The sequence below is a fragment of the Anser brachyrhynchus genome (genome assembly GCF_964034855.1).
Source record: "Anser brachyrhynchus genome assembly, chromosome: 1".
Lineage (NCBI taxonomy): Eukaryota > Metazoa > Chordata > Aves > Anseriformes > Anatidae > Anser > Anser brachyrhynchus.
The window spans coordinates 9,564,027-9,807,819 of NC_137694.1; the positions used below are offsets into that span (position 1 = coordinate 9,564,027).

At 35.1% G+C, this 243,793-nt stretch overlaps 1 protein-coding gene across 4 annotated transcripts; it reads left to right on the forward strand.

Moving 5' to 3' along the window:
* Window positions 1–90,692: 90,692 nt before the first annotated feature.
* Window positions 90,693–242,548, forward strand: SEMA3E (semaphorin 3E). 4 transcript variants are annotated; one of them, XM_080577666.1, is made up of 19 exons: window positions 91,688–91,824; window positions 132,103–132,585; window positions 170,245–170,405; window positions 177,969–178,028; window positions 183,894–184,013; window positions 189,536–189,640; window positions 202,744–202,837; window positions 211,313–211,432; window positions 213,478–213,620; window positions 216,105–216,219; window positions 216,542–216,611; window positions 217,887–218,031; window positions 223,387–223,609; window positions 226,197–226,288; window positions 227,460–227,501; window positions 230,704–230,870; window positions 236,635–236,702; window positions 237,255–237,394; window positions 239,356–242,548. In XM_080577666.1, the coding sequence occupies exons 2-19, from the start codon at window positions 132,576–132,578 to the stop codon at window positions 239,806–239,808; spliced, it is 2,328 nt and encodes a 775-aa protein (XP_080433792.1). In that variant the 5' UTR covers window positions 91,688–91,824; window positions 132,103–132,575; the 3' UTR covers window positions 239,809–242,548. The 4 variants fall into 4 exon arrangements, with proteins under 4 accessions (XP_080433790.1, XP_080433791.1, XP_080433792.1 ...); XM_080577664.1 differs by lacking the exon at window positions 132,103–132,585 and having other exon boundaries at window positions 90,693–91,824; XM_080577667.1 differs by lacking the exons at window positions 91,688–91,824; window positions 132,103–132,585 and adding an exon at window positions 158,082–158,254.
* Window positions 242,549–243,793: the final 1,245 nt, after the last annotated feature.

Genomic DNA, 243,793 nt, shown 5'->3' on the forward strand with positions numbered 1-243,793 from the left:
TTATATTTACCTGTCAATCCCAGGAAAATTTTAAGGTCTCTTTTTTAAAAAGTCTGTAAGAAAATCTCCAAGAATATCAGTCAGCATCCAGAATAAGCCTGGGGACTGTGTTGTATGAGTAACATTTTCCACAAATTATTCAGTGAAGTTCTCATGGCCATTTTCTGATTTGCAGAACACTGTTTTTCTGACCTAAAACTTAATTCAGCTTTCACTAAGTCTGAGATTCTTCTTTTCATTTATTGCCAGACTGAAATTGTACTTTTTTTCCTACAGTATGAGACACACTGTCATTTAAAATCAGAAGTGGATCAGCTGTCTATTTCTAAAAAGTATCTTAGTTGTAAAGGTCTACATATGCATATAGCTATGACATTACTTTTTGATCCCATGGGTAAAAGCCTTTCCACAGAGCCTAAACGTAGTATGTGTCTCAGAAACAACTTCTGAAAGACAAAAATATTGTCTATTTCCACTTAGCTTGTTTCATTCTAGCTATCCAGCCTATCAAGGACCACTAGGTTGGCCTTGATGTGAATATTATTCTCAATCGTGACTCACTTCAATGTGGTTGAAAGAATAGATACTGTGTTTCAATACAGGGTATTTCTTTCCCCCCCATGTCAATTGTAAAAATATTTGTCACCCACAAAGTGACCATTTACTGGTCTGAAGGTTGACTCTGTTCTTACAGTGTTATACCGGCCCCTAAGATATATGAGGGTCCTGGGAGTTAGCAAAAATAAATAAATAAATAAATAAATAAATAAATAAATAAATAAATAAAATAAAATAAAATAAAATAAAATAATAAAATAAAATAAAATAAAATAAAATAAAATAAAATAAATATAAAATAAAATAAAATAAAAATTACAATTACTCAACTGATCACATTTCACTTGGAAAAGTAGTGTCAACGTTATGTAGAGGATGCTGTTTGTTTTTGGGGAAAATACTTTGGTATCCTGGAAATGAAACTATTTTAAACTCCTTTAGCCAATGTCAGTCTCCAAAAATGCTGCAGTCAACATAAGAAAACCAAGGCAATTTGTTCCGTACATAAATTCATGGCATAGCTTCAGAGCAACTTATAAGGGAAGTAAACATCCTCCTCCCTCATACGCTATCCATCAACAGTCTTTTTAGTTCACAAAGAGCTCCTTCAGGCCTTCTACAAGAAAATGTTCTGCAAAGTGTCTCTGAAAATATCTCCTTTCCCCTATCTTATAACTGTATGGATAAAATAAATGAATGAGATAGCAATTTTGTTTATTTTGGTTTTAGATATTCATTTTGAGTCCCAGCAGGTATACAATTCTTTTTAATGTCTTTTTTTTTTTTTTTTCAATTATTGGCAGTAAATTTAATCTCGTCTTCCAAAGCAATATAAACTATGGGTTTCCTATCAGTTCTGACCACTGAGTTTGTGTCCACTGATAAGATATTTTAAGGGAATGTCTATTAATTAGAATCTACAAAAAACATGGACAGAAACTTGTGACACAAAAATGTGTAAAAAAACAGCTGTAAATTCTACCAGAATCTTTTGACTACTGTGTTAATGGCTATAGTAATATCTTAACTCTTATGCTTCATTCCTACTAACAGTACTAAAGTTTCCATCATAAACAATTGTCCAATGAAAAGTGATCCATGATTTATAGCACTGTTACACAAAAACACGTTTGGCGATTGAAACAATGGTTCTTCCAGGAGCTGGATTCAGAACTGGCTTTCAGACAGGCATTGGACTAGATATCTCTGGAGGTCCTTTAGAGCCCATTCCAATTTTCTGAGATTTTCAACAATGAAAAAATATATATCAAATTATATTGAATATTAGAACTAGAAACATAAAGGTAAAAATTACAATCTAATGTGTATGTAATAAAGACAGAAGAAAAAAAATCTATATCCTACTTTGTAAATTTAACAAATATTGTGATGAAAAATATACATGAAGCTTCATAAATCTTTCTACTGAACTTTTTTGTTTTATTGTTGTTCAATTTAATGAAAAAAAAAGGATAAAAACATAACCACAGCCATGAATTTTATATGCAGTGAAATATTACTCTCATTAAATAAAAAATAATAATTTATCTTAAAATCTTGAATTGTGAAGAATAATGTATTAAATTTCAGATGTCAATTCTGAGCTTTTTATTGCAGTGTTATTCTGCAGCAAAACAGCAAAAGCTGGAGCAAATGTTGGAATGGCAATAAAATATAAAGATTATATATATAAACACATACATGCACACATATTTGTCTTTATGCATGTCATTTCAACATAACCAATATATAAAATAAGCACCTGTAATTTGAATATAAAATATTCATATTGCTGCTCCATTGTGTCATCAGTTGCAGTATGTTGGCTAAAGTTTTCTAAACCTATAAATGATTTGGGGGATACAAGATTGTGTTTACTCAAAAGACTTGATTTTATCAGGGGAAAAAAAAAAAAAAAAGTCCTTCAAACATATTTGATGTTGGTCTTGGAAAAAAAATAATAATAAAGTATATGCATAATCACCTGTTACATAGGATAACTGAGTCTGAAATCACTGATGTATTCAGATAGCATGTTTTCTACAGTAACACATCATGCAGTACTGAGTTAACTACACCACTTACACCAAAATAAAAAGTCTTCATAGCATGACAATATTGTACAAAGTCAAGGTAGTAGAGTGTTTTTCTCAGTAACATTTTTTTTTTAGTAAATTTGCTGTAAGTAAAATGATGATTACTGTGTTTGATTTTGGATTAACTAAATAACAGGAGTCTGTTAAAGATAATCCGATGGGATAATAACCTATAGCAAAGATCTGCAATCTGAAGGTAAATATGAATGCTTATGTTTCGTGAGAGAACAAGAAATATATTAATTGGAAACAACCTTAATCAGCTTTGATTAGGTTAAAAGATTTAGATCAAAACTAGATTTGATTAGGCTCTTTATATAATTTGTTATAAGCAAAAGGGAGGCTGAAACTCATAATTTGCCATGGAAGTGGAGAAGGAAGAAGAAAGTTCTGACATGTCAGAAGCTGTAGTATAGAATCATAGAATCATAGAACCATAGCATGATTTGGGTTGGAAAGGACATTAAAGATCACCTACTTCCAACCCCACTGCAATGGGAAGGGACACCTCCCACTAGATCCAGTTACTCATCCAGCCTGGCCTTGAACACCTCCAGAGATGGGGCATACACAGTGGTCAACCTGCTCCACTGCCTCACCACTCTCAGTGTGAAGAATTTCTTCCAAATATTTAAATCTCCACTCTTTAGTTTGAAACCGTTACCCCTTGTACCAAACTTGTATAGAGTAATCCTGTACCAAAGAGCTAGCAATTCCCATTCTACTTGAAATTGGTCATCACAGGTAGCATAGTGTCAATAGGATGCTTTATTCCAGTGAATCCAACAATAATATAAGCTAAAAATACACTTTTGGGTGTTTGGTTAACTTGAATATACACAGTCTGAATACACAGTGTCCACACTGTAGCTGTACTTTAAGGAACAAAATACCTGATAACACCTATGAGATCAGTCTGCAGTATTTGAAGCCCATTTTGTTTGACTTGATGGAGACTGTGGAATGTTTCAGACAGGGGCTACATGTCTGAAAGACAGATTTAGATAGCATGTTGCACCATAGTTCCATGTCCAGCCCTAGGATTCCTCATAGATGTGGGGTAATTCAACAACAACAACAACAACAACAACAACAAAAAGATAGATAATTTTAAACTTGCTACAACACGAAATACCAGAGATTAGTCTCCATCCCTCTTCACTTTTTTCAGAGGATTTTTTTTTTTTTTAAGTGATGAGAGGGTGTCCTTATGTAGGAGAGAGCTCTTAGCTGGTGACAGCAAGGAGGTAATTTGTGTTTGGTCAGTATTCAATGGAAGGGGGACTGTGAAATTTAAATGCTCTCACAAAGACTTAGACACCTCATTCAAACCATTTCTAAACATCTGCTGGCATCCATCATTCATCAGTCCTCTGTGATTTGTTTGAACATCTGAGCCCTGATCTTGATTTTACAGCATTTGACCAACAGAGTATGACCAACAGAGACAATGAATGAAGTTTAGACGTTTTGCTGCAGTCTTGTAATTTGCTTCCTCTTGCAGATGAAGGCAAAAGTGAGTGGAACCAGAGATGTAAGAAACATTAAAGAGTTAGGTAAGCAGAAACTGAAGTGTAAATATTTTTACCATTATTCTATTTGCTGCACCTTTGGTGATCATGCTCCAATTCTGAAAAGGTTTCTTTGAGTCACTTACTGAGCTAATGTGTTTAAAGGATAAAGAGACTTGTGTTAACTCAAGTGGGTAATAAGGGCTGTTACCCTAGGATATTCTCCAAAAGTAGATTGCAAAATTACAAAGGTGCAATCATGCTCTGAGAGAAGGGAAGGAAATCTGTCACATCAGGGAGCTATCAGGAGGATTAAATGGGATCTCCAGAAAAACTTAGTGAATGTTTCACTTCTTGATTCATCTGGTTCAAACTCAGAAAGGAAATTACATCAGTTTGGGTTGGCCTCTGTCCAAGATACTTCCCTCCATTTTTCGTCAAAATGGCAAATAAAAAATTTGTAGAGGTTGAACAAAGCACATTAGAGAAATTCCCTAGCATAGAGGTAAATTAAATTTCTTCTTATCTTTTCTAAAGACATATTTCAATATTGAGGAGTGTGCCTTATTATCATATTATCTTATCAGGACTCTGGATAACCCTGGGGGGCTGGAAAATATGACCTCTGGAGCTCCCTTATGACTTCAACCATTCTGTGCTTCTGTGAAATGAAACAGACCATTCTGCAGTGAATTTTTCTCCATTTCTCCTGTTTTACTGTATCAAGCACTTATCTGCTAATTAGAAGGAAGACTGAAAAGTACCAGAGGAAAGGAGCCACCTAAACACGATATTTATTTTAGCTATCCTAGTCCTCTCTCTGTTATGTAGAAAGGGCACACCTCTTCTCTAAACCCTGTATCCCAAATAATGTCCTGAACATATGTCTTGGATAGGCTGTGATATCACAGGTTGCCCTCAATAGCAGTTACCTATCCTGGGTATCTCTTGCATAGACAATTCTGTAACCTCACTTTTTATTTTACCCAGCTCATTCTGGATCTAAATAATTTTTTCAGGATAAAAAAGTACAACAGAGTACAACAGATGAAAGGCAACCTTTCTTTAAAAAGTTGACAGAATCATAATCAGTTACTTGAATATATCTATTACTGTTTTTTTTGTTGTTGTTTGTTTGTTTGTTTGTTTTTTCTGGTTAAAACTTAAAAATCAGTAATAGATGAAAAAGTTTTTTTCATGACAGACTAGAGTGGAAGAGTGATCTAAAGCTCCAAGCGGTCATCTTCTCCACTCTGTGTAACAGCTAGCTTGTATCCAGAACCCAGCACATAACTACATTAATTTTCACCCTCGAGCAACTTTACTGCCTATCTTTCCAAATATTACTTCAAACCAGAGGCACTTGAAAGTAGTGAAAAATTTGTATTTCTTACTCCTAGAGCAAGAGGAAGGCTAACATTTATCCAATGTCTTTAGACAAATGACAATTTCTCTCACTTTGGCCTTTCTCTCACAATGGCCTTTGTACCATTTATAAAATAAGCACATATATATATGCATATATATACATATATATGTATTTTCTGTAGCTAGCTGCTTAATAGGCTACAAGATTGTTTTCCACCTTGTGATTTTTATTTTTTGCTAAGCATGCTGTACAAAATACTGAAACCAGTAGAAGATTCGCATTCAGATTACTTTAAAGATATACTAATTAGCAACTTCAGTACAAAAAGATGTTACATTGTGCAGCACATTTTGAAGTGTCTGGAAACATTAAATAATCATTTTCTTTACAGTTAATACAGAACTGCAATTTCTGTGTTTAATTTTTTGGTATTTTTTATATGTAAATAGATTTTTATAGGAAACAAACAAACAAACAACAACAACAAGAAAAAAACAACAATTTACATTGAGTAGAATTGAGCCAGACCAGGCTATTAAAAAATGAACACAACATTAAAACAAAGTGTCTCATGTTAGTTTTTTGCCAAATTCTTCTGGGGGCGTTCCCAGCTTTCAACTTTCTTCTGCTTTTTAACCTGTCAGGTCCAATTCCATAGACGCATGCAAGCATAATCTCTAGTGATATTTCTATTACACTGTAAAGTAACTCTACATTATCAATGTAAAGCAATAAGCTATATTGCATATATTTAGTCAAATATAACAATACTTTATATTTCCACCACTGAAATTAAGAGAGCCATAGTAATTATCAAGTAGTTTTGTAAAGTAGGGTAGATCTTTTCAGTTAATCAGGTAAAGATCTGTTTCAAAAGACTTTCAAAATAATATCTATCCATGCTACATGCTTATCAGATAATGAAAACAATTAAAATAAAAGTCCGCTACCCTATAATATTAACAGTCTCTCATGTTGGTCAGGTAACATGTGATGCTTTAGTTCAGGTTCTAATCACATTTGCTTCTTAAAGCATAGTTACAGTATTAAATGGACTGTTACTGATGCTTTATTAACTAAGTAATTGCTGACCTCCACAAATTTGAGGGTATATAGTGGATTATATAGTGTAAGCTGCATGTTGGAGCTCCTGTGTTAAATGGTGAAGATAATTTTATGGTTGGAGCTTATTGTGTAATTGTGGTACATCAAATACTGTATAAATCTAGTAGAAAGGAGTATCTAACTTAGATTTTATGTAAGGTCCTCAATTCCCAATCATAGCCCTATAAATCCTTAACATTTAGAAATTTACTTTGATGTTTTTTTTTTTGTTGACAAGTTCTACTTCCCCTGTCACTCACTCACTCACTTCTTAAGTAAAAAGTAATTAAAAATCTTTTCTTATTACTTTATTTTTATCTTTACCTTCTTTTCCCTCAAGATGTTAAAAGCTTTGTATATTCATTAAAAAAAAAAAAAGAAAAAAGACTGAAGCAACTAGTTTGGGAAAAAGACAGAAATCTCATTAACTAATGCATGTATAAACAAAACAAAACAAAACAAACAAACAAACCAAACCAAACCAAAACAAAACAGACATCTAAAAAGCTACTGCCAACAGTGGAAGAAATTGGTTTTGCCTGAGGCAGGATTTTCTGCTTAAAGCTTTTTTTCCTCCATCATTTCCTCTGCAAAGTGAAGACTATTTCACCATCAAAAGCCATGCATAGTGTGTGATTTTCCTTTTTCAGGGTTCTGGAATAAAAATTTTACTATCTCTATGGCTTTTACTTTGCTGCTTCTTTTTTCTTAAAGCTCTGAAAAGTTTCTCATTTGAGTGGGGTTTCTTTCCTGGAGTTTTTATGCTATACAGATAACAAAATTGCAATGTAAAGATGTGGAAGATGTCATTATTTATCTTGATGTTTTGATATGAACTATTTTCTGGAGTTGCTCTGGAGGAAAATTACGTTCAAAGTACTGGTAAACTCTTTTTTTCTTAAAGAAATAAAGTATGATTCTTTTTTTTTTTTTTTTTAATTATACATCAATTGAGCCATTTGGATTTGTAATACTCCAGTGTTCTGGTACCTAAACTAACTGCAGTCATTGGAGTATATATCTTTAAAACATGCCAAGGAAAAATTAAGGACTAGATCCAAAACCAGGCTACAGACAGATGTATATTGCACAGTACCAAATTTTTATGCATAGACCACCCTATTCACTCTGGAAGTGGTAATAACATACCTCACTATGGTGCTGCATTCACACTGATGCAGCCATGCTATTTCTGGGTATCATCTAGAGGAAGTTCTTAGATTAGGTTCCATTGCACGACACTTTCAGGCTGCAGTACTAAGTAATTAGTATGTGAGTATGACCCTTATTATTATGTGACAAGACCTAGAAGTAGCATATAAAATAATAAATACATTTCACAACTGGATGCAACTATATCTTTAATATAAGATACTGATTAGCCAACAATTAGAATGCACTCCTAAAATAATATTATAGTTCTTATTATTTCTTGATATTTTAATTAACAAAACAGCTCATCTGCTCCAATTAAATTTCCATGAATTGTTTGGCTAATTTAAAGGTCTATAAGGCTTGCAGATTTGACCAAGTTTGTCCAGCCTTGTCCCAGAGCAGGATTCATCCTATCATCTTAGAATTCCACACATGGATATTATAATGAAGACCAACACCCCAGGATCTCTTCTTTATTAAAGAAGAGAAGTGGGGATCTCCAGGAAGGATTTAACTTTTATCCTAAAATAGACATGTAAAATTAGCCGGATGTATTACACTCCATATCTGCCTCTTTCTCTCTCTACCACCCTCTGGTCCTAAATTAAATTCTTGTCTACACAGATTCAGCTTGGAAGCATGTTCTGGCAATTCTAGGGTGCAATTTATCTGATCTGTCTTAGATGTCTTCTTCAGAATGAGATGAACCATACCCTACAAGTACCTAGTTTGCTCATTGACTATAAACAAGATCTAAATGACTCCTTCTGTAGACAGCTACATTTGGCCAGATGATTCCCACACACTGTCTAATGCAGAGCACATAGCTGGAGGCACAGTTAGATCATTTCAAAATAATGAATATCCCCAGCGGTTTATATACCCCCTCTAGGGCTATATATAACTACTCATTTGTTGAAGCTGTTCTAATATATGTTAGCAGCCAAACTGGCACTAAGATCAAGGGAAAATGGAGATACCCTAATCCACATTTCATATTTCAAATTATGGCCAGTCTTGAGAACAGGTCATATTCATTGAATCCATACTTCATGAGATATGCATCTGAACTAAGGATAAAACTCTATCCAAAAGCTAATTTTGTCACAGGATAAATTCAATGTTGTGTGCCAGACCTAAATTTGATGCCATTCCAGCCTGCAGAACATAAGGAAGACTTTGTGCAAGTTTGGCCAAGCTAGATTTGAAAGTGTAGACAGTATAGATGTGCCATGTAAGTTTGCGGTACTTTGTGAGGTGAAGAGAAATTTTAGGGGAAATCAGACTCTTTTCAAAGAACTGCTTGTGAATATTATAAAAAAGCTTTCTAGCTATTTGTTCTTCATTTTCATAATTTGGTAACACAGTTATTAGAGAAGTTAAAGAAGTTAAAGAAGTTGAAGAAGTTAAGCTAAAGAAGCTAAGTTATAAAGAAGCTAAGTTATTAAAGACACTAAAAGACTTTTATCAGATTTTCTCTTTTTTGGCTTTTCATCCCTCATTAACTTCATCCATTGATCCATTAAAGAAGCATAAAAGAGAGCAATATCATTTTCATATTACATAGATAGAAAACAGAAGGCATGAGAATGTTTCGTAAGAATAACCAACAGGCCACTGGAAAAATCAGGACTAGAACCTGTTTTGTTAAGCTCTAGGCCTGGCTTCTTTCCATGAAACACCACCCCTTACACTGGAACTAATGTAAAGTGTGTGCACATGCAATCAAGCATGTCTAAATCATCAGGATGTTGACATGACAGTATTTAATTTTCCAGACTAAATTATATTCCATTTTCATTACATGGTGCCTTAAAAGCAGTTACAGAATATGTTCTCAGGCAATGCATTTACTTTTGGTAACGTAGGTAATGAATATATTCCTGAGAAGTATCAGTCACAAGGACAAATAGATCCCAATACTCTTGCTTGGTCTGAATTGTTAGTGTATTGTTCAATTCAGTGCTCAGTACTGTGCATGTCAGAATTCAATGTTTTAGGCTACATCTTTTTTTCATAATTCTTTGACATTACATGTATTAGAACAGATCCGAAATAATGTAGTATTGTAACATGGTTCCACATTTTAATTGGCAGTATTCAAAAACTGATAGATAAAGAATGAAAACCAGCAAGACTTACGTGCTTAGAAATGAATAGTTAATAAAGAAATAAATGGTGGGCCAGCTGAAAATAAGTTCCATTACAAACAGGTAGAAAGATGATTCCTTTCTGAAGAATAGAATTATTCGAGTAATACAAGATATGAATCATGTCTTACTATGGTAATAAACTCTGAAGATTACACAGTAAAGGAACAGACTCTGAGTAAATGCTCTGTATTTACTGGGCCCCAAAGCTTTGGACTTAAGGGCTTTGTATCTCAGTTTTAGTGACTGCTGAACTAGTTAAAGGAAAGTTTGAAAAAAAACCCAACATATTCAAAGAGCATTTAAAAAATGAGATCTTGTGCATGCCAAGCATTACTCTATGGAGACTTGAAAAGGCCAAGAAATAGGCTCTGCAGAGAGGCTACCTTGCACAGTGGATGTTACAATTACACACTGCCCGCAGGCTCTGCACACAATCCAGGCACTGTCAATGACAGCTCTACCGGTTCTGGCAAAAGAGTAATTTGAACTGTTTTTGGCTGAGCTTGCAATGTTTCATTGCTTCCATGTCTTTCTCTTGTTTGAGATACAGTAAAGCAATCAGGAAATGTAAACTTTATTTCAACTGACTATATGTCCTGAAGGAGTTCAAGGGGGATCCACCCATTCTCTTATACCTTCCACATTATAAGGCTGCCACTAGAAAGTCATTTTGTCTAAGGTAATTTAAGTTAGAGCTACACTGTCTTTAAATTAGATTGGCTTGTACTCAAGGTTTGTTTTGAGATTTTAAAGCCAAGTGGCTTAAATATTTGTTACCATACAGTCTTGTAGGGTTAAATTTTGACAGAATGTTTGGCTTTTCCAGAGTCCAGTTGACATATGAACCAGCATGTGGGCAATACAATAATGAGGATTTTGTATTTGAATGTGAGCTTGAGAGGCAAACTAATATAATAATGCAGTTTTGTTCTTACTTCATCACTTTTTGGTTTATACATACATTATGGAATGAAAATTTCAAAGTCATAAATTTATTATATGGAAGCTGTGTCTACACTCTTCATCAGAGTTAAAATGTTCTCATTCTACACGCTTATATATATGTGTGTGTGTGTGTGTGTGTCTTTGTATTGTAGAAGTAATCTCTCCTGTCTAAACCACAGGGAGTTTCCATCTATGTCAGCTTTATACATACCAAAAGCAGATAAATTAATGAGTAGCCTCTCCTTTTCTCCTCAAGCAATGATGTCATCCTTAATAGCCATTTAACTGCTTTTGCACTTTCTCTAACGCTGGCTTCTATATACTGCAAACCTGTCCACAAAAGCATTGTCCTTTCTCCTCTAAAGCTGCTCAGCCACTTCTGCCAAGCCCAATGGCTCCAGCTATTTTCCTTGCTCAGTTATGCCACACACAAGTGTCTGTGGAAAAGGTACATAACAGTACCTGTGTTTTTCCTGCCTGGTTCTCCACCCTGCCCTTACTATTTCCTATCCTACTTGATTTACGTTAGTCTTCTACATTACTAAGTTAAAGATAGTGTCATTTACAGTACTGCTGACCTCAGGCACTCACAAGGAATGTGTTAGACCCTGAATAATAATGAGCTTGGCTTCAATATAAAAATTTACATGATCATATGTATACATTTTATTTTCCCTCTGCAACTCTACAGTAAACTTTTTCCAATCCTCTTTACAAATTTGTGAGCCAAGATTTTTTTTTTTTTGAAAACCAAGATTCTTATATACAAGTATTACTCTAGAAGCTGAAGTGTTACAGAAAATATCAGATATCCCAAAAGCTGTGATTAAATTCAAATGCAATGTTTATTTCTGTTGGGAATACATATGTTTGAATACCTAAGTTTTACTGCACTGTTATTTATCTTCCTGTACCCCAGAGCTTAGAGCTCACTTTTTGGCTGGCTTCTTTGTCTACTGATCAAGAAACGATAGATGTATAAATGCTGAACCTGATGAAGTACCCTCTTCCCTTTGAGGAAGAAGAAAGAAGGCCAAGACTATCTTCCTTTTGATGTTATTATGTACTTCAGCAATTAGTTATCAATGGAAGAATTCACAGCAGCCCACAAGTCTTTCAACCTCTTTTCTTAACACAGCTGAAATAAGAACTTGAAGCTGGATGTACAGAGAGTGAGAAAGAGGTTTTCCAGCTAAAACTGAAAATGTTGTTGCATGAAAATCCCGTAATATAGATCTCTGAAGGAAGATAAAGGTAAATCTGAACTTTAGACATGATATGAAAATATTGTTGTGTCTAGAGAGAATGAAAATAAATGGGAGAATAGCTCACGTTCATATTCTCAATGAGCACAGTACTAAAAGCATGTGTGTTCCATTAATATGCTGTATCAGCATTATATATAGATGATTTTATATTGGAAATACTGTACTCTGGCTTACTAATAAGTTCATGTCTGCTTTTATTATTTATTTATTTATTTATTTATATAGATGGGGAAGGGAGTAAATCCAACTGAATGTGTTCCTGCAAGTCTCTGACTAAAAAGAGCAGCCTGGTAGATTGATTGTGAGTGACTATATTTTGCTAATTTCCCCCTCACCCAAATGGTAACCATAAATGGTCAAACATTAAATTTGGATTTTTATTTCAAGCTTGTCAAACTAAACTTAAGTCTTTCAAATACTTACACCTATGATTAATATATGTAATAATGCTTTCATGACTTTTAGTGGCAGCTTGCTATATATAACATTAAATACCTGCATGATCAGGTTATTTTATTAGGTACAAGTTAATAAATATGAGGGGTCAAATCCAAATGATTTCAATTTTCTGTCACATAATCTTACAAAAGAAGGTGTGTGACACTTTAATGTGATTGATTGAAAATGTTTCGAATTTGGTAAAATATATTTAGGACCTTTGCTTTTTTTCATACATTTGCTGCATTATGCAGCAAAGTTTACTGGGAGATAGATGTGGTGTACAGATATAGGTTGGATATTTCCAATAATGACAAAAATATACAATTAGTGAAAAATCCCTAAATTCACCCCACCTATCACGCTGTGCAAAGAACACATCAGCTGTTTCAGCACTGTAGCTGCAGCTCTGGCATAAGAACCTACATGTTATCCTGCATAATGAATAGTGAAGAGAACTGCAGTAGCAGACAGAACATATTTATTTAATTTTCAGAGATGAATGGCTAGCTGATGTTTTAAATGATGACATGACGAAATGATTAGATTATGTGGAGGAAAGCTACTTCCAATATCTGGCAGTGGAATGTAGTTTCACTACACCTGCAGCAGTGTTTTTGTGAAGCTTGATCAAAGGGGAGTACTTGAAAAAGATAAATATCAAAGGATTGTGGGCCATGGCTGTGGGAATCATATATATAAAATACTGCTGGACAAACAGTATCTGTTGCTCTCATTTTTTGTTGTTGTTGTTGTTTTGTTTTGTTTTTTAACTTGCTTTCGTTCCATCCAAAATGCAGCTGCAAAGATTTTCAATCTTGCTCTTCCCTTACCTACTTACGTCTTAGATTCAAGAAGCATCTCTTCCTCGTTTTCAAAACACTTTACATGTCCACTCCTGGTTGCACCAGGGCCTTCCTCACCGCTTCCTGCTCTCTGCAGCCTGTCAGCTCCTCTTTCATGACTGTTTTCTTTGTCTTCTGAATCCACTGAACATTTTTCACCTTTTATACTATGCCACCCTGTAGGTTTGGAAAATCCTTCTGATTATTCCAGACCAAATTCAGTTCCTCTGGTGCCTTCAAATTTTTTTTTTTAATTCCTCACATTACTGTGTTGGTATGTCAGGGAACAGAGTTTCTTCCTTTGATTTGATGGATGTAGGGATAACTTCCACCTGTAATTTCTGGCAGCCCACGTCCACATAATGAGCCAAATTGTGTTATTGAAGGTATAAGGAGTCTCAGTACTTAGCAAACTACCAGGCATGAAGTCTACTGCATGATTTTACACATGTGTAGTTAAAAACAAGCTGAGAGAGTGTAGGGAAAATTTACGTAGTTGGTTTCAGTCTTGATTTTATTTAGTTTAACCTATATCTTTGAAGCCAACAGAATCCGCTCTGATCAATGTGAAGGTGACATACCACAGCTTGAACTAATTCATAAATTGCTCTTTTATGACACATTTCATCAGTGTATCTGAGAGCACTTTACAGGGGAGATGGCTGGACTGTTCCTACTATGAAGAAGGGGAGACAGATGTACAGAGTTGAGATCTGTTTCCAAGGACAAAACAGTCATTAGCCAAGAAGTAGAAATAAGTCTAGGTCTTCTCTGTTCCAGTTTTGAGGTCTATCCACTACTGTATGTGATTAACTACTTATCACATCCTACTTCCTAGCAAAGCCTTCCTAGCAAAGCAGGAGGTAATGAGAGAACAAAGTTCAGTGGTCAAACCATGTGGTCAGTTTTCCTATCACATTTTAAGACATTTTTGAACTGGGCTATAAGGCTTAGAGTAGGTTTTTGAGGTAAAACACACACAAAAATTTTATTTTTGTTTTCAACTAATTGAATTCTCATTTTTGTTATATCTGGGTAAGTAAATCCTTTTTTTTTTTCCCTCATAGAATGAAAAAATATTTCCTTATAAAATGTCAAAAAACATATCTCATCTTCTCTAAGGACAAAAATTCATTACCCCTAGTTAGTGATTCATGCCTAGTGTTTTCTAGTTCATCTAGCTGGGTTCAGTAGGAAAATAGTTTTGATTTGGACATTTTTAGAGTGATTAGGAAAAACATCTCACTGGAAAATGAGAAAGTCAGCTAATGCTTAACTTGTGTACTCATACTCATTATATTCATTTATGAATTCCAGCAATATGGGCATAAGACTGAAATAAAAGCACCCATTTTAGCCATCTATAAATAAACTGGAAATGCAATCCTGCCAACAGAAAGAGCTCATGAGGCCCTTTATTTTTGGTTTGCCACTGAGGAGAAGCTCTTGTCTTTCACATACGCTTTACAATGAATCTGTGTTCAGGCTAGATAGTGATATAAGGTCAATGCATATATTTGGAAAAGAAAACTTGTGGAAGACACGAAAAATTTCCTTTGTTTAATACTGAAGGCTCTGTTGGGATCTCCTAAGAGGATGTGCTGGTGGTTTGATTCAGAAAATGAATAAAAACATGACCTTTTGAGAACCAAAGGTTAATCTTACAAAATGGCATCCAGAGAAGATGTTATAACTACTCAGAAGCCCCACAGAATAGCCTGAGGCAGTAACTCCTGAGCATTTCTGATATATCATATTTATTTATTTATTTATTTTAGCTGGTGTATAGACTTTAAATTGAGGTTACACATACTTTCAGCAAGATACATATAAGTTCTGCACTTAGGTCCCCTGGGTTCTCAGGTACTCTGGGAGCAAAAGCTAGCCATTCTTTTTATTAAATTGAAAAGGAATATGAATAATTCAATACACACATTCAACCTTGTGTTTTTTATTTTGAAGTCAAAGACATAGTTATTACCTTTTTGCTGTTGAAAGTTACAGTTTATAGAATATGCAGTTTGTACTGTAAATCAGACTGAGCAGCATGAAAAGTCCCTGTAATAATTGTGCAAATTGGAGTGGAAATTCAATAGTAAATTGAGTGGAATATATTTTAACTACTGTTAACTAATTATATTTTAAATAATATATAACAATATTAAAAGCTTGTGATTCTGAAACAAAACATAATAAAAGCAGTTTTGGTAATATGACAAAAATGGTTAGGAGTGTGGTCCTGCTAAAGAAATAAGCTTCTTAAAACTATGGTAGTATTTATTTATATAAGATTTTTTTAGTGTGTTCAGAAGGTCTGCTTTGTTACCATTTCCTTTCTTTCTTTTCTATTTTTTTTTACACGTTTCCTAGAAATATAAATTATTCTACCGTAGAATCCTAAAATATTGATGTTTATTACAAGATTTTATGTATATAGAACAAAAATTATATGTCATCTACATAACAAGCTATATAACGCCTAGGGTAAATAGATGGTTTTGAAATAACTGTAATATAATTTTGTGTTAGAATTTTCTGAGTAAAAGACTTATAAAACTAAAGATTTCATGTGCATTTGAGATTAAAAGAAAGAAAGAAAAAACAAAAATTAACCTAGAATTTGTGTGTAGTAGGATGTCACATCTTACCTACCTAGTGTTTGTACTTCTTTTTATATGCAAATTTTAAATATATTTGGTCAATTAGAAATATTTGGTAGGTTGCTGTAGTATTTGTCCTGTGTCTCTCCTGTCATTCCATAATGAATTCTTATTTCTACCATCAGCCATGTAAACATGTATTACTCACAGGAAGATTTTTATGGTTCCTTATTGAAACATTACTGACAATGTCATTAAGTTACTTAATTATGATTTTGTAAATTTATAAATTTAAAATTTTATTTCTAATATTACATAAAGTTCATCTCTGTCTAGCCATCCTTTGCAAGTTATACTACTGACAATAAATTCAGTAGTTTCCAGTCAATAATTTCTTCACAATATTGCATTTTATACCTATGATGCTTCTGTCACTGAATGAGTTACCTCCAACTGGAAGAATGACTCCTCCACTCTTTATTCTTTGCCCATCTTCCAGTTCTTGTGACACTTTGAAAGTGCCACTGTGGACTTTGACGTAAAAGAAGAACATTGACAGAATTATTTAATCTAAGCAGCAGAACAGATATTTGCTCTCTGGAAAAGCTCAATCATTTTGGATTATGTTAGCCAATTATTTTGCTCTTCAGTTTTAGCCTGACCGCAGCTCTTCATGAAATTATGTGATTAGAATTTCTATGTTATATCATCAGTAAAAAACCGAATATCCTGACAGATGTTGACAAGTATCAAAACATGAATATAGCCTGAAAGTGTCACCTGCTATTTCTAGTAAATATGTGTTAGACACCTGATTTCTGAACTCTTCTATATTTTATGCTTATTAAAAGTGCTGAAATTATCACTGGATGCTTTAAATCATTGTTTTTAAATCAGCTTCTCTAGGAACTGCTTAAGACAACACTGGTAAATGTAATTGTAAAAAAAAAAAAATTAAATACCTGCAATAGGTATTCAATTTTCATAGTTCTTAGTATTTTTTTTTTAAATGACCAAGAACAGTATAGCAAATTATTTCCTATAGCTTTCCCAGTTTACAAAAACATATTGCTTATCTAAGTCCATTAATGTCTAACAATGTTAATATAATGATGTATTTCACAATTGCAGTCTTTTGCCATAAGACACTTTTGGTGCATGTAAAAAGCCCATGCATATAACATTTAAAAGAATCCAAATGACTCATGATAGATAAACTCAAAAGAATGTTAAAGTTGAGTAATAAAAATTCTTGAGAAACAATTCAGTTTCTAGTTTAACTAACAGAAATATATACTAACTAGCATATAATTAGGAAATTTAACATAGATTTGGAAATATAAAAATTACAGCCTAGAAAAATAGTTATTTTTATGCATCCCATATTCTTTCTTCCTCAGATGTCTGTGCCATGAAAGGTATTTGAAGTAAGGCCATTTAAACAAGCTGGACTTATTAAAAATGTTTTTACCACACTAAAATATTCCTGGAGAACTTGAGAAAATGGGATATGTTTCGTGTTTGGAAGTGAAAAATAGAATCTAGTGTGCAAATTTGTTGTATGTTTATTGATGACGAATCAAAGTACAAGATGTACAGCCTTCCTGTCCCTTTGGAAACATCTCATTATTATTGTGTTGTTGTGTATGTATTGTGTTGTGTTATAACATACATTCTGTTTCTCTCTCCACTCCATCCTGAAGAGAAACAAATCATGGTGAAGTGCAGTTCTTACATCTACACAATATTTAGGATCATTAGCTTCCTCACTATATTCAATTGTTTCATCAACAGGAAGGAGGCAAATGCTTTTGGCTGCTTTTATCTTTTTTTTTTTTTTTTTTTTTTAATTTCCTAAGTGAATTAGTGGCTTTGAAAGTAAACTAGGTAGACAGAAAAAGGTGGACCACTATTTATAAACAAAAAACAGGCTTCATGTTCCAGAACCAGTGCCGTGGATTGGTATATTTGATTGTCTAGCAAAATAGATAATAAGGATAAAAAGAGCTGATGGAAATAGTAATGATTTCATCAATAGCTTTACCATATTACTGACAAGCTGAACTCTTTTTCTAAGTTTCTAATGGTAAAAGTTGTAGGTCTCTACCAGACTGTTATTTTGTATGAAGCTCAAAGCATATCTTTGAAACGTGACTGTCAGATTTAAATGAAATTGCTCAACATATTCTAGAGTTATTCAGAAGACACATAAGCAGACGGACACAGAGAAATATCTCATTTATTTCTTTAGAAATCAGACTAAAAAGAGGAGCTGAAGCTGAGTTACTTTGTTGTTGTTGTTGTTGTTGTTCTTCCAAAATAATTATCCCTTTCTCAAAAGTGCTTGCATACCTAAATAGCTTTCATTAACTGTAAAAAATGTGATTCTTGGGGGAAGAGAATAAGAAATATTTCTGAAACTAGCAAATATCTAACTTAAATGAAAGTTCCTGCTTGCCATTCACAGTTAAAGAATTAAACTTATTAGTATTATCAATTTAATTGCCTGGGATTTAATTTACTGTTATTGCCTTTAGCTGATTTAGTTCATTAGTAGATAATCCCATCTGCCATGTCTTTTTTGTCTTCTTCCCCTGGGAGTCCTGAAAAAATATTTATTTCAGCTTTCAATAGGATCTATCACTTTGATATAGACTATTATGTTTTCTTTACAGTTATATCAATAAATCTTTTACATTAACACTATATATAAAAACTTCAGCAAACAGTTGTATGGTTTGGTGAATTAAATAACAGAATGAGTTTCAAGAAAAACATGTTAGAATAAAATCACTTGTGTTACTTTAAAGTATTGCCATTTGTTTCTGTCTGAAATGGGGATAATGATAAAATATTTCTCTGTAATGTGCATGGGGCTTAACAGTAAAAGTGCAATAGGAAAAAGTAATTTATGATTATAAACATACTTAAAATTTAAGTTAGTAAGGTTTAATATTCAGGGAATTCATAGAAGATGTCATTAATAGAATCTGGTCTCTTCTGTCAACACCATTACCGTAAGCATATCCAGACCCAAAAAGCTTGTTGAAAAATTAAAGGATCAAATACAATAAATAAATAAATAAATAAATAAAATGGTGTCGCGTTGTATAATTTTGTGAAGATTAAAAAGTTTTGGTCCTTCCAGCAAGTAGGAGTGGAGTTTTATAATATGATATTATTACTCATTAAACATATGTTCCATTAAAACTCTAAAGAAAACATAAGTAGCTTGACCAAAATAAACTTTGATTATTCTTACTGATAAATTAGAATAGATCTGAACTCTGTGTGAATGAAAGATATAAAGTTATTCCATTTCCATATGGTTTGGAAACACTGTTACCCTTACAGTCTCAGATGTTGGTCTCACGTGATCATTATGGTTGTGCAATATATACTATCCCCTATGGCTCATTAATTAGCTTGTGGAACAGTTTATAGGTTAGAGAGATAACTGAACTGTTATTAAAAATAAATAAATAAATAAATAAATAAAATGAAAATAGCCCAACTAATAGCAAAAGGAGAGATCTGGAAGGAATATGAAGTGCCTTCTGAAGGAATTGGTAATGGGATCTAACAACTTGTGAACCATTAGAAGGAATCATACTCTCTGCTAACAAAACAAGTGGGAGCAATTTTCTACAATTTGGCAAACAGTCATTAATTATACTGAAGAGACAGGAAATATAGAATAGACTTTTAGCTTTATGTGGCTTACACAGTGGTAACTTAAGGATAAATTGTTTAAATAACTTTAAGACTTGGAACATAATGAAATAGGGAGAAAACGATTTGTGCCCACGGTAAATGACAGCATAGAATGCTAGGGCCTCTGTTGACTTATCAGACTTGCAGAACAGAATACAAAAAGATTTTTTTGACATGTTAATTTCTTGACAGATGACTATTAGGGGGTTTTGTATCTATATTGTTAAGCACATTCTACTTACTAATCTTTCTGTTACAGTATAATGGAATATTAAATATAAGAGATATTGCTTGTAGGTTTTTTTTTTTTTTTTTTTTTTTTTCAGCTGGCTTCTATTTTAGGAATAGAATTGAACTTCCACTCCAGACTGAAATTTTCCCCACATTTTACATCCAAGTTTTATTTGGAAAAAAAAAAAAAAGAAAGAAAAGAAAAACAATAATAATAATTTATAAAAATGGTAATCTCTGCAACTGCCTTGGAAAATATCACTAAGTTTTAATGATACTTTAATATGCTTCCAAAGCTGTAGATGTTTCCGAAGACGTAGAAGAGAAAAAAAACAACTAAGTAAGCCTAAGAAAGAAGGCTTTTGTGCAAGATAGACGCATGCTTTTTCAGTTATTCCAAGTAAGCTTTCTTGCAAGCTTGCAGATTGAGGTATTCACTATACACCTTTCTTATCTGTGAAGGTAAACATTATCATAAGTACTTGTAGCATTAGGAATTTACATAATAACTGCAAAATCTCTCTCAAACCCCCTAGAAAAACAAACCACAGAGCAGAAGACAATCTGAGGTAAGGATTCTTAAAACACACTTACAAAACATTCCATACATTTCAAGGATTATATATGGAATTTATTTAGTACATATGCAAAACATGCTACAGCTGAGTCACAAGAAAATACACCTTTCCTGATTAGAGCTATACCAGTAAATTTACCAGTAATATTCTCTTTGTAGCAATGAATATATTTTTTTTCTTTTCATTTCATGTTTAGCAATTTTAAATGTCTTAATTATTATTTCATATTAGTATTGATAAAGATGGTAGTTTTATTATTCAGGAAATAGTAATGCCAATGGCTAACCTCCAGCACATACCATAAATGTTACTACCTTATTATATTTTAGTGAGGATTAGTTCTAAGACTGTATTTCTCTTCAGATAGCTTTGTCAAAGATACAGAGATGCGAAGGTCTTTGTAGTCCTCTCATTAACGTCACATATAACAGTGTGTTGTGAGACATGAGGGAGCCTTTGTGGTTACACATCTTCCTTTCCTAATCAGGTTGAGGATATGCTTGTCTCCATTTTTGCTAATGTTAAAATTAAAATAGAAGTGTACATGGGGAAAGGATACTTTCTAACCTCATGTTTCCATTGATTTGTAGTAGTAAACTGTATATATATAAATATACATATATAAATATGTGTATATATATATATTAAACTATATATATATATAAACTGGAATAGCAATAAGATGCCTGCAACATGGGTACAAGGTGCAAATAAACTGATTACATCCCAGTCAATGTTAGTATCAGTATAGTAATTTGTTTGAATTAGGTTTAAGCATTTAACTGAAAAGTTTAAATTAGGAGCTTGACCCTACTAAAAAAAAAAAATAATAAAAATTGTTTCTGTAATCAATGGAGAGAGAAATACACCTTCCCATGACAGTTCAAACTGAATTTCTAGTAGTTCATTAAATTCATCTATTAGTGGTGCTGCCTTCTTGGAGTGCCTGTTTCTGTTCCCTGAGCATGGATGAACCTAGGGCAGATAGGCTGTTAATTTATTGGGAAGAATGAATCCTGCCTGCAGTCTTGTGCCCACAGTGGTTGTATGAGACTCCAAAGGTGAGACATGTAGCGGGTAGGTAGTTGATGTCTCCTGCAGTGTTTAGGTGGAAGAACCTGTATTCCACATTTTTTCCCAAAGTATGGTAGCTCACTCTGGACAAAATCCGAATGGAGTGTCACATAGACATGATGCTTCTGAATCCAGGAAAGACAATTCTTCCTATTCTATTGATTTCCAGAAGATTTTTCTGTTTTATTGGCTTCCAGACTTCCAGAAGAACATTCGTCCTTGTCCTTGGCATGGGAGCTATGTCTTCCTGGCCCTCCAAGGAATGATAAGGACAGTTAACAAAAACCAGACTGTATTTGATTTTAATATTTTTGAAGTGTCTCAGACAAACGGTAGATTCAAAGACATGTTGTGTACAGCTGAGCTTCTGAGTCAACCTATAAACTGTGCTGCTTACCCTCATTTCCTAAAGAATTATATTCTTTCTGCATCTTAGAGTTCAAGTCAGTTACACCAGGATATTTCAACATGTGATTTTAAACATTCCAGCTGCAAGTGCACCACATCATCTCAAGAAGTTAGGAGTAAATTTTTGACAAATTATTTTTATTTGATAAGATTAATAGTGAATGTTAGATGCTTTTACAACATGATTTTTCCTTCTGTGAATATCTGAGTATTGTAAAAGGAAAATACTATTTGGATGGATCATCTTCAAGTCTGTAAGATTTTGACAAACAAAAGATTTTGACATTAGAGTGCCAGCAATGTGTAATAACAAATAATACAACTATTTCAAAGATGGAGAAAATTAATAAAATAATAGAAAATTCCAATATTCTTTTGAAAGAAGAACTGATAAGGGTCAGCTAGATTTGAAACTTTGTTGTGCAAAGAATAAACACATAGTTCTGATTCTCTGAACACAGTAAAATTTGATCAGGCAGAGTTATTACTCCATTTGTGTTTCTGTGTCACTTTGAAGGCTCACTGCCTCTCTTCATAGAAAATGGTACCTAAATTATGGGTTTCTGTAAGGCTTGTCATCCCAATATAGGCTACAGAACTTCACCTAAAGTCAAGAACATTTACAAGAGTAAAATATTCATCATAATATTTAGTGTAATGAGTACAAATCATCACTGGACTTTTTTGGGACCGTAGATCACTTCTTTTAGTGTCACATTCTGACTGGCAACAACATTGATACTATATTTGAAATATGGTTTTGATTGAGACTGAAGAAATTATTTAGTATAGAGCAAATTACATTTTTTTGGGGGGGGAGAGAGGGGGAATAGCCTCTTGTATTATACAAGCTAAAGTGAATGTGAATTTTACTAATTAATTAATTAAATTTTAAATCTCTTTGCTGTTATAAATGGTAAGAGACAACATGATACGTACACCTAATTTTGCCATTAAAATGTGTTACTGGAATAATTTTATGTCTTTCAAATATTTTAACCATTAGGTGTGTAAACTAAGTGATGTGGCTTGTAACACCACACAAAAGAATTTCTGCCATCTTCAGATAGAAAGGAAGAAGCTGAATGTAACAAAGCAATTAGTAGGTAAATGAATATGTATAAACTTGATCCAAGGACCATGTTTGCATATCAGGTAAACGTCTTGTGTCCAACATGGCTGAAGCCATGTTAGAAAACATCTTCTTCCTTTAACATTTTATTATTTTCTCCAGAATCCCCTGCAACTCTTGGTTCATTACACTTGGTTCAGTGTGGGGTAGATCCTCAGCTGAACCAACAGGCACTACAAGCTGAAGTTTTTAAAAGAGTTTCACTGTTGGTGGCACTGAGCAACAGTGTCTTTACAACACCAAAAGGGAGTAGGGAAGACTGCAGCACTGGTAGGCAGAGAAGACTGAAGACCTTTAGTTGGAGGAGGCATGTACAGCCTTTGAAGGATGAATACAAATTGTACAAACTTGGCATTGAGGAGTTGGCATTAGATCTATGCTGTCAAATATGAAAGGTACGGGCATATGGTAAGCACTCAAATATCTGCTGCTTAAGGGTATGGGAAATAACTATGCAGAATTGGTAGCAGATGTTCCTTCAGGATGCATGTATTTAGGTCCTATGGAAAGGTCCAGAGCTTTAATGACAACAAATAACATTTAAGCTATGCAAGTTTCTATAAATTCTACCTCACCTGTAGAGCTTTTTATGTAATCCAACCATTTCCTCAACATCTCAAGATAACCTTTTGCTTTCTGTGTAATTACACAGGACAGCTATGGAAAAGGTCATAAAGCTGCTTAAAATTACATGTTCTTAATAAAAGAGTTGTCTGAAATCATTAAAATTACATTATTTACATTTTTTTTTCTCTAAAATGACAAATTAGTGACAAGGACTTGGAGAAAGAGATTGGGAATTTTAGAAAGTGTGGCTGGGTTTTCAGGGAAAAAATAAGTCCAGTCAGGAAAATATCCTATGGAGAAAATTTACTTCAGAAATCCAGTGGGACTGTTTTCATTATTTCAGAAATACAGATATAAACAAAACAGTTTAATTCATTTCACACTTTTGTTTCAATATACATGAGCTTTTCCCCATTCACTGGTCTAAGCAATATGTTATATATATATAATATTATATTATATTTATACAAATATATATATATATCAAAATGGTCTATATATTCTATACACTTTCCTTGTCTTGTTTTCTTTATAGCACTATTTCACTATTTTTTTACTAAGTTCCTTTCTAAGTAGAACTTATTTATTTGTGGGTGGCTGACAGGTCAATGATATCTTCTATTCAGATGACCTATCCCTTTAGTATCCTTGGGAATTTTGTCTAAACAAACTCCAATACTTTTTGTTTCTTTGTTTGTTTATTACCTTAAAATAGTGGGTAGTATTATGCAATTCTTACTAAACATCCTTAAAAGCAATAATACTAGTCTGCATCTATATGTGAAATGATATAACGTGAGGACAGGTGAGGGAAAAAATAACAGACATTAAAAAAAAAAAAAAGAAAGAAAAAAAAGAGGAAAAAATTGTGAGGCAATCCCGAAATGAGATTCTGATTCAAGTTCAGTTTATATAGAACATCAGGTCTTTTATTGAAAAGTTTTGGGCAGATAACTTAAGTAGAATTGTTAGACGCTAAAAGTACTCAAAAATATTTGCTATTAAGTGAACAGCAATGTGTAATGATGGTAAGATATTCATCCTGAACATTTTTTACTATATTCCTAAATGGATGGTTTATACCACAGTTCCTGGTGTAATTTCCTGCTGATGCAAAATTCATTCAAATAAATGGAAGGATTCAGAGTGATTTCTCTTACGGGTTATTGAAATCCATGGCTCCTTTCTTCCATTCAAGCAGCCTACTACAGATGAGCTCCTGAATGTGTTAGTGACACAGCACCTCGCAGCCAGAGGGCCCTCTGTACATAAGACAGGCAACAAGGATTTCTTTAATTCTTCCTCATCCCTCAGCTGCTTGCTGTATTACTGTGATTCCTCTGTATGGAAAGAGAGCATATTGTCTGCTCCAGTCCTAGCACAGAATTTCCGTAAGAATTAAATATGAAGTTTCAGCTGTAAAAACACAGCCTTTTTTTAATTGACTTAAATAACAGCTATTACTTTCCTTCCCTGTATTTTCAGCAACAGTGTAAGTATCAAAACCACTTTGTCACTTATGTTTACTGGGTCATAGGTAGGAGACTTGGCTTCTAAGGTCTGTGTGCAAAGGAATTCAAATGATGTATTTGCTACCCTGTGCCTCACCCAGCTCTTTGTAGCAGCAGTAGGCTTTTATCCTGGAGTAGACCACACAGGATTCACACACACACACAAAAATCCCAGTTGCATAACCCTGTTTCATCTTTTAGTAGAAAGCCAAAGACCAAATGAAGCTCCATTTTAAATTAAACATGTCTTAAGAAATTACATCTTCGTGAATGAGTTGCTGCTGATGGGCCAGGACTTTGTACCTCCACAGTTCAGGATTAATTTGGAAGGAAACAGAAAAGAGTGTGGTGGTGTGATTTGTATAATATGCAATAGGAAAGGAAAGGAAGTTCAATAATTAGTCTAGTTTAAACACTGTACAGTGTATAAGCAATGAAGTAACACTTCTAATATTTTTCAGCTAGTTATTTTCCTGATTCTATTTTGGTCTTTTTATGTATAATTAATTCCCCTGGGATCAGTTAGTCATCTCTGGCACCCTACAAATGTTAACGTATCCTTAAAACAGCCTGTGAAGCAAGGAAGTACTATTAATTCCCATTCTATAGGTGGCTGCTAAGGCACAGAACAAAGATGATTTACACAGACTCAAGAAATCTGTGGCAGGTCTGAAAACTTCCAGGACATGTAACAATTTATTTTTTTTCTCTATTTTGTAGTCATTGGGGATCAGTTTTAATGATAGTAAAGTCAAGCAACACTTTTTTTTAACAGCTAATAAAGCTTTATTATTTTCTTTAGAAGATTTCATAAAGTCATGTTGAATGAACATTTAATTTAGTGTAAACACCCATCATGCACTGCATACTGGGCATTATATCCCCAGTGTTACATGTGTTACATGTGTTACAGTGTTGCATGTGTTACGCAGACTACGGTTCACACCGCTCAGGTGAGGGCAGCATCTCCAAGAGTGTCAGAGCTGATCCCAGTTATGCTGTCAGCCAAAGTCTGGCCTGCATGAAGTCTCCTGTTCTGCTCTGCAAAGGAAAGGGGGATGAAAATGTCTCTTCAGGAGGACATCAGAGGTCCCCTCTTTACAACAAGAAGTCAGCATAGACGGATCTGTATTTCTCCCTTCTCGATGAAAAGGAAATGTCTAATAGAAAGGTTAAGAAAAGGTGGCTTAACAGATCTTGGTGCTCTCCAGGTTTGCCAGTAAAGAACATAGCAAACATCCCATTTCTGTTTCAAATCAGTTGTCTCCACTGAGGAGCATAACTTCCATGTCTTCACTTGTCATAAAATGGCTTCTTAGTGGGGCAATTACAGTAGCTTTCAATGATCAAGAAAAGATGCTGAGCCTCAAAACATGATTATCTCAACAACAGTAAAATGTTCTTGAAAACAATTATCTTTATATTATATTTACCTTATGGTAAAAGGAAAATGTGATCCCAAATTTTTTATAAGAAAGATTCCTCTGTATTGAAGTTGAAACAGATTAGAAAACACAAACTCAGCAAATGTACTGCTGATGCTGAGTTAATCATCATCACACTTCAGATATATAATTCACATGTTATGAATTGTGTTTTTATATGTTTTCTGTATAAACTTTTTCTTAAAGGGACTGTGACTAACATTCTTTGATGATAGATTTCTAGAAATAAGTTTTTATTTTTGTTTGACTTTGATTCAAATAAAGCAGAACATACCTAGTTACATTCCACTGCTTTTACATCTTGAACTGTGCTTGGTAATATTGGTTGAATGTTTTAAGAAAATTAATTAATTAATTAATTAAATAAATATATAAACTCTTATTCTGATTCAGTTCTGTGAATTTTCAAGGCAAACTCAAAAGACAAAAATAGAGACTTCCAATGTGCTGTGAGGCTAATAAAGGCTGACCTCATGGATTTGTGTTCTTTAGTACCCAACCTTCCTAGAGCAGCAACCATGGCAAGACACAGCAATTATTGGGATAGATTTAATGGGTTGCAGATAATCCAGAAGTACACATGCTCTTCTTTGGCCATGTTGACAAGCCAGCCATCTGTCTGAATGTAATATATAGTTCTGCCTGTCTGAGCTATAAGTCCTATCTGTCTGAGTTTGATCTGTTTTTTTCCCAAAGCAGCACTGCTAATTCAGATCTCTTTCCCAGATGCAGATGACTATTCTTACAAAACTTGTAGGAATTTAATAATATTTATTACTTTCTTCTTCTTTCAGATTTGTTTGAAATGTTCAAAGGTAATTATGAAGAGGATGAAGGAAAATAAATAAACAGATAGATAGGGAAACAGCTACTGTAAATGCACATACCTTGTTTCCTGTAGAAATGCAGCAGGTCAGCAACAACAACAGAATTGCCAGTCATTAGTAATATTAAAGAAATGCCCAAATTTGTCTACTTCAGATCACACAGATGTAGGGCATGTCACAGAAGACAACTAGAAAAACAAACACCTAAAGACATTTAGGAAAGTCAAAAAGTTCATTCCATGACATTGTCTTTAACTGAATAAATATGCTTTCAAAATTCCTAAATGTTAGGAATTTAATTGTAAGATCAACATGAAATTCAACTTTGTTATGTAGGTGGGTACGGTAGAGGAGGAAAATCATCCCTCTCTATGGAAGTATAAATTCAGAGAATCACAGAATCACAGAATGTTAGGGATTGGAAGGGACCTTGAAAGATCATCTAGTCCAATGCCTCTGCCAGAGCAGGAACACCTATGTCAGGTCACACAGGAATGCTGCTAGAAATTCTTTGTAGTGATCTCAAAGGATCAGGCTGTAGGATTTGTTTGCTCTCTGTTGGATGTAGCCTGGACAATAAAGTCTTGATCCATAGAGATTCCTTAAAAAAAAAAAAAATCATCTGAGGGAAGTATTCTTCATCCTGCAGAGTCCCCACAGTAGAGAACTGTGTAAAGGCAGTCCTTACAGCTAGGAGGGGTATCTGAGTTAACTAGATGCCCTTCCTAGGGTATTATTATTATTAACTAGATAATTGTGTTTCATAGTGGATCTCTATGAGAGATGGATAGAGGGAACATGCAGCTGCCATACAAATGGACAACTACCAAACATTGTTTTTCTTGTGAAAAGCAATGGAAGATCACTAGGGATCCTCCAAAGTTGGAATTATTTGGAGATCATTTGTTTTTGTCCACAAAAGGTGTTTTACTGATATTTCATAATAAAAACAAGCTCTGTACAGTTTTTATAACCAGAGGCAAACAGCTTTGAGTTCCTCTGATTGCACTGTAGGCCTAATGGACATTGTGTGCAGAATCATTTAGGTGGTCATAAGAGAGAAGTTTTAAGTCACATTGGTGAATTACCCTTAAAATCTTACCATTAAAATGACTACAGCATTTGTCTGTTAAAATACTTCAGAATTTTTAAAAATAAATCCTAGACCTAGTCATTAAAACTTTATCACATATATCTTGATGTGTGTAGCTTAAGCACAGAGTTTATAGTCCATGAACTTAGTCATAAAAAGTTACTCTCGCTTTTCCACTCCTGTCTTTCTGTTGTTGTTGTTTGTTTGTTTGTTTGTTTGTTTTACTTAAACTTTAATGATTAATAAAAGGTCTAGAATTAAGTTAGAATGCTGAGGCTGGCACATTATTTTTCAACAGATCTTTCTTCTGTATTTGTTGATCCTTTACTTGCTGTCAGACATTTCTTAATGTTTTGGTGGTTTCTGTATCTTATTACCTAAACACTGTAAAGTATAATTGAAATCAGTTTTCATATTTTTTTTTTCTTGAAATAAGATAGTTGGCAAGCATAATAAATTTAAGTTTCATCTCAGTTTATGTGGAAAAGATTTTGTTCCTTTAAAATACTAGGTGTATTCAGTCAGCTAAAAAAAAATTCTGTAGTAATATAGTATATCATCTTTCCAATATAACACAGACCGGAATGTATGTATCTGTTTAATATTAGTAATAGTAATGTTATAATATTATAATATAATATAATAATAGTAAATATTGACGTTAGATGTGCTAGTTCTGATGACTCGCTAAGAAAGCTGGTACTTTGTAAGATTTATTTTCTAAAGAGAGAATGAAGAAGAAGGATTTAAAATCTTTCAAGTAAAAGTCTTAAGAGCTGTCACACCTGGAGAAAAGGATTCATCGGAATGTTATTCAATGTTACCCTAAAGACAAATCCATGCTATGGAAGACAGAAATTATGACCCTGTGATATGCAGATATTATATGCAGATAAAACCGTATTCCAAAATACTATTTTCCCAGTGCTATGCTGGATTAAATGTTATTGATGAAATACAAGAATAGTATACAGGAATTCATAATCAGTTGTCATATACAATCATCTGAAAAACTCTCTGACCAGGATTTAACATCCTGTTAGTCACTGTAAGTATCTGTATACCACGAGAAGAAAGAATTCTTTTGGGGTGATGGATTGGAGATGTTCCTGGTTTTGATTTTCTCATCATCTTCCAAAGGAAAATAATAATAGACTACATCTCAGTTGTGCTTTTTATTCAATATTATCTTATTTAAACATTTTCAGTCAGGTAACTGGTTCAATATTCCTTTCAAGAAGACACCAAAGCTACAGAAAACTGTGCATACACCCAGTTGTAGCTACTACTCTATCTGTAAGGAATTCATCCCATGCAGTGCAGAACAAGTTTTAGAATTTTTTGATTATTCTTTTCAACAATTTCTCAAATGCTGGACTTACTGCCCAGCAGATGATATCATATTTAACACCTAAATACAAAGACACCTAGATTAAAAATCTTCAGCTTCAATAAGTGGCCACTAGCAACTGATTTAAAAATCCTGTGTCTTCATCATACAACAAATATATTTTCAGATGAATTTTGGTCATTGTGGCACATGCTAATGGTGTTCTACTTTCAAAATATCCTTTGGAATTGAGAATCAGGGAGTACATGTTGAACCTCCTTCAACTATGTTATATATATGGATTTTTTTATTTGTATTAGACCTCTTAATAAGTTATCTCTTCAATTCACCAACATTAAAAAACAAAGTTTCATAGCACCCTTTGTATTTTAATGTATCTGAATTGAAATGTATGCTACAAGTTATGGGGGAGCAAATGTTAACAGAATAAAAATGTATATCCTACATATAAGCCATTACATGCTGTAAATAATATTTTCTGTTACATAAAAGAATTGTCTTAAGGGATAATAGAGGGTCACATTTTTCAGCTTTGCTCATCATTACAATTTAATTGCTGTGGATCCAGATGTTGATCTCATTTACATTTCTGAATTCACAATCTCAGTCATAGACTTCATGGAGAACACATTGCAAAATCTTGATGTCTTTTTCTTTAATTAAAATCTTTTATAACTGACCTTTCCAGGTTCCAGATCTACCATTTACCAGATACATCTTTAAGATATTAAAGATAATCTTCTAAATACTTTTCTAACTAAGAGTGCAGAGTGATGTTTTGAAATATAATTTTAGAAATCTTTTTTTTGTTGTTAAGAAATAACACATATCATCAATGTGACTCTCATTTCAAATGTGTTCTTCCTTTAAATCTTTTGTTTGTTTGTTTGTTTTAATTTTAGTAGATAGAAGGAATACCTAAGAACTCTTTTTTTATGGTAGCTTGGAACAAAATATTTCCACAGATTTAAAGGAAGGAAACAAGCCTACAAATATTTGTTTTTTATCGCTCAGGAAATATTTGTTGCTTTTTTTTTTTTTTTTGTACTTTATAGAAATAATTTCCATCTATCATTAGACTTTTACAGAAAGATTAATGAATCTACAACTGTGAAACCCTCTCAAAGAGATCGGTTCTCATCAGAGGTCAATCAGGAAGTCAAACTGAACATTTTTTAAGCAATTGAATAGGAGAATATTCCATTATAGATGTCAAGAGGAGATGTAACTAATGTCACAAGAGTTAAAGTTTAGGGGCTAATCCACTGAGAAGTCATTCATGGATCATATTTAAATTATTTCAGACACTTTTTAAAAGTGTATTCCCTTGTAAGATCTTTGCTGCCTTGCAGGATTTGCAGCTACATGTGTAAGCAGATTTCCTTTACTTTCTGTGTTAGTGCTTAAATCAATGAACCAGTCTTTTCCTTAAAAATAGAAGGAGTTTTCCAATCAACTAAAAACAATCTCTTCTAAAAGATGTTAATGGAGCAAGAACAGTATATTTAACATCCATTTACTCTTTCTAGATGTTCTACTAAACTAAAAAGGAACCCTATTAAAATGTGTACCTCAGAGAGCAGAATTCTGGGTGTTAATAAGGTGAACAAATTCTAGTATAAGACTTTTTGCTTAGACATTAGCATATGTACATTTAATAAAACTGATTTGAAGCATCTATTTTGACTGTTTTGACTGGGAAAATGTTAAGAGTAGTGTAGTTTTTTTAAATGGAAGCTGCCACAAGATCAAATTAAATTAACAGTTAACAGAAGTGTAACGAATTTTGGCTGTTCTTGGTTTAAAGGAAAAAAAATAAAAAAAATAGCAGTTTGTTTATGTGCAGAAGATACTACTGCCAAATGGCACCATAGCAACCATTTCAGGACCAAATCATGCTCTCAGATGTCTTTGCACAATGCCTATGATAGTTTTAAAGGGAAGAATGCCATTGTCCAAACTGGATTGTGGCCAACATAAAACACACCCACCTGGATATATTATTACAGTGGTTTCAAGAAAAAATTATGTGATTCAATGAATAAAGGTTGATGCCTCTGTTTTGGATATATGAATTGGTCATTGATGTTCTGTATATGAACTGTAGGTTTATATAAACATAGAATTTTCATTCTAAAATATGAAATAACTGATTAAATTCAAAGTATCCATTCCTTGGTATCTACCCATACTGGAGTAACCAGTTTAGGCAGAGATGACTAAGTGCTTCAACTTCTACAGTCTAACGCAAGCAGAGAAGGAGAGGTTTTCTTTCCTCTTTCCTCCTACAACTTTTGCAAATCTGTTTTATAAAAACCCTCTCAGAATAAAGACTTCAAGAAGAGTAGGATTTAGTTCCTAGTGAATATCCTGTGTATTATAGAGACTGAAAATTGTTGGGTTTGATCTGAGCAAAAAAGAAAAGGTCACTGTTAATTATTACAGCCACGTCTGGCCAGACAGATTGATGACATCACTTATCTGAATTACATGTTTTGATGAATATCTCCAGGGTTTTGATTTTAGAAGATACAGAAAACACTCTCTGCTCATGTTTTGTGTATTGTCCTAATTTTTTAGTATTTAATAAATAAATAAATATATATATCCTTAATCTGTCTGCAGACAAAAGGTTTGAGGTTAAGTTCTACAAAGACAAATAAGTTGAAAAAATTTCTCATGCAATAACTGTTCTGTGCATTTGATTTGGAAGGGAGGGCAAAGTGCCTGTTTTCTCTTCAGGCATTTTTAAGCAGCTAACTTTCTAACTGCATTAATATTTGTGGCTGTTTGAAAGCTGGCTTTTTTGTTGCCTTTCAACCGTATCATCAAACATAAGCTAAGGACTATGCTGTTGCCTATTTTCATCTTCAGTCCCAAACTGCATCATAACCATGTTGGCAGTTGTTATCATTTTCAGGGTATTGTGATGCTTGGTGTTCTGTATTAAGTTGACTGGGTAAAATACTTTTTGGATAATATTTATGACAGTTTCCAACCTTTGCTCCTACAATCATATAATCAAAGGTTGGAAAGAGCCTTTGAAGGTTATCGGGTCAGCCCCAGCACTCAAAGGGGTTAATTTTAAACTGCATAACTCAAGGCAGCAAAAGTCCCCTCTGGCTTCTCTTCTTAAAGCTGAACAAATGCAGTTCTCTGAGCTTCATCTCACACATTATATCCTCCAACCTCCAATCATCTTGTTGCCCTCCATCAAGTTTTATTCACTTGAGTGAAAGCAAGAAGAAAATAAGCAAAAGATTGATCTAGTGCTTTCACTGTTTTGTAGATGTAAACTGGGTGGGGCAGCTTTCTTTTTTACATAGATTTTAATATCATTGTACTTAGCTCTCTTTCCCTTGATGGAGATTTCATTGCTTCTGTAAGATGTAAAGAAATTCCTGCTTGCTAATCTGAATGAAAACACATTTCCTCACACATTCTCTTTGTGATTCCATGCATTTCTTGTGTTTTTCACTTGGACTGCAATATTTCATGGTCAGGACTATTTTGTTCCTTCTCTGCAGCATCTTGTATAATGAAGCCATGCTCTTGCCATACAGATCTTGATGCTGTGACATTGATTTCCCTCTGCTTCATCCCTTGTTTCAGAGGTAGAATAAGTAATGTTTCAGTATTTCCCCAGCCATGGTGTCTCCTGAAGCTTTCCTGGCTTCCCTGCCACACGTTCCAAGTGCCTTTAAACACTTGCAAGCCCCATCACACAATTAATAAAAGTCGACAATACCTGCTAAAAGCAATTACTGCATCTCTCCACTCAAAATATGCTCTGTTCAGCTGGAGCACCCCACTCAGAGTTTATTAAGACTTGGCTCTGTTATCATCTGTTTCCCAGCCAGGAACTATGAAAGTTATGACACAGGAGGAAAACTAAATCAGCAGAACTGACATTGATTTCCATGTGTGCATGATCTTGCTCCAAAGACTAGTAACATAGCAACAAGGGTTGGATTTTTTCCTCTTTTTTTCTTTTTTCTTTTTTTTCTTTCTTTTTTTTTTTTTTTTTCCTGTTTATATAGTTCTATTCACCTTTATTGCCTATGGATTATATTGTATGCTTCCTTTGGGGCATTTCGGTTTTATTCAAAATAGAAGATGAATTCACAGTACCTTGTTCACAGTATTCACTTCCAAATGTATCATGTTTGTGATAGTTAAACCTTTATGTAGCATCTGGTTTTGATGGAGTTTCTGCATTTATTCACTAATGCTGTTGGTCTGACCAGGTCATCATGTGTGACTTCATCTGATATCAAACAGTATGGTTTAGTTAGTTTATTTTACATCTGAACTTCAACATCTCCATTTCACTCTTTACAGAACTCCCATATATAACTTCAGGAAGATCAATCAAGAATAAGATAATTTTTAGAGATGCATTTTATTTTCATTTTCCACTCTGGTTCCCTTTTTGCGTCAATGCATTATTATCCTCTCTTAGCCTTAGAGGTGGAACGGAGCAAGCAAGTTGTGTATGAACAGTAAGACAGTTACATAACATGAGAGTGAGGTCTCAGCCAAGTTTTTAGGTATCCCACTCCCTGGACACTTACACACTCAGGTTCGGCACAGGGTCTCACTAGCCATTGCATGAGGCTACTGTGCATTACAACAGGAATTTCTGGGTAGCTTTGTTATAAGGAAGCTGAACAGTCAGAAATGATAAAGAAGCACATGGTGGTTTACTATTTACCCTGCTCACAGATTTAAGGTACTTGTCTCATCTCAGAAGTCAAAGTCTTCTTTTTCCAAAAAGGAAAACTAAATACCCTTTTCTTGACAGGATACAATATTCTTCTTATAGCAAGAGTTTACTGCACCTCCTGATTATGAAGCTGAGGCTGAAATCCTTTATTACAAGGGAAAATTCTCCATTCTAAGCTTTTATTTTAATTTTTAATAACCTAACTTCACTAATAACTCTAAGTAGCTTTTATTGTGATAAAAAAACAAAAGGAAAAAAAAAGTATGGAACAGAGCAGGAACCTAGTTATATATTGACCCAGTTACTTGTAGTCATTTTGGAATCTGCTTATGAAAAATATCAACCTCCTGATAGAAGAAGGAAAAAAATAATAACTGTAAGCACTCTGTCAAATCATACTCAGGTGAAAATCCCCTGGTACAAAATTTTACTTCTTCTCCCTCAGACAGTAAGTTCAACTCTTTCAGAATAAAGTAAATTAACAGAAGCTCAGGATATCAGCTGTGTTCTTTCTGTCAAACCACAGTCTCTTGACAAAGTCTGCTTGCCTGCCTACTCACCACTCCCCCTCAACCAAGCTTCTAGGAGACTTTTATGAGGACCAGGTGATCTTCAAGCTATTATTTGATCCCCCCGTCTCACATGTACAGTTGGGAGGCAGCTGATTAGTTGCAGATGGAGCTTGTTTAAATGTTAAGAACTTTAAGAACTACCACTTTTTATGGTACCTAATGCCAGATTTCAATGAAGTGGAACAGGTCTGATCATTTCTTTGATCTCCAGATGTGCATGTATTCAGAAATTATTAATTTCATAATTTCTAATTATCTCATAAAATTTCCCTGAACTTGTGTAAGGGCCAAAAAGCCATATAGCTCTCAGTTAGCTTAATTATGCCATGGGGTGAGAATCAGGAGGACAAAAAATACAATGGACAGTAGGTTTTACTGCTACTGAATTTCAGGAATTTCAATTTTCAAATAAGATTCTCATCAGTAAGAACTGGTTGCAAAATTTTCTCCCTGCAGGTTAGCACAAATAATAAATAAATAAATAAATAAATAAATAAATAAATAAATAAGTTTTTGTGCTGTTATTATCAGTGAAGCACTTTTAGGAAAAAACAAAAAAAAAAAACAAAAAACAAACAAAAAACAACAATAACAAAAAAAAAACCATAAAACAAACCTATTAGAATTTACAGGTAACATTGGTTTCAGTTTCAATCTGTCCCCAAAGAGAATTAATATAATAAGACTGCTATGGACCTGTATATTTCCTATAAATTAACAATCATATTTAGGGGATTCTACTGTCTTTTTGATTTCTGGGGAACCAGAACAGAAAAAAACTATGAACAAGAACATACTGATAAATTCAAACAGACATTTTAGTGTTCTGAATAATTTATTGATACTTAGAAGGGAAAAGACAAATACACAGGTGGCTAATATTTAATGTGAGACTCTCAATGATTTACTAAGAACATCTGCAGGTTGGTTTATATGTGTTCTGTTCAGCACTCAGACACTCATAAAGAAGTTGTCCTGAAGAAATGGGAGAACTGCTTCAGAGCAGTCATGATGTATACAGTGTAACTCACATGCCAGTGCTGATAGAGAGATTAAGTTTCTCTCAAGGACTGTCAAGTACAAATGGATTTTTTTTTTCTTGGTCATGCTAAGTTTAGTCAGATGGTGAAAAACACAGAGGAAGGATTCAGTAAAGATTTTGAACAAGCACAAATTGTATGAGCACATGCATGAAGAGATTTTTATGAGCTAGTAAAACTTTCCTCAAGAATCTGTTGTAATTTCAGCAAGGTATCTTTTGTACAGAGTTTAGTTTGAGTGTTTATTTGGTTCTAGACACCTCAGCTAAACTTAAACACAACTCATGAGTTGTCTATACTGGAAGTCAAATAAGATTGCAATGCTAAATATATGTCTCTGGAGATGGTTCTTACTGAAATAGTGTGTGCATACTAACATGAGTATAATAGAGCAAAACTGAACCTTTGGTACATTCATGTGTCACTAAAGTTGGTCCTCAATACCACATGGACTTGCAGTGGATTATAGCTGTCACATGCCAGTGTCTTCCAACAGATCAAGTTATTAAAGCTAACTCTAGAGGCAAGTGCTCTCTGAAATACAGTTTGAGGAAGCTATCCTGTATGATGGCAGGCAGTACAGCAAAGTACTTTAACACATGTGCAGCATAAAGGAAATAGTACAGTTCCCTGACTTCCAAGGGAGTTCTCCCATGCCCCAAGGGAAGGAGCTTTTCAGTCCCAGAGCAAGAATACCCAAGTTCTGACTCCTTAAAATAGAATTACTCTGTTTCCCTTTGGATGCTTTTTTGGACTGGGCAGCCCCCTGCAAACCCCAGTACTGTACACAATTATTCAATTACTTCACAAGATATCTCTATACAATTAAAAAGTAGTAGCATTTCTTTACTAATATTCCCGTGCTGAATTCCCAAAAGGACACTTTAGAAAAGAAAAATGTAGTGATACTTAGAATAACTGAAAGATCCCAAATCACTCGCAGGAGTTTATTATGTCTTAGTGGCTTTCATAATTTCCATTATTTTGTTCTTTTATGATAAAACAACAACAACCAACCAACCAAACAAAATCACTTCTCTTGTCATCACTTGTCCTTTATACAAAATCCAGATTTTTATCCCATTGCACCAAATGTATAAATGTACCTCTGTTCTTTATTAAGACCGTGTGCTGGGTGAAAGACATTGCTTTTCCTGATGGCTTATAAGGCAGAAATGAATTCATCTCACCCTTCTGTTTCTTTTGCCAAGATAACTTGAGTTAAAAAAAGTTAGGTTTATTTTTATCATTACGTCAAGTAGATTTCACTTGTTACAGACTGAGGCTCTGAAATCTTTGAAATTGAAGATGAAGAACTCAAACAAGATCAAGACCACTGAGCTCTTCTCTGTAAAAATATCTTTTGTGTGTTTCTATTTTAAGGTTGAGAGACCTCTGAATACCTTGAGAATAGCAAGGAAAGCAAGTAAATAAGTTAATACATCCTCACAAGATTATCTCCCTACCCCCCCAAATCCTACCCAAATTTTCAAACAGTAAAAAGGAACTGTGAATATGGAAGGTTGAAAACAATCACAAATGAAAGTCATTTGTGTTTCATATGTCTTTTGTAAGTTTAAGCTTACAGCTATTTATTTGACTAAAAGAAATCAGAGCTACTATGCTTATCTCCCTACCTTCTTACACGTGTTCTTCAGGAACACCTTCATTCCTAGTGAAATCATTCACAGTTAAGTGGGGATGAAAGGATGATATAAATAGGACATAGGGACTGTGCTTTTGCTCTGTAATATTCTGCTTATTCTAATCTGTTTTCACTTACTTAGCATCCACCTGGCCTATTGTCTTTAGCTCTTTTCGTATTTTTTAACTGCATTTAGTGTCATCCTGAAAAAAAAAAAAAAGCAATCAAAAGTAATCTTGAAAGCAATCTTGCAATCTCAGGTATTAGACTGAGGATTGTGGCAATCTCAGGTATAGACTCAGGATTGTGAAATAAAGGAAAAAATATGAAATATGTCAGTATGCAAACATTGACTTAAAATACTCCTACCTTGTATAAATACACCAAAGCAGAAAAGTTTAAGCTCTGCATCAGCCCTCGACAGATACCTTTGTCTGCAACAGGTGCAATGTTTTAAAATTTTCTTTAACATTCAAGGTAAGAAAGCCTTCAATAAAGCAGACCTCTCCACCTCTCAAGCTGAAGTTAAATAAATAAAAAAATATTTAATGGTAGCTCTTAATGCATATTGACATAGTAGGTAATGGCTAATTCAACATTTAGAAGCTAATGAAAATCAGTGTAAGGATGATGCATGATCTGGAAAATACACCTTTGACTTTCTATTGTACAATGTTTTGTATCATGAAAGCTTGAGAAGCTCTTATCTGCCAATCAATTAGAAAAAAAATAACAAAATTGTTTTGACTCACTGTTTTTTTCTTTATGCTTTATTTAGATTTTGAGTCATCAAAGCATTTAATTAAAGCTCTAACTTTAAGCATGGTGCTAAGCAGATGTTTCAAGGATACCAGCTTGTCATTGTGTTTTGTTAAACTGGAAACAGATTACCAGGAAGCATGATGCGATATAACATGATATTTAAGTTAATATATAGAGTAAGAGATATCTGCAGCTTCTCTGTAGTGGTGTCCAACAGTCTTTGCACCAGATGTACAGCCTGGCAAAAGTGCCAATAAATGGGGAGACAGCTAACACTTTTTTTTTTGCTTCAGTCATGGTCTTCCTCCCACCAGTCAGTTCTTTCATCTGAGTGATTGCTGCCGATATAACCACCAGGTTGAGCAAACTGTCAGCAATTTTGGCTTCTCTATTCTACAGTCAAAGGTGTAATTTCAGGCCATGCAGGCATAGTGGGACTGGTATAAATCAGCTGCCTTAAGTGCTAGTAATCTACCATGAGCCTGTAGCAACACAGTATGGGAAAAACATTGAGTGGCTGAAAGGGGAAAAAAAAGGGAAGGAGGGAAGGAGGGAAGGAGGGAAGGAGGGAAGGAAGGAAGGAAGGAAGGAAGGAAGGAAGGAAGGAAGGAAGGAAGGAAGGAAGGAAGGAAGGAAGGAAGGAAGGAAGGAAGGAAGGAAGGAAGGAATTATTCAGCATTGTGCATGCCTGTTCAGGCAATCACATTTACAAGAGTAGTTACAAATAAATGTAGGATTTTCTCCTTCCAAAACAAATAAATAAATAAATAAATTCTGGAGCTTAGATCTAATGAAATCCTGAAACTTCTGTCATATATCACGGTAAAATTATTTTTAAAATTTTCTTTTGTATATATACACAAAATCCATGGAGCACTTCAGAAACCACAAAAGCTTTCCTAAAAGGGTCATTTTATTTAACTTTCCAAACCTTCACATTCCTGTTCATAATGTTGTTAGGTCTAAATCCTGGACTGTTAAAAGTCATTGCCAAAATTTGCAATGAGTACATTAATAGCTGGACTTTCAACCTATTTTTATATTTGATAAATACTTCATGAAAGACACTGTACTTATTAAAAGTTGAGATATTCTGACATGTTGATACATACTTTAGGTCATCCTTTTTTGTTTTTCAACTTCTTTGTCTTCCAAAGATACAAAGTTGTTATATTAAGAGTTACCGCTGTTGAACCATGTGCTGTGCAGATTTCTAGCACTAGCCAGGTGTGCCAGTTTTCTCTCACCTGCATCCCTTCACTTATGTTATATTTAGCAGTACAGCTTCAAAGTATGATTGGAAACAAAAGATGTATACTACCGAACTCTCATTCAGATCCAACTTTCTGTGAAATTCTGCTTGGTAGGGGGTGATACTGCACTTTTCCCTAATGTGGAAATAGATGTTTTAATTGTCTGTCAATATACGTGGACTGTACATCATAATGTGTTTTCCACACTAATAGTTTTGAAATATAATTTATGTATACATGACTGTCAAAATGGTTATACAGGAATGTTTTTTGAACTTGTATCTCAGATTGTGTTTACCTTTTTTTCTATAGTCACAGGCATGACAAGGTAGACAAATTTTACTGTTAAATTTTCTAGATTTTAAGAATGAGTGGATAAATGAATGTAAATACCATGACTGCATTAAACAGTACTAAATTAAGACAAAAAATAACAATAAATAGCAATATTTGTTTATTATTATTGTTATTATTTTCAAGTCGAGCATTTTCCATCTGGAAGATTCTATTAAAAAAAACCAAAACTATAAAGATACAGAAAAAATAAGCAAACAAACAAACAAACAAAACACCTTTATACCTAAAACTTAGAGGCCCTTCATATGTTTTAATTTTTTGTAAGCTGCAATAGCTTAGCCTTAAAGTCAGTGAAATTTGCCCCATCTGTCTTCTGGATTTTATCTAACCCTCAGGAACTGAGCTGAAGCACTGAGTTTGGGAACTAGAAAAATTAATGTGACCTTAATAATTTCTGTTTCTTTTTTATGTTGTTATTTTTTAAACTGTGAACAAAAGTATGGGACAAATAGTCTAAAGGAGTGAAAAATCTTGGGACTATACTTTACTCTAGTAAGGTTTGCTGAGCTCACATGGTTTCTAGAGTAAACCACCATAGTCCTACTGCTTTATTTTCAGAAGATGAAGATCCAGAAGTGTGACTGTTATCATTTTTATATTTTCACTTACGGTATTTTACAGGTTTACAGCTTTTGTTCTTAAATTCTGAGAGGTTTTAATAAAGAATTTTAGCTTGAATAAGAAATGTTTTGATGTACTTATAACAGTATTTTAGGTGTTATATTTAAACTGTGAGAACAAAGAGGTCAATGTAAAAACTACTCGATAAAGCTAATCAAAATATGAAGGAAAATAAAGCTTCACTATTGTGTGACACCTTAAGCATGGAAATTTTTGGTGTATGTTTATGTTTTATGTTTATTTTATGTTATGCTTTTAGTCAGTCTTGAGCTGTTACTATAAGAATAAAAACATTTTCTTTCTGATATTTTTCCATGGCTTGTTGAGCATATCTTCTCCTTTTAACAATTACCATAAAGTAGATCCAAAGTGAAAAGATGCTTCAGCTCTGAAACTTAGAACAGTCAAGAAGGCCTGGCTTTAGTTATAGTTCTTTAACTTGTTCCAATTTCTGTTAGTTATTGCCATATATCTGATGAAGATGTAAAGTATTACTAGTATGAACACACAATAGAGTTTTCTGTCTAATAAAGTCTGTCTCAGAGTCTTGTTTTTCCATCAGTGCCTGTGGTATCTGAATACTTTCCACTAAGATTCAGCAGGTGAGTTTTTAAGGGTCGTGATTCTCATAATAAATCTAATCTGAAATTTTAAAAATTGAGATAATATATCCTCATTTAGGTTCTTGTTAACACCGAATCAGGAAATTCATAATGATTGTTCCCACCACAACAGTAGCTTCTTCTCAAACTCATATTTAGTAATCTATCAGACATGGTATTAATTTTCTATGCTTGTATAATGTAAAAGCTGGATATAAAGATAATTTCTGTAATTCCAGCTCAATATTTTCAACCATAATTTTGGATTAATTTAGATTTCTTCAATTTATTTTCAAGTAATTTTCAAGTAACTTTCGAGTAACTTTCAAGTAACTTTCAAAATATTAAATAAGAACATGTTCAAGAACATAATCCAAACTCATGCTAGAACCAACACTTGCACATTTTCAGAGCTTCAGATCTGGGATCCAATCTTGTATCAATTAACTTCAGCACTGTAAAATCTGAGAATTTCAGTCTGGTTGAAATAATATATTAAATCAGATTATTTTCCCATATAACTCTTTATTCCCAAGCATAAAGAGATTAAAGTATATGGCTGACTTTTCAACAGTGATAATGTTTTGTTAATTTGTTGATTATTGGTTATCAAGTATATGAAGGAAGATTTTGGTTCTCAATATTTAAGAATATCATGAAGCTCAGAGAGAAAATCAAAGCTTTTACAGTGCTTAAGTGGCTGAAGTATGATCTGTCTTGGCAAATCCATGGAAAGGAAATGCTATTGCATTCATCCTTCTACAGGCTATGTGGTGAAATATGGTTTGTCTTCTGTGAGTTCCAGACTGTTGAGTGAGCTGCTGTCAACCAGCATAAGTTTCAGGGAACTTGTGGATAACTAGATACTTAGTTTGCTTGGATGATGAAAGCAGTTCAATTGAAACCTAAGAAATAAGGCCATAATTTGCATTCAGCTCGGATCATCAGTCATAATTTGCAAAGAAACCGTATAGTTGTCTAGAGTCTATAATTAGGGATTTTACCACTTCTCTGCTGAAAGTGTAGTAAGACAGTAAATGTGTCATCATCTTCAGGTGAAATTGCATTCTCTATTAAAGTATCTAAAATTTAATAAAAGTAAGAAATTACAGTCATTCAGAATTTAGATAAAAAAGTTTTGTGAAGAAGCCCAAGAATATATATTAGGACATGAGCAAAGTGAAACATCATATCATTTGTATCATTTTGATACTAACGGTCACTAGTCAACACATTAACACAGGTATATAACAGAAGAAAAAAAAAAAGAAAGAAAGAAACATTAATATGTTTATTCTTCTCTTATGTTTTGTATTTTAAGATACCTTTTCTCTTCTCAACAATTTTTTGGATGACAGCCAACACAATGCACCTTTATTTATTTATTTATTTATTATGGTATAGACACTAACTCATCAACTCATTCTCTCCTCAAAATAACTATTCAAATATTACAACATACCAAGATTTACATCCTTTTAGGACAGTTGTGCAAGATAAAATTAATGTCTTCTGGAAGAAGATGTGTCATATTATTGTTGAGAGGACTTCCAAGGGATTCCTCTAATTATATTACGTGGGTGGAAAGGGAGAGTGGGTGCTGTTAAAATGGAGCATATAATTCTGAATGTGGGTGTCTGCTTGAAACATACTGTGCTAGTGAGTCATTATTTCAAGCTGTAAAGATTTAGGACTACTTTATTTTAAAATGTTAGAGATTGCTAAATCCACTATTTCAATGAATGTGAGACTGCCGTAGCTCGATGTCCCAGGGTTCAGCTGTAGCAAGGCTGAGCATGAGTTCTCAGAAACCCCTCCACACAAAGCCAGCCACAGTGATCGAAGCCATGCACCCACTTAAGTGCACCCAGCACCCACAAACATGAGCAGTATGGACAGCCCAATCCTCCTCTTCTGTTGATTAGGGTGTCCAAAGTCTGGTATATGGAATATATATATGTATATACATGAAATATGGATCATTCCAGTAGCAACCTTAGAGAGTCCATCCAGTAGACAATCAATAGAGCCCCTCGACAGAACCCCCTTTTCCTCCAGTTTCTGGTACACAGCCATACAAACCTTGGAGTTTTGCAGTTCCTCTCTGTCTGATGGTATTCAGACCTTGTATCTTACTTGTCACCAGTCCATCTTGAAGTTCACTAGATTTCACACATACCCACTCAGAACAGAGAGCACAACCCCCACAGAAGATCACTGAAGCCAGGGTTTACTGAGAAGATAAAACATAATACAGTGTTCAGGTGCAGTGTTCAGTCACTTATTTTCAATTTTCTGGCCCTTTTAATCTCCTCTATAATCCTTCTTGTTCCTTGTTCCTTCTTAAATCACGTCAGTGTCTTTCTTTCCACATCTCTGGTCCTTCCCCAACATGTTCCACAATTCCACATATTAAGTTTTACACAATCACAAAACATACCTTAACTAGAATTCCACAATGAGCCCTCTAACTGCCTTCAGTTTGCAGGGTGCACTGGGACAGAGAGTCTTTGTGGGTGGGCTTCCCACCACAGCGAATAATCTTACTGTTTTCTATGGACAGTCTCAGGATGTGGCTTAGGGTGCCCTCTTCACACTAAGTTACTGTTTTTTTTTTTTTCAGCTGTCATTGTTCCTCTTCATATTCCTGGGGTTTTTCATTTATGGTAATGAGCTTTTAATCATATAATCTAACGTATTTTATAAGCATTCTTTTTTCACTGGTATTGTAGTTAATTGAATTTACAAAGTAATAATTACTTTTCATGGTCAACAACAGAATATAAAGGCACATTTTGTCACAGACATTTTGGTGGCTTGCTTTTTAGGGGTGTGTGATGTGTTCCAAGCATACATGATTACAGTCTTTATATCCAACAGCACATTGTTCTGGTCTAATCTATTATTTTCTTTTCATTTCTATGCTCCACTTATCAATAGAGCTTTAGTAGGGTTTATTTCATCTTACACTCATACAGACATGCTGCAATACCTTTATGCTACAGACAAAGAAAAAAGAAAATTTGGATTTTACGTAAGAGGTAGTGAGTATGATGGTGACTTTTATGTACTGTAAGATTTGGATTTTCTCCCTAATATCTATTTTAACCTTTGATAAAACCTAATGATCCAAGGAGAATCCTTTCTTTCGTGTTTGAATAATGGAAGTTTTGCCAACAAATTAATCATCTGCCACAACATGATCTTTTAGACTAATTTGACTGACAGTGTTGAATGTCATAAAAATAATGATTGAGCCCAAGAACATTATTTGAAAGTCTGTTAGAATGTCAGATTAAAAAGTGAAGAACAGACTTAGTATTCCCCTGACAGTCTGTTACTCAGGAGATATGCTTCAACATTTAAGACTAGTTCTAACCTTGTATATGCTGAAGGTTTAATGCCCTGTTGATTTTCTGCTGTGTCACTGCTACATGACGGCATTTGTTTCTGACCATTAGGATGATTAATTATATCATGTTGGGACAGTCATTTTATATATCTTTGTTAGAGATTCATACCCATTGATAGAAGCAGGGAGAGATTTATTTTATAATGACCATAGTTCAGAAGGCTAACATTAGAAACTGAACACAGATTTAAGTTTTTGCAATCTTAGTTCATGCAGGTTATGTTTTTGTTTGCTTGTTTGCTTGTTTGCTTGTTTGTTTTTAAGCATTGCACTAATTTTGAATCTTGAGTTGTAGAAAAAAAAAAAGAAAGAAAAAAAAAGTTAGGTTTGGTCTTATTTAAATATACCAAAATATTTATTTGAATTATTTTTCTCAAAAGACTCCCTCTAGTCCATGGTAAAATGGACATTTATAATGGAGTAAATGGACCTCACAAAAGGCTTACTGACCACAGTGTTTTTTGTTTTTTTTTTTTTGTTTGTTTGTTTGTTTGTTTTGTTTTTTTTTTAACAGCTGCCAGTGCTTCAAAACACAAACCATGCAGTCTGCAGCAGTGAATTAACTCCCCACAGAAAAAATATCAATCTTTCACCTAATACAGTAAAGCTTTGTAAAATGTTATGAAACTAGTATGACTAAAATATAATGGAAAGGATTTGATATTACTTTGTGTAAGACTAAAGGATAATATTTAATCACTACATGGTGAGATCATTTCTAATTTCTTTCCCATTTTTTTTCTTTTTTCGTATGAAAATGACATTTCCTTTTGAATTAGATATTTTATTAATAATCTCTAGAAAATAAACCTTTTGTAGGTAAAACAGTAGGACTGTCAGTCTGTATAATTCATTAACATGGTCTCATTAGTTGTCTCTTTTCTCTCTGATGGAATTTGTATTTCAGCCCCCAATACACAGTTATTACTGTGTATTACTGTACTTTCCAAAACATCATTCTGATATGGACTGCAACATTAACATTTTCATTACACAGTAATGTATAGATGTATAGAAATGGTGCATCACTATCGGTGTATGCTTTTTAAAAATATTTTATGAAGGATTTATGCCTTGGGAAGTTATTTTTCTCACTGTATAGCAATCAGCCTATGTACGACTGTATATCATACATGTGTTTCACTTAAAATATATATAATTTTAGTGTACTTTGTGTGAGAACATGAATTATAAACCAAGCAGCACCTTGTAAATTTTTGAAACAATAAATGTTGCAGAAGCCAAATACCTTATAGACAGCTTGTCAGAACCTCACTACATGAATTCTCTTCTGTCCTTAAAAAAAAATAAAAATAAAAAAATTAAGAAGAGGAGACAGTGGACCTGCTTTTTATTTGTAATTATGTCCCTTTTTTTTCTGGCAATAAACAAGCCAAATTGATAAAATCTAACAAACACTGCTAAACTGAGAATTATCTTATCTGAGGAGATTCTATATCAGTGTCATGGCTGCAATAAATACCTTCAACAGAGGCAGAGGAGAAGCTAGAACGCTATAAACTGTTGGTCTAAAACATGAATCGATGCATATCAGTAAATATTTTTTGAAGAAGAATGTGGATAATTACTAATTATCCAAATTATCCAGATTATCCAAATTATCCGTGCATCAGGGTTCAGGCTGGATATTAGGAAAATGTTCTTCACTGAGAGGGTGGTTAGACATTGAAACAAACTCCTCAGGGAAGCAGTCACTGCATTGAACCTGCTGGAGTTCAAGAAACATTTGGACAACTCTCAGATATGTGGTCTGATTTTGAGGTATTTCTGTGTGGAGCCAGGGGTTGGACTCAATGATCCTTGTGGGTCCCTTCCAACTCAGGATATTTTATGATTCTGTGATTCTAAACATGGAAAGAGTATGAATGTACCCATAACAAAAGAGGAATCAACAATTTTTGTGATGTCATGAGAAATAAATTGGTTACTAAAGCAGAGAAATGTGTAAATAAGAGAAATAGTAAAGCAATTGTCAATGGAAAGGGCCTGGAAAGGTACAGATAATTTTGAAAAGCAAGTGCATATTGAACAGAAAAGGAATGAAATGAAGAAATTAAACTATATGTATCAGTATCAAAGAAAAGTTAACAGCTCAGAAAGAAATAACCTTGGAAGGAAGGCTGATAAGCATATAAACTTTGAGTCTGCATCAACAGCATAAAACAACATATAGATGGATTTAAGATGAACCAAAATACTTTTTTTCTGAGTTTAAAATACTCTTCACACTTGAGAACACTGAGATTAGTTTTGTCTGAGTGGTACAGAGATGTCTTTGCATCTAAATAACACTGAGTATTGTCAATATCATGAATCTAATGCTCTGAAACTTGAAAAAAGATTAATTAATGTGCATGTATTTTTTTTCAGAAATGTATTTGCTGTTCTATTGTTGCTTACTTTCTTTAATATTTCCTCTAGAGAGTTGTCAAGAACAGCACTCCTGATGACCTTTGATGGCCAAACTGTTGAAACAGAGGCTTCCCCAGGCTTAGTTAGAGAGTTAAAGAGAGGTGGGTAAATAAAGAGTAAATAAATAGAGTAAACAGAGTAAATAAAAGATAGTGTTAGTCAAAGAATTCCAGCAAAAGTTATAGAAACCCTGTCATGGTTTTGGCTGAAATAGAGGGTGGTTTTTTTGTTTGTTTGTTTTTTGGTAGACACTCTATGATCTGTGTTTGGGATTTTTGATGAAAACAGTGATATAGTGATGATAACAATGTTTTTAGTTGTTACAGAGCAGTGCTTACACAGAGCCCAAGACTTCTGTGCTTCTCATGCTGCCCGGCCAGTGAGGAGGCTGGGGATACAGTTGGGAAGGGACACAGCCAGGACAGCTGACCCAGACTGACTAAAGAGATATTCCATACAATATGTCATGCTTAGCAATAAAAGATGGGGTAAAGAAGGAGGAAGGGGGGATGTTCAGAGTGATGGCATCTGTGTTACCAAGAAACTGTTACGTGTAATGGGCCCTGCATTCCTGAAATTGGCTGAACACCTGCCTGCTGATGGGAAGTAGCGAATTTATTCCGTTTTTTGCTTTGCTTGTATGGACGGCTTTTACTTTACCTAGTGAACTGTTTTTTGTCTCAATCCAGAAGTTCTCACACTTTTGCCTTTCCAATTCTCTCCTCCATCCCACCTGGGGAGAGTGAGTTAGTAGTTGGGTGGTGCTGAGCTGCCTGCCAGGGCTAAACCTTAACAGTCTTTACGGCAGCCCATGTGGAGCATGAAAGGTTTGAGATGATGACAGATCTGATTTGAGTGTGGAGTGTGTTAGACTAAATTTATAGATGTTATAGCTATTTAGCTGCTAATTGGCAGGCTTGGGTGCTTGTCACATGTTTTTTTTGCCTTACTGCATATTAGAGTCCAGTTCTTGTTAGTGGCTGCTTTTCCTTTTGCAGTTTGCTGTACTCCTTATCACCTCGCTTTGCTGTGCCTGGGAACATTTTGACAACAGCTACGGCCGTGAGCCTGGGCCAGCTGACAGTCAGGGTATTGCTGTTGTTCCTGTGCTGCTATACTAGACAGGCTGGAACTCCAGACTGAACTTGAGTCAGAGGGACTGTGACTTGTGGATGAGTCCATGTGGGAGTATATACACCTCAGAGCATCTCTGGCAATGGAAAATTCCACTCCAGAGCAAGTACACCTCAAAGCACCTGTGGTCATGGAGAAGTCTGTGCTGCAGCAGATACACCTTGCAGTGTTTGTACCCGCAGGTAAGGCCGTGCCAAAATACCTCAACGCATCTGTGGCTGTGAAAGAGACCACGATATGGCAGGAGGGACTGAAGGGACTGTGGCCATAGTAAAAGGTGATGCCAGAGCAGATACACCTCAAAGTGACTCTGTCTGTAGATAAGACCATGCTGCAGCAGGTATACCTCTGAAGAGGCAATGACCTGTTAACAAATCCACACCAGAACAGGTAGACCTAAAAACATCTGTGGCTGTGGTTAAGTCCACAGTAGGTACACCCCTAAGGGACTGGCCAATGGAAAAGCCCAAGCAGAAACAGGGGTAAGGGGACAAATTCATTGAAATGTTAATCCTGATCCAAAAGGACAAGGGGTGGAGATTGTAAAGGCTTTCAGCCTGAAGAAATGAAGGTTCCGGGGTGACCTTATTGCAGCTTTTCAGTACTTAAAGATAAAAAAGATGGAGAACAACTTTTTGTTCAGTCAGATAATAATAGGATGAGGGGGAATGTTTTAAAACTAAAAGGGAAATTTAGATTAGATGTTAGGGGGGAATTATTCACTCAGAGAGTGGTGAGGCACTGGAACAGGTTGCCCAGAGAAGCTGTGGATGTCCCATCTCTGGAGGCGTTTAAGACCAAGCTGGATGGGGCCTTGGCCAACCTGATCTAGTGGGTGGTACCCCTGCCTATGGCAGGGGCTTGGAAGTAGATGATCTTTAAGGTCCTTTCTAACCCAAGCCATTCTATGATTCTATGATGATTTAAACTACTGTAACCCATGATTTGAGTTGCATGTTATAGGAAGTATTGAGCAGGAACCACTCAAACCAACAGCGGATGAGCCTCACAAGAAGCAGTGCAAGCGCAGCAATGACCTGACTGGAGCTGACTTTGGCATCCAGTAACTCCACATAACACACCACATCTGTCCTGAGTGACCACCATAACAGATGATCCCCTATTTGCAATCCATGTGGCCAGCTTCAGAATGGGCAGGAGTAACCATTGAAAGAGAAACCTCATTTTTGCTATGTTTTTAGGCTGAAATAAAATAAGTCATTCTGGGGGGATGGTGCAGGAGCCAGACACAAGGTGTTCATTCAGTTGGCATTTTTTGCTAAAACTTCAACAGGATTTAACTAATCAGGATTTGACGTTTTTTATGACATGTCCGCAGTTATATGAATAGACTAAAAAGCCATATTCCATTTTTTCCACTTTTTTTTGGGAATGTTTAAGGCAACAGCTTCTCAAAGAGAGGGACTATATAAATTTAACATAGACACATATTCTCAGAATTAGAAATAACTTGCAATTAGAAATAACTTGTAATATACTACAAGTTTATATATATTATTATTATTATTGTTATAATATTATTGTTATGAATATTATTTATTTAGACATTTTGACATGACTGAAACCTTCAGAAGAAATGTGCAACCTATGGCAGACTTGTGGAAGTTCAACCCAAAATACTAGTTTTTTCAAAATTGTAAACAACTTAATTCATGGTCTAATGATGGAAATTACTGTCTGCTCTTAAAAATGAGTGATATATAATCCCTGAAGGTGAAAGCATGTGAACTGCCTTTATGTTTTGGAAGCATGTTTCCTGATGTAGCTGTTAAACAAATCTATTTGCAGGTCATTCAGCCCATCTCTGCTTTCTGTGGTGGTGAAATTGTTTTCCAGCATGCATGTTCCCTTTTCACCTGACTTCCCAAAATATGCTAACTTATAGCCAGGACCCTCTGGACACACACAGGTTGAGATTTACTGCTGTGAGATTTTGATGCCAAGGCCAGGAATGTATTTTTCCACCAAGAATAGCACACTGTATGTGTCAAGTTTCCTGTCTGGTCTCACTTCTTTTGCCATTTTGGACTGCCAGAAAAGGCTGCTGCAGAAAGGATAGGCTCATGAGTTGTCTTGACCAGCTGCCATTTTCCTTTCACTGACTTCAATTTGAAAAACTTGTTCCATTCTGAACAAGTAGTATATTAGCAACCAATCCTTACAAAATAGCATAAATAGACTATTTTATGCAAGGAAAATGCACTTATGCTTTCAACATACTCTTGATAACACTTCATAACTTAATATGCAAATTGTGAAACATTAATTTGTTTTTTTAAATTGCAAATATCAATATGTTTTTCAAAGAATTTGGAGAACAGATAGAGTCCACTCACAAAAATTGCTATAGCTCTTTGTTTGTGTATACCTACCATATACACATAATAAGGTAGCATTATCTGGTACACAGAGAACTGGCTAAAAATTTTACCTAGCTCTTAATCTAATTTTGGGTTGCTAGCTGATGTGATGGAGGAAATTTTAAATTTCTATAATTTAATTTCTCTTCACATTCACCCTGAAGAAATTAGAGCCTTAAACAGAATTTTAAGATGTTGAATGGTCAAGCTGTGAGATTCAAGTGTTGCAGGTGGTATATCCCATATTTAGTTTGTGATTTATCACATGATAATATTTGGAAATGGAGTCATCCTTAGCTGGCAACAGTCCTGTATTTTTATCTGTATGAGTGAGCCAAAAAAAGTAGGTATTATTTATCAAGCTTCCTTTATTAACACAGGATAAGTAGTTTCAACAAAGAAGTCACTTAGTATAAGAACCCCTTAGGTCTGATGAATTTACAATCATCTAAGATGAAAAGGGAAGTGGGAGAAACACTGTTATCTCATTTCAAGAGGTAGGGAGTTATGGGCTTAGGCATATGGACAAGTTCCCATGGAGACAAAAAGTTACTGAATAGCAACCACTGTGTTGCAACTATCCTTTTTGTGTTTTCTTAGTTTGTGGCAAATGTGAAGTAATTCAAATAATCCTTATCCTCTTTCATTACATATTTTGTTGAGGACCAAAGAAATGTAAATCACTTCACACTTGTCACAAACTAAGAGATTGAAGATAAACGGTGTTGCAGATCAGTTATATTGAGTAACTCATCGCAGCGCTGTGACTTTCCATGTGTCTGTGAGACCTAAATTGCCTTTCTGTGCCAAACATCGAATGTACTTTTCTTGAGCCTTCTTTCTATGTCTAACCTAAACACAAATCAATACCACTTCTACACTTTTTTCAGTGCCAGTCATGGCAACAAGAAATACTGCTAAAAGACCAGCCATAGGATATATCTAGCCTTACAATCAAAAAAAAAAAAAAAAGATTCTGAAAGTACTAAAAGGACTGAATTTCCAGCCATCACTTGTAGACTCCAGAAGCTTGGACATTCAGACAAGCAACTAGCATTTGAAATATTTATTTAGTGAAAGTAAAGATGAAACTATTGGAGTCTAGCAAGTTCTCCATCACTATTCATTACACGGTGCTATTCCAAACAGTAACGATTTATTTGAAGAGATTATGATTACACCTCTCATGAAGTATCTTGAGGACAAGAGAAAAATGCTAGCAATGCATCTGCAGCAGCTGCTTGGTCTTAATATGGTCACTGTGTTTTTTTAATTGGCACTCCCACCTGACTCGTGCTTATCTTTCATTTGTGGGAAATAGTCTTTTTTTTTTTTTTTTCCTTCCCATAAATTATCAGTATGGATTTTGACACTGAAAAGAGAAAATAGGATGGTCAGAGCTGGGTCAGATGACCAGAGTAATGAATTACAATTTTGGAGCTCAGGAGAAAGAAATTATCAACTAATTTCTGTAGCTTTCTGCAGCTTTCTGCAGGTAGCATAGACATAGCACTTGTGTTTCAGAAAAAGGGTGCTTTTTGTTGTTGTTGGTGGTGGTGGTATTTTTAATAAATATAATTACTTCCACTTTGGTGAAAGTAAGTTCATAATTTATTCTTTCATTATAAATGGCTTGGTGCCACTCAGTTTCACCTTGCAGTCTGATTCTTCTGGTTGCTTAAAAACTACAGGAGTGTTAAAGTTCATGATGGCTCCTGGACAAATCTTGGGGTCATTTTCTGCTGAAGAAAGCTGTAGAAGTATTTGCAGAAGAATGAAAATTCATCGTGAGGAATATAAAGAGGAGACAACACAGCTGGATCACTGACTACAGGTTTATTGTTCTGTCTATTCACCCCATCACCTAGTTTAAACTAAATTCAGTGCCCTGAAATAACTATTTAACTGTCTTAGTATAAACTGTATGCAAGAAGTTTTGACCCTGTGTAAGAGAGAATATCATATTCTTTTGGATGGATACAAAGATTTACTTTAGTGCTTGCTTGGTTGTGTTTCAGAAATTTCATGAATCACTTAAAGCCCAATCTTCTTCCCCAAACTCTGTCCTCTAAACCACTGTCTTTTACACATTTGAGTCTTTATGACAGGTGATATTTGTTTCATATTTCTTCTTGATCTTTTATCTTCCTGTTTCAAGAAGGTTAGGTGAAATGGAATGACCTGGGGGCAAAGAGAGAAGGTATCAGAGACTTCAGGGAGTGACAGGCAAAAGCTTCTAAGTGTGGGGCTGGGGAAACGGAGCTCAGAGATGATGAAGCTGCCGAAAAACAAAACAAAACAAAAAAAACCACGACCAAACAGGAACTGAACAGCCAAGGTTTAGATGAAATAAAAATGATAAACTCCCTAGGGACTAAAGGGCATACAAAGTTTACTGTATTTCAAAGATCTTTGAGTTAATTGCAATACTGTATGAAACTAAATTTCCACCTGCAAGAACACATGGGGAAAGGTGAAATTGGTGCATAAATATTCCTTGGATAAAAAGTTCTAAAATATTCCTCTGTAGAAAAAGAACTTACATATTCTAGTTTTCTTTCTTATAAAACAAAGTAACATTTATTGATTTTAAAAGCCTTGTGGTCTTCTTCAGGGAGCTCATTAAAAGGGAAAGGACTAGCTAGGTCTACTTCAAAGTAACAGTTAACTTGGACTCCTATCAATACTTTTCAAAGAAATGTCTGTCATCTGAACTTGGTGCGCTATCACTTTTCTCTTTCTTTTTCCTTCTGTGTGCATGTGTATGTATCTATCTCCTAGAATTGCGAATAAGTGTTTGAATGCATGATATGCACGAGGATGTATATACATATATATAAACATATATGAAGATATATATATATACTTAAAAACATGTTACCTCCTTCAATAGAAAGTTACTTAAGGAAATTTTATTTTAATTTATTTCCTAAATATTTTTGAAAAAATACCTTTCACAAGTAAATGTGTATCACATTGATTTGGCCAAGCTGGGTTAATTAATCCCAGTTGCCATGAATACTATTCTCCTTCTACTGTTTCACTCCTGCTTTTGGAGGTAGCTTCAGAGGTTAAAATTGCACATGTGGCATGGACCTGTATTTCAGTAAATGAGTTCCGTTAGCATAGTCGTTAGAGTTAGATTTATGTGAACAGGAGATCAGGAGCAATCTACTAGTCCCAGTGGATTCCTTCAGTTTGGATTCACAGTTTGTGTAAGTTATGATAACAGCCTAATTAGTGCTTTGGACATACAGTTTTCCAGTTGGCAGATAAACTACAATAGCTCTTTCAGAAATTCTGCTCATTATGTCTTATTAGTATCAGGCAAGACAATATAAATCTAATTTTACAAGAGATTTATAAAAACTCCTACTGGGAAGTGGTCCTTTTCCAAATGACTTTTAGTCTCTTTTTCTGTCAGCTGTATATTTCTACAATATAGTCTACAGTATGTAAAAAAGTTAATGTCTGAGAAAGTACATATAATTTATTCAAGCAAAAACTGTTTTGGAGAAAAACATTAATGCTAATATTAGTATTTCACCAAATGGTTGTATTAAAACAACAACAAAAAAATAATATTGTAGTATATGATTTCTAATCAAATCATGAAAAATAAATATATATATATTGCTTAAGTGTAATTCATTTTCACTTACATAAGAACCTGAAAGTCTTTAAAAACATCTTAACCTTAGAGAGAAATTTTTATTTTAGATCAAAAGAGGGGGGGGTTGTTATATTCCAAAAAGATAATAATAATAATAATAATAATAATAATAATTATTATTATTATTATTATTATTATTATTATTATTTAAGTGGAAATTGAGACATTACCAAAACTTTACACTTTTTAATCTGCTTTTAGGGACGTGTCTTTTGATTTCTGAATTGTCCTAGAATTAACGTCTTCTTTTGTGGCTTTCTCTTATGGGAATGCAGAATATCTAATTTAATGTTGAAAAGTATAAGAATTCTTAAAACATGTCTGTTGTAAGATAGAAAAGAAACTGGGAAAATACTATTTATCTTGTTTCTGGTAGAATTCAAGTGTCAACAGTAGTCCCATAAGCACAAGCTTCCCATCCTGCAAAACTGCTGTGGTTTTTGCCACTGTTGGTGATATTAAATCAGAACATTAATTATGCTGTATATGCTATAAATGCATTTGATGGGATTTGTGTGAATAAAAAGAAAATAACGAGTCTCTGTGTTTCCCATTGCACAGGCAGGAAAGTGCACGTGATTTGGCAAGTTCAGTATTCATAAAGCTTTGTCTACATTCAATGAGAATTATGTAAGAGTCCTATGCAGTGGACAATCCCACAGAAAGTATTTGATATTTGTTTTAAAGAACAAACATGGTTGCTATTCCACTGTAAGAGATTATGCATATCTTGATTGCAGTTCACATTTTCAGTAGCAACACAACAATATATTTCTTTGTGTGAAAACAGAGAGACTAAGATGCCTTCACTTACATCCGCATTGGCCAGTGACTCATTCTGTATTTTAGGAACAGGACAGATTTCAGTCTTTGATCCCTGACAGCTGAATAATGATTCCCAAAGCTAAAGCCAAAAATAAATAAATAAATAAATAAAAAGTGATTTCTTTATCAGTTAAATCTAAATACAGTATACTTATGAAAAATACAATGAAAAATAAATACATAGAGCCAGCCTCTTGTTACATACAACTGGCTTAGTATGGAATAAACTCTCTGAATATGTTCTATTAAAATACATGTAAGGAGATGCATTTCTCAGTTGTTTTGAATGTGGGATAGAAGCAAAGTCAATGAACTCTTTGTGATGTAAACAAAAGTTCTCAACTGTCTTCTGACTTGGATATATTTTAACCCAGATTTTATCCCTTTTTGTTTCTTTGTTTGTTTGTTTGTTTAATTTGATAGCCTTTAGCTTTACTATTGCATATATGGGAATCAATCTTTATAAGTTCAAATACAATGACTTAATTTATTAGTTAGTTATTAATTTAACTTTGTAAAAAAAGTTTAATAGCTTTGTTAAGGTTATTAATTTAACTTTGCTGATGATACTAAACTTGGAGGAGTTGTTGACTCTGTTGAGGGTGGAAAGGCCTTGCAGAGAGATCTGGACAGGTTGAAGAGCTGGGCAATCATCAACCACATGAAGTTTAACAAGAGCAAGTTCCAGGTCCTGGAACTGTGTCAAGTTGTGACAGGGGAGGTTCAGGCTGGATATCAAGAAGAGGTTGTTCAGTGAGAGGATTGTTGCGCACTGGAACAGGCTCTCCAGGGACATAGTCACAGCACCAAGCCTGTCGGAGTTTAAGAAGCATTTGGACTGTGCTCTTAGTCATATGGTCTGAATTTTTGGGTAGACCTGTGTGGTGCCAAGATTTGGATTCAGTGATCCTCCTTGATCCCTTCCAACTCAGGATGTTATGATTCTGTGATTCTATGATTAGCTATGATTAGATACGCTTTTTTTTTTTTTTCTACTATTATTCTTGTAACCTGTGAATGAATGAATAAATAAATGAATTATGTTGACCGTAGTACAGCTTTATGTGAGATATACATGACTGATCACATTGTATGGCTATTGAGTAGGAAAACACTTCCAGTATATTTAAACCTTCATAATATATGAGAGATTTTCTTTCTTTCGATTCCAAAAAATAAAAAAAAAATAAAAAATAAAATAAAAGGCAACTTGTTTATTTCTAGCCTTTTCTTTTTGCTTCCCTAGAGATGTTTTAGAACAAAGGAATCCAATAAAAATCCTATTTGATCTCCTCAGTGTCAAAGCAGGACAAGGGAAGTGATTGTCCCCCTGTACTTGGCTCTGGTGAGGCCGCACCTCGAGTACTGTGTTCAGTTTTAGGTCCCTCTCCACAGGAAGGACATTGAGGTGCTTGAGTGAGTCCAGAGAAGGGCAATGAAGCTGGTGAGGGGTCTGGAGAACAAGTCTTACGAGGAGCGGCTGAGGGAGCTGGGGTTGATTAGCCTGGAGAAGAGGAGGCTCAGGGGTGACCTTACCGCACTCTATAGATACCTTGAAGGAAGCTGTAGCGAGGTGGGGATTGGTCTATTCTCCCACGTGCCTGGTGACAGGACAAGGGGGAATGGGTTAAAGTTGCACCAGGGAAGGTTTAGGTTGGATATTAGGAAGAACTTCTTTACTGAAAGGGTTGTTAGGCATTGGAATGGGCTGCCCAGGGAAGTGGTTGATTCACCATCTCTGGTGGTCTTTAAAAGATGTTTAGATGTAGAACTTACTGATATGTTTTACTGGTTTAACGGAGGACTTGTTAGTGTTAGGTCAGAGGTTGGACTAGGTGATCTTGGAGGTCTCTTCCAACCTAGATGATTCTGTGAGTTTTGATCTAGATATTTTGGGTTATAGATGAGACGTCCTAGTCACAATGGAAATTGTTGCATACCTGGATTTCATCAGGCACAATTCAGAAAGTCATTCCAATTCACCAAGACCTGGCTAAAACCAATACATTCACTTACAAGACACACGAGTTACTTTCCTTCTACAGATTTAACAGAAAATAGGTTTCCTTACCAACAAGCATAGGCCAGGGGAGCCCTGATTTATGACAAAACCAGTCTAGCAACATTTTTGGGGGTGTATAGGAACTTTCCAGTTTCAAAGCAAAACCCGTCTGAAAGTCTCTCTGAAAAAGCTTTGTTCATCTAAAAAGAAAAAAAAAAAGGGGGTTACCCTTGGAACTTATCCTAAGATAACTGCACTGATTCTCTGCAGAAACCATCACTATTCCACTCTGTGGAGATTTTCCTAGCCAGTCAGGTGGCTTATGAATCATATGTGCTCTCATAATAATAGCAGAAACTACAATAAAATACTCATCAACTTGCAGAAGGCACTGAACAGACCTTGGGATGTCCCTCTCCACAGTGGCAGATGCTCTACAAAAACAGACATTAAATAAATACTACTACAGACAGCAGTCTCTGGCTGAGCTGCTGTCATTAAAGGGTCAGAGTGCTCCAATATTTGCTCCCAAGTCTCATCCCAAAAGGCCCCAGGTTTTTCCCTGGCTCTGTACCACTGCAATTCTGTATTTCCTTTCAAAAGAAAGGAAGGGAAGAAACCAACACTCATTACAACACGTGCACTAATAAGCACAACTTGGGGTCCCATCACAGAGTGTATCTGCCCCACAGATAGTTACAACATGGCCTGAGGTTACTTACAAATAATAATGAACATAGGAAAGGGACAATGTTTCTGTAATGAGATTTTTTTAAAGGCTGTGTAGAGCTCTGTTGACTTTGGGGCTGTGCATGGGTGCAGAAATCTGTCTCAAAGGCTTGTATAGAAAAAGGTAAAAGAACTTCTCCCTTGTTTTACCAGCTGTCTGCAACGCCTGCAGATTCTGTGAAAACTGAACTCAAAATGTCACCTTCTTTTTAATTACAAAGAATCAAACTATGCTTAGCAAAACATAAAAATAGAAATCTCTACAGACAAGATACCATTAGCCAATGTCTTGTTAGTAATTCATTTGTTGTAAAAGGAATTGCCAAGAAAAAGTCACTGTTAATTGTATGGCAGGTTATATTTACTTTTCTCAAGAATGTCAGATGGAACTAAATTTTCAAAATCCTTTTTAAGAGTAAATCTCAAACTTTCTAGGCTTGTCTAGAAACAGAAGTTAGTGTTCAATAAGGTAGAATATGATTTTATGGAATGCTAGTTGTCACACATTAACTCTAAATGCTAATGGTCCAGCTCTACAAGTAGGTAATGTGCCAGAAATTTATGTATTAGTTACACCTACAAAAACTTTCATGTCAAGACAACCAGTCAGGCATCTTTTATTCTACAAAATCCCATTTTTTCAGCAAAGCCTTATTTTACTGAAACATTTCTATGTCTGTGTGGTACAAAAGTCAACTTGTTGGAACAGTCACAAAGAAAGGTAGAATCATAATTTTACATCTTGAAGAATAGTTATTAGGAATACAACCCCCACTCCTCATATATAAATGGCTTTATATATATATATATATGGTCCTCAGAATGATACAGAAACTGAGGGAGCAAAGAAAGCCATTGTCAGGGAATTATATGAACCTCTTAGTCACATACTTAGCCTTTATAAACCTGCATTAAATTACTATTCATAGCAATTCTTTATTCCTTGAAAGAAACACTAGCACAATGCAGATATTGAGTCACACAAAGTCATTGTACAGGTATCAAGAAAGAGACTCAGCACATAAAATATCTCTAAAATTGTACCTTAACTCCTGTGAATTTGAAGGCTATGTTAACCCAAAAGTCTCAAAACAAGTCACAGAAAAGGAGTTGGACTCAATGATCCTTATGGGTCCCTTCCAACTCGGGATATTCTACGATTCTATGATTCTTGATCTTGCGTTTGAGACAAATATCTTTTATATTTTTTACAGGCAAAAGAAAGTGGGTCAAATAAATTAGGATTTTTCTCCAAGCTGAAAAAAATTTTTTCTGGGAGACACAGCATTATCCTTGAATAGTCCTGATACCTAGGTCTGTGCTTGGTTCAGTTTCTCACTGTCATACCTTCAAATAATACAAATTTAAGTGCTCATTGTGTATTGTCTAGGATTAACGTCTAAGGTGTTAATATCATAGAATTGCTCTCTCTCTTTTTTTTTCCTTTTTTTTTTTTTTTCTTTTCCTTTTTTATTTTAGCATTAAACTACAGCTCTTTACAGTAATGCTTCAGGACAGAAGGAGGCCATGCAGTCCAGCCTAGTCATTCCCAGTAACACAATGTTAATGTTTTCATTGCTTCAAAGTGCTTGTCCAACACTTTCTGAATGATCACAGCTGTGGTTTCTGGTGTCATCTCCGATGATCAATTCTCCATGTTAATTACCTCTTTGCATCCTGCTGATTGTCATAGTGCCTGATCTTCTCTTGTTTGACCTTGTGTCTGGCAGCAGTAAAGCTTTGAAAGTTCCATGTAACTTTGTCATATTTCTTAATTGTCTCTTTTCTCTTGAATATTTACAGCATACAGTGAAGCATGAAAAGGGGTTCTACTCCTGAACCCCCTTTAAAAAAAAAAAACAAACAAAACAAAACAAAAAAACTGATTATCTACATATGAGTTTAAGATGTTAAGATGTCTGGAGGTACAAATTCAGGTTCCAGATTCTGTACCTTAAGTTGTATATTCATCTGCTGAGACAAGGAAATGTGCTTGTCTTATCTTCAGGTACAAGAAGCCACATGATAAATTTCTGAGGCCAAATTTGTACTATATGTTCCACAGACTTTGAAGCAATTTTATTTTGAGTCTGGCAAGCTATTGATAGAACATTTCTTCCTAGACAGTTTTACTCCAGCAGTTACACTTTTAATTCTTATAATACTCTAAGTTTAAAGTTCACATCTACATTTCACTTCTAGTTTGGTGAAATATAATAGATATGAGCAACCACATACATGTTGTGATTTGAGACCATTCAGTGAAGCATACTATCACAGCAGCACTGAAATAATCAGGACATCACCATTTAAAAAACTGTTCATGGAAACTTCTCACTGGATCCTGAAGCAGTACTGGAGACCCAGGAACAAAACAAGTCATGGAGACGATTTTAAGGATGTGGGGCATCCTGTTAGACAATTATCTGCCGCTGGTGAATCATCTACTCTTTGTTCCCACAAACACTACGGAAAAGGCTGCCTGGTGGATCATTGTTTCTCACAGAGGCAAAACACCAGTACTCTCACACTGTGCTACATCTTGCCTCTTCTCAAGGCTGTGGCTCCTAGGCTCTGTCTCCCAGATGCTCTCAGCTCTGAGCCAGGAGTTTTGGTTTCTTACGGAGGCACTACATTCTCTCTGTGAGAGGCAGTGGATACAAATCACAAATATTTAAGTCCTGGAAAGTATTTACTGATTTTACTTCTTGTTCATTTTTCCTCATCATTTAACACTTGCTATTCCCTAAACATTAATAGCATAACTATTACTTAAATTTGTTTTGTTTCTGTATTTATTTTTAGAAGAAATACTTTGAACTGTCCCCACACATACTTCCAAAATTCTTTTGTTCTAAGTTGTCTTTAAACATTTCTTTCAGATTTTCAGTGTCTTGCTATCTGTTCTCTTAATTTAAAATATAAATAATATATACGAGTCTCCCCTCTCTTTCAGAAACCTTCTACTGTCTTTTTCCTTATCTGCATCTACAGAGTTTTGTTGTGCAGTTCAGAAATGAACTTCAAGCAGTATTGACTTTTATTTTGGATATCTGGTAAACCTTTGGCATCAGAAAAATTAATGAAATTAAAAAATCACTGAAATATGTATTTCTCACTGTCTATCCTGACTCTTCTCCTCACTCAAGTCTTTCTTCTTCTAATTTAATATTATGATCTGAAACGAGATCTTGTGAGCTAAAAAAGAAATACAGAATGGTTTGTTTTATATTATATCTGTATTTTGTAACTTCAAGTATTGTCTTGCTTAGCTTCATAACTGTTTACTTGTTCCCCTATTTGTAATTTGGAAGTTACAGAGTCTCTTCCAGTTGTGATCTAATCACTGAATTTTGGTGAGATGATTTTGTCAGCTTCAACTCCTTTTGACTCATTAACAGTTTCTTCATCTCTCAATTTCTCAGAGACCTCTGTTGTTTGTGGATGCTGTGGAACTGTTCTGATCTTTTGGTCATGAAAGTTTCAAATATATTTTCTTTTCCCAACTGGTTTCAGCTTTCTTTCTAACATATTTCCCTGGAGCTTTCAAAGGCTGCAGTGAGCATGTTCAGATTTTTTTTTTTTATTTGCCAAATATGTCTAGATTGCATTTACCTCTAGATGGCAGACGTAAGTGAGCTCTGCATGTGGGGCTCTCCTTCCCTATTCTCCAGGCTAATCTGCAACCTTATGAACTCCAGCAGGCCAAAATGCAGAATACATTAGCTCAAGCTTGGGAGAATTTAACTACACTCCTTTGGTCTTGTATATCGGCAGGCCCCTATCTGCATAATTATAAAATACTATATTAACAGATCCTTTAATAGCCTGGTCTTTGCTCTGCCCATCTGCTCAAGACATTAGCAAGCTTGTGGTGTTACTTGCCAAAAACACTGATAGGAAGCATCAAGTTAACTTGGCAAAGCATAATGATGATTCTTATTAAAAATGTGGAGGCCCCTCCAATCCCTCATGAAATTAGCTGTTAATATTGCCCTCCATTCATGTTTCCCTTTCTTTGGAGACTTTGACTCCAATATTTTGAATATTCATAATGTGCTGGTTAGCTTCTAGGCAATGTCTAGTCTTTCTCCAGACTTCAGATTGCACAAGCATCTGTTACTTCTTGACAAATGGTAAATTTCTTAGCTATCACTGATAAAATAGTAAATTATGGCTTCCTGACTTAAGGCTGCAAGCGTGTCCAGAGGTGGCTTTCCCTGGTTCGTATCACGTTCAGACAACCGTAGTGTTAACAACAGTGGTTAACTATATGTCAGCTTTGAGAAGTCTGATTTGTGTCCTTCCTATAATATCTATTATATCTCTTGGATTTTTTTCAACATGATTGTTGCTATTGAACTCTTCTAACAGTGATGGGTGCTAAAAATTAGTGGTTCTATATATGTGTCCACATACTGTGCTCTACAGTTGTCATTTACCAGTAAGTGAGTCTAAGTATTAACCACTACAATGAAAATGAAACTTGTCTTCTTCCGCTGTATAGTACCTGTAGATGGGGAATTGCACACTTACTTCACAATTTTTTACTGGTTAAGAGGTTTGAGTTGGCTTAGCCTGAAGCCCCAGAGGGAGCTGTTATTCCTGCCCTTCTCAGAGAAGCCATTCTGCATTCTGATTTAGTAGAGCACTTGGTGTGCACTCGCACTTTTTAAAAACTGTATACTTTTTACATGGGTCTCATTCCTGGTCTTTTATGATGAGCCTGTTTCCACATTGTTGTATAGCATAACTTTTCCCATCCGCTTGTAAGCAGCTGAAAAGTCGGAGCTGAATAAAGTTGAGATAAAAGCTGTTATTTGTGATATAAATAGGTATGAACTGGCAATTTTATGTTGCCCTTTCACTTTTCCTTACTGTATAGGACTCTGAAAGCTGAATCTGGCAGAAACTTTGCAGTGTTCACAACTAACAAGTCAGCCTTGAATTTAAACTTGGGACATTATGTGGGTGCAAGTGTATGACTGTGAGTGAGATGAAATGATTTAGCTTAATGGCAGCACAGACAGTGATTTGGAAAATTTTAAGACACAGATTTGTAACCACTAAAACATAAAGTAACATATGCTTCACCAATGGATTAATAAACTAAACTAAGACTTAGAAAGTTCTATATAAAGTACTAGCAATATTCATACAGATATTCTCTGTTATAAATATTATTTGAATGATAAACTGAAACCACCAGTGAAGGATTAAAATTAGACCTGTACAGTTTAAAACTACTCTTAAAATATAACATCCTGTTACTAGATGGTTTACAGACAAATTATTGGATGCAATAGAGGGGAAATTCTTTTGCCTGTGTTATACAGGAGGTCAGGTTTGATGATCGAATGGTCCCTTCTGGCCTTAAAAGCTATGAATCTACTTCTTTTCTGCAAAGTACACATAAAAGGTCAAATTTTCAAGGCTGGAATATTTCACTGAAGGACCAGAAGCTCTCTAAGATGTCTTTAAAATAATGGAAGTGGTAAAAAAAATGCATAAAATAAGGACAAGGGAAGGAATAAAAAATAAAATAAAATAAGGAATTTTTATCTTTCACACTACAAATAGGAATGAAATGTTAAATACCCGGGTATGCCATGTGCTTCCATAAGTACTTATGTGGCAGTGCTTAAAAACAACTCCAGCACACAGCTCAATCTAGTCTATTTTGCAGTGGATGTTTATGCATAATTTCTCACCTAACAAGAACTTGAAATTTTCTATTCAGATGAAAAAATATTTTCTGAACTGAATGTGTACTTCACCTCCCCATATAAACAAACAAACATAATTAAGGAGTTGCAGTGAGACATACCAGGATCAAAATAGTTACTAACAACCTAACAGCATTACCACAGTCCTCGTATTAGCATCCACCCACCCATAGACTCGTGAAAGTGAAAAATCTATGTTACCACATTTTCATTTTTGGAGTTTATGCTGTAATTTCAGTGGGGATTTCAGACCTTTGGAATTCTCCTTCAGGGTCTGTAGTACATGTTTTTGAGGCACCTTTAAGTATTTTAGATCTCATGCTTAAACTGTGTCTTATTTATAGAGACATTATACACTAAAAATTATATTCTACTATTTTAACTCTAAAGAGTTATTTGGTGACACAATGAAAAAAATCCACTCAACTGCAAAGTACAAGGCTATCCTCTCTTAGCAATCAGTACATAATTTAGGTTCCTCCAAATATTTACATTGCTCATAGATGACTTATCAAATACAAATAGTAATGAACATTCCTTCTCCTCCATCTTGATGAGCTCAGCTTCTTTGCAACGTCGACTCCCTTATGATGAGGCATTTCTAATCTGTACACAGGCTGCAGATTCATTCCCTCCATCTATATGATCATTATTCTGTGCCACATTAACCTCTACCAACTTACTTGAGGTATTCTGTCAAATAATTCTAGCAAGAGCTTAATTTTTAATCCATACAGCTATTTTTTGACAAACTATCTGTGCTTGAAGATAAGACAAAAGTAGCAAAACATGAGATGTGGAAGAAAAAATGCTGAGCTGGAGAGCACAGTGAGATGTTTTATTTAAATGACAATCCTTCATATATCAGCTCTTAACCAAAGACCCAGGAGCACTCCAATTTTACAGCCTATATTTTAGATCACTGTATTCATTACTGAAGTTCAGCTAGAGATGGAGAAAGAATATGACAGACTTGTGAGCATACATCAAGATGAAACAAGATAGGAAAGTAATAAGGAATCTTCATACCAGTGTAAGAAATACAGATGTAGGAGCAGTTGGTTAAGTAAAGTTTAGTCGAGATACAAGAATTATAACCCAGTGTCACTTAAATCCAGCTCTATTGTACTTATGTCTTATGCAAATAATAATATATTTCAGAGTTTCTGTAATAATATGATGTTGTACTTCTATTTAGTGTAATATGCTTTGTGTTCTTATAATTCATTACTATTAAACACAACAAATTACTGCCGATAAATTTCTGGCCCCATTAGAAACATTACCCTGACATGAGTGAGTAGGAGTCCTACTTGCAGTGAAATGATTTGTGAAGTTGTTATTATTATTATTATTACTATTATTTTAAGATTAATAATTTCATTCCAAAATCTAGAAATCAGGATTTTTTTGTGAACTGCTTGTACTCAGCAGTCAGAAACAATGCTGTAGAACTTTTTTTTTTTTTTTCCCCAAAGGTACCTGAGCTATATCTATTTAGGATTGCATTATGCAAAATTTAAAAAATAAGTTGAAGAATTAACTCTTATACAGTTTAAATAGATTTCTTATTTTAGGAATAGCTATAACATTATAAAATTTCTTATCTGTTCTCTCCGTGTAAAAATACAAGGTAGGTTTTACATAACTTCCCTTCCCTTTCCCCCTACTCTTACAACTCTCCCTACTTAAGAAAGGGAAATTTATGACAGAAAGCCCTCACTGGTAATCACCATCTGTCTTTGTGTTCACTAGTAGGTGCTAATTGGCATGAGTGAAAGGAGGTGGAAATAAACACATAGCCCAATATAGCCAGTCCTGTTTGACTGAAAAAGAAAAATTCTTTGAACTTTATTGGATCTTCAACAAAATGAGATTTTCAGGGCAACAAATGCTTAGATTTTTACCAATGTTACAAACACAGTAATTATGTCTATAGGGATATGGAAAAACATACCAGGCCTGACTCTGTGATCAATTTTCTAGCAAAAGAAAAAGAATCTTAGCACTGGTACATTTTTAGACATTGACACGGCTTTTGTTTTAACACTTGCCACCCCAAAGGAACAGTTTTGGTGCTTGAAGCTTAGAAGAAGAATTATGTTTTAGAGAGTAGAGGATTCATTGTACCACATACCTTCAAGTTATGCCCTGTTTCTACTGTAAGCTTCTCCAATGTCACAAGCTTTAAGAATTGAAATGTGAAAATCACAATGTCACTCTATTTTTCTTTTGTATATGAATGGCATAACATAGTAGTCATACTCCAGCTCCACTGCATATTTCTTTCCCCACATCTGCAATTACTGCCACTGGATTCAACAGATTAACTGGACAGGGAACAACTGTCAATTGCAGTATCTGATGCCACTTTTGACTTTTATATATTTCTTTGTTTTTCTCCAAAATGTGAAAATGGTTTGAAGGACAGCTTATAATTTTCAACTGTAATTTTCAAGTAGGCAAAGCCTACTTGCAATATTATTTATTTGCATTTCTGCAACTATTTGTTTTTTTTTGGTTTGTTTTTGTTTTTGTTTTTTAAATAAGTCAAATGTATTTTAGAACATTGTGTTTTTGCCTGCTTTGAAAATTAATCCAAACCTTTTTAGGAATGTGTTCTACAAAGTACATTTTCAAATACTCCAAAAAAGTATCTTCATAAAAATTAATAGTTTGTGCTGAAGAACCATAGTTTGATCTTTTGAAACTGTTAGATAACAGAACTTTATTGAACTAATATTTAATAATACTGATCACTAAAAATATTTTAGAACTTAACAGGAAAAGAAAAAATGACTCACTATGAGTGCAGATTGTCTGTGATTTTTAAGCTATCCTTGTTGAACTTCTTCATTGTTCATCAGGGACCTTGGGATTTCAGATTGGATGTCTGTATGTGAACAAGTGAAAAAATAAGCGAGACAATGCTCGGCTGCAGTTTCTGTTTGCAAATGTTACTATTCCTCTACTGCTAAATCCATTCCAGGCTTCCTGCCTTATTTTTCTTCATGCAAGTTCAAGCTATGAAACAAATAGAGGTAAACTCAGAATTCATGACATTTTCCTTCTTTCCATTCTTTTACAAACTTCAGCTATTACAAGGACAGTATATGCAAATATACTATGTGTAGAGCACATAGCATAAGAAGGACTACATCTTGGTAATTTCAGTTTTTACTAATATCAAAAAAATAGCCTATGTATTTAATTTCATATGTAATTATGGATCTGATTCTAAACATCTAGGATTCTCAGCTATATTATGGTTCTAGAAGAATATTAGGGAAAGAAAATCGATTTCTAAATTTCTAAATCTATATGTGCAATGTGACAATTGCTAGTAAAATTGTCAGAAACCTATTATGTTTCTTCTGTTGTAAGATTTATAAAAGCTGCTTCATCTACATAAAATTTTAAAGCAAAATAGATTTCTGTGGGAGAGAACTTCATCTCAGTTTAATATCAGTACAGGAAAGATCCCAGTTCACGTCTAATAGAGCTTTTGCAGCACAGTCACAATCACCTACATGAGGAGACAAAAAAGATGTCATAATTCTAAAAGAGAAAATACTTTATTCCATACTTCTTAATCCTTCATTCTTGCCTTGCTCTCCTTCCCCTTTTACTGCCTTTAAATCAATACATAATGGACTTTTAACATTCCCACAACAGATAAACATACTTTCCTAGTGATGACATTTTTTATCAACACTTGAAAAACTTAAAATTATGTCTGGACTTAGATTTATAACAAAAATTAAAATAGTTTTTGCAAATCCTTATAAGCTCTTCTTATATCAAATTAAAGACTCAGGTTGGGCAGCAGGGAAGAGCACTACAGCATGGTTTATTTAGATAGTTACTGTTATGCTGAATGTATAAAATTTTAAAACTTCTATAGCTGAGTATACAGACTTTTACAATTTAAGGTATGAAAATCAAACTCTATTGTTCAGTCCATAATACCCTCATGTCTTCTGGGGGATGGGCAAAAAATGAGAATCTGGTGAGGCAATGGCACAGGTTGCCCAGAGAAGCTGTGGATGCTCCATCCCTGGAAGTGTTCGAGGCCAGGCTAGATGTGGCTTTGAGTAACCTGGTCTAGTGGAAGGTGTCCCTGCCAATGGCAGGAGGGTTGAAACTAGATGTTATTTAAGGTCCCTTTGAACCCAAACCATTCTATGATTCTATGATCTCTAACACCCAGTTTCCAGTAGCGTACTTTAGATTGTTCTGGTAACCACAAATGTTCAAGGACAATTTTCTTTAGCAATATTACCTTATCAGGAATAGGCAGGGCTATTGGAGGAGCTTTAGAACATTTTCTTTCCCTCTTGCAATGATCAATAGGAATATGGTAGTAATAGTAATGTGAATAATTAATATGCTATCAAAATATAATGTCTTTTATTGGATTCATGAAAACAGAGTGCTCAGAAGATCTCTGCTGCTTTCAGTCTGGTTGTAAGAATTCCCCTTGATCTCCTCACCCGTTCCAAATTTCCCCACAGAAATAATCATATCCAAAGCTGTCAAATGGAAATGTCTATGTTTTTTAGATAGGAGGTGTTTTGCAAGTCCACTTACTACTTTGTTGAAAATTTGATGCTATGTGTTTTGCCCAGCAGGCCTTATATTTAATATCTGAAATTACTTACTGTGTCTTTCTGAAGTACAAGAAAAAACAAACAAAAAACTAAACATCTGTTATTTCTCCTCAAATCATGTCTTCTCTCATCTTTTTTGGATGAAGACATTGAATCTATCCAATTGTTAGAGTGTGTGACTGAGGAAGAAGTTAAATCAGATAGCTTTTAATGTAGGAACAATTGAGGATTAACACTGACAAGCAGGAATCAATGCCCCAAAACAAGAAGAGATTCCAGATTAAGTACGAACAAAAGGCACTTTTCTTCTCTGATGCAATGCAACATTTCTTTCCCAGATCCAAAGCTTATTTTTTTTGTAACAATTTTAGAAAGAATAAATGAGCAGGCTTTATTATATAATATTTATGGATCTTGGCTGTCTACTTCTTTTCATCTTTTTTTTTTTTTAATTCAAAGATTATGCCACAACACAGTTAATATATTCACATGCCAATAACCTTAGTTAGTTGTTAGCTAATTTTATCAGTCAAGAATAACTTGAGTTAAACCAATCAGTAAATCACAGTCTTAATGCTAAGTTGGTACACTTAGATCAAAGATTTACTTTCTTAAATACTCAGCAAAATATTTTCTCTCATCTACTAGCACAAGTAGCCTTGACTATGGTTATCATACTGATACACACGCTCATTAGTAAGTTATTTGGTCCTCATTTGTGATCTAACATTAGCATATAAATATTTCACTTCATTCTTTTAACAGAGATATTAAATGAGACAAAACAAAAGAGGAAAAAGGCTACATGCCACATTCAGCATACAGCATATAGCATTCAGAATGTTGATGTAATGCTTTTCTACTAAAATCTTTTTCATGTTGAAAGTAATCTAACTGATGCTGAACAGGGACAATGGGAAAACTTCCACAGAGAATGATTATACACTAGTTTGATGGGTCTTACAGCAAACTGCAATTTTCACATAAGGTTTTTATTTCTAGATTTTGAGGAGCTTTTAGAGAAATTCCTGAAGAGTATTACAGCTGCTTGAGAAAGGAAATAAAAAAAATATGAAATACCAATGTATTTACAAGGGGAAAAAATCTGGCTTTCAACTGCCACAACACTGGTAACTTTGCGATTAATATTCAGTATGCATAGTACTAAAAATAAATCAATGCACTGTTTGAATGCTGTCTGTTCGGATACACATAGCTGTAAGTTTTTATGTTCTTAGGTCCTGATAGAGAGTCTTGTGTTCTGATTTTGCAATTGTAATGTGATCCATAATTTTAAAGTCATTTGGATTAAAGTCAGTAAATCTAGTTAAGATCCATATTCTGAAAAAAAAAAAAAAAAGTTTTGTCTCGAGTAGAGATGTGCCTTGAGTGTGTAATATTTTTTTTTTTTTTTCTATTTTCCATCTGACTTACAGTCTATTCTTATATGTTGCTGGTAGCAACCTTAAACCCAAAGAATGGCTTTGTAGTCCACAATCCCTTTGGAAGTTAAGCTCTTCAGAAGGATGATTGGCTGTTATATAAATCAGATTTTACATAAAACAGTCTTCTTATTAAAAGGACCATTATAGCTGTACTCTGTATGCTATCCATTAGGCACCAAACAGCTTTTTCCAGCCACACATAAGGAAGTACCAGCCTGTCCTCAGTGCCTCTACAACTGTTTCTAGGGGATCTCATAGTTATGATGCATGATCCTTGCCAAGTACACCCAAGTCTCCCAGAAAGTAGCTATGGCAATGAAAGAATATGTCAGATTATTCAGTCAACTGTCATCGCAAACATCAGGAATCTCACTGGAATAATTGTCACTGTTAGCCATACCGGAACCCTAGCTGAATTCCTCTGTGGTAATTAAGGAAAAAAAAAATAATATAGAAGTGGGCTTAAATATTGATTTATATCTCATGGGCATCATCATAGGGATTTAACATTCTGGAAAATGCCTGGAGAACAGAAGGCCTGAGATTGAAATCTATCCATAAATTTCTGCCTCCAGCTTGGTAAATAGTGATATTTTAGAAGAAAGCAAACATATGCTATATCAAACCTTGTTACAGCTCTCTGATGAGAATGTCATTAATAAACTCCTAAAGAGTCATTAACTCACATAGTCTGACCTCCTGCATAATTCAGGATATATATAATACAAATGTAATTCAATATAAAAATAAATAAATAAATAAATAAATAAATAAATAAATAAAGTTTATGTGGAAGCTAATAAAATCATGTAATGAAAAATACTTCCAATGTATTCTAGTTTTATTTTGAGGACTTAGATTTGGGGAGTCCAAAATGTCTTCCTAATCCATAACACAACTGTATTATGAAAGAAAAGGAGCCTTACTTATACTTAAATTTGTCTGTCAAATGTCATGGATTGTCATGTCTTTCACAATATTAAAGTATCCTTGATATTTTTGTTCTCATGATGCCGAGGCTTAATAATAGCACTGGAAATCCTGTTGATAAACAGCCATAATTTATGCAAATCTGCCCCATTGTCCTATTTTCTTTGAACAACCTGGTCTAGTGAAGGGTGTCGCTACCTATTGCGGGGGGGATTGGAATTAGATCATAGAATATACAAGTTGGAAGGGACCCATCATCAAGCCCAACTCCAGGAAATTATGATCTTTAACGTCCCTTCCAATCCATACCATTCTATGATTCTGTGATTCTATGATTTTCACTCATTGCCTATGATGGTGTTACAGAAATACATAATCCTTACCAACAAGTTAACTTCGGAAGTATCAGAGCAAACACTGGAATTCTCCCTCATATCATTAATGGCACTTGACTTAGCATGAAGAATTGAAGGAATTATGCAGTCAATGGGACTCCTCAGGATCCGTGTTTTTTAGCATAAGATGTGTGTAATCACCAAATACAATTTCGGGCTGTCTTTATTTGGATTTTCTTAAAAATTATGATGTCTTTAATTAGACTGAATATCACCTGTGTCCAGGAATAGCCTCAGGGAAATAAATGGGACTACTTGTGAACTAAGGATCTTATTTAGGGCAGTGTGAGGTGACAGCTTGATACTTACATTTCCAGTTTTAGCTGGCAACGTATTTTTGGAATATTTTTTTGAAAGTTTAAAAACTTCTCTGTCATCTCTCAAAGATTGCACAGTCTTTTTTAAGACTAATCAACAGACCTGAATTTTACCTAGGAATGTAAACTCACGGTCAAGTAAAATCACAACTATAACTGAAACTGCAAAAATCTTTCTTGTCAACAATTAATTCAATTTTCCTCTGTTCTCTGAGATGTCTCTTTCCTGATCGCAACACAATGAGGTTATTTCAGTGTATTTAAGCTGTAACAGAATGCACTATAAAACAGAAACAATTTTAATCTTTTGGATATAAGTAACATAGAAAGGACCATCAATTTCTGACTGATTTTTTTCTCATTGATATGATAATATAGATTTCAAGTGTTTATTTATTTATTTATTGTTATTCTGGCCGGTAGCTCTCATCAAATAAAGAGCCAGGAATATAACTCTGTGAAAAGTTACTCCAAATTTCCCATTAGTTTTCCTTACTCTTCTTCTAAATTATCTGGTTCCCACTACTGTAGATGAAAAGCTTCTAAACCTGACAAGTATGATTCAATATAATAATTGTTTTATTTTACAAAGTATATAAGTCATTCACAGAAAATAAAAATGTTCATGATCTTTCATAGTCTCGTTCTTTCATTTTCTAAAAAGTACTTAGTCCTGTGTAAATTGGAGATGTTATTCAATCATTATATGAAAAACTTTCTCTAAATAAGAAGGACAAGAATCACATCACTGTATCCTCAAGAGGCATCAATGTGATTCCAACTCTGTCCTATTCTTTCTTTAAAAGTTCTGTTCTTAGTTCATTACCTGAAATAAAAATTGGGCTGTCCTGAATGCTCAAGGTATCCAGCCATACTTTGAACATAATTTATATAATTTTAAATAATTAAAAATAAATAAATAAATAAATCTGAAAGTCTAACAATTGTCACCGTAGAGGTTTTGCACTGTGTACACATCCTATTATTTATTACATAAAAATCTGCTATAATATCCACTATGCTAATTCTGCACAAAATTTTAGCTTTTTTTTTCTTTTATTTGTGAGCAATCAGCTATAATTATGCATAGAAATTATGCTACTATGTTAGGCTGCAGCTTCTAAATCAAGAAATCCTTATTTACTAAGATGGGGAGAAAGACCTTGGCAAAACAAGTCTTCACTGCCTCTAATTGCCCAGTAGCTACCAGCAGCAAATACACATTCTTCTTTCTGTTTCCCTCTCTTGCATGTATATCAGTTCTGTAAAGTTTCCTGGAGAGGTGGTTGAGAAAGCAAGTGTATCTATATTTCAGAGGAAACATCCTCTCTATTGGCAAGTACTTCATGGTACAACCCTTCTTCTATTTTGTTGATTAAATGACCACCACAAGCCAAGAGAAGGAAAGAAGCAAGACAATTCTGATAGTGTTTTTTGTTGTATAAAAAGTGAAACATTCAAAGTGATACTGAATGATGTTGATGAAGCAGAACTCAGGAACTGAAAATGTTATGTCATTGAATAAACAGCATGGTGCCATTTATGTAAAAGAACAAGGATCAAATATTTCATATAGCTCTAAAAACATTTTAGAAACATATTCCAGTAGTCTAGTAAAATATTGGACTAGAGTTTCACATAAATGTCAAGTTAACACATGTAGAACAAAAATCTGGAGTGCAAAAAGATACAAATGAAACATAGTATTCTGTTTTCAGGGGTTTTGACCATAAACGTTGAGAAGTCTTTACTGACCATGTAGAAAATTTTTGCCTGCTTGGAAACTCACATTTTCAACATTCTAAACATGGGAGATCTCAAAAATAAGAGAAGGTTGTACATTTGTTACTGTAGTCAGTGATAGTCCATAACTAAGAAAAATCTATTTTTGAACTTGATTCATAGTTTGTTTTTCAGTCTTAGACTTTCCTCATTGACTTCATGTTTTCTTGCAAGGTAGAAGGATGTCTGCTTTGGCATGGTATAAGGAGAGAGAATGTACAGGACTATTATTGAACCAAGTTTGTCACATATCAGGCTGCACACTGCAGACTGTGTGAAAAAGAGACAGTAACTTTGCCAAGAAAAGCTCCTGCTAGCTGAAGCTCCACAAGGCACTGTGATATCTCCACAGTAAAGGATCTCTCAAAAGCACTTGCTTTAAATTATTCAGGCCCCTGTAAACCCTACATAGCCAGCCACCAGGTCTAGCAGGCTCAATGACTTCCCTTAGAAAAGTGACAAGTGCAAGATAATTTGGAGAAATTGGTCTGCAAGTAGTTGATTACTGTGTTTACATTAAAGATTTTCTAGTTCCCATGCTGCTGTTTCTTGTAAAAAGAGTATTTAAGAATAAAGATTTTCACGGAATCACAGAATCACTAAATTCTACAACTGGGTTGGAAGGGACCTCAAGAGATTATCGAGTCCAAACCCCCTGCCAAAGCAGGTTCCCTAGAGCAGGTTGCCCAGGTAGGCATCCAGATGGGCCTTGAATGTCTCCAGAGAAGGAGGCTCCACAACCTCCCTGGGCAGCCTGTTCCAGTGCTTCATCACCCTTACCATGAAGAAGTTCATTCGCATGTTGGTGCGGAACTTCCTGTGATCCATTTTTTGGCCACTGCCCCTTGTCCCCACAAAACGCTGAAAAGAGGTTGGCCAAATCCCTCTGTCTCCCACACTTAAGATATCTGTAAACATTAATAAGATCCCCAAATATTTTGATATATCTTTAGACAACTACAAATATAATATTACTTCAAACACTTTTTTATGTGGTTGTAATGTGGTCTTTAAATGCACCTAGAACATTGGTCTGTATATGCAACCATGAAAAAGCAAGTTTCACAACTGTGGAGAAAAAATAGGTGGTGAAAAATTTTGTTTTTGTTGCTTGTTTGTTTGTTTTTGTTTTAATATAAATAAGACATTTGAAACCTGTAAAATTTCATCGTCGTATGCCTAGAATTTGAAGAGATTATTGTGTGATTGGTCAGTATTCTCTCTCCTCATTGTTCATGTTATTTCTAATTACTATCAATGCTTAACTTCAGTCAAGCATTTGAACTTTTGAACAGATAATTTACAAAATCAGAACCTTTTGAACAAAATAATTCATTCATGCTGATCATTAATTTCTTGCCTATCTACATAATGAAAATCAGAATTAATATTCAATGGGATTTGCAAATTGAAAACTTGTGTATAGCCTAAACATAAATGATTACATGAGAAAAGATTCATGTGAGTGATGTTGAAAAATATCTGCAATATTAAAGAAATTATTGAATTTTCTCATCTGGTTTATCATCCGGTTTATAATTTTTCATACAACACATTTACACTTCAGTCTTCAATGTCAAATGCTGAAGATCAAGTCAGAATTAAATAGTTTTATAGAAAAAAAAAAAGAAAAAAGAAAAAAGAAAACTTAAACAGAAGTAAAAGAGAATCATTAAGAAAAAATAAAGCACATGGTTATATAATTTATTCCAAATATGAATAGCTAACAGCTAAAATGTGAGTGAGAGTTTCCAGTTTTGGAAAGTGAATTCTACTGCAAACCAAAAACACTGTCAGCAGTAGAAAGTTCTATTAATGTGGTTAATACTCTAAAATTTAGCTGTTCTCATTTTCTCTAATTATCAGGAAATGTTTCCTATTTTTATATAAATTAATAAAAGAAAACCACTTTAGTTCTGTGCTGTATTAAACTTATTATTATTGTTATTATTCTGTTGTACCTACAGGATTTTAAATCTTGTTGCACCCCTGTACAAAGGATCAAAATTTATTAAAAAAAAATATTTCAAGTAAAATTTGTGACATGATGTGAAAGGACTGCAAGTTTAAAGGACTGAAGGCTGGTCTCAGAAATGCATCCTTCTTGCTATATAACAGATATTAGTAGAAAAAGGACCAGCATAGTTTGGTTTCAATACATCTGATTTCTTGAGGCAAGTGTGTGTAAAAATAAATAAATAAATAAATAAAAAGTAAGAAATGTAACTTCTGTCTATTTATATTCTAGTATCTGGGATTGGGGTCTATAGTGTTACTCCACACTCGGATGTGCCATATTTTTTTTTCTGTCAAACAGTTGAAAACAGAGAAAAGAAGGAAGGAAAGAGAAAAAAAGAATGCATAAGAATTTGCATAGGAAGCCCCTGGAGCAGAACCACAGCTCACTGACTTGTTAGACTGTGCCACAAACAATTCATCACTTCATTCCAGTTCAAACTTCATTGGTTTCATACCACTGTAAAAGAAGACAATGTAAAAGAAAAAGTCTTAGATCAACAGTACTGACAGATGTAGCTGTATAGAGATTTCTCCTGTAACATTTCCTTTCAGATGAAAATCCACATTCCTTCTTACTGAATATCATATTAGTTTTACCACCTCTAGCAAAAATAATACATTGTACTTTTATGGTTCGCTTACAGAGCTACTATGCTTTTTATGTTTTTCTGTAGCATGAGTGTCATCTTTACTTGGTAATTAATAACATCTGACTCCCTTACATGACAAATACTGTTTCTTACATCCAAGTTGTCCTGTTTCTAGAAGTTTTGTATAGGACTCCTAGGGAAAACTATTTAGGTTTGTGCGACTTTCTAATGGGTTTCAGACTTCTGGGAAAACAGATTATTTCAAGTCTTGAATCTGAAAGAACAACAGGTTATTTCAAATTCAGTTTGTTTCTGTTGCAGTTGCTTAAGTAGCGAACATATGAATAGAAAGAATAAGCCTTACAGTGCAATGTGTAAAATATTTTGAAATTAAACCTATTAATTTTTAGTAAGATTATTGTCTATCTAAAGGGTGTTTATATTCTAGACTTTCTGTATGTAGACCCCATAAATATTCAAAGAAATATCTTTGCTGTGTACCTTTGACATGAAAAATATCTCTACTTTTTTCATATGGGGAACCTGAGATGCAAAGAAATGAAGTAATGTGAACAAATATCACAAAAGCAAAGCCAGAAGTTGACTGGATCTTCTGAATTTTAATTATTTGTTCTTATTTGCTGAATTAGCCCTTTAGAAAATAAATTATATGCATCTTTCATTCAACATTCCTGCAGTTGTTGTTTTGGCTCTCTGTAAAACAATCATGTGGTTTAGAAAGCATCAAGAAGCTGCATATTCATCTCAGCAGTTGTGAAAGGAAGCAGGTGGATAGTTGTGTTTCAATAAAAATATTTTTTTCCTGGATGTTGAAACTAAATTTTATATGAAAAATGAAATAAGAAAAAAGAGTTGTATGATTCATGATTCTATCCTATGGCTGCCAATAGGAAAAAAATAGGATCATAATTAGGAATCACAATTTTTGATTACAGATGCCATATATATCATTTGTATTTTAGGGATAGTGAGGGCATTTTTGATAAACCTATTTTAGGGATAGTGAGGGCATTTTTGATAAACCTGAGTAATGCATGTTGATCTTAGCTCAGATAACATTAGCAGTTTATGTATAGACATTTAAACTATGCTACAGAGCATAGTCATCTAAACTTCTTTTACATTTAGTAGAGATGTACCTTCAATGCAGCCTAAGACAGGATTTTGAGACTGCATTTGACTAATTAGCAGTTGACTAATATTCAGGTAAAAAGAACCTTTTATTTGTGCAAGTATTTGTGCAAGGACTATTTAAGACACGTGACCAAGGTATTAAACACATCCAAAGAACTCCAGAAGGGAGAGGAAGCCACAAGAGACAGATGACTTGTCACTGGGTGGAGGAAAGGGTGACAATGAAAAGGATGAATGAAGAGATTTGAGACATATCTTGTTTTCCATGCATCACATTTAAGAAGTAGCTATTTTAAAAAGAATTACATCCCCAGAGAAAAGACTGCAAAGCAGTTACAGTTATCCTCTAGGAATTATGTTATTATTCTGTTTATCTGTCTGTTTTAAGTGTGTTCTATTTCCCACGTGAAAAGTTTGTTAAACAAGGTTTGTCAAACTTCTGCCCCACGCCCCCAATGGGGCTAAAAATAAATAAATAAATAAAATTATACAAGCACTAGAAGTGCTTGCATAACTTCAGCAGGTTTCTGGATGGAGACAATTTTTTTATACTGGCCTCTATAAAATTTTAAACCAGCTCTTGTTGCTGCCAGTCAAACTTTGGCAAAAGGAAACAGTGTACCAGTATATCAACATCTTCACATCAAAGATTCAAAATCATAAGCCTCAGGCAGTTCTCCAAAACAGAAAGTATCTTTACAAATATATATATATATATATATATATATAAAATTCATGATTATTTAGATGTAGAAATTTTTCATATAAAGAAACTTCACAGAAAGGGGAGAAAGTGGTGGGGGAGATCTAAAGGATAATTGTTAATTATTCCAAACACTTCACATTGTTTATATTTATTATGTTTTTATTATAAGGGAATTTAATCCAAAATATCCAGTGAGGGCTGGAATCACATTTCACTATCTGGTGTTAATAAAAATATTATCTTTAAAAGAAGGAACTCAGACCAAAATGTTATATGTTATTTATAAGGTGAAAAGATTTAAGAAATTTCAATTTGAAAAAGAGTTGCACTTGGGGTATATTTTGATCAATGCAGCATCACAAGTGCTGCTACAAGCTTTTGCAATAGACTAAAGATCAAGAAATTTAAATGAGCTTTTTGCTACCAAGGGGTCAATTAAATGTGGATGGTTTTGGAAACCCCACAGGGATGAAGGACAGCCTGAGTTGACAAGATCCAAATTAAAAACAGTTCTCAAAACTGCTGCTGATCATTATTTTTTATTCTTCTTAAATGTTTTCTATTTTCTATGTTCAAACTAACACAGAGAAAAACTATAAATCTATGAAGAATATAGCTCCAAAATTAATATAGTTTACTGAATAAAGCTTCTAATTCAAATTCACAGCTTGCCAAGTACCAAACAACTTAGGAATTTGTTCCAGGCCAAATCCAGTCCAGAACATTAGCAACATTAAAAACTACAGCAGTCTAATTTCTAATTTTATTATCAAGTTGTCAGTATAAAATATTCAGGTTGAGTCCCATTTTCTGATTTTCAGGTAGGTTTAATCCATGTGGTACCTGTTGGTAGCTTCAGGAGAAAAGAAAAAAGAAAAAAAAAAGAAAAAAAAAGAAAAAAAAGAAAAAAAAGAGGGTATATTTGATTGATTTGATTGTATAAAATGAAGTTGCTTTTTATGAACAAAACTGGTAGTTTGTTTTTCCCCTCGTCAATACTGAGGTACACTTGAGCACCAAAGTGTACACTGTCACTCTCTGTGTGGTGTCACTTCTAGAGTTAAATGTCCCCAAATCTGTCATAGAGACTGCTTTACAAACTTCTTGGCTTCTCCTGCAGATGTGACTGTGGAGGCAAATTTGAAACTGTCTATAAACATCAACCAGCCTTTCCATAGCTATATTCATTGGTACCTTGCTATTATAATATGTCAGTTTCCATTTTCCTTTTAGCTTCTTTGAAACCTTTTCATGTAGTTTTCCCTTCATTTTTCTCCTATCCTATCCTAAAAACAGTTACCTGAAATGGCATTTCTCAATTTCACTATTCATCTATCTTGACCTCTTTGCACTGGTTCCATGTAGAAATACACTTTGCAGTTTTTGGTGCCAAGGCTCTCTAATTCTTTTGCCTAAAATATATAGATTAATTTCTGGTGTATTCTATTTTATTTCTTGTTTCTTTTAAACCAGACTGCTCTCTTTATAAGCATTAATTTATCATAAAAATGACTGAGAAAGGTGGTACTGGTGAATAACTGCCCAGTGAAAGTCTGAAACTAATAAATGCAGAAAATATAGTTGGTTATTATATTTCTAAGATAATGCTTTGTTTTGTTTTGCTTTGTCTTTAGGTTGAAGTTGTGGATCATCTACAGAAATTATTAGAGAATATCATAAGGTACTGTGAGCATTAAAATCTTGAGCAAAATGTTCAAAGAAGTCTTTATCCATAGACAAATTCCTGAGAATATCTGTGGAAAAAGCTAATGTAATGACCCAAGTTTAAGATTAAGCTTTTTCCAAAACTTAAGTGTCAGTAAAGATATGTGTGTATATGATTTTATTTTTAGAGGGATCGTTTAAAAACAGGATATTAGCTGTGGAAAACTACTGGCCCTTGAACTGAAATGAATAAAAAATGACCCTCAATACAAAATCATTCCTCCCATCTCACAGCTATTCAAATAGCGAAGTCAATTGGTCATTTGTTGGGTGCTCAGCCCACAGAGAAATAAGCTCCCAGCTATGGCTGATCAAGATTTATGTATTTATAAATATATACTTTTACTTGGCAGGCTTTCTTGATCAAGCACACCCCTTTTTTAGAAAAAAATGGCACATTTCCATAAAACTGACAAATAATAGTAATCTTTCTCAGACAGGCTTCCATTCTGCTGAGTGTTTTAGTCTGATGATCTAACATGGGAACTGAGTGCCAGATCTACTGAGGTCCTCAGAATAGTGCTATGTGAATAATTGTATTTCAGTACTTTAAAAGTGAAAATGAAGTTTCAGGTTGAAGACAATAAGAAATTATTTTTCTCTTCAAAAATTATTTATATCTGTTTGATGAAAAATTATATTTATATTAAACTTTAGAAAGGAGGTTCAAGTAGGTCTATCTGTACATCTATGTTAGATAGCCTTCTAGCTTGGGGTGGACATGAAGAAATAAAGGACCACATCCCAATATTATATATGGTTTAATTAATTTATTTACTTATATTTAAAAAAAATAAAAATAAAGTAGATTCCTGGGTTTAAATCACATTTCAATTTAGTTTAAAGATCGGTGTTTCACATCTTGACTTCTAATCATTGGTCTATTGAATCAACCCCCAGTTACCTGTGCACACTTTTGCTTTATCAGTTTTATGAGCTTAATCATTTCTTTGTTATTTCCATGAAAAGTAGTTGCCTCTGGAATTATTCAATTAATGGGATAGTTCTCTCAAGAAGACCCAGGGAACTACAGGCCAGTCAGTCTCACCTCTGTACCTGGCAAGATCATGGAGCAGATTTGCCTGGGAATTATGCTGTCCTGCATGACAATTTTGTCTATAAATTGGAGAGATATGGATTTGACAGATGTATCACTAAGTGGACAAGACATTGGCTGGATGATCACACTCAAAGAGTTACAGTCAATGGCTTGATGTTCAAGTGGAGACTAGTGATTCTCAGGGGTTAGTATTGGGACTGGGGCTGTTTAACATCTTTTTTGGTGACATGGACAGTGGGATTGAGTGCGCCCTCAGCAAGTTTGCAGATGACACCAAGCTGTATGGTGCAGTTGACATGCTGGAGGGAATGAATGACATCCAGAGGGACCTTGACAGGCTTGATATGTGGGCCTATGTAAACCTCATGATGTTTAACAAAGACATGCAAGGTCTTTCACTTGGGTCAGGGCAATCCCAAGAACAGGTACAGGCTGTATTGAGAATGGATTGAGAGCAGTGCTGAGGAGGACTTGGGGCTCTAGGTCTGAGCTCAGCATGAGCCAGAAATGTGTGTTTGCAGCCCAGAAAGCCAACCGTATCCTGGATTGCACCAGAACAAATGTGACCAGCAGGTTGAGGGAGGTGATTGTCCCCCTCTACCCTGCTCTTGTGAGACCCCATCTGGAGTGCTGCATTCAGCACTGGAGCCCCCAGCACAAAGATTACAGAATCACAGAATGCCCAAGGTTGGAAGGGACCTCTGAAGATCATCTAGTCCAACCCCCCTGCCAAGCAGGACCACCTAGAGCGTGTTGTGCAGGATGGCATACAGGCGGGTTTTGAATATATCCAGAGAAGGTGACTCCAAAACCTTTGTGGGAAACCTGTTCCAGTGCTCTGTCACCCTCACAGTAAAGAAATGACCCGTCATATTCAGATGGAACCTCCTGTGCTTCTGTTTGTGCCCATTGCCTCTTGTCCTGTCACGGGGCACAACTGAAAAGAGAGTGACTCCATCCTCTTAACGCCATCCCCTCAGATATTTATACACATTGATGAGGTCTCCCCTCAGTCTTCTCTTTTCCAGGCTAAACAGGCCCAGTTCTCTCAGCCTGTCCTTGTACGACAGGTTCTCCAGTCCTCTGATCACTTTTGTAGTCCTCCTCTGGACTCACTCCAGCAGTTCTATGTCCCTGTTGTACTGGGAGCCCGGAACTGGACACAATATTCCAGGTGTGGCCTCACCAGGGCTAAGTAGAGGGGGAGGATCACCTTCCTTGACCTGCTGGCAACACTCTTCCAAGTGCACCCCAGGGTACCGTTGACCTTCTTGGCCGCAAGGGCACATTGCTGACTCGTGGTCAGGCTGCTGTCCACCAGGACTCCCAGGTCCCTCTCTGCAGAGCTGCTCTCCAGCAGGTGAGCTCCCAGCCTGTACTGGTGCTTGGGGTTATTGCTCCCTAGGTGCAGGACCCTGCACTTGCCCTTGTTGAACTTCATGAGATTACTCTCAGCGCAACCCTCCAGCCTGTTGAGGTCCAGAATGACATGTATCGGTTGGAGTGAGTTCAGAGGAGGGCCACAAGGATGATCAAAGGGCTGGAGAACATCTTCTATGAAGACAGGGTGAGAGAGTTCAGAGAACCACAGAATCATATAACGGATTGGCTTGAAAGGGGCCTTAAAGATCATCTAAGTCCAACCCCCCTGCCGGGGGGGGTTGCTTTGGATGGCACGCCTTCCTTCTGTTGTATCAGCTACACCACTCAGCTTGGTGTTGTCTGCCAACCAGTCCCTTGACAGACCTCTGGGAGACACCTCTCATCATTGGCCTCCACCTTGATTTTGAGCTGTAACTCGTGCTGTGGCCATCCAGCCAATTCCTTATCCTCTGTATGTATTGGAGAATTTAACCCATAAAATTGGTTTTATTGAATGAATATTTTTAGCATATTCACATTTTTCACCAATAAAATTATAATTTCAGAATATTTGGTGTTCCTAGCTGTCTCTATTAATAGAATTTGAATCAAGTAATTTTACATTACCAGAAAAAGAGGCCATCCAGTTTCTGGTATTTTTGGTGATGCAATAATTTGGCTCTGAAACCCTTGGAAAATACTACTGAAGAAATAAGATCTACACAAACAGCAGAAGTGATAAACAGGGATAAAAATGAAAGGATTCTGTGTTTTAAAGCCCAGATGATTGAAGAACTACATAATATTTTAATTACTATTATTTTTAAAACTATATCATAGTAACCGCTATGGCAATCATGTTGAGCATCAGCTTGCACAACAGCACCAGACCATATTACTTGCTATATTGTAAATCAGGGCTTCCCTCAGGCAGACATAATTTGTATGTCTTTCTGGTTTTGCCTACTTTAACTTTTCTATTTTAGGGAATACACATGTGCTTTGTGTTAGAGCAGGGAAGTCATAGCAGACTAAATGACAGTCTGTGGTGACTTTTCCTTTTGGGTCATGCCCTCCTTTGGTGTAGGAGGAAGATGGTCACTTATATAAAAACAAATTATGATTCAGAGAATCCCTACAGTGGGATTAACCAGAGAAGTGTGGTTTTCAGTATACCCTCATGAAGTCCCAATATAAATAGACTTGAACCTGTTAATTAATCAGCTCTCTAATCCTTGCCTTGTCTATTACATACAAAGTGGTTTAGTTAGTTTAAAATAGACATGGTCCTGAGCCACAACATTTATAAGATCATAACATCTAGGGGTGGAAAGCAACTAATACATCATCCGGTACACCTCCCCTGCAGGGCAGGGTAGCCTAGTTAAAAATGACCCAAATAACATGGTTTTAACCACATCCCGAGCCAGCCAGCCAGTCTAACTCATCCTGCTGCCACAGTGCTTTCTTGGATTTTTCTTCATACCTTCCTTCACATAGCTCCAGTCTTGCTTTGACTTCAATTCAGCTATGGTAGGGGAGTGAACCTTCTTTGCCTACAGGATAGCTTTCTACATTCACGTAGGCAATCATTTGTCTTCTGTTTACGCTTCTATCTTGATTTCTGTTGTTGTTGTTTGTTTGTTTTCCTTTCATTTGTTTGTTTGTTGTTTTTGAATTGGGGAAATTCAAATTCATTGTATATGAAATTTCTGTATTAGCTAACACATTCTTAGGATTCTTTTTTTTTCTTTTTTTTTCCTCCTCATATTTGGCAATACTACTGAACTTTTTCTATCCAGCTATAATACTGGATTTCTAACTACTTATTCTAATGACTGTAACCATTGATTTTATATACTGGAACAATGTCAAATTACTATGAATACAGCAACATCTTAACAGATGAGGGTAATACAATACTTATGTACCCTTAATAATGATATAAATGATCTTGGCAAACTGGAAACAGATTTCCCTGAAATCAAGTATTCATGCATCTAGTTGGAAAATAAAGTGACACTCCTCTTTCTTTTCCTCAAGATGGTAATTTAAAATATTAATTTCATGTTGATTGATACCCTGTCCAGAAACTTGAAAAACTGAAGTTGTCTCTTCAATAAAGAAATTGTGTTAAAGCTTCCTTTTTTTTTTTTTTTTGGTTTTGTTTTTAAGTGAAAGTTAGTGGTTCAAATAAATATTTGTCTAGACTGATGTCAAAAAAGAAATCCAGTGATGACTTTCTTCATCATCATAATAAAGCAGATGGTAAAAAATATGTTTATGGTGTAAGGAACACCCAAGTTCTGAATGCAAAAACAGATCTTTCTGTTTCAACTAACACACAGCAAAAGTCAGTAATTCAATCAGACAGGAAGTTCTCTTATATAGAGATATTCTTGGCTATAAGGCAGCATGGGTGTGTGTGTGCTAAAGCAGTTAAAAAGGTAATGATGGATTTTTGGGGGTTTTCTCCCATGAAGGTGATGATCTGGTTAATGCTGGGACTTCAAAAACCCTTACAGAAAATAGATTTTTCAGTTACTCCCACACTAGGTTCCTCACCCTTTGAGATGTTTTTTGAAGAATCTAAAAGGTTCATCTCCCACACTTCCAAAACTGTCTATGGCTGCAGAGAGATCAGCTACTGGGAATCAGGAATTGCTACAAAATACCAGGGATTTTTGTGCTTCAGTACTCAGCATCACAGTACTTAAATGGTAGTTGCAAGATACCAGAAAAGGGATTCATAGTAGGATATATATCTATGAATCTCTTTAAACTATGGAGAAAATTAACTCTCTAACCACTGTCACACAGAAGCATATCAACTAAGCTTCTTTCTGTATTGCAGTCAAATATAGACAGCTCCTTTTCTAGCATGTTCTATATTAAATGCCTGAAAATGTTTCTTTAGATTTCCTTTGTCTTTTCTTCACTTTTTGGACTTTGATGTTGTCACGAGAAATCTAATTCATTCTTGAAAGCAGATTACATCCTGCTGAGGCAAATCAGAGCATATACCAATTTCGCTCTCTGCTTTTCGGATTTGTCGTTGTGTCTTCCACTAATAGGTGTAAGCAAGAATACAAACTAAATATAGGTCAGGACATGTATCCAGCCTGATGATGTCATCACCTTGCTCAAGTAGGAATGTGGAATCCATTAGCATGCAATAAAACTGGAACTCATTTTCAGATATTTTGCATCAAAATGCATTTACAGCTGTAAAACCTACAACAGATTTGTGGTCAAAATGGTTTATTATTTACACTTTCCATTTCCCCTTTGAGATAATAATTACAATAAAAGATGGCCGTAGGTTTCAGACATAAAATTTGTAAGTTATATCTTCATGTGTCTGATCAAGAAAAGTAAACTTTTGTTTACGGCTTTCTCTGTCAACAGCCAAACCACTTCATTCTTGGGTAGAACAATTAATAGCTAAGAAATAAAACAACAGAATGTCACCTTTAAGATACTGTTTTTCTATAACTAGTATGTTTTGTTGTTGTTGTTGTTTAAGTATAATGAAGAAACAACAATCAACTGAAAGCAAATATTTTAAATGTTTTTATCTACACAGTATCCGCATTGTTCATTTGGTACGAAAAAGAGCATCATTAACTTTTTTTTTTTTTAAAGTCCCTCTTTCTAAATTAACAGGGAATATCTGATACCCTTAATTACTTAATGCTAGACTTTTGACCATTACATTCTTACTTCCTTCTCAGTGATCAGTGGAAAAGATGACATGCCGTATTTCATCTTGGTCTTCAACAAACAATTAGTTATTTCATTTTTTTTTCTCTTTTTGACAGACTTCAACAACTATTTAGTAGCAAAAATATCATAAAAATACACACCCTAGAGAAATTGATAATTTGACTTTCATCCGTAACTAACCATACATATTTCTGTGACCCCTGTACTAATCATAAGTTGGGCACATGGAGTTGATTTCAGGAATAAGATACGCTGATAAGCCATTTTTTTTAGTGCAACCTATTAAGGAATCCCTCAAAAAGTCTGCATTTGAAGAAAGAAACATTTATTCCACTGTTTTTTACAGGTTAATCAAAGTATGTGATGTATGGCCCAAGTAGTATTGACATTCACCTGTAATTAGTTATAGAAGTGATAGTACAGCAAACAACAAAGTTCCAAGGACAGTAAGTTTCAATATTGACCTGTCAAAACCCAGTCTTCCTGGAATCAAGAGGGAAGTAATTCAATTGAGATTTTTTTTTTCTTCCTCCAGAGCATTAATTTACTGTATAATTTTGTGGGTAGTTTGAAGTGCAGGTTCTGTCAAACTCTTTAGCTTAATGAATATTGTATAAATTTGATCTTAGATCAAAGAGAAAACTTACTGTGTATAAAACAAGAGAAACACTTCCCCATCCTGAAGTCATTGCTTATAAACACTTTGACTTTCACATAATGTTAGGATCCAACTTCAGCAGACAAAGGCAAAAGATGAAATCATTTATAATCTGAAAATTCTACATGATGACTAAGTTTTGTTATTATTTCTTACTATTTCCTTGTATCAAACAGGATCTGGCAGCATTCTTTTGCTATCGGTTAACATATCCTCCCTAGGGTCAGTGGGGTCATCCAAATGGTTCTGTTTCCTTCTTTGAGAGAGTACTCAGAAGAAATTATTGAGAGATTACTCACCTGTTGGGTCATTTTCTTCATGTTCTTGTTGTGTCTTGTCAGAAATCTTGCTTAATGTGTTCACAGAATTTTTGTGGGTTGATTAGGAGTTAAGAGGCTGCAGCATCCACACCATGCTGATGATGACCAGTTCTGTGTTACTGTCTCCTCTTATACTCCTGTCACAACAGAGGCTTTCCCATGGAAGCTGGAGCAGACATGAATTCCCACCTCAAAGGCAGAGATAAGACAGAGATAAAAATTGCATGATATAAAGATATTTCCTTCATCTCCCACATCTCAAAGTATTTCTCTGTCATAGAATTTGAAAGCTGAAGTGTCAATAATAACTGTAATGCTCAGTGTATAAGCAGTGACATAAAAAGGTTTGCCAGTGAAGTTCTGTAAGAGAAGGATTTATTTTACTGTCTTATACAGGCTTGTCTGTTAAATAAATGAAAATATGATTACCTGTGCAGTATTGCTACCACTTGTTATAGGACTAGTGAGGATGCAGGCATCATTACTTTTCAGTGAAGGCCACACAGCTCCTCTTGGGATTGCACACCTTCTTTTGATCTGCAAGCATAGTCCAAAATAGAAAGACAGATTTCCTGCCATGCCTCAGTGTATTGTCTTCAGAAAAAGGAGGTAGCCTTGTAGCTTTCAAACCTGGTTTTAAGTTATGGTTATGGCAATTCTTGGACCACCCTAGTTTTAAAACTTCTAAACATTTTGCTTTATAGTTATAATGTTTAGAATTTGTTACTGGTGCTAGTAGCTGCAGATCTAGTTATTTATATCATGCTCCTGCGTTTACATTTCACTCTATCAGTTAAACTTAAACCAGTTCACACAATATGTCAGAAGAATTTTGCATTAGAATGTTTAGATTTATAGTCTCAGTGACTTCATTAGAATTGTTCTGGATCTACAGTGGTTGCAGCAAATCAAACTGTGTTTCACAGACTTTACATAGCAATTCATAATTAATGTGTATTTCTTTTATTGGAATTTCATACTGTATATACAGAATGCAAATGTACACACAATCTTTATTTCTTTGTTTTCTATTAAGAAATCATGTAGTCTTCTTTAGTAGAGAGTAATTATACAAATTCTACTCCAGCAATCAAATACAGGATTTGCATTTGAATTTTTAAGTACGTTCTACTTACAGGTTTCTAGGCATGAGCTTTTATATATCTGTCAACATACACTTAACTGGAGATTTTGCTACTGAAACAAATTCGGGTTTGACAGAGATCTGTTGTGTTTGCCTTATTAACAGAAAATAGGCAGTAAACTCACCGTGTTTACTCTTCAGAGACCCAGCAGTGTACAACATGCAGGCTCTGCAGCCCTCGGGCATCTGTGTTTGTACTCATCTAAGACAGAATCCTAATATTTGAACATCTTAGTTGCCATCCTTCTACCTACTGTTTAAGGAACAAATCTTTCAAAAAACCCCTTGAGGGGAGACCATATGTCTGTTTAATTAAAAAGATACTGAGGCAAAGAGCTTGACTGCCTTGCCTGAGGCCACACTTTTCTGACTTGAAATTGTGTGTACCTATCCACTACTCATTTTGCATCAACAGTTTTTGTGTATGGGTGCAGGCTGGCGTTAGTCTTACAGTCCTTATACAGCAATTTTAGAAAAATGAAGCAAGTGTTCTCATCTGGTGAGAACATTCATTTTTCCTAGGAAACAGAACAGTTTCCTGTTTACACTAATATATGATTTTTTTTCCCTTTCTCTTCTTTCTTGTGGGGTCTTTTTCCAGTGCAGTCATCTTTCCCCATGGTCAGCAGCCATTCACTGCTTTTCCATGCCAGCATCTCTTGCTGCCAGCTAAAGCTTCAACATCCAGCAGCAGCTCCAGCTTTTGCTCCTGAACCCTTGCTCTGTTGCCCTTCCCTCCATGGGCAGAGGAAGGAACCTGAGGAACCCACACAGCCCACCCTGCTCGAGAATCAGAGATCTGACAAAAAAAAAAAAAAAAAAAAAAAAAGCTTTGTCTTTGGGCACAAATATGAAAATCAGTTTGTTTGGGTATTTCTGATGCTGCCGGAGCTCTAGCCCTGAGTCACATTGTGTTTGTAGGGAGCCAAGGAGTTATGTAATGGCTGGGGATGTGTGGGGTTTGAAATGCAAGTGAGTGCATGTAAGCTCTCATCAGCAGGGAATTGCCCTTATTTGTATGTACAGCGTGTTTGAGTAGACCTGCTGCACCCTTCCTCTTATCCAAGTACAAAATAAGGCCCACGATTTCCAGCAGCTCCATCCTCCCCTTTCCTCAAGTTCCCCAACTAGAAAATGAAACCAGAATTTAAAGCAAAAGCTAGGGAAATAATTTTGAACTCGATGCACTAACTTTGTCATATCACCTCAGGATATCTGAACTTTATATAATCAGGTTCCTTCAGCATCTACTGTATTAGCTGCATCCTGAGAATATGAATAAATAACACCCTAACACAGCTTGGATAGCAGTTCTAGAGAGATATGGGGCGTTACACTAATTTTCAGTTTACTCACTAAATATGGTTTCAGTTTTCATGCTTGAGCTTGCATTTGGATTTTTGTAGCCTGTTTGAAAATACATACATTAAATTAGAAAGGGTGTTAATTTTTCCATATCAGGATCCTTCAAATCAATCCTTCAAAGCAAAAATGTCATTTGAACATCTCCTCAGAATTGGAAGTGTTTAAATTTTGCAGAACTACATTTTAAAAGGAATGAGTCTTCTAGAATTCTTCTAATTCCATTTTTATTTGGGAAAAAAAAAAAAAAAAAGAATATTTCTACAACAGCTAACAGAATCACATCCAAAGATATATATACAATTTTCAGAGAGGTTTCCCTGACCTCAGCAGGCACCAGAGCATGCTCATTTACAGCAGCTTCTAATGGTCAAATGCAGCACATTGGTATGCCACAGCACTACAGAAAGGTGCTGATAATAACCCTATCAGATAGATGATAAACTTGCTTGTGCTGAGGTCAGTGTTTGGAGGCAGAGGCATTGTCTTCTCTACAGACAATGTCTGAAGCACGCATGCTGAGCTACTGCCAGACAGCTGGCTCTACAGCCAGCACATAAATATACAATTTAGCACAACCTGTGATGTGTGTGCAAGAAATAGAGCAAAGAGCTGTGTGATTTAGCTCAGCTCTTGCTCCTCTTGTTTAACTGTGGCACAGTTTCCAACTGATTTAAAGCTAGCCCAAGTATGTGTACATGACCTGCTGTTGGAGAACTAACAGGTAGACATGACCTCTTCCCCACTTCTGATTATACAGCCTCCAGGAGTCCTTGGGCACTCTCATTGATTTGCTTCTGTCTTTTCCCCAAAGTTACTTTTTTATTTTTTATTTTTATTTTTTTTCCCATCTTAGTAGTTCGTATCTTTCATTTTTCTTGAACAGATCTGTCTTCTCCCATCCATGTATCCTGCCATTACAATTATTAGATTTTCACTATTTTATTGTACTGGATCGTTTTCAGTTTGCTGGCATACAGAAATTTCTTATTAAATCTTTCTCTCCAGACCTCATTATCTTTTGTTGGCTATGGAATTTGTTTGAGTGCATTATTTTCAAATTCATATATTAGTTTTCTTTTTTCTCTCTCTGTGATTCTTTCTGTATAAAACAATGAGAAGTATAAATACCTAACATGACATTAATGCCCCCATTAAAGCAGTGCAATTGTTAATAATTAAAATACAGCTCACAAAATGCTAAATGATTCTATGCTAGAGAACATTGTAATCCTTCATTAACATATTCCAGAGATGAATCTATAATCTTTATTTACAAAAACTTAGTTTTTGCCACAGGTATATTTCTAATGATGTGACTTTTAACGATGTTTAATTACAAATGATGTGAAAAAGAGATTATGCTTTCTGGTATTTGCTAGTTTCAGTGTAAGAGGTAGCTACCTGATATTTGTAAATTTGATATTATCATGTTGTCACAGCTTTTTGTTTTTTATTTATATTTTTTTCCCAGCCCTGCCCAATCCTACAGACTTTCAGTCCCACAAGTAATTTTACTCACTTGTATAGATCACCTAGGATTCCTGACTCAGATGGTTAAAAATTAAGGTGGAGAAGCCACTGCACAAAACTACATTTGAAAAAAAAAATAATCTCAAAACACGCCTTTTTTAAAAAAAGCAAAAAGGATATACAACTTCTATCTTTTTGTTCTGATCTACTTACTAGCTTGCTGCTTAATGACTCTAAGTGATAATGGACTTAAATAGTTAATTCGAGGGTTAATCCTCCTCTAAAACTGAGCTGGGAACAAAAGCTGAAATGACTTTTCAGAAGGGAGGGACAGGAAGAATTCTGACCCTTCTACTGACGCTTTACAGCGTGAAACCATGAAGCAACTGAGGAATCAGTGCACGGCACGTGGATTAAAACGCTTCCTAGAAGCAGCTAGTTCTGTACATCGCTGCAACCCTCCCTGAACTTTCTCAGTAAATACAGCAGCCTGACAGCCTGGCTTCCCCGCTGGGTGGATCCTGCAACTCCAGGAGGGAATGGCACTTCTTGTTTTTAATTAGCAAAGGTGAAAGGTGAATTAAAACTGGCTGTTTGGCAAGTCAGAGCAAGGGGCTGAGTTCTGAAGAGCACCAAGGAGGAGGGTGCTTGCTTCTTTTTTTTTTTTCCTCTTCCCTTCCTTCTCTGAATGAATTGCCTTGCAGGAGGGACTGAAAATACAGCTTCTTCCTGAATCCACAGGCAGAGTTGCTAAAGAGAGCTCAAGACACAACACTGCAGAGTAACGCCTCGGAATGTCCTCGCACATTATAAACAATTATCCCAGGGAGGGAATATTTTTACATGACATTTGCACAGCTTGACAAACGGCTAGCTGAGGCTGTGTGCTTTTTTGATGAGCGTTGAATTTCCTGTAGAGATACCCCATAAACTGACCAAAGAGAGATATCTAACTGCACTGGGAAAGTAGAAGTGGAACTTGGAGCCTTAAAAAAAAAAAAAAAAAAAAAAAAAAAAACCAGCGGCGATAAAGTGAAGAGCGCAAGAATTCGATGTTGGGCAGGATGGCATCTGCCCAGGACATTTTAATACTGGCATTCTGTGGCTTGTTACTAGAGTTACCAACGGGATGTCATGCAACAGATACGAGGCAGCCAAGGTTACGTCTGTCACATAAAGGTAGGTCAGTGTGTCAGGTTTTTAAAGACTTTATGTTAATGGAAGTTCATTGACTTCACTGAAAGTATTGCACTAGGGTTCAACTGTGGTCATTTAACAGAGCAAAATATTTCTCTTCAGAAATCCTTGAAATTATGCTGTACTAAATTGTATCTGTAATAGAGTTTACTGAAATCAGAAAGATTTGAGGCACTTACAATGACTGATTTTAGGCTATTTAAGTATTTTTCTACCTGAAAATGTATTAGATTTGCTTGTCGTTCTGGCTTTTCCTCTGTGCTCTAAGAAGGATGTCTGGTTGCTAATAACATGGAGAAGATAACCTGAAATTATTGCTAAATAAATATACTCTTGTGCATCAAATAATCCTTAAGCAATTGAATGTCTGTTTCACTTTTAGAATTCTATTTATCTACAAATATAGCTAAGGCAAAAAGACTGAATTCCTGTGCAACCATATGATTCATTTTCTAAACTAGCAAGTGTCATCACACTATAATTAAAATGACTAACTGCCAATGTAAGTCTGCTTGCACTTTAACTGTTACCCAAAGTAAAATGTTATTTTACATATGTGTGTATAGTACTTATAAGCATCTTTTTTCTTTTTTTTTCTCCAGTTTACCTGAAGCCTAAAACCTTTTTCCTTAGTGCCTTCAAAGTATCCCCTTGTTCTGTCTGTATTGGATTGCATGTGATTTAAACTCTTCCTTATGATTCAGTTTTCATCCTGCATATATCTATAAATACCTGTGCATAACCATGCAATTTCAGTTCTCTATAACAGTATATACATTTGTAAATGATGTACTTAGAAATATATGACAGGCAGTTATTGCAGTGAAGGTGAAAAAATGCAAGTGCACAAGATAAATTGATTATTGGTGAATCAGTAATGTTTTTGATATTACCTTTTGGGAAAAGATGAAAAGAAAATGCCTTTTTTGCTGACGTTGCTGAGAAGGAGATCATGCTAATTTACTCAAGTACATTTCTGTGCTTATGAAAGCGTTAACTAAGCTACATCAGTGTGAAATATATTGGAATACCTATTTTAAGTATGGCTAAGATTTAAAATCTAACATCAGCTACAGCCTCACGTGTAGACAGCTTTAGTCGAAACAAGGTTTAATTGTGTTTTATATAGCAAGCTAAATTACCAATTATAAAGAAAGAAGCTGAATAGGATAATCAGTCTGAATGTCTTGCTAGAAAGCTTTAAGAAATGGGTTTCACTTTTATAGGGCAGTGAAACATATTTTAAAGAAATATAGACTCATCATGAAAAGCTCTCTTGTAAGTAAACAACTAATTGCTATCAATGAAATAAATGATATGATCTGTTTTAATATATAAATCACTTATTTTTTAACCAATGGTTTCAAAGTATAGTAGGAATGAGTGATAAATTATGATTATATAATCCTCTCACATCTTTTTTGTTGAAAATGTGTATTTGAATGTTGATTTATTAAGACTATTCATGTTGATTACTAAGACTATTGTTATTACTGATATTTGTTTACTTGTAAAGGGGCCGAGGAGATGAGAAAAGCAGAGTAAATGAGACAAATAGACCTACTGTTATGTTGGTCCAAGGCTCTGGCTTAGCTGCCAGTTTTGGCAAGCTCCCGACTATGGTTCTGCAACTATTAACTGCTTCTGTGCTAACTTGTAGGAGTAATTGTTTTTCCGCTGGTTGGAATCAGTGTACATTTCATTGCATACTACTTCCATTTTCTGCAGGGAGCCAGTAATTTGGACATAACACATCATAACTCTGATATTTTCAAGGAGATTTTAAAACATCCATTTCTCACTGAGGGCCAAACCTCCCCTATCTGATATCAGTTTGCCCAGATCCAATGACACAGAAATATCTGTCCCAAGCAAATTCTCTACCATGAATACAGACATCACCATCTTATATTTCAGCTTGTAGAGTAGCCTGCCACATTTTTCACACTTATGAAATGTGACTGATTTTACAAGCTGTGTTGCAGTGAGTGAGTGCTTGACTACATATCCAAAGCCAAAGGTTATACATGGCATCCCTGCCTGCACCCTGGAAACGGCTCTTGTAATTCTCCCAACCAAAAGAATGTAGCATCCAAGCATGAAGACTACGAGTAAATGTTGCTGTATTCACTAATCAAACAGGAACAGCAGGAGGGTCTCTCATCTTAATTGCACTTACTCCAGAGGGATGCTGCTTTGGGTACCAGCTAGTCATGGGCAGTTGCAAAGTGGTGGTTATGCATCTTCTTCACAAAACTGCTCTAGCCTGTCTATGAGCTGCCATTTTCACACAGACAAGGGAAGTCCATATGTGTAAATTTTCAGGGTGGAATATACATAAATTCAGTTATATTTTTCACTGCAAAGACCCTGAAACATGAAAGCAAACATGCCTGTTCATTGCCTCCCTTTGTAACTGTGGATGTTGACAGTTAATTGGGATTCCAGAAAGCTAAGCTAGTGCTGACTGATAAGTTAAAAGCTTCTGTGGTGAGTATGAAGAGGTTTATGAATATGAGATTTTTTTAAGGGGGGAGTTTTTGCAACTAGTCCACTTAAAAATCTTGTTACTTAAAAAAAAAAAAGCCAAGTCTTCCATAAATTAGAAATGCAAACATTTAGATTTTTTTATAAATTCAGAAATTTCCTTTCTATTTATTTATTAATTTATTTATTGCTTTAAAAAATGATGTTCAGTGAAAGTGCAATGAACTGACAGTGACTGAGAACTTTTTGCCCTCAATAAACCAATCTTCACCTGCAGTACACACATGCCTTCAAATCCACTGCAACTAGATCAGATCCTAACCCTTGTTCAGAGGGGTCACCTGATGGATAGGAATACCACAATCCCCTTGCTAATTAAGGGATATATTGTGCAACCCTTGTTTGACTCTATGGCCATTTACTCAGCTTCAGTGGGAGTTAATCAAAGTCCTGCATTCTTGAACTACTGTTCAGCCTGTCATGTTAATGTAAACTCTAATGGTGCTTTTTAGTATCATAGAGAATGCTCTTTATTCACATTAAACTCAAACCTGAGAATTTTGCCATTCTTTTACATGGGGGTTGAACAAATCCTATAACCACCTAATAGTCATTTTATGGTTTTAACTTCATTCTTAGAAAGTTGAACTATATACAAGTCCAGGACTTGGTGTTTTCCTCAAATCAGCAGCCTTTGTTCACTAGAAAATTTATACTGCAATTAATATCATTTGTGATATTAGCAGTATGGTCACACTGAAGACTGGTGTTTCATAACGACCAGTGAAGACCTTGCTTGGGGTAATAATGTACTCCATTAGCTTTATGTTGATTTGTACAGATAAAAATGTGTTATTGCTCACTCAATATTACAGAGAAATAAAGTTTCTACATTATGAAGTTGTAGGTTGACAACTACATTTAAAAATCATTAGCTCATTTTAAGTACAGTACAGGCTCTGCCTAATGAGGTGTTAATGGAGGCCAAGCTTCAGCCCCTATTTTTTATTGGCTGCTGGTTAAATTCTTTCCCAGTATCCCACAGTTTGAGTTCTCGCAATGGGATATATATAATTAAGGTGAAATCAGCACACACTGCATGTTAAAAAGAAACTATTTACATTACAGATTGAAATGGATTAGGTTTCCAAAGGGTAGGAGGGATATATTTATATAAGCCTAGTAGAACTACATTAGAAGCATGTAGGCCTGAAGAGCCTATGAAGGATGTAATTGTATAATTCAAGCCTTACACATGGTTTTCAGTGCATTTCTAAGTGGTTTTTTTTTTTCTTTTTTTTTTCTTTTTTTCTGGCTTGTGGATATGTTAAAGAGCAAAGGTAACATAATATGAAAGTGAGATGTTGAGATGTTGAGCCCCTGTGGCAGTCTGCACAATTTTGTTGCAGCGATGGGATCTGGTATAGTGGGTTCTGCACAGAGATTTGCAGATCTTGAGGGATCTGTTTTCTTTTTTACCCATTTACATTGCTCTTGAATAACTTGAGGCATTTTGATATTGCCTGATCTCAGGTTGTATAGCTATACTCCGGACACTATTCTTGCCTGGAAAAAGTATGGTAAAGTAGCATTTCCAGTCCAAAAATCTCCCTCTTGCTTGCTGTGAGCAGTGCTTGCTACATGCTGTAGTGGACCAAAGCTGCAGCAGGAAGAAGGTTCAGAATCAATTTAGAAAGAAAGAATCTGGATTTAAGCAATTTATTCTCCAAACATAAATATTTCAAACAATAGCAGCATATGATGGAGGAAGGGAGAGCTGAAATGTCGTGGAAGAAAACTGATGCTCTCGTGTTCATATACATATTTTAATACACAGAATGTGTAATGTAAGACAATACATAAGAATTTTTGTCTGTTAGGTCTGGCTAATCATCTTTGAGGAATGCTGAGGTCTGCTACAGTAGAAAAAATATTTCATTGCCATTTGCAGGAGAAAGACTTTCATCATGCCTACTTTAATTTTCTTGGTAATTGTAATTTATAATTAATTTTACTTAAAGTATATTAGGATATTTCTGCAAATTTTATTGACTATAATTTAGTTTCTCTAATCCAAAATTTACTCACAAAAACAAATTTGATTTCAGAGAATGGTTTTGCAGTTATTGTAGCAATGTCTTGCTAGTCATTATTCTAGTCATATAACTAGGTATCTTCATAATATCTTACTGTGTCAGATGTCTAGTTAGATGACAGCAAAAGTTATGGAGGGACTAATGACTACAGTCAATAATAAAAATGTAGTGAATTTTTAGACAGTCATTTGTGAATTCTGAAGTAGGTAAATATACTTAATGCACATATAGAATTTTCAATTAGTAATCACCTGGCCACATAAATCATGGCTAATTAATGACTAACCACATAATCCTAACTGAATCATGACTGATTCAATTTCATGCATGAAAATGTTTTCTATTTCAACAGCTTTCATTGCAATAGAAGTTTGGTTTTGAATGATTGTTAAAAATTAGTTCTCCTACCAAGAAAAGTTCAAATGCAAGGAAGATTCATACTAGATATAAATCACCCTGAAACTGTACCAAAATAAGGATTTGGTTTGTGATCTATGCTTGCATATAGTCTGGAGAAGTCTGTACAAAATAAAGTAGATAGAAGTTATATTATGTGCATGCACATATAGATGTATTTATAAAATATGTGTATATATATGTAACAGATAGATACCTTTTTGTTTGTTTCTTATAGTAAATTGAAGAAAAGTGTAATTCTGAGGGTTGAGGTACTAAAGGCCTGTAGTATGGCTCCAGATCTACAGAATGTGTTTGGGTATAAGGGCTGATATTACAAGTGTTTAGAAAAAAGCATGTGACAAACAGTCTCTTTTAACCCAAACTCTCAAGGCCACATAGAACTCAATGTCAGTACAGGAATGTCTTTGGGAAAGATATACAGATATCTCAGAGCCACTGGTGGGGTAGAGAAGAGAGCTTTAGTAGTCCTTCTCCCACTGGTCATACAACTGATTCTTTACCCAAGCTTTAGGTTTATTATTTATCCAATTCACAAGAGGTGACTGGCAGCTAGTTCGGGAGTGCTTCCAAGTAATCCTAGATGGACTTGTTCACCAAGACTGGAATTTTTTTTGGCAGAGAATTCATCCCAGTTCCTTTCATAACAGCAGTTTCTTGACAAAGTCTTCTGTAAGTATTACTGTAGCAGAACTCGAAAGTGATAAGCAGTACTGCTGTGGATGCAAGAAGCAGACTGTTTGCTGCGTAACATCAATCACTTTCCTGGTTTTATTTTAAAGGACTAAGTGCCATCTGAAGGTGCAAAACCAAAATATTCTGCGTACTGCTGCTTCCACACAGCTACCTCCCTGCTTTCAAAGTGATAACACCATCTGCTATTTTTAACTCTTCATCATATATTATACTCATCATTATTTGATAATAAATAAATAAATAAATAAAATAATAATTACATTTTACTTAAATGAACGCAGGATTAATGATGTTTGTATGATTTACAGTATGCTGTGCAAGGGTGAGAATTGAGCATCTGTTTCAGGTCTTTTGAGAAACTTTGGGTCAATAAATATTCTAAAACTGTGCAATGGGAATACTAAATATTATTAAAACTGCTGTCCTGGTCTTCTTCATGAAGCTAGGCAACTATGAGGAAGTTATAACATGCAGTCAGCATTAATTAGAAGGAAAAAAAAATCTCTTAAAGAAATTCATAGCCTACAGCAAGAAAGATAAAAATCTGTTTTACAGATAAAACCCACTTAACTTGAGCATACTATTTGAAATGCTTTCTGTTGGATAGTTAATGTTTGTTATTTAAATAATCCATTAAGGATTCATGACTGAACATGAAACAAAATGCTAAATGAAGAAAAGAGTTAAAAGATTGTATTATAAAAAAAAAAAATAATTCTGTAGTTTAGTTTTAATTCCAAACTCCTGTGAAGAAAGAATGTTAAAGTTTTGAAGAAACAATATTTGAGTAGTTTTTAAAATAAATTCCATCTTTACATTAGTGGAAACTGTGAACTCCAAGATTCAGGTTGAGAAACTGAGTTTACGCATAGATTAAAGCAAATAAAAACATTAATTCTCTCAGAGCATGGTTTCAAAAACAAATGTTACTAACCTATTGTTTCCTCTTTTCTGTCATCTCATACAAACTGACAAACTCATTTTTCCCTTCATCTTGTTTTTTCTGATCTTCCTCGAAGCTACAAAATCTGATTTTGGAAGAGGTAGTTCACTGTGTTAACCAATTCAGTGTAATGTTGATATAACTGTGTTTCTTTTAAGCATCTTCTGTTAGTTTTGATGAAACTATAAATCAATATGTTTTTGCCCAGGCTGCAAACCTTTGGCAGACTTTCAGAGTGGTCTAAAAACTTTTGTTTTCAAAACAGTATAAAGCAGGACTGTATCATTATGTATTCAGCTTCTAGTCTTACCTTGTGATGATTTCCATGCTTACAAAAATCAACTAAGTAAAAGTAGTTTTAGATTTTTGTCAACAACATTAGAAATACAAGGAATGGTTCATCTGTTTTTTCTCAGGGTTTGTCCATGATGTTTCTTGAAGCTAGACATTTTCAGAGGATTTGTAAACTGCAACACATTACAATCAGGCATCTGGATACACTGTTTAGCCATGCTCCTCTAGGTGAATATATCATCTTAGTAATGCATCTTTGTTTCTCTACTAGTCTGCTCTCATTCTTATTTCACCTGTAATTTGCAGGAGCTCTGGAATACAATGGTATGTCAAAGGTTCCATTTACAGTTTCTGTGCAAGTATGTACAGGAGGTCCATAACCACAAAGATGTCAACAGAGTGATGCCTGCCAAACATCCTGGCCTTGGCATGACACACAGACTGTGTGTGTAGCCAACAGCTGCAAAACGTGGATCACTCATATAATGAAAAAAAAAAATTGATGGAGTAAGTTGAATCTCATCTTTAAATTACTTTTTATTAGACTCAGGTAAAAGCAGATAATTGGTAGTTGTTTTTGTCATGTCTTGTTACACTGTCTCAGTATAGAATGTGGTATGCTTTATTACCTCTTCTGTCAATCAGTCTGCTCAACTCTTATTACAGTCAATGAGGTTCTTCCAGTTATAAGAAATGACCTAAGACTTGTCCTTGAATGAAATGTAAGTTTCAGATGGAAACTTCATTTGCTCAGTGCAAGTGCCACTCTCTATCTTATAAATTCACAGTTTAGTACAAAATCAATGAAATATACTAGGAAAGAGCAATACTCTCTGCCCTGCTGTCTTCCATGGAGAAACTCGGTGTCATAGCGAGTGTAACTCAAGTGCCTGTCACTGGTTGACTTCTAGCACTAATATCTCCAGTATCAAGGAAATGAATCAAAATTGGATTTTTCAATGCTTTTGTAGATTAAAAAGTCAGCACAAAGGAAACCCTGGAACAGTCTAATGGCAAAGACTAATTTGTCATAGACATGCAACGTTTAGTTTCTAAAACCGTATTACTCTTCTTAATTTAATTTGCTTGAAATGAGCTTTTGTATCAAACCTAGGCACAAAGGATATCCTTCCAGTCTGTGAAGGAAGGTTGTATGATAGAAATGAAAATTTAGTGCTTTGCATGGCCACTTAAAACGTAGTTGTAAGTATCCCTATAAATATTAACTATCCAAAATAAAGAAGAAATAAAAGGTCAGAAACTTCATTCTTGGGGAAAAATAAATAAATCCAATCAAACAAAGCCTGTTAACCAGAAATAAAATCACTTCTTGTATTCCTTGGGCCTGAGCAGAAGATGTTCATTATTTATAAGAATTTAAAGACAGGCAGTATATAGTCCACTTTAGACTGTGATTTGGCAGCGGCAGCTAAGAGTAAAATAATGTTTATGATCTTTGTGTAAACATGTTGTTAATATTTCTACTTCATCAGTCCTGAAGATTTTCAGGTTTTAGGAAACTCATTCTTTCTGTTCAGCATGCAAATTCTATCTTTTGTTTCTATTTCTTTAAAATCCTCCAAATATATTTACTTACAAATTTAAAAGATTCTTGACTGGATCCCTCCAGCATGATGATGGCCTTTTTTTGGTAAATTATTTGCAAAATATTTTTTTAAACCAAGCAACCTGTAGTTGGAAGGCAGACATTCAGTGAAAGAAGATGTCACTCCTCTTAATGTATCTATTCTGTGTTTATTTTTATCTAAAGGATTCCTGACTTCATACTGTGAAGCAATTGAAGCTTCTGTAGGAATTCAAACAATGGGCTTTTTACTGTTGCTAAGTTTGCCTTATAGGCTTTTCCTTACAACACTTTTGTTTAATAGGCCTAGTAAAATAGTGAATGCAGCTGTAAATATATCTTTTATTTGCTGATGTGTAATAAACATCACAGGGTCTTTTCTTATTCTGATCTTCCTGACACTGGTGAAAGAAAATTGTACAAAATGAATGAAAAGTGCTTTAAACTGATTGCAGAAAACAATAGTCCCCAAATACCTTAGGGTCAGTACCTTGTTTCTTTTTTTAACAGATAGTTTCTCCCAGCAGTGTTACTAAAACTTAATAATAGTAAAATAGCAGGTTGTTTGATGCAAGGGAATTATTCTAGATAGCACTATTCACTGGGGTCATCACTGAAGGTCATTTTTCATCCAGAAAGCTAAAGGTTAGCATGTGTTGGTTAATTCCATGAGCTCCTGCAACCCTTTATTTATGATCAGGCAAAGTGCTTTCCTGTGGATGTGTAGTAAAAGACAAGAGTAAAGGAAAATACAACCATTCCTTTATGTATTAAATATTTCATCTCAGTTGATTAAGAATGATATGATAATATCATTTGATATTGAGCTTGAAAATATGTGTTGTCTTGGAGCCCAGGAATATGTAAGCTGTCTTAGAGATCCTGTTAAATTATTGCTGCAAAAATGCTTTGTATTTATATGCCTGTGTTTACATTAAGTGAGTCATTATTTTCTCTTCTCTGCTTATCTTAGGCAAGGCCACATCCTTCTGCATATTTTCAGGTTGCACAAGCATCTGGGATAGTAGTTGTTTCTAAATACACTATTGAAGAGGTGTTAAAATATTCACAGGTTGAGCATTTCTTGTAGTTCAGGAACACGCTGTAAACAGTCCCATGTTGTGTATTGATGCCATAGTATTCCTTATTGAGTGACTGCATGTTTCTGTGGGGCAACATTCAAATAATATAATGTGTTACTTCATTTCTAAAATACTTGAATTCTTTCAGATAAAATGTTTAACATTTAGAAGTTAAAATAAACAGTCAAGAGTGGTTCTCCAACAACAGCTTTGAAAGCAGTACTTTGTGCCTAAATTCAACCACTAAATATAGGAAACTTTTACTACAGAAATAGAATAGAGAGCTTATTTCACTGTTACTAAAGACAATGGCAAACCTCCCACAATTTCTATGACTAAAGAGTTGACAGGGTATTTCCTTGTTCCTGAACTTATTTTCTGAAAGAAGTGATTCATTTTGTTGTTGCACTTGTCCTGGACATGTACTTATGACTTCCCTGAGTACAGAAGGAGAATAATAGTCAGCTTGAACCAGAGGCCTGACTTAACACTCAGATAAAAGCAGGTGAGATGGATTTGGGATGAATGTTTGATGATAGATATAGTATGTTACACTTCCAAGGATAAAACCCTTTAACTGAGTGACTTACTGCAGAGTTTACATGCAGTACAATTGTCTTGACAAAGTATAAATTAAGATATTATTACTAAGTACTCTGTCTTTAATCTAATAATGACCTGGAACAAGAAGACAAAGGTGTAGTCACTTGAGCAATGACTTGAGCAATTTAAGCAGCTACTGAAGCTGCTGGACACAGCTATCTCTGGACCATAGTACTGGCTCAAAGGTGTTCTGCATCTGTTTCAGTGCACAATATCCTGGGTTAGGTTAAGCAGATTTCAGAGCAGCTTAAGCTAAACTTGTGCACTTCATATCAAAATGAACCCCTCACAGCTGCTTGCCAGAGCTCAGCTACTTTCTAGCCAAGAAGCAGTAATAAACAGTGGTTATATAAAAGCTGCTTAAGTTATTTCTGTGACACACAAACTGCCCTTATAAACCATATTCTACAACTTTGATCCTATAAATACTTGATCATGTGTGTACATTTAATCGTACAAATGCCTCCATTGACTAAAAGTTAACTTGGTGTTTGTTTGCAAGATCAAAGTCTAAGTTCCAGATTCTCTGTGGCCATCCCTGTAGTGTGATTGATTGAAACCAATCATGTCAAAAGTTCTGTTTTGCCTGTACCCCAGGCATTACAAAGCAACATGAAACTTTGATGATTTTGGTTTATGTCTATAATTTCACTTTCTATTTTGCTGTTTGGTTAAAAAAAAAAAAAAAACACGCTTATGAAAAGGCTTAAGACTTACAATTTGCTGTGCTCTTTTGTTATACGGAAAGCGGTATTTTCAGAAAATGCATCTTTGTGGATTTTATAGAGCACCATAATAAGTGTGGGTACTTGTAATTTAGAATTGTGAATTAGATGTTACAAGTACTACATGTGATCTTTTTTTTTTTCTTTTTGACACAGAAAAACTCCTTACTATGTTAGAAAATGAATCAAATTATTTCATAACATCAGGTTAATGGATTTGTGTGTGTCTGTGTGAGTTTTCACATTTACTGCTTTAATCTGCACTAAAACTCTTGAGCTGTAAAATTAGCTCTCTGGGCTCTTAAGAAGAACCTTGTACACAATTTAAAAGTAAAACAACAGCAACAACAAAGGTCATAACATGGAGATTTGAAAATAATAATCACTGATGTTTATTTATTCTTGGGAAACAACTCCTGAAGTGTGCTGTGAACTCAATAGAAGCATAGAAACACTCAGTCTCAATATCATTGAAAGGTAAGAGAGGTCCTGCTATCTGATACTATTGGCTGGGAGTATTGCAGGACCCATGGGGAATAGCTGAGTGTTATCATGTCTTAGCATGTTTTATATTTTAATTGGCAATCTGTAACTTAACACAACATAGATTTTTATTCCACGAGGAGAATGTGCCTCAAAGTTTTCCTGAATTAGGCATACACCATGTGACTAGTATTCCTGGACTGATAGTCCTGCTACAACTCTGTTTGGAGTGGTTTGATTTCTATGTCCAACTGTTTGCAATGTGATAGTAAGTTTTTACAGCTGTGGATTTCTGTACAAACTCTGTCTCAGTGGTTTTGCTTTATAAGTGTTTGACCCTTCAGTCTGCAAGGTCTACTCTCGGCAGACATTGGCAGAGCTTAGCTATTACAACATTCACCTGAGTCCCATACTTATTGTTGTAACTGCATAACAGTAGCACAGGGTAATAACACATTTCTGTCAGCATTTTGGAGTTCTGCAGTTGCTTTCACACTGCTTTCTGCAGTTTGCTTTCAAATAATGCTTTCATTATTTTCACAATAATGTTGATACTATTAAGTCACTGCAGGATTGTTTACAGACATTCAAAAATGCATCTGAGAGCAATAAAGGGTGGAGGTGGATCCCGAGAGCTGGGCTTGCATAATTGGATTGGAAAGCTTTCGGACTGGCCTCAGTGTCGATTGACAAAGACTTGTTTTGGACTGAACAGTTCCTAACCTAAGCAGTTACTGATTTTCTCTGTTCTTTACCATACTGAAACAGTCTGCAATTTTCTTCCCTTTATCATTAGTTTTTCTAGTGTCTCCACCTAACAAATCACTTAATGCTTCCACAGTCATACTCATCTTTCCACATTCCTAATATTTTCTTACTGCAGCACATCTAGTGGTAGACCAGTTACTAAAGGTAGTAACAATCTCCCCCTCAAGTAACCTTCACCAGCATTCCTGGAACTCTTTATGTTCATTAACTACTATTTTGATTCCCTAGGTGGACAAAATGTAAGTAAATTGTTTCTGCTTGTGCTTATTGACCAAGTTTACATACCCTATTTGACCAATTACCTAATAATTGGAATAATTGGACAATAACTTAGTTCTCCCTTTTGGTTAAGGAGCTAATGGAATGTTTCCACTTCTTCTTGACTGCTGATTTTCATGAAACTTGGAGGAACTTGGAGGAACTTAACGTTTATAAACTGAACTTACTCCCCTCCATTTTCCCAAGAAATATGGAATTTCTCAGAGGGATCACAGGAGTCACAGGGAAAAAACTGACCACAGACTGTGTCACCAATGTGATCAAGAAAGCCTCTTTTTCTTAGGAAATTAGATTTTTATTTTTATTTATTCATCACAAGGGAATCAAACTATCTTTACTATTACAGAACATCATCCTCTCCATTAGTCCTTCTAAATTGTACTTCTGTGGCAAAGTCAAATGTCAATTCAGTATCAATGCAATTATCTTTTACCATAGTTCCTATGAAAATTTCAGTCTTCTGTACTGCAGGTAGCTATTCCTAGGTAGTCCAGCTGCTCAGCAAGCCCAATTTAGGCTGAAGATATTTTCTTATTACATGAATTACGTGAATTAAAGGCACTGACCCTTCTTTATTAAGGGTTAAATAGATTAAAAGCAATAAATATGTGGGGTTTGGTTCTTAATTTTTTGTCTTTTACCACTAATCAGGAACAGTACAATAAATCAATATTTGGAAGTGATTTTCCATTACATTCCCTACTTTCAGGTGGGTCCAAACCCCTCCCTCTGGAATTTGGGCATTATCTTATTCCCACATGAGTTTGTAGATACACGTTTCCTACATAGAGAGTATCAAAGCAAGAAGCTAAGGAATGAAGAAGACAGACTAGACCAATTTAATGTTGAAGAAAATCTAGAAGAAAAGAACACAAAAATTCTATATGGCTGTAGAAGATGGAAGAGTCCTTACTAGAAAAATAAATAAATAAATAAATAAAATAAATAATAAAAAAAAAAGACTGGGAATTTTATAGAAGAACAGATAACTAGCTTAGTGACATAATGTTCTGTCTAATCTAAATCTAATCCAAAACATCAGGATCAACTAGATTTTATGAAAAGATTTTGTAATATAAATGGTAAAAGAGAGCAAAACATGACCAAAGTCTTATCAGGCTAACATCCAGCAAGTGTGTAGACAAGCAAAATTAAAAGCAAAATCTATAGTATTTGAACATATTCTCATTAAGTAGTAATAACAAAAATATTTTTTGTTACTTTGTATTGTCTTAGATGGTGTCAACCTCAGCTCTGAATAATAAACTATTAATAGATTGTTATATGTTGTACTGACAAGCAGTAGTATTTATATGTAACCTCCAGAGTACTTAGTAAACCAGCCCTTTATTTAAAGCATTTTGAGATATTAAGTCAGATAAATTAACCTATACATTTTATTGGTTGTGTTTTAAATGCATCAAAAAATTCTAGTGTGTTGATGGACCCGTTTTTTCCTTGGTCTGCTGTAATGTTTTCTTCTGTTATGTTCATCTAGATATTGTTAATTAACTTCAATTTTGCAGGTAGCTTATTGAATGTTAAAGAAAACTTGTTGCCTTAAAATTCCTGAAAATATTAGTAATACTTTTAAGGAGAATATGATGTGTTGTCTTTCAGTACTGGTCTCCAAAAGAACACTTATTTTTGTGTTCAGTTAAGCATTTAATCTTAAAATTCCATACAAATCATTTGAGTAATGCTGAGACTTCCTTCATATACTAATAAACTGAACTTTAGTATTTTTCTTTGAAGTCATAGGTCCTGAAATTCAAATATTTTCAAGAATATTAGAATTATGATATAATGTTCAGAGCTGCAAAATATTCTTGGAATCATAAAACACAGAGGTGTTAAAAAATGGGTATTAAATCAAAATAGCCTTACACTTATTTCTTGAAATATCACAAATTTTTCTGGAAAGTCTGATCCCCTACTCTAAGAATGCCCAATTCTGGCAGTTTTTTTTTTTTTTTTAAATGAAAGTCATTAAGTAATAATAACCATTTTCAATAATAACATTATCAGTGTGTTTAAGTCCTACTTTTTCTCTAGGATATAGTCTTATAATTATTAGCTGAAACAAGTTTGTCTTAACCATGTATTGGCTTAAACTGTTGTGGTGGAGAACAAATGTAAGGAAATTATGTTCTGTTGCTCAATTACAAGGCAGCCCACGTTACACACATGCCCTTCTGGAGACTGTTTATCTAGTTTTCTGTTTGACTAATCATTCTTCAGATTTCATCATAGCTTTGCAAATCATGAACACAGAACTCAGGAACACACTCAGCATGTAACAGCTTAATGAGTCATGTGGTAGCTGGAGAACTGAGTGCACATTTCCAGCCTTCAGCAAATGTAAATTCATGATTCCAAGTTCATGGAATCATTGTAATTTGGGACCAAAGTCACATTATTTCGATTCTCAGGCAGAGTGGAGACAAGCTTCCAGTTATCACAAATCAGCTGATCCATGTTAACTTGTCATCTCATCATAACTTCATCATGAATTAAATAATCATCAGTTCACATCATAGCTGGTTCCCTTCTGTTGGCCTCAGTAGGCCGATTCTTTTTGTAAATGGTTTCTGCTTGAATCAAAAAAAACCCATCTAAGACTCCTGCAAATTTGCTTTGTGGTTTGTTTTTAATTCATTTCCTTGACTCTCCAAGGTCCATGAATATGTATGACTGGTATCATGTGTTTATGTAACTTCCAGCTAGTAATATAAGGATTTAATTTAACTTTTAAATTATTTTCATCCTTTATATTTTTTGTGTATGTTTTTATTTTGTTTTTGAATCTCTTCTGAAGTTTCATATCATAAGTTTAATTTTTCTCTCTCTGTCTCTCTCTTTAAATATATAAATATATATATTTCCTCTAATTCTAATGTGGTCATTATTTCTTAATTTTGCAATTATAACTACTTTTTCATTTTTTTGACTAGCATTTCCTTTGATATGCTCCAAAATAAGCCATTTTCAAGAAGGAATCATTTAAAATGCAAAATATAACTTCTTTAAACTTTTTCTTTATTATGCCATAATCAGTTTACAAAAGAGATGTTCAAGACATTTTCTAATATAATGGTATTCTTTTGTGTGGCCTCGTTGTTCCATCCAAGACCCCAGTCTTAATATTAATACATTCTGTTTAATATATCAGAATATATTAATATTAATATTCTCGTCAGTGGAAGTATTAAGTACCATATCTACTTCTCCACAAACATCAGTTTAAGAAACAAATGTACTTCATATGCTTTACAATGCATTTACTTTGTTTCAACAATCTTATTTATTATTTACAGACTTTAATTTGTAGATTATAGCTATGTTTCATTCTTTTGTTGCTTGAGTTTCTTGTTCAATTTTTGGGTGCTGCGAAAGAAAAGGAAGTTTTTACAATCAGATGATTATCTGTCCTGACTGATTTTCTTGAGTGAACCATCTTTATTGTCATATTCAAATATGAATTTGAGAATACAGAAACTAACTGCTAAATTTTAAGCTCAAGAGATAGAGATTTTACTTTCACTTGTTAGTCCAAGTTAGTGTGAAAGAAATCAATTATTTCATTGAGTTATTTTATGTTAACTTCATATGCTCTAATCTTCTGGAAACTGTCACCTTCCACTTAGGGTCTTTTTTAAAGAGATGAACAGATTTACAAAATTTAGTTTTTTGTTGTTGTTGTCTGTTTGTTTTTAATTGGAATATATCAGATGTTGTAAATGTAGTGACTGAATCCCAACATTGAATTGGTATGGCAGCAGCATCCCTAGTAGTTTGATGGACAAAAGACTGTAATATTAGAAGGCCTTATCATCCTTCACACTATTAAATCTTTTATTTTCCTGTAGAGAATACAGAAGATTGTTAAATTGTTCCTACATAGATCTTGATTGTTTTGGAAAATTATTTATGTAACTAAATAATAGAAATAGTGGAAATAAGAAATTATGTTTTTTCATCCTCCTACATCAAGCACTTGTAGGGTTAGTTTTAGTTGGGTGGGATAACCTGCATATCCTTTTCCAAACTTTCATTACTTTAATTGTTATGATTTGTCAGTGTCAATGAGAGCAAAGACATCAAATTGTCGGTCAACTGCAGAAGCAATCAATAATTGTATCTAGCGTGCATTTCATACGGCTAGTAGTTTTCATGCTATTAACCCAGTTAGATAAGGAGAATCTTCTACAAATTTGCTGACAAATTTTTCAGTTATTTAAAATTTTCAATCTGAGAAAAGAACATGTCTGTTGATAATGGAATTTTATTTCTTTTGGCTCACAAAGCTGCCAAATTATATCAGCAATCATCTGTGTTTTTTTTTTTCATTTGTTCTTTTAAACTTCCACTAAAACCTGAAAAAATCCCAAAGAATTCTGGTAGCAGTAAGTTGTGTGCTAACTCTGAGACATGTACAAACACCTACTGAATAATCAGTTAAAATTGTTAAACTTGTGATTTATGACAAATGTAACTCTCAATTTGCAATAAATTCCTGGGTAAAATTTATATGTCTAAATCAATCAACTGTAATTTTGATGTATTTTTAAGGTTATTATGAGTTTTACAGCAGATGAAAACTTTCTTCTGTTCTTGGAAAATCTAGAGTGAGAGTCACATGGTCAAACAGAACAATAGATCATTCATGACTACTGAATAAGTGGCATGTTTTTCTTTTCCCAAGCCAATCATTTCTTAATTGAATGCCTTTTTGTATCTGTCTCTGTGTTAAAAGCAGACATTCCTTTGGATAAAGATTTTACAATGATGAATGATGATATAAGAATATGTGGGATTTGTTCTGAGTTGTAAAAATCAGATCATAGTAAATGCAGTAAATATCTGATGAATATTGCATTGTATTATATGTAATTTCAAGATTAACCTGTCTTTCAGCTCATCGGCATGACCAGCTAGTTCTCAAAAACTTACATTATAGGGAAAGGGGGAGAGAAAAAACAAGACCTGCCTACATATATGTTGCATCCGTGGCTTTTTTTTTTTTTTTTTTTTTTTGTATCTATTAAGGTCATTTGAACAAGATTTGATATATATATTGCATGCTGAGGCTCAAGTTCAGTGTAACCTCTGAAAATGTGTTTGGGACGTCTTCTGACTTTTTAGTGCTTCAGTTGGCTGTGTCCCTTCCGATCATTTCCAGATTTGGGGGGAACTTGTATTTTTGGAAGCTTAATTGTCTTGTGTTTTCACTGTACCTTCACTGCAAAATCAGGACAGAACTAGCTCACATACCACTGCCCAAGCCAGCCTTTTCACTTTGAAGTTCTTCTAAACGTAGCCTAAAGTTTCATTTATGAATGAGAACTGACTAAAAGCTCAAATTAACAGTGCAGTGAAGATGTGTCATTCTTTCAAATATTACTTCTCTCTTTCTGTTCATAGTTAACTGAATCTCCTTGAAGTATTAGAAACACTTTGATGAATCTGAACTGTCTGGGAAGTAAAGCTAAGTTTAGGCTCTTGTGGTTACCAACCCTTTTCAGGGAGAGTATTCCCTTCTGATTCATAAAATCATATGGCTAAGTTTTTTCTGTGTTTTTGTGAATCTACACCCTGTTTCTGGTATTTTTTTTCTGTGTTTTTGTGAATCTACACCCTGTTTCTGGCTGTATTTGGTTCTGCAGTCTTCTACATATGAGCTTTCCATACAGTTATGTGAAGTTAGGACTATGATTGAATTTTCTTGAAAATAAATAGTTTGTGAACATCCTCTGGAGCAATTTCAGCGGGGGGGGGTGGGGGGGGGTGGGAAGCAAGAGAAAAAGAAAGGAAGAAAGTAGTCCTCTGCACCCTGTTAAAATCCAGTAAACTTGAGTTCAGGATGGTACAGATTAAGATGTGTTGGGACTGGGTAAGGCTGTGCAACTGTTGAACATTTCCTCAAGCATGGTTTCTTAAAATTATTTCCTCAGGCTTTGTGCCTATACACAATTCCATCACCCTCATGCTATGACCCAAATCATGATGGATATATTATTCATCTCTTGATATGAAATGCTACAGTGATCTCATTCTTTTTAGGGTCTTGGTCATCATGGCAGAAAGTAAAAGGACAGTGACTGAACAGTTTCATCCAAACTGAAAGATCAGTATCAGTCACACAGATAATTTTTACCTATGTTAGTTGTATTTTTAAACAGTGTCCCAAGTTGCAGAGTTAGAGATGCATATCTGTTGAAGAAATGGTGGTCTTTCTAAACTTTCTCATCTGTGATAAGTGGGTCATTCTCCACAGAAAAATAATCTAATTAAGATGTTGTCATTCTGCAGCATCACAATCCTACATTTGAGGTGGAAATGTAACACATGTAAGACCTGTGGAAAAAAATCTTGTCTGAAAGCTGTTTGCTTCTTCTAGGTGTTTCAACTGTTAGATACTAGAACCTTTCATTTTCCTTACCTACATTCCAGGAAAATCTTAACTATAACACTAAAACTGCAACTTAAAAAGTGGTTGACTTATTTTAAAACTACTCATTAGAAAGGATTCCTACAATAAAACCCTCCAAAATAATTACCTTTGTTGACATAAAAATCAAAACAAAGAACAGCCATTTTGTGGGATATTAAATATTTAGATAATTTAGCTATATATCTCTGCTATTTCCTTCATACTTAGTTCTTACCCTTGTAGTTATAACTAGGATCAGAAATGGAAGTGTGACAATATACTAAAGGAAGACACAGAATTACAAAAAAAAATATCCTTCAGATATGATTTCCTTTATATATTTATCCCAGCTTAAATCAGGCCAATAACTGAATATCATACATTGATAGTTTTGCATTTGGGAATACATTTTGAGGGCAATTCTAGGGCAAAGTGGCTATTTGGAACTTCTGGAGTGGAAACCAAGGTCGTCTATCCTCATCTACAGTTGGTCATCTCAATAACCACATTAAAAACAAATTTGAACTGAAGAACTGTGTTGCAGTACATTACATTATGCTCTGATAGGATGTGACACAACTTTAAGTGATAAGTTCTCACTTGGCACAATGAATATAATTTTTCAAAAAAGCTTTTATTTTACTGCCTCCCATTTGAAGAGAAACCGTTTCTCTTTACTTGAGATATTATTTGTCTACTATTATTTCAAATAACAACAATATCTAAAAATAAATAAATAAATCTGTTGTAGGTAGATGCAATGTAGATTATGTGTATGTGTGTGTGTCTGTATATATATTTTTTCTCCTTACCAATAAATATTCCAGAAATATGTATGGAAAATAACCACGAATCTAATCATGAAACAGATCTCACCATTTTCTTTATAAATAATCTTGCAAAAGCTATACTCTAGCTGAGAAGAAAACATACATTTTACTGTAAGTTAGTACTGCTTTTTTTTTTAATGTAACAATCATGAAAATATAAATAAACATCTTAAAATCTATTCTCATTTTTCAAATTATGTGAATGTTTCAGCCAAAGTCTATCTACTGCAGAGGTCCTGATTTGAATATCTTATCATTTAGTATTCACTTCCTGTAGTGTTTTGGATTTCTTAATTGATTAAAAACAAACAAACAAAAAACTTTGTTATCCTTATTGAATATCATGTTTTGAAATGTATTATTTTGTTACTTATAAAGGATGACAGTTGCCTTTTTGTTCTTTTCAGTAAATATCATTATAAACTATTGATTTTATGACTATATTAGGAGAAGTAAAATGACCACTTGTAATCCTTGTATAGCTTAATGCAATTCTTCAATAACAGGTCCTGGTGTTTAATGAAAACTTCATTGTCATTATATTATCACTTGAAGTTCTAAAGCCAGCTTCTTTAATCACATGGGACTGTCCGGAAAATAGATGGATTGTTATAATATGAAGTTTAACATATCTTAGCTGAGCAACCTTTGAAGTTCACCTTGGCAGGAAGACCCGTCAGCCGCTTTGTCTTTCTTCGATGAGTAAATTCAGACTTCCGAAAGATGCTGCAGACTAGTCTGCAACTTAAGCAACAAATCTCATGTTTTCAATTTTCTCTTCAAACCTTCACTTCCGAATAGTCTCTGGGACACTGAAATCTTGCACAGAGTGTAACAATTGCTGCTCACTACATGTAACTGAGAAGCAGAGATCCCTGGTGTTTCAGCTTACCAGGGAATAGATCCATGGAGTATAGCCAGTTTCCTGGACTATTAATTAAGTCAAGGATAGAGTTTTCTGCTTCACTGTGGATCAGTTAGACAGTTTATCTTTCTTACAGATCAAAAAGCCATGCCTGTCCACATCTCAAGGAGTAATATTTTTTCACCCTATATATTGAAATAACATATGTCTTTCACCAGCAGGAAGCAGTTATTCACCTGCAGCGATAAGTAGCTGCACTTATGCTGAGAGAACATGATGTTCACAGTTAAAAAAGGCTGTTCACTTTTCTCCTACTCATTGTATTCCATTAACTAACTGAACTCTATTTTACCAGAAGGAATTGTAATGCCTGCATTTTCCAATTCAGACATATAAAAGGGGGGACTCCAAAGCAGAAAGTCAGTGTCAGCATTGGAAGGGTTTGCTTAGGACATTGCACAACCTGGTTTGCAGCAGCAGTTTTTCCACTAAGAATATATCTTGTCTCAACCTGTACATCTTGAAATGATTGATTATATAAAGATATTTGGGCAAGAGTGCAATAATAAGCCCTGAGCAAATCTTGTCCACACCTGTTTGTTTCTATAACCTTTCTACTCAAGAGAAACATAATGCGTCTGAGTGAAACTGTGTGAAACTATTTTTTTTTTTTTTTTTTAGTGTTGGTACACAGTCTCACAACTTCTGTGTGATAAGTTAATATAAATTTTGTAGCAGTATAGTATGAATCAGAACTGATGATGACAATAATGATCCTTTTGCTCTTTAATAAATGCTCTAATGTAAAATGAGCCTAGCATACACCTGGCATTTCAATCATCATACTTCAAACACCTTTTTTTCTAGGAGTGACTACACATCTATTCATGAAGAAAATATTTCAGTAACAGCATACTTTTCTCTACAAGAATAAAGTTTTCCAACTTGAGATGCCAAGTAATCCAGAAATATTTTTTTTCCTTTTTATGCTGCATGTGCATAATTTTCTACTTATACTTTTTCTGTTTGTGTCATGGACCGGGATTTCCCAGAATTATATTTTAATATAATCAGACTATCTTCCATTTCCTCTCAGCACAATTTAAATTGCATTCAAATTACAGTTCCACTGAAATTTGCATTGCCTTTCAATGTCATTTGATGTAGCATCCCTGCCTGCAGTGTCTTCACTTCAGTATTGATTTCACTATTCTACAGCAGTGCAAGTTCAGTATACCTATAGTTTCCTAGATTTGCGGAGATGTGCTGGACCAGCCCAGATGTTTAATGATGGATGATTATTAACTGGAAGGCCATTTCCCAGATGTAAACAAAATATTACAGTGTTTTTTTTAAAAAAAGTTATTGAAATAATTTTCAACTTAATTAGACTATAATAGATATTTTTCTTTATCAAAGTGAACACAGTTCCTATTGAAAATGCCCATCATCCTGGCGAAGATAAAACTTTTACCAGACCTGTTGGGGTAAAAACCCTCAGAGATGGTCCCAGGCACATTATTTCAATTCAAATTCAATTCCTAGAGAAAATTCTAATCACTCTTTAACTACAAAACAGGCATAAATGAGAAGGTCTGCAATAAAACAAGTCCTCCAACATGTGTTAATTAATACATTCTTTTTTAGTTTACTCCATCGAAGTATATGTCCAGTGAAAAAACTGCAAAATAGAGTAGTGAGCATAGAGTACTGCAACTCTGGATTAACTAGATGGGTTGGAACAAGGGTTTACAAGAGCTAGTGAAGGTCCTTACTCTGGGACCTTGTGTTTCACCAGAGACAACCTCTCCTAAATGATGGCATTTGTTGGACATTTCTGAACTGTCTTGTACTGAGGCAATCATCAAACTGGCTGACAAGTGCTGTGTTGTGGCTGGCACATCCTTGAAATCTTTGGCTTCTCTCATGCATCCAACAGAGTTTAGTAATAACTTGAGTAACATAAGTACAGATAAACTCTCCATTGTGTTAAGTATTGCACAAACATGTATTAAAGTAAATAATTAAAGAAATAAACAGAGAAAAGAGATGGTTATAAATTCAACCATCTCCCAGTTTAGATGGAAATTCTAAGCATCAGCTAGGAAATCACCTGAGTATTACTATCTACATGGAAGATTGTTTTCACAGCTTCTGGAGCCAAATTAAAAGCATGAAATATAAAAGCTTCATAACCTGGGTTTTCAAGTTGTCTCAATGGATATTGATGTGCAATTTTACATGTCTGTCTATGTCTAGATATATGTTGAAAGCTGATTTCACTGATACATGTTGAAATGATATATGTCTATTCAGCTTTATACTGTTTGTTAGCTGGTATGAGAATATTCTGTCTTTGGTTTCTTATTATTGTGTAGCATATATTGATAAAATAATACTAAAGTATTCTAAAAAAACATTTATGTCTAAATAAAAATATTTATCTTGGATTACCTATAATATATTTGCTGTGAGAATCTGTCTGATATAAGAAATAATATTTTTCTAACTGTTGAAATAGTACAGCCTGTACTGTGTACAGGGTCAGAATAAATTGTTATAATGTCCTTTTATTTACTTCAAACTTCCGGGTCATTTCTTAATTGACATAATTAAGGACCCGGCAGCCCCCATCAGGGAGGCTGACGAGGCGTAGGCGGAGCCAGCAGTGCCCCCCCCTCGGCCGTTCAAAAGCAGCCCCTAGGGAGCGCGAGCGACCAGGAATGCGGCGAACAGGGCGGGCAAACGGGGCGTGGTGCGTCAGAAGGGTGGGGCGTGGCAGTTTGTGCAGGCAGTTCGCGCAGGCAGGGTGAGCAGGAAGGGCAGAGAGGGCAGAGCTTCCCCCCCACCCATAGGAACAACCCCTTTAACGGCTGTCGACCACTAGCTAGGCTGTGATGGTCTTCACCAGGCAGAGCGCTCTTTCTAGACAGTCTGTAACCACCCAGACTGACCGCCTGCTCAACAATGCGGCAGTTCAGGTCTCTGGGTGCAGGGACTGCCTGAGCCTGTTGCTGCCATCTGAGGGAGGCAGAGGCACCGTGTGTGTGAGGTGCGAGCACGTGGATGACCTGGTCCGCCTGGTGGCAGAACTCAAAGAGGAGGTGGAGAGGTTGAGGGCTATTAGGGAGTGTGAGCGGGAGATAGACTGGTGGAGTGACTCCCTGCAGGGCCTGAAGGAGAGGTACCGGGGTGAGACACCCCAAATGGGGATGGACCCCCTGCCCTGTCGCTGTCGGGCAGAGGGAGGCGACCTAGGAGTTGAGGAGGGATGGAGACAGGTCCCTGCTCAACCTTTCAGGCAACGACCCCCCTACCGGCCCCACCTTCCCAGGTGCCCTTACGTAACAGATTTGAGGCCCTGGAGCTTGAGAGGCCGGTGGGTGAGGACGAGGTAGAAAGTCTACCCAGGAGGATGCCTAGGGCGAGGAAGCTGACTCCACGCCTCAAGACTGCCTCCACCAAGAAAGAAAGAAGGGTGATTGTAGTAGGCGACTCCCTCCTCAGGGGAACGGAGGGCCCTATTTGTCGACCTGACCCTACCCATAGGGAAGTCTGCTGCCTCCCTGGGGCCAGGGTCAGGGATGTTGCCAGGAAGCTTCCCAACCTGGTTCGCCCCTCTGACTACTACCCTTTTTTGATAGTCCAGGCTGGCAGTGATAATATTGAAGAGAGAAGCCTGAAGGCTATCAAACGGGACTTTAGGGGACTGGCACGGTTAGTGGATGGAGCGGGAGTACAGGTGGTGTTTTCGTCTATCCCTGCAGTGGCAGGGAGTGGTACCGAGAGGACACAGAAAGCCCACCTGATTAACACGTGGCTCAGAGGCTGGTGCCAACACAGAAATTTTGTTTTTTTTTGACTATGGGGCGCTTTACTCGGCACCCGGCCTGGTGACCGCAGACGGGTCCCTATCTCTAAGGGGAAAACGGATCCTAGCCCGGGAGCTGGCAGGGCTCGTTGAGAGAGCTTTAAACTAGGAAAGAAGGGGGATGGGGCTGAAATTAGGCTTGTTGGAGCTGTACCAGGGGGAACGATGGCAAAGCCGGGGAAGAAGGCAATGGCCCAGCTGAAGTGCATCTACACTAATGCATGCAGCATGGGTAACAAACAAGAGGAGCTGGAAGCCATTGTGCAGCGGGAAGGCTATGACTTGGTTGCCATCGCGGAAACGTGGTGGGACCACTCCCATTACTGGAGTGCTCCAATGTCTGGCTATAGGCTCTTCAGAAAGGACAGGCAGCACAGAAGGGGTGGTGGTGTGGCTCTCTATATTAGAGAGTGTTTTGATGTTGAGGAACTTGAGGCTGGGAATGATAAGGTTGAGTCCCTATGGGTTAGGATCAGAGGGAAGGCCAACAAGGCTAGCATCCTGGTCGGGGTCTGTTATAGACTGCCGAACCAGGATGAGGAGACGGATGAGGAGTTCTACAGGCAGCTGGCAGAAGCTGCCTGTAGAAATTGTCAGCGCTTGTTCTCGTGGGGGACTTCAACTTCCCAGACATATCCTGGAAGCATAACACAGCCCAGAGAAAGCAGTCTAAGAGGTTTCTGGAGAGCGTGGAATATAGCTTCCTGACGCAGCTGGTTAGAGAGCCTACCAGGGGAGGTGCCCCGCTAGACCTTCTGTTCACAAACAGTGACGGACTGGTGGGAGATGTGGTGGTCGAGAGCTGTCTCGGGCAGAGTGACCACGAAATGGTTCAGTTCTCTATTCTTGGCGAAGTCAGGAAGGGGACCAGTAAAACCGCTGTCTTGGACTTCCGGAGGGCTGACTTTGAGCTGTTCAAGACACTGGTCGGCAGAGTCCCTTGGGAGGAGGTTCTGAAGGGCAAAGGAGTCCAGGAAGTCTGGGCACTCTTCAAGAAGGAAATCTTAATGGCTCAGGAGTGGTCTGTCCCCACGTGCCCAAAGACGAGCCGACGCGGAACTAGACTGGCCTGGCTGAGCAGAGAGTTGTGGCTCGAGCTTAGGAGAAAAAGGAGGGTTTATGATCTTTGGAAAAGAGGGCGGGCTACTCAGGAGGACTTAAAGGATGTTGCGAGGCTGTGCAGGGACAAAATTAGAAAGGCCAAAGCTCATCTGGAGCTCAATCTGGCTACTGCCGTTAAAGATAACAAAAAACGTTTTTACAAATACATCAACACAAAAAGGAGGACTAAGGAGACTCTCCATCCTTTACTGGATGCGGGGGGAAACTTAGTTAAAAAAGATGAGGAAAAGGCTGAGGTGCTCAATGCCTTCTTTGTCTCAGTCTTTAGCGGCAAGACCGGTTGTTCTCTGGATACCTGGTACCCTGAGCTGGTGGAAGGGGATGGGGAACAGGATGTGGCCCTCGCTATCCATGAGGAAATGGTTGGCGACCTGCTACAACACTTGGATGTACGCAAGTCGATGGGGCCGGATGGGATGCACCCGAGGGTACTGAGCGAACTGGCGGAGGAGCTGGCCAAGCCGCTTTCCATCATTTATCGGCGGTCCTGGCTATCAGGGGAGGTCCCAGTCGACTGGTGGCTAGCAAACGTGACGCCCATCTACAAGAAGGGTCGGAGGGTAGACCCGGGGAACTATAGGCCTGTTAGTTTGACCTCAGTGCCAGGGAAGCTCATGGAGCAGATTATCTTGAATGTCATCACGCGGCACTTGCAGGGCAACCAGTCGATCAGGCCCAGTCAGCATGGGTTTATGAAAGGTAGGTCCTGCTTGACGAACCTGATCTCCTTCTATGACCAAGTGACGCGCTTGGTGGATGAGGGGAAGGCTGTGGATGTGATCTATCTTGACTTCAGTAAGGCTTTTGACACTGTTTCCCACAACATTCTCCTCAAGAAACTGGCTGCTCATGGCTTGGAGTGGCGTACGCTTTATTGGGTTAAAAACTGGCTGGATGGCTGGGCCCAAAGAGTTGTGGTGAATGGAGCCAAATCCAGTTGGAGGCCGGTTACTAGTGGAGTCCCCCAGGGCTCAGTGCTGGGGCCGGTCCTCTTTAATATCTTTATTGATGACCTGGATGAGGGGATTGAGTGCACCCTCAGTAAGTTTGCAGATGACACCAAGTTAGGTGCGTGTGTCGATCTGCTCGAGGGTAGGAGGGCTCTGCAGGAGGATCTGGATAGGCTGGACCAATGGGCTGAGGCCAACTGTATGAAGTTCAACAAGGCCAAGTGCTGGGTCCTGCATCTGGGGCGTAACAACCCCAAGCAGCGCTACAGGTTGGGAGATGAGTGGTTGGAAAGCTGCCTGGCTGAGAAGGACCTGGGAATACTGGTTGATAGGCAGCTGAATATGAGCCAGCAGTGTGCTCAGGTGGCCAAGAAGGCCAACAGCATCCTAGCTTGTATAAGAAGCAGTGTGGCCAGCAGGTCTAGGGAAGTGATTGTCCCCCTGTACTCGGCTCTGGTGAGGCCACACCTCGAGTACTGTGTTCAGTTTTGGGCCCCTCGCTACAAGAAGGACATGGAGGTGCTCGAGAGAGTCCAGAGAAGGGCGACGAAGCTGGTGAGGGGTCTGGAGAACAAGTCTTACGAGGAGCGGCTGAGGGAGCTGGGGTTGTTTAGCCTCGAGAAGAGGAGGCTCAGGGGAGACCTCATCGCTCTCTATAGGTACCTTAAAGGAGGCTGTAGCGAGGTGGGGGTTGGTCTATTCTCCCACGTGCCTGGTGACAGGACGAGGGGGAATGGGCTAAAGTTGCGCCAGGGGAGGTTTAGGTTGGATGTTAGGAAGAACTTCTTTACTGAAAGGGTTGTTAGGCATTGGAATGGACTGCCCAGGGAGGTGGTTGAGTCGCCATCCCTGGAGGTCTTTAAAAGACGTTTAGATGTAGCCTTTAGTGATATGGTTTAGTGGAGGACTTGTTAGTGTTAGGACAGAGGTTGGACTAGATGATCTTGGAGGTCTCTTCCAACCTAGACAATTCTGTGATTCTGTGATTCTGTAATTCAGTCTAGCTCTGTTGAATGCATACGCATGTACAGGCTTAGTATAATTTCATTGTCAATAGACTCCTAATTTATAAAGGATCTTCTGTTACCCTTTCATCATTAATGCTCAGTTTTCAACTAATGCACAAGTTTTTTTTTCATTGGACTTTGAGAAAACATGTGAAATGTATCATTTTAGTTGCTACTGCATGCCTGAATTTAAAAAGAAAGAAAAAAAAAAAGGTAGGAAGTTTTATCCTGTTTAACCACAGTATATTTTTTCCATCCTCAGGGAAAAAATAATTCTGGTTGAAAAGGATACTCTGTTAGGTATAGCATAATGTTTTCTCTGACTTTAATGGATTTCACTGTTTTAGAAAGCACTGGAAATGGAAAACTTTTGACACTAACAACTAAAATCATATCACATTGCTTGTATTAAAAGCAATAAGCCCTTAGAAAAAGAGAGCAAAGAGAAACATAGTTGCAGTAGCGTTCCTTCTTTGAAAAGAGAGACTTAAAGGATTTATTTTCTTTAGAAACGTATGTAAGTATACTTAATTATACCAAGACAGAAGTATTGAATAATGAGGAATTAGATTTAAATTCAGATAAACATCTATCACTTTAATAGTTTGGATATATCTAGGGACTCTGTATACATTCAGTCAATAAAAGCATTAGTGTGACTTGGTATTTGACATAACAACTGAAGAACATTCTGGGACCCACCCTCCCACCTATGCTGTAACATTCCTAGCACCATTTCTAATTTTGTTCTGAATTAAAGTCAAATTTTATTTATGTTCAAAACTGCAGGTATAATGTTTAAGATGCAGACTAATGCTATCATGCCATGTCTGAAATAACACTGAATTTTAACAATAGATTACACTCCATATATTTACACTTCTGATAAACATGTTATCAGAGTTACCCCTACTGATTTATGGCTTCATAAAAAGTAAATTCAACATACGCTGATTTTACGATTATATGTGGAAATGATTTTTTTTGGTGGAAGTACCCGAGAAGTGGAATTTTTCATGGATTTTTTTTGCTTCAAGAAAAATCCAATATATTTTCCACAAAGAAACTGAAACAGCATGTTTCTTTTCAGGCAAATCCAGCACAGATATAAACTTTACTTTCCTTTAACTTAGCCATTATATTTCTAGTTAAGCACTAGACCACTTTTCTTGGTGACTTGCATTTTTGTAGAAGTTTCTGTTCAGATTATCAGATTCTTCTTTGGCTGGAGTACTTCATAACTAAGTATAATATAACCATAACTCAGTGACTGTGTATGTGTGGCTTTTTACTGTAATATTCTTGTTAGCTGACATTTCCAGTGAAGGCTGAGGGATTTCAGTGACCAAGTCCTTATATAATCCACTTAAATCCCATTGAAAATCCTACCATTAATTAATCCTCCCAGTAATTCTCCTAATGAATAATTTCTAAAAATTCCCGTGTATTTCTCAAATGATAAATAGAATCATTTGAGATTTGAAAAGAAAAAAAAAATCTTTGAAATACACTTACTTGTCTTCGAAGAGAACAGCGGAATTCAAGTGTAGTTATCAATATTAGTTATCAGTTTAAGTAAACAATGTGAATTTTTTATTATTTTAAGTACGATTGTATCTTTTTACTACACATGTAGCAGTTTATCAATATATTTAATTCATTATCTTTTTGAAGAAAAGTATCAAAATAATTATTGTAGGAAAAATATAAATTATCAAAAGACAGCTATAAAAATGACTACGCTTATATCTGGCAGTAATAAAATCTAGTAGAACTTATATTTATCATTCTCCATAAAATGCTTTATATTTTAAATTATATATCAGTTTTGTATCAAATATTCACAGAATCACAGAATCATCTAGGTTGGAAGAGACCTCCAAGATCATCTAGTCCAACCTCTGACCTAACACTAACAAGTCCTACACTAAACCATATCACTAAGCTCTACATCTAAACATCTTTTAAAGACCTCCAGGGATGGTGAATCAACCACTTCCCTGGGCAGCCTATTCCAATGCCTAACAACCCTTTCCGTAAAGAAGTTCTTCCTAATATCCAACCTAAACCTCCCCTGGTGCAACTTTAGCCCCCATTCTCCCTCTTCCTGTCACCAGGCACGTGGGAGAATAGACCAACCCCCACCTCGCTACAGCCTTCTTTAAGGTACCTGTAGAGTGCAATAAGGTCACCCCTGAGCCTCCTCTTCTGCAGGCTCAACAATCCCAGCTCCCTCAGCTGCTCCTCGTAAGACTTGTATATTCATAAATTTAAATTTAAAACACAAACAAATGCTTTTCTAAGATGAGTTGAACTACAATAGATCGTCTATATCATAAAGCACATCTATATGTCTTCAGTTATTAACTTCTAAAATATTATTATTACATTTATCTATGAGGGATGCGAGATTAAGATGACATTCGCACAAATATCTAGCAAGATTCTCCTGTTCCCAGGGACTACTGTTTGGCTTTTTTTCTGAAAATATCTGGAGTATTAAACAGTTTTGGACGTCTCAGTGGAGGAGGACCAATAAGAGGGTTGGTGGCTGGAGCACATGCTGAGAAGTTGTGATGAGAAGAGCAGAGTTCATTTTATTGCTGGCTTCAGCTATGTCATGGGAGGATTCAGAGAAAATGGAAAAAGATTCTTCTCAGATGTTCATAGTGCTATGAGTTCAAGAAGCAACGGGCACAAACTGCAATAAGAAAATTCTGATTAGCTAGTAGGGGAAAAATAAAAATCACAAAACTGTAAGTGTACTCAGACACTTGGAAGAGAGGTCCAGAAAGGCAGTGGAATCTGGATTCAAAATCCAGTTGGACCAGTCTTTGAGCAACCTGGTCTTGCTCGCATTGCTTTAAGCAGGTGGTTGAATATATTTTCTAATCTTACTTTATGAATCTACAGTATTTTGGCCTAACTTTTGTCTCTAACAAGGTTTTAAAGACAATCCTTCAAGCTCAATTGCTGATACTTTCATACAGATCATGATAATATATTTTTCTTCAGTTCAGACGCTCAGTACTATTTCATTTCTTTTGCCTTTACTCATCTTTCACCAAGTCAGATACATAGGTGCAAAAAGTTCTGAAACAAATTAGACAACTTGTTATTTATAGTTATAAATACAATCTGATATTGTTTACTGGGGATTACTTTAATTCACCTTTGTTTCCATAATTTGGAAGGCATTCCCTCCAAATCTTTGTCATATAGCATTAATTGTCTTGAAGCATTCTGAAACAGTTTTTTATTCCCTCTGTGATGATGGAGTCTTTCAAGGGGACAAAGGGTTTATTTATATACTGACGGTTCTTCTTGCTGGAAAACTGTTAGAGCAATCTATTTCTATTCTGGCAATATCCATAGGGGATGCCCATTTTTATAACCTTGTAATCTAGTAAAACCTAACTGTAAAATTGTTATTTTTCTGAGCATTTAATTTAGTTTATATATATATATATAAATAAAAAAATTATTATTCTCTCATAATTTATATTGGTATAATTGTGCTAAAAAAAAAGTCATTGCAGTGTACAGTACTGCAAAGACATAAGTGTTAATATATGATGTATGCAGACATAATAGGGATCAAAATCTAGCCAATTAATTTATAATTGCACAGCACTGAAGACCATACACAATCACTTGCATGATTTCTTGTATTTATGAGCTACACTTGAGATCATCAACATCAACTTCTGAGCCTTTCATTTTAAACAAGATATGTTTTGTTTTCTCTTTACCTTCATAATCTTATCTGTAAAGTTAACTTTTCCGAGTAAGAACAAACATGGGGTGCCCGTATTCAGACAGCAACAAGCTGACTCTTAATATTCTTGTTACGAAGAAGCACAATCTAATTGTAGAATCAGTTAATAAGCTCGTAGAACCCCCTAATCATGGTATTATTTTGGGGTGGTCAAAGCCTTACAGTATTTTTATTATTTAACTGAACTGAGTTTAATTTCTGTAGAAGTTAGAAAGATATGGAAGAAAAGCTAGCAGGTTACTCTCTCAATTTGAACATGGATAATTATCATAACCATTCCAAGGGAAGTTGTCATATTCTTGTTTTTTTTTTTTTTTTTTTCTCCCAGGGATATTAGACTAGATGATCTTTCAAGGTCCCTTCCAATCTCTAACATTCAGTGATTCTGTGATTCTGTGATATAAAACCAATTTTGGAAACAAGATTTTCATGTTTTAATTTTATTTCACTGTTTTCAACTGAATCATAGATTGCCACTGACACTAGAAACACTAGAAAGAAAAAAAAGGCCTTAGGCTTTTAGCATGAATCTCTGTATTGATTTGATAACTGTATTATTGCAGTTTACCCTTCAGTTCCCTTTGTAATTACGTGATGTTTTGTAAATCAAAGGAGATATGTACCTGAATACAAACAAACAAACACAAAAGAAAGAGAAACCTTCTCCAGAAGTGAGAAGAGGGTCTGTCTACCAACTATGCACTTATTTTTCTCTTGATCTTTTAACATGCTCATGATATCATGAGTTATGAAAATGGAAATATGTGTATATTTTCCTAGATAATTCAAACTTCATCTTACCTTAGGCCTAAACTTCACCTGACACCTGAGAATTTGGTTTCACATCGGGCATTCTTTGCATCACATTAATGAGATTCATGGGTTGTTAATAGCAGTGAAGCAATGTTTGTGAACATTTTCCTTTTTTTTTTTTTTTCTCCCAGTTATATCCTTGAATAGAGCCATTTAAGTTTAGCCCTGGAGTCAAGTGGATCCATGGAAGGCCTTGGACTTAGTAGTTATCCTTCTTCAACATTAAAATAAAAAATTATTAGAGAACTATTCATCTGATCATATTCACCCAGGTTGAGAAAGTTGAGACTTGGTGCTTGATTTAAATTAGTCCTCTTTATTATAGCTATTAATTTCTATATCACAACTACCTGTATTTTGACTTCCAGTTTTTATTTGGAGATCACAAAGTACACTTTATAAGATGTACAACACTCATTAAATATATGGTGCTCATTTAATCAGCAATCTGCCTGGTTTACTCGTTTGGAAAATCAACATGTGTCTATAACGTTCATATGCTTCAATTTTTTGGTGGCCTCTTCAAGACAGAGGTCAAAACAATAACATGCTCATGTATAGCAACTGTGAAAGGCCAGTCAGAGTAAGCTACCCATACTAGTGTCACAGCTGAAAAATGAGTATTAGTCACTTCTCTAATTTATAGAGACAGGTGACAAGAACGTGAGAATCTTGCATCCCAGTCCTTTTCCCTTCCTAGCTAAATCACTTTTGCAGTCCAACAATTTCTCCCCCAACACTACCCTCACCCCATGGAGTTCTCTGAGCTCCAGTAAGTCTCAAGCATACTTAGTTAATATTGTGTGTTTCTTATTACAGAAGTATTTTCTGGTAGAGGACATAAATTAATTGAAACATGGCCATTTCCAATTTGCAAAGTATGCAGACTTTGCCAGCAAAAGAATCTTTAAGAAATACATTAAAAATACTGGAAAGAGACATTTTATGGTATCTCTGCCCTGTTCCAAGAGCTGTAATTTAAAAACTATTCAGCTGAAGTCTTCGGATTTAATTTGCTTTTTAAGTCTCAAAGAGTTATAAAAAAAAAAACAAAACAAAACAAAAAAAAATATTCTTTTCTTTGCAAGTTATTTCATCAACAATTTTACTTACAATTGGGTATAGAAACTATTTGGTGGAGGTTATATATTACATTTTCTGATTTTTTGTTTCTTTGCGTGTTTATCTTACCTTCTCTTCATCTTTGCGTAATTAAGAATTTACAGTTGTGGAGAGATGAACTGTGGAAAATATGATCTTAATGGACATAATCTTGGAAAGCAACTAGACAGAATGTAATAATATAATTCTGACCTTGCCAGGGAAGTGATTATCCTTCTCTACTTTGTCCTTGTGACATCTCACCTGGAGTGCTGCATCCAGGTCTGGGGCCCCCAGCACAAGAAAGATGTGGACCTGCTAGAGCAGGTCCAGAGGAGAGCCACAAAGTTGATCAGAGGCTGGAGCATCTCTCCTATGAAGAAAGGTGAGAGCTGGGGATGTTCAGCCTGAAAAAGAGAAGTCTCCAGGAAGACTCATTCTGAGTCTCATTTATGATTCTCATTCAGGATTCTCATTCTCTGTAATGAAGGACAATGCTCAACATTAGTGCACAGTCCCTCATTCCATGTGTAAGTTATGTATCTCAGTAGACTCAAGACAACTGGCATACTACCAATTATATTATTGAAAGTCAGAAACAAACTAATAATTTGCACTGTGACAGGAAACAGAAAAAAAAAAAAAAAAAAAAAGAAAAAAAGGGGTCAACATTTCAATCCCAGTCCTCAGGTAACAAATTAATGGTTTCATATGTCTGCAAGACAAGACTAAAAACCTTTTTATCTTTAAAGGTAATCATCTATTTTTCAAATAAGAGAACAGGTCTCACTTTTCCTCTTTTGACATATCATTCCTATTTAATTTAGGAGGTGGAAGTTTCAGTCTATATAGATGAGGCCTGAACACAACTTTTTTTCCTTGTCTAATGGCAACCCAACCTCTTATCTTACATCTGCAGTGGGTACTTTTAATATTGAATTGGTGACTTTTACCTCTCCTCCCACTGAAGTTATCACTTTTATAAAAGTGTTTCAGAGTCATTAAAGAGAGGATACAAGTGGAAGTCTATCATTAGTCAATGTCTACATACCAACTTTGAACATTTCAAACTAAATTTCCACTGTTGTTTTACTTGTTATTGTCATTGCTGAATTTTACTACACAATTAGCAAAAACTGCATGTATAATCCATGCTGTAGCACTCAATTTAGGTTTCTCTGAGACTGCTGCTTCCCTGCCTTGCTTTTCATATCAATTCCTATTTTATATTCTGAGCAGGAGTTGTCATTTTAATGTGTACTTGAAATATGTGATATAAACAAGAATGTTAATGTAGTATTAATTATTTCTAGTAGGCTAGTCTCATAGGCCTTAAAAATGAGCATTTGCTGTTAAAAGTATGAGTCTGGAAGAGGCAGATCCTACTTATCTGCTAACTTAATTCAGATTGGGGATTTGGTGATTCAAAAGTTCATTTTTAATTGCTATGAAAACTTCTCAACTTTCACAGGTCTATTGTGGAAAAGGAAGTGTGCTTTTGCTGGCAAATGAGGAAAAGCAAACAAACAAACAATAGAAAAATACATTAAATAAAACTATATCTGGACACTTTAAATTTTTATTTGGTCTGGGTCTCTATTAGCTAATTTAAGCCCCTGGGAGACCTGTTGCCAGTAGTTAGTTATATATGTTTATTTACATACCAGTAATGTTTTTAGTTCTTGAATCACTGAAACTCACATGCAAACTAGAATTTCTTATGGGTGCTCTACCTCAGACCTTGATGAGAATTGTTAGACTGAGAATAGAAATAATTCTGACAAAAGGGTAAAACCGGGACAACCCACAACCCTTGTTTTACCCTGACAAAAGGGTAAAATCAGGACAACCCGCAACCACTCTGTATTCCTTCCTAAGCTTCCCAGTCCTGCAGGCATGCCTGGAGACCTGGGCTGGTTCCTCTACCTGCCCAGCCCAGGGAACAAGTCGCAGACAGGGAATTAGCACTCCCTTGGCTCAGGTCTGCCTCCACTTGATGTTCAAAGTAGCTGAGCTGGCATGGAGCTGGTACAGTAATTTATTTCTGGAAAAGACTGTAAGTAAAACACTGTGGGAGCAAGGAGGAAGCAAGAGAAGAATTATGACTCAAAATTATGTCTGTGAGTCACTGTGTTTCCCTGGGCTACCCAGGAGTTACACTCAGCCTCCCACTTGGAGTGAATGCAAAGCCGCAGCTTAGCTCAACAGGAAAGCTGAAACTTGAGTTTAGAAGTATAGGTTAGCAAAGAGTGACTTAATGATATTTGTGTGTTTGTGTGCTTTTATATTCAATTAAGAGCATCTGCAATAACTCTGATAAAGTCAACAGCTAATCTGAGATCATGATGGAGTGCTGTGTTCAGCTCTGGGGCCCACAGCACAAGAAAGTTATGAACTTGTTACAGCAGCTCCAGAGGAGGGCCACAAAAAGGGCTGGACCACCTCTCCTATGAAGAAGGGCTGAAAAAGTTGTGGTTTCTCAGCCTGGAGAAGAGAGGGCTCCAGGGAGACGTTATAGTGGCCTTCTAGTACCTAAAGGGAGCCTACAGGAAAGCTGGGGAGGGACTCTTTGTCAGGAAATGTAGTGATAGAACAAAGGAGAATGGCTTTAAACCAAAAGAGTGTAGATTTAGATTAGTTTTTTCACTCTGAGGCTGGTGAGGCACTGGAACAGGTTGCCCAGAGAAAGCTGTGAATGCCCCATCCCTAGAAGTGTTCAAAGCCAGGTTGGATGGGATTTGGGGCAACTTAATCTAGTGGAAAATGTCCCTGTCCATGACCGGGGGGTTGGAACTAGAGATTGTTTAAGATCCCTTTCAACCTAAACCGTTCTATGATTTGGCTTCATTTCTTCCATTTTGTTTATTATGAGTCTCACAGTGAGAACGACAACTGTACACATACTTTTTACTCTAGAATATTTGTAGCCTGCAGTTGGATATCTGCAAATTGAAACTCAGTTTTGAACATCCATTTAGTGAAAGTGCAACTTGTTGTTTCTTAGGAGCAAGAATATATATATATATATATTTCCTACAGGTTCATTCTACTCTAGTGGCAACTTTCAACTGTCCCCATATTTCAGGGTATGCTGAAATGCATTCATGTTCAAATGTTCTAATAGAGCTAAAATGTTAACATTTCTCTGAATATGTCTACATAGGAGATACAATTTGCTCCCACAGTTGCTCCTGATAAATTGCTTCAGCACAATATTTACCCATTCCTCCTTAGGAACGCAATTGTGCTTAACAAGTGTCCTTAATAAGGGTGCTCATATGAGTCACAGTATACACCTACAAAATACCAGCAACAACCCATCTCTTTACTTTGTCTTACTGGATAGTTGCCCCGGTAAAAGAAGCAAAACATGGAACAGCTTTTGCAATTTGTTCCAATTTTTATTCCCATAATCTGAAAAACAGTTTATTCTTTTTGTGCACCTGATTTGCTGCCTATACACCAATATGGGGGAAAAGAAGTTTAACAGACTTAGCTCTGTCTTGCTAAGGGTGCTAAGGTGTCTTGTTGCTAAGGTTTCTAAGTGCAGCCAAGGGCTGGGACTAGCAGACTTTCAAGCATTTAAGCTTCAGTGATTATCTGGAAGAATCTTTATAAAAGCACCTAAAGCTTTAGTTCAAGTGTTTCTAGTAAAATAGGAGGAATTGGGTCCTTGTGATACAATCCAGCATTCAGGAAGAATTTCAGGTTCTTTAAGTTCAGTGAGAACTTTGCCAGCACCAGATGAGACAGTGGGCTGTCTCATTTAAAACATTTAAAACAAACATATACATTTAAAACAAACAAACAAACAAAAATCCAACCCTGTAACTTGGCATTGGATAAAGGTGAAATAGTTGGCAGCTTCTCTTGTAATCTCATATCCTTATGATACATTAAGACAAAGATAAACGTGTGCTTTTCTGTTTATGTGCTTATATGAATACTGATGCACTATGTATATGAGTATGTATATACACACTTCTTTTATGTGTGTCTTTATATGTATATGCATAGGTATACATATATACACACAAGTGCACATAGCTTCACATTCTTAGTTCATGAAGTTTCATTCTTGTTTAAATATACATCTTTCATAAAAAGTCTTGAAGTAATTGGTCCTGTGTTAGCAGTATACTGTATTTCCTCAGGGTTATAATCCTGTGCACATCTCTCAGAGTTTTTCATTCACTAATTAGTGCAGTCAGAGATCATGTTCCGTTTTCTATCAATTGGAGTTACCTTTTCTATCAAGTTTTTTTTAAATATATTTTTTGTCATTTATATCACTAAAAAAAAACCAAAAACAGTTAATGTGGAAAATTCTTACTTACATATAGAAATCAATTATTTCTTTAGGCTCATTTTTTCCAGTATATATGTTTTTCATATCTTTAAATATCAGAACTTCATAGCAAGAAATTTACATTCCTGTCAGGAAGTTTTCCATTAAAACATATTTCTGTTCCCCCACACTGAAGTTTCACCCAGCTTTGTTGTTTGAGTGGCCACACTCTTTTAAGGGAGAAAATTCCTCTCTCAGGAAAACAAGGAAGATAATACATGTTTTCATAATCTAAGTTTTGTGAGTTTAACGGTCAGTTTTCTTAAGAAAACAGAAAGATGTTTCTGTTTGTGGTATAAATACACAAAATATTTTCAGATAAGAAGGCTTTTCCACCCTGCCTGAAACTAGAAGAGATATAATCCCAAATATTTAGGACCAGTTTCTAAAGTTGTATTGTATTATGATTTACTAATATAAAATAGTCACGTTTACAGTTTTCATTTATATTACTGTAAAACCAATTTGTACCCACAGTGTAAGGGGGTATAAATTGCACCCTCCCAAGGTGTAAAAATGATTTTTTTGTTCTTTTTGGTGTAAGAAAGAACCTTGCCCACACTGACATTAATGACAGAAAAGGCATCAGGAGTTATTTCTTAGCAAATCTTGACAAAATCTTTTCATCTCATCTCCACGTTTTCCTGCAGACAAATATCAGCTGTAGTTATTTTGCATGAATCACTGTCCCAGTAGCATGGGATACACATGCCAGTGCTGCAAACTATTGAATCTTTTGAAAACCTTTGTTTCAAGGAATTTTAATTATAGCACGCAAGGTCATTCATGTTGAGACTTTATATCACGGGCCAAACTTCAGATCTTGGTGAGTGAGGCAAGAGGTTAGTATGTGTAACTTTATCCCCATTGCAGAGTTCATATGCTGCTGATTATAAACTTGCAAACAAATCCTTCATATCTCTCCTCTCTGTAACAGTTTTATAAGGAGTTCATTTTTTAGAAAAATAAGAGTAGGTGACAAGGACAAATTGTCCTGAAGCATGGGAAGGAAATCTAACCCCCCCCAATTTATGATGAAAAAGAGATTATGATTAGAAATATCAAATCTCTTTAGACTATGCTGAGTGTACTTAGGTCACTTCACAGTTTTGCTGTCAAGGAACACTTGGCTTGACTTCAGTGAGACATAGGATGAATTCTCTTTTCATTTTTCTCAGCATCTGGTTTTCTCTCTTTTCCACAAGCAGACAGATATTTATAGACTAGACTTGAGTTGAACGGACTGAATCAAACTCTTTGCTCACTAATTTAAAAACTCAACATATTTGGCAATTTGAATAAACAAAATGTTTGCCAGTCTTTATGAATGGTACCATCTCTCAAGGGACTTAGACATTTGGTTCATTGTCTGAAATAGAGATTTGGAAGTTATATAAAATTTTAATCCAAATTCTCCTTTGGATAACATTAATTAGCACACAGTGGATCACAGTAATGACAGTAATCAATCATGTTAATATTTCTGCTATTTATCCTACACTTTATGTCTTACAAACATCCATGTCTAAAGTCTATTTGGTCAGTGCAGCAAAACTGCATTTATGTTGTATGGTTCTTTTTTTCTTGCCAAACTTTGGATTTTCCTTTTTTCTTAATTTTCTTGAAAAGAACTATCCTGGTTCATCTTCCTCTTTCACTTTTTTTAACATATATATGTCTTACACCTTAAGAATTGTTTTGTCTCACTTGTGTAATTTGCTTTTAGCCTGCTTTTATCGTATTTGCTTCAGAGAGCTTTCATGTCTTCAACTGTGACTAAATTGTGTTAATTAGGAATATATCTAATGGTGTCTTGCCCATCACCATGCCCGAATGGTCTTGTAAAGTTAAGATGAAAGAAAGAAAGAAAGAAAGAAAGAAAGAAAGAAAGAAAGAAAGAAAGAAAGAAAGAAAGAAAGAAAGAAAGAAAGAAAGAAAAAGAAAGAAAGGAAAAGCAATATATACTTTACATTCTTATGAATCACTTCCAAAAATGTCAACATTAATTTGTCTTTTTTAGACACCAGCAATATAGTGGACAAACGTATAATAAGACAGATCTGGATAGAAAATAATGTAGATATATATTTTTTTAATAAGAAGAATAATTATTTATTGGGAGAATTTTCTAGCTAAAGTGATGGAGCTGTTATAATTGAATGTCTTTCTAAATCATGTACTTGAGCTCATCAAGAAGTTATTAGGCTTGATGCAAAAATTACTTAATTAAATATTATGTCCAGTGTAAAGGTCAGACTAAACAGTCATAACAATCCTTTTTGGTCTTCACTTGCAGGTAAAATTGTAGCCAAGTGAATACAAGTCCTAACTTTTATTGATTTCAATAATAAAATGTTTTTATCCTATAAATTTATGAACAAAACTTTGATTTATATTAGATGAAGACAGAAGTGTAAGGTATTTTAGTTCACTTCTTTTTAATCTATTGTAAATGTTACAAAAAATAGTGAGATATGGATACAATGGTATATACCTCTTTATGTTTTTACAATGGCAATGAGTAGTTATATTTTTAATTGTACTTTGTCCCAAAGAATTCTGAAGTGCTTTGCAAATGGATAAATCAAGTTCATAATTTCAGCCAGTAATGGAACAAAACTGTCTCTTGCATAAATCTTGTTTGGCTGTTTCAATGGCTTTACGCATTGCTGTTTTTGTTGTAGTGATAGGGACATGGTATAATAATGGTTGGAAAATGGAAAAAAAAAAAGACGACGAAAAGAAAAGAAAAGAAAAGAAAAGAAAAGAAAAGAAAAGAAAAGAAAAGAAAAGAAAAGAAAAGAAAAGAAAAGAAAAGAAAAGAAAAGAAAAGAAAAGAAAAGAAAAGAAAAGAAAAGAAAAGAAAAGAAAAGAAAAGAAAAGAAAAGAAAAGAAAAAAGAAAAGAAAAGAAAAGAAAAGAAAAGAAAAGAAAAGAAAAGAAAAGAAAAGAAAAGAAAAGAAAAGAAAAGAAAAGAAAAGAAAAGAAAAGAAAAGAAAAGAAAAGAAAAGAAAAGAAAAGAAAAGAAAAGAAAAGAAAAGAAAAGAAAAGAAAAGAAAAGAAAAGAAAAGAAAAGAAAAAAGAAAGGAGAAAAGAAAAGGAAAAGTTCTTAATGTTCGTTCAGCCATTAGTTTCATTCTCAGTGAAAGCACAACAAAATGCCTTCAGGTATAGTCTTAAAGTTGTAACTATGTACCAAGTTATTGAACAGTTGTTCTCTGAGGGTACGGACTTGTTGATGTAAAATGTTTTATTATTATCATGTGTGCCTTTACAAAAGGACAAAAAATATAAAACTACCTTCTTAATCACATTGAGAAAACAGCTGAATGTCCCTATGGAAATTTAGCATCTTTCCATCTGCCTTTTCTTATCTCATTATGACTAACACGACTTTCAATGGGCCTGTTGGGATATATATATTTTTTACTTTAATATTGGCCTGTAATATTTAATATATTTAATATTATGATAGTGTTTATATACACCACATATAATGTGACCTCCTCTAGTCAATTACAGAACTTTTTGACTTCCCTGAGACACAGGGAAGGTCTCTGCTGCTTTTTCTCTTTTGCAAATTAATGCCTGTATTTTTAGCTCCTTCACATAAAGCAGCAGAGAGAGTCAGGCAATTTAGAACCTAGCGGAGGTCAGTCTGCTGTTGTGACCCTTAATTGCTTCTGTCTTAAAACATTTCAGTATTTCTAAGATGTGTAATTCTTTTTCTTTTCAGTGCACATGAAAAGGGATAATGTTAGCATTTTGCAGTTAATTCAATTACTTTCCACTTGTGAAAATGCTGACAGGATTTCCGACCACTGGAAGAAGTGCCATGACTGTTAGATGTGATTGGCAGCCCAGACAAAACTTATAAACTGCAGCTGAAATTAAAGCATTTTATCTTCACTCATATATATCCTTCATGACAAACCATTCAGCAATACTTTTAAGCCATTATTTCAGTGAATTGATTTTCAACAGCAATTAATGACCTATTTGTTAGATAATGATCTCAGTCAAATCACAGACAAGTCAGAATCTGCTTCATTAATGGACAAGACTTTGAAGCACTTGTGAAATAAAGTTATAGCTGTTGCTTTTTTAAACACAGTATTTTTTCAGATTTATATTATCTGCAAAACTATTATAAAAAGACTTTGAATTGTGTATTTCATGTTATTTAAAAATATGAAAAAAAAATATTCAAAAAGAAAAGTGTCATTGTCTGCATACTGAAGAAAATAATTTACCAGGTTAAAAAAAAAAATTAATTATATTTAAAGATAATTTTAAGAATTTGCCAATAGTATAATAGGAAATAGGTTTGGAAAGTAAAGTGTGCCAAAAGCAATTATAAAATGCATGAAGAGAAAAAAAATACTTTAAACTATAATAAACTAAAGCTTGTAGTCATCACACCTATGTTTATTCACTTAGACTATAGTTAATCCAAATGTTCTCTACAGTATATGGAAAGAAAGAGACATGTTTCCAAGGGTGATTCCTGTGGGGTGAATTACCGTCTCCAAGGGGCTACATTCATGATTAAGTACATGGAGATACAGGATCCCTCTGTACCTGGTTTAGACTGGCCATCTAGATTTTAGACAGAAAACATATGGGACATGACCTTCCATTAAGCACCCATCTGATAATATTATCAAAGCATGAGTTTATAACAAAATAAGGTATATGAACAGGGAAGAACTTAAAAGGGTGAAAATGTCCATATGACAAATCAAGGATTTATTCCAGTATGAATATTGCAGACATGTGCATGAAACCTTAAAACTCAGAAGAATAGATAACAGCCACATACTGGAGATGTATCTATTTTTTTTTTTTTAAAGGCCATAAAAAGGAGGAAAAAAAAAAAAGAGAGGAGAAAAAATTGAAAATATTAAGTAGAGTGAAATCCTAAATGTGCAAAAGATGCACTTCTAGCTTGATATGCAAGAATATTAAATTTTTCTTTATTTTATTTCAATTGGCATATCTAACCTGACGAGCTAGAATAACAATGTTTAGTCTTCTGTATATCAGCATAGTGAAGGCTTTCTTAATTAAAGATATGTCTGGGTCTGTTTGTGCAGACAGCTGCAAGAACAGAAGGTCTGACCAGGGCCGTCTAGAACTCTCTTGAGCAAGAGTGTTTCATAGTTTACAGATGAAAATTTATCTATTTGTAGTCTCTCTCGGGGGACAAATACTTTTTTCTCAAGGAAACTTATCTTCCTGTTAATTTGTTACCTCTCCTCTAAGAACAATGGGAGATTGATGCCTCTTCCAAAATTTGAAATCAGAGATAAGATTGCCATACCAAGTTGCCTAGATGCAGTAAGGAATATTGGTTGAAATGCCTTAGACATGCAGAAGATGGGTTTACGTTTTCAGCAGTGAATATCCAAGATATCATTACAGCTGATTTTGTACTGAAAGATAGTGCCCTAAGGATGTGAGAGGAATGATTAAATCACATTAAATCTATAATCATTTTAACATAGTCAATGCATATACTGTTCTTTTTTTTTTTTTTTTTTTGGAAAGAACTCAATTATCTTGAAAGACAAGCTAATATGAGATATGAAAATTAAGAGTTATTAGGGAAAATTAAGTAAAGAACTATGCTTATATGCAATTTAAACCTTCCTTGAGGAAGGTTTAAAACCATGACAAATGATATTTTTGTCCTCTTTTAATCAAATTTCCTTTTACACTCTGCTTCATTTTAATTATTAATTTCATTTTCTTTTTTTCTTTTTTTTTTATGTTCCTTGGCTTCTGCAATGATAATTAAACATACACGGTGCTTCTTCACTTAAAAATGAGTCAAATTGTTCATTTTTTTATTTTTTTTTTCAGAAAAATCTCAGTTATTAAGGAACCATTAGTAGTCCAATATGTAGCTTGTTCTTAAGACATAAAGTCTAACTTTTTTCACATATCTTACAGATTTTTCTTGCAATATTTATTTTTAACTAGGAAACAGTTACAAGTTATATAGTGTATTTCCTTTTGTCATTTAAGTGCATATAAGCAAAAATAAGTAAATATTTTTATAAATGCCTCTTTGTTATGTCTCTATTTAATTACACTTACAGATATGATTTTCCCCTATCATCATGTGCTTTTGATTATGGTAATACCTGCATTTTGGAGGATTTAAGTGTTAAATATTCATCATCTGTCAATAAAAGAAATTGTATCGCTGCATTTTAGAACAGGTATAGACTAATTAGAAGCTAGTGGCATTTTATTTATTTATTTATATAAAAGAATTCTTCAATTTAGGACTTACAAAGTCAGAAACATATCTTCTGCCTCAGTGCACTTTTATTGGATCATTACTTAATCCATCAAAGATGTTGATTACATCTTTTAATAACTGGAATAGTTAAGACAAAAGAAAAAATAAGATTAATTTAATGATAAGCAGTTTTAGCACAAAGCAAGCATTTTAAATCCAGGATGTTGCCTGAAACAGGAGAAATTGCCTGAAGGCTATGGAGAAAGCTTTATATGGTATTTATGTGACATATTTCCTTACTGCTACTTCAGCACAGTTTACAGCTTGTTACTTCTGTTCATGCTTGCAGAGTCTTCTAAGGATTATGAGATTATTCATGTTGACTAAAATAAAATCAAATGAAGCTTGAGATTTCTGTACAAACTTTGTATTGCTAAAATTATATAGCTATATTCCTATGAGTATTTCTATAGCAGTAATTAGTGAAAATCACTTTCTCAGTGATACCAGTTTTGAGAAGTATATAATGATATAAAAGACTAGGTGAAGCAGTACCAAAACAAACTTCCCCTTCAAAGTAAATACATGCAGGCAGGGAGAGCAATACTATATCAGTTTAAACAGTGATGATGAATTTATGGAGACAATTTGTAATTATTAATTTCCTTACCAGGCCTATAAAATTTACAAAGAGCAAAGTTCACTTGAAAAGTCCTTCTCAAATCTACATGGCCAGATATAATTTATTAATTTATCACAAGCATCTATTCAGTGACTTTAAATTAAGATGTGCTGAGGGCAAAATGGCCGATACATAGAAGTAAGCTCTTGTAGAATAAAAGAATATTGACCATAGACTCATCATGAATTTCCATGAACCCATAAATGCAGATTTGCTTTGCTTTAAAATGAAATAAAATCAATTAATTTCACGGGTAATCAGTTCAATGAAAGGAAGGGTTGTAACATTTGTTTTTTTCTGTTGCAATAATTATAAATACTCCACATTAACAGGCTATAATATTTTAGATGGTAATGAGTGTGTTGGGCTTTTTTTTTTTTCTTTTTTTCTTAAGACTCCACGTATATTAATTTATTTTCTCCAAGTCAGTTTTTTTTTTTTTTTTAACATGCACAGGAATATAGGCTACATCAGTACAAAATAGATAATTTCATATATATCTTCCTCTTTCTTCATTTTAGACTAGGTCAAGGCAGACAGACTAGATGAAAGAAATGTCGTGAAATTCTGAGGTTGGTTCAAAAGGATCTCATTCTGAATTCTGTGGTAACATTTTTGTAGGTTGCCTAATCTCTGAAGCCTTCTAAATACATTGCCAAATTGTAATCCAAGATCTACATGAATCTGTACGATCTGATCCTCACAGATATTATTTTCCACAGGTGTTAAGAGAGGCTGAAATTTAGCCTGAATATTTCCCATGATCAGACAAACTTCTGACACTTTTAATAACAGCCCCTTTGCTGTCTGCAAATGATGGCAGTGCATGTGCAGGGTGGAGGGGTGAGGGTTAGTGGACAAGCTGTGTGCAAACCTCAAGACACTAACTGTGTTTTTTCAACAAGCACTGTGGTTATCAGTTACTATTTCATGTGAGAACCTTAGCTTTGGCCTCAGTGATTGCCTTTACCCCTAGTAAATGCTAAATCAAGAGAATGTTATTTTATTTAATATGATGAGATTTAAGATGCTGAAGGTGATCTGAAGACTCAGCAAACACTGAACTTTATAGAAAAACTTTTTCTCCTTGTGCTGTTTCTTTTGGCAGCACTTGAGTCTGCTTGTCTCTTATATCTTCTGATGGTGATGGAAATGTACCCAACTTCAGGCTAGAATTCTGTCAGTACTCTAACAAGTGTTAATTAAAAATATCTATCGAGGTTGCTTTCTGGATAACAAAAACCCTGAAAAATTGTTGCTTGCTGTTGAAATGGGGGCTAAAATATTGAAAATATTGAAGTACAAGACCATGAAATTGCTCTCTTAAAGGTGCTTGCCTGCATAAGGAAGAAAAGCAGTCAAATTTAATAAAATAAAATGTTAAATTATGCAGTGTCTGTAATTATTGAAAAGGTGGCATACTTTCACATTCTGTTTTGTAATGACATTTTCAAACAATTTCCTTTCGCTTGTTAATCTGCATCAGTGTTACTATATGGAGAACCCATGGTCAGTGAGTAACTGAAGATTCTTGAAAATCACAGTAGTCAAAGTTCAGATGCAAGAATTTATTTCCAGATTATGAATTTAATTCTTATCATTGGTATATAATGTTAAAAAATGTGTAAGGGAGAAAAAAAAAAAAGCATAGGAAAGAGTTACTGGAACGAAAGAGCTGTGTTTTCAGTCATTTTATAACCAAATGGCAGTCTTACATAGCTGACTCAGAAAGTAAGGTTAAAAAAAAAGACCTTTCATTCTATTCTGGGAGATTTATTTACATTTCAGAGCAGGTACAACTGGAGAAATGGATGAAGCTTTCTGTATCTTGTCTTGCCCTCTGTAACCAAACTTTCTCCCAGGCAAGCAGAATGTGCATCCCTGCCCTCATACATCATCAAAGTGTAGCCAGGGCAAAGACCTGAGACCAGGAGCTCCCAGAAAAAAGCACTCCCAATTCAGATTGCAGTCCTGCAATTCTGATACAGTGGTTATAATGAGCAGTTGAGCAAGAGAGGAACATGAAACTGTGGAAAGTAAGAAGAATGTTTTGTTGATTGACTGATCTTTTGGTCATTTAATATAATAAACATAAGTTTGTTAAAGGAGATAGAAATTAATTTGCAGTTCTCTAAGGAGAAAAAGGAAAAGGAGGATGTAACATACTAATATTTCTTTTTCTTTCTGGAATTTGTCAGGGGAAAATGGTACACAGACTTTTTCATTATGTCGCAAAAAATGTTTGTGTAAATAGCAAGCTACATTTACTGGATGTGCTAATAATGTTCACTAATATATTCTTAATCCGAAGTATCGTGGGAATTTGGACCATCTGTAGTGGCCTTTCAGATAGTTCCTTGAAAAACTATCCTATAATCAGAGTAAGAGCTAGGAAGTGCTGAACATAAAAGCTTTCAGCCTAGTTTTAACCAGGAGGCTGTCCCTCTTCATATTGTTTTCTTGGATTAAAACAAGCAAACAAACAAAAACAAAACAAAACAAAAAATGAAGACCAAAAGTATGAATGTTAAATTTTGTCTCTTAAAGCTCTGGTTCTAGTTCCAAAACACTGATATTTATTATTTTACCTCAATTTCCAAGTTTTCACATCTTTTGACCCACTGATAACCTGTTAAACCTAAGCTAACTTCCAGAAAAACACGAAAGCAAAAACATTATTCTTAGACACAGAGATTGTGCTAAATACTTTAACAGAGGAACTAATGGGGATCTGGAAACTTTGCTTTCAGTAGTGCACAGGAGAGTACTACAGCTCAACTATGAATTAGTCATAATGGAGATTTAGGTAAAACGATTTAAAATCTATGTCTAGCAGTACAGCATAGTTTTGTTTGCTTATTGCAGAATCATGGGATCATACTTGAAGTGTTTCAGAGGCTATATAGGTTTTTTATATGTTGATGTATAATCTGAGGGGACTAGAGGAAAAAAAAAAAAAAAAAAAAAACAAAACTGCATTATGTTAACAGATATTTCCTGGGGGGAAAAAAAAAAAAAAAGAAAAAAAAAAGAAATAGAAAGAAAAAAGAAAAAGAAATACAAGAACAACAACAAAACCCACATAGTTTGTGTACCAAGCTAACAATGATTCTATAAGCAAGTTTCAAGCAGATTCTGAAATCCAAAGATATTAAAGACATGTTGAACAACACTGTCAGAAAAAGAGACTTTAAAAGTCAGTTTTTAAGTTTGGAACTGCAAGTGAATCTGGTGGATAGGAGTAATGGAATCTATCATATCACTAATATGCTTCTAAATAGAACTACCAAATTCTTGCACCAATAATTACACTTGAGCTTCTCATAAGGGAATCCTTTATAACCGGGGGGGGGCGGGGGGGCAGGGGGGAACAACAAAAAAATTGCAATTTATCTCAGCAATGTTGGACGTATGTAAAAGGATGAGGTGAACAGCTTTGTCCCTGGAACTAGTCACTTCTTTGTTGCAGAGACTGGACAAAGTGATCACAGGTAGACATTGACATATCAGACTTCTGAAATTGGATGTCCTTCTTTTATTGTAAGGTTTTGTAAGATGATAGGCATATATTTGAATATTTAGGGATAAAAAAATGTTTATTGTTTCTAAGTTTAATCTTTTTCCAGGCTGTGATACAAGGATGATGTCATTAGCCTGTCCTCTAAATGTGGTCCTGAAATTGAGAAATGTTATGAGTGAAGGTATTCTATAAATGCAGAAGTGAAAGCAGAACCTAGTCTTTTGACTTCTTTGGCGCTGCAAGTATTGCCAAATGTCTGCTGCCCAGGAAGTAATAACAGCAACCCTAGCAGTTTTTACAATACTTGACTGAAAACATTTGAAATTGCAAGTGAATTACAATTGCAACAAAAAATTGAGTTATGACATCAATTTCTGATGACAATTTCTTTGGCACTTACTGAGGTTTTGAAAAGTACTTTAGTTACAATTAAAAGAAATAATGGGGCATCTGTAATTTCCTTTAGCTTAGTCTTGAGTGATTTCCATATATTCTAATAACATTCTAATGAATGTTAAGTACTAAGGTTTTTTTGTTGGTGCTGTTTTCTGTTTGTTTAATGAAGTAAATAGGATTGAGTGTCCTTACTAGTACAAGACATGAAGCATGCAATTATTTGGCTTGCAAGTAGTAACTGGCAAACTGAGTAGAGAATCTGGAGCTTAGATTTGGACGTGGTGCTTTGGGGCATGGTTTAGTGGGTGATATTGGTGGTAGGGGGATGGTTGGACCAGATGATCTTGGAGGTCTTTTCCAACTTTTATGATTTTATGGTTCTATGACCTTCCTGGTCATCCCAGAGTCTGCAGTGAGGACTGAATGGCATAGGGACTAAACTATTCTTGCAGCAGAGTGGGTGGTTCTTTGCACTTCAGAGCTAAGACAAATAACTAGCAAAAGCAGGAAAATATTTACTGCCACTACCCACTACACATACTGCCACCATACATAATGTACTGACATTATGACTGAAAATAACTTTCCTGGCTCAAAGACTATCAAAGTAGCATATTTTCCATCAATAATACAAGATGTTTGTAAATCAAGGAACATGGAAACAACATCTCATATAATATCATAATCACATCTGTGTCTGCATCCATTGTAGGAGTCAGTGCACATTTTCATCTTGTATCAATTCAGTCACCTGTAATGCTTGAATTAATATCACCATCTTGCTGAACTGCTCATGCAGTCAGTAGACAAGGGTGAGCCATTGCAAAGGGCCAAGTAGGTCAAGTCTCTCTTTGGAGGGTCATAATTCTCTCCATTATCTGTTTATGGGATTCAGTTACTGGGTGTGCAGTTCAGTAGCTTGGGTGCCTCTGATACGTCCTCAGTAGAGCTGGAATGAATCTAAATCCACATGATTTAGAAAATTATTTAGGACAGAGCAAAGGAGATGATAGAAACCAACCAGTCAGTGTCTGAAAGGTTACATTGGTCTTCTATACTCAGACTACTAAAGAAAAGAGGTCAGAAAACATTGCTTTTCTTTCTTTTCCTCCCTGAGCTTCCTCAGATATTCAGTCCAATATTAGCATTGAGCATGATCTTCAGCCAGTTAAACATGCCATGTTTAAACTAAAGGACTTGTTTTGTCCTAATAACTGAGATCTTGAGTTTTATCACTAAACAAAGGTCTTTTGTTCTAGGTCATGTGTGAAATAATGAATACTTCTAATCTTTAACCTAATTGTATCAAAATCTCAGTGTGTCTTTTCTTCTGAAGAAAAAGAACTCACAACTGAAATAGCAAGCAAACAGTCATGTTTAACCATTCCTGTTGTTTCTTCTCACCTTTTAGGATGAGATCCAGTCTGTTTAAATCATACCTAAGTTTAGGAGCCTGTAATTCTTAACAATTCCATATAATAAAGCAGTGATTTGCGTACTCAATTCATTAAGAAATGTCTCTGCACTTCAGACATCTTACCTTGAAAGGTACATGAAATCTTTGGACTTAAAAAAATAAAACTTGTCTTGGGAAGCAGGAACCAGAGCATTAGAGACTCTTCCAAACCAGTGAACTAACTGTTAGGCTAGGCCCAAATGTGTGTTTGCTGTAATGGTTGCACAAGCCCTTGTCCTCTTCAATGACATACCTTTCTAAGTCACTTGAATTGTACTTTGCCTCATAAAAGAAACTCACACTTATTCTACTGAAGTCACCTAATCAAAGCTTAACGGTAGAAAAGGATGTCTTAATCAATAAAAAATTGGGAGTTGAATTTTAGATGTGTCCTCATTTTATATACACATAAATATATATTTTTTAAAATTATCAAACATTTTTGATAAAAAATTGAAACTTACACATCTTATGTGCTAAAACATCTGACTGGTTGTTACTGTTATTAACATATAAATATTTCAAGACCTTCATTTTAAAGAACAAGTATATATTTATCTATTTACACCCTTGAGCTACACTATCAAAGACATCTTTGTAAGCTACATTTTTTAGTAAAAATAAATTAAAATTGTTCTGAATCCTACTGAAATAACAAACTGTGGTAATCCATCTGGAATTCATTTTACTTCATATTATGGGGTTTATGTCACTGCTGTCCAATTTGACATCGAAAAGCACAAAAAATAACATTGACATAAGGATATAGTTATGTTTATACTTACAGAAGCGGATTTTTTTCTGTTATTTTCAAAGTAATATCCTTAGAATTGGCACTCTCAACCAGCTTTCAGGAAAAAAATGTCGGTAGCAGGCATGTTAAAATGCAGCAGCCTATGAAATGAAAAAGCTGTCAGTTCAGCTACTGTTCTTAGTCAAGTACTTCCATTGTACCAATCAGGGGTTGGGAGACTGGAACTGGGAGATTAAGGCTTTACTTTATTTGTCTAGATATGCTTTTAGGTAAAAGGTAGAATATGTGTCTGCTGGCTGCATCAATGCTTTTTCTTTTAGGGTCCATTAAGTCATCCCCATTAAAGTCAATAGACATATTTTTTTCATATGCCTAGTGTTTCTCTCTCAAAGCAAAATGAATTCTGTTTTTTCTTTCTTTCTTTTTTTCTAATATATTTCCTGAAATCACATTTTATACACTTATATAATACACTTTTTTTTCTTTTAACATCTACAAAGCTTAGCCTCCACAATGGCTGCAGTAGTAAGATCTTTAGGTGCCTGAAAGAAATAACAGAAAGGGGAAGGCAATAAATAATTGTTCAGTGAAGACTGAGCAGAACTTAGAAATTATCTAAGTACAACCAAAGCTAAATGAAAATTTGTTTTTAATAAGGGTAGGGATACAGAATGCGTAAATAAAAAATCATTAGTAACAATTAATATATACAAGGGAAAATCTCCATCTGAGTTAGAAAAACAAGTATGAGGAGTTTAGTATCTTCAAATCAGGATATATTTTTTTCAACCCAAATGCTGAGAGAGTTAGAATCTTAATTTTTAAGTTCAATGGCAAGATTTTTTTTTTTTAATTAATTGTCAAAGTGGAGAGAAAAATGTGTGGATGGAACTTAACAACAACGACAGCAGCAACAACAACAACAAAACCACAATATTTTATCATGATTTTGTTCTCCTCAGAAACGTAGTGAGATTCCTACCACCTAACTTTAGGCTTATCCAGCTAATCTAAAAGCATATCTCCCAGTTCACTCAAAAAAGAAAAATAGACATATTCTTTAATTCTAAATGTCTCTGTTTATATATACAGATATGCATTCACACGTATGCAGTACTTTCCTCTACATATATGCTTATGCCTTCCCACTGATTTGATGAACCTAAAATATTACCTTGCATTACAGGCCTAGATTCTGTTTTGCTAAATTTAGGTGGAGTATCTTCAATTTAAAAGTTCTTATAACTTGGAACTAAGCTGACAATGAGATGACACTGAAGATAGCTTCATCAAAGATAAATGCACTTACTTGTACTAACATATTGTTATTTGATATATGATGCATTTCTTCAAACAGATGAAATGTAGTAGAGCAAATGTGTCTAGACTTCAGTAAAAATTTAATGTGGTGCTATGAGCTGATATTACTCAGCTGAGGGTTAAGGTTAGACAGGTGTTAGTAAGGACCTTATGAAATAAATAAAGAAAGGAGAGTTATTGAGTTTGAAGAAGGGCTGTTTTTGGAGTTCCAGAATATGGAATGCAACTATTTTAATAGATTCGTTTATGGGCTTGGCATAAAAACAAGCAGTGTGCTAATGAATTTTGCAGATAATGCAAAGAATAGATGACCTTCGGGGGGGGGGGGGGGGGGGCGGGAATATTAGATTCAAGTAAATTGAATGCAATTTTAATAGTAACAAAATCATGGTAATGAACATAACAGTCTTTAATGAATTACTCTTAAAACTGCAGCCAAGACTTTTGGGACCCACAGGGAAGGAGAAAACAAAAGTCTAAGGACTGATCCCAGAGTGATTAACTAGTGAGTGGGATTATCCATGAAAAGAAAAACGGGGTTCCTAAAATCTGTAAAGAAAAGCATTTCCAATGGAATTGAGAAAGACTATTATATGAGGCATGATGACACTGATGACATATGCCAGCCCAAGGCCACTAAGGAGGCTGAGGACTGCTTCCCATAACAAGCCTGAAGACAAGCTTGGGACTTCCATTGGGATTCCACGGCTTGGGACTTCAATTGAGAAGGAAGAAATATTATGCAATGCTGTAACACTTCTCCAGCTTCATTTTTTCTGATGCCAAAACCCATAACAAAGCTCTGTGACTACAGGATGTCCCTGCTACAGCTCAGGAGCTAGTGTTACTGAATTTGATCAGAAAGAAAAAGCTAATGCAGGAGGATCTGAAGAAAGGCTCAGGTTAGCCATGCAGGTGGCTCATGAAGTGGAGTGCATGGTTCAGAGTTTTCTGCTTTCCTTCCACACAGATGAAGTGTCACTCATCACAGTTCATGTTATAGAAAAATTCTGAGTTGTGTAGTAGAAAGCCAGTTGAGAAAAGGAAAATTTAGAAATATGACTTCAACTAAAATCATAAGCAGTAAAAGAAAATGATCTTCCGGGAACAAAAAAAGTTATTTTTGTAAAACTGTAACCAGGAATAAGTTATTAAATTATATTTAATATTTTAGTAAGGTTCTCATACAAGAACCTTGAACAATGCAAAGAAGCATGAATTTTTAATTCTGCATTTAAAAATAAAGTAAATGCTACATTAATAATTCTGATACATACAAATATTTATCTTTTACGGAGAAAAAAAAATAAAGAGACAAAAACAAACAAACAAACAAAAACACAAACAAACAAACAAACAAGAACTGAGGTACCTGAAAATGGATCAAACTGAAAAAAGAACCAAAAGAACCTAGCCAGACTGGAAGTGGTGGGACTAATGTTTATGAGTATTTTTGAAACTTTAGTAAGCTTTCAATTTCTAAACAATTCTGAAAAGTCTTACCTTGATCTTTGTTTTCCAACCAAAACTGCTACCTAGTATATAATATAACTGCAGTGTTTTATTAATTTTAAGGATTTCATAAGCTCATTGTGTAAAGTTTTATATTGTTGGTGTTTGAATCATTTTATATTTTATGATTTGACACTGCTGATGAAAAATTTGTTGTAGTGGTACATTTTTCACAATACTAGTAAACAGAGAAAGGTAAATATTTTCTTCTTTGTGAGAAAGAGCATCCAAACTGTAACTTCTGGATGTTCAGTGGCAATTTTTGCACCTTGTCAATAGTGAAAATATTGAAGACAATAAAATCTTCGAGTTGATATCTAGCCCAGATTAAGAACATCATCTTTTTCTTAATTGAGATTAGTTATTGTGGCTTTTTATTTGTCTTAATCTCATCTGAATGTATTTAAATGTGATTTATTTATCAAAAAAACAATTAAATGTAACATTTAGCAGAGTTGGGAAAGATTTTATATTCTCAAATACTATGGGTAAGTGAATAAGACTTTTATACAATATAGTTTAAAATTATACATACATCATAAAGCAGAAGAATATTAAAAGGTTTATGTATTTTCTGCAACCTACAGGACCGAATGTTTTAGTTCAAATCGATGTACTAATAGAACTAGCTATGAGTTATTAATATTATTTACATTAGTTCTTATTCGTGAATGATAATAACAATCCATTTTCTCAATGTGTATTAAACACCAGAAGACTATGGTTCAACACATATACTATGTCACTTAGTATTCAAATTATTCACATTTCCTGAAGCATCATATTTTTGTCAGGGTCAGAAGAAAAATATGTATAGATAAGCAAATGATTTAATTTAAAATTAATCTTACATTTTCTTTTTAGTATGAACAACGTATTTCAGAGCAATTAGCTAAATAGACTTGAGGTAGTGGAAAATATATCTGCAATCCTCTTGTGGAGCTAATTAAGTCCTTTGTGTTACTTTGATGTGGTTTTGTAGTATAGATTGTTTAATATTGGATTATGCAATTCAGCATGTCTACATTACAGAGTGGAAAATGTAACACTATGACTACAGCAAAAAGTAAGTGAGGATACAGTGGCATGGCAAGGTTGATCCTGTAGCACACTTATTATTCATTTCTTAAATGAGGAAAGTTGGCTTTTGCAAACAAGATGGTGATTTATCATGTAGCTGAAGTGAGAAGGCAAAGGTTACCAGAGGCATATGAAAATGAAACTTTTTCATACTTTAGTTAAGAGGTTTATGTCTTCATTGAGCAGATATAGTATACAGTTCCCTTTCCCTCCCTAAAAAGAACCCTACATTCTTTCAATGTATTGATTAGTGTACTTGAAGATCTGCTCTAAGCAGGATTCCCCATATTCAGGTGTATACAACCTGCAGGGGGTATATAAGATGTGTTCAAGTATCAAGATGCATCAGGTATCAAGATGCAGGGGGGAACTGATAACAGAAAATATATATATATTTCAAAGCACAAAATTCTGACTATGATGTTTAGATTCTATTCTTGGCTCCAGAACAAGTCACAATTGCTATGTTGCTTATAAATTTAACATATTTCTCATGCAACTGCACTATTTTCCCTGGGAACCGTAGCTTGTGCATATGCAAAATATCAGCCTTTTTGGATGCATACTGACTGCAGAACATGCGTTTGATGAAGAAGTCATGATGGGTAAAAGTGACGTATACTTCACTGTCTTCAAGGTAATTACAAATTACAGTTTCCATAATTTCAAGCAACTATTTCATCTTCCTTCAACAAAAGGAAGGGAAGTCATCCACTTGGGTCGGGGCAATCCCAGACATGAGTACAGACTGAGAGAAGAACTCACTGAGAGCAGCCCTGCAGAAAAAGACTTGGGAGTTCTAGTGTATGAAAAGCTCTACATGAGCCAGCAGCATGCACTTGCAGCCCAGAAGGCCAACTGCGTCCTGGGCTTCATCAACAGAGGAGTGGCCAGCAGGTGGAGGGAGATGATTGTCCCCCTTCTGCTCTGCCCTTGTGAGGTCCCACTTGGAGTGTTGCATCCAAGTTTGTGGCCCCCAGCACAAGAAAGATGTGGAACTATTAGAGTGAGTCCAGCGAAGAGCCACAAAGATGATCAGAGGGCTGGAGCATCTCTCCTATGAAGAAAGAATGAGAGAGCTAGGGAAGTTCAACCTGAAAAAGAGAAGTCTCTGGGGAGACCCCATTGCAGCCTTTCAGTACTTAAAGGGGGGCTTATAAAAAAGATGGAGAGTGACTTTTTACTTGGGCAACTAATGATAGGACAAGGGGGAATGGTTTTAAACTAAAAGAAGATAGATTTAGATTAGAGGTTAGGAGATAGTTCCTCATTCAGAGGGTGGTGCGGTACTGGAACAGGTTGCCCAGAGGAGCTGTGGATGCCCCATCCCTGGAGGTGTTCAAGACCAGGTTGGATGAGGCCCTGGGCAACCTGATCTAGTGGGTGGTATCCCTGCCCATTGTGGGGGGATTGGAATTAGATGATCTGCCAATCCAAGCCGTTCAATGATTATCTATCCATTGTGAACTAGGCTTTTTGGTTAAATATTAGAACCTTTTCTGTAGACAAGTTCTGTGACACAGATTCCCTGAGGACTGAACATGCCATTAGAATGTGATTTGGATTAGAATCATTTAGGTTGGAAAGAACCTTTAAAATCTTCTAATCTAATCTTTAACCTAGCACTGCCAAGTCCACCATTAAACCATATCACTAAGCACTACATCTACACATTTTTGAAGACCTCCATGGACTGTGAGTCAACTATTTCCTTGGGCAGCCTGTTCCAATACTTCACAACCCTTTCAGTGAAGAAATTTTTCCTAATATCCAAACTTAATCTCCCCTGGTACAACTTAAGAACATTTCCTTTTCTTTTATCACTTTGTGTTTGGAAGTAGAGACTGATCCCCACCTCACTACAGCCTCCTTTAAAGTAATTGTAGAGTGTAATAAGGTCTCCGCTGAGCCTCCTTTTCTCAGGGGTAAACAGCCCCAGCTCCCTCAGCCACTCCTCATAAGACTTGTTCTCTAGACACTTCACCAACTTTGTTGCCCTTCTTTGGACATGCTCCGGCACCCCAGTGTCCTTCTGGTAGTGAGGGGCCAAAAACTAATTCAAATAGAATGAATTTCTTAATTTTGCATCCCATACTCAAGTGCTTCCTTGATTAAACAAGATTATTATTGAATTATGTAGTCAGGCTAACTAGACTAGCAGCTTCCAACGAGATTTTAATTAACAGATTACAAATATGCTTTTCTTAAAGTTGTTGTTGATGGTTACAGAAGTTACCGCTGCTGGTTAACATTACTGTGGTAACATTATTTGTGCTCATTATTGCCCCTTGGTTATGGTTCAGCAGTAGGAATGTTTTCCTGCTGCTTCTTGAAACCCAAAGACAAAGAACCAGGCCCTTCAAAAGCAGTCCCTTTACGGTAGATGTAAGAGATGCTTGGGACAACAAAAACTCTTCTTACTTAGCTCTGTCACTGATGCTGTAATATATCAGTTAAATAATAATTATTATTTTCTGGAATAGAATAAGCTTACAATAGAATAAATGATCCAAAGGAAAACAAAACTAGCAGGGACAGATTTAATAAAGAGGAAAGACTGCATTTAATTAAAAAAGAAAAAAAAAAAAGTGGATCCAGAACACAAACACCACTGTAGCACTGACCTGCAATTATCCCTAACATTTAATTTTTTATATTCTTCTTGGCTACTGTGAAAACTAGTACACTTCCAAATAATATCTGGGCATGGTTCAAGGAACAATACAACAAGGACCATTCTGAGGGGGGGGTTGGATGATTTAATGTTGTTTGGAGATGAAGATATTAGAACAGTTTAATTTTATGGGTATATGTTATGTGGCATATATCTGAGCCATAAAAATGGTTTTATTTAGCAGTACTTATGTAGCCAAGGAGACCATACTCTTTCACAATTGTGGGGCCTATTACATCATTAACACCTCTCAGAAGAGGTAACAGCAGTTTCACTTCTGTAAATGTTGTTTTGTATATAAGCAATGGTTCTTTTTTATTGATGTGTGATCTTTTTTGAGAATATCAGTGGCTAAACACAGTTTAGATAATGTTGGCAAAATGTTTACCAAATCTAATTCATTCATTCTCTTCTATAATAAGATTGGTAACACAGAGATTCACCGTATATTAAATTTTTAGTACAAATAAATTTTAATTAGTTCCTTGAAAAATATCTCTTGGTTTGTTTATTTACATTTCAGGCTGAATATAGTGCAGAATAGAAGAAACATGATTCAGAGTGACTTTCCTCTTTTTTTTTTTTTATTAATATTTTTTTTGCCATAATGATCAAAGTCATCCTTGATTCCAGACACTGCAATTTATTACACTCTAGCTTCCTGCATTCATCAGCATGTGACAGAAATAACACCATTTTAAGCATTTTGATCATGTGAAAACATTTATCAGGCTGACATTTTGGCTACTTTACAAAAATGTATGAACTTATGAAGTCCATCGGTAGTGCATAAGAAAGGTATAAATTAAAGTTCTTTTATGACATTTTGAGATATATGATTAATGGGATATAGCCTAGTTTGATTAATCTATGCATTCTTAGTATCTCTTATTTGACATTTGTAGCTAGTTGCTTTTTTTCTGAGAATTCTTATTTTGTTTATATGCAAAAGGATATTAATCATTTAATCATCCTCCCAATTAGTCATCTTTTTTTTTTTTTTTTTTTTTTCAGGCACCAAAAAGTCTTGTCTTTACAAAGAGTGTTTCCATTAAACACCTGCTGCTATACTATTTGGTAACTCCACCACACACTTACTGTTTTCTTCTCTCTTGTCAAAATTAGTTTTCATTCTACAGCTTCTATGCTGTGTAATGTTAACATAGTATTTGAACACAAAAAGCCATTGCTAGTTTATTTTCCATTTCACGTGTAATGAAAACAATTTGAATTGACATGCATGTACTAATAGTGTTCATGCAAGGGGAAAAACAAAATCAAACAGAAGTGAGAGTCATCAGTGCTGGAACCCTATATTTCCATTTGACAAACAATTTCAGTGTTCAGTGACAAATTATATGTCTTGAGTATATGCCTGGAAACAATAAAGAATGAAAAGAAGTAAGTTAAACTACAACGTGTGAGAGTATCCATTAATGCAGAAACCATAGTGATTACCTTTAAATCACTATTTTACTTCATTCCAATTGTGAAAAATCTTACAGGGAAAATAAATAAATAAGTAAAAGTGCTGAAGTGTTAAAAAAAAAAAAAAAAGATAAAATCCTGTGATGGCCTCTGAAGCTCTCACTGAGGTTTCTTCAACTTTCAACTTCCATTTGAGGTGAGGGCTTTTCATTACACAGCCAGTTGATATTCCAGGTATATCAATGCCAACAATGAAAGTCATGCTTTTTGCATGCTAATAACCAGCCCTGGTGTTAACACACGGAATGAAAAGAGATGGCTATGTGATTTGCAGGGAGCCACATATGTATAAGAAATTCTTGAAAAAGGGCCAAGATTTTTTGTTATAATTTTTTTTTTGTTTTTGTTATAAAACTGACCTGAAAAAAAAATAGTATGTAGCCTACTAATGAATTCAGAGGTAAAGAAGATCTTTACAAAAATAATAAGGGAATTGTTAATTTAAGTTTCATGATGGAATATCTTAAATGCTTCTGTGTTGTGGGGGAGCAACAGAGTATTTGTAATTATGAAATGAGCTCATTAAAAATCTGTCACTGAATCTGGATCTTAAAACACATGCTATCATATATATGAGTGAGAATGCTTGTTAGTAGTAATAATTATTGCTTGCAGCACTAATAACTGATGCTTTTCCAGCAGCCAGCGCATGTTCTTTTCAAGACATAAAAGTTTTAGTAAAGGTCATCTCCTTTTTGCCTAATCTCCACCTGCCCCCCCCACTTTAAAAAATTTTTTTTTTAAAGAAAACATCTCCCCCCTCCCTGACTTGTAAGGATGGCTTAGAAACCTTTTGAAACTGTAGGCAGACAAAATACCTGGCAAGCTATGGAACAACCATAGATCAGCTTCAGTTTTCAAGGTGGACTTTCAAATAAGCTGGAATGGTTTTCAGGCAGAGCTTATTAATTCAACAAGCCTAATGGCAGATTCTTATATAGAAATGTGAAATGCTGTATAGTCCTGTGTATTTATCTAACATAACAACCCTGTGGTCATATAATTCATTGATTTTCTGTGTAGTGCTGCTGCTGCCTATTTAACGTATTTCTCCTACATAATCTGTTTTAGATAAACATTATAAAATATAATTTTTTTCATGCTCTCTCTACTCTCAGTAGCTTTGAAAGAAAAAACTACTAAAAAAAGAAAAAAAAAGTATGCACTGAAGTGCCAAAATGTGAATGCCATTTTTTTGAATTTTTTTTTCTTTTTTCTTAGACTGACATAGCTCAAGTGCCACTGCCTCCACCATCAGCAACTATGTTATTCCCTGTGCACACATAATTCAGCAATCCTTAATAAGCTTTTATTGAAAGCAACAGATAATAGCTTACTGAGGGTATGGCAGTGCATATTTTAATGCCGTTATTGCATTTTTAATTGAAATTGCTCTCCCCTTAACATGCCACACTTAACCTCTAGGTACAATAGAGCGTACAAGAGTTTTGAGGCTGTTGCACATTAAAGGTGTGTAGTTAGGCATAAAGCCAAACCTAAGTGCTCCTAGCTTCTGTAGAGAATAATATCTTCTCAGGAATGCAAATATTTATATTCAGACGGTTTCCTTAGAAGCAAGTGATTCAGCCTTCAAAAATCTACAGTTCTTCCGAAGAAGGAAGTAGATTATTTTACAGAGTTAATGAATGATTAGCATTCTGTTTGTATTGATTCATAAGCACAAGTAAATAAATAACTATTTAGTCTAGTACCACTGTCTTTCTGAGTGTTATACTGATACTTGCAAGTGCTTGAGTTGGACATTGTACTTCTATTAGCAATTTTATGTTAAAAAAATATGTGGTGCATATAGGTCTGTTGTCCACTATTCATCATTTTAAAAAGTGATAAAACAACAACAACAAAAACATTAAATCCCCATTCTGTTATCAATAGTGGAAAGAACAACCAAACAAACAAAAGCTTGCTTTGGACAGCTGAACAGCTTTTGAACAAGCTTCCAGATGTCTCTAGCCTTTTCTTCAACCTTCACCACTGTCGGGGGGGGGGGGGGGGGGGAACTTTATGTAAAATCAGTCATAATTTTACGTAGTTGCTTATGCCAAAATTAATTTCAGAGGAACAAATGCTGTGCTAAGAACTGCCCAACCTGAATAATCAAATGTCTATGTCAAATCATTGAATGAGCTTAGAAATCAGAAACATCGAAATAAAATTCATTTTGAAAATGAAAATTTCATTTTGAAAATGAAATGAAATGAAATGAAATGAAATGAAATGAAATGAAATTGTTTCTTTTTCAATTTCTTGTGGTTTCAGGTCTTCATGGTTTTGTCACATGTTCAGCATCTTCTCCACAATCACAAGAGAAAGTTGCAGTCTAAAAATATTAGCTTCTCCAATAGACTGAACACTTGCAGAAAATTCAGTGCAGCAACAGTCATGGTGGAAGCTGGCAATGTTGTAGAAGAGGTTAAAAATAGAGTGTGAGTGATGCATTGCACCTGTATTGACAATTTCAATCTGAATGAATGAAAAAACTTATAAGGCTCTCTCTTACATAAAACTCATAAAATTAGGAAGGTCTAGATTTATGGAAAAATTAAGACAATATTCAGGTCACTCGATAGATTGCCGTTAGTCTCTGGTTACAGAGAAATGAGATATGACTAGTTTAAACAAGTTAAATACTTTATTTATTTGTTTAATACATTTTCAATATTTTAAATACTTTTTTTTTCATTATAGGTATTCTATTAGCCCTTTATAAAAATGAAAATATAGATATCCTATATTTAATTAGTTGACAGAAGAGCAGCTGTAAAAGAACAGAAACATTTTGATTTGAAAAGAAACCTATGTATTGGCACTTCAAAATACATTATTTTTCTAATTTATACATGTATTGAACTAACATTGAGTAAGCCATTAAAATTCTATCACACCATGTTTTGTAATTTAGTGCTATGTTTTAATATAAACATTTAAGTTAACTCTCTGACTAGAAAGACATCAAAGTGAAAAACATTTTTGGATATTACTACACTCTTTTTGCATCTTTCTTGTACTGAATGCAAAGTGCCTAGTTCCTCAAGGAATTAAAAGTATTTAGTGGGAGTGAGGATAAAGCAATATTAAAAAACAAAACAAAACAACAAAAAAAAACTTATATTATTGCAGAATTTCACAGTACCTCCTACAGTGTTATTCAACTAGTGCTTCTATTTAACCATTACTTAAATTTGCAAGATATTCTTCATAGTTAACAACACAAAGAAAAATCCCATACATATCCAACTGAAAGCTTTCCAATTAATAAGGAAAGACATAAAGCCAACATTGGTTTTTCCTTAGTTCTATATGTCATTTCTAATAAGGACTGAATAATAGAAGTTCATGCTAAAACTAGTCTTCTTTACAATAAGAAAACTATAGTGCAGGAAAAATTATAAAAATTTTGGTCTGCAATTCCACAATCAAAGGACATATCAGTTACTGTATATTACTGTAACATTCCAAGCATTAAATTAAATTACAGACAGTAGAATCAAGTACAATTTACATCTGTGGGAGATTAAAAAATGAGGCTCATTAAGCAGTGTATTTTTTCCTAACAGAAATATACATGCTGAAATAATGTTCTTAAAACTTTCTTTTCAACTAGACTTTGTTGTTTCAAATGTGCTCCTAAGGCAATGTACATATTTGTTTTTTAAATGTGACATGCTGAAATCAACCTTAACTTTATTGGATGACTTGACTTTCTTGTGCTACGGTTTAGGTAACCTTACCACTCCTAAGTTCCAGCCCTGCTACTAGACCTATACAAACAGCCTGAAGCATACTTTATTCAACAGGGCTACAAATAAGCACCAAAGGTCCACCTGTGTTAATATGTTTTGTAGGCTTCTGCCACTTCTGTCACATGCAATTAATGTTATAACCAGAAGGAGAGATCAAATAATGTTGAAAAGGAACTTGCAATCTTTAGTCTAAACACATGAATCTGTACCATCTGAACTGAAAATTATAGTTAGTTTAATATCAGAGCTCACATAAGTCATAAAAGCAAGGGCTACAAACATTACTAGTAGGTTTGCCTACATATTTTTAAATTTATCTTGAAATTGTTTGGTAAATTGGAAGTATTTTGCATTTTAATTGTAGGCATCGGGTATTCTTGTTCCTAATACCAGCAATTTTTTTCTGTAATTTAAATAAGCAGACTATATAACTAAATTGGAAACGGAAATGTAGTGTATAAAGGGCTAGATTCTGCATAGGTGTGTTTTCTTTTATACCAGTGGAAATAGGCCAACTGAAATGAGTTTTGCCTCTATAGGACTGGTCTTCAGTTTCTGTTTAAACATACCAAAATGACTTGCAATTTATAATACTCTCTTTTGCACCATGATCTTGCCATCTTTTGCTGCTGTGGTCTTTCACTCAGTGACGAAGACTGAATGGAACATTTGAAGTTGAATCTATGTTACATCCATCCTTTTCTGGATTTGTTACATTACACTCTAATCACAAATATTTCTATAATTTCTTTTTTCAAAAGACTTATTAGTCTTCAAGAGGAAAAAGTCAGTACCTGCATAGAGTTTGTAGCCTGATGAGAAGCTTAGTGTTTATAACTGTGTGTTGAGTTCTGGGACCGAAAGCCCAAATTAGGTGGTAATGGAAGACATATGAAGGTGATTAAGCATAAATGAATCCAAATTTTGAGAACTCTTGTGTAATGAAACTTCTGAATGTTTACAGTAATATTCCGGAGACTCATTCCACTTGTTTTTTCATTTAAAACTCTCTGACATAAGAATGTAAAAAGGAGATAGAATAAATATTTAACACGAAGGGATTCCTTAGATGTCTGTAGTACAGCTTACTTGAAGCAAAGGATGGTATTTCAAGACACAAAATTTGTGTTAAAGAGCTGATGATTATATTGGTGGTACAAATGCAAGTAAAGGGGCACATAGACTTAGTGGAAGTCAGAGTTGCCTTGACAATGTCAAGGCACCTATGCTAACAACATGGCTTCTAGATTTCAGTAAAGACAGCTTCCATATTGCTGCCTTACTAAAACAACGTGTAAACCCTTATCATAGTAAACAACCAATGGATACACAGTGAAAATAAATCCTTCTAAAGGACTTGCTTACTGTTCTCTGATCTTTATAAACCTTCTAAATAAATAATAAATAAATCCAAATTCCAAAATATTAGGCTTTTTGACCTAATTTAATAATTGATATAAAGACACTAGCCAAGTGATCTATGAATTACCAAAATGCTTAAATCTATAGGGAAAGAAATGGTCATTGTTTTCAATAGATATTTAGCCTTTTTTTTTTTTTTTTTTTTTTTTTGCATTAATATAAGCACTAGGCAAGACTTGCATAGACAATGTGTAATTATAAATTAGTTGTGTGACAATTTTTAGAGTTTATCTTTATTTTCTGTAATGATATCATTGAAACTAGTTTCAGAGGAAAACTGCTGTCACAAGAAAAAAAAAAGAAACAAAGCAGACTGCTGCTTGCTTTTATCAAATTTACTTTTCTGCAATAATCTTTTGAAAATACAGATCCTCATTATAGCTATCATATTTGTATTTTTATTATGAAGTTATGAATACCACCTTTATTAGCACAGTCTGAGATGGGAAGCAGCTTTGTCGATAAAATGAGAACTTTGTGTGAAATAATGTATATAAATACAATGTATATATACATATAGAGATATATATATATACTCATGCACACAAGCACACATTCTGTGGGTCACAGAGTATTTTCCTTAGATGCCTGTACTCCCACAAAGATGGAATTTTTATCTTACCTTTTTATCTTACTTGAAAAAGTGACAAGTCCGACTAATGACTTGGTATCAATATATGCATATAGAAAATTCTGTTCTTTAGTGCAAATTGTATCACGGAACGTGAAAATGGGTGAATAACCTGGAAGATAGCTAATTCTTTTCCAACTAGTACATGGCTATTAACTAGAATAACTAGAGTAGATTGTGGAATGCTTCCTCCCATCCTTGCTTAATTGGCTCATCTAACAACAGTTCTGGTGCTTGCCTTTGCAGATTATTCTGAGGCTAATAGATCTGACTGTCACATTATTTGTATCCTTATTGTTAAATGACCCAATGGAATTCCTTGGTTCCTTTGTCTTTGAAGTATTTTTTGTTTTTGTTTCTCTCTCTCTCTTTTATTTTTTTAAAGCCAACATTTACAATTGTGTTGTGTTTTAACAACTTTATTTTCCATTGCTTCTGAAAGTTTGAAATGGTGAGCGAATGTCTTATAGTTATCTTACACTCAACTTAAACAAATGTATGTGATTTCAAAAGATGCAAGGAAGAACATTCTCATCTGATTTTCTTGTGATAAAAATGCGATACACATTGTGGACTATGTGGTCTCAGTGCCAACCATCCAGTGGTACCTAAAAGTTGTTTATGCAGCTCCTAGACTGAGAAATATATCTTGCAGCAAAAGAGTATATTGAAATTAGAAACAGTTTATATGGATGGTACTTATTTCTGTGAATAAAACTGGCATATTTAAGCTATTAATAATATAAATATTTCATTTACAAAACACAAATGTGTATTTTCTGATGGTTTTCCTCCTTTTTACTTTTCTCTATGAAGAAGGCTTTCTTGTTGCTTTCAGAGCAGACAGTATTTTATAATATCCTAGCGGGGTCAGAATAAAATAAAATGTTCCCAATTCTTTAATTCTTAAAGAGAGAAAATTCCCTTGAACCTCAGTTAAGTTTATATGGCAAATGGCAGAATGACTTAACTGTAACATTTTCTTTTAAAATATTAATGAAATATAATATAAACAATTAAATAGCTTTCAGTTAAATAATATATGTTTAGGACCTAAGTTCCTAAGTGTACTCACTTGTGACAGTTTGATAATAACAGTATTCTGTGACAAGCTATTTCATACAGTTCATGATGCTCATTTTACATACCTTCTGTAGTATCAGGAATGGAGAATTGTATAATGGAGTATAAATGCTGGAGCAATATGAAGCATGTCCTTAAATAGCCCCAAGGTCACAAATAATATGCAGAATATAAATTTCTGTTTATATTGCAACACATTTATATAAATTGCTATTCATATTGCAATATACATTTCTGTTTATACTGCAAACAAAAACATTACTGTCAGACTCATAAGTAGTATAGTACTTGGGACTTATAGTTCTAATACAACATCTTAAAAGTTTTAATATTTACTTTCTTTTTTTCATTAGTTACTATTTTCGCCAGAAAAAAAAAAAAGGGGGGGAGGGTATATTTGCACATTTTAAATGAATACTCCTTTTTGTCCAAAGAACATTTCATTCTGAAGTGTTAGTTGGCTAAGATGAACCAGCTTTAATCACAATAAAATATTCAAAATTATCAAAGTAGTTCCATTAGGTCAAAGTGAAAATTATAAGACTTTTCAATATTTGAAAATGTTCAGTATTTGAAGATTGTATTACAGTTTAGGATTGCAATGTTTTTCGAAGTCACTAGAAATTCTTTCAGTGCCAGAAAAGAGTTCCGTCCCAGTTCTAATACATCTATGTTCTTCTTCTTCCTTTTTTTTCTGAAAGTAAATTCTCATCATCTGTCTCAGGATTGTAGCAATGTGAGTTGCTCATTTTACTTTCATTCAGAATATGAAGTTTCCAACCTCCTGAATGACTTTGCCAATCACGTAAATATAAAACCAAGCCCTGGGGAATTTGGTGAAATCTGAAATTAGTATTTTCTCATTTTCCCCATCTTCATAATGGAAATCTTTCTTTTTGCACTGTTTGGCTGTGTCTTCCATTTAGATTGCAAATTCTTAGAGAAAAGGATTGTCCAGCACTGCATGTTTCTAATCCCTCAGTCACTATGGATTCTACACAATATTCTAGTCTATGAAAATGAAGACATGTCAACCTCTCATTTCTGTAGTACATCTATATATCTACATACTAGAGAAAAAAAGAAAGCAATAACCCTTGTGAGGAATAAACACCATTAATGTAAATATCTAATGTTCTACCTTCTGTAAAGTCAGCTATATCAAGAAAAGATAGGTTCGTAAAAAATCTGAAGTTAAGCACCAATGCCTAAGCAAGAACCAAGAAAAAGGTAAATTTGTAAAGGGAAAGTGAAGAAAAAAATGCAGGAACACCCCATACATGGATGATATTTATACGTACCATGTGGCATGAATCAGGACAGGGTAATACCAAGGTGGTGTTCTAATTTGAAGGAGGAAGAGGAGGAAAATTTTTTTTTATGGTTACTCTCAGGTTGAATGAGGATATAGAGATGTTACTTGTAATTTTGTGAGATTGTTTCTCCACTTTACATGTAGATTTCTCTAGCGTGACAGGACCTGTTTTTTTTTTTTTTTTTTTTTTTTTTACCATTGGGTATTTTTTAAAAGCATCTGAAAGGTTTAGGAGAACAAATTACATCTGAAATTCAGTAGGAGGTAGCTTCTGACTGTTAGATGTTTAATCAAAATCATAACAAAATTTACTGTAAGAATTTTCTCAAGATTGAAATTGCAAGAAAAGTGCAATGGTTCATAATATAATTTGTAAAATTTATGTGACCATTAAGAGCTGTCTAATGTTCACTTTTAATCTCTGGTTGCACCGCTTAAGATCAACTCTGCTGAGTTCTACCATCTCAAAGACAAATGCAGAAATACCTCAAGTTTTGACTGCTACTGTTTGCAAAGTGTTATCGATTCTGAAATCTTTCAAGTACATGTCCAAATTTATTCAAATAAAGCTTTTATCTGTCTCTTTCTTCCAAGGCATTTAACCTACCTGGCATTTTACAGTTAATTATGCATTCTCAGGCAGAAAGAGTGGAGACAAAAATTTTAAAGACAGTTATTTCTATGTATTGCTTTTCATTGCAGTGCTGAAAATTGCAAACATTGTCAAGGTACAAAATTAGCTAATGTATAGAATGAACTTTGTAGTGGACTTCACCTATTAAATTTAGTAGGCTTCCTTAAAATTCAGAGCATAGAAATAGGTTGTATGCCTTTGGATTCCTGTACAAAATATTTTGAAATATCATTTAGGAATTCCTCTTTCTCTTGCTCTGATTAAAAATAAATAAATAAATAAATAAATATGACAGCAGGATAAATATCTTTTATATTTGTGGGATTTGGCCAACCTATTTTCAATGGTTTGTGGGGACAGGACAAGGGGAAATGGCCACAAAATGGATCACAGAAAGTTCCGCTTCACAGTAAGGGTGACGGAGCACTGGAACAGGCTGCCCAGGGAGGTTGTGGAGTCTCCTTCTCTGGAGATATTTAAGGCCTGTCTGGATGCCTACCTGGGCAACCTGCTCTAGGGAACCTGCTTTGGCAGGGGGGTTGGACCCAATGATCTCTTGAGGTCCCTTCCAGCCCCTACAGTTCTGTGATTCTGTGATCTTGAACTAGACACTTGACCAAACAAGATAAAAGCTGAATGAGGCAAATCCCACCAACAGTATAAGAGTATAAATTCTTACATAAAAATCCCTCTCAATAAATAAATAAATAAATAAATAAATAAATAAATAAATAAAATAGGAGGTACAACAAACAGACTTTTTATGTATTACATTTTCATAAATATTCAAAAGTATTTGGGATGTACCAGGAAGAACAGGATGGAATCACAGATATGTAAGTGCTAGCTACCTCAAATTAGGTAGGCTTTCTGAAGACAGTGATGTTTAGCAGCTGAATACTTGTCTCTATTCTGTGAATTAAATCTTTAAAAGAAGCTATTCTTGTCAATTAAAGAGAATGGACTTTGGTGTAACAATATAATAATTTCCACATAGCTCCATTCACTGATACTTAGAGATGCTGTTCTCAGTAAAACATGAGTTTATTTCAGCATGTGAGGTTTAGCTAATCATTTTAAATTCACCTATGGAATATTATCTCAAAGTCTGTATCTGCTGTGAGTAATTGATTTGTCAGAAAAAAAAATAACTTGAAAGTTTGCTTTCATCTTTTTCATGCTTTCCATCTCCATTTTCCCTTTGCTTTTTTTTATGTCTCCTTTCTCTTTCATTCTGTTTTTTATCATGTTGACGATTCTAGAAAGCCTTACGTATACTGTCAATCACATGCCATCCTGCCCAAGAACATATGCCCCTGAAAATCACATGGGATAGCTCATTTTTTTCCATCTTTTCAAAGGAAATTCAATTTAACAGTCATTTTGAATAGCATAAAACCCTGACTTCTGGCATCTTCCCTTTAAATGAAAGCACCAGATTCTCTTTCTGTCAAAACACTGGATCTCTCCATAGGAAAAATTCTACCCTTACCAGATTGGTGTGGTAATAAGCATGTAGTAAGCAGTACACCTTAATAAATGGAGCCCTCAAGAGACCGGATTGTCTGTGTTTCATCAGAAGAGAGCTATGATTATTTGAACCATATGTATCTTCCAAAACTCAAGGGTTTTAGAAATTGGTTCTTTCACTTGTTAACACTTAAGATATTAAACATAATGTAAAACATTTTATGCAAGCATAATGTAAAAATAACATTTCTTTCCATAGAAATGCTTTCTTCCATAGAAATGCCTTGGATGACGTGAATAATGTGCTCAAAGACTATTTCATGGATGCTGCTGTCATCTTTAGAATGAAGTAATTTTGTATTAAAAATACCTGATTTCTATTTCTGCTGGAAAGTATTTATAGGCAAACACATTTCTGAAGCTTTCTGTCATGAATTCTATATTTAGAAATATATATATATAATGATAATAATAATTATTGCGTACAACATTATCGCTTCTTATCACCAGTTCTCAAAGTGTTTTATTAAAGAAATAAGGACCATTAGGATTTGAAATCACTAGAGAATTTTAGGCAGTCACATTATACTGGTTTAATATTGCTCATAAGAGTAGATGTCTATTCTACTTTGGACTGAGATCTGGGGCAATGTAATAACAACAATGGTATTAAGTCATTTTGCATAAGCAAGAAATATAAGAAATATGGTTTAACATTTTCTATCACAACCACGTTTTAAAAATGTATTGGTAGAGAACATTTTAGGATTGTATCTACATTTTCTGAGAAAAAAAAAAAAATCACACTGGAAAGCTAAACAATTCATTTAGATAATAAAGTCCCTGGTAATAGATATATGTCATTATAACTATAGAAAATGTATTTGAATGCTTCCCAAAATTTGCTATTTATCATCAAAATGAATAAAAAATAAATGATCCATCACTGTGCAAGCAATATCCAATTATGTGGAACTAAGTATGGAATCAGTATAGTAAACTTAATTTAAAATACCTGAAAACAGATGCTGAGTGCCAGTTTGTTGAAAGCATGTTGTGAATGCATTAAAGCAATTATCCTTTGAACGCCATTTACATATTGGATTTATCACTTTTTGGGATAATGTCATGCCTGTTGTTTCTCAAGTCCAGATAAAATACAGGAGGAAAGCCATTATTAATACGCCGTTTCACAAATATTTTGTGAGTATTGGTGTGGTTACTTAGCTTAAAGTTAATGAATTTAACGGGGGAAATGGTGGTTGAGCTCTGGATTAGGCCTTATATCTGAAGCCATAGTAGCTCATGTAAATCTAAAGTAATATCCAGAATTTTTTAGGGTCACATATTTAACAGAAGGCAAATAACACTTCAACCGACAGTATCATTAACAGGTACTGTAAATGTTGTCAGTTGATTTACAAAGAAGTTTTCTTTTAAGAAAATGTCAATTGGCCATAGCTTCTAGGTAGGTTTGATTACTTATGAAAAATATCCAGATTTTACTATATTACATTGAATTTCTTTTTAAGAATTACTAACAATAACTTAACTTTTTTTTTTTTTGATTAGAATGTGCTTCTGCTTAAAATTGCCGTAAATCTAGCTTGTATGAAGATTATATGTGTTTATTTTCAATTTGATATACAGTTCCATTGCAGAAGTTTCCAACAAGAACTAAAAACATGAAATACCGTCTAAGAATAATTTTTGTTTTTTAGTAGTGTGTAGCATAGCAATACTATGTGCCTTGGTAGATTTATAATGGTCAAATTTCTGTTTAGTAACTAAAAACAGACCAGTTACAGTGGTACTAACTGAACATAATATTTTGCCACTAAGTATAAGAAAAACTAAGTATTTGCTAGATGTGACAGAAGAAAATATAATAACATGAAATGGAAATATCAAGAATCAGGACATGAGCTAATATGAATAGCTGTGTTAAAGGATTTCAAATTCCACTGAAATTTTTCTGCCATAAACTAAGTAGAAGAAACAAAAATATACCCTATGATTTATTAAATGTTCTAGTTATAGATTTTTCCAACAGCCTTAAAGAGAAAAGAGAGACTATACTGTGTACAAATTGAAAATCTCCTCAACTGTCCATACCATAACTTTCAATTTCAGAATCTTTTGCCTCTGTAATTTAAACAAAGTCACAGACAAAGGTCTTCTAAGGAGGGTGCTTACTTTTCACTATAATTAAACTTCATCATTAGATCCACACGTTCTTAGGAAGTGTCTAGAAAAGCACCAATGAAACAACATTTTTCGGGGACTTTGCTGCACCAGCTCACATTGTGAAGCCAATTACATTCTCCAAATATAGCTACATAGCCAAACTCACCTGCTGTTAGGAGCAGAGGCTGAGTCCTGTGAGAGTATTTATGAACTAATGGGTTTTTGCTTGTCATTACTAGACTTTGTTTTCTGTCTCCTACCCTGCCAAGTTTCTGAGGCATCTGCCTGCCAGCCACAGAGATAAAACCTTGAGCAGTGAAAGTTCATACTTCAGTCTGGCTCACAGACTTTTAAGTTTACCTCCTACTGATTCTAGTTCCCTAAATGGCACTAAAGTATCTCAAGATACAGGTATTAATAGTATAATGGCAACTTTCACCATTACTACTATATTTTTGATTTAGCTTGTTATTTGCATTTAATTCTGCCTTTAAAATTTTATTCAGATTTTTTTTGCTCAGATTTTACTCACAAACCTCATGTAGCCACATTAACTTCAGCTGTTTCTGGACGTTTTACACTGCTTGCTTATCTGTTGCTTGACTGGTTCAGTCGCTTACTTGTTCACCTGAGGTAGTGCCTCTGTCCTGACTGTGTAATTAGTTTTGCAGCAACTTAGATGACTGATGACTGTGAGAGCAGGAAAGTAAAATTGCTAATGCATTAGCTCATATTCAGCAGCATAATTTTGGGGTGAGTTTTCATGTCTACTATTTTTTTCCCAGGGAAGAAAATTTCTGTCTCCTGTTACCAATTTTAGTGGAATATTGCCATTCAGAGGTCTTAACCTTGTCAGAAAGATCCAGCCACTTGTAAGATTATATTTTTGTCCTTGTGATGGATGAATCTTTAGAGTACCATTGAATATTAACCTGCCTTAAAGTACTGGTGGTTTGAAACTGAAGGATACTTTAACCTATAGTTCATAAGCTGTGTTACAGATGTTTCAGGCTGTCTCCATATGTCTCCTATTTGTTTTTCTTCCTTTTTCTTTCTGTCCCTGTTAGGCACAAGCAGATTTTGGTTTTCACTTGTCCTATAATAGCAACTAGTTGAATTAAATACCATTATATAAGGCTCATCAAGCTCTTACAAAATCTTTTCCATTATAATATTTATACTCCAAGACTATGCTGATAATTGGAAACATGAAATGTCCTCCAGGTGTTCACAGTACCTCTATTTTATATCTGTGGCCTTTTACATTATTGATGGGGACAGAAGGCAAACCCAATTGTTACCTCTTCCTGTAAAGCAGCACTGAGATGTGCACCTTACCTCTTCAACATGTTCAAAGTGCTAGACTCATGTGTCAGTGCCCTGCATCTGGAAAACATCTTTGCCAGAAGAATGTTCTGCAGAATTAAGTAGTGTGGGAGGTGAGAGTACATCGCTGTATAATTTGAAAGGGGAACCAAAGACTTTTATGAGGGCAAAAAAGGGCAAATAGACTTGTGCTGTTGTGGTGATGTAATGCTATGGAAAACAGAGCAGAGTAACAGAAACTTTTTCACTCCTTAGGAAAATAGAAGGTAATGCTGAAATGATATTTATTTGCATCCAAGGTCTAAAGCTATACATTCCTCACTATGTTTTTTAATTTCTGAGAAACTGGACAACTCACTATACTCTGGCTACTGTGAAGAAGTAACAATTTTTCTGCATTTAATGTCCTAAGCATATTTTAGAAGTTAGAAAGCATTAGGGTTGGAACTACATGATCCTTAAGGTCCCTTCCAACCCAATCCATTCTATGATTCTATGATTAAAATATACAAAAACAAAACAAACAAACAAAAAACCTACAGATATTATGAATATAGCTAGCATTTCTTGACAAATAACTAATAGAATCCTTCTTGTCAAAGGGATAAAGTATGAATAAGTTAACTGAATTATATTTGTTATAAGAAAAAGTACAGTAAATAAAATCTGTCTCAATATTTGCCAACAAGCACTGGCAAAACACAACAAACCTGAAGGTTTATTCTCAGCATTTAAAGCAGGAAGAAACTAAATTTGTTCTACATGGATGTTGTAGTATTTTTATGAGACATAATCTAGCAGCCCGGATTTGCTTTAAGGCCTTCACTTTAAGTATAGTGAATATGAATATGTAAATATTGAAGCAGTAAGTAAAAGATCATTCATATTGTAATGGTGTGTTTTTATTTATTGTGTAGAGCTTTTAAGTTAAAATAGTAAAACACTACACTATCAATAATATCATTTTCTCAAATTTGGGGATCGTTACACTGAGGCAACTTGTTCATCAACTGTTAGGAAAAGGAATGGTCTTTTCTCTTTTCTCTTTTGTCCTTTGTTTTGAGCAGTAACAATGCACTCTCCCTCAAAAATTATTCTTTTTTTTTATTTATCTTGCTTTTTATTTTTTCACAGAAAACCTTTATAGAGAGGTGTTTTGTTTTGTTTTGTTTTCACAGAAATCTGTAGAAACACAGCAAACAAAAGGGTTTTACTCATCTGAAATCTTTACCCATTCCCATGTGAGAAAAGCTGAGAGTTTCTTGTCCATGTGCTAGAACAGTTACTGTACTTTATTCACTAACTCTTTAATATAAAATGCACAGACTATCTTGAGCACTAGGGCCAGCACATCTTTCCCAGAAAAGCAATTTAACTACTAAATTAGTGTCATGCTCTTGCTTGTTCACTCTGCCTGAACCTGAAAATTTTGTTGCACTGCTTCAACAGGAAATGGAGAAAGCATCCATCCCTCCCTACCAATCTAGCAGTTAATAGCTTGTGATTAGTCCTCTTTATGGAAAGAGGAAGATCTGTGTTTTGATGCATTTAGACAAGGAAATTGAACTCATGTCTGCTATTTCTCAGGTGACCAATTAAGACAATAGAATATTTTTTAAAATATTAGGCATTGCTATATTTTCTCTGTCCAGAATTTCAAAGAAAATCACAGTTGCACCTGATCTTGTGTTTTAGATGTGTTCAGTATAATTGCAGATATTAAATCCTAGGATTAATTAGAAGAACAACCTCTTTTTGGCTTGTGTTCAAGTTTAAGTATGAGCTAGGAACTGCGTTGTTCAATTTAAGGATGTGGGTATAGCCAGAAGCACAACTCTTGACACCTTGAGGAGTCTATAGTCACAAGGCAACCCTTGCAAGCATAAGCTTGGTAATTTACATGAAGCCATATATGAGCAAGATTCAGTTGCTTAGAAGTGACAGGCATCTAGTGCCATTTTAGACTCCCTGGGATATCCCTCCCGTTTTCTTGGTATTCAGAAGGTGCTGTAACCTATTTTCCTACACTGTCCTAATATCTCAGTTGTCCTACAATGCCCACAAAACCTAGTACCTTTCAAAGGAGCTGCATAATACTAATAAATTTGTATTTTTATAACCAAATTTTTCCCCAGATCTCCCTGCTTGGTGTTTTGCAGCCCTTCCAGATGTCACATTTACTTCTGTGCTGATCTCTAAACTTACAGCAAAAATATGCCTGTATAGATTTGGTGGAGGCAGTCCTAAAAATATTTCTTTTTACAAGCTTGATCTTGAGAGGTGTTTAATATAGTCAATGTTTATTTAAGACAATTAAAGTTATAGGTGTACTTGGCAGGACTGTCTCTTACATGAGTAAGTTAACAGTTTAAATGATCAGGTAGAGGAATTCATTGTGCTTAGTATTCTCACTGAAAACAAGCGAGTGATTTCTCTGATTTATGTAAAGAAATATTGTCTTATCTATGAAAAATTTGCATTCAGGACAAGATGAAAGTAAATCAGGGGAAATTACCAGAGTATCCTTTCATGGCTTGTATATAATTAGAACTTTAAAATGCAATTCATTTTCCACAAGACTGATGTGAAAATAAAATAAATTGGATGTTTGATATTCTTACTAATAAAAAGTCATTTTATTTAGGACCAAAAAAAATATTTCCAGTTCTTCTTGTATTCCATTTCTAATTTCATCACAAAAAAAAAAAGGCAATTTTCTTTTGAAAGAGAAATCTGCTGGATTTGCTCGGCAAGAGAAGCTTGCATTGAAAATACCATTTCCACATTGCTATTCAGTCTTGCACTAGGTGTATCACTGCCAAAAATGGTCAGTGCATTAAGCTTCGACAAACAAGGCTCTTGTTCTATTCATCATGATACTCCTTTCTGTGACTTACTTTTTCTATTTGTTAAATCAATCCAAAAACACACGTGCAAAGTGTTTTAACCTCTCCTGTTGAAAAATGTAATGGAAAGCCTAGATATTAAAAGAGTTCTCCACAACTATTTAGTAGATTATTTTTGAAGATGGCTCAGGAAAGAAATCACTTGTGAGGTTGAATGACTCCTTTGATAAAAAAATATTTTCATCTAAGGAAACAGCTTTCAGAAAGTAGTTGCTTTAAGCCTCTGTTGGCATGAATCGAATCTAGTAAACAAATATAGCAATATATTTATCTAATTACTAAACTCCTTCAATGCCACAAACACAATATAAATACTAATTTAAAATAAAATTAAGTTGTGTTTGTTGTATTGAATTCATAGAATCATAGAATGGTTTGTGTTGGAAGGGTCCTTAACTATCATCTAATTCCAATCTCCCTGCCATAGACCTCCCACCTGCCACACCTCCCACTAGATCAGGTTGCTCAAAGCCCAATCCAAGCTGGCCTTGGAAAATGTCCTTAATGAATGCTAAATCTCTTATTAGAATGCCAAATTTCATGTTAAATTAATATAGCTATTAAATGCTAAATTTATTTCAAGTAAAAATATTTATTTTTTCTCTTTTCTATAATTTAAGATGTAAGTAAGGTATCTTTTGAGGAAAATTAGGAGTCTTTCCTTGAGACTAAACCAGAGATTTAATCTGACATTTCATACCAGTTCCCCTGTGTATTGGTTTGACAGAAAAATCCTTTTTTTCTGTTCAACTGGAATATTTCTTACATGTGTTATTGTGGATAACTTTTGAATGGTGAGTAACAAATTGCAAAACAAAAAGAGGGAGAGAATGAGAAATTCTAAGACAAGAATCTGAGTAAACCCTACTGGGATTCTATTTTGTTTTTATTCACACAAGAATGGAAATAAGAATTGTTGTCCAGAGAAGGGCAACAAAGCCGGTGAGGGGTCTGGAGAAAAGTCTTACAAGGAGTGGCTGAGGGAGATGGGATTGTTCAGCCTGGAGAAGAGGAGGCTCAGGGTGACCTTATCGCACTCTACAGGTACCTTAAAGAAGGCTGTAGCAAGGTGGGGATTGGTCTATTCTCCCACGTGCCTGGTGATAGGACGAGGGGGAATGGGGGCTAAAGTTGCACCAGGGAAGGTTTAGGTTGGATATTAGGAAGAACTTCTTTACGGAAAGGGTTGTTAGGCATTGGAATAGGCTGCCCAGGGAAGCGGATGAGTCACCATCCCTGGAGGTCTTTAAAAGATGTTTAGATGTAGAGCTTAGTGATATGATATGGTGATATGGTTTAGTGGAGGACTTGTTAGTGTTAGGTCAGAGGTTGGACTAGATGATTTTAGAGGTCTCTTCCAACCTAGATGATTCCGTGATTCTGTGATTCTGTGAAAATTAGTCATGATAAATCTTTTTGAAGTAAGAGAAATTTGAATTCAAACACAGAACTTAGATCTCATTTGTTTGGAACACCCTTTCCTCGGAGAACTCGGGACACATTTTTAATAGTGAAGTGAATTTTGGTAGTTTTGTATTTGGATCCATTATGAAGCTGCCATTCTTAGCTTAAAGATGCAAATCAGTTTCTGAAAACCACAGAATATATGTTTGGCATATATGGTATTCCATATATGGATGCCAGAGTGTTACACCAATGCAAGAACATTCTTTGACACGTGAACTTTCTCTTTCTTTCTCTTCAAGGACTTTCCCTCACACAGGGGGCCAGTCCTCTCACAGAAGACCAGATGAGGGTCCATTTTTAACTTTTTTTTCCCCCCTACCCCTGGGACAATCCCACTTCTTCCATCATCAGCTGCTGGGACACATCTAAACAACTGGGAAAGTTACGTTTAAAGACAGCTGTGAGGATAAAACTAAAAGGAACTTAGTGACTTTTACCAAGAGTGACTTTTGTTTCTTCAAAATGAAACAATTCACCATGATATAGATATAGGAATATAGTGCTTTCCCTCAGTCCCAGCTCTGCTGTTTCTAAAACAGTCCTAGGGCACGGTCTGTAATGAATTCTTTTGAGACTCCCCAACAACAAAATGATTCTTAGCCTCTCCAACATGCTGCGAGCCAAACTGTGCTCTGCACCATCTGCTTGAGAGTGCAGAAATACCCCCAATGCTTGCCTCTTTCTTCCTTCCTGAGGCCTGATTCCAAGTTTCTGCAACATTACACAGGACGAATTTTACTTTCTCTGTAGAAGTGACTTCAGTCTGGATCATACACAACTAAGCCCCAGATCCCCTTAACTGGTCAACATATTTCTTGACAAAATCAGTAATCACTTGGAAAATTATGAATATGTATCTTACAGAGTTTATACTGTTATTGAATTTAGTGCCAACACTTTCCATGAAGTAAGTGGACACAGTGCTGGGTTTAAAACAAGCAACAGCATCTTCTCCATCCTCTACCATACCCCATTCCCCACCCTCACCCTTACCATCTCCCCACCCCGCAAATAAAACAAACAAACAAACAAAAAAACAACACCACAGAAACAGAACAACATTGTGCATACAATAAAAACCTGCAGTTTTACATGTCTAGGGAAGGGCAAGGAGACAATTTCCAGTAATTTTTCAATTTCCACCAGTTCATTCCTATTTCCACATTTCAGTTAATGTCCTCAGCAGTGTTTTCTTTTTTTTTTTTTTTCCTTTTTATAAAATATTTGAGAGAAAACTTGTTCCCCCAATTCCCACCTCATGATATATCGTGCACAAAGATTATGATATAAAGATTCGCATACAAGTCTTCTGGAAAGCTGGCTCATTTTGAAAATTGTTCCCAGGTGTTTTGTGTCTCTTTCTTACTCAAAGATTATATGATTAGCATTTTAATGTCCCACAGCTTCTGGTCTAGTTCCCTAGGAGGATATGAAAATGAAGCCATGAATCTAAGCTGTATGGTATTTATCATGTGTACTCTGTATTTCAGAGCTCTGGGATTTAAACAGGACGTCAGTCTTTCATAGCCCATTTGGATATCTTGGCCTTCATATAATGCTGCTGGATGAGTATCAAGAGCGACTGTTTGTGGGAGGAAGAGACCTCTTGTATTCCCTCAGTTTGGACCGAGTCAGTGACAACTATCGAGAGGTGGAGTAAACAGATATATATATTTATCACTTGGTTTGATAATGTATAGCACAAAACATCAGAGTTTGCATGAGTGGAAATGAGATAATGGAGTTCTTGTAGATATTAACATTTTGTGTATGATCTTTAATGCCATGTTTACCTGTTAAAAAAATACACTAACTATCATTTCTTTTCCAATGAAAATGACTCTTAATGACCCCTCTAGGTGAAGAGATCTGGGGTTCACATAGTTATTTTTCAGTCTCACTTTTTTCAGCATGTTTACTAAAATTTAGAGCATTGCACAGTACATTGTATATACCTAATTTCTGTATCTCTGCTATATAATTAAGGCTTAATCACTCCCTGTTATTAGTATGGAATTTTTCTACAGCACCAGGAAAACAAACAAACAAACAAACAAAAAACATAAGTTATAAGAGAACACATAAACTATGCAAAAGCAACATAAATCCTGCAATAATTTCTACCCCTCCTTAGAAAATGCATCACTTGCTCAAAACCAGTGCTTGTAAGTACTGACTGAAAGTATCATTTGAAGTCTACTTTGTGGTCTGTGGGAGGAGAAAGGGGAATTAAGTCACAATGTTTCAGATTCTTTTGTTTCTGTCCCTTCTTGTAAGTGAACAGCATGTTCTCACACCAACATCCGGTCCACTTCCTTATTTCTAAGGGTAATTAGCATGTTCTGTTATTGTGAATAGATATGTTTTATCCTTTTTATAAACAGTTTGGGAAAGGCAATCTTAGATACAGGGAAACAGAGATACTCAGGGAGGCCATTTGGGTATTTATCTACATTAAAATATATATATATATGTAATAATTTTTTAACTCCTCAGAGGTCACTATTATATACTGAGCTTTGCTCCTCCACAGTCAGATATGAGTTAACTCCTTTTCCATTTGACAAAACTTATTAATATTCTGTGACAAAATATTAGAGCTCAGGGATATAAAGACATTTATGAAGCAGTTGTTTCTATAAAATAAGCTTTTCTTCCCCTCTCTTATTCCCTATTCAGCAGTAAATCTGTATGAAGAAAGATGACAGGATAGAACATTTTATGCTTCTGTCCAATCACCATCGTTCCATCTAGACACACTCTGGTAGTTTGTTATTCTCTTTTTTGTTGTTTTAAAATGGAAGATCAGCCATTTACTCTGTACGCTGTCTTGAGACCTACGTTCAGAGTATGACAAATTAATGGAAGCGCTTCTTGCCTACATGCCTGCTTTTATGATGTGCAAAATATGAGACACTGGAATAAATGGAGCTTCACCTAACATGTTTTGAAACGTGACCTCACTGGGACTTATCTCCCTCGAATACAAACGTCACAATCCTTTTCTCTTTTCCCAGTGTTCACTCAGTGCAGATCTCATTCAGTGATAGCTAAGGAAAACTAGATTGTCCCACAGCACTGTCAGCAAAAGTGTGGAATGAGACATTTCTGTTATATGATCGCTTAATTACTGAGATATGCTGGGGAAAGTTCTTGGAAACAAGAGACCAGTTAATTCATTATTATTAAAGTTATGTATTAAGCTGCCTTTAAGTGTGTGTTGATTAGCCTTTGACCTTTTCTTTCAGACTAAAGACTTTAGTTTAATTTATCTAAGATACCAGTTATAATCTAGTGAAAGTATAAGAAGAAGGAGACAAGTTTCTGGGTTTTATTTTCTCTCTGGTAACCAGGATGAATCACTAGCTGCAGAAAAGCAGAAGAGATCTTTCAGAAATTTGGTAGCTTTGGGGTAGATCTCATTGATCTTTTTTTTTTTTTCTTCTTTTTTTTGTTCTAGCAAATAGCTTGTGTGTTTTAATCCATTGCCATCCCATCTTCCACAATTTGGAAGATGAGTATGCTCTCTAAAAACAAACATAAAACCCACTCCCAGCCAGATATGTATCCCTTCTGCCATAAAATGACCCTGTAATTCCTCAGGTAGTCAGTTCTAGCAAGAATGTCAGGAGTCCCCCAAAGAAAAACAACAAAATGCTGAGTGGACATAAAATGCTTATGATTTGAGACCTATTGGCTGTCAAAGTAATCCAGCATTTCTAATGAATTCAACGTGTGATGTATATGAGGTATGTATCCCATAAATCCTCATTTGATAAACCACACTGTTCCTTAAAGTTCAATTCTTTACATCTGTCAAACATGAAGCAGCACTTTCAAAGACAGATCATAGGCACACATTATTCTGAGCACCTATAATATACAGTAAAGAAAAAATACGTAAAAAATGGAAAATATCTCTCAGGGAAGGAAACTGTTCCTGTCATTCTTGTATCAGCTGGAGATTTGGGGAGAGCTCACAAACATGGTGTAGACCTTCTTTGTCATATTGGACAAACACAGAGTATCTCTTCTCCACTGGTCATATTCTATTTCCTTGGCCTACTTTGTATTTTTATTCTTTGTATCTTCCCTTGCATATGGTACACAGAGATTTTCTCTCTTAGTGTTTAGTACATCCTACCATAAGTTTTTGAAACAAAGCTAATAATTTGTTTTGGTTTCTAACATTAATGCCCTAACAATATCAGTGGCAAGAATGATAGAGGCCAAAATTAAATGTGGATATAAGTATTTACAGAGAATTAAAGCAATAAAACTACTTGAAACCATGTGTAAAGCCAAATCTTCAGAGGTACACTTCATATGACCTTTGCTTTCCCTAGAGATTTCATTTCCTTTCATACCACCTTTGGAATCAAACTTTGCATATATTTGGGATTTGATCCAAAGTCTTTAAGGCTTGTAATGAGCTAACACACTGATAGAGAATTTTATTTGATATCTGTTGCCAAGTTTATTTTTTAAAAAAATTACAGTTAATTTTAATTGTTGCCAGAGCACATCTTTGTTGACAGAAAACTTGAACCAATGCCGGTAGTTCAGTGATCTGACAGCTTACAGAGGAGGACAACCACTGGTTTGAGAGCAACCAAGGAGGACAACCTCTTTTCCTCTCCTGTAGAAGTGAAATTAAATTGTACTTCCTATTTGTCCAAAACCTCTTTTCAGATATTCATTCTGTGCAGTTTCTGCTTCAAAGTGCTTAGGAAGGGCTTGCTATGAAGAAAAGCCTTCATAAGTAGAGGCTTGTGCAGGCAGGTTTCAATGTGCTGTTTCTGGTCCATTGTGAGATAACTCCAGGTTAGACTTTATGTTGGTGTTGTAATACATAATAAAGCCCTGACAACATATCCTGTGTTTCTTACCTCTGGTGAAGCTTGCTGTATTTCTGCTCTAGAGCTAGCTGAACACAAGCCCGCTTGCTTGCATTTTCTTTGAATATCATATAGAAACATATGCAAATTGAAGTAAGAAGCACATAAGTTTGATTATCCACTGGAATTACTTTGCAAGAGGTAAGATGGGTATGTATTTGTTGATACATACACATAGTATCTCCCAGACATAACAGGCTATTTTTGCAGAATTTGCATTTCAGTTAAACAAAAGTTATGTGTTAGTTAAGCAGTATGTATTGACTCAGAACAAGAACTGGAGTTGCTTAATTGCTCTGTCATATACCACAGTTCAGACTAGCTCACACAGTAGTACGTTTTGGCCTGAAGTACTATGAAGCTAATATAATTTCTTGAAATTATTTTTCATTAAACATGACATCCTGTTTTTTCTGAGACTAGTGACTGAGTATTGAAGCTGTTTGGAGATTCTAATTAGGATTCCAGATGCAATTAAAGTTTTTTTCCCTATCTGAACTTGCTCAGTAACTATCATTTCTATTGCACTATACTCCCTATATTTTTTTTTTCCTACAAAGAGCATATTTAAGTATAGCTTTTTCCTATCTTTTTAACAAAGGATTCTTTTCAACAAAGAATTATATCAGTCAGGTATCAAGGATAATAATATTGCGGTGCAAGATGAGAAAACATCACTAAACATGAAATTTAAAAACTTACTTCACAGTAATCTGCAGTAGTGACAACTCTTAAATAATTATGTCCAAAAAAAAAAGGTCAAGCTTGTAGCACCATGAAATGTATGTTACTGTGATGTTATTCCAGTCTAGATGCAGAGAAAAATTTCTCAACAGTATGTATTGACAGCTTGCCAAAAGATTTTAATCCTGTCAAAGAACCAATTCAAAGTTGAAACTGGTAGTTTTCATAACCCTAAAGCATAAACATAAGGAAAAATTACATGTGGCAGGTTAAAGGCTACCACTACAGTTGATTAATATCTGGATATCCATGCAGTCCAGAAAAATCTTATTTAATCTGGTTAAGGGAAAATGTACTAATTGCACAAATATACTTAAGTACAGCAAGTACACCTTGATAAAGTATTATTACCTTAGGCCATTTACTACCCATTTCTTTTCAAATGATCATAGAGAGACCAAACAGCTTTTATCAGTTGTGTAAACCAAGCTAAAACATTCTTGTGAAGATTTCATGATTAAAAGGAATGATAATAATAATAATACCAACAACAAAAACAACTTTTTTAGTGTTTTTCAACACTATTTTTTTTTTTTACATTTTTTACATTTACACATTTTTGAGCACTATGATCAGACTTAGTATGCACATAAAATTGAATTTTGAAGAATGCTATGAATCTGATGTGTAGAGTCTCTCTAGGTCTAAGTATAAAAGAATCTTGAAGAGATCAAAATCTTAATGCTTGTTTAGATTAAGACTCATAAGCTTTGTAAGAAATTACTTCAGGCAACTAACATGAGTTTGCCTTAGGTGTAGGTAACTGGCTATGAAAATACAAGATAGATTCCCACAACTTTGCATAACTGATGGAAAAGGTACATAGGTGACTGCCTTTCTCCTTCTGACAGACACTTTTGCTATGACTAGCTATGATAAGTATCCTAATAGGTAATACACTTATGTCTGAGACAACAAGAAAAACAGGGTTTCACTTGGAGGATTTGTACGGGAGTCAGTTTTAAAAAGCAGATCCACAGCAGCAGTGGTAGATACAGTACAGCTACTGTCGCTCATTAACCTTTTGATAAGAACAATCCACCCAGGAGGGAAATCCCTCCAACTCTGCAAGAAGGTTGTGCACGAATCCTCCACTTCTCATCACAGTATGCTAAGGACCAAGTCCTTCCTGCTTATTCTGCATCTGCTTTTAAGCCTTCCAGATAAAGGGGTAACATTGAACTCTTTTTTTTTTTTTTTTTTAATCTCTCTCTTAATCCTGTTTATGTATTTTAATCACTATTTCTTAAGTGGAGAATGTGTACATGAAATATTTTGAATAGCACTTGGACTAAGTACAAAAACAATCACCTACACACATTATATTTAGTAATAGGTTACAGAGTCAACTGTTCATTCATGATGTGGTTTCTCAGTTTCTGCATTCCTAACACCCCCACGCATCATTTATGGGCTAAAAAAAAAAAAAAAAAAAAAACCATTTTAGCCTACCTGTAAGAGCAGAGCACGTCCCTGTGGTTGAAGCTGTGGCTTTAAAATTTTAGACTCAGGAGATCCTAGAGCTCACATCTTCTAACTTCTAGGCCTTTGGGTTAAGAACAGGCTGTTCCCTACTCCCTCCTCTGCCAATGAGCAAAGGAAATAGTAAATGATCTTGACTTCTGAGTTTTATGCTGAATAAACCAGGAATGATGACTGGATTAGTGCCTTCACAGGACTTCAACAGAGTTCATGTACCTCCACAGAGTACCTAAGAGCAATACAGATCCTAAGCATGAGTTACTTCTGATCATATATAGGTGACTATGAGACTATCTGACCCAAAACAAAAGTTCTGATTAATTTTAGATTCCTTGCAAGATTTAAATGGTGTCTGAACGTAAGTGGTTTTATTCAGGCCATGAGACCTAAGCACATGCAAGCTGTTGAAGTTCACAAGAATAACATTTGATCTTTTGTTATAAAATGGTCTCATCCTTGTCCTTATTTATAAATAAAGACCTGGTGATAAGGGGATTGAGAGCAGCCCTGTGGAGGACTTGAGGTGTTGGCTAACAAAAAACTGAATATGAGCTGGCAATGTGTGCTTGCTGTCCAGAAAGCTGACTGTATCCTGGGCTGCGTCAAAAGCAGTGTGACCAGCAGGTTGAAGGAGGTGATTCTCCCCTTCTGCTCTGGTCCTGTGAGACCCCACCTGGAGCACTGAATTCAGCTCTGGAACCCCAGCACAAGAAGGACATGAACGTATTGGAACGAGATCACAGGAGGGCAATGAGGATGATCGGAGGGCTGGAGCACCTCTCCTTTGAAGAAAGGATGAAAAAGTTGGGGTTGTTCAACCTGGAGAAGAGAAGGCTCCAGGGAGTCTTTATAGTAGCCTTCCAGTACCTAAGGTAGGCTACAGAAAAGCTGGAGAAGGACTCTTTGTCAGGGAGTGTAGCGATAGGACAAGAGGAATTGTTTTAAACTGAAAGAAAGTAAATTTAGAGTAGATATAAGGAAGACATTCTTCACTATTGAACACATTGACCAAGAACAGTTAAAATTGTTGCCTCATCCCTGAAAGTGTTCAAGGCCAGGTTGAATGGGGCTTTGTGTAACCTGGTCTGGTGGGAGGTGTCCCTGCCCACAGCAGGGGGGTTGGAACTGGATGGTATTGAAGGTCCCTTCCAACCCAACCCGTTCTATGAGTCTATGACTTCAAGCTTTTTTTAGTACGACTCCAGGATTTATAACTTATTCTAAATACTTGGATTTTTAGGGGGTTAAAATTATTTCAAGAAAATGAAGTAAATATAATTAAAAAAAAAAAAACTAACAGGAGATGGATTTAATTTTAAAATGTTTTTCAGATAGAATAATAATTTATTACTGGACTGTTGACAAAAATATCTTAATGATGACATCCATTTTTTCATACTTGTTTTCAGCCAAGCCTGTTATCACTGAAATGAACATGATTTTGTTTTCACTTTAAAAAATACTAAGAAATAAAGTAACCATTCCAGTCTACTCAGTCAATGTTTAACATTGTTTTCATCCAAATAAATCATGCATTTGGAATGAAAATTAATTTTTTTTATAGTAGGTAACAGAAAAATGATCCTACTTGTATAATTTGGCTTCACTTCCAGTAATTGACTATGAAGAGCTGATCCTACTCCCATGAGGTTGATTGCTGACCCTCATTAACTTCCCTGTAAGCCATTTTCTTTCCTAAGTGCCACTTAAAGCAGGAAATCAGTAGTTCAAAATTAATACTCTAAGGGAAATTGTTGGAAGTCACTGACAATTTAGCAGGGACATTTCTACTCAATTTGTATAAAATGTCCAATACATTAACTTCTTTTAAATCTGTTTACTAGTATTAATTTTGCTGAGTTACCCTATGCAAAACTGTTATGTTGCAACAGAAGTATGTCACCATCTTGTACACTTTTATAGATATTTTAGCTAAATTATTTGGCTTGAAATCTGTTCAAAATGTAACAGAAACTTGATTAAATGTTATACCATGCAATAAAATAGTCTCACATGAAGAGCAGTGGAAAAGCTGTATTAATACAATCAGACTACCAATTGAATGATTTCCTATGTTTGTTTTTCTTCAGATTCACTGGCCTAGTACACCTCTTCAGGCAGAAGAGTGCATAATTAAAGGAAGAGATGCTGTAAGTATCATTTATTATAAATCAAATATACTTTTATTATACTCATTGCTGACCCAAAACAAGGATTCAAGCGTCCCTAAATTTCAGATAGATCAAAGCATAGATATAATTCTAAGTGTTGCAGCTTAAAAATATGTAACCGTTATGAATACACTAAATTATTAGTTTAATTGCTTTTCAAAGCAGCTCATAAACAGGCAATGAACGCTTGATCATTTGAACTTTCTCCTAATTCTTTCTCTGGTGATAGCAAAGAAGGTACCTTAGTAATTCCTTTTCCCATTTCTATTTCCCTTTCTTTTTATACATGTAGAATATCTTATCTGTTTAAACCTTCTCACATTCCAATTCATTTCTAAAATTCAAATTCTCTAGAAACATTCAAAAAGCAGCTAAATTATTAGTAATTATAAGATATATTCAAAATCCTTTTGCCCTGTAGGTTTTCTGGCATACTAATATAAATATTTTATTTTAACGAACCTAGAAGCTGTTCTGTTCTTGTGTTTCAGTGCTTTGACTTTAATCACTTCCCAGGAAAAGACATGAAAGCTCACTGACATACAGTGGCTGATATCATTGGCATGACAGGATGAAAGTTCTTCTGGATGGGAGCTCTCTATAATTTTGCAGTGTACCAAGCTCATTATCTGCACCTCATAAATACACAGCAAATACAACACCTAATAAGTCTCACAGCTGTGAGAGCTCACACTGTACCAAAGGATTTGAAAATGATGATAGTTTTACAGCAACAGTGATAAGAACACATAACAAGGAAGGGCACATGCAGTGTTTTCCCACGAAACACAGCAATCAGGCAGCCTTGATGATACCACCACATATTCACTGTGAAGCCTAGGAAGCAATAAAGATTCTGGTTGAGGTACAAGCATGAGAAACGTCCACATCAAGGGAATGGATGAATCAGAGTGGAAAAGATAATATAAAATAATAATAATAATTATTATTATTATTATTAATTATTCTACTTGATACTTTAGTCCTCGCACTCACATGGCTTAGAACTGATTTTTTTTTAGGTATATTAGAAGTTCATTGCATTTTTCTAGAAGCTTTTGGACCTTTGAGGATTTCAGGTGTCATGTTGAATATGGTGTTTTTCTATATTATCTGAACTTCATGGTCATGTTAAATGAATCAAAAATCTAAGGTGTTTCAGTTTTATTTAATACTACTTTTCAGCATAGGCTGCAATTACATTAAAGCTCTGACATTTTTTCTTCACCATTACACAATACAATGTATTTTCTGATACTTTGAAAATATTCTTTGGGTTAAATAAATGCATAAATAGGTATGGTTGTTCCAATGTAATGTAAAGTTTTCACCCTCAGACTCTCTAAGGATTCCCTAAAATTTGAAACCTTTAAAAATCCATTCTGCTAGTGTGTCTTCAAATGTGCACTGTAATGAATATGATCATTCATTACATATGTTTCTCACATTCTCTCTGTGAATGTCAGCTGTCTCATTTTCTAAGAAGAAAATCAGAGAATTTTTAAATAAACACAAGAATACAGAATTGGTGTCTTAAAAAAACAGGAAAAAATGTTAAAATTGTGAAAGCTGGAAATATTTTAATACCAACAAATAGTGAATGATATTCTGATCCTCATGCAAGACCTAATTATGTGTGGGACAATGTAAATGGGTAAGGCTAATTAATTTCAGAGAATCCTTAGTAATTTTCATTAACCTGCTCAGTATTCAGTGAGCTAAATTGCTCAACATGCAGAGAATCTAAATTAGAAACAAAATTACTTGCCTTCTCATCTTCATTTTTTGTAGCCATAAATGAATATTGTCCTAATGGTGTTATATCTTAAAATCAACCCTTTGCCTTTTCTAAGTTCTGAATTCTATTTTTCACACTATAAAGTCTCTGAGAAAACAAACAAACAAACAAACAACAAAAAAAACTCATCAGTGGTCTTTCAAAGTTTTTTATTGTTTATTTCCATCTTTATTTTCCTTTACAAAAGATCTGGTGCTCACTGCATAACTGATATTAAGGAGGTCTGAAAATGTTGTAATAAGCATCTCAGTGTTGAGGAACTCCAAGTGTTCTCTGCTAGCTCTCTCTGTATGACACAACAAACCACTTTTACAAGCTTTTACAATCTTTAAATCTTAGCGGTTCATCTTGTAGCAGTAAAACGAAATACTGTAGTCATAAACAAAATTTTAGAAAGCTTGCAGCAGACTAAAGAGGACATTTGGAAAAGTCTTGTCTTAACAATTGCATCGTCTTAAACTCAGGTCACACTTTTCTGATCCAGTTCAAGCCAAGGATAAAATCATTCTGCTCTCATCCAGTGTGCCAGGAAACACACCTGTAGGCCTGTGGTCTGAGAGCTTTTGATCCTTTCAATTATTTTATCAGAACTGGAAATCACATAGAAACAGAAATCAAATTATGTTGTGATGACTAACTCCTTCACACTAAGAAGTTTCAGATGAATGAAATTCTACAAATGTATTAATATGTCTACGGAGCCTCCTAAAGATAAACACAATATTTAATAATTTAATATAGTAGGAAGACAACTTATTTTAATATCTCCTGCCTGATTCTTCCTTGTTACATGTACAAGATATTATTAATGGGGTCAACAGCAGTGTCTAGTTGTCTTTTTTTTTTCATTTGTTTTGATAAAGGCTACCCATTTGGAATGACTTTTTCTATATTTGGTGTCTTCTCCGCAGAATTTTTCAGGCTTTTCTGTGAAGACACACAGGAGAAAAATTGTATAATTTTTGCTCATGCAAAGAAAAATATAATCCTAAGATCTCTGTTCCTCTAAAGTGCTTTTGAGACAAAGATCAAGAGTTGCAGAGATATGTGGATAAAAAAAATAATAATAAAAAATGGAGAAAAAAGCAGATCACCACAGAGACAGAACAGAGGGAATAAGTCAGGAAGGTCATATTTGGAAGAGAGAGAGAATGAGAAAGAGTATCAGTGCAAAACATCTACTTAAAAAGCTACAAAACATCGTAAAACTACTATGTTTTAACATTCCACTACTGCCAGTTAGTAAATATGTATGAAATACAAGCAAAGTGGGTATCTCTGTGTGCTGATTTTCATGTACTTGATGACATCCCACTAATCTCAATTCACTGTTTCTCTGTTTGTCTAGGAATTTAAGTAGAATATTTTTTTTCAGTGGGTCTAAAAAGTATTGTCAGGTGACAGACCATGTAGATGCCACATGGAAGAAGACATTATTGTTGTTGTTATTATTATTATTATTATTATCGGTTTCCTTTTTAAAAAAAAAAAGAAAAAAAAAGAAAAAAAAAGTAGGAAAGAAAAAAATGAAAAGGAAATAAAATAAAATAAAAAAATCTAAGAATTAAGAAATGCAAAGAGTGATATTAAACAAGGTTCATTTGTCCTTTGCATATACAGGTTGCCCAGAACAGTTAAAGTTGTTGCCCCGTCCCTGGAAGTGTTCAAGGCCAGGTTGGATGGGGCTTTTGGCAACCTACTCTAGTGGGAGGTGTCCCTGCTCATGGTAGGGGGGTTTGAACTGGATGGTCTTTAAGGACCCTTCCAACCCAAACTACTCTATGATTCTATGATATTCATATTTAATTACACAGCGTGTTACCTGCCTGTGTAGGCTACCTATTTCTTTTGCAGAATCACAGAATAGTTGACGATGGAAGGGGAATGGCCCCATCCCTGATGCCCATGTACAAGCAGAGACAATTTAAGCAGAACCTGGTGTCCAGTTGCCTTGTGTGGATGAAGTCCCCTACAAGGACCAGGTCCTATGAATGTGAGGCTGCTCCTATCTGTCTGTCAAGGACCTTGTGTTTATTCTACATTTCCAGGTGACTTGTAGCAAGTATCCACTATAATGTCACCTATCCCTCTCTTCCCTTTAATCCTAACCCATGAAACTCAGTCAGCTCCTCATCCATCCACAGGCAGAGCTTAATGCTCTCACACATAAAGGACAGCACCTTCTCATCATCTTCCCGACCTGTCCTTCCTAAAAAGCCTGCATCATTTCATTACCACACTCCATCAGGGAGCCATCCCACCACATCTCCATGACCCCAGCAAGATCATAATCCTGCAACTGCATCCACATCTCTGACTCATCATGTTTATTCCCCATACTGTGTGCATTAGTGTACTGGCACTTAAGAGAGGCACCTCAGCATGTCAGATTCCTCGAGCGGGTTTGAGAGACTTCTCCATGCTGGTGCCCTGTAGGTATTTCCCTGCTTACATGCAACTGTTGGAAGTGACCCTGCTTACACCCAATGTTGTTGATTCCGTGCTCCTGTCATTCCTGTCACATCACCACATATCCTCTGTTCATCAACCCTGTCCATCATTCACAGGGCTGCTGATTACTCTCTCTCCCCTCCATCATTTTGTTTTAAGCCCTCATTTTAGAGTCAACCATCATTTTGGGAAAAAAAAAAAACCTTCTCAATTACCATAACATAACTTCTCAGTGATAGTTTAAGGAGAAGCATGTAACAAAGGAGAATTTTTCCATACGATACTTAATTTTTTGTTGGATAAATTAGAAGACTTGCACTGAATGCTGCAAAAGATTGACAAAAGACAGTTTTTTAGTTTTGAACCCAACTTAGCTTTGCAAGAGCTGTATTCTGGCCATGGCTCTGCCACAGACTCATCCTCTGAAACAATAACTTCTTTCAAATGGTCTTTAAGACCCAGGATTGTTCTTATCTAAATATACTAGTCCAAAAACTGGACTGAGAGCAAAATTTCCAAAATGAAATTCCTCCACTCTCTTTTACACATTCATTTTATGATAGATTAATTTGTCTTTTGGAGATGTATGGCCTTCTTCACTGAGTATTGGAAGAGCCTAGAAGAAAAGCTTTGATTAGAAGGCTAAACTTTATAATAGCTGAAGTTATCTGAGATTAATCCCATTATAATTGTCTTCCACTTCATATGACCTGGGTCTTAAAACCCAGGGTCTGAGAGGCAGAAATGTCACACAATGAGTGAAAATGAATGGAAATTTTACTCAAAATATAGAAAATATTGCATAATATTAAATACTCCAATAAATCAAGTCCCAGGAGTTCCAAAATTAATGGATACACTTTTCTCACTCTGTCTGTTCCTAGTTTAGCACAGGAAGAGTAATGACCCCACATCTCAAAGCAATGCTTAAAAATTTTTTAATTGCAATATTTATGAAGCTGCAAATACACTAATGAGTCCCAAAGTATTGCCTCAGGGAAAATGAATAACTTCTTCAAAGGAGGGTATGAATGGTGGAACTAAAAGAAAGCATGATGTTATACAAAATAAAAAATATTGATTAGCAATGAATTACACACACACAAAATAGTTGTGCAGTAGCCTTAAGAAAAAAAAAAAAAAAAGCATTATTTTTCTTAAGATTATTTAACTTGTGAGGGAAGCCATTTGCTGACTATTCATATCTCTTGCTCTGAAGTTAATGCCCAGTGCATCTAATAAAAGTTAGTAAAATTAATATCTAGATTTAGAGAATATACTTGAGATTAAAGAAGCACAAAATATGTTTTATAACTTATTAATTCCTGACTCATAAAGTGCTTAAAATAAGCTGTGATAAATAAAAGCTCTAAACATGCTTCTAAACATAAGTGTCCATCCATGGATTTGGTGAGACTGAGGTACTAGTATAAAGTGGGAGAACTAAGATTTTATACATGATGGAAAAGGAATTCTCTGTATGCAGACCACCACCTGAAGGCACATGATATGTTAAAAAAAAAAAAATGTTTTTAATCTATCCTTTTTAACAGAAATGCTAAGATATTTCGATGTATATTTTTTATGTAAACTAGGATGAATGTGCGAATTATGTCCGTGTCCTTCACCGATACAACAGAACACATCTCCTGGCTTGTGGAACAGGCGCTTTTGATCCACTCTGTACCTTTATTAGGGTTGGGCATCCATCAGAGGTAAGAAATCTCTTTTATAGTAATGACTCTTTAGATTTATATTGCAGCAAAACCTCTATGTCTAAAAATAAATATTTAAGTTCAAGTGCTCAGAGTTCTCATAGAAAGCATACAAGAGGTTGTTTTTCTCAATAGAAATGTAATCATCATCCAAAATTAAGTTTGTGACTAGGGGATCTCACTAATAAGGTATATTTTAGAGAATTAAACTAAAGCCTCATCTTTTCATCTTAGAATTTTATATCGTTTGAGCTGATACAACACTTTTTGAAACAGCATTCTTTTTAAATATTTCATTTTTTAGCACAATCTGGTTTTTTTTTCTGTTTTATTTTATGAAATAATGCACTGTATAACAAATACATATATTTAGTTTGATGGCAGATGGAATATCTTAAGCATTTTTTACTGAATTCAGCTTTTAGTGTCGATTGTATTCAGCAATGCTGAATGTATTCAGCAATTCCTTAATATTAATTTTAACTGGGTGAAATAATACTACACAGCAGATCATTAAGTGTAGCATAGAATCTATAAAATCTGGATCATTCCTGCCTCAATTATATTAGATCAGAGTTAAAGAATCACCAAATATACCAATTCCTCATTTTAAATTAGTGTCTAAACGTCCTTAAGTACCTTCTCCTGATTGTATGAATAAACTTTGTTACTACATGGAGACCACAATGCTGACTGGTTGGACTTTGGACTTGCTTACATCCTGATTCCCTTTATCCTTGTTTCCTCCTGCTCCTACATACAGCCAATAAATAAATAAATAAACAAATAAATAAATCATTAATATATTCTGAAATTCCCTCAAAAAAAAAAAAAAAAGTCTTCTTAGATAGATTACATTATCAGTTCTGGACCTGCCGGTCCATATGGAAACATCAAAACTGAAATTCAACATGAAAATTGGACACTTAGAGCAATCTCTTTGCATATACTTAGTAGTGATGAAAAAATTATTTATTCTACTATAAGGTAAAGCAACCAGTAAGGAATCCCACTGTTTATCCAAGCTGCCCTGAATTTGGAAATTTTCAGTAGGATGCGAGAGAAGCATGTGTGATGACTGCTTTTAGGAATCTGACCAGAGATTCCTGGTCATGCAGTTTGAAGATGCGCTGGATAATGGTTTGGCTTAGTTGTCTCATGTTTAGTGACATCTCCCAGTAAAGTTGAATGTTTGTCATGGAGCTGATGTTAAAACACCACCCAAGAGAGTTCTTGCTTTCTCCATGCCATGTACAGGATTTTCAATTTGATTGCAGTTATATTAGTCCACTTTAGAGGCAGGTTTAATTTTGTGTATATTGTTTATAAAATAACATAGAATGAACAATAATAACCAAATTTACTGATGATCATAAGAAAAATTAAAACTTCTAAATAAATATTCACAAGTGTTTTCCTATTCTTTTCCATATTTTAGGTTTGCCAAAATCTTTAAGATATGTTATAAATAATCAGTTGATTGTATGTATATACAAGAAAAAAAAAATAATCTTTTATGGAGCTGAAATTGGATAAACTGGAAAAAAACTCTGCTATATTCTAGAAAATTAAAGTTTGGTTTTGAATTATGTTGTGTAAGTTTAAGGGTCACCTTCAATTGTGAAAGAAATATTGCAAATATACCTTGTATTTATTTATTTATTTTTGCCTAGTTCCAACCCCCCTGCCATGGGCAGGGACATATTTAACTAGACCAGGGTTGCTCAAAACCCCATCCAACCTGTCCTTGAACACTTCTAGGGATGAGGAAGTGTATGTTAGTATTTAAGTTAAAATACGATGATGATGATGATGATGATAATCTTAATGTGTATTTTAACTGTATGTTAACATAAATATGTGACTACAGGGGACATTCTTCCTTCCCACCCCAACACACCTGCAGTTATTCCATATCAGAATTATTCACTTTTATCAGTCTATTAATAATATGTTTTCCCTAATTCCTTTTCTCACAGATTTCAGCTTATGCTCTCCTAAGCAATCTGGTTTTATTCCGTCTTCTACATCACACTCCAATTGTTATTTCATATTTAGCTGGCAGTTTTGTGCCTACTATGTCGAAACAGCTATTCTTCAGACTTTTCCCATACATACAGTTTTACTTATTGGTGTATTGGTCAGAACAGCAGGAAAACAAAGAATAGGGGCTAGAGATGATTTAAAATAAGCACTTGGCTCAAATAAATATTAATAATAGATATAAATTTTATAAAGTCTACCATATAAGTCAATAAAGGTATTTATTTTAGTAATATATATATATATATATTTTAATAAGCCTTTCTGTGTAAAAGTTTACCCCTTTGACAGATTAAACTAGAACCACATCACCAGAAACAATCTCCAATGATCCAGTCTATGCTGTAAACCTTTATCTGCTGCTAAAATCAGAAGCACTTCAATAGTTAAGAATGCAGTACAGGACTTACATTTAAAGCTATTTGACATTCAGAAATACACTGTCTTCTAAAACTGAGGAACTAAATAATGAGCAATTAAAAAAAAAAAGTGAATTTGCATTTCTTCTTTGGTACTATTATGAACCTTGTGTCAGGCTTCCTTGTACAGTTTAAAAGAAGCAATATCTATATATTTAGGAACACTATTTAGGAATGTATAAGCAACAGGCTAATAAAAATAGAAACCAAACAAACAAATAATGAGAAACAAGATTTGTATATAAGAATGTGTGGCCCATGATCCTCCCCTTATGTATCACTGTCCTTCCTTTCCTTCTTTTTGTTTATTATTCTCCTTTTTAAAACTGAAGTTCTAAAACTTTACTCACACTGAAGTCATGGGAAAATTACAATTTTTCTGTTTATGTAGACCAACAGGAAACTCATTTGCTACACCAGTAGCTATAAGGACATAAGTAGCTAGACTAGTTTCCATTATCTGAAAAGTTGACCATCAGGATTAAAAAAAAGATAGGTGCCATGTGTATGGTAGTTTAAAAATAACACATGGTATGTGCTTGAGTGGAGAAATTGTAATCTTGAAGGATAAGGTTATCATATAACTGCAGGAAGTAAAGGGACCAGATCTGTCCTCAGAAAATTGCAGTTCAGACTCTGTGGTTCTCTCTGGTGAGAGTATCCTGAGTCAGTAACTTCAATTATTGTCTTGCAGTTTCCTCCACCTCAGCTCTCTTGCCTCTGTCTGGCTGTCTGACTTTCATGGAAAAGAGAATAACAAATGGTTGGCAGCTGCTCACCAAACTCTTTAGGTCCAACCATGGAAATAACCTAATCAGGGAATACAGTGATCCTTACACAGCACTACTGGCTCCCAGCCAGCCTCAGGTAGAGACCATGACAGCATCATACTCTGCATTTTTCTGAATTTATTTTTATTACTAAGAACAGTTGTACAAAAACAGGTTTGTTCTTTCTTATACATTAATGCATCTATTTCTTCTTTACTACCCAGTTCAGAGCACAATTGCACCCATCTGGCTTGATAACATGCTCCCCAGATACTAGTGATGTTTCCAGCAAACAGAAAACTGATTAAGAGAATTATAATCTTAGGGGGAGACATTACAAGAAAAAAGATGTCTCTACATAAATATTTGTAATGAAGTGGGATAAAATAGCACAATGCAACAAGAGAAAATTTGACCATACCAAAAGCAATCTTAAAAATATAAGAACATTCCATTCTACGCAGCAGCAAAAACATGTCTCTTAAAAACAAACAAACAAAAAGCTAGTAAACTGAGACTTTTTATTTAAGGGGTAAGTGCTGGTTTATAATACATAATTACTGCATAGAAAGAAATTTTCTTATATATATTCATATTTTTTTTAATATATTGAACTTCATTATAAGAAAAATCTAATTTTGATTTGTGAAGTAGGTTGCTTCTGAACAGAATCTCTTTGAGATCTTTTACATTTGAATGTTTCTATACCTTCTTTTAACAATGACACTTTGCAGACCTTTTGAGTTATCAAGTGTGGGAGGAAAAAAAATAATTTTAGCAGACTTCTGTGTATCTACATACCTAGCTATCAGAGCATATAAAGCATTAAGTCTCCCATATGGAATTATGAACCAGAAGTATCAACACAGAAGAAATACTTGCTTTGTGGTCCCTACCTTAAATTAAGTGTCAGTATTGCTTCCTGAGCAATACTGACAAGGCAAGATGTAATCCTCTCAGTAAAAAACTGCAGGTTCTTGAATTGTAATGTGCATGTTAATAACAGTTAGATATTGTAGATGTTTAAGAACTTGATAGAATAGCAGGACTGTATTTTCTATAACCTTGGCCCTTGCAATTTACTGAAAAAGACAAGAGAAACAGTGTGGTGGAACAAAATAACCAGCTGAGATTCTAGCTCTTGTGTCTCAGTAGTCCCATGTTGCAGGAAAATGTATTTTGTTGCTGAATAATAATGAATGCTTACATTAAATCATCCTTTTCTGAATACCTTTTTGGTAAGAAAATGAAGTATAACAGTTCTTCCTTTGGACTGTGATAATATCCCAAAGACAGGTTCATGCTTGTATTCATATTCTACATCATTGTCTATCCTGATTCAATAATTAGCATGCTTTTGTGAGGTGCACTCCATCTTATGAAAAAGAATGTTCTTCCTCCAGTAAATAGTCTTTCCTCCCTATGCAACTACAAATGCATACTTTCTCATCCAAAACAGGTTTGAGTTGTGTCTTGCAAAACACTGGACTCCTGTCAGCAATCAGTGAAGACAAAATATTTTTTTTCTCAAAAATAGGCAGAATTTGGTTGCCTAATTGGCAGAGCATTATTCATTGTAACTTACTGAAATTCAGAACCTTTAAGTTTCTGAAAAAAAAAAAAAGTAAAAATGTAATCAGTTTTCCTAGAAAATATTAATCTAACTTACTATATGGTAATTGAAATCTTTCATAATAAAGTTATATTCAGATACCTTATATAATGACTAAATTATTCTTTCATGCTTTTCATGGCTTATAGAAATATCATACTAGAAGTAGTATCTATAGATCACGATTATAGAAATATCATGATCTTTATTTTAAATAATTTAAGTTTTTAATTATTTCAACTAAATATTTTTAAATAATTATACTTGAGCATGTTAATCATATAAAAAATAAGCAACATTTATTGGATTTGTTGAATTCCATGTCAAACTTTTGTTCTACAACTACAGTCTCATGAAATATATTTTACTAATTCAAATTATTTATAAATTCTATGATACATTATATAACCATTTGAAAAAATAAATGTATGACAGATTAATACAGTTATTTTATTTTAATATTGGTTTAATTGATACTGCTGTGGAATTCCAGGCTGTTCACTTTAGTAATGCTGTTGCCAGATATTACCTTTCTAAAAATATACAATTATGGTCAATGATAGCAACAAACAGCTTTTGATTTTTTTTCTCTCTTTCTAATTGGTTTGATTCTGATGAATGTTGCTTTCCCAAATCTAAACATTTCAACAAATTACCCAACATTTTTCTGCTATTTAGAAGTTACAAATCAGGAAAAATTTGACTGCTGATTCTGAAGACAGAACTAAGCTGGAGTTTCCAAAAGAGCATACTACAAAAGAGCATACTCCAACAAAACATAAGGTAATTGCCTGCTGCTAAGTAAGCTCATTATCACTGACTTCATGAAATATTTTCAAATGTCAAAAAGGCCATGCATATCAGGAAGAGGTTGGGTTTGTCTATCATCCAGAAGAGAATTTCCTTCATTTTATTACAATTAACTTTTGTGTGTGTATGAACAAAGCAAGAGTCAGAGACCCTCCAACCCAAATTTCCCATGATGCACTGAATATGTATCCTTCCCACGCGCTCTGTGAGAACAAAATGAGATAAGTCTTCAAACAAAATATGAAGAAAAGATGAAGGAAATTAAAGAAAAAAAAAATTGCTTCAATTCTTGGCAAATCAACTGTTGTCACTCCTGTTGCCTTTGATGCCACTAGGGAAAAGAAAAATAAAGTTTTGTACTAGAAGATGAGTAGATAAGAAGATGAGTCTGTAGAAGAAGATGAGAACAAGAAATGTTTTCCATATCAGTCAATGTTTCTTCACATCTACTTACTAGTAAAACAGTTCTCCTGTACTGTTGTAAATAGCTCAGAATACCCTAGATGAATTATGATGAACCATAGGTAAATCAGATGAAAATGTAGACCGCAGATAAACCTGCAGTCAGACAATGTTTTTTCTTAATGAGCTATCTATTCAACAGAGCAGCAAGTTTTAGGAGCACCTTTCAAAGGTCCAGACTGCCTTATTAACAAACCCATGAAGTAGCTTTAACAATGTATGGGATTTCGACCAAATACAGCTAATATATTTGGTGTATTACTCAACCTCCATAGGATCTGCAACATGAATGGAAATTCCAAAGGAAAACAATTTGCAGAAATAATAACCTAGGTTTTTTCTATAAACTATATGGAGACAACAAGATACAACTGATTTATGGAGACTAAGGTCTATCTGCATGAGAAAAACCTGTTGAGGGAATGGAAGATGTGGTAATGAACAGTGCATTAGACATAGCAGCTGAGGAAACTAGGGCTGTTTAGTCTGGAAAAAAGGAGGCTGAGGGGAGACCTCATTTCTCTCTATAACTACCTGGAAGGAGGTTGTATTGAGGTGCACATCAGTCCCTTTTCTCATGTGACAGGTGATAGGACACAAGGAATTGGCTTCAGGTTACGCCAGGAGAGTTTTAGATTTGGATATCAGAAAAAAAAAAAAAAATTATTCACAGAAAGAGTGGATAGGCATTAGAATGGGCTGCCCAGAAAGGTGGTAGAGTCACCATCCCTAGGGATATTTGGGAGATGTGTGGACTTAGGGACATGGTGTAGTGGTGGACTTGGTAGTGTTAGGTAATGGTTGGACTTGATAATCTTAAGGGTCTTTTCCGATGTAAATGATTGTATGATTCTATGGTCAAGAACTTTTCTTCCAGAACATGCTGTAAATCTTTAATGTGTATGTTGAGCTGGCAGAGTACCATTTTCAGTGCCTCATATAACTAAGTAAACTGCCTGCAGCTGTATTTCTCCACCTCAGAGAGCTGATGGACTAAGTCATCCTTTCCACAAAACACCCTGGTTGTTTCAGGGAGCCCACCCTAAATATTTCTAATCTGATGTACTGCTTATTAAACTCTTTCCTCTTCAATTAGCCTGATGGGATTCCACTTGTCAGGGAACAACAGCTCTAAATTCCAAGTCTTTAAGGCCTGTTAGAAAGAAACAGCCTTTAGTGAAGTAGCAGGTGTACTTGTTTGTAGAACAGTTCATTCAGGCTGGAATTTCTCCTGTCTTTCTAATCTGTGTTTCTCTTAATAATTCATTAGATTTGAGGAGTGACACTTGTTTTTCTATATATTCTGTAATTAGGATAAGGTTCAACTGTGCAATATGCTTTCCATTTGCCTTTCCCCCCCAAAAAATGTAGGTAAAATAAGTCCCTCAGTTCTTGCTTTAACAATTGAAGTGAATTGACATGTAAGTTAGAAAGAAACAGCCTTTACAGGAACATACAAGTATTCCAGTTTAATATCTTAGTTTAATATTTACATGGCAAAATTATTGTGTTCTTGACCAACATTTGGTAAAGTCATCATTATTTCAGATTGTTAAGGAACAAAATTCCATACATATTTATGTCTATTATGTTCAGATATTTTTTTCTGACGTACCTTTTTATAATCAAAACAGTGATCTGCACAGTTATTCCATCTCCATGGTTTTTCCTATTACCTCATCTCCGCTCTCAGTTTGCAGAGGATTAGGGGGGAGGAACATCTGGTTCCACTGATCAAACAGAAGTGGGTGTTGGTCAGTCCTTCATTAAATAGAATGTGTGACAAATTCTTGTCCTGAAAATATTTGCTCAGAGACAGTGTTCCTCTTTGGAAGGATAAAAAGCCACCACTTAAAAACCCATCCACTAAATCTTAACATGTATATCAACACAATCTATTTGTGGAATTGAATCTGCAATGCTAAACACTATGAAATTACTTTCTTATTGAAGTTCTCCGTATCTGCAGTTCATGTGAAACTATTAGTTAAGATGAGTGATCTTTAAACTAATGTCAAGAGTTCATGTACATAAAGTGACATCAAGTAAGACACTCACTGTCATAGAATTTTTGACCAGAAGAGATAATTATATCATCTAGTCTGAATTGCCACCTCACAGGCTGTTAAATTACATGAAAACATCCAAAAGCCTCAAATTTCATTTAGATTAAAGGACTTCAGGTTTTAGAAGTGAAATATGTGTGTGTTTCAAGAGAGATTAAAATGTTACCTAAACTCAGAAAGGAAATGAATTAAGTTAACATTATCTCTAAGCTCGCAGCAAAAAACAAAGGTGCTGTGCTGCAACAGGGAAAAAGGAAAAAGGAACAAAAAAAAAGACCAACACCAACCTTAATCTGAAGAAATATTTCTTACTCAATCCATGTTTTATGTATGCATCCCTATGAAAATAAGCAAGTACTAGCTAAGCAACACATGAAAAAGATTTTACGCACTGATTCAAAAAACACCATCTCCAAAACTAGACAGTCTCTGATACTTTTGAGAAAAGATAAACATCCTCTTATGACACAAAAACTTTCCTTCCTAATCAAAGCTCATGTCTATGTGAGAATTCATGTTTTTGAGATAGTTATAATAATTATCTTAATGAACAGTTACATATGTGAAGCTCAGTAAATTTAATGAAGAATGGGCAATTCTGTTCTTGCAAATGCTTTGCTTGGAAAGGAATAATTGGTATTGCATAAATAGAAACAAAGGCCTGAAAGGACCACCAGAACATTTTAGATCAGTCACACACTGCATGGACAATTTATCCCAGATATTGAATTAAAACATATTTAGGAAAATATGTACTGTCATTTTAAATAATCCAAAAAATGATAAATCCACTCTTTCATTGGTGAGTTGTCCTAATATTTAATTGCTTTCAAAGTTAGGAAATTGCCACTTACTCAAGGTTAAATTTATCTAATTTCAACTTCCTGCCATTTAACCTTGATATGCCTGTGACAGCATAGTTGAAAATTCTCTTACTATCATTTCCACATCTTTTCCATATGTAAGTACCTATACACAAAGCTCAAGCCACCTCTTCACTTTTTTGATAAGCTGAATAAATATAGCTCCTTAAATCTCCTACCACAAGAATGCCACAGCCATATTTGTGTCCTTCCTGTGAACTCTGCAGTATTTTTACATGTTCTGGAAGTGTGGACACTAGAACCAGACATGGTATTTGATGAGGCAAGGTCACTTCCCTACTTCAGTTTGAGATTCCTCTTTTTACAGATTTAAGTGCTGAGTTCTTGGCACAGCATCACACTGAAAATTCTCATTTTTGCATTCTGCGCACTTGACTCAAAGCTACTCTCTGGAGCCCAAAGTTATTCCAGTTAATTTTACACATTTAGTTGAGACAAACAATTAGTAGTCACATATAAGAAGGTAAATGAAGAGATCTCTAGAGATGCTTGTCACCTTTAGCTGTAACAAGGCACTTATGATATCCAAGATCCCAAATAAGGTACTACAGTATTTGAAGGTAGTTTGACTGAATGAAGATCTGAGCCTTCACCTTTTAGGGAATTCTTAAGTAATATCTTATGATATAAACTGTTGTCCTTTTTCCAAGATATATCACTTTGGATATGGTTGTGTTAAAATATATTTTGTCAGCTTCTGACCTTTAACTCTGTGTTTAGAGAATTCCATAACCTGAACACACTCAGAGCACTTATTATCATTTTCTCTTCAGTAGTTATGCCTGACGAGTCTTTTTGTATCATTCATAAACTTTACCATTAAAGAAGTAATATATTTGTTTAAATCAATGCTAAATTAAAAAATAAAAATAATATATAAAAAAATCAGCTTTCTATAAAAACAAAACAAAACAAAAAAAAAAAAACTTAGGAAAACCTTCAGGAAAGGAGGATTCATCAATACATACCTAATAACAACTATACTTTATTATAAATCAGCAGTTTATATACCTTAATAATTCCACAATGCACATTGTTTCATCAAATAGCTATGTAGTAAGTCAAATGCCACAGAGAAAGTCAAGTATTCTATATCAGCACAGTTGTTCTTATCAGTCAAACTTACACATTGTAACGAAGAACAGGTTCGTTTGACAGTACTCCTTATCCATAAAATGGGGTGAGTGACATACACTACTTTTGGGCACTATCTAAATATGTCTATATCTGAAATTTAAATTTAATTTGGCAGATCGGTAGAGATTATGAATTGATCACCCATATGAAATGAATTTTCCATTGTATTAAACCTGTCTTTTAGAAGATTAAAGACAGATGGTTAGGAGAGAATGAATCAATACAGAGGTATAATGTTATTAACCCAAAGAGAAAGAAATATTCCACCTGTGTGGTAATCTGATTGGGATAGGTAAACATTCCAGTCCTCATCATACTGATTTTTAGATTCTGCCACCTTTATTTATGATAGAAACTATTTTTCTAAGAGAGGGTACCGTATGAATTCTATGGCATTATTTGAGGAGTGGAGGTACTACACAAAAAGGTATTAGTCATCATAATTAAAACCAGCAAAAATTGAGCAATGACAGGGTTTAGATAATACAGGTTTATAAAATGCACCTTTAATACTCAATAATTCTTATAAAATTTCACTGTTTTTTTTTTTTTATTTTTTCTTGACTAAGATCTATCAAAAAAAAAATCCAGATTAAAAAGTAAACTAAAAAGAAATATTTCTTGCAGTTCATTAGCGTCATCAAGAGCAAATAGCTGGAGGTTCCTCAGGCAGTGGATCCAATCCCTTGCCCTTTCTTCCAGAATGCCCATTTTGGCATGCCTTACTGTAGCTCTGTGGAAGGACTATTATCTATCTAAGGCTCCCTTAGGCAGAGAGCACTTCCCCAGAGTATCTCTTTCTTTCTAAAATGCATTTCAGTTGAATGTAATCGTTGTCTTCTCTGTGCCTAATGCATCTGTTCCTCCATTCATCATCAAATCCTGTAATCTAACCTCAAAATACAGAGCTGTATCCTTCCCTGTTTTCTGACTTTTCTCCCCTAATTGTTATGATGGCAATCATCAAATAAAAAGACTTTTATCTTGTATTTGCTCTGGTGTGACCCTCACAGTCTCAAGACAAGTTTAGACTGTCAAAATCAAGGAAAATGGAAACTCTTGGCTGTCTAGGCTCTGTTCTATGTAAATACAGAGCAGTTCCTCACAAAACTTCCTTTGCTTATCTGCATAGTTTTTGTACTCTCTGTAGCTCTTCTTTCACCCGGTCATAAGGCTATATCTCCATATACAAATGTTGGAAATGGTCCTATACACCATAAAACCCTAATGAGTTCATCTGTACTAAGCTAAGGTTTTGTAAAAGTGTGTCTCCTAAAATTCTGATGAATTCAATCACTTCTGCATAATAACATTGATCTGCCAAGGACAGATGCCCATGATTTCTATATGCAGTTTTTATTTTTGCCGGAGTATTTCACATGAATTAACTCAGAGAAATACATTATTTCTGTTACTTTAGGCCAGATATTTTGACAGAAGTCACAAATTTCTAATCCTTCAGCAAACCCAGACAGCAGTCTGACAGAGCTACAGATTTTAAACAGGTATTTTCATTGGTGCCTGAAGCGTATTAATCATTTGAATGTAGAATAAAAGACATAGACCTGAAAAATACATCTGATTTTTTAGGGAGGATTTAATGTCTGTAATATTTTATGCACTCTCGTCCCATATGATGATTGATCTTTTCAGTATGTCACTGAAGAGTAAGAGGATTGAAAACAGATCCTTGGAAGAAATACTACCCCCCCGAAATAATCTCAATTATGTCAAATAGAGGAGATCTGACTATTTCAAATGGCTCTTTGAGGACCCTAGCCTTAATATTTTATCCCTATTTGGATCAGAAAATAACCATTGAATGAACATGGAAGGCATAATTTTCAAATTTAGTAATCCTCTGACAACAGGCAGAACTATATTTTGCCAGTGCTTTTGCCAGGTACTTTTGAAAATTAACATTTGGAATTTTTTTAGAAGATTTTACATCATGAAATGAAAGGTATTTTTTCACTCCTGGAGCATCCTAGTTGTTGACTTAAATAGCCTAGCAATTGGAGAAGGTCTTATAAACTCCATGGTATTCATTAGTTTTCTACTGGTTTTAGATTTTTAATTTTTCTTAATGAGTCTGTTGGATTTATACTGAACAGGCACCCATCTAATATTTGGGACTCTAATTATCAGAAACTGCTAATACATGTTTTTCTTATTGTCTAAATATGGGCTACAATACAAAAAGGATATATGATGTAAGTCTTTTCAGGTCTAACTCAATATGTTATTTTCTGTTGTTATGCAAAGAAAAGATATAGTGTTTATCTCTTTTACCACATGAGGTAAGATGTGATGAGGAAGACACAGATTAAGACAGGTCATTATGGAGTCAGAATTCAGTTTGGAGACTTGTATTTGAGTTATATTGTCTTCTGATTTATTGAAAATTTTTGTGATTTTTCAGATTATTTTTTTTTTAATTGTGAAGTCAAGGTTCATCTTTCCTAGATGTCTATTTGTACTAAAAATGTTATAGTGCAAAAAAGAATTAAATCAAGATGAAGTTTTTTCTGTGGTCAAAAATATATCTTTATATTCACTAGATTTTCATTTCTCACATGAGAAAAAAATCCAGTTACATCAGTGAAGTGCTCTACAAATATTATATTTGATTAACATTAATATAAGTTCATTTTTCCTTAGGTTAGGTCATGTGAGTGTGCATGGGTGCATATAAATATGCAAAATGCCAGACTTTAAAGGTATAATGTTACATTAAACCATCATTAAAAATTATATGAATAAATGAGAAAGTACATTTTTTTTGTTTATAAATAGCATATTTGCTATTTTGAATACCTTGAAATTCTATTTTTCACAGAATAAAGTTTGTTACTGACTTGGAGATTTCATAAATTACATTAATTCCCATGGAGTTTAGAGCAGTCAATAGAGCTGCAATGTTGTCCCATTGGATACCAAACTTGGTGAAGTTCTTAAATCACATGTTTTCCGATGTGTTACTTTATTGTTTTGTTTCTTTGGTTTTAAGACAGTATTAGAAAACAATAACTGCATAGAATGAGTGAATCCAAGAATGATATCCATTATTTTGTGACAAGGGTCTGAGTGTAATTGTCATAAAAGTAATATACAAAGGCAAGTAACAAAGGCAAAACTGTAGTGGACCTCAATGGAAGTACCCTGTGAGAGAACATTGCCTTGCAAGTGAGAGTTAACCTCCCAGCTCTTGTGCACCAGTGTACACAGATGCAATGAAAGCGTCTGGACATGCTTCCTTCACAGTAGAAAGGTGAAGAACCCCTCAGGATCCCTCTCCTTCACATACCCCCTCCATTTGCAGCTCTCCTTTTTGCTCTGGGCTTCAGAGCCCAAATCCAATTACATTTATTGAAATCCCACTTTAACAGGTCATTTAATCAATCAGTCCATTAAGATATTCTTCCCTCATGAAGTCAGTCTGTCCCAATGTGTCCTGTCCTACCCCAACAGTTTTTCTTCCTCAATCAGAACCCTATGATTAAACAAGGTAAATCTTTAATGTTTATTCTCCCTACATTTTCCATATTAAAAAAAAAAAAAAAAAAAAAAAGTTTTCATTCTTTCTCACACGCAATGCATGCCTATTTTATATTTTCACCATTCAACACTATTTGCAGGTGAACCTTCATAGTTTTTATTAGTTCTGTTTTAAAAAGTTTCAAAATATGTGGCCCCTAATATATGAAACACAACAAATAGCTCTTGCATATAATGCCATGCATACTCTAAGGTCATGTAATTATGAGATCATTAGTGCTAAGAATGAATTTTTTGCAGTGAGTTATAGTGATAGGAAGTAACATACCCAATGTTAAGAACTGTATTCACAAAAAAAAAAAAGTATAGACATCTGTCAAAATACTTTAAATATGATTTACCATTTTTAAATATAAATAAAAAAGATTATATATATAGAATATAATGATAATAATAACAATAAAAAGGCACATCTCCTGGAGAGCAGACCTTGGTTTTACACTTTGCAAGTATGCATATACAGTTAAGAATGTAATTAAAGGTTCTGAAATTTTTTTAATTTCCTTTAAAAATGTCACTGTGGTATGTTTTAATTTTTTTGTTACCTGGAAAATATTAACAATTGAGAGTGAAAAAGAAATCCACTTCCAGAAAATCAAATTATTTTTTCTCATAAAAATTATATCATAGGAAATCCCAAACAAAGCCTCTATATTTTTTAAACCCCTGATTTAGTCAAAACATACAGACATTGCATTAAAGCTGAGAATAGGCTTAGGTACTTTGCTGAATAGCAATGGAAGAAAGCATATGTTTTAAATTAATCACATGCATAAATGCTGTCGAACCAGAGCAAAGCAGCTCTTGGCATGAGAGAAAGCAATTTTCTGCTACAAAAGTTAAATACAATCTTTAAATTTTAATGTCTCTGATTGACCTTTTCTTTCATTATTATTTATAACCTACATTCTTCTTCATTGTCTAAAATTATCAATTCATATCAAGTTAATGGTAAAATGCTTGACACCCTTGGAAATATCTTCTATCCTTTTAAACTACACAATTATTTTAAAGGTGTATAAGGTTTTCTGAGTCACAGTTATCATAAATCAAACCCAGAGCACCATTTTTTTCCAAACTACATGAAGAAATTAGTAATTCCACTCCCAGTTCTACATATATATTTTTGCATGACTTATATCCTAACCACTGAGGAGTGCCCATAAAATAAGTTGCGATGTTGAATTGCTGTGTTGGATAATAATGAGGAAACTGTCGGTTTTCTTCTGACATTTCTCAAAGTATTCCAATGTCACAAACAGCAAGGAGGGTTAGAATTATGGTATTAGCCTTCAAAGCTGGTTATTAATGTGTAACGCTTATTTCATTTAAATTGGCATCCTGTGGAAGCTGACACATTTAACACCTGATTTTCAGTCACTTGCTTCAGTAATGGGAATAACTTATTGCAACCATGGAATATTTGGTATGCTGTCCTAAAATGTGAAAGTAGAAAATCTCTCCTGGAGAAGTCACTGCTTACATTTTGCAGTGACTTTTCAGACAGTTTCATGCATCTGCAAGCATTTATGAGATGTGCATCCTGTTTTGTATCATCCTCAGTCAGACTGATGAGATCCATTTAGAAACATCTCCAAGTTACATTGAAATCCAAACTTTTGTTTACTTTCACTGTTAGCAAGGGTTTATATATTTAAGTTATAATCCTTATTCAGAAATTCCAGCTGTTAAAATATAGATAGTGAACGGACACTATGCATGCTGCCTAATGTTTTCATTCCATGGTTATACAGTTAGCTGTATTAAACACGTATATGTCATGAATGTTAAAAGAGATGGGCTTATCTTCACCACTGATTTTTCTAATTCTCAGGTGAATGGTTAACTACATTAGTAATTTTTTCATTGTCATACTAGACTTTGGAGTACAGTGACTCAAAACCCTTCCACATCTTCTGGAAGAATCCCACAATGCACCAAGACTCAATGGTCTGTATGAGTGGAGTTTTACCAGGAGAAGATCTGAATATGAAATCTGATTTATGATAAACAAGTGAGATCATTTATTGTCCAGGGAAATTTCACTTTTTTTCCTCTATAGGATGAAATATGAACCTTACAATATAAACCACAAGATATAAATAACATAACTTCTACAAGTATTGATTCAAAATATTTTTGTTTCCATACTCGATCATTTTACCTGAGTATGTTTCTTCAATAAGTTACAATATTATTCCTTTTTTCCTATCATTGGCCAGCCCATTTTTCTTTTATTGTGGGAAAAACAATGGAAACTATTAAGACTATGAAATTATATTAAATTTGAAACTCTGAATTTATCTCTCCTTTTACTTCTACAACTTCTTTTTCTTTATTAAGCTGGTCCATTGACAAATACTTTAGCTAAGGTCACAGAAGGTTAGCTCTCTCATGAGTAACTTTATTTTTAATACCTGATTAGAGAATAAATAAAATCAGACATTCTTTTATATGATATTTTATGACAATTATGAATTCCTAGTCCCTTTGTGTAATTTCAGAAAGTTTTTCTTTCCCTTCCTGAGTTCTTCTTGCTATTCATTTTCTACTGTTGACCCAAAATATTATGGTATTTAATTTAAAAATAAATAAATAATAAAAAAAAGTATGTATGTGATGTCTGAAAAGTGTGGAATGGGGTTGAGATTTCCACACACAGAGATATTTCTTCATTGTTTGACATTTACCCAAGAGCAGAGTGGGAATAGTTACTACTGATGTACAGTTGTAGCTGATAAAGCATAAAATAGTATTCTTGCAACACTGCTCTCTACCCAGAATGCTTATATTTTTGCTGCATCAGCTTTAACATCAGGCACAATTGTGGATAATGTGCCAGGTTTGGTCAACAAAGGAGCTTCTGGAGATATAAGATTCTGAGTGTCTTGTTACCTCACGGGCTTTAGGATTGATACTAGCTTTTGTGGGGTTTCTTCTTGTTATTTTTATTTTGGTGTGGCTTTTTCACTTCAAGTAGATAAAAAAGAGATGTTTTATTTTCCAGAACTGCATTCTGGGTTACATTCCATTTCTATGGAAACTATCCTACTAATGGAATTCTTACTTTCTGGCCAGAAGTTGCAGGAAAAAAAAAATGTATTATTTAGACAGATGGGAATGAAAGATAGGTACTACAATATGACACATAGAGGTATTCCATTAAACATCCAGAAGTGGGCACTAACAGCTCCACAACTTTCCCACTTTCCTTATTATTTTATTTTATTTTATTTTATTTTATTTTATTTTATTTTATTTTATTTTATTTTATTTTATTTTATTTTATTTTATTTTATTTTATTTTATTTTTTAATTATCTTATTAGTTTTCCATCATATGCAATGGTTAGTATCTCTTCTACATCTTTTGTCCTTGTACATATTTTACGTTTCTTTTAGGAAAACATAACTGCCATGAACAGTTAGGAGCATAAATTCTCTACTTAAAGAGAAGGGAATATTTTTTTTGCTGGGAAGAGAGATTTGTAGGTTTTAGAGTTGGATGGGTGGACACAGGAGGGTGACCTGAATGGAGAGGGAAGCATAAAGCATTAGACGAAGCAGACACATAATCAAGTTTCTGTGCCTCTCAAAAGCACAACTTTCTGGGGACTGAGATGCATACACTGTAACACCTTCCCACAGATACTCCCCAAGATAAATGAATTGTAACCAACAGTAGAAAAAAAGAACTTGTTATAATGGCAAGGACTAAAAGATCATAAAACTACGCAAGGACTATCAGGACACAGTATGAAGAGGAAAAAAAAAAAAGTTTAACATTTTTTATTTATTTTTATTTTGTCCAGTGTAGATATACTGAGACTTTTTTTTCCTTAGGAAATACTGAATTATTCTAATTTGCAGTCTAATGAAACCTGACTTTTATCATTAAAAAGCTCCTGGACCTCTTTGGGCAAGATCCAGGGAGAAATACAAGCAGATCCACATCAGAGTTCTGGGGGATTTGGAGGTCCTGCCGTTATTTTATGTCATGGAGGTCATTTTATGCCTTAAAAATATTATATTAGCAACCTGAATCTGAGGTTAGTTTACTGAATAGGTAGATTGAATTTATTTGATATGTTTATATAATCTGTATTTCATTAACCTTTTGAATAAAACTATTACTTCAAACTGGAACTGCTAGACTATTATAATGTTTCTTAGTTACACACTTGATGGCTGAGTGGCTTATGAAGATTTTATAGATGAGCTTTCTCTCTATTTCCCTTTTATTCTCCACCCAGGATTTTGTAATATTTTTTGTTGTTGTTTACACATTTTTTTAAAAAAGGTGATGGCTGTCACTTGATAATTTCATCAGACAACAGTATCTATTGGACTCTTCTGAGAAAGATGAGACAAAAGTAGCATTTCAAATGAAAATTTGAATTGCAATTCTCAGCCTTCAAAGCCTTATACAAACAGAAATTAACAAAGTTGCCAATATCCTTCTTATGCTGATATTCTTTTAAATTTACTGCAGAAATCACATCTGCTCTGAAAACTGTATCTGTGGATTCATTCCTAAATACACTTTTAGGAAGAATATATATAAACATCTCAAAGCTACCAACAGAAGATAACACAGCATGATATATTTAACTACTACTGGAAAAAAAAATGTTTAAAGAGAGAAAATACATTCCATGGCTAGATATCTATCTAATGTTTAGGTGATTTGGAGAAAAGATAGAGGAATCTTCCCTCCCTACTCCCATAGAAATGAAACAAGTAAAATTTTACTGTATATTTTAATGACTTTTTTGGGCAGTGAAAACACAATGGTGATTTGTAGAAAGCCAGATAATTTTTACAAGTATATCAGTGAGCAACAGTAATTGCATTTACTCCCTAATGAATTCAATTCAGAACAAAAGTATTACAAAGTTAAAGTTGGTCTCTGAGGATTTTTTTATTTGCCTGCAGGGCTTATGCTGTTTTCTGTGATTTATTTTTTAAAGGATCATCTGTTTCAACTGGAATCGCACAAATTTGAGAGAGGACGAGGCAGGTGCCCTTTTGACCCCAGTTCTTCCTTCACCTCCATCTTAATTGGTAATGATCTTTATGTCACAACCTTCACAATCCTGTCAATCATTCATTCTGAGTCTCTTTCTTCAGCACACTGAAGGTGTTGTCAGTCTTTCACTGCAACGTTCTTCCACATGTCATACTTAATCCTCACAGTGTTGCCCACATTAATATTACATCCTAGGCAGCACTAACTTCAGCAAGAGTGCCTCACTGAAGTAAGTAGATGCTATATGACATGCACCATCCTGAAAAGGTAATTGATTGTTGTGTAATTTTGAAAATAATAATTTCCTGTTTTCCTTCAAAGCAAAGCAATATGCCTAGATTAATCTTTTACAACAGTGATACAAATATGCAAACCTAACCATTTTTCTTCTTCTGAAATGTAATCTGAATAACAGACATCTTGTAAAAACGTGAATTTAACTGTTTTTTGTATCTGAGGCACTTATTGTTTATATAAATTATAGTTTGGGGGGGATTGACACAGATTTATTTCAGTGCTGCCTTATAAAAAAACACACACAAAATGGAAGATTCTCTATTATGAGGGTTGATCTTATACTCAACAGTTATAATGAGAGAATTCGGTGTAAGTCCCTCAGTGCCAGAAAGCTGTTGTTAGATAGTGCTTCTCTGTGCCTTGCTGGTGAGTTTATCACGCTGGGCTGGGACCTTTGAAGTTGTAGTAGAGCAAATCATATGTTTTTTCTTCTGTAATGTGTTCCTGAAAACATTTTGTGAGACAAGTAAACACAGTCTTAACAATATTACAGTACATTGGCTAAAAATAGACTGGAACAGCAGGTAAAGGGTTAAACTTAGATACGGTTAGGGAGTAACACAGTGACTATGTGCTTTTAGGAAACATAAATAAAATGAAAACTGAGTATTCTAGAAGAATAGTCTGTGAAAGAAAGAACTAGAAAAGAGAGGTTAAGGAACAAATAATTTTAAAGTTTTTCAGGGAGAAAAAAAAAAAAAGTAGAGAGCCTTTGATATTTCTATTGCATTTCAAATCTTAAAGTTGGACCTTTAATTTAAACAGTTAAAGTTTCTAATTATTAACTACAATGATATAGATAACCCTTGATTGTGAGGAAGTATTTGTCATGAGTGACAGATACATTTTTATAAGCATGGTTTATTTGTTCCTTTACATCAGCAAATCACAAGAAAAATATTTACCAATAAAGCCAAATTTCTCAAATTACAGCAACTCATCAAAACCTTGTTCATTTCCATTATCAAACATTACAACTCAAACTCTTGAGTTGGTGGTTTAAGAAATCATGAAAGAATCAGGGGGAAAAATAAAAAGTATTTTGACTGACCTTTCACAATCCATTACATACAGATTGTTATGCTTTTCTTCCACTCTTATTTCTAAATTGTTTCTAAATTTTTTAACAGATTCCAGTCTTAGCTCAGCCTGGGAACAAAGGCTCATCCCATGGAATTTGCTGTAGGCCTGAAACCTCATGGTCTAATCTTGAAGTCCTTCTCAACCTTTATTCAGACAGAACTAACTAAATAAATTAACCTGATCATGTTCCTACTGTGAGATCAACGTGAATTTTATTTGCTTAAATGGAAGCCAGATTGTCCCAGTGAGCATTTCAAGACGAATGATTAGTTGTTATGCTTCTGGTCTGTTCATTACTTTGCCTGGATTATGGGAGGTCCTATGGATCCTCACAGCTTTAACTGAAAGAGAAATTCACTAAATAAGCTTTTCCTAATAATCGTAATCTCACTAAGCTAACATTGAAAGATTAACACAGAAAAAAAAAAATTGTTTTTATCAGCTCACTAGTACAACTCCAAGAAATAGACAATTTCTCACCCCATCATCAACAATAATATGACCTGAGAAAGTTATTTACTGGCTGTTTTTCAAGACCTCCACTGGAAATTCTATCATTTCAAGTGATCATAGAATATTTTTAAACCATAACAAAATTATTTATGTTTATTATTTTTATTTAGAATTCTATTGAAACTGAACACTTCTAACACTTAAGAAAAACATCCTAAAGTGTTTTTTGTTTTGTTTTTTTTTTTGTTTTGTTTTTAATTTCCATGTATTTCACTATATTCTACTAACCAGAGACATACAGTTTACAGAATAAACAGAATTAACGCTGCTACTTAGAGGACAGAATATGTATACATTATCTCTGTAGGTATCCATTTAAAAAGGGTGGAAGACATTAACCAAATATGGTTAATGTTAAAGAATCTTTTAATTGACGTTTGAAATTGAGACTGAGACCTCTATCCCAAATTAATTCTAAAAGGAAGGGATGGAACTTCATTCAGCCAAGCCCTGATATCTGCTCATGGTGGCCATGACCCCAAGGCAGGAGATGTCAACTCCTGCACCACAAACTCTTCAGAACTGATCTTCCAGTTTTCCCTCCAACACTTGCAGGCTGCATTCCTCTTCACATCCTCCAATTTTATTAGAAAGTGAAAACTACTGCTGGTATGAAGTCAGTGTTCTCTTGGAGACTCTATCCCTGGGCTGCACCCATTTAGGTTCAGACAATGTGCATATCCTTGAAAAGGATTCAGGCAAACCTGTTACCAAAGGCTTTCACATCACAGCTTCCTTTTCTTCCTAACAAAACAATCCAAAGTCTGCTTCCACCTGTGTAAGAACCATATCTAACTCACATTAACACAACAGTCTACACCAGTGTAGCTATTGGTTAGCAGTGAGGATTAGACTAACAAAGAAGCTTTATCTAATTCTGATAAAAGTTTGAAAGCTCTTCATCTTGCAAGATTATTTGCACCATCGCTGATTAGAACCAGATTTAGATAGATAAATTTAGGAAGAAACAGAATCTATTGTGCTGTGTCTCTTTGCGTATTTTGACACTTCAGTTAAAACCCCACTTCAAGAAAACAATAATCCGTGACTTGGCTTTAAAACTATACATACATGCTGTTATATGTTTTATTACAGGTTATCTGACCCAGTAGTAAAGTAGCTTGTGATGAATTCCTCAGTTTATGAACAATTAACTTCTAGCAATTAATTGTCACTATCAGGAAACAGAATGGATGTTGGATGGCAAGCAGGCTGAATAAAATGTTCATGTTTAGATAAACTGCATTTTAAACTTTTGGACTTTTATTTCTAATGAACTCTCCCATCTGCTTTCAATAATCAAAACTATGTTTGAAATCCGTTCATGCACACTGATTAATTTAGACCACACTAGCTCTTGAAAGCTGAGAAATTAGTTTATGCCTATATTTTGTTACCTGCAATATTTCACAAGCATATAGTGATACACTTAAACTACATTTGAATAAGTTTTTCCACCAAAGGAATCCATTCTGATAATTGTTTCTGTTCTTACAATTTTAGAACAGTTTAATGTATTTGTATATTTTCTTTTATTCTAGACAATTAACTAAAAATAATACAGTTTCTCTCAGAACAAAAGACTAATTGAGTGACAGAAAAGCACTTATAGTGAGAAAGTTTACTGGCTAAACAAATGCTAATTTCTTTTGAATTTGTGGCTTTTTACTGGTAAAAGTATAGCTTTCTACAAATGTGAGCTAGTATTTTAATTGTAGTTGACACAGAAAAAAAGTTGACAAGAAAAAAAAAAAGGTATGGCTGACAGAAAAAGAAATGCATGAAAGATGATGTTTATATTCTATACCTTTATTTATAACAGAGTTAGTCCACTTTGTACAAAGTCATACAATGGTATTTCACATAAAAAAAAATACTACAGATGAATAGCTTATATCTACTTCATCTTCCAGTTTGAAGCAGGTACAAAAAGCATACTAATAACTAATGAAGGAAATCAACTTCCAAGGTGGAAGCAGCCTATTTATAAAAATTCATTGTATGAATTAAGTTTTTGGAATGAAATCACATGCATTTTATGTAAACTATACCAAATAATTTAAAATAATTGGGAATTTTTACACCAAGAGTTCCAAAACAGCATATATTTGTAACAGATTTCAGGCAAAAATCTGACTTTACTGTGGTCATTACTATGTGGTAGAGATTGCTGTCAAGAAATATGGTTGGTCTGTTAGTAAGTCTGTATGAGATGGAGAAGGTCTGTCATATGTATCATTAAAGAGCGTGATGAAACCCCTTAAAGGAATGAAACAACAAAACAACATTAACAATGAAAAAATACCTTTTCTGATTGTGTGTCTGCTGAAACTAACAGTAATGAAAAGAGCACATAAAAAATTATCTGATAGTTTGGGGACTTCTGTGAAACAGAGACCCCAATAAGGACTGAAACTGGTATGCTGTAGATCAGTTATATTAAAACCAGTAAATATGAGCTCATTATTAATAGCAGGAGCCTCTTTAAACTAAGACATGAATGGATGTTAAAGTGAGAATAAAACAAACAAACAAAAAAAAAAAACAACTTAATTGATCACCTCAAAGCACATTTGTAGCACACAGCTTGTGTGTAGTTCACAGACACCAGAAAAAAATCAGACTCATGGTTTTATACATGCACTAACTTTGCATATTATGAAAGGCATTTTGAGTAGATTAGAAACAAGTAAGTGTGAGTAGACCTAAACCTAGTGAAAAGAAACATTTGTCTTAATACTTCACATATACACATATGCTTGATACATCTTAAGATCTTTATAATCGTGGGGTTTTTTTATGATTTCACATATACCCTAAACTCATTCACCCTGAAGATTATATATGGTTATGGTGTAAAACTGCCACATCCAGATAATTAATTAATCAACTAAAATAGGGAAATAAGTAACATTAAGGAATTGGTGCATAGTTCAGAGACTGTTATATAAACGTTAAAATTTTATCAATATTTTATCAGATCTTATGAATCTATTTTACTTTAAGGGTTGTTTTCTAGGAATTCTTGATTTTAGAGGAAAAAAGTTTGGAATTGTTTGAATTATGCCCTATTCTTTACTCCAAGGATAGACAAGAATAGGGAAAAATATATATATATATATAAAAAAAAAGTACCTTTAATTGGTCCCAACAGAATTTTAATGTATTTGTTCGCTTGAAACAAGTAGTAGCTAAAAGTGTGTGCACATCACTTGAGCTAAAACTGTTTTTTGGTTGGGGGGGGAGGGAGGGGGATTTTTTTTTCCTTAAATAAGAAAAATTTTCTTAAATAAGAAAAAAAAAAGGGGGTGGATGAAAATTTCCATTCTTGTCTTAGCAGGAGTAACTAGGCTGTGTTAAAACATAATTTTAGCAATCAATTTGTTTAGTATGTGTGAATATAATTCCTTACTGAATCTGTAATTTTACTGGATGAGACTAAGAGATGTGATGGTCTGTGAAATCACTCAATTTGCAGCTGATTTTCATTGGAAGACACTGATTTATCAGTGTGATTTGCAGCACTATAAAAACCTGCAACTAGGATCGGAGTGAGTTGATATGTAGTAGTAGGCTTTCAGTGGAGGAGAAAAAGTAGAAATATTGCTAGGGTTTTTCAAAACTCAACTTCAGTTAGTTCTCTTAAGTTAGAATTATTCAGCACTTGTAAAAACCGAGTGGTGTTCAAAATTCACAACATAGATTTAAAGGACATAGGCAAAGGACTATTGTAGAGCAAAAAAAGTAGATCCTCTTAAAAGTGTAAAAGATCTCAGAATTACATTGAATGTTCTTGAATTGAGATCTCTGCCAGACTCCTCAGTATCTCATCATCCTCGTTAGGCCTTCACCTGTCTGTTCACTCCTGTCACTTGTCTTCTGTTTAGATTAGTAACACTTGACTGAAAAAATCAGATTTAATTTCTGTATCTGTAAAATAGCTTTCATGGAACAATATCCATCCAAGACTGGGACTTCAATTTATTTATCCCAGGATCTCACAGGTAAAATTAGTGATAACTTTTTGGGTGTATGGTGGGATACCATACCAGCAGGTTAGTTATGCATACAGAATTTAGACCTATGTCAGACAAAATGAACAGGCTTCCCATCTGAACTTCTGAATATTTGTATGTATCCTGAGCACTAGCAAAATGTGAAGAATCATCTATCCCACACTGAGTTTTTTTCCATGTTTCAACACCACGTCGAAAGGATAAAGGAATCATATTTTTTTTATTACACATCACAAAAATTCGCCAAAAAAAGAACAAAACCACACACACACACACAAATAAAAATAAAATTAAAAAAATATCCAATGGAATTCTTAAAGGGGGATTTCTGACTAATGTAACACATTAATTTGTGTTGTAAGGATTGATTAGAACATTATTCAGACACTGGCAAGTTCTGTTGTTTAAACACCTCTGTGTTGTTAAAAAAAAGTTCTCTATTAATTCTGGTTAACTTCTGACACTATAACTTATATTTAGTTTCACTTGCCAATATTTTACACTAAATCACCAACATGTATTTTACAAGGCAATGTTCATTCTTCATAAAGTGAAGCCTAAGGGAAAGCTATGCTCAGCTCTGAATCAGCAGAGGTCTCTGAACAAGCCCCAGCCGCCAAACTAGTCTATGTTGTTCAGAATCATTATTTAGAGTTACTGTACCATTACATTCATATATATATATCTCTTGAAAGAAACTAAACTCACACACTGAGGGAAACCAACAGGAAAAATTCTTGTTTTTCCTCTTTCTTTCTTTTTTTTTTTTTTTTTGGTATATATCTATATATGCCAGCAAATATTATTTGAATTGATTAGTCATGATTATTATTTTTTAGGACATAGGAAACCGCGCCACTGAAAACTCCACTCAGATTAGCCTGGAGCTGGAAATAATTTATTCCCCTCTTCTTGTGCAGTTTAATTCCTGCTGCATTATTTTCTAACATAAGGATGCCACCTAGTGACCGTCAGTGTCTGCTTTTAAAACTAGGCCTAAGAAATTTATAGTCTAATTCCAAATGGATATGAAGTATATTACTCTTAATGCTTGGTGGGAATTGCACCCATGCATACAGAAGTTGTAGAATTATTGCTAGTATTTCAATACAGTAAAATATATCCAATATCATGATTATAGGTGGGTCAGATAGTAATAGGCCAGATTTCTGAACTAGAGATATATATATCCTCTAGTTGTATCCAACTATATGTAGATTTTCAAAAGTTATTGATAATCAATATATCATTTATAATACATCATTACACTTGCTTAATTCATGAGCACCACCTAAACCTTTTTGAAAATGGGCCCCATTTCTGCTCCCATAATTTTGTCAGCAAATATTCACCATCAGATATGCACGGTGAAAGAGTTCTCAGGTCCTGTTCCTACTCTGGTGAATATTTTAATGATATGAAGACAAGGTAATGATGGGCAAGGGCAAAATAAGTTCCTTTTCCTCTGTCTTCTGAACACCTAAACCCGTCAGCCAGCAAGATACACCCAAGACGCATTTATCCCAGGTAAACTGGAACAGCTCCAGCAGTCTGACTGGGGAAAAACAAAAACAAAACAAAACAAAACAAACAAACAAACAAAATATTAAAAACAAACAAACAAACAAAAAAAACACCTCAGTCTAATAAAACTTGTGCTTGTTTATAGAAATCACTTTTAAATTGGCAGGTACTACTTCTTATCTCCCCAGCTCAGGAGAAAACTACATCCAGCCCTCATTGTTTTCAGTATGTGCTTCACTAATTAATCTTGTTTTCAGCCATGTTTTGCACAGAGCCAAATGTGACAACCGTCCTCAGAAAACACTTCCCTTTTTGAGGCTTATTCTGTAGATTCAAGCATGGTGGCACCTTAAGCTGTATCCATGCACTGTAGCCCAAATCAGTGGGTTGATGCAGCTATCATCATTCTTTTCCTTAGCATCCTTTGGAACCTGCTGCTGCACTTTCATTCAATTTCCTGGGTCCTGTTTGTTACCCGCTCACCCTTCTCTTTGTCTCTCCCCACAATTGCTATTGCTTTCTTGCTAGCCATTTCTCATCTCTAAAATACTCATAAACCCTACATCCAGTTCTGGGGCCAAGCAATCAGCTGTTCCTCATTAACAAGACTGGTGCACATTCAAAAACAAACCACTGATCGGAATCATTGCACTGGTGACAATTTAGGTGCTGGCAAAGGGTAGGTATGTCTAGGGCTAGACACTGTATGAGAGTGAGATCTTTGAACTTTGGTACCTGATGCGGCAAAATGTTGTTGTGGTAAATGTGGTTAGATGTTATTTTAATAACTTCATATTTTGTGTGTGAATATATCCCAAAGTCATTGTCAGTCTTGAAAATGAAGCTGAGCCCATGAATGAAATTGGAAATTCTTGACCTCATTCTGTTCCAACTGTAAGTGCCACAGTGCTGATACAATATCTATAAACCCTTTGAACTGCATGTAATTTACTGACTCCTGAATTTGAGGCAATCCTAATGACATGTTTATAATGCAGTTCCCATCATTTGCAATGAAATTAGTAAGTAGAGCATTATCAAATTTGTTTGTTTGTTTGTTTAATATATGGTCTACAGGTGGTGAACTTTTTACTGGTCTCTATAGTGACTACTGGGGAAGAGATGCGGCTGTCTTTCGCACCATGAATCGTATGGCACATCTCCGAACCGAACCTGATAGTGAGCGCCTGTTAAAAGGTACAGCAAGTAGAAGAAAGAATGTAGAACCAGCAGTGTTTTGGATGACTAGAGAATTTCTGTTTAACCAGAAATTAAAATGACATTGTCCATGAATATGCATATCCAATTACAGATGATTATTTTTTAATATTTTTTTTCATGATTTTTTTCATTAACTCCTCACCAGGTTTAACAAATTGAAATCATTACTCTGATTGCATATTGGTTTTAATAAGTGGGACTTTGAAATCCTTACTTTTTTACTTCTAAAAATGTTTTCAATATATACTTTGGATATTCCATATTATTTCATGACATCAAATATAATTAAAATAATATTTTAAAATTCTCTAATTAATGGGAGATTTTAATTAGCACAGTGTTCTTTTTTTTTTTTCCTAGATGAGATCATTTAATCTTTATGTTGCAATCAAATAACTGAGTCGTTGCCAAGTTCTGTGCTAAAGAGGCGTCATACAATAACATAAAATAATAAAAATACAATAACCATGTAGTCCAATAGAACAAAAAATAAAGCAGATTATTTTAAAGAAAAACATAAAAATATTGCAAAAGAAAATTTCTGTGCTGGTAAGTTTAGGAAATATTTCATGCTCTTTGGTGAGGAATGTAATTGAATTTCAAAGCACTGAAGTTTCTGTGTAATGGAAAGCCAGAATCTTGATTTTTCTTACTCCAAAAGTATTGCAATATTTCATCATAATAGTGACATAATTACAGATAATGTTTGGCAAGAAGAGTTAATAATTTCCTTTTATGGTAATTCATATGGTGAGCATTATCTTCCCAGTGAACATAGCTAGAAAGGTCAAACAAAATTTTTTCCTCTCCAATTTTGAGGCAGCTCTCTCTTGAATCAGAAGAGAGAAAAAAAAGTTCTGCTACATGCTTTTGTTTGTTTGTTTGTTTTTGTTTTTCCTTCATTAATTTGGCATCAAACTTGAATTAAATTCATTTCACAAAAATGTGTTTAGAATGTTATGATATCCACTATAAGTCCAATAGTTAGGTCGGTGCTGAACTGAGTGTTTAAACTGGCTATATATGGGTAGCAACAATCACATAGATGCTTTCAATATGCAAGCAAAGTTGCTTTTCTCTCTGGTAGATGTCATTATCTGTAATATACAATTCTCAGTATTATGGCCTTAAAAATAGTTTTTAATTTACTCTGTATTTGAAATTTAAGTTTTCAATGTCCTTAAATTGAATGTCCTTTCAATGTCCTTGAAGAACACATTAGAAAATTTACAAGCAAAAATTCTCTAGCAATGTCTTAAAACACAGTAACTGTTTTCATACAGAACAGAAATTTAGAAAATATTTACACTACCAGCTGCTTCTTAAGAAATCGTACTAATTGTACAAACGACATTCTCATTTTAAGAGCTTGTAAAAATTTGCTGCAATTCTGTGAGATGAAATCATTCACAGCTCAACTTGGTGTAGGGTTAAAAGGTATATAGAATAGACTGAAGTTTGTACTTAGGTTTCAACTCTGTAATGAAATGTCAAAGTAGGAAAATTTTAAAGGTTTTTATTTCATGACGAATATACACAATGTGTCTTCTATCTATGAAGATATGTGTCCATATAATGCCTATTAGCTGCACTACCGGGGATTTTTCTTTACCTAAAAGGCTATTTTTCCAAAGTTAGCATTCCTATGCCTGATTTGTATGGGACAAGAGATTGTTATGTGAATATTAGTGCCAGGTTTCAGCCTAATACAAATTAAAATACATAAACCCTGGAGAACAGAACTGGAAAGAGATCCTGCACATATACAAAAGGAATATTGATTTGTGAATTAGAGCTATAAAAATAGTTTGACATTAATGTATTCCACATGTTCTAAAGATACCCACCTACAAAAAAAATCATTTTTTTTTTCCATCACACTGTTCCCCTCAGGTCGTTTTCTGACTGACTCTTTCAGTTCATTTTTTTTTTCTTTTCCCACCAGTTGATTCTAAGAATTGAAAAAATAAAATAATGTTTTAATAAGCTTGACCTCAATTCATTTTTGTTTTCCTTTGAAGAACCAAAGTTTGTTGGCTCATACATGATTCCTGACAATGAAGACCACGATGATAACAAAGTATATTTCTTCTTTACTGAAAAAGCATTAGAGGCTGAGACAAGCAGTCATGCCATTTATACCAGAGTGGGACGTGTGTGTGCGGTAAGATCCTTTTTCTAACACCCCAACTAAATGGACATTTTGGTTGTTCTCCCCCAGGCAAATATAGCATCTGTTAATGTACATGAGAGTAAATTATAGGTCTGAATGAAAACCCTGCTTCTAAACAGCCTCAAACATTAGAAAATTCAAGTGTCCCAAAATCTGGGCTTAAAGTGAATTCAGCTGAGAGAGAAGGACAAAGTTCAGAAACCTTATTATTCTGCTTGTCCTATTGCTTGTTTCTTGAGAGAAGAGACTGACCGCTATCTCACCACATCCTCCTTCGAGGTAACTGTAGAGAGCACTGAGATCTCTCCTTTTCTCTAGGCTAAATAACCCCATTTTCCTCAGCCACTCCTCATAAGATTTGTTCTGTAGACCCTTCACCAGCTTCACTGCCCTTCTTTGGACATGCTCCAGCACCTCAATGTCCTTCTTGTAGTGAGGGGCCCAAAACTGAACACAGTACTCGACATGCGGCCTCACCAGACCTGAGTAGAGAGGGACAATCATTGCCCTAATCTTGCTGACTACGCTGTTTCTTATACAGCCCAGGATGCTGTTGACCTTCTTGGCCACCTGAGCACACTGCTGGCTCATATTCAGCCAGCTATTGACCAATACCCCCAGGTCTCTTTCCACCATGAAGCTTTCCACCACTCTTCCCCCCAGAGTGTAGCACTGCATGGGGTTGTTGTGCCCCAAGTGCAGTAACCCAGCTTTTGTGCTTGTTGAGCTTCATAAGTTGGCTTGGGCCCATTGATCCAGCCTATCCAGATCCCTCTGTCTATCCTTCCTACCCTCAAGCAGAACAACAGAACAACCACCCAACTTGGTGTTGTCTGCAAACTTTTACTGAGGGTGCACTCAATCCCCTTGTCCATTCTTTATATAGAGACATTAAAGAGAACTGGCCCCAGTACCGAGCCCTGTGAGACACTATTTGTGACTAGCTGCCAACTGGATTTAACACCATTCACCACAACTCTTTGGGCCCAGCTACCCAGCCAGTTTTTTACCCAGCAAAGTGTATGCCCACCCAAGCCACGAGCAGCCAGTTTCTCCAAAGAATGCAGTGGGAAATAGTGACAAAAGCTTTCTTAATGTCTAGGTAGACAACATCCACAGCCTTTCCCTCATTTGCTAGGTGCATTACCTTGTCATAGAAGGAGATCATGTTCATCAAGGAGGACTTGCCTTTGATAAACTCATGCTGACTGGGCCTGCTCACCTGGTTGTACCATATGTGCTGCATGACAACACTCAAGATGATCTGCTCCATAACCTCCCCTGGCACCAAGGTCAGGCTGACAGGCTTGTAGTTCACCAGGTCTTCTTTCCAGCCCTTCCTGTAGACAGGAGTTATATTTGCTAGCCTCTAGTCAACTGAGACCTCCCTGGATAGCTAGAACTACTGATAAATGACAGGAGTGACTTCGTAAGCACTTCTGCCAGCTACCTTAGTACCCTTGGGTGGATCTTATTTGGCCCCATTGGCTTGTGTGCACCTAATTAATAGGTCGCTAACCATTTTCTCCTGGATTATGGGTGCTTCATTCTGCTCCCCATCCCTGTCTACCAGATCAGAGGACTGGATACCCAGAGTACAACTGGTCTTACTACTAAAGTCTGAGGCAAAGAAGGCATTAAGTACGTCAGCCTTTTCCTCACCCTACATCACTATGTTTCCCCCCACATTCAATTCAGGATGGAGACTCTCCTTAGTGCTCATTTTGTTGCTAATGTAGTAATAGAAGCATTTTTTTATTGTCTTAAATGGCAGTAGCCAGATTAAGCTCCAGCTGGGCTTTGGCTTTTCTAATGTTCTCACTGCATAGCTTCACAACATCCTGTAGGGCTCCTGAGTGGTCTGCCCCTCCTTCCAAAGGTCATAAACTCTCTTTTTCTTCCTGAGTTCTAGACAAAGCTCTATGTTCAGCCAGGCTGGTCTTCTTCCCCACCAGCATGCACCCTTTTCTTGACACAACAACACAACAGCCACAGCAAAGCAGGATTTAAAGTTGCTGAAAATTTGTTAGAACACCTTATAGATGCTTGCCTCAGACTTACCCTAGCTGTATTAGCTCTACAGATAGATCCAGAGCCTCAGTTTCTAAAAAAAAATATTCATTAAACCTTGCACTGTGCTTCTAAAGCAAAGCTAAACTTTGTTAATATACTCACTACATCCAGTTAACCAAAATGAGAAATAAGAAGGCCGGCAGCAGCTGTATATTTAACCTGCTCAGGGATGCAGTACAGAATTAAGAAATTCTTACAAACCCACAGCTCTTAATGAGACCTGGACTCGATCAGTGCAATCTTACTTGAAAAGCAATTCCAGAGAAATACTAGTAATGGACGTGTGGTTTCAAAATGCATACTTTTGACATTAAAAGACGCAATGAGTGGCTAATTCAGTGGAGATGTCTGTGGTTTTAGATTTATTCAAATTACCATCAGTGTTTGTTTCTTTTTATGCAGAATGATATGGGAGGACAACGAATGCTCGTGAATAAATGGAGCACTTTCCTGAAAACCAGATTAGTTTGCTCTGTGCCTGGGAGAAATGGAATTGATACACATTTTGATGAATTAGGTAAATATCTTAGACTTCAACAAACTTAAAACCATCATATAAATGATGTTTCATGGTAACACGTCTTATTCTCCAATATTGTACATGTATTCATTAGTCTTTTGTTTGTAATGTATATGAAGTTCTATATATGGGGAGTTAATTATCATCAATTATGCCTTTACTGCTTGCATTGTCTTTAAACATTGCTTTTAAACTCTGCATAAAAATACACAGCGTATATAAGTAAAATAACATTATGCTTTTAACAAGCAATGAAATTTCTCTTTTGAGTCTGAGAAAAGTAGTTTGTTGCCAGTAACACTGCATTTAAATTTTACAGAGGATGTGTTTTTGCTGCAAACTCGTGATAACAAAAATCCAGTGATATTTGGCCTCTTCAACACTACAAGGTAAACAACTAGAAGAAATAATAACAGCAATAGAAGAATGTTTGAACAGCTTATTGAACAGTTAGAAGTTGCATGATAAATATCCCAGAGTAAATATGTAGTAAACAGTTTAATCCTTTTTTCATCCACAGTGGGCTTTCTTGTTAAAGTAAAAACTTCTTTATGACAGGGGCTTGAAGTCTCACACAGTGATCCAGTCTATCTGTTTCCCAGAAAAACATTAATTAACTAAATATTTCCCTGCTTGAAAATTTTCTAGTGCCAACGCATATGCGTTCCAGCACACTTATAAGAGCAGTCTATCAAAGCCACTTGTCTTTCTTTAAGAGATTGACTGTATTTCAAGTTTAAGTATATAGCAGCTTAAATTCCTTCTGACTTCTTAGTGAAGCCTAAAACATTAGCTGTGATGTTGCTGGTGGCTTCCTTTTCCACAGCAGCCTAATGCAAGTGCAAGACTGTTTATTGGAGATCTAGCTTCAGGATGTAACTGGTAGAAAGGAGCAGCTATGCTATTGCAATTATTTATCTCTCCTGATTTGCTGTTTTCAAAGAAAGAGAGGAAGATATAGTCCTTTAAGGAAGTGGTCACCTATTATTTCCTACTGGCCTTCTATGTCAGTAGGCAGAGGTGGACACCTCACTAAAATTATCTGGATCACCTTCTAGTCTTCAGAAAGAATTCTCTTGCAGAGATCTTTGATGTTTCTTCAAAAAATGATGAATTGCTTCTCCAGAACTAAGAATGTAAACACAATAATAATAATAATAATAATAAAACACTATAATTTTGTGGATTGATCTACATTGTGTGGTCTTTATGAACCCTGACCAGCATTCTCACTCAATAATATAAAAAGACTCCTGTTCATTTCAGTCAGTTCTTGGATAATTCCCATCTTTCCAAAGAGCAAGAATAGGAAAAACCTTTGAGAAGGAAAATGGTTAAGTGTTTAAGTCACTCATCAAAGACCAAAGAGATAATTTCCTTGTCCTTCTTCTCTGTTTATAAACAAGTAATTTAGAGCCTGCTTCAAATTTTCAGATAAAAGCACTGAGCACTTTTTAAGTATTATGAATATAAATATATTAAAGACTTTGTAAAGAACATTGCACATAGTAGTTACAAGAAAAACATATAAGAAACACCAATTATTTTTTTCTCCATGAATGCTGTTGCAGTGTGACTTCTTTTTAACCTTATTATAATACTAGTATTATATGTAACAAATGTGACATATTGTTGTAATAATGTCTTTTAATTTTACTTCACAGCAATATATTTAGAGGGTATGCTGTATGTGTTTACCACATGGCAAGTGTCCGAGCAGCTTTCAATGGACCATATGCTCATAAAGAAGGACCTGAATACCACTGGGCTCTGTACGAAGGGAAAGTACCTTATCCTAGACCTGGTTCAGTAAGTACAATTTATTTTCCACTTCTTTACCCATTTAAATGAACTTAAGAAGAAAAAGCAAACTGCTACTAATGCATAAATCTTACTGACTTCACAGTCCATGACATATTTATTTGGATATATACATAATATAGCATTTCTGAAAGAGTGTGGAATGGCTTAGCAATAAGTTTTGTCAAGCACCAGAACAATGTATCTCCAAAAGGAAAACAGGGGAATCAAGTATATAGGGTTTTTCAAAATCCTAATGCGACTTGAATTCAGGACCCAAAGAGGAATGGAGTGGAATGGAGTGGAGTGGAGTGGAGTGGAGTGGAGTGGAGTGGAGTGGAGTGGAGTGGAGTGGAATGGAATGGAATGGAATGGAATGGAATGGAATGGAATGGAATGGAATGGAATGGAATGGAATGGAATGGAATGGAATGGAATGGAATAGAATAGAATAGAATAGAATAGAATAGAATAGAATAGAATAGAATAGAATAGAATAGAATAGAATAGAATAGAATAGAATAGAATAGAATAGAATAGAATAGAATAGAATAGAATAGAATAGAATAGAATAGAATAGAATAGAATAGAATAGAATAGAATAGAATAGAAAGCTTCAGTTGGAAGGGACGTACAACGATCATCTAGTCCAACAGCCTGACCTCTTCAGGGCTTACCAAAAGGTAAAGCATATTATTAATGGCATTATCCAAATGCCTCTTGAACTCTTGAGCAATGAAGTTACCTCTCAGGCTCCTTTTATCCAGACTGGACAACCCAAGTCTTTTACCATCTTTGTTGCTCCCCTCTGGACACTTTCAAGTACCTTAACATCCTTTTATTCTGTGCGGCCCAGGGCTGCACACAATATTCAAGGTGAGACTGCACCATCACTAAATATGGTGGGAGAATCACCTCTTTTGGCTATCTGGCTATTCTGTGTTTAATGTATACCAAAATGCAGTTTGCCTTTTGGCAAACCTTTTGGCTGCCAGGGCACACTGTTGCCTCGTGTTGCCCACTGTCACTAGCACCATCAGAACCCTTTCTGAAGAGCTGCTCTCCAGCCACTCGTCTCCTAGTCTGTAACTATGTCCAGCATTACTACATCCCAAGTGCAGAACTCATTTGTTGACTTTCATGCCGTTGATGATTGTCCAGTTCTCCAATGTAACTAGCTCCCTCTGCAAAGCATCTCGTCCCTCCTGGAAGTCAACAGCACCTCACAGTTTAGTATCACCAGCAGTGTTTCTAAGGATACATACCACTCCTGCATCCAAATCATTGATAAAAATGATCCCAGGATGCCAGGCAATGGGGAGGCACCTTCAGAAGGTTGTTCTGATGCTGCATTCAGATGCAGTAGGTGCATCTGGGAAGGAACTTATTTTTATTATTATTTTTTTTCCAATGGAAGAAAAGAAATCGGTGAAGAAAATAAATGAGTGATTTTTAATTTATTTCAAAAATCTAATTCATCTAGCAGCTACTGCAGCATATCCTGAAATTATACAGGTGCTGTCATCTAGAGAATTGTTCTTGCCTGTTACTTAGATTTTTTCATTTGGTAAGCAAATTCTGGAGAAAATAACAAACTTATTACTTACAGAGAAGTAATTAGTTTCTACAAGGAATTCCTAATTCTTATGCTGATATCTCAAAGGCATCACTGATACCGGGCAAGTAGCTCTGTGTGGCCCTGTTTGAGCAGGGGACTGGACAAGATGGCTTTCCCAGGACCTTCCAACATCAACAATTCTGTGATTCTGTGATCACATGTAATCTTCATCTCAAGCTCTTTTTCTGTTTCAGTCTCTTTTTGAAGAGTTTCTGAAGTTTCTGTCTCTGTTGTATTCTTAACCCAGGAATTTCATGTTCCACCTAAGGGGGTGAGGAGATCAGTGGTGCATGAGGGTGCCCTTTGAATTGCAGGGATCCATCATCATTTCAGACATTGGTCACAACTAGGGCCTCCCTCACCCTCCCCTTCTTGCTGTACGTCAGGAGGAGTCCTACAACAGGCAAGGCCAGGGTAACCCAGGGAAGCATCACATCCAGTCTTTCTTTTTTGTGCCATACCTTTTGGGAATACAGCTACTTACCCACCCATGGCAATTGTTATGTGTTGCAAAGCTGCTTTAGTTTACACTCACTGAAGGTCTACCATTTAACATGTCAGTATTGTGTAGATTTTAGTCTCTGTGAGACATAAAGACATTTCTAATAGCTGTTTGGCTAAAACCCACACACAGCTTTCACACTTCACCTCTTTTATCTTCTTGCAGACTAAGGACTCACTCTCTTGAGCTTAACGGTGAAATAAACAGTCACTGGAGCATTACTTACAGTGTTGTTTTTCCTTCGCTAACTGAATCAATATTCTTTTATACCAAAAGAAATCACTTGCAGAAGTAAACATTGTATGCAATTCATTTATCACTGAATCACAGGAACGAGAGGTGAAAAGGCCTATTAGCTTATCTAGTTCATGCCAGTAAAGCTTTTCTCTCTGTGGTATGATTTCAAATGCATGTCCTCTCTCATTTTAAATTACTGTTTTCCTCTGCTTCTCTTGAGGTTAGACATAAGTCAAAATACAGAATTGGACGCTCAAAAAAATAAATTATCTGGGATTTTTAAACACTGTGAATATGATTGACTATCTTCGCCAATAAGCTGCCACTATAATTGTGCTGATATCAATACCAGATTTTTTTTTTTTTTCTGGTTTGATGTTGATCAAAGTAAATCATGGGTTTTGAGTCAAGATAGAAACACAGATAAGTAAATTATCAAATTTTGAGCAAAACAGTGTAATTCAAAGGAACTATTGATTTCCTATTTGACATGTATAGCAAAATTACAGTTTTTACAGTCTTACCAAGTCATGAGATAGTACCATCCATGGACTGCAAAACGGATGTTTATTTTAAAAAGGTGATATGATTTAAGTTCTTTAAGTGGTATTCATTTAATTTTCAGGCAGACGAACACCTCACATACATTATTTCAACTGGAGTTAAACACAGGCAGGAATTCAGTATTAATGATTGTAGTCATTAAATTGATGCCATTACATTGACTAGCACTGAAGATTAAATTGTGTTTTTTAGGAAAGAAGGACAGAATACTGAGCCAGCACTCTAGTAAAGCTGACAATGATTTACACAAAGGTTGCATTAAGTTCCATTCCGAATCAATGCTTCCCTCCCTTGCCTCTTAATGACCACATTTGGGTCGTAGTGGATTGTAGATTCCCTAACAGGCAAAGCATAAGAGCTGAAACACACAAAGGAAGAGAGCAAATAATTTTCCCAGTGTCGTGGAACCAGTTAGTTGTGAAATCAGGTCTTTCCTGATCGTTAATTGGTTTAATCATGTTTGTCTATAAGTTGCAGAGTACATCAGAAGTTGGATTAGCTGGTTATGCCAGCTAATAGAGGATTAATTCATTTTTGGCTGCTCCTCAAGGGCATAGTTTAGAGGTCCTTTCAACACTTTTCCAGTAGCAAGAAGAGGAAGCTGTAGTCCCCAGTTTTAAGCTTCACACTCCAAAGAACAGGTCAGCATATTGGTAAGGTGAATCTCACTACCTTTCCTGTTACAAGAGACAGTGAAAAGAGGCCAAATACATCCTATTGTTAGGCACCTCTGCGAGTCAGCACTTTCATCTCAGCTATTGAATTGGAAAAGATGGAGTCTATAAGGAATAAGAGGAGAGCTCAGGGCTAAATAAATAGAAAACCACTGCTGGAGTTGCTCTGAGTCTGACAGGCTCTGCAGTCTGCTGCTCTCTGAAGTCTGCTCGAAGCATTGCTTTTGCAGTACACTAGGATCCTACTCTGCCAATTCACTTAGTGTATTTGGACTGCAGTGTTTCTGAGAATGACATAAGCTACCTCAAATGGTGTTGATAGACTTCAAGGACAGCTGCATCTACTGTTTCCTTTCTAGACTACTTTATTTTCTATAATTAAAAACAAAAAGTCTGTGAAGGATTATTTTTATTAAATCTCTCCAAGGCTAGAAGTTTGCAAAGGGAACTTGACAATGACTATTCATTTGATATGCTGTGCAGTGCACGGAAAGCAGAGATTTAGCCTATCTTCATGGTCCTGCTCTGTCTCTGTATTTCAAATAACCAATGAAACTCCATCACTAGGTTGATTAGACAATTACTTTAAAGTCAACACTGAACAAATACTTTCCTGAAGCTAAGCCCAAAAAGTGGAAACAAACATTGCCCCACTTGATAAGTGCAGGAGTTTGTTCTTGTCAATTACAGCTGAACACAAGTTTTAAATTACTGTTTCTAGTAAACACAAAGAGTATTTTATTTCATTTTATTGATTGAAAAAAAAATCCAATTTAAGTAGGGAAATGTTGCTACTGTGGCTTTGCTTGAAATGCTTCTTAAAACCACACTGTCTTATGAATATTTGGAGAAAGTAAATGGTTACTGAGCTATTTCCAGCTTGATCATAAATGGTTTCAATTAGACTTCATGAAGCAAATTGGAAATGTAGAATCTATGTGCAGTTAGGGAACACTATATCCTTCACAAAGCATCCTAAAATTAACTTCTCTATGCAACGCATTAAATTATCTCTAATTGCATATTTGACCAAAGGAGTAAGCCTCTTTTAATCAATCATTGAAATAAAGTGTATTTGCAAAATGGTAGATTGATCATTGCAAACATTGGTATTTCGAGCTAAACTGTGATATATAATACTGCCATCATGAGATAGGAATTGGAATCAAATGTAATACTGTTAGAACACTGGAGATCGAGAATTACCATTGCTGGAATCATTTTTAAGTGTGCTTAGTTTCTTATGGTAATACATTTTGCAATCAAAAGTAATTAGAGATTGATTTCGAGTATTACTGTTTTGCTGACTTTACATGGCTGTCTCTCTGATGAAGCAGGAAACCCTTTTCTCTTAACTCTGTCAATGGCCATTCTGATTACATCTTCAATATGAATTTGGAGAAGAAATAAACACTCTATATTTTTATTTTTTTGGTGGTTGTTGTTGTTGGTGGTGTTCTTTGTTTTGTTGTTGTTGCTGTTGTTGTTGTTGTTTTTTTCCAAAATCCAGAAGTGTCAATAGGAGTTTCCTATTTCTAAACATGGGAATGTCAAGTCTCTGTTCAGTAAAGCCTGATTAATAGACCTTGCTGACTGGGTTCTCATGATTAGTAATCCATACATTCATAAGGTGTAGACTACAGTGGTGTTCTGTGCTAGTTTTTATGCCAGGTTTGGTGTAGACTTGTCATTACCCCTGAAAACAATACTAGTCTCTGACAATTTACTTGGCAAACCTTCAGGATAATCTGTGTTTTATATTTTTGCAGTGTGCCAGCAAAGTGAATGGAGGTCTGTACACTACCACCAAAGACTATCCTGATGAAGCTGTCCATTTTGCCAGGAGTCATCCACTGATGTATCAGCCCATCAAGCCTTTTCATAAAAGACCAATACTAGTCAAAACAGATGGGAAGTACAATCTTAAACAAATAGCGGTGGACAGAGTAGAAGCTGAAGATGGGCAATATGATGTCTTGTTCATTGGCACAGGTAAATAAAACTAGGAATACAATTGATTTAACAGGTTTTTGACCTCCAGGATGAATGAAATTGCCTACAGTCCAAAAATAATGAAGCAATACAACAGTCATTTTAAGAATAATTCTGTGCATGACTGAGCCAATCTTCACTAACAGCCTTACAGAAGTGGTTAGTCATTCCAGACATACAGTTCACTGTGGCGATAATATAATACAGAAAAATAATGGTAAGAAAAACTTTTAAAGACTAGGACTAGAGACTTAAGTATAGTATTCACCATCACCTTCCTTCACCCTACAAGAACTTTTAATCCAGTTCCTGACCTTATTTTTAAAACTTCACAACACAAACATGTATTTGAACATGTTTCTGAGTTGAGACTTTTACTGTGGGAGAAATAGAAGTGAGAACTAATTTCAGAAATATCAGTTCAAATTCCTCCATTTCTGGAGATGACAAATCTATCCGCTACTGTTAAAAAGAAATTGATAGCTTCCAGACTTGGGTTATGACACAGCTCAAGGAAGGAAGGGGACTATACCCAAATTTATGGTTCAAAAAGAAACTTAGAAATTTCCTGCAAAATTTTCTTGCCTTTCTTTTGTGATGTTTTCTAAGATACATAGAGTTTGTTTAAAGAGGATTTTTTAAACACCTACCAAAAAAGTATAAATAAGGTACAATGTGTCACAGAGTTGCTGTAACCCTAAGCAAAGGGAAAAAAAAAACAAAACAACAAAAAAAAACTGAAGAAAATAAGTGGAAAGCCTAGAACTGGACACAATTTTAGTCACGTCCAATCTGCCTGTAAAAAATCCAAGGATTCAACATTCACATTTTATCAAGCTAACAACAGGAGTGGTGACATAAATCATTTTGACCATTTTGTCTAGGCAAGCATTTACTGTGAATTATTTTTTACTAATGAAATTCCTCTGATTCCTCTGAAGCACTTTTCAGTGTTGAGAACATTCAAAAGAAGAAAGCTTGTAGAATAGCAAAGGCTTATTTATACTAGGGATGTATTCTGAGCTTTTAAATGGCTTCTGTATGGTCTCAGTTTTGGACTTAGTGTGGTCTATAAAACATTGTGTCACGTTTCTACAGCAGATTTAATAACGGTGACTAGATTTTTAGTATTTTCCACTTGCATTTATGATTTAGATACTATATCAAATACTTGTACACAAGTACTCTATTTAGCAAAATTGAAACCATTGAGATTTAAGTATGCGCTTTAGAGCTGGGCTGGACTGGCACCTAACAGCTGCTTAGTCTTCTTGCGTAATCTCAGGTGACGAGAAATTCCATCATAGGTATTTGGACTTTAGAAACTCTAAGATGAGTCCTTCCACCTCCACTCTGGCAAAGCTCCCATCAAAAACCTCACTGCTTCTTTCAGCAATATAATGTTAGAAAGCGTTAATCTTCTTTCATCTGAGTCTGACACCTTCTATGTAACATTAGTAAACAGGGTCTTACAGCACAGCAGAAGTTTCCTTAGGGTAGCAGTGCAGGTTTATCAAAAGGGAAGTCTGAATGTCAGAATGAACTTTCCACTATGTCCATCAGCAGGATTTGAAGAAGGACTTATGAAAATCAGAGCTCAAATTTTTCTTTATTTTTTTTTATTGTTCCAACATAAAATGGATTACATATTCACTTTGAGAAGTGGTGTATGACCCCAGTTTAATGGTTCCTTTTTATCTTCACCCCTTTCATCTTTTGCTGAACATTTTTCCCACTGCCTGTCTGCTTAAAATTTCACCTGTAAATCAAGGATGACTGAAAGTAACATAAGAAAAGAAGCGATATTTGCATTGTTGATGACAGATTTCAGATTAAGGAAAGTAAGACTACTATAATAATAGTCAGCAAGACAAAGCTGAAGTGGTGGAAGACCAGATGCTGCTCTTGTGTTTTAATTTCCTGAAAGAGATGTACTGACAGAAAGACTGATAGATCTAAATTCCAATGTGCTTTAAACTTTTTGAAAGTGCAGCTTTTCTCTGGTTCATCTTCCTTTGATTACTACAGTGAGCTGCTCAACAGCAGCTCACTGAGAGAAAGAGAACTGTCCGTGATGAACCCCTGAAAGCATTGGTACTCTTGCCTCAAGAACGGAGCTGCTGCCAGAAATTAAGGATACTTAGTAGTTTCCTAACTAGTGTCAACACTCATATCTTATAATTAAAGCCACTTTATATTTCCCTGATTTGATGGACTCAGCTTCTGCCTATTCTCATTTCTTTTAATTTTCTCAAAATTTTAACCCTCTTAGATTATTTTTCTGCTCACCAAGGGGTTCTGGCCCAGAGTTTGAAAAATACTAGTCAATTAATCAGGTAGCTCAAGGATGTCTCAGCTGCCTCTTAGTTGACAGATGGACCAGAGCATGTCACAATGTCTTTGGAACAAATTAGCATACATGGTTATTTTCTAAGTATAAGAACCCTCATCAATAACAGCAATATGCAACTACATGTATTTATAAGTTCTTTATCATGATCAGTTTGAAGATGTTATTAAATGTCTTTAAAGGCCACATAAAAGTTTCCACCAATTATAAATTTTAGTTTTTTATTTTTATTCCCAGATAATGGAATTGTGCTGAAAGTCATTACAATTTACAATCAAGAGACAGAATCAATGGAAGAAGTGATTCTTGAAGAGCTACAAGTATTCAAGGTAAACTGTGCTGTACTTGAAACATACATACAACTGTCTTGGATGTTTTTCAGATAACAATGTCAAAAAATCTGAGGATAGACAAATATATAATTGTGCACAAGAAATTTTCTGATTATCTAGATATTATATGACATAAAATCTTAATTTTCTACTAAAGTTCTTCTAAAGTGGAGTTATGTTTAAGTACTGAAGCACACTGTGGCAAAGCAACACTGTCTTTCTATTTACATGCTTAGTGTGTGATTAGAAACTTCCTGCATTTTACTTAATTTTCCCTCATATGTAATTAAGTATTTAAAAGATTGTAACTGCAGACACAAAAATGTGTCCTTAATGTTGGCGGCTTAAAAGAGGACCAGATTGTTATTATTATTAATAATAATAATAATAACAACAGCAAATTCCCAGAAAGAGTGAATCAGTTAATGTGTCATTACAGTGAGTAAACTTCATTCCTGGTGAGGCAAAAGTCACTTTTGTTTAAGAATAAACAAAGACTAAAGCTCACTATTCGGTATATGGCAAAGGTAACAATGAAATTCACTTAATGAGTATTCACATCACCTTATTTTAGCCACATGAAGTAGGAGGCTAACCCACCTGTAACCACAGGGAAAACCTAACATCCAAACGTAGATATTTAAATCTGGCATCTGAATTTGGGCAATGTAACTATGGACTTGCTACCCTGGGGGAAAAATGTTGGTTTTCAATAGACCTATTAGGGGCTGTGTTTTGCCATTGCTCCAGGAAATCTGAGCAGAGGGCAGAGAGGAAAATGGTATGAGAAAGAATTCCTGCTATTTTTACCTTATCTTCAATGAATGTTTTGTTATAAAGAACACTCCACTTATCACTCTTGAGTATGACAAAAGGGATTCAGTGGTGGCAAGAGCTAATGTTATGTTTGACAGGGAAATTTTAGTGTTCCTGTGACTCTGATAATCCTGAATTAAGTGTCGGCTGGTTTTTAAATAAAATCTTTTAAAGCAATACTTCTCAAAAACAATTTCCTCACATTTTTCTGTATCATCAGAAGTTAGAGAAAATCAAAGTGTCTAGCAGAGATGAATTTAAGTAAACACCAACACTATTTTACCTAATTTATTGTCACAGCAAAACTACTTTTTTTTTTTTTTTCTAAGTAAGGATGCTTCCTATTTTCTAGGTGCCAGTTCCCATAATTTCCATGGAAATCTCATCAAAAAGGGTAAGTATTTGATGAGTTTGACATGCAAAGATTATGACTCAAATTTAACAAAGCTATAAGTGAGAGAGAGAGAACAATGTATATCATCTCTAATGAGAACTGGTCTCATAACATGTAATACTTTTGCAGTGCAAGCTTATGGTTATATGCTGTGTTCCCTTATGAAACATTAATGTTTTTCAAATCTAACATTAAAAGTCTTTAATCAATCTCCTTATCTTATACATATTGTTCAGACAAAACAAACAAACAAACAAACAAACAGACAAACAAAAAATTTGATCCATGAGTTGCTGAAATAGTAAGAACATCAAGGATTAGCTTGGTGGATATGGCAACCCAAAGAAAAGTTCCTTGTTGATAAAAGCAGACAGACTTCAGCCCCACAGGGATATGAGTCCTAAAAGAGCCTTGCTGCCACCCCTAAATACTCAGTGGCCCATGAAAAGCAGAGCTGTTTGGATCTAACTCCCTTTTGAGTCCACCACCAGGATGGCTATTTCTCAGAATAGACGATCATTGCAATATAGGTGCACGGAAATGTAGTAAAACACAAGTAACAAAGAATGAAGACTACATTAATAGTAGGTGTGAGTGTGCCTCAAAGATCATTTTCGTCTTGGTAACTAGTCAACTTGTATTCTCTCTGTAATGTAGAAAGACAAACTCCTATGAGTGATCCTAAGTTTTCCAAATTATTTCTTGGATCAATTTATATTTTTTCCATAGACTGTGAAAGGAGCTCTGGAGATTAGATTGTCTATCATTACACCTAAGTAATTATTTGGACAAAGAGGCCTTGAACACTTCCAGGGATGGGGCATCCACAACTTCACTGGGCAACCTGTTCCAGTGCTTCACCATCCTTTGAGTGAGGAATTTCCTTCTTATATCTAATCTAAGCCTACCCTTTTTTAGTTTAAAGCCATCACCCCTTGACCTATCACTCCCCGGCTTTCCTGTAGCTCCCTTTAGGTACTGGAAGGCCTGTCTGGAGCCCTCTCTTCTCCAGGCTGAACAACCCCAGCTCCCTCAGCCTGTCTTCATAGGAGAGGTGCTCCAGCCCCTTGATCATCTTTGTGCCCCCCCCCTCTGGACTCATTCTAATACTTCCATGTCATTCTTGTGCTAGGGCCCCCGAGCTGAACGCAGGGCTCCAGGTGGGGTCTCATGAGAGAAGAGCAGGAGGGGAGAATCCCCTCCCTTGCCCTGCTTCCCACTCCACTTTTGATCTAGCCCAGGATACAGTTGGCTTTTTGGGCTACAGGCATGCATTGCCGGCTCATGTTGAGCTTCTCATCAATGAAGACTCCCAGGTCCTTCTCCTCAGGGATGCTTTCACTATCCATTCTCGACCCAGCCTTTATTTGTTCTTGAAATCTTGAAATTACAAGGAATTTCCCGGTACTGTGGACAATAAAATGTTTGAATACTTGCTAGGCACATGATTGGTACCAAGTAATTTCATCTTTAAAAAATGATTTTGAGCAGAAGTATAGTGCAGTTGAGTTTATGTGAAAAAAAAAAAAAAATGTAGTTTCTCTACTGAACGATTTTTGCTGGTCACCTTGGACTTTGGAGTTTGTAAGCCTGTAAAGATCTCCTTGCTAGCTTTGTTTCAACATCCTTGTAATACTAAACAGCCTTCACTTAGTCAGTGATATAATAAAATACTGTGTTTCAGGGTTGAGTTATTTATCTGTGTGGCTGGGAGAGAATGTGCTTTGATGTTCTTTTGGCTAAATATCGGATGCTTTTTGCCATCCTCTGATGAACCGAGACTTACAGTAGAGCTTACTCTTTCTAAGAGATGAAAGAGAAAATCCCATTTTGTATGTTTCATTGAAAGAATTGTTCATGTGTTCTGGGACTGTCATGCTGCAGTCTCAGAAGACGAAAGAATTCCCCTTGAACAAGGACCTTAGGTTTCATCATTTTGTTACCAGATTGAGTTCCTGTTTATCTGGTTTATCTCAGCTGAAGTCTTTAAACATTGCTTCAAACAGCCTCTCCTAGTCTCCTACACTGACATTTCTGACAGTTAAAATTTTGAGACCTAGAAAGATATAGGAGGTGTAATCAGGGACAAGAATGAGCTATTTGGATTAAATTTCATGGTTTGTGAAAGGCAAGCCAGACTAAATGAGCTGACTGTATTTTCCAGCTTTAAACAATTTTAAACTATAAAAATTTGAAAGCTTCGACTATGTTTGTCCATTAGGATAAGCACAATTCAGAGATCATTAGGAATGTTTTTTCTGACTTACAAAAACATTGAAGAGAGCAGTGCAAAATCAGTTCCTATTGCAGTGCACACTGTATTTCTGCGTTAAGTCAATTTACATTCACCAGCAACAAGTTTTTTCTCAAATCTCTGCAAATTCAAACTATTCTTTTCTGGATTTTTTATGTCTTACATCAACAAGTTGTGAATCAGATTTATCATCTTTCATTTGCTTTGAAAAGGAAAGTTACATTAACTTCATTCAAGCAGTCTTAGAATGAATGATGGTGATATATGTGTGTACATATATACATATGTATATATAAGTAGATTGTGACCAGTTAATTTACAAGACAAGGTAGCACAGTACCAGAAAAATACCTATCTTCTGTGCATTGAGGGATTATATAAATCATAGAACTATTCTGCATGTGTATATGTGACTATACTGTATGTATGTAGCCACATCAAGAGTTAAATCCTGATAACTCCAATTTTAATACTGAGGTTGCTTGTAACTTTATTAAATTTGAACTTCTTCGATTTAAGACTTTAAGTCAAGTTTTGTGGGTTTTTGTTTGTTTTTTGTTTTTGATGATCGGTTAGGTAACGGAAGTGTTATGAGGGAGGCACTGGAAACTACCTTGAGGAAGAAAAAAACATGTAAAACCCCCTCTATTCAAACACAAAGCTTACAAAACTGAAACTTCCAAAGCGAGGAAATGCCAAGCCAAACTTGCTCATTCTAGATTCTTTCTGCACCTCCATCCTCATGCAGGAGAGTTTAGTTTGTAATCAGTTTTCCTGCAGAGTAACTCTGCCTCCCTCAGGTCACAGGCTAGATGCACAACTGGCAATCTGCTGAATAACATTTCTTTAAAACTCCAGTAGTAGCAGAAATTTTAGTGGAAGTTCTAGGAATCATACATGGGAAATATGTTTATATATATATATAAAATTTATTTTTTTTTTCTCCAGCAACAACTCTACATTGGATCTGAGTCAGTCGTAGCACAAGTGAAGTTCCACCAGTGTGACATGTATGGCACAGCCTGTGCTGACTGCTGCCTGGCTCGAGATCCTTACTGTGCTTGGGATGGCATCTCCTGCTCCCGGTACTATCCCACAGGAATGCAGGCAAAGAGGTGAGAACTGCTTCTTTTTGTGAAATCCGTTTTGCAAAATAGCTTAATAAAAGTTCCTAATGCAGTACAAATTACTTCATATCTCCCCTTCATACAAATAAGTAAGAAGATATATTAGCTGGTAAGTTATTAGCGAGCCTTAGGGAATAGCTAAGGACCTGACTTAACAGAATGGCATAAATTGCAATACGAAGGATATTTTATGAATGAAGAAAACTATCTACTTAGTCATTATTTAAACAAACCCCAATTTCCTTTTATTTCATCTGGTGGGCAGAGAAAATATGGATGTTTCATTCCTTAAATCGTCAGGGACCTATTTTGGTAGTATTTGAACAGAAAATGTATCACACAGCAATAATGTATACTATAGAATTTCGAGAGAGGGAGGGAGGGAGGGAGGGAGGAAAGAAGGAAGGAAGGAAGGAAGGAAGGAAGGAAGGAAGGAAGGAAGGAAGGAAGGAAGGAAGGAAGGAAGGAAGGAAGGAAGGAAGGAAGGAAGGAAGGAAGGAAGGAAGGAAGGAAGGAAGGAAGGAAGGAAGGAAGGAAGGAAGGAAGGAAGAAAAAGAAAAAGAAAAAGAGAGAGAAAGACCACTCTTTGTTAATAGCCACGCACCTCCACCAGACAAAACAAAACTAGGATATCTGCAAAAGCTACAGACTTTATAAAGTGACTTTATAAAATCAGATTGCTCTGGAGGCCAGTTCAAATCACAAACCTAACTCGGGTGCTTTAACTCTCATTGGGCAGACTTCTCCTCTCCATGCCCAGTCACTTAAGAATTCTGGCCTTCATTCTTTGTGCAGTAATTTCTCATATATCTATCCTCTTCCTGCCCTCTCAACTCCAGGTTCTCCAACTTAGGTCCATAGATACCTGATCAGATATATAAAACATGTACATTTTAATCCAGACATTTTCACAGGACTTGGTCTTCTCTGCAACTAGAGAGAGTCACTCAGATCCTTAGGCAGCAAAACTCTGGTTATGTCTAAGTCAAGCCCTTTCTGTGGCATTTTTACAAGTACTGTTTCTGATAATTTATGTTTAGATATACTACACCAACATTGACTCCAGGGTTCAGAATTAATTGAATAACTTCTGGAGACAGTTTTGAAAACCAGTGCAGATTGTTCAATCAAAACAAAGTATCCCCAAATTCATTATTGTTTTTTAGGGAAAACCAGGAAGGTTCTTTTATTTTATTTTTTTGTCCTGAACATCTTATCTTCACATGAACCTGGATACACTCAAACAAAATCACTGCTATCCAGACAAAACAGACATTTCTGTGGCTTTTGTAAAAGATAACGAATGCAGGAATTGTTGGGTAACATAGCTTTTGGGTAGGGAACATAAAAAAGTCAAAATGAGAAACAGAGCCAATGACTGCAGATTTTAAAATCTCTTGGAGTTATTACACTGAGATATAAGCTAAACCAAGTAGGAAATCCACACCACTTTTACAAGCAGGATTGCATAGTCTTCTCATGTCTCTTGCAAGCAGACCTATGGGAGGAAGTGCGCTCTGGTTGCCTGCTCTGTGTGAGAATACCCTGACCCCGGATTAAGAAAGATGAGCAGCTGGGCCAGGGAGATTTATTTCCTACAGTGTATGTATAAGTTGAATTATCATAATTTTAATGCGTATTGGTTACTCATCTAATGATTTAAATGCCCTTTGGGGAAGAGAGTAGGGGGTAAACATTTTCCTACCAGCCTGCTAGGCCTGCACCCACATTTATGCTGTTCTGTTGCAGGCTGTTTATTGTCTATGAAAACATAAAAGAAACTCCTTTACTCAGTTGCACATTTTTAGCATATTTCTCACCTAAGACAATTTCCAGAGTAGCAGCCCTTAAGTTCCCTGACGCATGCATTTATCCAGGGTTGAGTGATACAGGGCAGCACCCCAGGCACCTTCCTGTGCTTTACCTCCGGAACATTCAGCAGGTCAGTCTCTAAAAGAAGAAAATACTGCTGTTATCACCCTTCTGTTCTTAAGATAAGAGCTGCAGTATTAGAGAAGGGATTTGCACTCTATTGAATGTTCTCAAGGTCTGTAAAACTTGTTTTACATGTAAGAGTTTGGGGAACAGTTAGCAAGAGCTTACAATACTGAGAGAGATGTATAGTATCTGTTTTGTTCGCTTTAGCTCATACCTAAAGCTCAGAACGTTTTAAAAGTTACGAGCTTACATTAACTGTGCAATAAATGGTGAAGCAAGGAGAGCTCCTCAGGACACACATACGGAAGTTGTTTTAATTTACCTCCTGCTGGGTTCCAGGTCGAGAGCACTTCTGGAAAGGGAAGGTCTCAACAGATGCCGTGGAGTTTTCTAATAGCAAGCAACTCTGAGCAGGTGATAACCCTGCCATGGCTGCCCTGGGCTCCAGACATATAAATGCCCCACCCCAGAGCAGACACTTCTTGATTTGGCTTGGCCTTGTCTCAGGGCTCCAGACTTTTGTACTAGCTGTGCAGGGTCATACAAGTAACATTAGGACCAGAGGCATCAGAGCGTGCCTGTTCTCCTTGTTCCTGGCAGCCATACCTCCATGGGGCCTCACGGAGCAATGATCTTCATACTGCAGTACGCTTATGCTGGCTTTAACTGCCAGCAGAAATGTGGCCCTTATACTGTACATTTAGGTCTGCTTCTGAACTGTATGGGCAGCCGTGCTAGTGCAGTAAGAATACCATCAAGAGCTCTTTTAATTTCAGTTCTGCTGCTGAAGAGTTGAGCTAAAGCAGGGATGCACAATGTATACTGCTACCTTTGATTCAAATGCCGACTGCTTTAGAGCTTAATGCCCAAAAGGTATGACAAGCATTTAGAGAAACATGAAAAATAAAAACTGTAAACTAAGGCACATGAAGGATATAGATAGAACTGCAGCACAAATTCAAACAAACAAACAAAAAAGCCCTCTTTGCTTAACAGCTGTTACTGATTTAAATTTGAAAGCCTATATTTTAATTCCTTGCAAATTCATAGCCTGTTTAATTAATTAAATATGGGATTTATTTAGGGAAACATAAACACTGAGCCAAAAATTCCATATCATAATGCTGGCAGCATAGCATATTACAGTGTCATGGTAGTTACAGGTGTATGGCTCCTGCATACTGCAAATACATTAGATGTCAGAAGGAAATTATTTTGCATTCAACTTTGATGAAGTATGCTTGCAAAAGCAGAGAGATTCAGGACCTAAAGAACTGTTTTAGTTCACTATTACCTCAGTAATCTATCTAATTTAGGCAAGTTCAATTTTTATCCAAACAAGCACTAAATTCCACAGATGAGGTTCTTCACTGTGCTAGCTCAATGTCTAGGCTGCAAAAATGCTGGAGTCACTTTAAATACCTTTCAGCTGGGGTAGATCTGGTAACCCTTTATTATTCTGCTAACTATAGGAAGCTGACAGTTGCCATCCTGCCCCCTCTCCCTCTCCAGCCTTTCTTCACCACCCACTCCAATAGCAAACACAAGCATGCTTCATCTCTCATGGTTAGCAAGAGAGCTCCAAACAGACTTTTTTTTTTTTCCCCCCAAATTTATTTTCTTTCTCCCTGTGTACTGAGCCTGCTTGTATACAGCACCTTGTGTGAAGAAGATAAAATCCTATGCATTTTTCCTAGGTCCCCATGTTACTGCTGAATGGTGTTTCATGGCACTAATCATGCTTGCAGGCAAAAGAATATTTTAACAGTTTGCTTTAGTTTCTACTTAAGTTATATGCTGGCATTTGAATGAAATGCTTTGCAGAATAGCATCCAGGTGCTAACTCAAACATCACTCAGTTGTAACGTTTGGTTTTGCAAATGAAAACTCAATCTACTGGTTTATTTATTCAAACTGCAATGATGCCTTTTCTCTGTGAATCATTTTGACTTTGCCTCATCTATCCCTACAAAATAATGAAGAAACATGAGGATAATGGTGATGAGGATGATGACTATATTGTTTTCCTATAAATCATCTTTTCCAAAGTCCTGAAAATACAGAGTTACAGACTGAAATCTAAATTCATGAAGTTATGGATTACAAAAGACACTTCTGTGTACTTAGTACATTTGTTAGTCACTGAAAATTATTCTTTATAGTAGCTTATCTCAGTGTTGTCTGGTAGTTTATTATTCATGGAATTGTGTATGAAATGATTACAAAGAAAAAAAGATAACATACCAGGATTATGTCAATATTTGTGAAATATGTTTACCTCCCAGCATCTCTCTCTCTTTCAGCATCTCTTCTCATTTTTTTCTACTCTTCAAAAAGTAGCAAGTGAAGGCACAGGTAAATGTCTTCACACTCACAATAGCAAAAATCCATCCAACAAGTAATTCTTTTTTCTTGAATCATTTCAACAACTGGAGAAATATTGTATCTTACAGGACTATGATATTTTAGCTCTATGATGATAGTAATGAAGGGTACTTGGTATACATGTGTCGCTAACTTTTCTGTTCCTACCAGATAGGGCTGCCCCACAGCAGTGGAGTTTGTTTGTTTGTTCCTTTTAAGGTTAATGTCTATAGTATTTATGTATATTTGTGCAAGAAAATGTCGCTTCTGAATAACCTGTACACACAGATATGCAAAGCTGTTGGCAGTATTATTTAACACTGACACTTTACAGAGTTATCAGTAGCCATGGCTACTACATCCATACATTAAAATGAGAACTCCCAGGGCATGTTAAAGCCTTGTTAATATCTAAGAATCTCAGCTTTCATTCAGAAAGATGCAATTATTTTTAGCATTTCTGTCTAGTAGTCCCCATGTAGTCCCCACCAAATTCGCAGATTCCACTGAAACAACAATGGCAAAACATTGTCTCTGCTACTCTGAATATCAGTAAAAGCTAAAGCTGTTCTGTTGGTCCTCCAGTACCACTAGACCAAAAGTCTATTTGTGTGACAGGACTCAGAAAATAATCTCCATCTACTACCTATGGCAGTAGATAGCAAACAACTTCTTATTTCTGATCAGAATCTCTCAGTGCAACTTGTACCCACTGTACCTCATCTTTTCTATGTGGCTCCTTCTAAAGAGGGAGTCTCCATCTTCTTTGTAGCTATGCTTTAAATATTGGAATTGCTCTTTATGTAAATTCAGGAAATGTATCCTTGGTATAACTAAATTTCAGGTTGTTAGAAATACTACATCTGTCCTGATACCTCATTCCAATTTCTTCTCCCTAGTAAGCAATCTTAATTTTATTTATCAGGACATTCAGAAAACAAAATTGTGATAAAAAGTACAATTCTTCTGGGAATACACTGTACAATTATGCTTCTTATTATTCTTTTGTATTAAAAAAATAAAATAAAAATAAAAAAGAAAAGTAAAAGAAAAATAAAAGGAAATTTTTCATGGTTTCAGGAGTGAGGGAACCCAAAGACAGGCTAAAGATCTCTTTGCCACTTCCTAACACAGAATGTTCCCCAGTTGGTTCAGAAGGTCTTGTTTTAGTGTTTATAGTGTTAGTATAGTTACACATAAACTGCACATAGTTATGATCATTTCTAATTAAAATCTACAATTAAAATCATCATTTTTTTCAGACACGATCACCAATAGGTTGAGTAGAGAAAAAATACCAATGCATAAATGAGTATTTCTCTCAACGATGCTAAATTTTTAGGAACCAATATTTAGCTCTCTATGCTTTTAATGAATGCCACTCCAGTATAACCCCAGTAATCTGTAAGCTAAACACGTTTTCTCAAACCATTCTGTTTTTCCCCTCCAGACGTTTCCGCAGACAAGATGTTCGACATGGAAATGCAGCTCAGCAGTGCTTTGGCCAGCAATTCATTGGTAATCTACTCACACATTTATACATTGCTACCAAATGCCTGGAACAGAAAACACAAATTTTGCCAATAGTATGGGCCAGACCACGATCTCACCTGAGATTTTTTACTGGCATATTCCTATAATAAACTATAAAAGTTGTGGAGATCAGCCCATATCATCCAAGTCTAAGCAACAGAGTGTGTGCAGTCTTGCAGTCAGTCCTGTTGTTGACATTAGGGATGTGGGTAATGAATCTCATGAGTCCCTTCTGACCCCTGGGCAAAGGTTTCCAATGGTAATACATGAGGGAAGATGGGGCAGGGCGGTGTCTAATGCTGTTGTCCAAACCTTGGAAAATGTTGATTTCAGACACTGGTATTGGGAATGGCAAAACAGACAGAAGCTGAGACAATGGGAAAATTCACTTAGCAGCTTTTACCAGGCATCACTTTTCAGTAACTATCTGGTTGGATGTAGATCAAATTTCACTCTTAAAAGTAAACGTAACTTGAAGACAGAGTATTGTCAGAAACAAAGTGGCAGACATTTTTAAAACCTTTATTTTCACACCAGGAGAAGTTCTGGAGAAGACTGAGGAGCGATTGGTTTATGGAATAGAGTATAACAGCACCCTACTGGAGTGCACACCTCGGACCTTACAAGCAAAAGTAATCTGGCTTGTCCAGCGAGCCCATGAAACTAAGAAGGAAGAGGTAACTATTGTTATGTCCTAATCTTTTAATTAAAAGATCCCATGGTTAAGAATATTACATCTTCACTGAAAGGCCTGCCATCAGTTGCTGAAATGTGCATGGGCATAAGGGAAAATCATTGTTCATCTGAATCATGCTCCACTGAATTAATAGAATTTCATCTGGTGTCTGAGTTCACCATCTTGAAACTGAATAACTACACAGATATTCTAGATGTAGCTAAACTTGACTGAATGTCTCAGAAAAAAAGGGAATCCACCACTTCTCTTAGTATGTTATTGCAGAGGTGAAAAGTATACATATTACTGCCAGTGTTAGTCTTGCTTAATGTCTATTAATTCTGGCTGCCTCAGCCATTACATCACAGAGACATCTGAAAATGAGTGTTGGTGGTTCTCTGTCTCTTATACATGCACTGTGGTATTATTAAAGTACTTCATGAGTGTTGCCATATTTAATTCCCTGGTACCTATCTGATACATGTCAGCTTAGCTATCCCCACTTAGTATGTGTAAGCACATAGGGAGGAAAGACTCACACTACCGAAGAATATGGTTGGTTTCCTTACTCCCTAGCGGCTAGGCTCTGCTGCAAACTCCAGCTCAGCCATAGACATATACAGATATAAGGGTTGAGTCTGAGGAGTGGGACTCATCTAATATTGAATATAGACATTTATAATAAAATTATCTAAGTGGGAGCTGGTCCATGTAGGCTGCTTTGAAGTCAGAATAGCTCGTGTTGCAGGTATAGCCAGTGGTATCATCTCATGCCAAGCTAGACAGCTTCATTTGGTCAAGTAAAAAATGACTATGCAAATTACTGAATACAAAAGTAAATGAGGATGCCACACAGCTGTAGATATATAAAATTAAGCAGGATGGATGCCATCCCTACTCTCCATAAAACATATTTCTTCCTGAAGTTTTGTCCAAGTCCCAGACCCTCAGAGGGACCTTCACATTTGGTATTTCCTAATGTATTTTACTAGGAGATCCCAATCTATTATTCATGATCATTCTTACAGTAGAATTGTTAATCTGTTCTTTCACAAAAGGCAGTGAATTCTGAGGATTTTTACTGGGTTGGGCAGGAGGATGTCCTCATATATCCCATTAGACCCAGCACCTCAGATGCTGAGAACCAGAAGCACAAACTCAGAGACTCTAACCTTCCAGTACATCTTTATACTACTAGGATGAACGCATTTTAATGTTTCCCCCTGATAGTTGTTCTGTTTTACATGAATAATTCTATAGTCATTAGAAAAAGGTAATCCCAAGCAGAGAGAAGCACTTCTCTTCTAAATAATATTAAGCATTTTACTGCTTAAATAGAAAAATGGGGCTTCCATTATTCTGCTGGGCTTTTCTGCTGGCTATATCAGACAGCTCAGTGCTCCCTGCATGCTAGCATCTCTGAATGCCTCATATTTAATAACCTAGTTCTCGGAAGATGCAGGGGGAATTCCAACACCAAACTCAGAACTGAGGCTTCAAGATCATAATGGTCCTACGGTTAGATATAAACACAGGTGGTGCTTCAAAAACATTTGTATAAGAGCATTCACGGGGACAATTATTGAAGGTCAGCTGGCAAATGCCCGTTTGTTTTCCATCCAGTAGTTTATCTGCATGTTTCAACCTAACTCCTCTCTGTGAGTTAGCCACGAACGACTAACCCATGCTGGGAAAACAGAAAACTATCTGCTCTACTGTCTGTTCTACCATGCTTGCCAGATTCTTTAGATTGCTTTCCTTTCACAGCTCAACCTCTTCTTTCCTTCAAGTAAATATTTTACTTACTTACAAACTGTGAATTAAAGGAGCTTAGATCCTTAATCTTCCTCTGCAAGTTTAATATTATATTCCTGAAAGTACTTTTCAAAAATAATCACACCAATTTTTTGCAATAATGAACTCTAATCTATGCTCTATTACTGCATCAATCTCTTTTTTCAGGTGAGGACAGATGACAGAATAATCAAAATGGACCTTGGTCTGTTATTCCTGAAGTTGCATCGCCTAGATGCAGGGATCTATTTTTGCCAGACAGTGGAACACAGCATTGTTCACACTGTAAGGAAAATCACCCTGGAAATAGTTGAAGAAGAACGTGTAGAAGAAATGTTCAATAAAGACTACGAGGAGGAGATACCTCACAAAATGCCATGCCCAATGCAGAGCAACATACCTCAAGCATCAAAGCCATGGTACAAGGAATTTCTTCAACTGATAGGTTACAGCAACTTCCAGAGGGTGGAGGAATACTGTGAGAAAGTCTGGTGTACAGATAAGAAGAGAAAAAAGCTGAAAATGTCTCCATCCAAGTGGAAATACGCCAACCCTCAGGAGAAGAAGGCAAGGATCAGGCCAGAGCATTACCGACTGCCCAGGAACATAGCTGACTCTTGATGGACAAAATCCACCTGCTGTTTCTGGGCAAAATTTTATTTGAACTTAAGTAAGAGGGAGAAATCAGTCTTGGCTTTGGTAACTGAAACAGGTTTATATATATAAAATATCAGGACTGAAAACAAAAATGCTATGCTAAGTTATACTGTACACTCATGATGACTGTTTAGAAGAATTTTACACAAAATCTTCTTAACTATCTGTTTCTAAGTAGGTCAATGCAATCAGAGTTGTGCATTAAGGAGGGCGTGACAATCTTCAGACTTTGAGTGCTAGAATCACTTTCCTGTGTGGATCATGCTTGCTCTGTATATTGTTGCATATGATGGCATATTTAAGCAAATTCAAATAGCTAAGCATTCACAAGTGGATGAAAAATATAACATATCTTTTCTTGGTTTCACAAGTATCTCATGCTTCTGAAAGCAGCACGTCTTATGATCTCTCATTTTGATTGTGACCTGTCTGAATTTATCACTGAGAACAGTGAGATGTGTTAATATGGTGTCCTGCTATTTCTAAAGATAATGAAGGGAAACCCTATTTACTTCCCAGCAGTATTTGTCTCATCAGTCATTTATGAAGTGCAGTGTACTGTCACAGCTAAATAATATTGCCTAGTAACTTAATGTAAGTCAAATGCATGTTCAGAACACAAACAGAATGAAATTCTTCAACGCTTTTATATAAAATATTTGAATAACAGTATAGATAGAAAACAATTCTATCTTGTCTCTAGTAACAGGTATTTCCTTAATAACGACAAGAATTAAGAGAGTGCCCTCTTGTGGCAAAACAGAGCAAATCTGATATATTTTCTCAAGAAATGTGTATAGCTAAGTATTACCCAGACCCACAGCTGGTTTGTTTTCAGCACACACGTCTAGTCACTATGTGCTAAACACACAATAAATAGAAGGTAGAGTTGGAAGTCAGTTATGCTGGACAGACAATATTTTAAGTAATGCTTTATGCTGTTAATGTGCTTTGGAGGTAAAATGCAGTAATGAAAAGTTAGGAAGTAGATTGAAACAAGAACAGCATTATATAGCTGTGTTTCTATAGTTTCACAGCCTGATCCAGATAAATCTTTTCCTGATATGGGCTCTCTGGTTAAAAGAGCTGTTTTGCTGCTCTTGTGCATGATATCAGGAGTGGAGATCAAAGAAGTAAATAACTTCTAATCGAGGACTTTCGTTACTTTTTTTTTTCTTTCTTTCTTTCTTTTTTTTTTTTTTGAAAAATTATTTTTTTTTGAGTACGAGAAACCAGATTCAGGAAATGCAGAAAACCTAGCAGTTTACTACTTGGAAAACCTGATACTACAAAATCAGCTGGAAATAAATAATACTAATAATGATAATAATAAAAAGATAGGGAAGTTAAAAACACAGGTGAGTCATAAATGAGCTAACTCCTCAAATAAGAACATGATGCCAGTAAAATAAATAGCCAAGCTAATATAGATTTTGATGCTGCCAAGAAAATATGCAAGGAATTCACCAACTACAAAGAATTTAATGTCCAGCTTCAACGTCTAATCAGGAAACAGAATTTGGAATTAATGGAAATTAACATCCTGGAGAATAGAGATTTGCTAGGTTTGCTATGCTAACAAACCTAGCAATGGATGCTGAAGTAATATTCTCCAAACAGACTGGGTCTTACAGATGGACTGGGGAGCTTTGCTGTGCTCCTCTGGGAGCAGAGACTGTTCCTGGGTTTGAAATGAGCCTGTGTGCACACTGTCAGCAACTGGAGTACAAGAAAAACCAGGTTTCACACTGTGTCCATAGAAGAGCAGATTAAACCCTTCCATTAGCCAGTTATGTTAAGGAAAACTTTGCACTTCATTTAGCTAGAATGCCTGTCTGAGAGATGGGAATGGACACTGTTCACAGCCTTGCATGAATTTGTATGTTTTTTACCTTTGCTCTGATACGGGAGACCAGATAAAATCACTATTCTGTGACAGTTTAATAGAACTTAGCTGCAGTTAGAATTGTCTGTTTGTTTACAGCTACATGGAAAGTACTAACACTGAAGGCTGTAGCAGAGAGAACATGTAGAATAAGCACCCCTAATTTATACCTCTGTTCAATTCACCCTGGCATCCCTGTCTGGAAAACTGCTAAAACATCACTGAAATACTCTTTTGACAAATTACGAAGTCCACTTCTTTTCAATAGTAATAGGAGTTATATATTACTTTTTTTTTTTTTTTTGATTCATTTGTTAGTATCTAGTGCCAAATGTACCATTAATGGACTATGAGAAAAGAATGACAGCATCTCTGCCTGATGGAACAAATATAACTTCATGTCTCATTCTCTGAGATTTCAGGTAAAAATCATGTGATATGCAAATCAGGATTCCTGATTTAATATGAGTGTGTATTTTTAGCTCCCCATCCCTTTAGTGGTTATATGTGGAGAATTCCATTAAATTTTTATTAAAAGAATAAATTCCTAACTCACACCTTGCAACTTCCATTGTTGCAGTGACTGAGAATTTGTAACTACAATGTCTTGTTCAGAGTGCTACAACATCTATGAAAGAAGACAAAGACTGAAAATAATGTATTTTGGAAGGATACGCACAAATGTGCTCGTACACTTACAATGTTATTTAAAATGCTTCTTTGTATATATGGGGGGCATTGTCTACTTCTTTTCATTATGAGTTTGATGTATTTTGTATGTGCATGAAGTGGTCAAATTATAAATATAATTAAGAATCATATTTGGCTGACATCATCTGTATTATTTCTCATAATTTAATTTGACCAGACAATGTAATCCTGTGCAGATCACTAGTCACACGGTGCTATTTGCAGATGCACTTTGCCATGCATTTTATGAGCAGGTCTTAGAAGAACGTTAGTATATGGTTGCCAGTTGGGAAACTGTGGCACTGGGTGATCTACAAGTAGTAGATCTAGCAGAAGTGGTCTACATGGCTTGTCCTTCATCAGGGCAGAGAGTTAAAATAACGCTCACGAAGCCCTTATTTTTTCTTTGCTCTTGCTTTTGTGTTGTAAATGAGATTATTGTCACCTTGTACAAATTACTATGATCTCAGACTCTGTTGGGGCATCCAGTCAAGAGAGTGCTAGCCTGCAGTGAAATTCCTGCCTTGTATGTATCTAAACAGGGCTTTAAGGTCTACAAAACTTTTCCACAGCATAAAACACATCTCTTCATGTAGAACAGATTTATGAAATAGAAAAAAAAAATAAATTGCCTACATCCAGGTGCCTCAAAAGCAGAGTTAACAGTCAGTCATATTACAGGAAGTGCTTGAATTAACATAACTGACATAGTTAGGCAGTTTTTTTTTTTTTTTTCATTTTCCTTCTTAAAAAAAAAATAAAGGAGGAAACAAACAAACAAACAGTTGTTTTCTTCCTCCTCCCTCTCCCTCCCCCCCCAAAAAAGTAGTCAGACAGTTTCCATTTTAAAAAGTCCATTAATCCCCTTAGTCTGTCTTGAAGCAGTAGAGATGGAGTTATTAATGCAACTTTATATCTCTGGGACCAGAAGGTACAAATGCCTTTGAAAGCTGCACTGTCCAGATAAGAAGCACTGAAAGTGAGCTTTTCTACATTTGTAACCTAGCAGGATGTCTGCAATGCCTATCAGCCCCAGAATCCTGTTCAGTTCACCAAATTACTGTTTTTAAAGGAGAATTCATGTCCAGTTAACATGAGTATTTATCGCAAATGAAGCCATGATTGACAAGCCTTGTCTTGGGTGATGCTTACTTTCTTTGATAGTAATGAGTGATTTTTTTTTCTTTTTTTAATAATTTAACTGACTACCACTATAGACAGGAAAAAAGCAGAGCTAGCAATGTCAAGTAAGGCTACTAGGTGTTATAAATTAATAAACATTTTACAATTTCTGAACAAATTTGATAAACATCAACCTAATCCATCACCATAATCCCATTTGTCAAGACAACTTTGATGATTCACGTTATTGAC

What these genes read in the sequence shown, in the direction of transcription:
- SEMA3E (XM_080577664.1), top strand. Translation starts at nt 91,698, where the DNA reads ATGTTGGGCAGGATGGCATCTGCCCAGGACATTTTAATACTGGCATTC. An exon ending in TGTCTTGTTCATTGGCACAG is followed by an intron (nt 223,610 to 226,196) that starts GTAAATAAAACT and finishes TTTTATTCCCAG; the next exon opens with ATAATGGAATTGTGCTGAAA. An exon ending in AAGAGCTACAAGTATTCAAG is followed by an intron (nt 226,289 to 227,459) that starts GTAAACTGTGCT and finishes CCTATTTTCTAG; the next exon opens with GTGCCAGTTCCCATAATTTC.